The following is a 288,358-nucleotide window of genomic DNA, read 5'->3' on the forward strand; positions in this document are numbered from 1 at the left end:
CATTTCCTTAAAAGAGGCTTGCCAGGGAGGCATATGGGGAAATCCTGAAGTTAGACTGAGATGAAGAACTCAAAGTAGTTACAATGGCAGCTAAAGAAATTAGCAATTTTTGTCAGGTCTGGATTTCAGACGTGTTTGAAAAATGTCTCCCTCTGCATTCTGGATTCAGATTGGGTGGATTCAGATTGAGTGGATTTAGATTGGGTGAAACTAGATTGAGTGGATTTAGATTAGGTGAAACTAGATTGGGTGACACAATAGAAGTTGATAACATGACAGATTTGTCATCAGCTCGTTAGTTTCAGAAGAGATAAGCCAACGTTTCCCTTCACTTTTTAAACACTCTCAATGGCGGATAAAAGCTATTGAAACTCAAAAGTTGATGACATGCTCACTCACTGTTCATGCTTGATGACAGCTCCGAATTTGAACACTCAAGTCGCTCTCTGCCACTGTGTCAAATCTCAAGAGTGGCTGTGTTTGATTTCCGATGGGAAAGGTTTGCTGGAGTTCAGATCACACCCATTTACCACTACAGTCACAGGTGTCAACCTGTGTTTGGGTTCCAATATTGAGTGTAATCTCAACTATTAAGACTCTGTAGTTTGGATGTGAATGTTTGAGGGAAAATAGATCTACAGAACAGAACTTACTACAGTTGCATCAACAAACAACAATACTTGTTTGTTACGTGTTGATTCCACGTTAAGACGCCATAAATCATCAAATCTATAGTTGCTTCAGAAATCATGAATGCAAATGTCTATGGGTGGCAAAAGGGTCATGCCATATTTGGCAATGCACCAGATTTAATAAGCTTTTATATCACCATTTATGTCAATTGATTTTGTTTATACGTGATTTGTGAGGCAGTATGAATTCCTCATATTCCCTATAGAATGTGTATAAATTGAAGTTAGTTTAGAGAGTGACTGCTTTTCTACGGTGGTCTGTGTTCCTGTGTGTGAATGTACTGTACAAGATGGGTCGATATGATCATTACCAGTAAGTCAATTCCCCAAAATGTGCAATAGACCTATCCTGAAATTCAAACGCAAGTTCATTTTACTGTGGCAATGACTTGCTAGAACCACAGTAAAGAATTACAAATATATGGATAAAGAAACCCAAGGCTTTGTTCACAATGAAAAAAATGTCAGTGGAAAATTACAGAGTTGTATTTTCCACTGTCAAACCTGACATGAAACGAGCCTATCCCAGACCTTGCCAGCCCTGAAGAGTATTTCATTTATAAAAACCTCCGGTCTCCAAACATATAGGATAATCATGGCCTCCGGTGCCACGCCCTCATCTCCCTGTCAATCTCCCTGTCCATCTCCCTGTCAATCTCCCTGTCCATCTCCCTGTCAATCTCCCTGTCAATCTCCCTGTCCATCTCCCTGTCAATCTCCCTGTCAATCTCCCTGTCAATCTCCCTGTCCATCTCCCTGTCCATCTCCCTGTCAATTTCCCTGTCAATCTCCCTGTCCATCTCCCTGTCAATCTCCCTGTCAATCTCCCTGTCCATCTCCCTGTCCATCTCCCTGTCAATCTCCCTGTCCATCTCCCTGTCAATCTCCCTGTCAATCTCCCTGTCAATCTCCCTGTCCATCTCCCTGTCCATCTCCCTGTCAATTTCCCTGTCAATCTCCCTGTCCATCTCCCTGTCCATCTCCCTGTCCATCTCCCTGCACACAGAAAGAGTTTCTCCTTATTATGATGCGTTGTCACCCAGCCGCTCTGACGCAAAACATTAGGTGTCAGATATTAGGGCTACGAAACATTAATAAAACAAGCCTTCCCCCTCCCAAAGAGCACAGGACACCTAGAACATGGGCTGCACTCCATCAAGCAAATTGGAAAAGTGAGAAGAATGCAGCTATCACACAAAAACATAATATGCCATTCCTTAGGCCTTTTACTGAGAGTATGAAGAGTTAGTCAGGGAATCCTCTGTGATTTGACTGAAAAAGAGACAAAACACATAAGGCTGATGAATTAAAGAAAAGATGAATTAAACAAAAGGCTCTGTTTTTGAACATGAACACGGACAGTAGCTTACACAGTATTTGCTTGCACTTAGCGCTAAAATGAATAATTTACTAATATAATTTATTGACAAGCGTTTGAATGATGAATGAGTTTGACAGAATGAGCAGCACCAACTTGGCCTTTGGTGGAAACTAGACCCGGTGAGAAAGAAACAAAGAAGTCACATGAAACAGAACAAGGAAGTACTGCCGACATAAATAAATCAACAATGATCGCATATTCTTGTCACAAATCCTTGATTTAAACCTAAGTACCACTTTGAAGCTACCCAGGACCCACTTTAAACTTAACACCAATATACTGTATACCAGAGACAAACCTTTTCACATTTTAACCTCTTAGGTGATATTATTGGGTACTGTTCTGACATCTGGGTCCCAGAAAACCAAGTTATGGTGGTATTAGCTGGTACTGTTCTGACATCTGGGTCCCAGAAAACCAAGTTATGGTGGTATTAGATGGCATTGTTCTGACATCTGGAACCCAGAAAACCTGGTTATGGTGGTATTAGATGGCATTGTTCTGACATCTGGAACCCAGAAAACCTGGTTATGGTGGTCTTAGATGGCATTGTTCTGACATCTGGAACCCAGAAAACCAAGTTTAGATGGTCTTAGCTGGTATTGTTCTGACATCTGGGACCCAGAAAACCAAGTTATGGTGGTATTAGCTGGTATTGTTCTGACATCTGGGATCCAGAAAACCTGGTTATGGTGGTCTTAGATGGCATTGTTCTGACATCTGGAACCCAGAAAACCAAGTTTAGATGGTCTTAGCTGGTATTGTTCTGACATCTGGGACCCAGAAAACCAAGTTTAGCCTTTCATACTTATTGCTTTCTTATCCTCTTTTTCCAGTGAGACGATGCTTACTTTGCAGATTCCATCTGGGACTACCTCTTCTTTGTCAAGGTGACAAAAGGGAAAAAAATCACAAAGCCTATCGTCGTCTTCCCGGGATTCACACACCTATTTATCATATGTCACCTCCTCTCACCGTCCGTGTTACTGTTGCGCTAACCTGTCTGAGCTGACCCTCTCCAGGTTGTCTCAAACAGGGCTCTCCGTCACAACACGCTCTGCCCTCCCCAAATACCCAGCGATTTATGGGTGTCAGAAGCACAGAGGACATCTATTCATGAAACACTCATAAATAATACATGGTGGGGAGGTGGCATGATTTGCCAACGCATGACAGGTGGGTCAGAGTAGGAATTATTCCTGCAGATAGTAAGCATTGGTGAATGTGTCATTCAGTGGCTGTCGTACACTCAAGAAAAAAAGGCAATATATAGCAGCGGCGGAAATGTCTGGGACGGGCCCCGCGTTTTGACATCCGGCTCTTGTCACCAGATGACGTCTAATGGTATGTTTTTCTGTTTGAGTCCGGCTGATGCCTGACACCCAGATGAATGGTAGAGCAGTGTGGGGAAGCCATTACAGACCTGGGTGGGTATACTACCTCTGACCCTTGGAAAAAGGCACCATTGTAGGCCCCCCTATACATGTCTCGCCTTGTCTCCTTTCCTCCTCTTCTGTCTAAAACAACAACTACAACATAAGAAGTTGGAATGTTTATTTTTTTTTAAAAGAGGCGCTTGATTAATGAATTAACCCTATACAATAATTTAGTCATGTTTACCTGATCTCTAACCCTCCCAAGTCATGTTTACAAGCTCTCTAACCCTCCCTAGTCATGTAACCTGCTCTCTAACCCTCCCTAGTCATGTAACCTGCTCTCTAACCCTCCCAAGTCATGTTTACCTGCTCTCAAACCCTCCCTAGTCATGTTTACCTGCTCTCTAACCCTCCCTAGTCATGTAACCAGCTCTCTAACCTTCCCTAGTCATGTAACCTGCTCTCTAACCCTCCCTAGTCATGTTTACCTGCTCTCTAACCCTCCCTAGTCATGTTTACTGCTCTCTAACCCTCCCTAGTCATGTTTACCTGCTCTCTAACCCTCCCTAGTCATGTTTACCTGCTCTCTAACCCTCCCTAGTCATGTAACCTGCTCTCTAACCCTCCCTAGTCATGTTTACTGCTCTCTAACCCTCCCTAGTCATGTTTCCCTGCTCTCTAACCCTCCCTAGTCATGTTTACCTGCTCTCTAACCTTCCCTAGTCATGTTTACCTGCTCTCTAACTTTCCCTAGTCATGTAACCTGCTCTTTAACTCTCCCTAGTCATGGTTACCTGCTCTCTAACCTTCCCTAGTCATGTAACCTGCTCTTTAACCCTCCCTAGTCATGTTTACTGCTCTCTAACCCTCCCTAGTCATGTTTACCTGCTCTATAACCCTCCCTAGTCATGTTTACCTGCTCTCTAACCCTCCCTAGTCATGTTTGCTGCTCTCTAACCCTCCCTCGTCATGTAACCTGCTCTCTAACCCTCCATAGTCATGTTTACCTGCTCTCGAACCCTCCATTGTCATGTTTACCTGCTCTCTATCCCTCCCTAGTCATGTTGACCTGCTCTCTAACCTTCCCTAGTCATGTTTACCTGCTCTCGAACCCTCCCTAGTCATGTAACTTGCTCTCTAACCCTCCCTAGTCATGTTTACCTGCTCTCTAACCCTCCCTAGTCATGTTTACCTGCTCTCTAACCCTCCCAAGTCATGTAACCTGCTCTTTAACCCTCCCTAGTCATGTAACCTGCTGTCTAACCCTCCCTAGTCATGTTTACCTGCTCTCTCACCCTCCATAGTCATGTTTACCTGCTCTCTAACCCTCCCTAGTCATGTTTACTGCTCTTTAACCCTCCCTAGTCATGTAACCTGCTCTCTAACCCTCCGTAGTCATGTTTACCTGCTCTCGAACCCTCCATAGTCATGTTTACCTGCTCTCTAACCCTCCCTAGTCATGTTTACCTGCTCTCTAACCCTCCCTAGTCATGTTTACTGCTCTCTAACCCTCCCTAGTCATGTAACCTGCTTTTTAACCCTCCCTAGTCATGTTTACCTGCTCTCTAACCCTCCCTAGTCATGTAACCTGCTCTCTAACCCTCCCTAGTCATGTAACCTGCTCTTTAACCCTCCCTAGTCATGTAACCTGCTCTCTAACCCTCCCTAGTCATGTTTACCTGCTCTCTCACCCTCCATAGTCATGTTTCCCTGCTCTCTAACCCTCCGTAGTCATGTTTACCTGCTCACTAACCCTGCCTAGTCATGTAACCTGCTCTCTAACCCTCCCTAGTCATGTAACCTGCTCTCTAACCCTCCCTAGTCATGTAACCTGCTCTTTAACCCTCCCTAGTCATGTAACCTGCTCTCTAACCCTCCCTAGTCATGTTTACCTGCTCTCTAGCCCTCCCTAGTCATGTTTACCTGCTCTCTAACCCTCCCCATTCATGTTGCCTGCACTCTAATCCTCCCTACTCATGTAACCTGCTCTCTAACCCTCCCTAGTCATGTTTGTTGCTCTTTAACCCTCCCTAGTCATGTTTACCTGCTCTGTAACCTTCCCTAGTCATGTTTACCTGCTCTTTAACACTCCCTTGTCATGTTTACCTGCTCTTTAACTCTCCCTAGTCATTTTTTACCTGCTCTCTAACCCTCCCTAGTCATGTTTACCTGCTCTCTAACCCTCCCTAGTCATGTTTACCTGCTCTCTAACCTTCCCTAGTGATGTTTACCTGCTCTTTAACACTCCCTAGTCATGTTTACCTGCTCTTTAACACTCCCTAGTCATGTTTACCTGCTCTCTAACCCTCCCTAGTCATGTAACCTGCTCTTTAACCCTCCCTAGTCATGTAACCTGCTCTCTAACCCTCCCTAGTCATGTTTACCTGCTCTCTAGCCCTCCCTAGTCATGTTTACCTGCTCTCTAACCCTCCCCATTCATGTTGCCTGCACTCTAATCCTCCCTACTCATGTAACCTGCTCTCTAACCCTCCCTAGTCATGTTTGTTGCTCTTTAACCCTCCCTAGTCATGTTTACCTGCTCTGTAACCTTCCCTAGTCATGTTTACCTGCTCTTTAACACTCCCTCGTCATGTTTACCTGCTTTTTAACTCTCCCTAGTCATGTTTACCTGCTCTCTAACCTTCCCTAGTCATGTTTACCTGCTCTTTAACACTCCCTCGTCATGTTTACCAGCTCTTTAACTCTCCCTAGTCATGTTTACCTGCTCTCTAACCTTCCCTAGTCATGTTTACCTGCTCTTTAACACTCCCTAGTCATGTTTACCTGCTCTTTAACCCTCCGTAGTCATGTTTACCTGCTCTTTAACACTCACTAGTCATGTTTACCTGCTCTCTAACCTTCCCTTGTCATGTTTACCTGCTCTTTAACACTCCCTAGTCATGTTTACCTGCTCTTTAACACTCCCTAGTCATGTTTACCTGCTCTCTAACCTTCCCTAGTCATGTTTACCTGCTCTTTAACACTCCCTAGTCATGTTTACCTGCTCTTTAACACTCCCTAGTCATGTTTGTTGCTCTTTAACCCTCCCTAGTCATGTTTACCTGCTCTCTAACCCTCCCTAGTCATGTTTGTTGCTCTTTAACCCTCCCTAGTCATGTTTACCTGCTCTCTAACCTTCCCTAGTCATGTTTACCTGCTCTTTAACACTCCCTCGTCATGTTTACCTGCTCTTTAACTCTCCCTAGTCATGTTTACCTGCTCTCTAACCTTCCCTAGTCATGTTTACCTGCTCTTTAACCCTCCCTAGTCATGTTTACCTGCTCTCTAACCTTCCCTAGTCATGTTTACCTGCTCTTTAACAATCCCTAGTCATGTAACCTGCTCTCTAACCCTCCCTAGTCATGTTTACCTGCTCTCTAGCCCTCCCTAGTCATGTTTACCTGCTCTCTAACCCTCCCCATTCATGTTGCCTGCACTCTAATCCTCCCTACTCATGTAACCTGCTCTCTAACCCTCCCTAGTCATGTTTGTTGCTCTTTAACCCTCCCTAGTCATGTTTACCTGCTCTGTAACCTTCCCTAGTCATGTTTACCTGCTCTTTAACACTCCCTCGTCATGTTTACCTGCTTTTTAACTCTCCCTAGTCATGTTTACCTGCTCTCTAACCTTCCCTAGTCATGTTTACCTGCTCTTTAACACTCCCTCGTCATGTTTACCAGCTCTTTAACTCTCCTAGTCATGTTTACCTGCTCTCTAACCTTCCCTAGTCATGTTTACCTGCTCTTTAACACTCCTAGTCATGTTTACCTGCTCTTTAACCCTCCGTAGTCATGTTTACCTGCTCTTTAACACTCACTAGTCATGTTTACCTGCTCTCTAACCTTCCCTTGTCATGTTTACCTGCTCTTTAACACTCCCTAGTCATGTTTACCTGCTCTTTAACACTCCCTAGTCATGTTTACCTGCTCTCTAACCTTCCCTAGTCATGTTTACCTGCTCTTTAACACTCCCTAGTCATGTTTACCTGCTCTTTAACACTCCCTAGTCATGTTTGTTGCTCTTTAACCCTCCCTAGTCATGTTTACCTGCTCTCTAACCCTCCCTAGTCATGTTTACCTGCTCTTTAACCCTCCCTAGTCATGTTTACCTGCTCTCTAACCTTCCCTAGTCATGTTTACCTGCTCTTTAACACTCCCTCGTCATGTTTACCTGCTCTTTAACTCTCCCTAGTCATGTTTACCTGCTCTCTAACCTTCCCTAGTCATGTTTACCTGCTCTTTAACCCTCCCTAGTCATGTTTACCTGCTCTCTAACCTTCCCTAGTCATGTTTACCTGCTCTTTAACAATCCCTAGTCATGTTTACCTGCTTTCTAACCTTCCCTAGTCATGTTTACCTGCTCTCTAACCTTCCCTAGTCATGTTTACCTGCTCTTTAACACTCCCTAGTCATGTTTACCCGCTCTCTAACCCTCCCTAGTCATGTAACCTGCTCTCTTACCATCCCTAGTCATGTTTACCTGCTCTCTAACCCTCCCTAGTCATGTTTCCCTGCTCTCTTACCCTCCCTAGTCATGTTTACCTGCTCTCTAACCCTCCCTAGTCATGTAACCTGCTCTTTAACCCTCCCTAGTCATGTAACCTGCTCTTTAACCCTCCCTAGTCATGTAACCTGCTCTTTAACCCTCCCTAGTCATGTAACCTACTCTCTAACCCTCCATAGTCATGTTTACCTGCTCTCTAACTCTCCCTAGTCATGTTTACCTGCTCTCTAACCTTCCCTAGTCATGTTTACCTGCTCTCTAACCCTCCATAGTCATGTTTACCTGCTCTCTAACCCTCCCTAGTCATGTTTACCTGCTCTCTAACCTTCCCTAGTCATGTTTACCTGCTCTCTAACCTTCCCTAGTCATGTTTACCTGCTCTCTAACCCTCCCTATTCATGTAATCTGCTCTCTCACCTTCCCTAGTCACGTTTACCTGCTCTCTAACCCTCCCTAGTCATGTAACCTGCTCTTTAACCCTCCCTAGTCATGTTTACCTGCTCTTTAACACTCCCTCGTCATGTTTACCTGCTCTCTAACTCTCCCTAGTCATGTTTACCTGCTCTCTAACCTTCCCTAGTCATGTTTACCTGCTCTCTAACCTTCCCTAGTCATGTTTACCTGCTCTCTAACCTTCCCTAGTCATGTTTACCTGCTCTTTAACACTCCCTTGTCATGTTTGCTGCTCTTTAACCCTCCATAGTCATGTTTACCTGCTCTTTAACTCTCCCTAGTCATGTTTACCTGCTCTCTAGCCCTCCCTAGTCATGTTTACCTGCTCTCTAACCTTCCCTAGTCATGTTTACCTGCTCTTTAACACTCCCTTGTCATGTTTGCTGCTCTTTAACTCTCCCTAGTCATGTTTACCTGCTCTCTAACCTTCCCTAGTCATGTTTACCTGCTCTCTAACCTTCCCTAGTCATGTTTACCTGCTCTTTAACACTCCCTTGTCATGTTTGCTGCTCTTTAACTCTCCCTAGTCATGTTTACCTGCTCTCTAACCTTCCCTAGTCATGTTTACCTGCTCTCTAACCTTCCCTAGTCATGTTTACCTGCTCTCTAACCTTCCCTTGTCATTTTTTTACCTGCTCTCCAAACCTCCTTACTCATGTTTGCTGTTCTCTAACCCTCCCTAGTCATGTTTGCTGCTCTCTAACTCTCCCTAGTCCAAAGTCAATTTCAACTCTGCTAATTTGGTAACCAGGAACAGGGGGTTTGCATGGATATGATACAATATGCTGGCTAATTGATGAGACAGCTCATCCATAATGGTAATTGGACAGGATAGCAGCTGGACTACCTCGTCCTGCATGCCTCAGGGAGACCAGCAGACACCTTAAACAGTCCAATCTAAACAGTCCAATCTGAGTAGGTTTCATTGACTATGTTTAGGTGTGAATAGTATGGATAATGACCTAGGAGCTAAGAGCAGTCAGCATATTATCGATCCATCTGGAAATATCTTCTAGGCTTTGCAGATGTGTTGTCATCGTCCACCTTTAGCTCTCTCTACAGGGGCCTCATTAGGAACCTGATCCTGGGGTGGTTTTGGGGAGCCTCGTCCAGGCGGCTAGCTTGTGCATGCTTGTCGGCTGACAGTGGCTGAAAACGTACGTGCCTCTGCTTAGCACCACATTGTAAAGCAAGTGGAAATTCAATAAATGAGGGTAGACATTCAGCCCTGCGGCCCTCCCCCGCCTTCACCACACGAGGAGGCCTTTCAGTGCAGCTCCAGTATTGATCCTGAGTGCCTCGCTTGTAATGGTCCAGCTTTAATTAGCGTCTGAATGCCAAGAGCAAACATAAGGTGATGATTCTCCCAATGGGAGACAAAGTGTGCAGAGACTAGGGGTGGGAGGCTGCGGGTGGGAGACTGGCAACTCTCAATTGTGCTCGCTGTCTCTCCTCACTCATTCAGACACACATACACATGCGCATACACCCTGGCACACACAGATACACACAAACACACACAAAACCTTTCTCATGTCTTTCTCTCCCACATACAGTGCACTCTTACACTGCACTCATTACCTTTTATATTCTTCTGTGTAAAGGGAGTATGCATAACTAATAAATATTACATAAACCGAAAAGTATTCCTTTGCATTTTTGTAAGTTCAAGAAAAAAGATGATTCTGTAACTCACATAGTGGAGTTACAGGCATGCCTGACTAGCTATAGCCAGACCCTTCCCGCCTCCCGTAGAGAAAAGCTTGCCTGCAATCTCTTTCCAATGGGTTGTCCTGCCAGTAGAGCAGCTCTCTCTTGTCCCAGATGGTGGAAGGAAGTGGTTGGCTCCAGAGTGGTCAAATCTGTTCCCCATTACTCCCCATTGCATTTCCTGTTTTTATGTTTGTGAGTAGGGAACAAACGTGTCGGGATGCCAACAACAGCCATTGCCGCTGGGTATGCCTCGTTAGCATCCAGCGCTAACAAGGTACCTGGCTCTTCCTAGTGAAATGGCACTGCATCTGTTTGATACAGACAGTCCTGTGCCTGCAGTTATATGCCTGCCGACAGTCCAGTCATTTGAAGTTTAAAATCCTTAATGTTGTCAAACTTTGGATGAATCTTCTGTATAGAGCATTGTGTTGAAAATATGCGTTATGCAATATATTACTAACTTCTATTCACGGATATTTGATAGGTTGTTACGTCTGTATGGCTTTGTGCTTCTTTGATTTCGTATCAGAGATAAAGAGAGAAATCCACATTGACTGCTCTGCATTGACTCAAATCAAGGCAAAGTCCAGGATGTATCAAATAAGTTTTACATCAATCAGACTTGTATCCATTCATACACGTAGGCGAGGTTAACACATTAAACTGACGGCCCTTGAATGAATCATTGCTTTCAGTAGCCTAATCACTGTTGCCATTAAATATTTGAGTTGTGCCTAAAAAAAAGCCACAAAGTTACTAAATTGTCAGAAAATAAAAATGTAAACAATACAACATCTTTGATTCACCACGACAGACCATTTTAAGAATGTACTTTTGAAGTAGTTTACCAAAGTAAATCTGAAAGCTGAATTTGTCAATAGCATTCAAATATACCCTCTTGCTTCATATGCCTTCTGCGGAATCTGTGAATGCCACTCAATCTCCCCAGTCTACTCCAATGTATATTTTTAACTATGTGCATGCATGCTGAGTATGATCATCCAGATGCCCTGTGGCCATTGGAGTTTGTTAGTAAATGCTTAGAGGCAAGACGCCAGTTTACTCTCAAACTCGAGAAGTCTCCATCTGTCCATCTACAAAGCTGTGCCCATGACAGATATGGATCCAACTAACTAGCAATGGCAAGCAAGATGAATCCCCCTAACTAGCAATGGCAAGCAAGATTAATGATATTTACAATGAGTGGGTAGATGGGTATCTGTGGTGAAGAGTGAACAGGCATGTACAGAGTAGCCCACCGTCAACCAAACATAGATTTTGTGTAACTGAACATTCCTCTGTTAGAATATAACATATTGTGAGGTAGTAACCATAATGATGTGTTAGTCTTTCCATTGACAAAGCATAAAGCCATCTGAGTGATTTGGTGTCAACATAAATTACAGTAACTTCAGAAAATTTGAATATACCTTGACTTATTCCACATGTTGTAATCCTCTTTGGCAGCGATTACAGATGTGAGTCTTTCTGGGTTCAGATGGATTGTTCAATATTTGTACATAATTTTTTTGATTATTCTTCAAGCTCTGTCAAATTGGTTGTTGATCATTTTTGGACAGACATTTTCAAGTCGCCATAGATTTTCAAGACAATTCATGTCAAAACTGTAACTAGGTCACTCAGGAACATTCAATGTTGTCTTCGTAAGCAACTCCATTGTATATTTGGCCTTGTGTTTTAGGTTATTGTCCTGCTGAAGGGTGAATTTGTCACTCAGTGTCTGTTGGAAAGCAGACTGAACCAGGAGTTTGCCTGTGCTTAGCGCTATTCCGTAATTATATATATTTTTGAACTCCCTAGTCCTTGCCAATGACAAGCAGGTCATCGGCAGGTAGGCTAGTAGTTAGAGCGTTGGACTTGTAACCGAAAGGTTGCAAGATTCAATCCCCGAGCTGACAAGGTACAAATCTCTCTTTCTGCCCCTGAACACGGCAGAGTTGAGTGGGCATTCTATGTTTTGTGTTTCTAGGTTGGTTTTCTGTGTTCGGCCTGGTATGGTTCTCAATCAGAGGCAGGTGTCGTTAGTTGTCTCTGATTGAGAATCATACTTAGGTAGCCTGGGTTTCACTGTTGTTTTGTGGGTGATTGTTTCCGTGGCTGTGTTTGTTCGCCACACGGTACTGTTTCGGTTTTGTTCACGTTTATTGTTTTGTTTTCATTGAGTGTTCAGTTTCTGTTTTTAAATAAACAACCATGGACACTTACCACGCCGCATCTTGGTCCGATCCTTGCTTACACCTCCTCTTCAGATGAAGAGGTGGAAAACCCTTACAGGTAGTCATTCAAAAATGTTGTTAAACTCAATTATTGCACACAGAGTCCGTGCAACGTATTATGTGACTTGTTAAGCACATTGTTACTCCTGAACTTCTTTTAGCTTGCCATTACAAAGGGGTTAAATACTTAGTTACTCTTTTATAAATTGACATTTCAGTTTTTCATTTGAACATTTCTAAAAACATAGATCCACTTTAACATTATGGGGTATTGTGTGTAGGCCAGTGTCCAAAACAATCTACATTTATTTCATTTTAAATTCATGCTGTAACACAACAAAATGTGAAAGAATTCAAGGGATGTGAATACTCTCTGAAGGCACTGTACTAATGGCAAACATAGACGGGCTCACCTATTCTCAATGCTGATTGTATAAACAATCCAAATTAAGATAAAGATAATGCACTTTTTAAGCCAGGAATATACAGCACATTAAAGCTGCACAAATTGGCTACTATAACAAGGGTAATCCTTGCCATAGTGGAGCCAGGATTCGAACCCAAGCCTCAATATACTCTGCAAATCAACTGCCAACAGTACTTGGTGCCAATAATTTAGGTCTCAAAAAAGCAGTAACGATGCTAATTTCACGATTTGCTACACCAGCACCAACACCCAAGCCAACACCTTTCCCTTTTTGCTGAAGGACATTTGAAAATGGTAGATTATGCAGATTCAGCGATGTCAGAATCTCCTTTCCCCAGCACTCTGCTGCCCCTTAGCCAACCTGCCTTCCTCCTAACACACGCCCCATCCTCTCTCAAATGTCTCCATCTATGCATCGTTTCCAAGACTATGGTGGATGAATAGGCCATGTGTTTTCTGAGCGGGCGTGGTTGATTTCAGTAGTACAGAGACCCATCTACACATTGCATCAGCCTAACAATCTCAAACTCCTTCTCAAGCTATACTGTATTGTTTTCACTAATGTACTTAAAAAAACACCATCACCTGCTTCCCATTTTTACCTCTAAATTCATTCTGATTGAATTTTCATGCTCTCAGTTTCCTTACAAGGATGCCACCAGCAGATCACAGGAAATGATTCACTCTCTTTCTGTCCAGATGAGACAGAAAGACGTGGATGAACTAGGGAACGAAAAAAAGGAGCAGGAAGAAGTGGGAACTGGGGAGTGAACGAAAGGACTGAGTTGTGCGAAAAACATTATAGCACACTCCATGAAACACAGTGCTTGTGTCTGCAAATGACAACTGAAATGAATTTATAAATACATTCTCTTCATGGATGAAATAACTCAAACTTTCTTCTTTCTTCCTCATTTCCCTTTCCTTTGGAACCTGCCGCCAGGCTGACATGATTATTTTATGTAATGACTTTGGAGTTGATTTGCGCTGGTGATTGAGCTTCGCTTCCTCCAGACCTTATTTTATTCTCACAGCATTCTCACTCACCCTAATGGTTGCACTGATGCTTTGCTGCCGACTACTTGGGTTTCTTTTTTCCAGCAGCTTTTTAAATGATTCAAACCGGTTCTATTTGATTAAAAAAATCAAATAGACCCAGTGCCATTGATTTGGACACCAAGCATTACAGGGAACAGTACACAAAAGTCCACTGTCCATGCCCATAGGACACAGAGTCTGTTTTCTCTGACTTGATTTTTTAAAAAGATAAATCTTGTCAAACATTAGAGATGGAATATAACATTGTGGGTGATCTCAACAATTAAAATATATTTTTGTAACTTGGCTTTAAGGAAATGGACCCGTGTTAAGTCACTATCAGCTGAATGCTTCAGTACAGTTCTTCTCTTTGCGGCCAAACCAGGAGCTGTAAGACACTTCAGGTTCTGCACAATGCATCTATTGTACTCTGAACACATTCTCTTTCACACCCAGGGCTTGTTCGAGAACAGACAGGTGATCCGTCACGTAATGCGGGAGGTTGGGGGGGGTTGTTCTATAGTTCAGGGGGCCTATAAGCTTGGAGACAGGCTGGCCAATGTCCAGACAGAGGGGGAGGGGCAAGGGCATGGAGGAAGCCCAATTCGAGAGAACCCTTTTAGCACAGGACGAATAAATAGAACACGCCAGGGGTAACCCGTGGCAACAAGGACTTTTCGGAGAGGACTTTGGAGTGTTTCCAGGTATCCAAGGACACTTTGAGACATGAGGGGCAAAGTCACTGCTAGATGTCCTGTTTTTTTTATCCAATGTAGAGCAAAACGATGAAACACATTGTCACATACCCTTTTGATCAGGATAGAATAGAGTTATAACATTGTAAGAGGAGACTGTGTCTGTCCCAGATGGATTCAGTCAACGTGGTACATTATGTGATAAATCCCATATCACTTCCTGACGCAGCTGTTTGGGTGTTCCGGTGTTCTCCCACCAACATACATTCTTATGGGGGTTGAATGGAAGAGATTAGTTAGCACTATAAACCCCCCAGCTTGGACTATTTACCACCTGTCCTTCGTGTCTCAGAGATGTAGGCAAGAAATAGGAGAGAAGCTAACATGATTGGAAACTTGCTTGGATGTTTCGCAGACGGAATGCAATTATGATTCTGTGACAAGAGGGGCGAAAGGAAATCGACGGCGGAGCTATTCTCTGACAGTGAAGAGCATTGTGGGAATTAGCCGGCATTGCGTATTAAACATTTAGAAGGTGTTGATTGCCAGGATCATATTAGGGTCGAGGCTGGAGATTTGTTGTCATGGAGATAAATGTGACTCCGAAAACACAGTAGTCGTTGAAGTGTCTGAAGTTCATTGACTGCAGGAAGAGGTTAACTGGAGCCAAATATTCACATGAAACAACCCTGGGGAACGGAGACCCAATTAACAAATCTCATTAATTACGAGACTATCACAACTGATTACAAGATGGTCGTCTGCTCCTGGCACAATGTGGCCCGTATTTTCTGCTTCACGGAAGCAAGTAAAAAAATTACTGCCATCCAGAATCATGCAATGGATGTGTGGGTCCGCTTATACAAGCATGGTAAGACATAGAACACCTTCCCTCCTGTCTGCAGACAGAGCTTTGGAGTGAATTGTGTAGTTAGCAGGTACTGCAATGGGAACCTGGCTTGTGGCTATCGGCTCAGACGCTTGGTTTCTGTCACTGGTGTAATGAATATTTGTTCTGTCGGGCTATGAACTTAATAAAGTATGTATTGCCTTTTCATATTGACATTGTCTTGTGTTGTACTGTATCATATCGACATGTAATTGAGTGAGGCAGGGAAGATAGAAGTAATTCTTTTGAAAATGTTACCTCTGGACACAGTTGTTTTGTCCATAACAAATGCATCAATCATACTGCACAGTAGGGCATCACGCTGAACCAAAGTCTACAGTTGTTATTTCAACCTTCCTCTCATGTTTTTCCTGTTTGTGATTCTCCACCTGACTGTCCCCCTTTCCCTCCACTGAAGCATGACAAGTTGATGACTGTGATTCAATTGAAGTCCCAGCAGGTTGAAATCATTACATTTAAAGCACACCGGAAACTAATGTTATGTTTTGGAGGCAACCATTTGTTTGGTAGGGGGGCTTTTTTGAAAGCCGAAATGGCCCCAAAAAATTGATACGTACATATTGTGTAAAATAAAAAGAGGAACATCATGAAGGTAAATCAGGTTATTTAGAAAAAATGTAATCAATTATATTCTGCACATAATTATAATGACTTCAGAAGTCCAAACGGTGAGCAGAAGTGTAACCATGAAATAACGTATAGCATCTAATGCAATTTAGGTTAATTGCTCTGATTAGATCTAACTACATTAAAATAGCAAAAACAACATTACTTGCAGAATGCACTGACTGTAGCTCTTGGTGATGAATGAACAATGTAACGATTCAGTTGTTTTTCACCCCTCCTCATTTCACTCTACACAACTATGGAGTTGTCCTGCTGTACATTAGTCCAACTGTTTACAAAACAATAAACTAACTGAAATACATTGTTTGATTTAGCAGATTGTACATGTGCATGTTTCACACACCAGAGTACAATGAGCACTGTAGATATTGGCAGGCACAGTGTGGAGGTATAGTACTCCTCATCAAGTTAATAGGCCAGCCCACTGACGACCACTGTTTCAGTGTGGAGGTATAGTACTCCTCATCAAGTTAATAGGCCAGCCCACTGACGACCACTGTTTCAGTGTGGAGGTATAGTACTCCTCATCAAGTTAATAGGCCAGCCCACTGACGACCACTGTTTCAGTGTGGAGGTATAGTACTCCTCATCAAGTTAATAGGCCAGCCCACTGACGACCACTGTTTCAGTGTGGAGGTATAGTACTCCTCATCAAGTTAATAGGCCAGCCCACTGACGACCACTGTTTCAGTGTGGAGGTATAGTACTCCTCATCAAGTTAATAGGCCAGCCCACTGACCACTGTTTCAGTGTGGAGGTATAGTACTCCTCATCAAGTTAATAGGCCAGCCCACTGACGACCACTGTTTCAGTGTGGAGGGATAGTACTCCTCATCAAGTTAATAGGCCAGCCCAGTGACCACTGATTCAGTGTGGAGGTATAGTACTCCTCATCAAGTTAATAGGCCAGCCCAGTGACCACTGTTTCAGTGTGGAGGCATAGTACTCCTCATCAAGTTAATAGGCCAGCCCACTGACGACCACTGTTTCAGTGTGGAGGTATAGTACTCCGCATCAAGTTAATAGGCCAGCCCACTGACGACCACTGTTTCAGTGTGGAGGTATAGTACTCCTCATCAAGTTAATAGGCCAGCCCAGTGACCACTGTTTCAGTGTGGAGGTATAGTACTCCTTATCAAGTTAATAGGCCAGCCCACTGACCACTGTTTCAGTGTGGAGGTATAGTACTCCTCATCAAGTTAATAGGCCAGCCCAGTGACCACTGTTTCAGTGTGGAGGTATAGTACTCCTTATCAAGTTAATAGGCCAGCCCACTGACCACTGTTTCAGTGTGGAGGTATAGTACTCCTCATCAAGTTAATAGGCCAGCCCACTGACGACCACTGTTTCAGTGTGGAGGTATAGTACTCCTCATCAAGTTAATAGGCCAGCCCAGTGACCACTGTTTCAGTGTGGAGGTATAGTACTCCTCATCAAGTTAATAGGCCAGCCCACTGATGACTACTGTTTCAGTGTGGAGGTATAGTACTCCTCATCAAGTTAATAGGCCAGCCCAGTGACCACTGTTTCAGTGTGGAGGTATTGTACTCCTCATCAAGTTAATAGGCCAGCCCAGTGACCACTGTTTCAGTGTGGAGGTATAGTACTCCTCATCAAGTTAATAGGCCAGCCCAGTGACCACTGTTTCAGTGTGGAGGTATAGTACTCCTCATCAAGTTAATAGGCCAGCCCACTGACGACCACTGTTTCAGTGTGGAGGGATAGTACTCCTCATCAAGTTAATAGGCCAGCCCAGTGACCACTGTTTCAGTGTGGAGGTATAGTACTCCTCATCAAGTTAATAGGCCAGCCCAGTGACCACTGTTTCAGTGTGGAGGTATAGTACTCCTCATCAAGTTAATAGGCCAGCCCAGTGACCACTGTTTCAGTGTGGAGGTATAGTACTCCTCATCAAGTTAATAGGCCAGCCCAGTGACCACTGTTTCAGTGTGGAGGTATAGTACTCCTCATCAAGTTAATAGGCCAGCCCACTGACCACTGTTTCAGTGTGGAGGTATAGTACTCCTAATCAAGTTAATAGGCCAGCCCACTGACGACCACTGTTTCAGTGTGGAGGTATAGTACTCCTCATCAAGTTAATAGGCCAGCCCACTGACCACTGTTTCAGTGTGGAGGCATAGTACTCCTCATCAAGTTAATAGGCCAGCCCAGTGACCACTGTTTCAGTGTGGAGGTATAGTACTCCTCATCAAGTTAATAGGCCAGCCCACTGACCACTGTTTCAGTGTGGAGGTATAGTACTCCTAATCAAGTTAATAGGCCAGCCCACTGACGACCACTGTTTCAGTGTGGAGGTACAGTACTCCTCATCAAGCTAATGGGCCAGCCCAGTGACCACTGTTTCAGTGTGGAGGTATAGTACTCCTCATCAAGTTAATAGGCCAGCCCAGTGACCACTGTTTCAGTGTGGAGGTATAGTACTCCTCATCAAGTTAATAGGCCAGCCCACTGACCACTGTTTCAGTGTGGAGGTATAGTACTCCTCATCAAGTTAATAGGCCAGCCCACTGACGACCACTGTTTCAGTGTGGAGGTACAGTACTCCTCATCAAGCTAATGGGCCAGCCCAGTGACCACTGTTTCAGTGTGGAGGTATAGTACTCCTCATCAAGCTAATGGGCCAGCCCAGTGACCACTGTTTCAGTGTGGAGGTACAGTACTCCTCATCAAGCTAATAGGCCAGCCCAGTGACCACTGTTTCAGTGTGGAGGCATAGTACTCTTCGTCATGCTAATAGGCCAGCCCACTGACGACCACTGTTTCAGTGTGGAGGGATAGTACTCCTCATCAAGTTAATAGGCCAGCCCACTGACGACCACTGTTTCAGTGTGGAGGGATAGTACTCCTCATCAAGTTAATAGGCCAGCCCACTGACGACCACTGTTTCAGTGTGGAGGGATAGTACTCCTCATCAAGTTAATAGGCCAGCCCACTGACCACTGTTTCAGTGTGGAGGTATAGTACTCCTCATCAAGTTAATAGGCCAGCCCAGTGACCACTGTTTCAGTGTGGAGGTATAGTACTCCTAATCAAGTTAATAGGCCAGCCCACTGACCACTGTTTCAGTGTGGAGGTATAGTACTCCTCATCAAGTTAATAGGCCAGCCCACTGACGACCACTGTTTCAGTGTGGAGGTATAGTACTCCTCATCAAGTTAATAGGCCAGCCCACTGACGACCACTGTTTCAGTGTGGAGGTATAGTACTCCTCATCAAGCTAATGGGCCAGCCCAGTGACCACTGTTTCAGTGTGGAGGTACAGTACTCCTCGTCAAGCTAATAGGCCAGCCCAGTGACCACTGTTTCAGTGTGGAGGCATAGTACTCCTCATCAAGTTAATAGGCCAGCCCACTGACCACTGTTTCAGTGTGGAGGCATAGTACTCCTCATCAAGTTAATAGGCCAGCCCAGTGACCACTGTTTCAGTGTGGAGGCATAGTACTCTTCGTCAAGCTAATGGGCCAGCCCAGTGACCACTGTTTCAGTGTGGAGGCATAGTACTCTTCGTCAAGCTAATGGGCCAGCCCAGTGACCACTGTTTCAGTGTGGAGGCATAGTACTCTTCGTCAAGTTAATAGGCCAGCCCAGTGACCACTGTTTCAGTGTGGAGGCATAGTACTCTTCGTCAAGCTAATGGGCCAGCCCAGTGACCACTGTTTCAGTGTGGAGGCATAGTACTCTTCGTCAAGCTAATAGGCCAGCCCAGTGACCACTGTTTCAGTGTGGAGGCATAGTACTCTTCGTCAAGCTAATAGGCCAGCCCACTGACCACTGTTTCAGTGTGGAGGCATAGTACTCTTCGTCAAGCTAATAGGCCAGCCCAGTGACCACTGTTTCAGTGTGGAGGTACAGTACTCTTCGTCAAGCTAATAGGCCAGCCCAGTGACCACTGTTTCAGTGTGGAGGTACAGTACTCTTCGTCAAGCTAATAGGCCAGCCCACTGACGACCACTGTTTCAGTGTGGAGGCATAGTACTCTTCGTCAAGCTAATGGGCCAGCCCAGTGACCACTGTTTCAGTGTGGAGGCATAGTACTCTTCGTCAAGCTAATAGGCCAGCCCAGTGACCACTGTTTCAGCCGTCTAAGAATAGCAGTGAGAGGTAATACATTTTTAATTGCAAGTGTGATTAGACTGCTAAAGGAATATGCAGTAGTTGATTAAGTGCATTTGGGTCAATATTAGAAGCCAATCATTTTTACAGCCCAAGCCTCAAAGGAGTTAATGTAATTACAAGAGTGAAAATTGTAATCCTTCACATTGTAATAACTAAAACCATGTCCAATGAAAGAAGATACACATAGGTGAAAAGCATACAGTACCAGTCAAAAGTTTGGACACCCACTCATTCCAGGGTTTTTCTTTATTTTGACTATTTTCTACATTGTAGAAACTATGAAATAACACATACAGAATCATGTAGTAACAAAAATGTGTTAAACAAATCTAAATATATTTTGCCTTGATGACAGCGTTGCAAACTCTTGGCATTTCCTCAAATCCTTGTTACCTTCCCCAGAGGCAAAGTTCCACAGCAATCGTAAGTGGTAGTAGCACTGGCAGTAGTATAGTGTTGGCCACTGTCTTGCATGCTTTCTGCGCAACCCCATGCCTCTTGGTGACAGTTGCTAAGTAACTGGACATGTCAAGAGCTGACCGAAGAGCCTGGGGCTTTACAGTGAAAAGGTATGTTGGATCATTTGGCCCATGCTTCTGTGAAAATTGTAATTATTTTCTATAATTAAACTGTATGATCAATATACCACACACTTAGTCATGCCACTAGAGACCACATGAGAAATATGGACTGTACAAATAGCCATGATGTATCTGCTCCCTGCGGACGAGGTAACCCCAGGACCTACGGACGAGGTAACCCAATGACCAACGGATGAGGTTTCCCCATAACCAATGGATGAGTTAACCCCATTGGTGTTTCTCCTTTACTTTTCTATGTCTTTTAACCTTAAACAACAATGAGTCACCAGAGGATTCTGAAAAGGTAAAATTAAGGCTTTTTATGGTATTTTCTCTGGTTAATGATCCCTAACGCCACTCCATTCAAAAGTGTCAAATATGAGCTCCTAAGAGTGGCACAAACAAGGTGTGAAAAGCCAGGTTGTACAAGTTCATGTGCCGGTGAAATGATTCGTTTCCGGCACCATATTTGTAACTCTTCAACAAAGCCAAGCAGATGGAAGGAGGTGAAAAGATTCAAATCTCTCATGTCTCTCTTCTCATTAAAGACTAATGACCTTTTTACCTTTATAACCTGTGATTTTTTTTCATCACTGTTTTAGGGCAAATAATTTAAGTGATATTTGCAATTTGTCTTCATCGTCTCAATGGAATGAAGTGTTAGATCCTGTACATAATATAGCTAGGCCTACATCACAAACAGTATTACATGACTGAAGATATAAGAGGAAACCTTATATATATTTATTTTTTTATGTTGACCTTGTCTATAGCTCAGGACTCCTGGGACGTAAAGACCTGTTGCCCCTGCCGATGGCTCTGTAAACAAACAGGTCTTTACCCAATCCAGCGGGAGAGTGAGCAATAGAGAGAGAGGGAGCGAGACAGATAGAGGGGGAGAGAGAGAGAGAGAGAGAGCGACAGAGAGAGAGAGAAATCTGACACCCTCTCGCCATGCATCCATGTGTGACGCTAACAGTGTTCATGTTGCTAGGAGAAATAATTGGACAAAGTCTCATGCAAATATCCATGGCACAGAATTAAAGGTGGGATCTGCTCATTCATCCATATGACAACTTGAGCCCTCGTTTCTCTCCACTCAGAATAATCAGGCGCACAGAGCACGTTGAAAGAGTTGGGTAAAGCGATTTTTTATGTCAGGGGAATTAAGTACCAGCATGTTCAACTTCATGAGAGAGACAGAGATGGAGAAGGTTGAGCACAGGAAAGGGGAAAACAACACAATTGTAGTTAGGGGTAACAACAGAAGCTTTACCTTGTCTAATAAAATACAGCAGCCCTGCTACTAACTACTAGACCTCTCCCATTGTCTGTTTTTGACAGACACGTCACAGAGCTGCTGTACAACAGAAGATAAAGGAGTTGTAGAATTAGATATGCAAGAGAATGAAAGGGAATAATTAGGCAATCATCAAAAAGGGCCAAAAAAAAACAAATTCTCAGGCACAAAAAGGGAATGATTGAAGTTGATTGTTTTCGAGATAATTAATGCATAAAACAAAAGTGGAGAAAATGGTAATAATTACAGAAATGTTACAGTTCCATTGATAACTCTGTATGTGAGCAACATTTGGGTACACAGAGGTTGTTTTAAAAGTAATGTCACAAAGTCCCACAAGGGTTCTGTAAGCCTTGTGTAGTAGGGTTCTGTAAGCCTTGTGTAGTAGGGTTCTGTAAGCCTTGTGTAGTAGGTTTCTGTAAGCCTTGTGTAGTAGGGTTCTGTAAGCCTTGTGTAGTGGGGTTCTGTAAGCCTTGTGTAGTAGGGTTCTGTAAGCCTTGTGTAGTAGGGTTCTGTAAGCCTTGTGTAGTAGGGTTCTGTAAGCCTTGTGTAGTAGGGTTCTGTAAGCCTTGTGTAGTAGGGTTCTGTAAGCCTTGTGTAGTAGGGTTCTGTAAGCCTTGTGTAGTGGGGTTCTGTAAGCCTTGTGTAGTAGGGTTCTGTAAGCCTTGTGTAGTAGGGTTCTGTAAGCCTTGTGTAGTAGGGTTCTGTAAGCCTTGTGTAGTAGGGTTCTGTAAGCCTTGTGTAGTAGGGTTCTGTAAGCCTTGTGTAGTAGGGTTCTGTAAGCCTTGTGTAGTAGGGTTCTGTAAGCCTTGTGTAGTAGGGTTCTGTAAGCCTTGTGTAGTAGGGTTCTGTAAGCCTTGTGTAGTAGGGTTCTGTAAGCCTTGTGTAGTAGGGTTCTGTAAGCCTTGTGTAGTAGGGTTCTGTAAGCCTTGTGTAGTAGCCTGATTGATGTTAATTGATTGACTGAATGACAGATTGATCGCATGTCTATTTCAGGTCAAGGCACATACATTATATTACCTTGTTGGATGATAGTAGATTAAACATTATTCACAAGCACGCAAGTGCATATCTTTCCGTCCCATAGATATTTCCCATTATAAGCTAAATGTCTTTGAGATACTGTTCCTTGCAGTGATATGGAAATGACAAAAGGAATGCTGGGCCATTAGTGAGATAATTTGTAAAAAATGTTTCAGTCCTGCAACTTAGAAGGGAGCTGCAAGCATATCTTAGATGCAGAATGCTGCCACTTATTTAGATGGCACAGAGGTGGTGTTCATGTCAACTCATTAAGGAAAAACAGTCGTGGGGAACAGAATCACATCCATTGACTGCAGAAGACATTGATTTGTGTAACTGCCTCCTCCACATGCATGAGTAAAGGCTACGGTAACCCACCTGCTTTATCAAACCACAAACACTGCATATCCGACAGTCTGGTGATTCAAATGGAAATGGCCAGCCATCATTATGTCTATCCCCTCTCAAAGGGATCAAGGCTTACTTAACACATGCCAGTCACATGGTTGCACAACGGCTCAATCAATCCAAACAAAGTGAGAGGAAAACAAAATGCAAACCCCTAATGACGGACGATCTAAATGGAAAACGAGCTGCTATGATGCAACACAGCTCTCCAAACAAACTTCCCAGCACCGGAGCAGAAGAACTGGAAAAGGAAGAAGCAGAACCCGAGCAGGGATCTGTAGGACATTGCCGCAAATGGAAGCAAGCTCGTAAATAAGTTTACAGTCCATGTAAAAAGAAGAAAACAACCCCACTGCACTGAGTAGTCTGCTCGCTCCCTTTCAGGTGACTGCTCTTTGGGGTGATACAAAACAACTACATCATTTCTGCATGCTGGACTGTGGGAGTGGGAAGGCCTACTGCGAGCTCTGATTTCTGCATGCTGGACTGTGGGAGTGGGAAGGCCTACTGCGAGTTCTGATATCTGCATGCTGGACTGTGGGAGTGGGAAGGCCTACTGCAAGCTCTGATTTCTGCATGCTGGACTGTGGGAGTGGGAGGGCCTACTGCGAGCTCTGATTTCTGCATGCTGGACTGTGGGAGTGGGAAGGCCTACTGTGAGCTCTGATTTCTGCATGTTGGAACTGTGGGAGTGGGAAGGCCTACTGCGAGCTCTGATATCTGCATGCTGGACTCTGGGAGTGGGAAGGCCTACTGCGAGCTCACCATGTGATCTACAGGTGTTCTCCATGAGGTTATCTAGGATGAGGCGTTATAACTATGTCATATTCTGGTACCATAACATCTCATTAAGGCTCTGGTTGCAACAATAGCAAAAGTGGAAAATGGAGCTTCTCACTGTATAAGCTAAAGATGGGTGGATTTACCATGTGTTGTCTGTCTGTCATTGACTGAATTGTTTGAGTCTCATATATATATATATAGGGTGCAAAGTGGATGACTGGCAGCTCATGGTAAAGCAAACCTGTTGCAGGCTTCACTTCACCTCATAGTCATCACCTCTCCCCTCGCGAGTCATAGGTTGCTGTCCATGGTACTAAACTCAATGTAACCTCAGATGTAGCTGTCCGTGGTGCTGAATTGAACTGTGCCTCCTACAATATCGAAGCTGATCTGTTATACTTGAGAGCAGACTGAAATATTCAATTTGAGATATATATATGAAAAAAAGACTATTCTCTGCAAAACAGTTTTCTGTCCTGCTTGGAAAATTTTGTTTTGTTTTACCTCCAATCATTTTCTGAAAAGATTGAATGCATTTGTAAACCTTATCAGACACAGTGCTTGCAACTAAGCAAGTGTTTAAAACACAGCCTTCAACAGTTGTGGTATTGCTTGAAAATCATCTGAAATTAAATATATTTTAACGCAAGTCTTAAATGACAAAGGGAACATAAAGGTAGAGACATTTGGAAAGGGAGGAGGGCAGAGTGCAGTAGGTTGAGCTATTAAGCAGGCCTATATATGATTCACCATGCAGCGAAGGCAACCTTTATATAGGGTTGTGATGCCACATTGCCATGAAGAGACAAGAGAGAGATAGAGAGAGTGTGCAAGAGAGAGAACAGAAGCAAGTGTGGCATCAGAATCTGAACGATCACACAGAGGCTCAGTCAGCTAACCTTTGCTCCCCCCACTGAGTTGACCCCAAGGTTACATCTGTGAGATGACAGCGACGTCTTTTGACTCTCAACACCCCTGCCATGGCACGCTGAGTGCAGGTATTGTGACAACCCCAGGACCCGCCTAATTGACTATCTCAGTCACTGCTGCGGTTGTCAGTCTGATTGCAAAGTGCTCTCGTTAAGCGACTGTGTTCGCTCGTCAGTGGCTCCAGTGCCTGGAAGGCAGCTCACTCGACGGCCCTCTCGCCTCCCGTCTACATTCCCTGTGAACATGCCTGACCCACAAATAGAATAGAAGACGCCGGAAAGGAGACAGGCTAATGGGTTTTGACTGTGCTTTAGGCGATATGAAATAAAACATGACACAGCATTAATCATTGTTGAGTCATTACACCAAAGCGTGGGTTGGTATTCTTACCCTGCGAGGGCTGGTGCAAGCTTTTGTTTCTACCAAGCAATAACACACCTGGTTTTCCTAATCACCTTTACCTGCAAGACTTATAGTGAGAACCTTTACCTGCAAGACTTATAGTGAGAACCTTTACCTGCAAGACTTATAGTGAGAACCTTTACCTGCAAGACTTATAGTGAGAACCTTTACCTGCAAGACTTATAGTGAGAATCTTTACCTGCAAGACTTATAGTGAGAACCTTTACCTGCAAGACTTATAGTGAGAACCTCTTTATAGTGAGAACCTTTACCTGCAAGACTTATAGTGAGAACCTTTACCTGCAAGACTTATAGTGAGAACCTTTACCTGCAAGACTTATAGTGAGAACCTTTACTGCAAGACTTATAGTGAGAATCTTTATAGTGAGAACCTTTACCTGCAAGACTTATAGTGAGAACCTTTACCTGCAAGACTTATAGTGAGAACCTTTACCTGCAAGACTTATAGTGAGAATCTTTACCTGCAAGACTTATAGTGAGAACCTTTACCTGCAAGACTTATAGTGAGAACCTTTACCTGCAAGACTTATAGTGAGAATCTTTACCTGCAAGACTTATAGTGAGAATCTTTACCTGCAAGACTTATAGTGAGAATCTTTACCTGCAAGACTTATAGTGAGAACCTTTACCTGCAAGACTTATAGTGAGAACCTTTACCTGCAAGACTTATAGTGAGAACCTTTACCTGCAAGACTTATAGTGAGAACCTTTACCTGCAAGACTTATAGTGAGAATCTTTACCTGCAAGACTTATAGTGAGAACCTTTACCTGCAAGACTTATAGTGAGAACCTTTACCTGCAAGACTTATAGTGAGAATCTTTACCTGCAAGACTTATAGTGAGAACCTTTACCTGCAAGACTTATAGTGAGAACCTTTACCTGCAAGACTTATAGTGAGAACCTTTACCTGCAAGACTTATAGTGAGAACCAGATGTGCTTGACTGGAGTAAAAGACAGCACCTACTCTGACCCTCACAGGAGAACATGGCCCACTCCTGCAGGAAAGCGTAAGGGGTCATCCAAGGTGTCATCCTATCCCGCCTCCCTCCTCAATGTTAAAGGGATAGTTCACCTAAATTACTAAGTTACATATTATTTTCCTTACCCTGTAAGCAGTCTATGGACAAGTTATGAGAGTAACCCAGGTTCTGACCACCTTGTTTTTTCAAGCATGCATGCTCTCCTTAGGCATGAGTGAGGCCCTGCAAATTCATCAGAAGCGCATTGCTTTAGAAAAGAGTAACAGCAGCGTTCACACAGTAAGTTTGCGTGCAGCCCAGCATGAGGGCCCATATCTTTCTATAGAGAAGGAGAATGTTTTGAATCAAGATAAACAGCTTTGTCCTCAAAGGGATGGAGAGCAGTGAAACTAAATAATCACATTTACACATAGAGCAGGATTAAGCAGGACCATTACTCAAGTCAAGTGCGCTTTGGCAGAGATAGTAACTATAAATGAATGTTTTTAACTTCCTTCTTTCTTGTTGGGCTCAGCTCATTTTGCTTAGCAAGCACTGAAAGGAGGACTCCGTTTGAATACAGAGAGAGGAATAGGGGGGGATAGGGGGGTCTCTGGCTATGGAATGCATTTAGTACACAAACATGCTCTCTCCTATCTCTCTCTCTCTCTCTCTCTCTCTCTCTCTCTCTCTACTCATTATTGAAAAACAATCCCACTACAAAAGCTACTCACTGATGAACAATGAACAATAGAGAGTAGTGTAGAGGGTGATAATAAAAAATGACAAAAAGAAAAAATACAGCATGTAATCAACAGTATCACATGTTCCTTGTTAACTCTCCACACAAAGCAAAACGCCAAACAGACTGATCTCTATCACCAGCTCTGAGGAGTCGAAGCAGCAACCTGTCCCCTGTAGCCCTCTCAGTCCAGCAACCTGTCCCCTGTAGCCCTCTCAGTCCAGCAACCTGTCCCCTGTAGCCCTCTCAGTCCAGCAACCTGTCCCCTGTAGCCCTCTCAGTCCAGCAACCTGTCCCCTGTAGCCCTCTCAGTCCAGCAACCTGTCCCCTGTAGCCCTCTCAGTCCAGCAACCTGTCCCCTGTAGCCCTCTCAGTCCAGCAACCTGTCCCCTGTAGCCCTCTCAGTCCAGCAACCTGTCCCCTGTAGCCCTCTCAGTACAGCAACCTGTCCCCTGTAGCCCTCTCAGTCCAGCAACCTGTCCCCTGTAGCCCTTTCAGTACAGCAACCTGTCCCCTGTAGTCCTCTCAGTCCAGCAACATGTCCCCTGTAGTCCTCTCAGTCCAGCAACCTGTCCCCTGTAGTCCTCTCAGTCCAGCAACCTGTCCCCTGTAGCCCTCTCAGTACAGCAACCTGTCCCCTGTAGTCCTCTCAGTCCAGCAACCTGTCCCCTGTAGTCCTCTCAGTCCAGTAACCTGTCCCCTGTAGCCCTCTCAGTCCAGCAACCTGTCCCCTGTAGCCCTCTCAGTACAGCAACCTGTCCCCTGTAGTCCTCTCAGTCCAGCAACCTGTCCCCTGTAGCCCTCTCAGTCCAGCAACCTGTCCCCTGTAGTCCTCTCAGTCAAGCAACCTGTCCCCTGTAGTCCTCTCAGTCCAGCAACCTGTCCCCTGTAGCCCTCTCAGTACAGCAACCTGTCCCCTGTAGCCCTCTCAGTCCAGCAACCTGTCCCCTGTAGTCATCTCAGTCCAGCAACCTGTCCCCTGTAGTCCTCTCAGTCCAGCAACCTGTCCCCTGTAGCCCTCTCAGTACAGCAACCTGTCCCCTGTAGGCCTCTCAGTACAGCAACCTGTCCCCTGTAGTCCTCTCAGTCCAGCAACCTGTCACCTGTAGCCCTCTCAGTACAGCAACCTGTCCCCTGTAGGCCTCTCAGTACAGCAACCTGTCCCCTGTAGTCCTCTCAGTACAGCAACCTGTCCCCTGTAGCCCTCTCAGTACAGCAACCTGTCCCCTGTAGGCCTCTCAGTACAGCAACCTGTCCCCTGTAGCCCTCTCTGTCCAGCAACCTGTCCCCTGTAGGCCTCTCAGTACAGCAACCTGTCCCCTGTAGTCCTCTCAGTCCAGCAACCTGTCCCCTGTAGCCCTCTCAGTACAGCAACCTGTCCCCTGTAGGCCTCAGTACAGCAACCTGTCCCCTGTAGCCCTCTCAGTCCAGCAACCTGTCCCCTGTAGCCCTCTCAGTCCAGCAACCTGTCCCCTGTAGCCCTCTCAGTCCAGCAACCTGTCCCCTGTAGCCCTCTCAGTCCAGCAACCTGTCCCCTGTAGCCCTCTCAGTACAGCAACCTGTCCCCTGTAGTCCTCTCAGTCCAGCAACCTGTCCCCTGTAGTCCTCTCAGTCCAGCAACCTGTCCCCTGTAGCCCTCTCAGTACAGCAACCTGTCCCCTGTAGTCCTCTCAGTCCAGCAACCTGTCCCCTGTAGTCCTCTCAGTCAAGCAACCTGTCCCCTGTAGTCCTCTCAGTCCAGCAACCTATCCCCTGTAGCCCTGTCAGTCCAGCAACCTGTCCCCTGTAGCCCTCTCAGTCCAGCAACCTGTCCCCTGTAGCCCTCTCAGTACAGCAACCTGTCCCCTGTAGTCCTCTCAGTCCAGCAACCTGTCCCCTGTAGTCCTCTCAGTCCAGCAACCTGTCCCCTGTAGCCCTCTCAGTACAGCAACCTGTCCCCTGTAGTCCTCTCAGTCCAGCAACCTGTCCCCTGTAGTCCTCTCAGTCCAGTAACCTGTCCCCTGTAGCCCTCTCAGTCCAGCAACCTGTCCCCTGTAGCCCTCTCAGTCCAGCAACCTGTCCCCTGTAGTCCTCTCAGTCAAGCAACCTGTCCCCTGTAGTCCTCTCAGTCCAGCAACCTGTCCCCTGTAGCCCTCTCAGTACAGCAACCTGTCCCCTGTAGCCCTCTCAGTCCAGCAACCTGTCCCCTGTAGTCATCTCAGTCCAGCAACCTGTCCCCTGTAGTCCTCTCAGTCCAGCAACATGTCCCCTGTAGCCCTCTCAGTACAGCAACCTGTCCCCTGTAGGCCTCTCAGTACAGCAACCTGTCCCCTGTAGTCCTCTCAGTCCAGCAACCTGTCACCTGTAGCCCTCTCAGTACAGCAACCTGTCCCCTGTAGGCCTCTCAGTACAGCAACCTGTCCCCTGTAGGCCTCAGTACAGCAACCTGTCCCCTGTAGCCCTCTCAGTCCAGCAACCTGTCCCCTGTAGCCCTCTCAGTCCAGCAACCTGTCCCCTGTAGCCCTCTCAGTCCAGCAACCTGTCCCCTGTAGCCCTCTCAGTCCAGCAACCTGTCCCCTGTAGCCCTCTCAGTACAGCAACCTGTCCCCTGTAGTCCTCTCAGTCCAGCAACCTGTCCCCTGTAGTCCTCTCAGTCCAGCAACCTGTCCCCTGTAGCCCTCTCAGTACAGCAACCTGTCCCCTGTAGTCCTCTCAGTCCAGCAACCTGTCCCCTGTAGTCCTCTCAGTCCAGTAACCTGTCCCCTGTAGCCCTCTCAGTCCAGCAACCTGTCCCCTGTAGTCCTCTCAGTCAAGCAACCTGTCCCCTGTAGTCCTCTCAGTCCAGCAACCTATCCCCTGTAGCCCTCTCAGTACAGCAACCTGTCCCCTGTAGCCCTCTCAGTCCAGCAACCTGTCCCCTGTAGTCCTCTCAGTCCAGCAACCTGTCCCCTGTAGTCCTCTCAGTCCAGCAACCTGTCCCCTGTAGCCCTCTCAGTACAGCAACCTGTCCCCTGTAGGCCTCTCAGTACAGCAACCTGTCCCCTGTAGCCCTCTCAGTCCAGCAACCTGTCCCCTGTAGCCCTCTCAGTACAGCAACCTGTCCCCTGTAGGCCTCAGTACAGCAACCTGTCCCCTGTACCCCTCTCAGTCCAGCAACCTGTCCCCTGTAGCCCTCTCAGTCCAGCAACCTGTCCCCTGTAGCCCTCTCAGTCCAGCAACCTGTCCCCTGTAGCCCTCTCAGTCCAGCAACCTGTCCCCTGTAGCCCTCTCAGTACAGCAACCTGTCCCATGTAGTCCTCTCAGTCCAGCAACCTGTCCCCTGTAGTCCTCTCAGTCCAGCAACCTGTCCCCTGTAGCCCTCTCAGTACAGCAACCTGTCCCCTGTAGTCCTCTCAGTCCAGCAACCTGTCCCCTGTAGTCCTCTCAGTCCAGTAACCTGTCCCCTGTAGCCCTCTCAGTCCAGCAACCTGTCCCCTGTAGCCCTCTCAGTACAGCAACCTGTCCCCTGTAGTCCTCTCAGTCCAGCAACCTGTCCCCTGTAGTCCTCTCAGTCCAGCAACCTATCCCCTGTAGCCCTGTCAGTCCAGCAACCTGTCCCCTGTAGCCCTCTCAGTCCAGCAACCTGTCCCCTGTAGCCCTCTCAGTCCAGCAACCTGTCCCCTGTAGCCCTCTCAGTCCAGCAACCTGTCCCCTGTAGTCCTCTCAGTCCAGCAACCTGTCCCCTGTAGCCCTCTCAGTACAGCAACCTGTCCCCTGTAGTCCTCTCAGTCCAGCAACCTGTCCCCTGTAGTCCTCTCAGTCCAGCAACCTGTCCCCTGTAGTCCTCTCAGTCCAGTAACCTGTCCCCTGTAGCCCTCTCAGTCCAGCAACCTGTCCCCTGTAGCCCTCTCAGTACAGCAACCTGTCCCCTGTAGTCCTCTCAGTCCAGCAACCTGTCCCCTGTAGCCCTCTCAGTCCAGCAACCTGTCCCCTGTAGTCCTCTCAGTCAAGCAACCTGTCCCCTGTAGTCCTCTCAGTCCAGCAACCTATCCCCTGTAGCCCTCTCAGTACAGCAACCTGTCCCCTGTAGCCCTCTCAGTCCAGCAACCTGTCCCCTGTAGTCATCTCAGTCCAGCAACCTGTCCCCTGTAGTCCTCTCAGTCCAGCAACCTGTCCCCTGTAGCCCTCTCAGTACAGCAACCTGTCCCCTGTAGGCCTCTCAGTACAGCAACCTGTCCCCTGTAGTCCTCTCAGTCCAGCAACCTGTCACCTGTAGCCCTCTCAGTACAGCAACCTGTCCCCTGTAGGCCTCTCAGTACAGCAACCTGTCCCCTGTAGTCCTCTCAGTACAGCAACCTGTCCCCTGTAGCCCTCTCAGTACAGCAACCTGTCCCCTGTAGCCCTCTCAGTACAGCAACCTGTCCCCTGTAGGCCTCTCAGTACAGCAACCTGTCCCCTGTAGCCCTCTCTGTCCAGCAACCTGTCCCCTGTAGCCCTCTCAGTACAGCAACCTGTCCCCTGTAGCCCTCTCAGTCCAGCAACCTGTCCCCTGTAGCCCTCTCAGTCCAGCAACCTGTCCCCTGTAGCCCTCTCAGTCCAGCAACCTGTCCCCTGTAGCCCTCTCAGTCCAGCAACCTGTCCCCTGTAGCCCTCTCAGTCCAGCAACCTGTCCCCTGTAGCCCTCTCAGTCCAGCAACCTGTCCCCTGTAGCCCTCTCAGTACAGCAACCTGTCCCCTGTAGTCCTCTCAGTCCAGCAACCTGTCCCCTGTAGTCCTCTCAGTCCAGTAACCTGTCCCCTGTAGCCCTCTCAGTCCAGCAACCTTACCCCTGTAGCCCTCTCAGTACAGCAACCTGTCCCCTGTAGTCCTCTCAGTCCAGCAACCTGTCCCCTGTAGCCCTCTCAGTCCAGCAACCTGTCCCCTGTAGTCCTCTCAGTCAAGCAACCTGTCCCCTGTAGTCCTCTCAGTCCAGCAACCTATCCCCTGTAGCCCTCTCAGTACAGCAACCTGTCCCCTGTAGCCCTCTCAGTCCAGCAACCTGTCCCCTGTAGTCATCTCAGTCCAGCAACCTGTCCCCTGTAGTCCTCTCAGTCCAGCAACCTGTCCCCTGTAGCCCTCTCAGTACAGCAACCTGTCCCCTGTAGGCCTCTCAGTACAGCAACCTGTCCCCTGTAGTCCTCTCAGTCCAGCAACCTGTCCCCTGTAGGCCTCTCAGTACAGCAACCTGTCCCCTGTAGTCCTCTCAGTACAGCAACCTGTCCCCTGTAGCCCTCTCAGTACAGCAACCTGTCCCCTGTAGGCCTCTCAGTACAGCAACCTGTCCCCTGTAGCCCTCTCTGTCCAGCAACCTGTCCCCTGTAGGCCTCTCAGTACAGCAACCTGTCCCCTGTAGTCCTCTCAGTCCAGCAACCTGTCCCCTGTAGCCCTCTCAGTACAGCAACCTGTCCCCTGTAGGCCTCAGTATAGCAACCTGTCCCCTGTAGCCCTCTCAGTCCAGCAACCTGTCCCCTGTAGCCCTCTCAGTACAGCAACCTGTCCCCTGTAGGCCTCTCAGTACAGCAACCTGTCCCCTGCAGGCCTCTCAGTACAGCAACCTGTCCCCTGCAGGCTTCTCAGTACAGCAACCTGTCCCCTGCAGGCCTCTCAGTACAGCAACCTGTCCCCTGTAGGCCTCTCAGTACAGCAACCTGTCCCCTGCAGGCCTCTCAGTACAGCAACCTGTCCCCTGTAGGCCTCTCAGTACAGCAACCTGTCCCCTGTAGGCCTCTCAGTACAGCAACCTGTCCCCTGTAGGCCTCTCAGTACAGCAACCTGTCCCCTGTAGGCCTCTCAGTACAGCAACCTGTCCCCTGCAGGCCTCTCAGTACAGCAACTTGTCCCTGGTAGGCCTCTCAGTACAGCAACCTGTCCCCTGCAGGCCTCTCAGTACAGCAACCTGTCCCCTGCAGGCTTCTCAGTACAGCAACCTGTCCCCTGCAGGCCTCTTAGTACAGCAACCTGTCCCTGGTAGGCCTCTCAGTACAGCAACCTGTCCCCTGCAGGCCTCTCAGTACAGCAACCTGTCCCCTGTAGGCCTCTCAGTACAGCAACCTGTCCCCTGCAGGCCTCTCAGTACAGCAACTTGTCCCTGGTAGGCCTCTCAGTACAGCAACCTGTCCCCTGCAGGCCTCTCAGTACAGCAACCTGTCCCCTGCAGGCTTCTCAGTACAGCAACCTGTCCCCTGCAGGCCTCTCAGTACAGCAACCTGTCCCCTGCAGGCCTCTCAGTACAGCAACATGTCCCCTGCAGGCTTCTCAGTACAGCAACCTGTCCCCTGCAGGCCTCTTAGTACAGCAACCTGTCCCTGGTAGGCCTCTCAGTACAGCAACCTGTCCCCTGCAGGCCTCTCAGTACAGCAACCTGTCCCCTGTTGGCCAATTCAGTGCCATGCCATCTCTACTGTGGTAGAAGAAAATTAGAAATCCATATTCAGCGTCACTCCAAACACAGCTATTCAAAATGAGCCAGGCAGACACAATACAGGGGGAGATGTGAGATGACAGAGGGCCAAAGATGAGAAGTAAGATCTGACATCTTGCTGGAATGAGGGAATATATAAATAAAAGACAAGAGAAAAGGGTCCAGCCAATTAAAGTTCACCTAGGGAGCTGGTTCCTCAAACTGGTAAGGGTCCAGGGTGTTAGAAGAAGGAGGGAGGGAAGGAGAGAGATGGGAGGAGGAAAAGAGAGAAGGGGAAGGAGGGAGAGAGTGAGATGGTGGGAGGAGGGAGAGAGAGGGGGAAAGGAAGGAGGGAGAAAGAGGGAGGGGAGAGGAGAGAGAGGGGGGAAGAAGAGGGAGAGGAGAGAGCGAACAGGAGAGGAGGAGGGAAAGAGAGGGAGAGGGTGGGAGGAGGGAGAGAAGGGGAGCCACCTTTCCTCCTGTTCTGGACTGTTACCTTTCCTCCTGTTCTGGACTGTTACCTTTCCTCCTGTTCTGGACTGTTACCTTTCCTCCTATTCAGGACTGCCACCTTTCCTCCTGTTCTGGACTGCCACCTTTCCTCCTGTTCTGGACTGTTACCTCTCCTCCTGTTCTGGACTGTTACCTTTCCTCCCATTCAGGACTGTCACCTTTCCTCCTATTCAGGGCTGCCACCTTTCCTCCTATTCAGGGTAGCCACCTTTCCTCCTATTCTGGACTTTCACCATTCCTCCTATTCAGGGTTGCCACCTTTCCTCCTGTTCTGGACTGTCGCCTTTCCTCCTATTCAGGGCTGCCACATTTCCTCCTGTTCTGGACGGTTACCTTTCCTCCTGTTCTGGACTGTTACCTTTCCTCCTGTTCTGGACTGCCACCTTTCCTCCTATTCAGGGCTGCCACCTTTCCTCCTGTTCTGGACTGTTACCTCTCCTCCTGTTCTGGACTGTCACCTTTCCTCCTGTTCTGGACTGTTACCTTTCCTCCTGTTCTGGACTGTCACCTTTCCTCCTATTCAGGACTGCCACCTTTCCTCCTGTTCTGGACTGTTACCCATCCTCCTGTTCTGGACTTGTTACCTTTCCTCCTATTCAGGACTGCCATCTTTCCTCCTGTTCTGGACTGTTACCTTTCCTCCTGTTCTGTACTGTCACCTTTCATCATATTCAGGACTGTTACCTTTCCTCCTGTTCTGTACTGTCACCTTTCATCATATTCAGGACTGCCACCTTTCCTCCTGTTCTGGACTGTTACATCTCCTCCTGTTCTGGACTGTTACATTTCCTCCTATTCAGGACTGCCACCTTTCCTCCTGTTCTGGACTGTTACCTTTCCTCCTTTTCTGGACTGTTATCTTTCCTCCAGTTCTGGATTGTTACCTTTCCTCCTGTTCTGGACTGTCACCTGTCCTCCTATTCAGGGCTGCCACCTTTCCTCCTGTTCTGGACTGTTACCTCTCCTCCTGTTCTGTACTGTTACCTTTCCCCCTGTTCAGGGAGGCCACCTTTCCTCCTGTTCTGGACTGTTACCTTTCCTCCTTTTCTGGACTGTTACCTCTCCTGTTCTGGACTGTCACCTTTCCTCCTGTTCTGGACTGTTACCTTTCCTCCTGTTCTGGACTGTCACCTTTCCTCCTATTCAGGACTGCCACCTTTCCTCCTATTCAGGGCTGCCACCTTTCCTCCTGTTCTGGACTGTTACCCATCCTCCTGTTCTGGACTTGTTACCTTTCCTCCTATTCAGGACTGCCATCTTTCCTCCTGTTCTGGACTGTTACCTTTCCTCCTGTTCTGTACTGTCACCTTTCATCATATTCAGGACTGTTACCTTTCCTCCTGTTCTGTACTGTCACCTTTCATCATATTCAGGACTGCCACCTTTCCTCCTGTTCTGGACTGTTACATCTCCTCCTGTTCTGGACTGTTACATTTCCTCCTATTCAGGACTGCCACCTTTCCTCCTGTTCTGGACTGTTACCTTTCCTCCTTTTCTGGACTGTTACCTTTCCTCCAGTTCTGGATTGTTACCTTTCCTCCTGTTCTGGACTGTCACCTGTCCTCCTATTCAGGGCTGCCACCTTTCCTCCTGTTCTGGACTGTTACCTCTCCTCCTGTTCTGTACTGTTACCTTTCCCCCTATTCAGGGAGGCCACCTTTCCTCCTGTTCTGGACTGTTACCTTTCCTCCTTTTCTGGACTGTTATCTTTCCTCCAGTTCTGGATTGTTACCTTTCCTCCTGTTCTGGACTGTTACCTTTCCTCCTGTTCTGGACTGTTACCTTTCCTCCTGTTCAGGACTGTCACCTTTCCTCCTATTCAGGGCTGCCACCTTTCCTCCTGTTCTGGACTGTCACCATTCCTCCTATTCAAGGTTGCCACCTTTCCTCCTGTTCTGGACTGTCGCCTTTCCTCCTATTCAGGGCTGCCACATTTCCTCCTGTTCTGGACGGTTACCTTTCCTCCTGTTCTGGACTGTTACCTTTCCTCCTGTTCTGGACTGCCACCTTTCATCCTGTTCTGGACTGCCACCTTTCCTCCTATTCAGGGATGCCACCTTTCCTCCTGTTCTGGACTGTTACCTCTCCTCCTGTTCTGGACTGTCACCTTTCCTCCTGTTCTGGACTGTTACCTTTCCTCCTGTTCTGGACTGTCACCTTTCCTCCTATTCAGGGCTGCCACCTTTCCTCCTGTTCTGGACTGTTACCTTTCCTCCTGTTCTGGACTGTCACCTTTCCTCCTATTCAGGGCTGCCAAATTTCCTCCTGTTCTGGACTGTTACCTTTCCTCCTGTTCTATACTGTCACCTTTCATCATATTCAGGACTGCCACCTTTCCTCCTGTTCTGGACTGTTACCTTTCCTCCTTTTCTGGACTGTTACCTTTCCTCCAGTTCTGGATTGTTACCTTTCCTCATGTTCTGGACTGTCACCTGTCCTCCTATTCAGGGCTGCCACCTTTCCTCCTGTTCTGGACTGTTACCTCTCCTCCTGTTCTGTACTGTTACCTTTCCCCCTATTCAGGGCTGCCACCTTTCCTCCTGTTCTGGACTGTTACCTTTCCTCCTTTTCTGGACTGTTACCTCTCCTCCTGTTCTGGACTGTTACATTTCCTCCTGTTCTGGACTGTTACCTTGCCTCCTGTTCTGGACTGTTACCTTTCCTCCTGTTCTGGACTGTCACCTTTCCTCCTATTCAGAGCTGCCACCTTTCCTCCTGTTCTGGACTGTCACCATTCCTCCTATTCAAGGTTGCCACCTTTCCTCCTGTTCTGGACTGTCGCCTTTCCTCCTATTCAGGGCTGCCACATTTCCTCCTGTTCTGGACGGTTACCTTTCCTCCTGTTCTGGACTGTTACCTTTCCTCCTGTTCTGGACTGCCACCTTTCCTCCTGTTCTGTACTGTCACCTTTCATCATATTCAGGACTGCCACCTTTCCTCCTATTCAGGGCTGCCACATTTCCTCCTGTTCTGGACGGTTACCTTTCCTCCTGTTCTGGACTGTTACCTTTCCTCCTGTTCTGGACTGCCACCTTTCCTCCTGTTCTGGACTGCCACCTTTCCTCCTATTCAGGGCTGCCACCTTTCCTCCTGTTCTGGACTGTTACCTCTCCTCCTGTTCTGGACTGTCACCTTTCCTCCTGTTCTGGACTGTTACCTTTCCTCCTGTTCTGGACTGTCACCTTTCCTCCTATTCAGGGCTGCCACCTTTCCTCCTGTTCTGGACTGTTACCTTTCCTCCTGTTCTGGACTGTCACCTTTCCTCCTATTCAGGGCTGCCAAATTTCCTCCTGTTCTGGACTGTTACCTTTCCTCCTGTTCTATACTGTCACCTTTCATCATATTCAGGACTGCCACCTTTCCCCCTGTTCTGGACTGTTACCTTTCCTCCTGTTCAGGACTGTTACATTTCCTCCTATTCAGGACTGCCACCTTTCCTCCTGTTCTGGACTGTTACCTTTCCTCCTTTTCTGGACAGTTACCTTTCCTCCAGGTCTGGATTGTTACCTTTCCTCCTGTTCTGGACTGTCACCTTTCCTCCTATTCAGGGCTGCCACCTTTCCTCCTGTTCTGGACTGTTACCTCTCCTCCTGTTCTGGACTGTTACCTTTCCTCCTATTCAGGACTGCCACCTTTCCTCCTGTTCTGGACTGTTACCTTTCCTCATATTCAGGACTGCCACCTTTCCTCCTGTTCTGGACTGTTACCTTTCCTCCTTTTCTGGACTGTTACCTTTCCTCCTGTTCTATACTGTCACCTTTCCTCATATTCAGGACCGCCACCTTTCCCCCTGTTCTGGACTGTTACCTTTCCTCCTTTTCTGGACTGTTACCTTTCCTCCTGTTCTGGACTGTTAGCTTTCCTCCTATTCTGGACTGTTACCTTTCCTCCTGTTAAGGACTGTCACCTTTCCTCCTATTCAGGGCTGCCACCTTTCCTCCTGTTCTGGACTGTTACCTTTCCTCCTGTTCTGGACTGTTACCTTTCCTCCTGTTAAGGACTGTCACCTTTCCTCCTATTCAGGGCTGCCACCTTTCCTCCTGTTCTGGACTGTTACCTTTCCTCCTGTTCTGGACTGTTACCTTTCCTCCTGTTCTGGACTGCCACCTTTCCTCCTGTTCTGGACTGCCACCTTTCCTCCTATTCAGGGATGCCACCTTTCCTCCTGTTCTGGACTGTTACCTTTCCTCCTGTTCTATACTGTCACCTTTCATCATATTCAGGACTGCCACCTTTCCCCCTGTTCTGGACTGTTACCTTTCCTCCTGTTCAGGACTGTTACATTTCCTCCTATTCAGGACTGCCACCTTTCCTCCTGTTCTGGACTGCCACCTTTCCTCCTTTTCTGGACAGTTACCTTTCCTCCAGGTCTGGATTGTTACCTTTCCTCCTGTTCTGGACTGTCACCTTTCCTCCTATTCAGGGCTGCCACCTTTCCTCCTGTTCTGGACTGTTACCTTTCCTCCTTTTCTGGACTGTTACCTTTCCTCCTTTTCTGGACTGTTACCTTTCCTCCAGTTCTGGATTGTTACCTTTCCTCCTGTTCTGGACTGTCACCTGTCCTCCTATTCAGGGCTGCCACCTTTCCTCCTGTTCTGGACTGTTACCTCTCCTCCTGTTCTGTACTGTTACCTTTCCCCCTATTCAGGGCTGCCACCTTTCCTCCTGTTCTGGACTGTTACCTTTCCTCCTTTTCTGGACTGTTACCTCTCCTCCTGTTCTGGACTGTTACCTTTCCTCCTGTTCTGGACTGTTACCTTTCCTCCTGTTCTGGACTGTTACCTTTCCTCCTGTTCAGGACTGTCACCTTTCCTCCTATTCAGGGCTGCCACCTTTCCTCCTGTTCTGGACTGTCACCATTCCTCCTATTCAAGGTTGCCACCTTTCCTCCTGTTCTGGACTGTCGCCTTTCCTCCTATTCAGGGCTGCCACATTTCCTCCTGTTCTGGACGGTTACCTTTCCTCCTGTTCTGGACTGTTGCCTTTCCTCCTGTTCTGGACTGCCACCTTTCCTCCTATTCAGGGATGCCACCTTTCCTCCTGTTCTGGACTGCCACCTTTCCCCCTGTTCTGGACTGTTACCTTTCCTCCTGTTCAGGACTGTTACATTTCCTCCTATTCAGGACTGCCACCTTTCCTCCTGTTCTGGACTGTTACCTTTCCTCCTTTTCTGGACAGTTACCTTTCCTCCAGGTCTGGATTGTTACCTTTCCTCCTGTTCTGGACTGTCACCTTTCCTCCTATTCAGGGCTGCCACCTTTCCTCCTGTTCTGGACTGTTACCTCTCCTCCTGTTCTGGACTGTTACCTTTCCTCCTATTCAGGACTGCCACCTTTCCTCCTGTTCTGGACTGTTACCTTTCCTCATATTCAGGACTGCCACCTTTCCTCCTGTTCTGGACTGTTACCTTTCCTCCTTTTCTGGACTGTTACCTTTCCTCCTGTTCTGGACTGTTAGCTTTCCTCCTATTCTGGACTGTTACCTTTCCTCCTGTTAAGGACTGTCACCTTTCCTCCTATTCAGGGCTGCCACCTTTCCTCCTGTTCTGGACTGTTACCTTTCCTCCTGTTCTGGACTGTTACCTTTCCTCCTGTTAAGGACTGTCACCTTTCCTCCTATTCAGGGCTGCCACCTTTCCTCCTGTTCTGGACTGTTACCTTTCCTCCTGTTCTGGACTGTTACCTTTCCTCCTGTTAAGGACTGTCACCTTTCCTCCTATTCAGGGCTGACACCTTTCCTCCTGTTCTGGACTGTTACCTTTCCTCCTGTTCTGGACTGTTACCTTTCCTCCTGTTCTGGACTGCCACCTTTCCTCCTGTTCTGGACTGCCACCTTTCCTCCTATTCAGGGATGCCACCTTTCCTCCTGTTCTGGACTGTTACCTTTCCTCCTGTTCTATACTGTCACCTTTCATCATATTCAGGACTGCCACCTTTCCCCCTGTTCTGGACTGTTACCTTTCCTCCTGTTCAGGACTGTTACATTTCCTCCTATTCAGGACTGCCACCTTTCCTCCTGTTCTGGACTGTTACCTTTCCTCCTTTTCTGGACAGTTACCTTTCCTCCAGGTCTGGATTGTTACCTTTCCTCCTGTTCTGGACTGTCACCTTTCCTCCTATTCAGGGCTGCCACCTTTCCTCCTGTTCTGGACTGTTACCTCTCCTCCTGTTCTGGACTGTTACCTTTCCTCCTATTCAGGACTGCCACCTTTCCTCCTGTTCTGGACTGTTACCTTTCCTCATATTCAGGACTGCCACCTTTCCTCCTGTTCTGGACTGTTACCTTTCCTCCTTTTCTGGACTGTTACCTTTCCTCCTTTTCTGGACTGTTACCTTTCCTCCAGTTCTGGATTGTTACCTTTCCTCCTGTTCTGGACTGTCACCTGTCCTCCTATTCAGGGCTGCCACCTTTCCTCCTGTTCTGGACTGTTACCTCTCCTCCTGTTCTGTACTGTTACCTTTCCCCCTATTCAGGGCTGCCACCTTTCCTCCTGTTCAGGACTGTCACCTTTCCTCCTATTCAGGGCTGCCACCTTTCCTCCTGTTCTGGACTGTCACCATTCCTCCTGTTCAGGACTGTTACATTTCCTCCTATTCAGGACTGCCACCTTTCCTCCTGTTCTGGACTGTTACCTTTCCTCCTTTTCTGGACAGTTACCTTTCCTCCAGGTCTGGATTGTTACCTTTCCTCCTGTTCTGGACTGTCACCTTTCCTCCTATTCAGGGCTGCCACCTTTCCTCCTGTTCTGGACTGTTACCTTTCCTCCTGTTCTGGACTGTCACCTTTCCTCCTATTCAGGGCTGCCAACTTTCCTCCTGTTCTGGACTGTTACCTTTCCTCCTATTCAGGGATGCCACCTTTCCTCCTATTCAGGGATGCCACCTTTCCTCCTGTTCTGGACTGTTACCTCTCCTCCTGTTCTGGACTGTTACATTTCCTCCTATTCAGGACTGCCACCTTTCCTCCTGTTCTGGACTGTTACCTTTCCTCCTTTTCTGGACTGTTATCTTTCCTCCAGTTCTGGATTGTTACCTTTCCTCCTGTTCTGGACTGTTACCTTTCCTCCTGTTCTGGACACCTTTCCTCCTATTCAGGGCTGCCACCTTTCCTCCTGTTCTGGACTGTTACCTTTCCTCCTGTTCTGGACTGTTACCTTTCCTCCTGTTAAGGACTGTCACCTTTCCTCCTATTCAGGGCTGCCACCTTTCCTCCTGTTCTGGACTGTTACCTTTCCTCCTGTTCTGGACTGTTACCTTTCCTCCTGTTCTGGACTGCCACCTTTCCTCCTGTTCTGGACTGCCACCTTTCCTCCTATTCAGGGCTGCCACCTTTCCTCCTGTTCTGGACTGTTACCTTTCCTCCTGTTCTATACTGTCACCTTTCATCATATTCAGGACTGCCACCTTTCCCCCTGTTCTGGACTGTTACCTTTCCTCCTGTTCAGGACTGTTACATTTCCTCCTATTCAGGACTGCCACCTTTCCTCCTGTTCTGGACTGTTACCTTTCCTCCTTTTCTGGACAGTTACCTTTCCTCCAGGTCTGGATTGTTACCTTTCCTCCTGTTCTGGACTGTCACCTTTCCTCCTATTCAGGGCTGCCACCTTTCCTCCTGTTCTGGACTGTTACCTTTCCTCCTTTTTCTGGACTGTTACCTTTCCTCCTTTTCTGGACTGTTACCTTTCCTCCAGTTCTGGATTGTTACCTTTCCTCCTGTTCTGGACTGTCACCTGTCCTCCTATTCAGGCCTGCCACCTTTCCTCCTGTTCTGGACTGTTACCTCTCCTCCTGTTCTGTACTGTTACCTTTCCCCCTATTCAGGGCTGCCACCTTTCCTCCTGTTCTGGACTGTTACCTTTCCTCCTTTTCTGGACTGTTACCTCTCCTCCTGTTCTGGACTGTTACCTTTCCTCCTGTTCTGGACTGTTACCTTTCCTCCTGTTCTGGACTGTTACCTTTCCTCCTGTTCAGGACTGTCACCTTTCCTCCTATTCAGGGCTGCCACCTTTCCTCCTGTTCTGGACTGTCACCATTCCTCCTATTCAAGGTTGCCACCTTTCCTCCTGTTCTGGACTGTCGCCTTTCCTCCTATTCAGGGCTGCCACATTTCCTCCTGTTCTGGACGGTTACCTTTCCTCCTGTTCTGGACTGTTGCCTTTCCTCCTGTTCTGGACTGCCACCTTTCCTCCTATTCAGGGATGCCACCTTTCCTCCTGTTCTGGACTGCCACCTTTCCCCTGTTCTGGACTGTTACCTTTCCTCCTGTTCAGGACTGTTACATTTCCTCCTATTCAGGACTGCCACCTTTCCTCCTGTTCTGGACTGTTACCTTTCCTCCTTTTCTGGACAGTTACCTTTCCTCCAGGTCTGGATTGTTACCTTTCCTCCTGTTCTGGACTGTCACCTTTCCTCCTATTCAGGGCTGCCACCTTTCCTCCTGTTCTGGACTGTTACCTCTCCTCCTGTTCTGGACTGTTACCTTTCCTCCTATTCAGGACTGCCACCTTTCCTCCTGTTCTGGACTGTTACCTTTCCTCATATTCAGGACTGCCACCTTTCCTCCTGTTCTGGACTGTTACCTTTCCTCCTTTTCTGGACTGTTACCTTTCCTCCTGTTCTGGACTGTTACCTTTCCTCCTATTCTGGACTGTTACCTTTCCTCCTGTTAAGGACTGTCACCTTTCCTCCTATTCAGGGCTGCCACCTTTCCTCCTGTTCTGGACTGTTACCTTTCCTCCTGTTCTGGACTGTTACCTTTCCTCCTGTTAAGGACTGTCACCTTTCCTCCTATTCAGGGCTGCCACCTTTCCTCCTGTTCTGGACTGTTACCTTTCCTCCTGTTCTGGACTGTTACCTTTCCTCCTGTTAAGGACTGTCACCTTTCCTCCTATTCAGGGCTGACACCTTTCCTCCTGTTCTGGACTGTTACCTTTCCGCCTGTTCTGGACTGTTACCTTTCCTCCTGTTCTGGACTGCCACCTTTCCTCCTGTTCTGGACTGCCACCTTTCCTCCTATTCAGGGATGCCACCTTTCCTCCTGTTCTGGACTGTTACCTTTCCTCCTGTTCTATACTGTCACCTTTCATCATATTCAGGACCGCCACCTTTCCCCCTGTTCTGGACTGTTACCTTTCCTCCTGTTCAGGACTGTTACATTTCCTCCTATTCAGGACTGCCACCTTTCCTCCTGTTCTGGACTGTTACCTTTCCTCCTTTTCTGGACAGTTACCTTTCCTCCAGGTCTGGATTGTTACCTTTCCTCCTGTTCTGGACTGTCACCTTTCCTCCTATTCAGGGCTGCCACCTTTCCTCCTGTTCTGGACTGTTACCTCTCCTCCTGTTCTGGACTGTTACCTTTCCTCCTATTCAGGACTGCCACCTTTCCTCCTGTTCTGGACTGTTACCTTTCCTCATATTCAGGACTGCCACCTTTCCTCCTGTTCTGGACTGTTACCTTTCCTCCTTTTCTGGACTGTTACCTTTCCTCCTTTTCTGGACTGTTACCTTTCCTCCAGTTCTGGATTGTTACCTTTCCTCCTGTTCTGGACTGTCACCTGTCCTCCTATTCAGGGCTGCCACCTTTCCTCCTGTTCTGGACTGTTACCTCTCCTCCTGTTCTGGACTGTTACCTTTCCTCCTATTCAGGACTGCCACCTTTCCTCCTGTTCTGGACTGTTACCTTTCCTCCTTTTCTGGACTGTTATCTTTCCTCCTGTTCTGGATTGTTACCTTTCCTCCTGTTCTGGACTGTTACCTTTCCTCCTGTTCTGGACTGTTACCTTTCCTCCTGTTCAGGACTGTCACCTTTCCTCCTATTCAGGGCTGCCACCTTTCCTCCTGTTCTGGACTGTCACCATTCCTCCTATTCAAGGTTGCCACCTTTCCTCCTGTTCTGGACTGTCGCCTTTCCTCCTATTCAGGGCTGCCACATTTCCTCCTGTTCTGGACGGTTACCTTTACTCCTGTTCTGGACTGTTGCCTTTCCTCCTGTTCTGGACTGCCACCTTTCCTCCTATTCAGGGATGCCACCTTTCCTCCTGTTCTGGACTGCCACCTTTCCCCTGTTCTGGACTGTTACCTTTCCTCCTGTTCAGGACTGTTACATTTCCTCCTATTCAGGACTGCCACCTTTCCTCCTGTTCTGGACTGTTACCTTTCCTCCTTTTCTGGACAGTTACCTTTCCTCCAGGTCTGGATTGTTACCTTTCCTCCTGTTCTGGACTGTCACCTTTCCTCCTATTCAGGGCTGCCACCTTTCCTCCTGTTCTGGACTGTTACCTCTCCTCCTGTTCTGGACTGTTACCTTTCCTCCTATTCAGGACTGCCACCTTTCCTCCTGTTCTGGACTGTTACCTTTCCTCATATTCAGGACTGCCACCTTTCCTCCTGTTCTGGACTGTTACCTTTCCTCCTTTTCTGGACTGTTACCTTTCCTCCTGTTCTGGACTGTTAGCTTTCCTCCTATTCTGGACTGTTACCTTTCCTCCTGTTAAGGACTGTCACCTTTCCTCCTATTCAGGGCTGCCACCTTTCCTCCTGTTCTGGACTGTTACCTTTCCTCCTGTTCTGGACTGTTACCTTTCCTCCTGTTAAGGACTGTCACCTTTCCTCCTATTCAGGGCTGCCACCTTTCCTCCTGTTCTGGACTGTTACCTTTCCTCCTGTTCTGGACTGTTACCTTTCCTCCTGTTAAGGACTGTCACCTTTCCTCCTATTCAGGGCTGACACCTTTCCTCCTGTTCTGGACTGTTACCTTTCCTCCTGTTCTGGACTGTTACCTTTCCTCCTGTTCTGGACTGCCACCTTTCCTCCTGTTCTGGACTGCCACCTTTCCTCCTATTCAGGGATGCCACCTTTCCTCCTGTTCTGGACTGTTACCTTTCCTCCTGTTCTATACTGTCACCTTTCATCATATTCAGGACTGCCACCTTTCCCCTGTTCTGGACTGTTACCTTTCCTCCTGTTCAGGACTGTTACATTTCCTCCTATTCAGGACTGCCACCTTTCCTCCTGTTCTGGACTGTTACCTTTCCTCCTTTTCTGGACAGTTACCTTTCCTCCAGGTCTGGATTGTTACCTTTCCTCCTGTTCTGGACTGTCACCTTTCCTCCTATTCAGGGCTGCCACCTTTCCTCCTGTTCTGGACTCCTGTTCCTGTTCTGGACTGTTACCTTTCCTCCTATTCAGGACTGCCACCTTTCCTCCTGTTCTGGACTGTTACCTTTCCTCATATTCAGGACTGCCACCTTTCCTCCTGTTCTGGACTGTTACCTTTCCTCCTTTTCTGGACTGTTACCTTTCCTCCTTTTCTGGACTGTTACCTTTCCTCCAGTTCTGGATTGTTACCTTTCCTCCTGTTCTGGACTGTCACCTGTCCTCCTATTCAGGGCTGCCACCTTTCCTCCTGTTCTGGACTGTTACCTCTCCTCCTGTTCTGTACTGTTACCTTTCCCCTATTCAGGGCTGCCACCTTTCCTCCTGTTCTGGACTGTTACCTTTCCTCCTTTTCTGGACTGTTACCTCTCCTCCTGTTCTGGACTGTTACCTTTCCTCCTGTTCTGGACTGTTACCTTTCCTCCTGTTCTGGACTGTTACCTTTCCTCCTGTTCAGGACTGTCACCTTTCCTCCTATTCAGGGCTGCCACCTTTCCTCCTGTTCTGGACTGTCACCATTCCTCCTATTCAAGGTTGCCACCTTTCCTCCTGTTCTGGACTGTCGCCTTTCCTCCTATTCAGGGCTGCCACATTTCCTCCTGTTCTGGACGGTTACCTTTCCTCCTGTTCTGGACTGTTACCTTTCCTCCTGTTCTGGACTGCCACCTTTCCTCCTGTTCTGGACTGCCACCTTTCCTCCTATTCAGGGATGCCACCTTTCCTCCTGTTCTGGACTGCCACCTTTCCCCCTGTTCTGGACTGTTACCTTTCCTCCTGTTCAGGACTGTTACATTTCCTCCTATTCAGGACTGCCACCTTTCCTCCTGTTCTGGACTGTTACCTTTCCTCCTTTTCTGGACAGTTACCTTTCCTCCAGGTCTGGATTGTTACATTTCCTCCTGTTCTGGACTGTCACCTTTCCTCCTATTCAGGGCTGCCACCTTTCCTCCTGTTCTGGACTGTTACCTCTCCTCCTGTTCTGGACTGTTACCTTTCCTCCTATTCAGGACTGCCACCTTTCCTCCTGTTCTGGACTGTTACCTTTCCTCATATTCAGGACTGCCACCTTTCCTCCTGTTCTGGACTGTTACCTTTCCTCCTTTTCTGGACTGTTACCTTTCCTCCTGTTCTGGACTGTTAGCTTTCCTCCTATTCTGGACTGTTACCTTTCCTCCTGTTAAGGACTGTCACCTTTCCTCCTATTCAGGGCTGCCACCTTTCCTCCTGTTCTGGACTGTTACCTTTCCTCCTGTTCTGGACTGTTACCTTTCCTCCTGTTAAGGACTGTCACCTTTCCTCCTATTCAGGGCTGCCACCTTTCCTCCTGTTCTGGACTGTTACCTTTCCTCCTGTTCTGGACTGTTACCTTTCCTCCTGTTAAGGACTGTCACCTTTCCTCCTATTCAGGGCTGACACCTTTCCTCCTGTTCTGGACTGTTACCTTTCCTCCTGTTCTGGACTGTTACCTTTCCTCCTGTTCTGGACTGCCACCTTTCCTCCTGTTCTGGACTGCCACCTTTCCTCCTATTCAGGGATGCCACCTTTCCTCCTGTTCTGGACTGTTACCTTTCCTCCTGTTCTATACTGTCACCTTTCATCATATTCAGGACTGCCACCTTTCCCCCTGTTCTGGACTGTTACCTTTCCTCCTGTTCAGGACTGTTACATTTCCTCCTATTCAGGACTGCCACCTTTCCTCCTGTTCTGGACTGTTACCTTTCCTCCTTTTCTGGACAGTTACCTTTCCTCCAGGTCTGGATTGTTACCTTTCCTCCTGTTCTGGACTGTCACCTTTCCTCCTATTCAGGGCTGCCACCTTTCCTCCTGTTCTGGACTGTTACCTCTCCTCCTGTTCTGGACTGTTACCTTTCCTCCTATTCAGGACTGCCACCTTTCCTCCTGTTCTGGACTGTTACCTTTCCTCATATTCAGGACTGCCACCTTTCCTCCTGTTCTGGACTGTTACCTTTCCTCCTTTTCTGGACTGTTACCTTTCCTCCTTTTCTGGACTGTTACCTTTCCTCCAGTTCTGGATTGTTACCTTTCCTCCTGTTCTGGACTGTCACCTGTCCTCCTATTCAGGGCTGCCACCTTTCCTCCTGTTCTGGACTGTTACCTCTCCTCCTGTTCTGTACTGTTACCTTTCCCCCTATTCAGGGCTGCCACCTTTCCTCCTGTTCTGGACTGTTACCTTTCCTCCTTTTCTGGACTGTTACCTCTCCTCCTGTTCTGGACTGTTACCTTTCCTCCTGTTCTGGATTGTTACCTTTCCTCCTGTTCTGGACTGTTACCTTTCCTCCTGTTCAGGACTGTCACCTTTCCTCCTATTCAGGGCTGCCACCTTTCCTCCTGTTCTGGACTGTCACCATTCCTCCTATTCAAGGTTGCCACCTTTCCTCCTGTTCTGGACTGTCGCCTTTCCTCCTATTCAGGGCTGCCACATTTCCTCCTGTTCTGGACGGTTACCTTTCATCCTGTTCTGGACTGTTACCTTTCCTCCTGTTCTGGACTGCCACCTTTCCTCCTGTTCTGGACTGCCACCTTTCCTCCTATTCAGGGATGCCACCTTTCCTCCTGTTCTGGACTGTTACCTCTCCTCCTGTTCTGGACTGTCACCTTTCCTCCTGTTCTGGACTGTTACCTTTCCTCCTGTTCTGGACTGTCACCTTTCCTCCTATTCAGGGCTGCCACCTTTCCTCCTGTTCTGGACTGTTACCTTTCCTCCTGTTCTGGACTGTCACCTTTCCTCCTATTCAGGGCTGCCACCTTTCCTCCTGTTCTGGACTGTTACCTTTCCTCCTGTTCTATACTGTCACCTTTCATCATATTCAGGACTGCCACCTTTCCCCCTGTTCTGGACTGTTACCTTTCCTCCTGTTCAGGACTGTTACATTTCCTCCTATTCAGGACTGCCACCTTTCCTCCTGTTCTGGACTGTTACCTTTCCTCCTTTTCTGGACAGTTACCTTTCCTCCAGGTCTGGATTGTTACCTTTCCTCCTGTTCTGGACTGTCACCTTTCCTCCTATTCAGGGCTGCCACCTTTCCTCCTGTTCTGGACTGTTACCTCTCCTCCTGTTCTGGACTGTTACCTTTCCTCCTATTCAGGACTGCCACCTTTCCTCCTGTTCTGGACTGTTACCTTTCCTCATATTCAGGACTGCCACCTTTCCTCCTGTTCTGGACTGTTACCTTTCCTCCTTTTCTGGACTGTTACCTTTCCTCCTTTTCTGGACTGTTACCTTTCCTCCAGTTCTGGATTGTTACCTTTCCTCCTGTTCTGGACTGTCACCTGTCCTCCTATTCAGGGCTGCCACCTTTCCTCCTGTTCTGGACTGTTACCTCTCCTCCTGTTCTGGACTGTTACCTTTCCCCTATTCAGGGCTGCCACCTTTCCTCCTGTTCTGGACTGTTACCTTTCCTCCTTTTCTGGACTGTTACCTCTCCTCCTGTTCTGGACTGTTACCTTTCCTCCTGTTCTGGACTGTTACCTTTCCTCCTGTTCTGGACTGTTACCTTTCCTCCTGTTCAGGACTGTCACCTTTCCTCCTATTCAGGGCTGCCACCTTTCCTCCTGTTCTGGACTGTCACCATTCCTCCTATTCAAGGTTGCCACCTTTCCTCCTGTTCTGGACTGTCGCCTTTCCTCCTATTCAGGGCTGCCACATTTCCTCCTGTTCTGGACGGTTACCTTTCCTCCTGTTCTGGACTGTTACCTTTCCTCCTGTTCTGGACTGCCACCTTTCCTCCTGTTCTGGACTGCCACCTTTCCTCCTATTCAGGGATGCCACCTTTCCTCCTGTTCTGGACTGTTACCTCTCCTCCTGTTCTGGACTGTCACCTTTCCTCCTGTTCTGGACTGTTACCTTTCCTCCTGTTCTGGACTGTCACCTTTCCTCCTATTCAGGGCTGCCACCTTTCCTCCTGTTCTGGACTGTTACCTTTCCTCCTGTTCTGGACTGTCACCTTTCCTCCTATTCAGGGCTGCCACCTTTCCTCCTGTTCTGGACTGTTACCTTTCCTCCTGTTCTATACTGTCACCTTTCATCATATTCAGGACTGCCACCTTTCCCCCTGTTCTGGACTGTTACCTTTCCTCCTGTTCAGGACTGTTACATTTCCTCCTATTCAGGACTGCCACCTTTCCTCCTGTTCTGGACTGTTACCTTTCCTCCTTTTCTGGACAGTTACCTTTCCTCCAGGTCTGGATTGTTACCTTTCCTCCTGTTCTGGACTGTCACCTTTCCTCCTATTCAGGGCTGCCACCTTTCCTCCTGTTCTGGACTGTTACCTCTCCTCCTGTTCTGGACTGTTACCTTTCCTCCTATTCAGGACTGCCACCTTTCCTCCTGTTCTGGACTGTTACCTTTCCTCATATTCAGGACTGCCACCTTTCCTCCTGTTCTGGACTGTTACCTTTCCTCCTTTTCTGGACTGTTACCTTTCCTCCTGTTCTGGACTGTTAGCTTTCCTCCTATTCTGGACTGTTACCTTTCCTCCTGTTAAGGACTGTCACCTTTCCACCTATTCAGGGCTGCCACCTTTCCTCCTGTTCTGGACTGTTACCTTTCCTCCTGTTCTGGACTGTTACCTTTCCTCCTGTTAAGGACTGTCACCTTTCCTCCTATTCAGGGCTGCCACCTTTCCTCCTGTTCTGGACTGTTACCTTTCCTCCTGTTCTGGACTGTTACCTTTCCTCCTGTTAAGGACTGTCACCTTTCCTCCTATTCAGGGCTGCCACCTTTCCTCCTGTTCTGGACTGTTACCTTTCCTCCTGTTCTGGACTGTTACCTTTCCTCCTGTTAAGGACTGTCACCTTTCCTCCTGTTCAGGACTGTCACCTTTCCTCCTATTCAGGGCTGCCACCTTTCCTCCTGTTCTGGACTGTTACCTTTCCTCCTGTTCTGGAATGTTACCTTTCCTCCTGTTCTGGACTGTTACCTTACCTCCTGGTCAGTACTGTCACCTTTCCTCATATTCAGGGCTGCCACCTTTCCTCCTGTTCTGGACAGTCACCCTTCCTCCTGTTCTGGACTGTTACCTTTCCTCCTTTTCTGGACTGTTACCTCTCCTCCTGTTCTGGACTGTTACCTTTCCTCCTGTTCTGGACTGTTACCTTTCCTCCTGTTCTGGGCTGCCACCTTTCCTCCTGTTCTGGACTGTCACCTTTCCTACTATTCAGGGCTGCCACCTTTCCTCCTGTTCTGGATTGTTACCTATCCTCCTGTTCTGGACTGTCACCTTTCATCATATTCATGACTGCCACCTTTCCTCCTAGTCTGGACTGTTACCTTTCCTCCTTTTCTGGACTGTTACCTTTCCTCCAGTTCTGGATTGTTACCTTTCCTCCTGTTATGGACTGTCACCTTTCCTCCTATTCAGGGCTGCCACCTTTCCTCCTGTTCTGGACTGTCACCATTCCTCCTATTCAAGGTTGCCACCTTTCCTCCTGTTCTGGACTGTCGCCTTTCCTCCTATTCAGGGCTGCCACATTTCCTCCTGTTCTGGACGGTTACCTTTCCTCCTGTTCTGGACTGTTACCTTTCCTCCTGTTCTGGACTGCCACCTTTCCTCCTGTTCTGGACTGCCACCTTTCCTCCTATTCAGGGATGCCACCTTTCCTCCTGTTCTGGACTGTTACCTCTCCTCCTGTTCTGGACTGTCACCTTTCCTCCTGTTCTGGACTGTTACCTTTCCTCCTGTTCTGGACTGTCACCTTTCCTCCTATTCAAGGCTGCCACCTTTCCTCCTGTTCTGGACTGTTACCTTTCCTCCTGTTCTGGACTGTCACCTTTCCTCCTATTCAGGGCTGCCACCTTTCCTCCTGTTCTGGACTGTTACCTTTCCTCCTGTTCTATACTGTCACCTTTCATCATATTCAGGACTGCCACCTTTCCCCCTGTTCTGGACTGTTACCTTTCCTCCTGTTCAGGACTGTTACATTTCCTCCTATTCAGGACTGCCACCTTTCCTCCTGTTCTGGACTGTTACCTTTCCTCCTTTTCTGGACAGTTACCTTTCCTCCAGGTCTGGATTGTTACCTTTCCTCCTGTTCTGGACTGTCACCTTTCCTCCTATTCAGGGCTGCCACCTTTCCTCCTGTTCTGGACTGTTACCTCTCCTCCTGTTCTGGACTGTTACCTTTCCTCCTATTCAGGACTGCCACCTTTCCTCCTGTTCTGGACTGTTACCTTTCCTCATATTCAGGACTGCCACCTTTCCTCCTGTTCTGGACTGTTACCTTTCCTCCTTTTCTGGACTGTTACCTTTCCTCCTGTTCTGGACTGTTAGCTTTCCTCCTATTCTGGACTGTTACCTTTCCTCCTGTTAAGGACTGTCACCTTTCCACCTATTCAGGGCTGCCACCTTTCCTCCTGTTCTGGACTGTTACCTTTCCTCCTGTTCTGGACTGTTACCTTTCCTCCTGTTAAGGACTGTCACCTTTCCTCCTATTCAGGGCTGCCACCTTTCCTCCTGTTCTGGACTGTTACCTTTCCTCCTGTTCTGGACTGTTACCTTTCCTCCTGTTAAGGACTGTCACCTTTCCTCCTATTCGGGCTGCCACCTTTCCTCCTGTTCTGGACTGTTACCTTTCCTCCTGTTCTGGACTGTTACCTTTCCTCCTGTTAAGGACTGTCACCTTTCCTCCTGTTCAGGACTGTCACCTTTCCTCCTATTCAGGGCTGCCAACTTTCCTCCTGTTCTGGACTGTTACCTTTCCTCCTGTTCTGGAATGTTACCTTTCCTCCTGTTCTGGACTGTTACCTTACCTCCTGGTCAGTACTGTCACCTTTCCTCATATTCAGGGCTGCCACCTTTCCTCCTGTTCTGGACAGTCACCCTTCCTCCTGTTCTGGACTGTTACCTTTCCTCCTTTTCTGGACTGTTACCTCTCCTCCTGTTCTGGACTGTTACCTTTCTTCCTGTTCTGGACTGTTACCTTTCCTCCTGTTCTGGGCTGCCACCTTTCCTCCTGTTCTGGACTGTCACCTTTCCTACTATTCAGGGCTGCCACCTTTCCTCCTGTTCTGGATTGTTACCTATCCTCCTGTTCTGGACTGTCACCTTTCATCATATTCATGACTGCCACCTTTCCTCCTAGTCTGGACTGTTACCTTTCCTCCTTTTCTGGACTGTTACCTTTCCTCCAGTTCTGGATTGTTACCTTTCCTCCTGTTATGGACTGTCACCTTTCCTCCTATTCAGGGCTGCCACCTTTCCTCCTGTTCTGAACTGTTACCTTTCCTCCTTTTCTGGACTGTTACATTTCCTCCTACTCTGGACTGTTACCTTTCCTCTTGTTCTGGACTGTCACCTTTCCTCATATTCAGGACTGCCACCTTTCCTCCTGTTCTGGACTGTTACCTTTCCTCCTCATATGGACTGTTACCTTTCCTCCTGTTCTGGACTGTTACATTTCCTCCTGTTCTGAACTGTTACCTTTCCTCCTTTTCTGGACTGTTACATTTCCTCCTACTCTGGACTGTTACCTTTCCTCTTGTTCTGGACTGTCACCTTTCCTCATATTCAGGACTGCCACCTTTCCTCCTGTTCTGGACTGTTACCTTTCCTCCTGTTCTGGACTGTTACCTTTCCTCCTATTCAGGACTGCCACCTTTCCTCCTGTTCTGGACTGTTACCTTTCCTCCTTTTCTGGACTGTTACCTTTCCTTCTGTTCTGGACTGTTACCTTTCCTACTTTTCTGGACTGTTACCTTTCTTCCTGTTCTGGACTGTTACATTTCCTCCTGTTCTGGACTGTTACCTTTCCTCCTGTTCTGGACTGTCACCTTTCCTCATATTCAGGACTGCCACCTTTCCTCCTGTTCTGGACTGTTACCTTTCCTCCTGTTCTGGACTGTTACCTTTCCTCCTATTCAGGACTGCCACCTTTCCTCCTGTTCTGGACTGTTACCTTTCCTCCTGTTCTGGACTGTTACCTTTCCTCCTGTTCTGGACTGTTACCTTTCCTCCTGTTCTGGACTGTTACCTTTCCTCCTTTTCTGGACTGTTACCTTTCCTCCTGTTCTGCACTCTTACCCTTCCTCCTGTTCTGGACTGTTACCTTTCCTCCTGTTCTGGACTGTTACCTTTCCTCCTATTCAGGACTGCCACCTTTCCTCCTGTTCTGGACTGTTACCTTTCCTCCTATTCTGGACTTTTACCATTCCTCCTGTTCTGGACTGTTACCTTTCCTCCTGTTCTGGAATGTTACCTTTCCTCCTGTTCTGGAATGTTACCTTTCCTCCTGTTCTTGGCTAGATATTGGTTAGATATTCAACTCCCCATCTGAGCGTTATCTTCCGAATAAAGACCTGGTTATCTTTTACATCAATAGCAGTCAATATTTAATCGTCACCTTTTTCAGTGTCATCTGAAAGTGGTAAAATCTTCACAAACCCTTGCTAACAAGTTGAATCAGCAATACAACCTTTGGTTTAATTATTTATTCACTAAATACCTAACTAATCACACATAATTACATATACACAGAATTAATCATACATTGATGGATCTATTATGTCGTAAAGAAAACGTCCCTGGTGGACGGAAAAGATAAGACGGCTGGTTACACAAAGAGAGGGGTTTGGGTTTGAGTGAAAGAGCGGGAAGAATGAGTAACAAAGGGATAAGCTATGCTATCGTAAATACAGAATATTATGCATTCTAAATAACCGCCCATTTGAAAAAAGAGAATGCAATAAATATTTACTCTGAGCTGCGCTTCGGTAGATTGGTCATCGATGGAAGGCCAGTTTGTCCTTTATGGATCTCTGATCCTCTGAATAATGTCTATTGGTGAACTGGAGCGTGGTAGAATGGATACTCTGTCTGTCCTCTCCAAGCCCATGTTTAGCGACTGCTGCTAACTCAATGGCTAGGAGGTATCACTTCTGGAGTGAATAAGAGTTCAAAGTTCATACCAAGTTGCCATACTTTAAGCTAATGCTATATTCTGGCTGGTATAGTCAAAATTCATCCTTCTGGGGTGTAGGTCGTCACCTTCACATTAAAATTCAATGCTAATTTTGTTAGGTTCTCTAAGGTTGGCTTAGTTCTGTAGGTGGTCTTTGTCCCTTCAACGTGGGGACCTCAAGTCCACACGTCCTTGGAACAGCTTATTATCTGAGTCCTTTTAAACATAGGACTGTCGCCCTAATGTCCTCGGAACAGAAAGTTACTTTTTCGTCAAGGGCTTTATATTGGAGGGGAGAGAAGGGAGTGTTTCATAGTTTATAACCAATGTCTGTTCACATGGGCAGGGCCACTGAGTTGAGCATAGTTAACTCTATGACAAACCTTTCTCTCATTAAGAAGCTAAATTACATTGAATATTTTCACAAATAGTTTCATATTTAAAAGGCACAACAATTCCACATGAATCTGATAACTATAATGTGTAGACTTTCCAAGATACAGTTTATGTCGTCCTATTAATATAAATTAATATTAATATCATATTAATTTAGTACCAACGCATATTTTCAGCTGGTTGGATTACCGAAATATGGTTCCTTTCCCCCCACCTTTTGATGTTCCTAGACTTTCTATGTTTAACAAAGGCTATTCAAGAGTTCTGTAAAGTCAAGAGAGAGGAAAGGGAGAAAGGTATTTATGGGGGAGGTCATAAAACTCACCCACAGGCCAACGTCATGACAACACACACCTCCGTAAGGTGTGTGTTGGGGCGGCAGGGAAGCCTAGTGGTTAGAGCGTTGGACTAGTAACCGGAAGGTTGCAAGTTCAAACCCCCAAGCTGACAAGGTACAAATCTGTCGTTCTGCCCCTGAACAGGCAGTTAACCCACTGTTCCTAGGCCGTCATTGAAAAAAATAATTTGTTCTTAACTGACTTGCCTAGTTAAATAAAGTTTTTTTTCTAAATGTGCAAACACACACAAGTAAGTAAGTAAGTACGTACAAACACACACACACAGTACTAGACTTTAGCCGGCTTTATATTCTAAAAACTTTAAATAATAGGCCTACACGTTGGGCAGAATTACCTCAAAGTACTAGTATTGCATCCTCTTTCTACATAGTGTAATAGCATTAAATAGACTCTTGTTAGATAGCACAGACATAAACAAACACATGCACCCACACACTTATGCAGCGCACATTCACACCCACTTGCTCTCACAAACATACTCACGCTCATACTTAAAGACATATGTATACATTACATATAAATATAGGTACATTCTGAAGTTACTTCCGTTTCTATTTATGCACTGAGCTCTTTCCTCAGTACAGTTGAACGATAAATGTATAAACCGCTCAATAACAATTTCAACCTTTAAAATAGTTGAATTAATCTGTCAATAAGGAGCGATAGCTTTCCTCTCAAGAGAGAATTCACATATTGATGAAATAATATCCACCTACTGATATGTTCATTAATTCCATCTGTGCAAGCCTGACTGCAAAGCTAATACAAAATGCATCTTGTCTCGCCAGCCTCCTCGTCTCGTCACACAACCAAACTTAGCATGCTAGGCCCGCGCTAACTCCAACTCAAGCATCAGGTGGACAATTATAAAGAGAACCTCAACATCCATAAACAGTGTGTGGTGAGGAGATGAGAGAGAGAGAGGAGTAGAGAAGAGATAGCGGTTGCATGTCTCACCACGTTCTCCCTCTCCCTTTGCGTCTCGAGCCCCAGCCGGGGCGACTAAATGAACAGGCAGGCCTGGCGCCAGCTGGGGATGGGTATGATGGTAATTAGCTGGTGGAAGGCATTGGGGAGTATACTGTTCCCGAATCAGTCCTCTGTCGCCTGTCGCTGTAAGACTGTAGGGGTTTGGAGATTTGGAGCTATTCCCTGGGTTCCATGTAGGAGGGAAAACGGTAGGCACAGCCAACAGAATGCAGCCCTCCAAAGGGGTTCTGTGGCACAGTCCTGATATTTACCCTAGGCACCCTGGGAAATGGTGGCCCCTGTAACAGCCGTGCTATGAATTTGAAAGTTTTCAACGGTGATCACTACTTTAATTTAGCTCTCCTTCAAAGTGGACCAATGGGGTTGTTGTTTTCATTGTTTTTCAAAACATATATATTTCAAAAAGTGAAACGCTTGGCCTGAGAAAGGTATTAATTGCTATTTGAAGCATGCAATGTTACCCGTATGGACATATATGCAAAAGCATGATAAATTATCCTTATTAAAATGTGATGAACCGCTCAGTTTGGCTCCAGTCGCTGCAGGCCAGTGTGTGTGTGGGGGGTGGCACGGAGGGCACGGACGGTGTGTGTGTTTCCGTGATAAGCTGTGATGACTAAGCTTTGAGGGGGCATGGTGGCTGGACTGTGACATCCAGCCAGAGGGGTTATAGTGGGCTAGGGTCCCCTTCTCCATTTCTGAGGAAATAAAACAAGAGCAGTGCTGGATGCTGGTTTACACCCTTTCGGACACATATTGGCAAATGATATGCTTGGCTTCGACCATTTTATTTTAATGGCATATTGAAAAAATTCTATATTTTCAAAATATTCCCATTCAGCATGTGATCATTTACTACTCAGTTGTTACTTTTGTCAAATTGTTTTAATTGCAATTAAATTGAACAGTAGCCCATCCGGAAGGTGGAAGGCTTAGGGCTGAGCTCCATGCTCAGAGTACAGATGGAAGGTTAAGGGCTGAGCTCCATGCTCAGAGTACAGATGGAAGGCTAAGGGCTTTGCTCCATGCTCAGAGTAAGGGTTAAAAAATGAATAATTATACCTTTATTTAACCAGGTAGGCCAGTTGAGAACAAGTTCTTATTTACAACTACTACCTACCCAAGATAAAGAGTTACACATGGGATAAACAAACATACAGTAAATAACACAATATAAAAATCTGTATACAGTGTGTGCAAATGAAGTAAATTTAAGCCAATAGTGGCGAAGTAATTACAATTGAGCAATTTACACTGGAGTGATATATGTGCAGATGAGGATGTGCATGTAGAATTACTGGTGTGCAAAAGAGCAGAAAAACAAAAACAAATATGGGGATAAGGTAGGAAGTTGGTTGGATGGGCTATTTACAGATGGGCTGTGTAAAGCTGCAGTGATCAGTAAGTTGCTCTGACAGCTGAAGCTTAAAGTTAGAGAGGGAGATATGTCTCCAACTTCAGTGATTTTTGCAATTCGCTCCAGTCATGGGCAGCAGAGAACTGGTAGGACATGTGGCCAAAGGAGGTAATGGCTTTGGGGATGACCAGTGAAATATACATGCTGGAGCGCGTGCTACGGGTGGATGTAGCTATGATGACAAGTGACCTGGAGCCAGTGGGTTTGACAACGAATATGTAGCGAGAACCAGCCAACGAGAGCATACAGGTCACAGTGGTGGGTGGTATATGGGGCTTTGGTGACAAAACGGATGGCAATGTGATAGACTGCATCCAATTTGCTAGGTAGAGTGTTGGAGGCTATTTTGTAAATGACATTGCCGAAGTCAAGGATCGGTAGGATTGTCAGTTTTACGAGGGTATGTTTGGCAGCATAAGTGAAGGATGCTTTGTTGTGAAATAGGAAGCCGATTCTAGATTTAACTTTGGATTGGAGATGCTTAATGTGAGTCTGGAAGGAGAGTTTGCAGTCTAGACAGATACCTAGGTATTTGTAGTTGTCCACATATTCTAAATCAGAACCGTCCAGAGTAGTGATGCTAGATGGGCAGGTGGGTGCAGGCAGCAATCAGATGAAGAGCATGTATTTTGTTACACTAGCGTTTAAGAGCAGTTGGAGGCCACGAAGGAGTTTAGTGTGCCGTTGAATCTCGTTTGGAGGTTTGTTAACACAGTGTCCAAAGAGGGGCCAGATGTATACAGAATGGTGTTGTCTGCGTAGACGTGGATCAAAGATTCACCCGCAGCAAGAGCGACATCATTGATAAATACAGAGAAAATAGTCGGCCCGAGAATTGAACCCTGTGGCACCCCCATAGAGACTGCCAAAGGTCCAGGCCTTCCGATTTGACATACTGAACTCTATCTGAGAAGTAGTTAGTAAACCAGGCGAAGCAGTCATTTGAGAAATAAAGGCTGTCGAGTCTGCCGATATGAATGCGGTGATTGACAGAGTCGAAAGTTTTGGCCAGGTCGATGAAGACGGCTACACAGTACTTTCCTTTATTGATGGCGGTTATGATATTGTTTAGGACCTTGAGCGTGGCTAAGGTCCACCTGTGACCAGCTCGGAAATCAGATTGCATAGTGGAGGGTGGGATTCAAAATGGTCGGTGATCTGTTTGTTCGCTTGGCTTTCGAAGACTTTAGAAAGGCAGGACAAGATGGATATAGGTCTATAACAGTTTGGGTCTAGAGTGTCTCCCCCTTGAAGAGGGGGATGACCGCGGCCGCTTTCCAATCTTTAGGAATCTCAGACAATACTAAAGAGAGGTTTAACAGACTAGTTATAGGGGTTGCAACAATGGCGGCGGATAATTTTAGGAAGAGAGGGTCCAGATTGTCAAGCCCAGCTGATTTGTAGGGATCCAGATTTTGCAGCTCTTACAGAACATCAGCTGTCTGGATTTGGGTGAAGAGAAGCTGCAGGGGGTGCAGAACTGTTGGCCGGATTTGGGGTAGCCAGGTGCAAAGCATGGCCAGCCTTAGAGAAATGCTTATTGAAATTCTCGATTATCGTGGATTTATCAGTGGTGACAGTGTTTCCTAGTCTCAGTGCAGTGGGCAGCTGGGAGGAGGTACTCTTATTCTCCGTGGACTTTACAGTATCCCAAAACTTTTTGGAATTAGTGCCGCAGAATCCAAATTTCTGTTTGAAAAAGCTAGCCTTACCTTTCCTAATTAACTAACTGACAGTGTGTATTGGTTCCTGACTTCCCTGAAACGTTGCATATCACAGGGACTATTGGAAGCTAATACAGAACTCCACAGGGAGTTTTTGTGCTGGTCAAGGGCAGTCAAGTCTGGAGTGAACCAAGGGCTATATCTGTTTCTAGTTCTCCATTTTTTTTAAAGGGGCATGCTTAATTAAGATGGTGATGAAAGCACTTTTAAAGAAGAACCAGGCATCCTCTACTGACTGGATGAGGTAAATAGCCTTCCAGGATACCCAGGCCAGGTCGATTAGAAAGGCGACACACTGAGCGTAAATATAGATACTGTATTGATTGCAATTGTTCTCAAATGAGTGAGCGTTCATGTGTAAAGGATTATCATTTTAATTGTTATAATTATCACTCTGTAGTGACTTCTGGTCCTCCTGTAGCTCAGTTGGTAGAGCATGGTGCTTGTAACGCCAGGGTAGTGGGTTCAATTCCTGGGACCACCCATACGTAGAATGTATGCACACATGACTGTAAGTCGCTTTGGATAAAAGCGTCTGCTAAATGGCATATATTATTATTATTATATTATATATTATTAGTCGACCCCCACTCACCCTTTGTCTAACAAGCCGCCATGCCGGTTCAGCCCACTAGGGCACATTTTCCTATCATTACATTTACATTTACATTTAAGTCATTTAGCAGACGCTCTTATCCAGAGCGACTTACAAATTGTCTTAAATCATGTATTACAATTAACTTTGTTTGTTTGCTCATGCATTTCTGTGAATTACTTAGTAATACATACATGATTTAAGACAATTGATGTATGGATGACTCATAGTGGAGACTGGGTTCGTGCAGATAACCAACAATTTACGACGTTTGGAATGAGACTAACGTGAGGTAAAGTAAATAATGAATTAATTAGAAGACTAATTGATCAGATAAAATATCTGAAAAGTTATTTTAGGAAATGATAACTTTGTAATCGGAATATGTTTCCTTGGTATCCCGATTTCATAGTTAATTAGTTACGTGATTAATCAGTTGATCGCATAGTAACTAATTACAGAGAATCTTTGATAAAAACTATCAGTCTTCAGTTAATGATAGTAAAGGCACGACAGGTGGAAGGCTTAGGGCTGAGCTCCATGCTCAGAGTACAGGTGGAAGGCTTAGGGCTGAGCTCCATGTTCAGAGTAAAGGTGGAAGGCTTAGGGCTGAGCTCCATGTTCAGAGTAAAGGTGTGCATCCACTGTATGGATTGAGGTGTTCCAACCTCCCCTGATTCTTGCCTCGGTTGGCCACCCACTGCAGTGGAGCATGGGTAGGCTGACACAACTAAATTATTTATCGTGATTGGATTTGACAATGCGAAAGGTGTCCACTGTGTACCTGTGAGAGTGGATCTGAAGTCTGATCCAGTGTGCAGAGACACTTCATTTTAGCGGGTGCAGATGTCTCATCTAGTACTAATACATTCGTTTAAGACGGATCTATGCATGATGGCAGTCACTGAGACTGATAACAGTATTGAGATCAAATAGAAAGTGCTTGATTATTTTACTTACATTTTTTTGCCATTTTCAATATTATCTTCATGATCATACATACAGAAAGGCATATTTTAACAACTGTCCAAGTGATTGTATGGTTTCTACCTTTATCCCCATCCATCTCATAGCAAACTAAAGTTGGCTGAAATACACTGGTTTTCAGTGTGATCCTCCCTACAGAGCATGTTGTGGGTCGTGCTAAATGCCTGTGGATGAAGTTGTTCTGCGTGAAATTATTTGATTCCCCAAGCATCCACAGTCAGACCATGTACCCTCAGTCCTACCTGAATGTTTGATACTCATAATACTAGTTGTAATTCCTATGTACTTCATGTACATGTGTTAAGTACTTTGTCCCTGGTGTAGTCTATGTCGGGGGAAGGCAAGGTGATTTAATAATTTATTTAGAACAAAAAATGTTAAGGTTTATTTTAGCCCTTTGTTAAATGTGAAAGAGAACATTTTCTATTGAGAACTATTGTTTCATCCTTAAGGTCAGTTAAGATCTTTGATCTGTTTGCCTGCCATCAGACCAGGAAGTATGATTGAAGGACGATTAGTCATCGTTATCCTCTTCTTCACCATGAGACTTTATTTTAAGGTTGAATAGGTTGAATGTTTATATAAAAAAAGAACAATGACATCAAGGACTACTCTTTACAAAGTAGATGTATTTGGTTCTGGAAGTTGCCCTCCTATTATTGTCATATGGGAACATTTGACACCAATTAAAATCTTAAAGGTCTATCTTGACAAGTGTTGTTACCTTTGTGGAAAAAGGCAAACGGGGGCCAAAAACGATACATCTGGGAGTAAGATAATGCCATCTTATTTTATCAAAATGATACTGCGTCTTTGATCCAGAGTGTCCAGAGGTGTTAGCCCAACAGATTGAATTACAGCCGGACTGATGGGTGAGATGGGTGAGACAGGAGAGGACATTGGCTCTCAAATTTGAGTGTCACATTCTCCAGCCCATTGCTCCCAATTTGGTCCCTGGGGACATTCGGTCTATGGGCCGGGAGAGGCTGAAATCGCCTTAGCAAGATTGAACTTTGAATGACAAAGCTTTTGACACTAATTAGCTAACCAACCATCCCTTAATAAAACCAATTTGGCCCGCCATTGATTGAGATCCCCCATTATTTATTTTCCAGTCTTCCTGTCCTCCATGTAAATGGTCTAAACTACTTTCCTCCTATTCCTGCTTGCTCTCATTTATTGTGGTAACATTTAGGTTCCAAGGTTTTTTATTTAATTTTACTAGGCACAAATTTACGAACAATTTACGAACAAATTCTTATTTACAATGCCGGCCTACCCCGGCCAAACCCGGATGATTCTGGGCCAATTTCCACTCCCAATCATTGCCAGTTGTGATACAGCCCGAGATCTAACCTGGGTCTGTAGTGATGCCTCTAGCACTGCGATGCAGCGCCTTAGACACTGTGTCACTCAGAATTCCCTGGTACATTGGGTGTATCTAGACAGAGAAAACGAGACATTAAAATAGAGATGAACTTTGTGAGGTCAGAGCTGTGTAATCCTTTCCTAACATTCTAGAATGGTTTGGCTGCTTTCTTGTTCATTTCAACAATGAGTAATCCTAACTAGAAAATGTTGGTATTACTGAACACAACACCATTATGTAGCAAATATGTTAAGGCCAGTGGTGGAAAAAGTACCCAACTGTCATACTTGAGTAAACGTAAAAATACCTTCATAGAAAATTACTCAAGTAAAAAAGAAAGTCACCCAGTAAAATACTATTTCAGGAAAAGTCTAGAAGTATTTGGTTTTACATTTACATAAGTATCAAAAGTAATGTAATTGCTAAATTATACTCAAGTAATAAAAGTATAAATAATTTCAAATTCCTTATATTAAGCAAACCACACGGCACTATTTTCTTGTTTTTTTTTTATTTATTTACAGATAGCCAGGGGCACACTCCAACATTCAGACATAATTTATAAACTAAGCATTCCTTTTTAGTGAGTCCGCCAGATCAGAGGCAGTAGAAATGACCAGGGAAGTTATCTTGATAAGTATGTGAATTGTACAATTTTCCTGTTCTGCTAAGCATTTACAATGTAAAGAATACATTTTGGGTTTCAGGGAGAATGTATGGTGTAAAACTCTTATCTTGTATATTATTTAGGTTTATGAAGTAAGAATAACAAATACAATAATAATTTTAAAAAAATGGTTTGGAGAGCCTTTTTCATGTCCCGCATTACTGCACAACTTGTAATATGTTAACCTAATATGATCTACTATTGTTAGCGATTCGCGGGAAGAACCACACAAACGTGACAGAGTAAAGAAAGGTAAACTACAGTAACAATGGAATGGAATGATGCAAAATGTAAGGAAACACTAAAGTGACAGTTACAAATGTATGTGGGTATAACTGACGGTGGCTACCAATAGTGGCTAATATTTAACAGTAAAAATTCTTCACAAAAAAATAGTGAAATGTCTGGGCATATAATTAAAACATTCTAAAAAGCATAAATCGGAAGGTTTGGCGCTATACTGTCATTTGTGCATGGCTACAGAAGCCTGTAGCTTTGGTCCCCACATGTAAGGCCAGCATTTCGGAAACTTCACTGTGGAAAAGGTGAAATTTTGATATGCTTCAGTTTGCTGCCATATGCCTGGTTTTACATTTGTCTCCCTCGATCATAAATTAAAATAGATCTTAAACAATTGTAATTTAGATTTACAACCCCCTATGCAAACAGCTTACTCATTTACCTAGCTCTTATTAATCACTCTTATCAATGTGTAAATTATCTGCTATCTGAGTGACTCAAACATTCTAACAAAATCAATGGGGGCCCCATACCATTTTGGGAATTTTAGATTCTCTCTGACTGTCGAGTTTTTACACTGAGTTTACAAAACATTAAGAATGCCTGATATTTCCATAACCTGAATTCAGGTGAAAGCTATGATTCCTTTTGATATCACTTGTTAAATCCACTTCAATCAGTTTAGATGAAGGGGAGGAGACAGGTTTTAAATAAGGATTTTTAAGCCTTGAGACAATTGAGACATATATTGTGTATGTATACCATTCAGAGGGTGAATGGGCAAGATTACATTTTTAGGTGACTTTGAACAGGATATGGTAGTAATTCCCAGTTACACCTGTTTGTCAAGAATTGCAACGCCTGTGTTTTCTTCTTCTGCTCAACAGTTTCCCGTGTGTGTCAAGAATGGTTCACCACCCAAAGGACATCCAGCCAACTGTGGGAAGAATTGGAGTCAAAATGGGCCAGCATCCATGTGAAACACTTTCAACTACTTGTAGAGTCCTGAGGCTGTTCTGAGGGCAAAAGGAAAACGTTTTACCCTACTGAAAAATATATCTAAAAAACTATTTGGCCAGTGGTGGCCACTATTTAGCAGTGCATATACAGTTGAAGTTGGAAGTTTACATACACCTTAGCTAAATACATTTAAACTCAGTTTTTCACAAGTCCAGATATTAAATCCTAGTAAAAAGTCCCTGTCTTAGGTCAGTTAGGATCACCACTTTATTGTAAGAATGTCAAATGTCAGAATAATAGCAGAGCGGATTATTTATTTCAGCTTATTTCTTTCATCACATTCCCAGTGGGTCAGAAGTTTACATACACTCAATTGGTACTTGGTAGCATTGCCTTTACATTGTTTAATTGGGTCAAACGTTTTGTGTAGCCTTCCAAAAGCTTCCCACAATAAGTTGGGTGAATTTTGTCCCATTCCTCCTGACAGAGCTGGTGTAACTGAGTTAGGTTTGTAGGCCTCCTTGCTCACACACACTTTTTCAGTTCTGCCCACAAATTTTCTATAGGATTGAGGTCAGTGCTTTGTGATGGCCACTCCAATACTTTGACTTTGTTGTCCTTAAGCCATTTTGCCACAACTTTAGAAGTATGCTTGGGGTCATTGTCCATTTGGAAGACCCATTTGCAAACAAGCTTTAACTTCCTGAGATGTTGCTTCAATATATCCACATAATTTTCCTACATCATGATGCCATCTATTTTGTGAAGTGTACCAGTCCCTCCTGCAGCAATGCAGAATGACGGTCATTATGGCCAAACAGATCTATTTTTGTTTCACCAGACCAGAGGACATTTCTCCAAAAAGTATGATATTTGTCCCCATGTGCAGTTGCAAACCGTAGTCTGGCTTTTTTACGGTGGTTTTGGAGCAGTGTCTTCTTCCTTGCTGTGCAGCCTTTTGGGTTATGTCGCTATAGTACTAATTTTACTGTGGATATAGATACTTTTGTACAAGTTAATTTGGTGTATGTAAACTTCTGACACACTGGAATTGTGATACAGTGAATTTTAAGTGAAATAATTTGTCTGTAAACAATTGTTGAAAAAATTATTGTGTCATGCACAAAGTACTGTAGATGCCCTAACCAACTTGCCAAAACTATAGTTTGTGAACAAGAAATTTGTGCAGTGATTGAAAAACAAGTTTTAATGAGTCCAACATAAGTGTATGTAAACTTCCGTCTTCAACTTTTGCAGAAAAACAGTGCATGGAAAATGGTGCTGTTTCTATCTGAAAAATGAAGTAGATGAACTGACCGGTTCCTCGACCTTATTCATCATTTCATCGATCGCAAAGGTGGTGGAATTTATGAGGGAGTGAAGTCAAGGTCAGAATACGGCGTATCTGTAGACACACCTCCGCCACAACTTATTCTCTTTTGATTTCCACCCCAAACCAATAGAGAGTAAATAGAATGTTATACTCATGCTTAACTTAACTTCCCCCATAGAGAAAATAGTGCACAAAAAGGAAAATACGTTCAATTTTTGCTCGCTTAACTCGGGTCAGAATTTCCCCCTTAGAGAATGGAAAGCATACTGTCACCTTACAATGACCAGGGTTAGGGTTCATAAGCATCTGCCTATATGTAGAAGTGCTGATCTAGTATCAGTGTTGCCTTTTGAATGAAACAGGGGGGACATCCTTTCCTCTACAAAATCCTCCAGTGAAGTGGGTCACTATGGGTCACTATGAGTCACTATGGCGCCTGTTCCTGCAATGCTTCAAAAAGGCTAAATGCGACATCCTGCTAAATTGTCCATGTGCTTCCCTGTGCAAGGCCTGGCCTTTCTAACATACTTGGAATGGAGTGATCACTCAGCCACTATTTTGCAGCCCCAGTGAAGACAAATTCTCATCCCTTAATTGTAGCAGGCTGTTTGTAATTAAGTGTTACAGCGTAGAAAGGTTGCTCGGAAAGCGAAAAAGCTACCCACTCAGTATGTTAGAAGTGAGAAAAACAACAACCAATGGACACGGCCGTCTCCAGGAGGGCCAGCTCAGTTCATTAATTATTAAGCACTAATCATTGCAATTACTCTGTCCAGCAGTGGGCTTATTGACTAGCCAATCTGGACCCTTGACGAGTTACTTCCACTCAGCATGAGGCAAATGAATTGGGGTCTTTAAGATACCTATTTAGAGGCCTGGATAGCTCAACTTGATGGCTTTAAGTTACCCATTCAGAGGCCTGGGAAGCTCAACTCGTTGGTTTTAACTTGCCTATTTTGAGGCCTGGGTAGCTCAACTCGATGGCCCATGACTCATCAGCAACAGGCAAACCCCAGTCTTAGTAACTTCCAATAGATTGAAGGCCTGCCTGCTCAGGCAATGGGACTGATAGCTGACAAAGATCTCTGGGTGCAGCTGAACAAGGTGTGCTTTATTAATAACAGAGAATGGTTGGATGGATGATTTGTGGTTTAATTGTCATAGGAATGGATGTCATTCATTGCAAGTGCTTAAATGGATCAACTTCTCTGACAAAAATTGAGAAATGTCTGAACACAAATTTTGCCTTTTGCCACCACTGTGTTTGTCTTCGGTGGTGACAACAAGGTGTGTAGAAAAGGCAACTCTTCAGATCTTCAGTCATCATTGAAAATAGGTCTCTGTAGGCCCAACGGAGAGAGGAGACTGTGACGACGCGTGGCCTCAGTCGAAACCTTAAAGACTGCGCTTTCCTTGGAACCAATTTGAATTGATGAAAAGGGAAATTAAATCTTGTTTATGAGACAGCCTTGATGGCGGATGCAAAGTGGCAAGGCGAGCGTGCCAGGCGCGGGTCGTCTGAAGCAGATTGTTCGAAGTGTCTACATGATTGACTAAGTGAAAACATATGGCAAGGAGATGCCCTGGGGACCAACGGCTCTCTGCAGAAGATGCTCCACTTCCCCCCCTGCAGCCCTCTACCTCCTCCCTCTCCTCCTTCACCTCCCTCTCCTTCTCTTTTCTGAATGGCTTGTAATTGAACAGGGCATGGGCTGTGCGACGTGAGCGGCTGATGAGGTCATAAATAGAGGCTGCCGCGGACACGCTTCGGTTTTGTATGTGGCTATCGACTTGCTAACCCAGGCATCTCCATCTTCCCTACATCTGTCAATTACAGCAATTAAACCTGACAGAACCAGGAGCCAACTTGAACAGTGAGCCAATTATGCAAAATAATACTATAAAGTGGTTAAAAGAAGGCTTATTCTAGGTTTCTATTCCCACTGAAAATGGTGGCTGCTTCCACTTTTTTTCCTGTTGTAACCAATGAGTTAATATGGTACTAGTAATTATTCTACTTATCATTAGCATTAATGCTATGTTTGACTGCGAAAAGATTCAAACGCAAATATTACATAAGCATTGCAGTGGACCACATAGCTCATGAGACTGAGTTGCTTTATCATTGTCTGTCACTTATTTCTTCACTCTGCAACCCATTCCCTCCTCCCACACACACACACACGCACATGCACACACGCACATGCACACACGCACATGCACGCGCACGCACACACACACACACACACACACACACACACACACACACACACACACACACACACACACACACACACACACACACACACACACACACACACACACACACACACACACACACACACACACACACACACACACACACATTCACACCAAGGCCCGCCTCATGTCACTCATGTCACTCAAGTGCCACACACTGTTACAAAGGGTTTTGATTTGGATTTGGATTTGGAGGCTGCTCGTGTAAAACGGCCTGATCATGTCAGGAAGTGCTCTGTCGTTTATACCTGCTGCTATGTGATTTTAACCTGGCTCCAGACAACAGTTGGCATTTGACGTTCCTCCGGTCTTGTCTGTAATCAGTTGATGATACAGCGCTCCTTGACATTTTGCTACATCGATCCAGTGGCGGTTCCGCCACCCCCCTTCAGTTTTATAATCACTACAAGTTTTTAATCATATCTAATCAACCCTCCAGGGTGAGTACACTGATGCGGCGAGCTATTATCCCGTTATGTAAGTAGAAATGTCACTTCTCATAGCCTGCACATACCGTCACTGACAGCACGCTTTGGCTTTTGTGTTCTCTGGAAAATAAACCAATCATCTACGAAGGCAAATCATGTCCTGCCTACTCCCATGTAGCAAAGACAGCCTCCCACCACTACGCACTACTTTGACAGCGACATGAACACAATTAAACTAAAAATAAGTAAATCTCACATTCCCACCTCCTATATTTATGTCGTCATATCCTCTGACTCATTTTCACTTGCTTACAAAAGACGCAACATCAGTACACCATACCACCCCATCCTCCACTAGACAACTCTGCAATTATTGTTGTTGAGAGAGCAGCAATGAAACACATTGAAAGCTCTGAATAAGTCCATGATTCTCAAGTTGGCTTTTGGGAGAGCCCAGCATAGGAAGATAGTCAAGTATGGTGTCACTGATTTTGCTCTAATTTGAAACATACTTTACAGGAAGAAAGTAGCAGCTGCTTGGATGGCAAACAAGGGCAAAGAACATGGCTTCCTATATGACTTGCAGTGTATGGTGGGAAGAGACAAGAAGATGGGAAATGTGTGCAAACAGATGGCTACAAACAAAATAAAGATAAGTGAACTGGTCTCATCACATCAGCTTGTGACGCGAACTTTGTCTACAGAATACGCCGCCTGCTTCTTCCAATCCTCTCAGAGGGAACCAGAAATGTGGCGCTCAGGTCTTGAGTGTGTGTGTGTGTGTGTGTGTGTGTGTGTGTGTGTGTGTGTGTGTGTGTGTGTGTGTGTGTGTGTGTGTGTGTGTGTGTGTGTGTGTGTGTGTGTGTGTGTATGCGTGTGTGTGCGTGTGCGTGTGCGTGTGTGTGTGTGTGTGTGTGCGTGTGCGCGTATGCGTGTGCATGTGTGCGTGTGTGTGTGCGTCCTTCCTTCTTCAAGTCTCTTGGGTTATTCTTTGCTGATTGGGAGGGGACACAATACTGGTGTGTTCCTAAGTAAATAAAAATATAAGGGTGCTTCTGCACAGGAATAATCCCTTGTGAAATGTGGATTTTATTCCATCTGCTTGGTGCTAATTAACAGACAACTGTGTCCCACCAGAGCTCGGGTCCACACTCCAAAACCGCAACTCCTCATCTGGCTATCTATTGGGAATATTGGTGTGAAGCTCATCAAAAACATAACAATCTGAGGTGAGGAAAAAAATACAGCCTTTAATTATGATAACTGTTTGGGAGAAAAAGAGATGAATCAACAAAACATCCAGTCCATCTCCAGCACACTGTGCAAGCCGATAGTATCAAATGCATAGGCGACATAAGGTACGCAACATATCGGAAACTATGACGTCTGTGTTGAGACCAACAGAAAGCTTTCATGGCCCACTAAAACTGATCACATAAAGAATGCAGTGGGTCAGAAATCAAGCATATTTGAAGCAGCTGCTGAATCAGTCAAATGAAATGATTTGCAGAGGTTCATTTGCAAATATCATGAGCAGGGCAATACCAACGACAGGCCCATAGAGAAGAGTGATGGACAAGGAGAAGTTGGTGGAATGTTCCTGAAATATGGTCTTGCCAAAACCAATATGAGACAGGTTGATGTGTCGGGGAAATCAGCAAACGTCACCATCAGACATTGAAGTTATGCACACATCTAATTAAACATTTAAATTAAACTAAATCTAGAAAGAAATGAACTCAAAAATGACCTAGTTTTATCAGAAGATTTTTAAGTAGGCACATGGATGAAATCCCTAAAGTATTCAGACACCCATTTCAATATCCTTATCATTTCAATATCCTGCACCACTTGGGCTCCCAAGTGGCACAGTGGTCTAAGACACTGCATCTCAGTGCTAGAGGCGTCACTCCAGACAACCTGGTTTGAATCCAGACTGTATCACAACTGGCTGTGATTGGGAGTCCCATAGGGCGGCGCACAATTGGCCCAGCGTCGTCTAAGTTTGGCTGGTGTGGGCCATCAATGTAAATAATGCCAAGATAAAGCAAAGTAGTGTGACAAAAACAACAACACGGAGTTACACATGAACAAACGTACCGTCAATAACACAATAGAAAATACAATTATAAACATATATGTTCAGTGTGTGCAAATGTAGAATAGTAGGGAGGTAAGGCAATAAATAGGCCATAGAAATACAATTTAGGCAATTTAAAATACAATTTAGCATTAATACCAGATTGATAGATGTGCAGATGATGATGTGCAAGTAGAGATACTAGGGTGCAAAAGAGCAAGAGGGTAAGTAGTATGGGGATGAGGTAGTTGGGTGGCTATTTACAAATTGGCTGTGTACAAGTACAGTGATCAGTAAGCTGCTTTGACAGCTGATGCTTAAAGTTAGAGAGGGAGATGGAGAAGTCTACAGATTCAGAGATTTTTGCAATTCGTTCTCGTCATTGGCAACAGAGAACTGGAAGGAAAGGCGGCCAACAGAGGTGTTGGTTTGGGGATGACCAGTGATATATACCTGCTGGAGCGCCTGCTACGGGTGTGTGTTGCTATGGTGACCAGTGAGCTCAGATAAGGCAGGGCTTTACCTAGCAAAGACTTATAGATGACCCGGAGCCAGTGGGTTTGGCGACGGATATGTAGTGAGGGCCATCCAACGAGAGCATACAAGTTGCAGTGGTGGGTAGTATATGGGGCTTTGATGACAAAACGGATGGAAATGTGATGGACTACATCCAGTTTGCTGAGTAGAGTGTTCGGGGCTATTTTGTAAATGACATCACCGATGTCAAGGATCGGTAGGATAGTCAGTTTTACGGGGGTATGTTTGGCAGCATGAGTGAAGGAGGCTTTGTTGCGAAATAGGAAGCCAATTCTAGATTTAACTTTGGATTGCAGATATTTAATGTGAGTCTGGAAGAAGAGTTTACAGTCTAACCAGACACCTAGGTATTTGTAAATGTCTATATATTCTAGGTCAGAACCGTAGTAGTGATGCTAGTCGGGCCGGAGGGTGCGGGCAGGAATCGGTTGAAGAGCATATATTTAGATTTACTAGCATTTAAATGCAATTGGAGGCCAGGAAAGGTGTGTTGTATGGCGTTGAAGCTCATTTGGAGGTTTGTTAGTACAGTGTCCAAAAGGCCAGATGTATACAGAATGGTGTTGTCTGCGTAGAGGTGGGTCAAAGATTCACCTGCAGCAAGAGCGACATCATTGATATATATACAGAGAAAAGAGTCGGTCTGAGAATTGAACCCTATGGCACCCCCATAGAGACTGCCAGAGGTCCGGACAGCATTCCCTCCGATATGACACACTGAACTCTATCTGAGAAGTAGTTAGTGAACCAGGAGAGGCAGTCATTTGAGAAACCAAGGCTGTTGAGTCTGCTGATAAGAATGCGGTGATTGACAGAGTTGAAAGCCTTGGCTCGATGAATATGGCTGCACAGTATTGTTTCTTATCGATGGCGGTTATGATATTGTTTAGGACCTTGAGCGTGGCTGAGGTGCACCCATGACCAGCTCGGAAACCAGATTGCATAGTGGAGAAGGTACGGTGGGATTCAAAATGGTCGATGATCTGTTTATTAACTTGGCTTTGGAAGACTTTAGAAATGCAGCGTAGGATAGATATATGTCTATAACAGTTGGGTCTAGAGTGTCTCCTCCTTTGAAGATGGGGATGACCGCGCCAGCTTTCTAATCTTTGGGGATCTCAAACGATACAAAAGAGAGGTTGAATAGGCTTGTAATGCAACAATTTTGGCTAACAATTTTAGAAAGAGAGGGTCCAAATTGTCGAGCCCAGCTGATTTGTAGGGATCCATATTTTGCAGCTCTTTCAGAATATCAGCTGTCTGGATTTGGATGAAGGAGAAGCGGGGAGTGGGGTGGGGGTGGGCAAGTTGCTGCAGGGGGTGCTGAGATGTTGGTCGGGGTAGGGGTAGCCAGGTGGAAAGCATGGCCAACCGTAGAAAAGTGCTTATTGAAATGATCGATTATAGTAGATTTATCGGTGGTGACAGTGTATTCATATCCTCAATGCGGTGGGCGCTGGGAGGAGGTGCTCTTATTCTCCATGGACTTTACTGTGCCCTAGAACTTTTTGGAATTAGTACTACAGGAAGCAAATTTCTGTTTGAAAAAGCTAGCCTTACCTTTCCTAACTGACATGAGTATATTGGTTCCTAACTTCCCCGAACGTTGCATTTCACGGGGGCTATTCGATGCTAATGCAGAACGCCACAGGATGTTTTTATGCTGGTCAAGGGCAGTCAAGTCTGGGGTGAACCAAGGGCTATATCTGTTCTTAGTTTTTTATGAATGGGGCATGCTTATTCAAGATGGCGAGGAAAGCACTTTTGAAGAGCAACCAGTCATCCTCTACTGATGGGATGAGGTCAATATCCTTCCAGGATACCCGGGCCAGGTCGATTATAAAGGCCTGCCCGCTGAAGTGTTCTAGGGAGCGTTTGACAGTGATGACGGGTGGTTGATTGACTGCGGACCCATTAAACATGCAGGCAATGAGGCATTGAACGTTGAGATCTTGGATGACGACAGCTGAGGTGTATTTAGAGAGCAAGTTGTTCAAGATGATATCTAAGAGGGTGCCCATGGTTACGGATTTAGGGTTATACCTTGTATGTTCCTTGATAATTTGTGTGAGATTGAGGGCATTTAGCTTAGATTGTAGGACGGCCGGGGTGTTAAGCTTGTTCCAGTTTAGATCACCTAACAGCACGAGCTCTGAAGATATATGAGGGCGATCAATTCACATATGGTGTCCAGGGCACAGCTGGGGGCTGAAGGGGGTCTATAACAAGTGGTAATGGTGAGAGACTTGTTTCTGGAAAGGTGGATTTTTATTGTTTGGGCACAGACCTGGATAGTATGACAGTGTGACAGTAAGAGCCAGAAAGGGTAACATTAACTGGAGAGAGAAGAGAGAGAGATAGCAGCAGAGAGAGAGGGAGAGTGAGAGGGAGGAGTTGTCCAGTATGTTTTCACAGTCATGCTTTGGGCAGAAGAGAAAGAAAACAGTTATGAGCTGAACATAGCAGTATGCCAGTGAAAGGGATGACAGTTGCAGGTGACCCAAATGTGGTCTGTAACTACTACGATTTCCCATTGTAGCCAATTAAATTGCAATAATGCCGTTACTGATTTTTCTGCAATTCCGTTTCCAATTTGGTAACATAATTACAAGTTGTAATCACTTAATCATTCATAAACAGACTTGATATCAGTAAAAACACAACTAATTAGTAAGTGTACCTTTACTTGTTACTTCTGTGAACTTTTACAATCCTCACTCATGAGGGAGAGAAATTAGAAAATATCTTATGGAATTACAAGGCACAAGGCAATGTTTGTTAACTTATAGAAGGCAAATTATGTATCCAAAACGAAACATTATTGTGTTTATGATGTACTTCTAATACCTTTTAATACTTTTTCTGGTAGATGATATCGAAGACCACTTGTCCAGAAGTCAAAGCCTTTGTTCATTCCTAATGTTTAGGATGGAAGATGGTTGAAAAATACATGACTCTCAGCTTCCATTTGACCCCCATTTTGACATGCACATATCAGCATATGTTGGTGCTCATGTGTGCTTTTAGATGGAAATTCCCTGTTGCAGTTTATTCTCCCTTGCTGTGAATGAAAGTGTCTGTGTCTGTCAGGTCCATCAAGTCAGAAGTCAGTGTGTTATCTTAGTTTGGCATTGGTGTTGTTCATCTGCCTTTGTTCACCTGATAGCTTGAGGACCCCCCCCCCATCTGATACTATCCACCAGCTCCTAGTCCAACTACTCTGGCCTTGCCACATGAACAAGAGAGAGGACTATCAATCCCTGAAAAGAACTCCATATTTTCAGAAGGCTTTCTATTTTTTTTCATTAAATGTCCATCAAAGTCACATTCCCATGGTAGCTTTCTTCCTCACATACAGTATTGGCCTATCGGTAGAGCACAAAAAATACCTCGTCAAGGTTTGTGATGTTCAAAAATGCAGCCATGTTTGATTCTCATGCTCAATCTCACATTTGACCCTTGTTTTACTCTCTGGCTCGCACTCTCTCACACACCCAAAAAATATTATGACTGTTTCTGTCTTCGCTATTCAAAACTGTAGGGACATTATGGTTCCTTGTTATACAAAGCGATAACAAACTAAGGAAACTGTTCTTGCTTACAATGTGGGTTTACCAGTTGATGTGGGTTTATTATGGGTTCACATTTCTACAACTCAATTCGCATTGACAGTCACTCACCATTTTCCATTAAGTAAGTGAAGAATGAGGAATTGTTAAAAATAGATGAAAAACTATTTGGATACTGAACAACGATAAAAGATTCTGGATCTTGATTTGGGGTATTATTGTAGACTGGTATACAGGGTAAAACTGTAGACTGGTATACAGGGTAAAACTGTAGACTGGAATAGAGGGTATAACTGTAGACTGGTATACAGGGTAAAACTGTAGACAGGTATAGAGGGTATAACTGTAGACTGGTATCCAGGGTATAACTGTAGACTGGTATACAGGGTAAAACTGTAGACTGGTATACAGGGTAAAACTGTAGACTGGTATACAGGGTAAAACTGTAGACTGGTATACAGGGTAAAACTGTAGACTGTAATAGAGGGTATATATAACTGTAGACTGGTTTGCGAGGGTATAACTGCAGACTGGTATACAGGGTAAAACTGTAGACTGGTATAGAGGGTATAACTGTAGACTGGTATAGAGGGTAAAACTGTAGACTGGTATACAGGGTAAAACTGTAGACTGTAATAGAGGGTATAACTGTAGACTGGTTTGCGAGGGTATAACTGCAGACTGGTATACAGGGTAAAACTGTAGACTGGTATAGAGGGTAAAACTGTAGACTGGTATACAGGGTAAAACTGTAGACTGTAATAGAGGGTATAACTGTAGACTGGTTTGCGAGGGTATAACTGCAGACTGGTATACAGGGTAAAACTGTAGACTGGTATAGAGGGTATAATTGTAGGCTGGCATAGAGGGTACAAATGTAGACTGGTATAGAGGGTATAACTGTAGACTGGTATAGAGGGTAAAACTGTAGACCGGTATAGAGGGTATAACTGTAGACTGGTATCCAGGGTATAACTGTAGACTGGTATACAGGGTAAAACTGTAGACTGGTATACAGGGTAAAACTGTAGACTGTAATAGAGGGTATAACTGTAGACTGGTTTGCGAGGGTATAACTGCAGACTGGTATACAGGGTAAAACTGTAGACTGGTATAGAGGGTATAACTGTAGACTGTAATAGAGGGTATAACTGTAGACTGGTTTGCGAGGGTATAATTGCAGACTGGTATACAGGGTAAAACTGTAGACTGGTTTACGAGGGTATAACTGCAGACTGGTATACAGGGTAAAACTGTAGACTGGTATACAGGGTATAACTGTAGACTGGTATAGAGGGTAAAACTGTAGACTGGTATACAGGGTAAAACTGTAGACTGTAATAGAGGGTATAACTGTAGACTGGTTTGTGAGGGTATAACTGCAGACTGGTATACAGGGTAAAACTGTAGACTGTAATAGAGGGTATAACTGTAGACTGGTTTACGAGGGTATAACTGCAGACTGGTATACAGGGTATGACTGTAGACTGGTATACAGGATAAAACTGTAGACTGGTATAGAGGGTATAACTGTAGAGTGGTATAGAGGGTATAACTGTGGACTAGTATAGAGGGTATGACTGTAGACTGGTATACAGGATAAAACTGTAGACTGGTATAGAGGGTATAAATGTAGACTGGTATAGAGGGTAAAACTGTAGACTGGTATACAGGGTATAACTGTAGACTGGTATAGAGGGTAAAACTGTAGACTGGTATAGAGGGTAAAACTGTAGACTGGAATAGAGGGTATAACTGTAGACTGGTATACAGGGTAAAACTGTAGACAGGTATAGAGGGTATAACTGTAGACTGGTATCCAGGGTATAACTGTAGACTGGTATACAGGGTAAAACTGTAGACTGGTATACAGGGTAAAACTGTAGACTGGTATACAGGGTAAAACTGTAGACTGGTATACAGGGTAAAACTGTAGACTGTAATAGAGGGTATATATAACTGTAGACTGGTTTGCGAGGGTATAACTGCAGACTGGTATACAGGGTAAAACTGTAGACTGGTATAGAGGGTATAACTGTAGACTGGTATAGAGGGTAAAACTGTAGACTGGTATACAGGGTAAAACTGTAGACTGTAATAGAGGGTATAACTGTAGACTGGTTTGCGAGGGTATAACTGCAGACTGGTATACAGGGTAAAACTGTAGACTGGTATAGAGGGTAAAACTGTAGACTGGTATACAGGGTAAAACTGTAGACTGTAATAGAGGGTATAACTGTAGACTGGTTTGCGAGGGTATAACTGCAGACTGGTATACAGGGTAAAACTGTAGACTGGTATAGAGGGTATAATTGTAGGCTGGCATAGAGGGTACAAATGTAGACTGGTATAGAGGGTATAACTGTAGACTGGTATAGAGGGTAAAACTGTAGACCGGTATAGAGGGTATAACTGTAGACTGGTATAGAGGGTATAACTGTAGACTGGTATCCAGGGTATAACTGTAGACTGGTATACAGGGTAAAACTGTAGACTGGTATACAGGGTAAAACTGTAGACTGTAATAGAGGGTATAACTGTAGACTGGTTTGCGAGGGTATAACTGCAGACTGGTATACAGGGTAAAACTGTAGACTGGTATAGAGGGTATAACTGTAGACTGTAATAGAGGGTATAACTGTAGACTGGTTTGCGAGGGTATAATTGCAGACTGGTATACAGGGTAAAACTGTAGACTGGTTTACGAGGGTATAACTGCAGACTGGTATACAGGGTAAAACTGTAGACTGGTATACAGGGTATAACTGTAGACTGGTATAGAGGGTAAAACTGTAGACTGGTATACAGGGTAAAACTGTAGACTGTAATAGAGGGTATAACTGTAGACTGGTTTGTGAGGGTATAACTGCAGACTGGTATACATGGTAAAACTGTAGACTGGTATAGAGGGTATAACTGTAGACTGGTATAGAGGGTAAAACTGCAGACTGGTATACAGGGTATGACTGTAGACTGGTATACAGGATAAAACTGTAGACTGGTATAGAGGGTATAAATGTAGACTGGTATAGAGGGTATAACTGTAGACTGGTATAGAGGGTATAACTGTGGACTGGTATAGAGGGTATGACTGTAGACTGGTATACAGGATAAAACTGTAGACTGGTATAGAGGGTATAAATGTAGACTGGTATAGAGGGTATAACTGTAGACTGGTATACAGGGTATAACTGTAGACTGATATAGAGGGTATTACTGTAGAATGGTATAGAGGGTAAAACTGTAGACTGTTATAGAGGGTATAACTGTAGAATGGTATAGGGTAAAACTGTAGATTGTTATAGAGGGTATAACTGTAGACTGATATAGAGGGTAAAACTGTTGACTGGTATAGAGGGTAAAACTGTTGACTGGTATAGAGGGTATAAATGTAGACTGGTATAGAGGGTATAACTGTAGACTGGTATACAGGGTATAACTGTAGACTGATATAGAGGGTATTACTGTAGAATGGTATAGAGGGTATAACTGTAGACTGGTATATAGAGGGTATAACTGCAGACTGGTATAGAGGGTATAACTGTAGACTGGTTTGCGAGGGTATAACTGCAGAGTGGTATACAGGGTAACACTGTAGACTGGTATAGAGGGTATAACTGTAGACTGGTATAGAGGGTAAAACTGTAGACTGGTATACAGGGTAAAACTGTAGACTGTAATAGAGGGTATAACTGTAGACTGGTTTGCGAGGGTATAACTGCAGACTGGTATACAGGGTAAAACTGTAGACTGATATAGAGGGTAAAACTGTAGACTGGTATAGAGGGTATAACTGTAGACTGCTATAGAGGGTATGACTGTAGACTGGTATACAAGATAAAACTGTAGACTGGTATAGAGGGTATAAATGTAGACTGTAATAGAGGGTATAACTGTAGACTGGTTTGTGAGGGTATAACTGCAGACTGGTATACAGGGTAAAACTGTAGACTGGTATAGAGGGTAAAACTGTAGACTGGTATACAGGGTAAAACTGTAGACTGTAATAGAGGGTATAACTGTAGACTGGTTTGCGAGGGTATAACTGCAGACTGGTATACAGGGTAAAACTGTAGACTGATATAGAGGGTAAAACTGTAGACTGGTATAGAGGGTAAAACTGTAGACCGGTATAGAGGGTATAACTGTAGACTGGTATAGAGGGTATAACTGTAGACTGGTATCCAGGGTATAACTGTAGACTGGTTTTTGAGGGTAAAACTGTAGACTGGTATACAGGGTAAAACTGTAGACTGGTATAGAGGGCGTAACTGTAGACTGGTATAGAGGGTATAACTGTGGACTGGTATAGAGGGTATGACTGTAGACTGGTATACAGGATAAAACTGTAGACTGGTATAGAGGGTATAAATGTAGACTGGTATAGAGGGTATAACTGTAGACTGGTATACAGGGTATAACTGTAGACTGATATAGAGGGTATTACTGTAGACTGGTATAGAAGGTAAAACTGTAGGCTGGCATAGAGGGTATAACTGTAGACTGGTATAGAGGGTATAACTGTAGACTGGTAACCAGGGTATAACTGTAGACTGGTATACAGGGTAAAACTGTAGACTGGTATACAGGGTAAAACTGTAGACTGTAATAGAGAGTATAACTGTAGACTGGTTTGCGAGGGTATAACTGCAGACTGGTATACAAGGAAAATTTGTAGACTGGTATAGAGGGTATAACTGTAGACTGGTATAGAGGGTAAAACTGTAGACTGGTATACAGGGTAAAACTGTAGACTGTAATAGAGGGTATAACTGTAGACTGGTTTGCGAGGGTATAACTGCAGACTGGTATACAGGGTATGACTGTAGACTGGTATACAGGATAAAACTGTAGACTGGTATAGAGGGTATAAATGTAGACTGGTATAGAGGGTATAACTGTAGACTGGTATAGAGGGTATAACTGTAGACTGGTATAGAGGGTATAAATGTAGACTGGTATAGAGGGTATAACTGTAGACTGGTATACAGGGTATAACTGTAGACTGATATAGAGGGTATTACTGTAGAATGGTATAGAGGGTAAAACTGTAGACTGTTATAGAGGGTATAACTGTAGAATGGTATAGAGGGTAAAACTGTAGATTGTTATAGAGGGTATAACTGTAGACTGATATAGAGGGTAAAACTGTTAACTGGTATAGAGGGTATAAATGTAGACTGGTATAGAGGGTATAACTGTAGACTGGTATACAAGGTAAAACTGTAGACTGCTATAGAGGGTATAATTGTAGGCTGGCAGAGAGGGTATAAATGTAGACCGGCATAAAGTGTATAACTGTAGACTGGTATAGAGGGTATAACTGCAGACTGGTATAGAGGGTATAACTGCAGACTGGTATAGAGGGTATAACTGTAGACTGGTATAGAGGGTATAACTGTAGACTGGTATAGAGGGTATAACTGTAGACTGGTATAGAGGGTATAACTGTAGACTGGTTTTCGAGGGTGTAACTGTAGACTGGTATAGAAGGTATAATTGTAGGCTGGCATAGAGGGTTTAAATGTAGACTGGCATAAAGGGTATAACTGTAGACTGGTATAGAGGGTAAAACTGTAGACTGTTATAGAGGGTATAACTGTAGACTGGTATAGAGGGTATAAGTGTAGGCTGGTATAGGGGATATAATTGTGGACTGGTATGGAGGGTAAAACTGTTGGCTGGTGTAGAGGGTTTAACTGTAGACTGGTATAGAGGGTATAACTGTAGACTGGTATAGAGGGTATAACTGTGGACTGGTATAGAGGGTATAAATGTAGACTGGTATAGAGGGTATAACTGTAGACTGGTATACAGGGTATAACTGTAGACTGATATAGAGGGTATTACTGTAGAATGGTATAGAGGGTATAACTGTAGACTGGTATAGAGGGTATAACTGTAGAATGGTATAGAGGGTAAAACTGTAGATTGTTATAGAGGGTATAACTGTAGACTGATATAGAGGGTAAAACTGTTGACTGGTATAGAGGGTATAATTGTAGGCTGGCATGGAGGGTTTAAATTTAGACTGGTATACATGGTAAAACTGTAGACTGCTATAGAGGGTATAATTGTAGGCTGGCAGAGAGGGTATAAATGTAGACCGGCATAAAGTGTATAACTGTAGACTGGTATAGAGGGTATAACTGCAGACTGGTATAGAGGGTATAACTGCAGACTGGTATAGAGGGTATAACTGTAGACTGGTATAGAGGGTATAACTGTAGACTGGTATAGAGGGTATAACTGTAGACTGGTATAGAGGGTATAACTGTAGACTGGTTTTCGAGGGTGTAACTGTAGACTGGTATAGAAGGTATAATTGTAGGCTGGCATAGAGGGTTTAAATGTAGACTGGCATAAAGGGTATAACTGTAGACTGGTATAGAGGGTAAAACTGTAGACTGTTATAGAGGGTATAACTGTAGACTGGTATAGAGGGTATAAGTGTAGGCTGGTATAGGGGATATAATTGTGGACTGGTATGGAGGGTAAAACTGTTGGCTGGTGTAGAGGGTTTAACTGTAGACTGGTATAGAGGGTATAACTGTAGACTGGTATAGAGGGTATAACTGTGGACTGGTATAGAGGGTATAAATGTAGACTGGTATAGAGGGTATAACTGTAGACTGGTATACAGGGTATAACTGTAGACTGATATAGAGGGTATAACTGTAGACTGGTATATAGAGGGTATAACTGCAGACTGGTATAGAGGGTATAACTGTAGAATGGTATAGAGGGTAAAACTGTAGATTGTTATAGAGGGTATAACTGTAGACTGATATAGAGGGTAAAACTGTTGACTGGTATAGAGGGTATAATTGTAGGCTGGCATGGAGGGTTTAAATTTAGACTGGTATACATGGTAAAACTGTAGACTGCTATAGAGGGTATAATTGTAGGCTGGCAGAGAGGGTATAAATGTAGACCGGCATAAAGTGTATAACTGTAGACTGGTATAGAGGGTATAACTGCAGACTGGTATAGAGGGTATAACTGCAGACTGGTATAGAGGGTATAACTGTAGACTGGTATAGAGGGTATAACTGTAGACTGGTATAGAGGGTATAACTGTAGACTGGTATAGAGGGTATAACTGTAGACTGGTTTTCGAGGGTGTAACTGTAGACTGGTATAGAAGGTATAATTGTAGGCTGGCATAGAGGGTTTAAATGTAGACTGGCATAAAGGGTATAACTGTAGACTGGTATAGAGGGTAAAACTGTAGACTGTTATAGAGGGTATAACTGTAGACTGGTATAGAGGGTATAAGTGTAGGCTGGTATAGGGGATATAATTGTGGACTGGTATGGAGGGTAAAACTGTTGGCTGGTGTAGAGGGTTTAACTGTAGACTGGTATAGAGGGTTTAACTGTAGGCTAACACAGGCATAGTGGCTGTTCAAGTTCCAATTTGTTTAGACATTAAAACAAACATAAACATAACTAAACCAAACAAACATCTAATTTGTGATGATGTTTGAATATAACCTTGCTTATCTCAATTCGTAAAAAGCATCCTCCAAGTAAAGATTCTAAGTCAGTTTGAATAGCAAGTTTTTCAAGGAGTAGAAATGTAGAATGTCTCAAGATTAGCTGTAGACACAGTTCATCCTCCCTAAAAAGCACATCAACAACACTTGCTAATCATTGAGACAGACTACCTGCTAAATTAGCAATTTGAGGGTGATAAAAATGTATTTAATCAACTGTGCATGCATAATATCCTTCTAATGTCAACCATAGAAGTGGGAATGCAATAATAACAGTATATATCTCTCAACTTAATGACTAAGAACTTTCAGCTGGAATGAATAATTTGTTAATTTTAATGAATCGATTATTTCTTCATGCATTAAAAACACTGTTAATGAGGAAATGTGTCTTTGTTCTTCCATTTGGAGAGGGAATATGTGAGCGGGGTATGTGTTTTCCTGCATGTAGCTTCCTCTAAATGTTTACAAGTTGCAACCTAGAAAAAGTCACAGTTTGAGAGTTGAGTCTGTTTTGCGCTAAACCACCAATCAATCAAGCAAAGTGAGATTGTCACTGAATATGAGAGTTATATATATTTTCTCTGCATGTTTTCTTACAATGGGCAACATATGTTATATCTTCCAACCCATTCATTTTCCGCGATAGACCAAAATGATAAGCAACATGAATATGGTACAACCTACATTTGATAACATACTTTAGATCATACTGTATGTCTTTATTCCATCTTTCATATGGCAGTGGACAAACACACACACACACACACACACACACACACACACACACACACACACACACACACACACACACACACACACACACACACACACACACACACACACACACACACACACACACACACACACACACACACACACACACACACACACACACACACACACACACACACACACACACACACACACACACACACACGGGCATTATCCCCGGAAACCGGGCATTATAAAAAGGTAGATTAAGTGCTACATAGCATGCAACAGGATATTTTGAAAAAGACCGGATACAACAAAATATGAAAAATGTCCCACCACAATGTGAACCCAGTGCATATCACTCATCATGTAACCAATAGGAACATATCGTATCACTCATCATGTAACCAATAGGAACATATCGTATCACTCATCATGTAACCAGTAGAAACATACCGTATCACTCAGCATGTAACTAGTAGAAACATACCGTATCACTCAGCATGTAACCAATAGGAACATACCGTATCACTCATCATGTAACCAATAGGAACATACCGTATCACTCATCATGTAACCAGTAGAAACACCGTATCACTCATCATGTAACCAATAGGAACATACCGTATCACTCATCATGTAACCAATAGGAACATACCGTATCACTCATCATGTAACCAGTAGAAACATACCGTATCACTCAGCATGTAACTAGTAGAAACATACCGTATCACTCATCATGTAACCAGTAGAAACATACCGTATCACTCAGCATGTAACCAATAGGAACATAACGTATCACTCATCATGTAACCAGTAGAAACATACCGTATCACTCATCATGTAACCAGTAGAAACATACCGTATCACTCAGCATGTAACCAATAGGAACATACCGTATCACTCATCATGTAACCAGTAGAAACATACCGTATCACTCATCATGTAACCAATAGGAACATACCGTATCACTCATCATGTAACCAATAGGAACATACCGTATCACTCATCATGTAAACATACCGTATCACTCAGCATTTAACCAATAGGAACATACCGTATCACTCAGCATGTAACCAGTAGAAACATTGACTGTGTAAAATCCAATCCTTCTGTAAGATGAATTGCCTCCATGCATATTGCTCCCTCTCCCTGTGATTCCTCCCAGTCTCTGCCAATGGGATCAAGTCATGTCCATTTGTAACTCCTCCGATACCAGTTTCAGTGAGGTGTTTGATTTGTCTGGCTTGTTCTTTGAAATATGAATGACCATTCCACTAATTCTTCAATTTGTTTTTGTTGTTGTTTTTGCTAGTGAATAATGAGGTCTGGTGGACCAGTGAGTTGGGAGGTCCTGGGGTATACCTTTAAATATACATGCCACTGTCAGAGATATGGGGATGAAAGAGACTGGAGTGATTGACTGAGCGTCAACATACTGTGGGAAAATGAAATGTTCCACGGCAAGAGGGTACGAGGCCCTTCGATCACGTGAGAGGCAGGAGGCATTAAGGTAGCTGTCATGGACTTGGAGAGGGAATTGCGGTGTGCAGACTGGTGAAACCCTCAGGGAGGACTGCTGCACCTACTTGATGTGACAGCCCTATGAATAATTAGCATTCTGGGCCTTGGATGGAAGAGACGGGGAAACAGAAGGTTATGGATGAAATATTCCATATCAAGAACCCCTACCAGGCCTCAGGTAATTCTGATCATATGGTAAAGGCACATTCAACTATCTGCAGCTAGATACAAAAAACAATTTCGGTTGTGCATGAAAGAAGGGTGAAAAAAGCGGCGGAAGCTGGAAGAGACTCGCTCTGTGCCAAAATGCCTATATTTGAACTCAGCAGTTGACAAAACAATAAAAAGAACTTGCAGAAAACCGAACAACAAAAACTCCCCCGGCCGACATTCATCTCTTTGCTCGCACTCGACTGTTTCCGTATCTCACCATCTTTCTGAGGAGATGCACAGCTTTCAGTAAAATGAGCTGAAATGAAGCTCTCCCCCAAGCTTATTGGAAGATGTTATCTGCAGAGAAGTGACAGCTACACTTTGCTTTATTTACCAAAAGGTTGCTGTGGTCAAAATATTAAGCGCAGTAGGCAGGCCTTTTTACTCATATTAAACTAATGATAGGCTTTGAATTTCTTTGTCATGAATCACAGTGGCAGAGTAAACATTAGCAGAGGGCCCTCATTTGCAATGTGAATGTATTCATGTATTTATCCTGACATGCTTTATGATTTCACCGCCGTCCCCCCTGAAGGCTGATGAATAATGAAACACAAGAGATGGCATATTAGAAAAATGAAAAAAGAGAAAGAGTGAAGCCATTTTGCAGATCGTCTAGTTTGGAGATCATCAGGGTGGGAGAGAAAGTTTCCTTTGGTCAAAAGGTGAGGTTTGTCTTTTCAACTTATGGAGAGTGTTTTTCACTTTCATTGTCATTCATCTGTTTTAGCGCAGAGCTAGATAAAGATGGTGGATGCCAATACCATCTGCCTTATGGTAAATATGGATTTTATACCCGTTTTTTATTTTTATTTTTTTACACGAATGTGTTGTGCGCTACTATTGCTATTTACCATACAGGGAATGGCTATCTCCAAGCAGAAGCCAGAGGATTAAAATGTAGAATGGAGTTGTGAACGGAGCAGGTTGTTTCAGGGCCAATTTATGGAATATATTAGAAACTGTTCGGAATTCACCTCTGAGTTATGGAATACCTTTTCTTTCTTGATGCGGTGGGGAATTGACAGTACAATGGGGAATTGACAGTACAATGGGGAATTTACAGTACAATGGGGAATTTACAGTACAGTGGGGAATTTACAGTACAATGGGGAATTTACAGTACAATGGGGAATTTACAGTACAATGGGGAATTGACAGTACAATGGGGAATTTACAGTACAATGAGGAATTTACAGTACAGTGGGGAATTTACAGTACAGTGGGGAATTTACAGTACAGTGGGGAATTTACAGTACAATGGGGAATTTACAGTACAATGGGGAATTTACAGTACAATGGGGAATTTACAGTACAATGGGGAATTTACAGTACAGTGGGAAATTTACAGTACAGTGGGGAATTTACAGTACAGTGGGGAATTTACAGTGGGGGATTTACAGTGAGGAATTTACTTGGAACCGAAGGTCTATCTGCTTTTAAGACGAGCAGGCGTTCATCCCTCTGCTGATTTGCTTACAGCGACTATCATGCAGAGGGAAGACACTGGGGGGAAAATACCAAGTGGAAGTACAGTACACATACAGTATATACACTTGGGAATATATATTTTTTTATTTAACTAGGAAAGTCAGATAAGAACAAATTCTTATTTACAATGACGGGTTACACCGGCCAAACCCGGACGACGCTGGGCCAATTGTGCGCTGCCATATAGGTCTCCCAATCACAGCCGGTTGTGATACAGCCTCGATTCGAACTAGGGTTTCTGTATTGACGCCTGTAGCACTGAGATGCAGTGCCTTAGACCACTGCACCCCTCGGGGGGCCCACAAACAGAGATGTGAAATAACAGGAGGGAATAACTTGTTCCGAAAGAATCTGTGCAATACACTGGTTTTAACAGTGTATCGCAAATGACAAATGACTGTCATTTGATATGCGATCAGCCTGATTCAATAAATATTACATATCCATGCTGCTCCAGCACCCATGTTCAGCGACAGCCAGTCAACATAAAACTGAGATCAACTCAAGAGACTAAGGCTATTTTTTCCAAGTGTCTGTGTGATCCAAGACCACCAATACATTATTTTCATTTTCATTACATATTCCTCTCAGAGCCAACAGTTCAATGAGCAAATCTCAAATAACTGCAAATCCCAAACAGGAGAAACAAACAATTAAATGGAAAACCACCTCAAAAAATATTTTAAAAAAGATAATCCCATCGTAGATCATAATATCAATTATCCAACAGAAATCCAAACGGCCGAATGGAAATTGATGGCTCTATTCAATGTCTAATAGTTGAGAAAAAAAGCCTGAATGTTTTTGGCAAACAATGCTCTTCTCCAACAATAGGCCTTATTAAAGATGGCACTGTGATGTGCAGTTTGCAAACAATTTATTTTAAAATAAATACTTTTACTTACTCAAGAGTCTTGATTTGTTTTTCTGAGGGACTCGTTCAGTTTAGCTGTTTGTTTGACATGCCATACCGTATCTGAGACGTGCTCCAGCCACCATCAACCGTCTATCGGGTGTGCTCTTAGGAAAATAGGTCACGCTGCAGGCAGCATAGAGAAGGAAAGTACATGTTTATAACTGATAATTGATTACATGGTGCAATAATTCATGCAATGAATTGATTATTGAATGTTATCGATGGACACAGCTTTGTGGAACCAAAACACACACAGCCTCTGCACAACAAACTCAAAGTCGAGAATTACTCATTTGGGCTGCAGTTAGTGAACGATAGTGTGCTACTCCCTTGCAAATGCATTCCGCCAAGAGTCGTTCACAGTATAGTCTGGTTGTGGCCACAACTGACATTGTTTCAAGAAATAATCTTATTTGTATGTAACAATCACACTTTAAAGCACACTTCTATACATCTCAGTCACCAATGGCAGCTCCAATGAGCCCCACATGGTGAACTAGAGGCTTGTAGAATCATGATTCTTTCTAGTTTTTAGTTAATCCTTCGCTGGTAGGGGGTCCTGCGTGCTCTGGGCATTACTGAATCAAATTAATGAAATGAGTTTGATTTGTTCTTTTCACTGAACTGGTTTAAAAGATCCGAGCCTCCAACAACACCCATACTGACCGTCGTAAAGGGTTACTGCTTAATAAGCAGTGCCTTCCTGGTTGCACATTTCACGGTGTGCTACTCCAGTTTCATTTTCACATGCCTTCCTGGTTACACATTTCACGGTGTGCTACTCCAGTTTCATTTTCACATGCCTTCCTGGTTACACATTTCACGGTGTGCTACTCCAGTTTCATTTTCACATGCCTTCCTGGTTACACATTTCACGGTGTGCTACTCCAGTTTCATTTTCACATGCCTTCCTGGTTACACATTTCACAGTGTGCTACTCCAGTTTCATTTTCACATGCCTTCCTGGTTACACATTTCACGGTGTGCTACTCCAGTTTTATTTTCACATGCCTTCCTGGTTACACATTTCACGGTGTGCTACTCCAGTTTCATTTTCACATGCCTTCCTGGTTACACATTTCACGGTGTGCTACTCCAATTTCATTTTCACATGCCTTCCTGGTTACACATTTCACAGTGTGCTACTCCAGTTTCATTTTCACATGCCTTCCTGGTTACACATTTCACAGTGTGCTACTCCACTGTGACATTCCTGGTGGATGTACCAGGCTATATGCCTTGTTTTTTGGGAACATTTCCTTGGACTCTCATGTTGGCAATTTGCCGTGAGAGAATTGCATCTCACTTTAGTGCCACTTGATCCTTAGGAAATTGGCATCATTTTACGCCCTATAATTTGGGTCTCATCCTATTTACTGCCTGTATGGTTAGTTTAAGCATTTTGGCTTATTGGTGTGCAAGGTCATTCTTTCTCTTATAGGAAGCCATTTTAAACCCTCAGCGCTTGTCTCAATGTGTTTGTGAGCAGACATTATGGTGTGTGCTTCTTGGTTGTCAGGGAGTTAGTTAAAGCAAACGTACCTGGTCTTCTCTCTCTCTCTCTTAGATGAGAACACACAGAGGATTAAAGGAGATGAGCCACTCTCTGAGCAGAGTTATAAAGCCAACAGCCTATTACCAACACCCAGCACGAGGAGCATCTCTCTGTCAGACTGCTCTGCAAACGTGTGGCCTGATGTTATCACCTGTAGTGTTTTTCAGGATCACCATGTTAGACACTACATAGTCTAGGGCTATATACTGTAGCTAAATAATTCATTGGTTGTTCCATTTGATTTCAATCACTTCTTGAATATACCCCTTTTGATTTGAACAAAACTTTCCATACATATTTTCCCATGGTAGAAGTGGCCAGAAAGTAACTTTTTGGACCTAAATGCTAAAACATTCAGGAGATACAGGTGTTCAAAGTTAACCCATTTTGCATACCACACCATACCATGAGACATCAAAGTCTTCATCACTGAAAAATATGGATGGTTAAGTTTGATATAATTTAAAAGCTTACAAACAGTGTTATCAAACAAATGTATAATTTCTTGATAAAAAAAATATTAAATCATTGAGGTTAAAGGAAGAATAAAATACAATTTTCAATTGCAAAAAAAAATTCTCAAGAAATTAGACAATAGTTTAACAACCCTGTTAACCCACAGTTATCTTTTGACCATTCATTAATTCATACCAATTTAGCATCTAATGGTAGCTTTTCAAAACATGAAAACGTGTATCAATGTGCAGTATAATTCCCTATACACTCATACTGAAATGTAAATCCAGGGCTTGGAGGTTGAAATAGCATTTTGTATGCCTTTTAATTGAACACACTTTCAAATCCATTATTCATGTTTTGCGCAAATTGTACTTCATTTTAGAGATATAGGGCATATTTAAGGCGTTGTATGTAATGGGACAAGACATGTAATTATCTGTGGAAATGTATAAACAAATGTACACTTTTTCAAATCTTATTAGAAGATTAGGAGTGTAAAATGGTTTAGGCATGGTTGTCTGTTTTAGGGCTATGGGATTGGGCTCTTGTCAGTAAAGTAACTCATATTTCCTTATTAATGGGTTATTCTATCTCATCCTCTAGTCCTTTAGCATAGCAATTAAAAGCTTTGTAAGATTTGAGCATTAGCATTTCAGTTGATATGACCTCTGTGGCATGTGTGCCCTAATGAACACACATGCTTACAGTACACATGTACTCACGCACGCACCAACACATACCCACCCACACTGGCAACACTTGTAACTACAAGCATTTTCAAAGACAATGTTTATGATTATGAATCTAATTTTCACATGACAATACTAAAACATGAACTGTACATACAAGGCACATGGTTGTTATTCAGTATTTATATAGGTTATAGTGGGGTGGGTGGACTGTTAAAAACTGTATTGTTTCCCATTGATTGTCCTAACGTGACTCAATAAAAACAATTGTTGACAAAAGTTATACTGGTATAGTTTGTCTGGTATGAGGCCTATGTTTTGTAATGTAAAGTTTGGTGACATTTCTTTACTAGCACAATATAAAATATAAATCCATATCCTTATGTACCTTATCAGAACTCTAAACAATGGACAAATTAGATATCCAAAGCAAATGTTTTGGTTTGAAATAAATTCAAATTACAATCCAATCACTGAGTAAAATGAAGCCAAAGGAAAACAGGAAAACACAGTGTGCAACGTTTCAAAATAATCCTATTAAAAAAGCAATTTGTTACACTTCCAACAGCCTTTTTTATTGCAGCTATGATAATGTACGCTCATGCCTCTTCAGGAGAACGAAAAGGGGGAAAGGATATTACGAGATGAAAACACACACAGGCTGATCATCCTATTTCACTCTCTGAATTAGCTGGTAAACAGAAAAGTGACGGAAGTGATTGCATTTAAAACATGTTGAGCCAGAGGGGAGGAAAACGAGCTGAGATGTATCTAGGTACCCCAGTAGCTAGAGTTGAGATGTATCTAGGTACCCCAGTAGCTAGAGTTGAGATGTATCTAGGTACCCAAGTAGCTAGAGCTGAGATGTATCTAGGTACCCCAGTAGCTAGAGTTGAGATGTATCTAGGTACCCCAGTAGCTAGAGCTGAGGTGTATCTAGGTACCCAAGTAGCTAGAGTTGAGATGTATCTAGGTACCCAAGTAGCTAGAGCTGAGATGTATCTAGGTACCCCAGTAGCTAGAGCTGAGATGTATCTAGGTACCCCAGTAGCTAGAGCTGAGATGTATCTAGGTACCCCAGTAGCTAAAGCTGAAATGTATGTAGGTACCCCAGTAGCTAGAGCTGAGATGTATCTAGGTACCCCAGTAGCTAGAGCTGAGATGTATCTAGGTACCCCAGGAGCTAGAGCTGAGATGTATCTAGGTACCCCAGTAGCTAAAGCTGAAATGTATGTAGGTACCCCAGTAGCTAGAGCTGAGATGTATCTAGGTACCCCAGTAGCTAGAGCTGAGATGTATCTAGGTACCCCAGTAGCTAGAGCTGAGATGTATCTAGGTACCCCAGTAGCTAAAGCTGAAATGTATCTAGGTACCCCAGTAGCTAGAGCTGAGATGTATCTAGGTACCCCAGTAGCTAGAGCTGAGATGCATCTAGGTACCCAAGTAGCTAGAGCTGAGATGTATCTAGGTACCCCAGTAGCTAGAGCTGAGATGCATCTAGGTACCCAAGTAGCGAGAGCTGAGATGTATCTAGGTACCCAAGTAGCTAGAGCTGAGATGTATCTATGTACCCCAGTAGCTAGAGCTGAGATGTATCTAGGTACCCCAGTAGCTAAAGCTGAAATGTATGTAGTAGGTACCCCAGTAGCTAGAGCTGAGATGTATCTAGGTACCCCAGTAGCTAAAGCTGAAATGTATGTAGTAGGTACCCCAGTAGCTAAAGCTGAAATGTATGTAGTAGGTACCCCAGTAGCTAGAGCTGAGATGTATCTAGGTACCCCAGTAGCTAGAGCTGAGATGTATCTAGGTACCCAAGTAGCTAGAGCTGAGATGTATCTATGTACCCCAGTAGCTAGAGCTGAGATGTATCTAGGTACCCCAGTAGCTAAAGCTGAAATGTATGTAGTTGGTACCCCAGTAGCTAGAGCTGAGATGTATCTAGGTACCCCAGTAGCTAGAGCTGAGATGTATCTAGGTACCCCAGTAGCTAGAGCTGAGATGTATCTAGGTACCCCAGTAGCTAAAGCTGAAATGTATGTAGGTACCCCAGTAGCTAGAGCTGAGATGTATCTAGGTACCCCAGTAGCTAGAGCTGAGATGTATCTAGGTACCCCAGGAGCTAGAGCTGAGATGTATCTAGGTACCCCAGTAGCTAAAGCTGAAATGTATGTAGGTACCCCAGTAGCTAGAGCTGAGATGTATCTAGGTACCCCAGTAGCTAGAGCTGAGATGTATCTAGGTACCCCAGTAGCTAGAGCTGAGATGTATCTAGGTACCCCAGTAGCTAAAGCTGAAATGTATCTAGGTACCCCAGTAGCTAGAGCTGAGATGTATCTAGGTACCCCAGTAGCTAGAGCTGAGATGCATCTAGGTACCCAAGTAGCTAGAGCTGAGATGTATCTAGGTACCCAAGTAGCTAGAGCTGAGATGTATCTATGTACCCCAGTAGCTAGAGCTGAGATGTATCTAGGTACCCCAGTAGCTAGAGCTGAGATGCATCTAGGTACCCAAGTAGCGAGAGCTGAGATGTATCTAGGTACCCAAGTAGCTAGAGCTGAGATGTATCTATGTACCCCAGTAGCTAGAGCTGAGATGTATCTAGGTACCCCAGTAGCTAAAGCTGAAATGTATGTAGTAGGTACCCCAGTAGCTAGAGCTGAGATGTATCTAGGTACCCCAGTAGCTAAAGCTGAAATGTATGTAGTAGGTACCCCAGTAGCTAAAGCTGAAATGTATGTAGTAGGTACCCCAGTAGCTAGAGCTGAGATGTATCTAGGTACCCCAGTAGCTAGAGCTGAGATGTATCTAGGTACCCAAGTAGCTAGAGCTGAGATGTATCTATGTACCCCAGTAGCTAGAGCTGAGATGTATCTAGGTACCCCAGTAGCTAAAGCTGAAATGTATGTAGTTGGTACCCCAGTAGCTAGAGCTGAGATGTATCTAGGTACCCCAGTAGCTAGAGCTGAGATGCATCTAGGTACCCAAGTAGCTCGAGCTGAGATGCATCTAGGTACCCCAGTAGCTAGAGTTGAGATGTATCTAGGTACCCCAGTAGCTGGAGTTGAGATGTATCTAGGTACCCCAGTAGCTGGAGTTGAGACGTATCTAGGTACCCCAGAAGCTGGAGCTGGGAAGTATTTATAGGTACCCCAGTAGCTGGAGTTGAGATGTATCTAGCTATCCCAGGACCTAGAGTTGAGACGTATCTAGGTACCCCAGTAGCTAAAGCTGAAATGTATGTAGTAGGTACCCCAGTAGCTAAAGCTGAAATGTATGTAGTAGGTACCCCAGTAGCTAGAGCTGAGATGTATCTAGGTACCCCAGTAGCTAGAGCTGAGATGTATCTAGGTACCCAAGTAGCTAGAGCTGAGATGTATCTATGTACCCCAGTAGCTAGAGCTGAGATGTATCTAGGTACCCCAGTAGCTAAAGCTGAAATGTATGTAGTTGGTACCCCAGTAGCTAGAGCTGAGATGTATCTAGGTACCCCAGTAGCTAGAGCTGAGATGCATCTAGGTACCCAAGTAGCTCGAGCTGAGATGCATCTAGGTACCCCAGTAGCTAGAGTTGAGATGTATCTAGGTACCCCAGTAGCTGGAGTTGAGATGTATCTAGGTACCCCAGTAGCTGGAGTTGAGACGTATCTAGGTACCCCAGAAGCTGGAGCTGGGAAGTATTTATAGGTACCCCAGTAGCTGGAGTTGAGATGTATCTAGCTATCCCAGGACCTAGAGTTGAGACGTATCTAGGTACCCCAGTCGCTAGTTGAGATGTATCAAGGTGCTGCAGGAGCTTTGGGAAGAGAGAATGAACACCCTTCCCTGAATACATGTCTGTTTTATAGTCTGTTCAGAGTCAGCGTTCCCTCATTAAAAAGAGCAAACAGCAGTGCATTATGGTTATTTTTCTAAATTTGTTTGTACGATACGTCAAAGTGCTGGGCAAACAGACAGCTAATAAACAATCATCTTAATACCGTGCGTCGGCTAATGGTACCATGTGTATTGACAGGAGCTATTCAAATCTGTCTTTCATTAATACATTTTGAAATGTGTGCATTATTTCTTGAAAGGGATCACTAGCCTACCTAGGATTCCTAACAATCCCCTTTCAAGAGAATAAAGAGTCTTCTTGGTAAAGGGCATGAAGAGAATGCTTTCCCTAACTAATCGCTGAAATGCAAATTCAAAAAATGCAGAAGTGTATTGCCACCATGTCCGGAATCATTTTGCACATTGGGTAGTGATGTTTCTCTGAAGCATACAGGATTACAGTACATGTATGAGCTAGTGATTTGTAATTAGTTTGACCATGTACATGTAACAGAATGTGTCAAGCGTTGCCGAGGTGAGTAATAACTTCCTGTCACATTGCCTTAAGTGACCAATGGGATAGGGGAAGTCATACACAAGGAAGTAATTATGAGAATGGTTTAGCAGTAAAGCATATTCCCAGAGAGAAAGACAAATGCAAAAACATTCTGAAAAGGCAACACCTGCATTGTGGCCGGCCGTGTTTATTTCATGACCATTCAGCCGTAACTCTTACTCAACAAGCATGACTGACAAGAGTGAAAAATATTTTTTCCCCAACTCCCATCAGGTCCTAAACACCTGCTGGCCATTCTCCGCCTCCAGGTAGAAAACAATAACATCACCAACAAGGAAGTAACCTGTGTTCAAGTTGAGTACAACTGCTGCCTTTTGTCTAAGATCAAAATTAGTTCCTATGACAGGTGCATCGGCAGTTTTATGACAGGATTATGTAAGCACTATAATTATAGTTAAGTTTCACTTTACAAACCAGAATGAGGCAGCAGAAATGAGGGGATTGGCCTTTCAGAAATGCCCAAGCTTTAATTAAAATATACCACATCTGTCACATCCACTCTGCCTATTAGCATAATGCTTGAAAGCGTAAGGAGAGTGAATGCTAGTTCAATTCTAATTTACCCTTCATATTATGAAAAATAGAGTCAAATGTTTCGGAAAATACGTTTTCATACGATTTCATTACCCGCTGAGTTAAGTATTCCAAATATTGTTTCGATTTATGTTAATATTCTTGATGTGTTATGAGGATGTGATAAGCTATGTACTAATGATGCATCATTTAAAATGATTTTTAATCTGCCAAAGGTATTTGTTAAGAATAGATAGGAAAGATAGTCTCGAGCAGGTTGTACGGTTTCTCTAGGAGATGTCAAGAAGGTCAACTTTTATCATTATTTGTTTTTTTATTAATACTTCATTGAAATAATGAAATGACTTTATGTTGATAAAATGTAATAGTTGAAAAGGCTATTCCTCCACACATTTTTGTTTCAGGTTTACTTTTATGACTCCACCTATAAATCTATGTCTGACAATATGAGTAACCTAATTGCTACATTGTTGAGTATCTGGCGAAAGATCAGGTTGTTTCACACACATTTCTATTGCAGTATCTAGATGTATAAAGATTTACCTCTGTGTAGATGATTTCCATTAGGTCAAGACCTTTTCACCCTCACTCAATCTTATGGGATAAAAACTACCTCATGTTGCTCAATGTACTAAAACTCCAGGCAGTTCACCACTCCAATATAGATTTCTGTGGGAGGAAAGTGGTTTTGTTCTAGTCACTTTCCAGTATTAATTGTCTAGTGCTTGTGTGATGTAATTCCCATCTACAATGGACCAGAAGTCAAAGATGTCTTGTCTAATGTCTTACTGTATCTCACCTCAATGGCTCCACTCTCATCAAGATACCACTTAATAAGGAGAAGATGATGGATTGTGTGGATATCCTTAAAAATTAAACACATGATATGATAATCATTAATCACAGAGTACTCCACAACCCAAATACACCATACTGTACAGCCAAACCCAGTCATGCTGATGAACTCTGACACATACACCCCTTCACATGCATTCAGAACATACAGTACCAGTCAACATTTTGGACACACCTACTCATTCAGGGGATTTCTTAATTTCTTACTATTTTCTACATTGTACAATAATGGTGAAGACATCAACACTATGAAATAACACATATGGAATCATGTAGTAACCAAAAAAGTGTTAAGTAAATCAAAATATATTTTATATTTTATATTCTTCAAAGTAGCCACCCTTGATGACAGCTTTGCACACTCTTGGCATTCTCTCAACCAGCTTCACCTGGAATGCTTTTCCAACAGTCTTGAGTTCCCACATATGCTAAGCACTTGTTGGCTGCTTTTCCTTCATTCTTGACTCTGCGGTCCAACTCAGCCCAAACCATCTCAATTGGGTTGAGGTCGGGTGATTGTGGAGGCCAGGTCATCTGATGCAGCACTTCATCACTCTCCTTCTTGGTCAAATAGCCCTTACAAATCCTGGAGGTGTGTTAGGTCATTGCCCTGTTGAAAAACAAATGGTAGTCCCACTAAGTGCAAATCAGATGGGATGGCGTATCGCTGCAGAATGCTGTCGTAGCCATGCTGGTTAACCCTTGTGTAGTCTTATCATTCTGTATACTCCCCTTGCTCTAAGGGTAAAAAATGACCCGCCTGTCACAGATCCCTCTGGAACTTTCATTGCGCACACCTGTCCTCTTTTCCCACTGATTAGTACATGTATATGCCCTTTGGTTTCCATTGGTCTGTCGACTATTGTTACTATGTCCGTTGGTGCGTGTGAGTACCTGTGCTGTGTGTTTTGGTCTTTCGTGCCCTTGTGGATTGTGCAGATGATTACGAGTCTGTTAATCATCATGCGCGCGTGTTATTCGTTCAAGGTACTCCTTGCTCTTTTGTTTGGGTTTCATTCCTGTGTTTTTGTTACATGTTTGTTTGGTCTTCGTGCCCGTTCACGGCATGCCGTAATATGGGGTATAATTTTTTAAAACTATGACGCATTCCTGAGCCTGTCTCCCAAGTCATTGTTACCAAAGTGACACAATAAATACGAATAAAATAAGATAATAGATACAAAACAAAAATGTGAAGAACATAAATCAATCAACTTTAATTAGCACATGTAGGACAGCATGCAAGTGTGTGTGCATGGACTTTGCAGATGCATTTCTCAGATGTGTATTTGTTTTACAGTCCTTCTTTGGGGGCAGAATTGATATATCCTCCCTGTGCCTGCCCAAGCTGTAGCCTACGGTGGATCAGGACAAGATTCAGCCCCTTGAGCAGCTTTCACAAGTGCTGCAAAGGCTGCTGTGTGGGGGAGGTGCTCCCTTCTTTGAATGTGTGGGGTTACTAGTGCCTTTCCCAGCTGCTCCAGGAACACCCTCCTCTTGTTCCGCATATCAGGCATCCAGGTAGGGTTGATCTTGTTCCATATCACGAAGGCATTGTATGAGGACACATCAATGATGTTATGGAACATGACCAGGGGCCAGTAGGCAGTCATTCTCCTGCAGCTGTAAGTTCCAATCACCTTGTCCAGGTTGTCCATGCCTCCTTTGTTGTTGTTGTAGTCCAGGATGATGGCTGGTTTCCTCACCTCACGAACACTGATCTCAGTCGTTTTGTGGAGTGTGCTTAGGAGGACCACATTCTTGTTCCTCTTTGGTGGTGGTGAAGGTAAACTTTGTTGAGAAGGCCTTTCTCCCCCTTGTTGCGAGGAGTGCAGGGGGGAGCTCAGGCTTGTTCTTTCTAACTGTGCCAACCATGGTGATCTTCCTCTTCAGGAGCTCAATCAGTACCACACATAATCTCAATTTCTCATTGTGTGTGTGTGTGTGTGTGTGTGTGTGTGTGTGTGTGTGTGTGTGTGTGTGTGTGTGTGTGTGTGTGTGTGTGTGTGTGTGTGTGTGTGTGTGTGTGCGTGCGTGCGTGCGTGCGTGCGTGCGTGCGTGCGTGCGTGCGTGCGTGCGTGCGTGCGTGCGTGCGTGCGTGCGTGCGTGCGTGCGTGCGTGTGTGCCTTTGTGGTTTTTGTGATGTGCAAATTATTTTATTAATGCCGGGTCAAAAATGACCCGAAGACAATATTTGTACCCTGGTGGTGTACAGCTTTCATGGAAATATTAACAAAGGCGATGCTTCACTTTAGTCTAATGTTGGGTCACTTTAGGAAAAGTCATCAAATTTCAAGTTTTCAGGTGTTCTCTGCTTTTAAACATAGTGGCAGGTAATTTTTGACCCTTAAGACAACACAAGGGTTTAAGTGTGCCTTCAATTCTAAATAAATCAGTGACAGTATAATCAGCAAAGCACCCACACACCATCACATCTCCTCCTCCATGCTTCACGGTGGGAACCACATATGCAGAGGTCATCCGTTCACCTACTCTGCTTCTCACAAAGACACGGTAGTTTCATCATAGCACTTGATGTTTTTTACGACTGCAGTTGAAGAAACTTTCAAAGTTCTTAAAATGTTACGGATTGACTGACCTTCATGTCTTAAAGTAATGATGGACTGTCATTTCTCTTTGCTTATTTGAGCTGTTCTTGTCATAATATGGACTTGGTATTTTACCAAATAGGGCTATATTCTGTATACCACCCCTACCTTGTCACAACACAACTGATTGGCTCAAACGCATTTAAGAAGGAAAGACATTCCACAAATAACATTTAATAAGGCACACCTTAGTTTGCTGACATGCAATCCGAGTGACTACCTCATGAAGATGGTTGAGAGAATGCCAAGAGTATGCAAAGCTGTCATCAAGGCAAAGGGTGGCTACTTTGAAGAATCTCATATATAGGCTATATTTTGATTTGTTTAACACTTTTTTGGTTATTACATGATTCCATTATTATTTCTACCATAACGAGGAGGATTATGTTACTAACAGAGTGACTTAACCTCTCCACGACCTACTTATTAAAACCAGCTCTGTCTATTAACCACTATTGCCCACACACCACAGCACTCTCTCCTTCTATAAAACATATTGAACATGATATGGCTGTGAGTTGTCCACATGATTTGATTTATTCGATCGACATAAATATTGTTAGGTAGTTATGGTTGCCTGGCAATGAGAAAATCCTATTGACATGTGCTCTAGAGATTAATATGCTATGAAGAAAAGTAATTTCATAAGTCAATTATTGAGTGTGTCTATATGTTTGTATTTGTCCTTGGTTGTGTTCATAAGGGCACGTAACGGAAAACTAAATATAGGAACGTTTCATATAGGACAAGTCCAGGTTGTCCCTCTCTGTTTAGGCTCCCATGTGGCACAGCGGTCTAAGGCACTGTATCTCAGTGCTAGAGGTGTCATTACAGACCATGGTTCGATCCCGGGCTGTATCACAACCGGCCGTGATCGGGCGGCGCACAATTAGCTCAGTGTCGTCCGGGTTAGGTGAGGGTTTGGACGGGATAGGCCTTTACTGTAAATAAGAATTTGTTCTTAACTGACATGCCTAGTTAAATAAAGGTTAAATAAATAAAAATATTCTGTTTGGTGCTTATTGAAAACGGTCCTGGTTGTGTGATGTCAGGCCGCCTGGCTGTGTGCTGTCAGGCCCCCTGGCTGTGTGGTGTCAGGCCCCTTGGCTGTGTGTTGTCAGGCCCCCTGGCTGTGTGGTGTCAGGCCCCCTGGTTGTGTGGTGTCAGGCCCCCTGGCTGTGTGATGTCAGGCCCTCTGCCTGTGTAATGTCAGGCTCTCTGCCTGTGTAATGTCAGGCCCCCCATGACTGTCAGTTAATAATAAGCTCAGCACCTGTAAGTATTTTAGCCAATTTCAAATTGTTCATCGCAGAGGCATTACATTCATTGTGAAAATAGGACAACCTGGTGACCTTTTTAGACCTAACCAGCTAAAGTAAAGGCTATCCCGTTTAATTTCAGCACTGAGACAACCTCAGGAATGGTGAATGGAGAACAACTTAAATGGCAAATAATTGACGGAACATATTTTATTTTCCCGTCAGGAAAGATGACGTGTGACAACATAACAGCCCCAATCAGATGTGTTTCTGCAGCTCCACGGAGAAGGGTGGGGGTGGCAGATGGGACGGGTTGGTGTGAGTGTGAGTGTGAGTGTGTGTAAGGAAGCTTACCAGCCACACATCAACCCCATGGCCCCTGAACCCCAGGCCCCATGATGCCAATTATCAGACAACCCTGAAATAGCTGTCAGGTGGTGGCACGGGACCAGATCATCATTTGATTATGATGTCCTCAGGGATCTCACAACGACTAATCAGTGATTTACTTTTAAAAAGAGAGAGAGGGAAAAAAAATGCATGATTATAAATTATTTTCCCTTAAAGGAAATCCAATGTATTAAAGTGAGGAAAATATAACACGCTCTCTCTATGATCAGAAGGCTTGTTTGAATGTTCATCAAAGGGACGCTGCTTTGATGAAGTGATGAGATGGATATCACACACATATAATATACTAATCTACCACAAATCACAGCTTATTGCCAGATGTCTATGTCGTCAGACAATATTACAAATGGAGTCAGGTGGGAATGCTTTGGACTATTTCAATGGAAGTTATTGCTGAATAGGTATACTGCATCAAATTGTTAACATCTTAGACAGTTATAAAGTACGCATTACCAATTAATACACATCCAAGTCAAGAAATCTGACCAGATGAGAGTTAGCATGCGGATCGTGTCTCCATGCCAGACATGAACATGCTTTGATGAGGAAGACTTTACTGGGGTATCCAGTAAACATTGCCTCAGGGTATTTGTCTACCACTGGTCTAAGGGAGGGGACAGTTGGAGACGACGCTTGGCTCCCCCCGGGAATCAAAATTGAGCAAACCTTTCTCAGACGTTGATTAGTGTTTGGAGATGGCCGTCTCCTTGGGCAGTATGGTTGGCTGACCTAGATTAGGAATAGGGCGAAGTTGTCCCTGTAGATGCTGATAAGTTTAGCATTTTTCCCACTAATGGTTAAGGTTAGCATTGGGGCAGAGGAAGCTGATCCTAGATCTGTACCTGAGTTTATCCCACATTATAAAGAAGCATGTACTGTAGATTCTCTAACTTGCGCCATCGTGTCAATCTAATCTTGAGGAGACACTCATGATGGTAGTTGTTGGAATCCATAATCTTTCTCTTAGTGGGGAAGATTTTGTCACGTTCTGACCTTTATTTCTGTTGTTTTTGTCATTATGTATTATGGTCAGGGCGTGAGTTGGGGTGAGCAGTCTATGTTTGTTTTTCTATGATTTGGGGATTTGTATGTTTTGGCCGAGTATGGTTCTCAATCAGAGGCAGGTGTCATTAGTTGTCTCTGATTGAGAATCATACTTAGGTAGCCTGGGTTTCACTGTTTGTTTGTGGGTGATTGTCTATGTTGATTGCTTGTGTCATCACAGATCTCATTTAGCTTCACGGTTGTTATTTGTTTATTGTTTTGTATAGTGTGTTTCACTGTTCAGTGTTTTCATCTTTAAATATCAAGATGAACACAAACCACGCCACATTTTGGTCCTCCTCTCCTTCCCAGGAAGAATCCCGTGACAGATTTACTAAGTACAGGTGGGTATGCCAACTTCATTTACAACACGTGAACAGTATCCAATGGCTTTTTTCACTACAGTATTTCAGAATAACCAAACCTGACAATATATGCCCAAGATTGAGCTTGCAGTGGTCTAAGCTACTAAGGGATAACCTGATGCAAGTGGGACATACTGTGTAATGTCTGCAGTCATCATGTCATGTCTAATTGTGATTAGTGTTAGATTGTATTTTAGCATACTGTATGATTGTGTGTATGTAACATAATACTATTAAACACATTTCATATCTTCAAACAGGTAATAGATAGCAAACACAATATTATCATATGCTTTACATATTCTTCCAGGTTTATACCATATGCTCTCCATACGTGGATTTGATGGCAAACTCGCTTGAATGCTTAATCCCTCCTAATGCAATTGTATTAGGTAGTCTTATTCCCCCACTGTGACTTCCAACTACACATTGTCACGACTTCCGCTGAAGTCGGTCGCTCTCCTTGTTAGGGCAGCGTTCGGCAGTTGACGTCACCGGCCTTCTAGCCATCGCCGATCCACTTTTCATTTTCCATTTGTTTTGTCTTTGTCTTACACACCTGGTTAGAATCCCCCAATTACTTGTTCATTATTTAACCCTCTGTTCCCCCATGTTTGTTTGTGAGTATTGTTTATTGTATTGCGGTCCTTATTTGTGGCCTTGTATTATTACGACGTGTATTGTGATATATTTGAGAAATTGCTTTCATTACTCATATCTGCTGTCCTGCGCCTGACTCATCTCACCAGCTACACACAGACGCTCTACACACATAGAGAGAACATACTGTTTTGTATGAATTATCTACTGATGCTTATGTCAAGTATTGCATGTGCAATCACATGAACATACTGTATGACCTCTGGCATCACAATTTGCTAGAGCTGCCTTAAGAATCACTTCATTTTAAATAAATATTATTGGACCTGCCTGGGCTAAACTAGGAGAACATGTTATAATTAAAAAATTAAACATACAATAATAATCAGATATTTGGTCATTGAGTCGGAATCATGATTGCTATTCCATATATTAATATACAGTGGATGAGTACAATCCCGTTTAATAAAACAGCAAGTACAAAGGATGGTATCTTACTATCAAATTACTTTTAACATTCATCACAGTGTAAAATGTGAGAATTAGAAGGCATGTTCTATATCAGTCATGGCCGGTATCATTCATGTAGTAGTAATGATCCCAAAACTGTTACATTTCTATCTACACTGTTATTATGTGAGGAACTTTTCTTATCCCTCATAACCACAGTATTGGAAATATCGTTAACACTACTTAGAAGGAAGTCACAGAGTACAATAACGCGAGGGTTTGCAAGGCCTTTTTATGAATACCTTTAGATAATGACTGTTTCTCTAACATGAGACAAAGATGGCTAGACATCCTTGAAAATGTTCAGACAGCCTTGTGTGCCAGTGGCTAAGAGGCAAGCTTTTATAAAGCATTTCCAGAACATGTATTGCATTGAACGTGTTCAGACTTGTGCTACCAAGCACTGATTATATTTGTTCACATTTTGCACATTGGTTCTCCCACCAGGGGCATATGTGCATGGGATTTCAGTGATGGAGTGTGTTCATTTGATCCTTACAATCATCCCATCATATTTACCCTGGATGTTTGCTCACAGGGCTAACCAAACAAGATAAGATATCCCCTCAGATTCAAATCCCCACTAAAGCAGTCAACCACAGCAGATTCCTAAACATGCGCTGTCCTACATGTATAACTGTCGTTCAGCTGGAAGAGGCCGTTTCATTGCTTTGATAACATGGCAGAACAGCACAGTACAAAAGAGGATTGTTCATACGAAGACTAATGCTGGGATTAGGGCAGACACAATACCTATCCCATGCTGTTGGTGAATAGATCCAAAGAAGGACGGCTAGAGGGATGAATGGTAAGTCTAATATATACCTAAATGGTCAGTCTAATATACAATGTACATTGGATTTTGGGTAAATTGATTTAAATTCCATATGAGCATAAAAACAAAATCTAAAACGCAAATGGGCACCACAAATTTTCTCAGGAATACAGCAATGAAATGCTACTTGAACTAATACCATTTTACAGATGTATTCTTATATCGTCCTATAAAGTCAAAGGTTAGAAAACCTTGGTGTAGGTTGCACATGTTTCAATTTTGACTAAAGCACAAACTGTGTCTCAAGTGAATGTTACCACTTTTAAAACATAAAAAAATGGATCTTGCTTTGTAGTTCATTGAAAACTCAAGGTTCTCAAATAGCATGTCCTGTGCTCTTTTGCTCCACGTCTGAAAGTACAACTAAGCAATTCAATACATTCTCAAGCAATGACTGCCGTCAGCTCCAGTGTTTTTGACACAACTAATAATTAGCCATGACCATTGTCTACATACAGTATGTCTCTATAGCTGCTTGATGGGGAATGTTTACGATTGGACACTCATAGTAACAACTAATACAGTGCCTTGCAAAAGTATTCATCCCCCTTGGCATTTTTCCTATTTTGTTGCATTACAACCTGCAATTTAAATTGATTTCTATTTGGATTTCATGTAATGGACATACACAAAATTGTTAAAATTGGTGAGGTGAAATGAGAAAAATTACTTGCTTCAAAAAATGTGAACAAATAAAAAAACGGAAATGTGGTGCGTGCATAAGTATTCACCCCCTCTGCTATAAAGCCCCTAAATAAGATCTGGTGCAACCAATTACCTTCAGAAGTCACATAAGTAGTTAAATGAAGTCCACCTGTGCGCAATCTAAGTGTCACATGATCTCAGTATATATACACCTGTTCTGAAAGGCCGCAGAGTTTGCAACACCACTAAGCAAGGGGCACCACCAAGCAAGCGGCACCATGAAGACCTAGGAGCTCTCCAAACAGGTCAGGGAGAAGTACAGATCAGGGTTGAATTATAAAAAAAATATTAGAAACTTTGAACATCCCACGGAGCACCTTTAAATCCATTAATCCATTAAAGGTCCATCCATTAAAGGTTCCATCTTTAAAAATGGAAAGAAAATGGCACCTCAACAAACCTGCCAAGAGAGGGCCGCCCACCAAAATGCACGTACCAGGCAACGCATGGGTACACACACACACACACACACACACACACACACACACACACACACACACACACACACACACACACACACACACACACACACACACACACACACACACACACACACACACACACACACACACACACACACACGAGGGCATTGATCAGAGAGACAACAAAGGGACCGAAGATAACCCTGAAGGAGCTGCAAAGCTCCACAGCGGTGATTGGAGTATCTGTTCATAGGACCACTTTAAGCCGTACAATCCACAGAGCTGGGCTTTATCGAACAGTGGCCAGAAAAAAATCCAGTGCTTAAAGAAAAAAATAAGCAAACACATTTGGTGTTCGCCAAAAGGCATATGGGAGACTCCCAAACATATGGAAGAGGGTACACTGGTCAGAGACTAAAATGTAGCTTTTTGGCCATCAAGGAAAACTCTATGTCTGGTGCAAACCCAGCACCTCTCATCACCCCGAGGACACCATCCCCACAGTGAAGCATGGTGGTGGCAGTATCATGCTGTGGGGGATGTTTTTAATTGGCAGGGACTGGGAAACAGGATCTCAGGGACTGGGATACAGGATCTCGTCCGTATCTCTGTGCATTCAAATCTCCACTAGGTACTTGATATGCCACACCTGTCAGGTGAATGGATTATCTTGGCAAAGTAGAAATGCTCACTAACAGGGATGTAAACAAATTTGTGCACAACATTCGAGACAAATATGCTTTTTGTGGGTATGGAATTTTTTTTATCTCTTTTATTTCAGCTCATGAAACAAGGGACCAACACTTTAGATGTTGCGTTTATATTTTTGTTCAGTGTATATTTCCACACAATGAGGTTGGAATAATATTGTGAAATTGTGAATGATAAAGCACTTTAAGTGTAAGAGTTGTTTGAAAAGACTGCCTGATATTTAAATTTGTTTTGGTGGGATGGAGTTTAGGCCTGCCCTGTGGCATCACCATGCGATAAATCGGTTAATACACCAATAAGAAAGAGAGTTCCAAACCCCTCTGTTAATAAAAACTAGTTTTCAGTGTTCCTACCCCACTCAGACCACTCAGACAGACCTAGCAAACTTTGCTTGAGAAAAACAGATTGTTGTTTCTTTTATAGCATTTTAATTTAGAACAATCACAGTAAGGTCAAATGTCAAATGTCAAATGTTTGAAGTCAAAACTACCTGTGAATGTAACAAATCTAAAACTACAGCAGAGGGCGATGACCGAGCCAATCGTCGAATACTTGGAGTTTGTGGTCAACGGAATATCCCTAATCAATTATTGACATGCCAATCTGGGTTATCAGACCCCACAGCATCACTCAACCATCTCTACCTCTGCAACTGCACCAGCTTGTGGTCATCAGCCAATCCAATGAACCTTAAAATGGTGGTGAGGGAATTGAGAAAGGGAATACCCTGTGCCAGTCACCATGGGAGAGATCAAGGAGCATGTGGGCACCAGACAGGTGACCCTTGCCACCCATCAAGTCCAGATGCTACCCTCTTGGCCCACCCACAGTCCCATCATCAGTCCTATCACAGACCTATGAATTATTCACTTCCCTCATCAGCCATAATCTGATTATTCATCGCCCCCAAAATCTGAATAATAAAGTTCCTCAGCCACGGCTTTGGCTTTTAGCGCTCATTACCATATTCTCTGTGTGTGTTGTTTATCGGTTTGAAGGGAGGAGGAAAGAGAGATACGGATGGGGGGTTAGCAGGAGTGGCCCTCATCATATTCACCATCAGTCTTCTCTCTCTCTCTCTCTCTCTCTCTCGCTCTGTCTCTCCCTCTCTCTCACACATATTTTTGGCATTCAAAGCAGCAGGTGAATAATTCCCATTGAAATAATTGATTATTTGTCCGGTGGAGTGCTTGGTAAATAATGGATGGCTTCATCAGGGACTCCAGGAGCCCACCAGGGAGAGTGACGGCTGGTTTTAATAAGCAGGCCCCCTGAATGGCACCCGCTCTGCAGGGGTAAACAAGCCTGGAGCTTCACACAAAACCTGCTTCCTTTCCACATCACAGAGGGGGAAATAAAGCTATGATGCGTTTTAAAGGATGCTGGATGTGTCCGAACACCCATTCTTGCACTTTAAATAGTAGGCTTTTTGAGTATGTGAAATAGAACGTTTTATAGTACGTGACATTTCGAGAAAGTTCTATGCTTCAAAGGTCCAATGCTTCCGTTTTTATCTCAATATCAAATCAGTTCTGGTGAACACTTAAGTGCCTTACTGTGATTGTTTTCCTTTAAATTGGTCAAAAATAACCTAAATATCTTAGCAAAGACCAATTTTGCTAAGACTGTCTGGGAATTGTAACGTCTGCTTCCAAATCACACTCTCAAACACCTAGAACCCCTGAACGCAGCTCACTCTCCAGATCCCAATGACCTGAATTCTGATCACCTGTTCACACACCTGTTTGTCATTATCACACACTATTTAGCTCAGTTCTTTGCACCCCATCATTGTGAGATATTGTTTGTTTTGATGTACATTTCTATTTGGAGCTCTGTTATTTTCTCTCCTTATTAGTCCTCCTGTGTATCATAGTTTGGCCGCCCTCACGAACGACACCTTTTTGCCTATTCCCTGCCTGTACTTTTGCCTATCGGATTTCTTGTCAGCAACCTCTTGCCTGATCTCCTGGACTACGTTACTAGCCTTTTCCTTGCCTGTACTGTTGCCATTTTGGACCAGCTTGAAACCAGCTCTCTGTTTCCCATCGTATTCATTACAGGAGTGGTATGAGAGGGGAGTGAAAACTGAGACCTAGATGTTATTGGCAGAGAGGTTATGAACTGTCTTTCTTATTGGTCTATTAACAAATGTACCTGGCACCAGGCAGGCCAAAACTCCATCCCACCAAAACAGGCTGAAAATGTTGGCCCAATGAACCATGTCCCATTGAGACAGTGGTGGAAAAAGAAAAGTCTGAGCCTTTTGGTTAAAACACTGGGGTAAATCCTGTATAAAAAAAATAATGCTGCATTACTTACCCCAGTGTTTTACCCAAAAGGCTCAGACTTTTCTGTTTCCGTCTACGCGGCCGTCAGCCATGTCTCGCTGGGCCATGGTTCCGGCGAACCTGCTCCCACTTCAAATTAAATAAAATTTGATTAGTCACATGTGCTGAATACAACAGGTAGACCTTACAGTGAATGCTTACTTACGAGCCCCTAACCAACAATGCAGTTTAAAAAAAAATATGAATTAGAGTAAGAAACAAGTCATTAAAGAGCAGAAGTAGGATAACAATAGCGAGGGGGGTTCCGGTACAGAGTTAATGTGCGGGGGCAACAGTTAGTTGAGGTAATATGTACATGTAGGTAGAGTTATTAAAGTGACTATGCATAGATGATAACAACAGAGAGTAACAGTGGTGTAAAAGAGGGGCGCTGTAGAACCTTTTGAGGATCTGAGGACCCATGCCAAATCCTTTCAGTCTCCTGAGGGGGAATAGGTTTTGTTGTGCCCTCTTCACGACTGTGTTGGTGTGCTTGGACCATGTTAGTTTGTTGGTGATGTGGACACCAAGGAAGTTGAAGATTTCAACATACTCCACTACAGCCCCGTCGATGAGAATGGGGGCGTGCTTGGTACTCTTTTTCCTAATTTTACTGTAGTAAAATAGGGTGCAGGCCAGGAAGCAGGCCTGCCAGCATAGTGGAGTCTGCCACTAGCACAGTCAGTGTAGTCAGCTCAGCTATCCCCATTGAGACCGTGTCTGTGCCTCGACCTAGGTTGGGCAAAACTAAACATGGCGGTGTTCGCCTTAGCAATCTCACTAGGATAAAGACATCCTCCATTCCTGTCATTATTGAACGAGATCATGATACCTCGCATCTCAAAATAGGGCTACTTAATGTTAGATCACTTACTTCAAAGGCAATTATAGTCAATGAACTAATCACTGATCATAATCTTGATGTGATTGGCCTGACTTAATGGCCTGACATGGCTTAATTAAGCCTGATGAATTTACTGTGTTAAATGAGGCCTCACCTCCTGGCTACACTAGTGACCATATCCCCCATGCATCCCGCAAAGGCGGAGGTTTTGCTAACATTTACAATAACAAATAAAAAAATATGGTGTTTTTGTTTTTTGAGCTTTTAGTCATGAAATCTATGCAGCCTACTCAATCACTTTTTATAGCTACTGTTTACAGGCCTCCTGGGCCATATACAGCGTTCCTCCTTGAGTTCCCTGAATTCCTATCGGACCTTGTAGTCATAGCAGATAATATTCTAATCTTTGGTGACTTTAATATTTACATGGAAAAGTCCACAGACCCACTCCAAAAAGCTTTCGGAGCCATCATTGACTCAGTGGGTTTTGTCCAACATGTCTCTGGACCTACTCACTGTCATAGTCATACTCTGAACCTAGTTTTGTCCCATGGAATAAATGTTGTGGATCTTAATGTTTCACCTCATAGTCCTGGACTATCGGACCACCATTTTATTACATTTGCAATTGCAACAAATAATCTGCTCAGACCCCAACCAAGGAACATCAAAAGTCGTACTATAAATTCACAGACAACACAAAGATTCCTTGATGTCCTTCCAGACTCCCTCTGTCTACCCAAGGACGTCAGAGGACAAAAAATGAGTTAACCACCTAACTGAAGAACTCAATTTAACCTTGCGCAATACCCTAGATGCAGTTGCACCCCTAAAAACTAAAAACATTTCTCATAAGAAACTAGCTCCCTGGTATACAGAAAATACCCGAGCTCTGAAGCAAGCTTCCAGAAAATTGAAACGGAAATGGCGCCACACCAAACTGGAAGTCTTCCGACAAGCTTGGAAAGACAGTACTGTGCAGTATCGAAGAGTCCTTACTGCTGCTCGATCATCCTATTTTTCCAACTTAATTGAGGAAAATAAGAACAATCCGAAATTCCTTTTTGATACTGTCGCAAAGCTAACTAAAAAGCAGCATTCCCCAAGAGAGCATGGCTTTCACTTCAGCAGTAATAAATTCATGAACTTCTGTGAGGAAAAGAACATGATTATTAGAAAGCAAATAATCTTTTAAATCTGCGTATTCCTTCAAAGCTCAGTTGTCCTGAGTCTGGCACAACTCTGCCAGGACCTAGGATCAAGAGAGACACTCAAGTGTTTTAGTACTATATCTCTTGACACAATGATGAAAATAATCATGGCCTCTAAACCTTCAAGCTACATACTGGACCCTATTCCAACTAAACTACTGAAAGAGCTGCTTCCTGAGCTTGGCCCTCCTATGTTGAACATAATAAATGTCTCTCTATCCACTGGATGTGTACCAAACTCACTAAAAGTGGCAGTAATAAAGCCTCTCTTGAAAAAGCCAAACCTTGACCCAGAAAATATTTTTGTATCGAATCTTCCATTCCTCTCAACATTTTTAGAAAAGGTGCCTTTTCCATCTACGTAACATTGCAAAAATCATAAACTTTCTGTCCAAAAATAATGCAGAAAATTGAATCCATGCTTTTCTTACTTCTAGGTTAGACTACTGCAATGCTCTAATTTCCGGCTACCTGGATAAAGCACTAAATTAACTTCATTTAGTGCTAAATACAGCTGCTAGAATCCTGACTAGAACCAAAAATTTGATCATATTACTCCAGTGCTAGCCTCCCTACACTGGCTTCCTGTCAAGGCAAGGGCTGATTTCAAGGTTTTACTGCTAACCTACAAAGCATTACATGGGCTTGCTCCTACCTATCTCTCTGATTTGGTCCTGCGTACATACCTACATGTACGCTACGGACACAAGACGCAGGCCTCCTAATTGTCCCTAGAATTTCTAAGCAAACAAAATGCTTGCTAACATGGTTAACTATGTAAGTAAATTAGTGTGTTATCTAATTTCTAAGCAAACAGCTGGAGACAGGGCTTTCTCCTATAGAGCTCAATTTTTATGGAATTGTCTGCCTACCCATGTGAGAGACGCAAACTCGGTCTCAACCTTTAAATCTTTACTGAAGACTCATCTCTTCAATGGGTCATATGATTGAGTGCAGTCTGGCCCAGGAGTGTGAAGGTGAACGGAAAGGCTCTGGAGCAACGAACCGCCCTTGCTGTCTCTGCCTGGCCGGTTCCCCTCTTTCCACGGGGATTCTCTGCCTCTAACCCTATTACAGGGGCTGAGTCACTGGCTTACTGGGGCTCTTTCATGCCGTCCCTAGGAGGGGTGTGTCACTTGAGTGGATTGAGTCACTGATGTGATATTCCTGTCTGGGTTGGCGCCCCCCCCTTGGGTTGTGCCGTGGCGGAGATCTTTGTGGGCTATACTCGGCCTTGTCTCAGGATGGTAAGTTGGTGGTTGAAGATATCCCTCTTGTGGTGTGGGGGCTGTGCTTTGGCAAAGTGGGTGGGGTTATATATTTCCTGTTTGGCCCTGTCCGGGGGTATCATCGGATGGGGCCACAGTGTCTCCAGACCCCTCCTGTCTCAGCCTCCAGTATTTATTCTGCAGTAGTTTATGTGTTGGGGGCAAGGGTCAGTTTGTTATATCTGGAGTACTTCTCCTGTCGTATCCGGTGTCCTGTGTGAATTTAAGTATGCTCTGTCTAATTCTCTCTTTCTTTCTCTCTCTTGGAGGACCTGAGCCCTAGGACCATGCCTCAGGACTACCTGGCATGATGACTCCTTGCTGTCCCCAGTCCACCTGGCCGTGATGCTGCTCCAGTTTCCACTGTTCTGCCTGTGATTATTATTATTTGACCATGCTGGTCATTTATGAACATTTGAACACCTTGGCCATGTTCTGTCATAATCTCCACCCGGCACAGCCAGAAGAGGACTGGCCACCCCACATAGCCTGGTTCCTCTCTGGTTTCTTCCTAGGTTTTGGCCTTTCTAAGGAGTTTTTCCTAGCCACCGTGCTTCTACACCTGCATTGCTTGCTGTTTGGGGTTTTAGGCTGGGTTTCTGTACAGCATTTTGAGATATCAGCTGATGTACGAAGGGCTATATAAATTGATTTGATTTGTAGTCCACAATCATCTCCTTTGTCTTGATCACATTGAGGAAGAGGTTGTTGTCCTGGCACCACACGATCAGGTCTCTGACCTCCTCCAAAAAGGTTGTCTCGTCGTTGTCGGTGATCAGGCCTACCACTGTTGTGTCATCAGCAAACTTGATGATGGTGTTGGAGTCGTGCCTGGCCGTGCAGTCATGAGTGAACAGGGAGTACAGGAGGGGACTGAGCACGCACCCCTGAGGTGCCCCTGCGTTGAGCATCAGTGTGGCGGATGTGTTATTACCTACCCTTACCACCTGGGGGTCAGCCCATCAGGAAGTCCAGGAAGTCCAGTTGCAGAGGGAGGTGTTTAGTCCCAGGGTCCTCAGCTTATTGTTGAGCTTTGATGACACTATGGTGTTCCTTTTGTCCAGGTGGGAAAGGGAAGTGTTGAGTGCAATAGAGATTGCATAATCTGTGGAGCTGTTAGGGCGGTATGCACATTTGAGTGGGTACAGGGTTTCTGGGATAATGGTGTTGGTGTGAGCCATGACCAGCCTTTCAAAGCACTTCACAGCTACAGACATGAGTGCTACGGGTCTGTAGTCATTTAGGCATGTTACCTTAGTGTTCTTGGGCACAGGGACTATGGTGGTCTGCTTAAAACATGTTGGTATTGCAGACTCTGACAGGGAGAGGTTGAAAATGTCAGTGAAGACACTTGCCAGCGCATGCACGCAGTACACATCCTGGTAATCCGTCTGGCCCTGCAGCCTTGTGAATGTTGACCTGTTTAAAAGTCTCAACCACATTGACTGCAGAGAGAGTGATCACACAATCTTCTGGAACAGCTGTTGCTCTCATGCATGCTTCATTGTTATTTGCATCGAAGCAAGAACAGAAGCAGTTTAGCTCATCTGGTAGGTTCGTGTCACTGGACAGCTCTCAGCTGTGCTTCCCTTTGTAGTCTTTAATGGTTGCAAGCTCTGCCACATCAGATGAGCTTCGGAGCTGGTGTATTGCGATTCGGTTTTTGGCCTGTATTTATACTTTGCCTGTTTGATGGTTCGTCAGAGGCCATAGCAGGATTTTGTAAAAGCTTCTGGTTTAGAGTCCCGCTCCTTGAAAGAGGCAGCTCTAGCCTTTAGTTTAGTGCGGATATTGCCTGTAATCCATGGCATCAAAGTCCCCGGCTACTAGGAGCGCCGTCTCTGGGTGAACGTTTTCCTGTTTGCTTATGGAGGAATACAGCTCATTCAGTACGTTCTTAGTGCCAGCATCAGTCTGTGGTGGTATGTAAACATCTACGAAAAATACAGATGAAATCTCTCTAGGTAGATAGTGTGGTCTACAGCTTATTATGAGATACTCTACCTCAGGCGAGCAAAACCTTGAGACTTCCTTAGATATCATGCACCAGCTGTTATTTACAAAAAAATCATTGTCCGTTGCTTCTTGTCTTCCCAGACGCAGCTGTTCTATTCTGCCGATACAGCGTTTAACCAGCCAGCTGTATGTTGATAATGTCGTCATTCAGCCACGACTCTGTGAAGTATATGATATTACAGTTTATAATGTCCCATTGGTAATTTAATCTTCCGTGTTGGCCATCGATTTAATTTTCCAAGGATTTTCCAAAGATTGCACATTTGATTGCAGAATGGAAGGAAGTGGTGGTTTATTCGATCGCCTATGAATTCTCAGAAGGCAGCCCACCCTCTGGCCACTTTTTCTCCGCCTTCTCTTTATGCAGATGACGGGGATCTGGACCTGTTCCCGAGAACGCAGTATATCATTCACGTCGGGCTCGTCGGACTCATTAAAGGAAAAAAAGGATTTTGCCAGTCCGTGGTGAGTAATCGCAGTTCTGATGTCCAGAAGTTATTTTTGGTCATAAGAGAAGGTAGCAGCAACATTATGTACAAAATAAGTACAAAAATAAGTTACAAACAACTCAAGAAAAATAATTTAAAAATACAATTGGTTAGGAATATGTCAAATGTCAGCCTTGTTCTCCGGCGCCATCTTTATGGCCAAAGCCAGGGCACTGGTACTTTTCGACTTACATTTACATACTAATTTACATAACAATGGCTAACTGTGAACATTAATACCTTCTTACAGAGCAACTGTTTTGATTATGCAGATAATGGTGTTTCTGCTCTTAACAAGTTCTCACTGTCAGCCCTAGCTATAGAAACACATTTTCTCTAGTATAACATAAGAGTGTATGTTTTAATGTAACACTGGTGTCACAGTCAAAAAGCAGCATAACAGCATTGATTCAGTAAGATCATTGAACCCATGCTGTACTAAACTGCAGTGCAAGCACTAATGGGGTCCCCTACCACATTGGTTGGTAGACTTGCCAGTTCAAACTGATTGTCCCAGTAGAACATACATGTCAACACATTTCAGTTACTGGGCAGTGGGCAAGACACCCTTCAAATCAGTCAACTGTAAGGACATGTTGACTATTTATATACTGAGGGGTGGTCATGGGGCCAGTGACCTCATCAGCATTTACCGTCAACAATTACAAGGCCAAAAGGTTATAGCATATATATCATTTTCAGGAGTTCTTAACTGTATGAATAAAATTAATTATGTCTATTATAAACCTTAAAATGAGGCATTTCCACATCGTGAGGGAGAATAAGGAAAATACATGCAATTGACTTATGGAACAGTAGATTGTGTATTATGATTCATATGCTTTTTATTGAGCTGCCCTCTTGCCCTTGTCTCAATGGGATTTGCTGGACAAATAAAGGTTTATAAATAAATCGTATAAAGTTGTGTTTACAAAGTCTTAGATAAGGACTGTGTGTGTCCTTACGGCATGCCTTATTAGAGCTACATCACCATCTTCCGTTTTCATATTAATCAAATTCTGGTCTGTATAAAATAGAACATTTCTGTTGTGACAAACAATGCTGTTCAGGGCTGATTTTAATAAGACAGTCTGAACTATACAGTACAAATAGATTGCACTCCAAATGAAAACAAATATGTCTGTCTGTGGGCAGAAAATACATGCTAGTTATGAGTCAAGATTAAAGTGATGTTTTGTATAAAGGTTTTGTATCATTTCAGTCAGTAGTTTTGAAAGTAATGCTCATGAGCCAAAACGGGTCCCTGAAAATTGTACAATATGTTATGAATTCCTACAGTAAGTGCTTAAGATCCTGGACTGAATCTTTAACTGAGTCAATATAACAAAAGGTCTATTAAACCACATAATCTTGTTTAAAATGCATAGTTCATTAGTCACAGGACTTCCTGTCTCAGAGCTCAAAACGGCACCCTATTCCCTTTATAGTGCACTTATTTTTACCAGGGCCCATAGGGTAGTCCACTATATAGGTAATTGTGTGCCATTTGGGACACATCCTATACAAAACATCTGACAATGGGCTAACAGTCTTAATGCTAAATTAGACGTCAACATTATGTGGTTTAATAGGTTTAATAAACCTGTTGTGTGATTACTTATGTGTGATGTGTCTTGGTTTTAATTAGGCTTCTTCTCACCATTATTTGAAGTGATGTGTCTTGGTTTAAATTAGTGTTGCTTCTCAGCATTATTTGAAGTGATGTGTCTTGGTTAAAATGAGCGTTGCTTCTCAGAGACGTGTGCTCAGGAAATGCATGTGATTAAAACTAACACTAGTCTAGACCCATCTGTGGAATCGTGACTGAAGACAGGATCCTTCTTAATTCTTGGCAGGGAGTCCAACAAAAAGTATTAAACAAGTGGTTAACCAAACACAAGTCCACAAAGTTGTCAGATGAATGTTAACAGTTTGGATTCATTGGTATGAACATGATTAAAGCGTATTAATACATTGTCCCCTGTAGAGAAAGGGAAATACTGCTGGGTACGTTGATTCTGCTTACTCCATAACAGCAGGCAAACAGAAAAGGTGCTAGCTGGACAGACCTGTGAGTCGTGTAGATTAGTCCATGTGCAGAGAGAGACAGAGAGAGAGGGGGAGTGAGAAAAGTGACAGAGAGAGGGAGAGAGGGAGAGAGAATAATAAAGCCACGGTCGCACCCAAAATTGTTTGTATTGAACTGACCTTTTCCGGAGTGGAAGCTGATCTGTGTCTTTCTGTCACAGCTCAGACTAATGGAGGATTCACAGTGCTCCAAACCACTAAGGTCTATTTCAAATGTCTATCACAGCCAATAAAAAACAAATTCATGTCCTGCCAACACACTATGGCTCATATGATATCAAGTCATATTGCTGAATAACATTTTAATACAACAATGGCTTTTCACAATAATCCCCACAACCTCTGAAATCATCACATTCACATACAGTGCCTTGCAAAATAATTTAGGCTGCTTGGATTTCAAAATATTTTATTGTGTTACAAAGTGGGATTCAAATGGATTTAATTGTCTTATTCTGTCAACAATTGACACATTGACTCTGTAATGTCAAAGTGGAAGAAAAATCATTATGTTGTTTTGATAAATAAAACATTGTTGTAGCATAAGTATTCAGCCCTTATGTTTAGGCAAGACAACATTAGTTCAGGAGTACATTTCCTCTTAACAAATCACATAGTTACATTGACTCAATCTGTGTGAAATAATATGGGTTAACATTATTTTTTAATGACTAATCCTTCTCTGTCCCACATACAGTACATACATACAACATATGTGAGGTCCTTCAGGCAAGTATTGCATTTCAAGCACAGATTCAACTACAAAGATCACAGACATTTTGAAAGACTCATAAAGAAGAGCAGTGGTTGGTAGATGGATAACAATAACAAATCAGACATTCAATATATCTTTAACTACGGTCAAGTTAATAATTATGCTGTGGATTATGTATTAATTCACCCAGACACATCAAAGATACAGTCATCCTTCTGAACTGAGTGGTAGGACAGGAAGGAAACTGGTCATGGTATCAGAACTCGGGATAAGACCCAGATGTAGACAGATAGAGTCACATATGTTTATTGACACAAACAGGGGGCAGGCAAAAGACAGGTCAACGGCAGGCAGAGGTCCGTAATCCAGGGCAGGGTCAATAAGGTACAGAACAGCAGTCAGGCCCGTGGTCAGGACAGGCAGTGGTATATAAATGGGTCAGAGTCAGGCAGGTGCAGAACAGCAGGCAGACTTGGGGTCAGGCCAGGCAGAATGGTCAGAACCGGGGAAACTAGAAAAGTGTTATGGTAGGAGTTATCCCTTGTCATTTTTCAGCCCAAGTAACTGTAGTGAGGAGTGACAGTGTTTTGTTAGGAGCTATCCCTTGTCATGATGCAGCCCAGGTAACTGTAGCGAGGCGTGAGGTGTATTGTTAGAAGATGTCCCTTGTCATGATGCAGCCCACGTAACTGAAGTTTGGACTGACAGTGTTATGGTAGGAGCTATCCCTTGTCATGATGCAGCCCAGGTAACTGTAGTGTGTAGCGACAGTGTTATTTCAGGAGCTTTTCCTGGTCATGATGCAGCCCAGGTAACTGAAGAGTGAAGTGACAGTGTTATGGAAGGAGCTGTCCCTTGTCAAGATGCAGCCCACGTAACTGTATAGTGGAGTGGCCGTGTTTTGTAAGGAGCAATCCCTGGTCATGACGCAGCCCAGGTCACTGTAGTGTGGAGTGACTGTATTATGTTAGGAGCTATCCCTGGTCATGATGCAGCCCAGGTCACTGTAGTGTGGAGTGACTGTATTATGGTAGGAGCTATCCCTGGTCATGATGCAGCCCAGGTAACTGTAGTGTGGAGTGACTGTGTTATGGTAGGAGCTATCCCTGGTCATGATGCAGCCCAGGTAACTGTAGTGTGGAGTGACTGTATTATGGTAGGAGCTATCCCTGGTCATGATGCAGCCTAGGTAACTGTATAGTGGCGTGGCTGTGTTTTGTTAGGAGCTATCCCTGGTCATGATTGCAGCCCAGGTAACTGCAGTGTGGATTGATGGTGTTATGGAAGGAGCTATCCCTGGTCATGATGCAGCCCAGGTAACTGTAGTGTGGATTGATGGTGTTATGGTAGGAGCTATCCCTGGTCATGATGCAGCCCAGGTAACTGTAGTGTATCATTTTAATCATTTTAGTCAATAAGACTCTTGCTACATAAGCTTAACTTTCTGAACATTCGAGACGTGTAGTCCACTTGTCATTCCAATCTCCTTGCATTAGCGTAGCCTTTTCTGTAGCCTGTCAACTATGTGTCTGTCTATCCCTGTTCTCTCCTCTCTGCACAGACCATACAAACGCTCCACACCGCGTGGCCGCGACCACCCTAATCTGGTGGTCCCAGCGCGTACGACCCACGTGGAGTTCCAGGTCTCCGGTAGCCTCTGGAACTGCCGATCTGCGGCCAACAAGGCAGAGTTCATCTCAGCCTATGCCTCCCTCCAGTCCCTTGACTTCTTGGCACTGACGGAAACATGGATCACCACAGATAACACTGCTACTCCTACTGCTCTCTCCTCGTCCGCCCACGTGTTCTCGCACACCCCGAGAGCTTTTGGTCAGCGGGGTGGTGGCACCGGGATCCTCATCTCTCCCAAGTGGTCTTTCTCTCTTTCTCCCCTTACCCATCTGTCTATCGCCTCCTTTGAATTCCATTCTGTCACAGTTACCAGCCCTTTCAAGCTTAACATCCTTATCATTTATCGCCCTCCAGGTTCCCTCGGAGAGTTCATCAATGAGCTTGATGCCTTGATAAGCTCCTTTCCTGAGGACGGCTCACCTCTCACAGTTCTGGGCGACTTTAACCTCCCCACGTCTACCTTTGACTCATTCCTCTCTGCCTCCTTCTTTCCACTCCTCTCCTCTTTTGACCTCACCCTCTCACCTTCCCCCCTACTCACAAGGCAGGCAATACGCTTGACCTCATCTTTACTAGATGCTGTTCTTCCACTAACCTCATTGCAACTCCCTCCAAGTCTCCGACCACTACCTTGTATCCTTTTCCCTCTCGCTCTCATCCAACACTTCCCACACTGCCCCTACTCGGATGGTATCGCGCCGTCCCAACCTTCGCTCTCTCTCCCCCGCTACTCTCTCCTCTTCCATCCTATCATCTCTTCCCTCTGCTCAAACTTTCTCCAACCTATCTCCTGATTCTGCCTCCTCAACCCTCCTCTCCTCCCTTACTGCATCCTTTGACTCCCTATGTCCCCTATCCTCCAGGCCGGCTCGGTCCTCCCCTCCCGCTCCGTGGCTCGACGACTCCTTGCGAGCTCACAGAACAGGGCTCCGGGCAGCCGAGCGGAAATGGAGGAAAACTCGCCTCCCTGCGGACCTGGCATCCTTTCACTCCCTCCTCTCTACATTTTCCTCCTCTGTCTCTGCTGCTAAAGCCACTTTCTACCATTCTAAATTCCAAGCATCTGCCTCTAACCCTAGGAAGCTCTTTGCCACCTTCTCCTCCCTCCTGAATCCTCCCCCCTCCTCCCTCTCTGCAGATGACTTCGTCAACCATTTTGAAAAGAAGGTCGACGACATCCGATCCTCGTTTGCTAAGTCAAACGACACCGCTGGTTCTGCTCACACTGCCCTACCCTATGCTCTGACCTCTTTCTCCCCTCTCTCTCCAGATGAAATCTCGCGTCTTGTGACGGCCGGCCGCCCAACAACCTGCCCGCTTGACCCTATCCCCTCCTCTCTTCTCCAGACCATTTCCGGAGACCTTCTCCCTTACCTCACCTCGCTCATCAACTCATCCCTGACCGCTGGCTACGTCCCTCCCGTCTTCAAGAGAGCGAGAGTTGCACCCCTTCTGAAAAAACCTACACTCGATCCCTCCGATGTCAACAACTACAGACCAGTATCCCTTCTCTCTTTTCTCTCCAAAACTCTTGAGCGTGCCGTCCTTGGCCAGCTCTACCGCTATCTCTCTCAGAATGACCTTCTTGATCCAAATCAGTCAGGTTTCAAGACTAGTCATTCAACTGAGACTGCTCTTCTCTGTATCACGGAGGCGCTCCGCACTGCTAAAGCTAACTCTCTCTCCTCTGCTCTCATCCTTCTAGACCTATCGGCTGCCTTCGATACTGTGAACCATCAGATCCTCCTCTCCACCCTCTCCGAGTTGGGCATCTCCGGCACGGCCCACGCTTGGATTGCGTCCTACCTGACAGGTCGCTCCTACCAGGTGGCGTGGCGAGAATCTGTCTCCTCACCACGCGCTCTCACCACTGGTGTCCCCAGGGCTCTGTTCTAGGCCCTCTCTTATTCTCGCTATACACCAAGTCACTTGGCTCTGTCATAACCTCACATGGTCTCTCCTATCATTGCTATGCAGACGACACACAATTAATCTTCTCCTTTCCCCCTTCTGATGACCAGGTGGCGAATCGCATCTCTGCATGTCTGGCAGACATATCAGTGTGGATGACGGATCACCACCTCAAGCTGAACCTCAGCAAGACGGAGCTCCTCTTCCTCCCGGGGAAGGACTGCCCGTTCCATGATCTCGCCATCACGGTTGACAACTCCATTGTGTCCTCCTCCCAGAGCGCTAAGAACCTTGGCGTGATCCTGGACAACACCCTGACGTTCTCAACTAACATCAAGGCGGTGTCCCGTTCCTGTAGGTTCATGCTCTACAACATCCGCAGAGTACGACCCTGCCTCACACAGGAAGCGGCGCAGGTCCTAATCCAGGCACTTGTCATCTCCCGTCTTGATTACTGCAACTCGCTGTTGGCTGGGCTCCCTGCCTGTGCCATTAAACCCCTACAACTCATCCAGAACGCCGCAGCCCGTCTGGTGTTCAACCTTCCCAAGTTCTCTCACGTCACCCCGCTCCTCCGCTCTCTCCACTGGCTTCCAGTTGAAGCTCGCATCCGCTACAAGACCATGGTGCTTGCCTACGGAGCTGTGAGGGGAACGGCACCTCAGTACCTCCAGGCTCTGATCAGGCCCTACACCCAAACAAGGGCACTGCGTTCATCCACCTCTGGCCTGCTCGCCTCCGTACCACTGAGGAAGTACAGTTCCCGCTCAGCCCAGTCAAAACTGTTCGCTGCTCTGGCCCCCAATGGTGGAACAAACTCCCTCACGACGCCAGGACAGCGGAGTCAATCACCACCTTCCGGAGACACCTGAAACCCCACCTCTTCAAGGAATACCTAGGATAGGGTAAGTAAGGGTAAGTAATCCTTCTCACCCCCCCTTCTCCCCCCAAAAAAAAGATTTAGATGCAAGTGGCTGTTCCACTGGATGTCATAAGGTGTATGCACCAATTTGTAAGTCGCTCTGGATAAGAGCGTCTGCTAAATGACTTAAATGTAAATGTAATGTAAATGTAGTGTGGATTGATGGTGTTATGGAAGGAGCTATCCCTGGTCATGATGCAGCCCAGGTAACTGTAGTGTGGATTGATGGTGTTATGGTAGGAGCTATCCCTGGTCATGATTGCAGCCCAGGTCACTGTAGTGTGGATTGATGGTGTTATGGAAGGAGCTATCCCTGGTCATGATGCAGCCCAGGTAACTGTAGTGTGGGGTGACAGTGTTTTGTTATGAACTATCCCTTGTCATTATGCAGCCCAGGTAACTGTAGTGTGGAGTGACAGTGTTTCGTTATGAACTATCCCTTGTCATTATGCAGCCCAGGTAACTGTAGTGTGGAGTGACAGTGTTTCGTTAGGAACTATCCCTTGTCATTATGCAGCCCAGGTAACTGTGGTGTGGAGTGACAGTGTTTTGTTATGAACTATCCCTTGTCATTATGCAGCCCAGGTAACTGTGGTGTGGAGTGACAGTGTTTTGTTATGAACTATCCCTTGTCATTATGCAGCCCAGGTAACTGTGGTGTGGAGTGACAGTGTTTTGTTATGAACTATCCCTTGTCATGATGCAGCCCAGGTAACTGTAGTGTGGAGTGACAGTGTTTTGTTATGAACTATCCCTTGTCATTATGCAGCCCAGGTAACTGTAGTGTGGGGTGACAGTGTTTTGTTATGAACTATCCCTTGTCATTATGCAGCCCAGGTAACTGTGGTGTGGAGTGACAGTGTTTTGTTAGGAACTATCCCTTGTCATTATGCAGCCCAGGTAACTGTGGTGAGGAGTGACAGTGTTTTGTTATGAACTATCCCTTGTCATTATGCAGCCCAGGTAACTGTAGTGTGGGGTGACAGTGTTATGGAGGGAGCATTCCCTTATCATGACGCAGCCCATTAACTGTAGTGTGGAGTGACAGTGTTTTGTTATGAACTATCCCTTGTCATTATGCAGCCCAGGTAACTGTAGTGTGGGGTGACAGTGTTTTGTTATGAACTATCCCTTGTCATTATGCAGCCCAGGTAACTGTGGTGTGGAGTGACAGTGTTTTGTTAGGAACTATCCCTTGTCATTATGCAGCCCAGGTAACTGTGGTGAGGAGTGACAGTGTTTTGTTATGAACTATCCCTTGTCATTATGCAGCCCAGGTAACTGTGGTGTGGAGTGACAGTGTTTTGTTATGAACTATCCCTTGTCATGATGCAGCCCAGGTAACTGTGGTGTGGAGTGACAGTGTTTTGTTAGGAAATATCCCTTGTCATTATGCAGCCCAGGTAACTGTGGTGTGGAGTGACAGTGTTTTGTTATGAACTATCCCTTGTCATTATGCAGCCCAGGTAACTGTGGTGTGGAGTGACAGTGTTTTGTTATGAACTATCCCTTGTCATGATGCAGCCCAGGTAACTGTGGTGTGGAGTGACAGTGTTTTGTTAGGAAATATCCCTTGTCATTATGCAGCCCAGGTAACTGTGGTGTGGAGTGACAGTGTTTTGTTATGAACTATCCCTTGTCATGATGCAGCCCAGGTAACTGTGGTGAGGAGTGACAGTGTTTTGTTATGAACTATCCCTTGTCATTATGCAGCCCAGGTAACTGTAGTGTGGAGTGACAGTGTTTTGTTATGAACTATCCCTTGTCATTATGCAGCCCAGGTAACTGTAGTGTGGAGTGACTGTGTTATGGTAGGAACTATCCCTGGTCATGATTGCAGCCCAGGTAACTGTGGTGTGGAGTGACTGTGTTTTGTTATGAACTATCCCTTGTCATTATGCAGCCCAGGTAACTGTAGTGTGGAGTGACTGTGTATGGTAAGAGCTATCCCTGGTCATGATTGCAGCCCAGGTAACTGCAGTGTGGATTGATGGTGTTATGGAAGGAGCTATCCCTGGTCATGATGCAGCCCATTAACTGTGGTGTGGAGTGACTGTGTTATGGTAGGAGCTATCCCTGGTCATGATTGCAGCCCAGGTAACTGTGGTGTGGAGTGACTGTGTTTTGTTATGAACTATCCCTTGTCATTATGCAGCCCAGGTAACTGTAGTGTGGAGTGACTGTGTTTTGTTATGAACTATCCCTTGTCATTATGCAGCCCAGGTAACTGTAGTGTGGAGTGACTGTGTTATGGTAGGAGCTATCCCTGGTCATGATTGCAGCCCAGGTAACTGTGGTGTGGAGTGACTGTGTTTTGTTATGAACTATCCCTGGTCATGATTGCAGCCCAGGTAACTGCAGTGTGGATTGATGGTGTTATGGAAGGAGCTATCCCTGGTCATGATTGCAGCCCAGGTAACTGCAGTGTGGATTGATGGTGTTATGGAAGGAGCTATCCCTGGTCATGATGAAGCCCATTAACTGTGGTGTGGAGTGACAGTGTTTTGTTATGAACTATCCCTTGTCATTATGCAGCCCAGGTAACTGTGGTGTGGAGTGACAGTGTTTTGTTATGAACTATCCCTTGTCATTATGCAGCCCAGGTAACAGTAGTGTGGAGTGACAGTGTTTCGTTAGGAACTATCCCTTGTCATTATGCAGCCCAGGTAACTGTAGTGTGGGGTGACAGTGTTTTTTATGAACTATCCCTTGTCATTATGCAGCCCAGGTAACTGTAGTGTGGGGTGACAGTGTTTTGTTATGAACTATCCCTTGTCATTATGCAGCCCAGGTAACTGTAGTGTGGGGTGACAGTGTTTTGTTATGAACTATCCCTTGTCATTATGCAGCCCAGGTAACTGTAGTGTGGAGTGACAGTGTTTCGTTAGGAACTATCCCTTGTCATTATGCAGCCCAGGTAACTGTAGTGTGGGGTGACAGTGTTTTGTTATGAACTATCCCTTGTCATTATGCAGCCCAGGTAACTGTAGTGTGGGGTGACAGTGTTTTGTTATGAACTATCCCTTGTCATTATGCAGCCCAGGTAACTGTAGTGTGGGGTGACAGTGTTTTGTTATGAACTATCCCTTGTCATTATGCAGCCCAGGTAACTGTAGTGTGGGGTGACAGTGTTTTGTTATGAACTATCCCTTGTCATTATGCAGCCCAGGTAACTGTAGTGTGGGGTGACAGTGTTTTGTTATGAACTATCCCTTGTCATTATGCAGCCCAGGTAACTGTAGTGTGGGGTGACAGTGTTTTGTTATGAACTATCCCTTGTCATTATGCAGCCCAGGTAACTGTAGTGTGGGGTGACAGTGTTTTGTTATGAACTATCCCTTGTCATTATGCAGCCCAGGTAACTGTGGTGAGGAGTGACAGTGTTTTGTTAGGAACTATCCCTTGTCATTATGCAGCCCAGGTAACTGTAGTGTGGAGTGACAGTGTTTCGTTATGAACTATCCCTTGTCATTATGCAGCCCAGGTAACTGTAGTGTGGAGTGACAGTGTTTTGTTATGAACTATCCCTTGTCATTATGCAGCCCAGGTAACTGTAGTGTGGAGTGACAGTGTTTCGTTAGGAACTATCCCTTGTCATTATGCAGCCCAGGTAACTGTGGTGAGGAGTGACAGTGTTTTGTTATGAACTATCCCTTGTCATTATGCAGCCCAGGTAACTGTAGTGTGGAGTGACAGTGTTTTGTTATGAACTATCCCTTGTCATTATGCAGCCCAGGTAACTGTGGTGAGGAGTGACAGTGTTTTGTTATGAACTATCCCTTGTCATTATGCAGCCCAGGTAACTGTAGTGTGGGGTGACAGTGTTTTGTTATGAACTATCCCTTGTCATTATGCAGCCCAGGTAACTGTGGTGTGGAGTGACAGTGTTTTGTTATGAACTATCCCTTGTCATGATGCAGCCCAGGTAACTGTGGTGTGGAGTGACAGTGTTTTGTTAGGAAATATCCCTTGTCATTATGCAGCCCAGGTAACTGTGGTGTGGAGTGACAGTGTTTTGTTATGAACTATCCCTTGTCATTATGCAGCCCAGGTAACTGTGGTGTGGAGTGACAGTGTTTTGTTATGAACTATCCCTTGTCATGATGCAGCCCAGGTAACTGTGGTGTGGAGTGACAGTGTTTTGTTAGGAAATATCCCTTGTCATTATGCAGCCCAGGTAACTGTGGTGTGGAGTGACAGTGTTTTGTTATGAACTATCCCTTGTCATGATGCAGCCCAGGTAACTGTGGTGAGGAGTGACAGTGTTTTGTTATGAACTATCCCTTGTCATTATGCAGCCCAGGTAACTGTAGTGTGGAGTGACAGTGTTTTGTTATGAACTATCCCTTGTCATTATGCAGCCCAGGTAACTGTAGTGTGGAGTGACTGTGTTATGGTAGGAGCTATCCCTGGTCATGATTGCAGCCCAGGTAACTGTGGTGTGGAGTGACTGTGTTTTGTTATGAACTATCCCTTGTCATTATGCAGCCCAGGTAACTGTAGTGTGGAGTGACTGTGTTATGGTAGGAGCTATCCCTGGTCATGATTGCAGCCCAGGTAACTGCAGTGTGGATTGATGGTGTTATGGAAGGAACTATCCCTGGTCATGATGAAGCCCATTAACTGTGGTGTGGAGTGACAGTGTTTTGTTATGAACTATCCCTTGTCATTATGCAGCCCAGGTAACTGTGGTGTGGAGTGACAGTGTTTTGTTATGAACTATCCCTTGTCATTATGCAGCCCAGGTAACAGTAGTGTGGAGTGACAGTGTTTCGTTAGGAACTATCCCTTGTCATTATGCAGCCCAGGTAACTGTAGTGTGGGGTGACAGTGTTTTGTTATGAACTATCCCTTGTCATTATGCAGCCCAGGTAACTGTAGTGTGGGGTGACAGTGTTTTGTTATGAACTATCCCTTGTCATTATGCAGCCCAGGTAACTGTAGTGTGGAGTGACAGTGTTTTGTTATGAACTATCCCTTGTCATTATGCAGCCCAGGTAACAGTAGTGTGGAGTGACAGTGTTTCGTTAGGAACTATCCCTTGTCATTATGCAGCCCAGGTAACTGTAGTGTGGGGTGACAGTGTTTTGTTATGAACTATCCCTTGTCATTATGCAGCCCAGGTAACTGTAGTGTGGGGTGACAGTGTTTTGTTATGAACTATCCCTTGTCATTATGCAGCCCAGGTAACTGTAGTGTGGGGTGACAGTGTTTTGTTATGAACTATCCCTTGTCATTATGCAGCCCAGGTAACTGTAGTGTGGAGTGACAGTGTTTCGTTAGGAACTATCCCTTGTCATTATGCAGCCCAGGTAACTGTAGTGTGGGGTGACAGTGTTTTGTTATGAACTATCCCTTGTCATTATGCAGCCCAGGTAACTGTAGTGTGGGGTGACAGTGTTTTGTTATGAACTATCCCTTGTCATTATGCAGCCCAGGTAACTGTAGTGTGGGGTGACAGTGTTTTGTTATGAACTATCCCTTGTCATTATGCAGCCCAGGTAACTGTAGTGTGGGGTGACAGTGTTTTGTTATGAACTATCCCTTGTCATTATGCAGCCCAGGTAACTGTAGTGTGGGGTGACAGTGTTTTGTTATGAACTATCCCTTGTCATTATGCAGCCCAGGTAACTGTAGTGTGGGGTGACAGTGTTTTGTTATGAACTATCCCTTGTCATTATGCAGCCCAGGTAACTGTAGTGTGGGGTGACAGTGTTTTGTTATGAACTATCCCTTGTCATTATGCAGCCCAGGTAACTGTGGTGTGGAGTGACAGTGTTTTGTTAGGAAATATCCCTTGTCATTATGCAGCCCAGGTAACTGTGGTGTGGAGTGACAGTGTTTTGTTATGAACTATCCCTTGTCATTATGCAGCCCAGGTAACTGTGGTGTGGAGTGACAGTGTTTTGTTATGAACTATCCCTTGTCATTATGCAGCCCAGGTAACTGTGGTGTGGAGTGACAGTGTTTTGTTAGGAAATATCCCTTGTCATTATGCAGCCCAGGTAACTGTGGTGTGGAGTGACAGTGTTTTGTTATGAACTATCCCTTGTCATGATGCAGCCCAGGTAACTGTGGTGAGGAGTGACAGTGTTTTGTTATGAACTATCCCTTGTCATTATGCAGCCCAGGTAACTGTAGTGTGGAGTGACAGTGTTTTGTTATGAACTATCCCTTGTCATTATGCAGCCCAGGTAACTGTAGTGTGGAGTGACTGTGTTATGGTAGGAGCTATCCCTGGTCATGATTGCAGCCCAGGTAACTGTGGTGTGGAGTGACTGTGTTTTGTTATGAACTATCCCTTGTCATTATGCAGCCCAGGTAACTGTAGTGTGGAGTGACTGTGTTATGGTAGGAGCTATCCCTGGTCATGATTGCAGCCCAGGTAACTGCAGTGTGGATTGATGGTGTTATGGAAGGAGCTATCCCTGGTCATGATGAAGCCCATTAACTGTGGTGTGGAGTGACAGTGTTTTGTTATGAACTATCCCTTGTCATTATGCAGCCCAGGTAACTGTGGTGTGGAGTGACAGTGTTTTGTTATGAACTATCCCTTGTCATTATGCAGCCCAGGTAACAGTAGTGTGGAGTGACAGTGTTTCGTTAGGAACTATCCCTTGTCATTATGCAGCCCAGGTAACTGTAGTGTGGGGTGACAGTGTTTTGTTATGAACTATCCCTTGTCATTATGCAGCCCAGGTAACTGTAGTGTGGGGTGACAGTGTTTTGTTATGAACTATCCCTTGTCATTATGCAGCCCAGGTAACTGTAGTGTGGAGTGACAGTGTTTTGTTATGAACTATCCCTTGTCATTATGCAGCCCAGGTAACAGTAGTGTGGAGTGACAGTGTTTCGTTAGGAACTATCCCTTGTCATTATGCAGCCCAGGTAACTGTAGTGTGGGGTGACAGTGTTTTGTTATGAACTATCCCTTGTCATTATGCAGCCCAGGTAACTGTAGTGTGGGGTGACAGTGTTTTGTTATGAACTATCCCTTGTCATTATGCAGCCCAGGTAACTGTAGTGTGGGGTGACAGTGTTTTGTTATGAACTATCCCTTGTCATTATGCAGCCCAGGTAACTGTAGTGTGGAGTGACAGTGTTTCGTTAGGAACTATCCCTTGTCATTATGCAGCCCAGGTAACTGTAGTGTGGGGTGACAGTGTTTTGTTATGAACTATCCCTTGTCATTATGCAGCCCAGGTAACTGTAGTGTGGGGTGACAGTGTTTTGTTATGAACTATCCCTTGTCATTATGCAGCCCAGGTAACTGTAGTGTGGGGTGACAGTGTTTTGTTATGAACTATCCCTTGTCATTATGCAGCCCAGGTAACTGTAGTGTGGGGTGACAGTGTTTTGTTATGAACTATCCCTTGTCATTATGCAGCCCAGGTAACTGTAGTGTGGGGTGACAGTGTTTTGTTATGAACTATCCCTTGTCATTATGCAGCCCAGGTAACTGTAGTGTGGGGTGACAGTGTTTTGTTATGAACTATCCCTTGTCATTATGCAGCCCAGGTAACTGTAGTGTGGGGTGACAGTGTTTTGTTATGAACTATCCCTTGTCATTATGCAGCCCAGGTAACTGTGGTGAGGAGTGACAGTGTTTTGTTAGGAACTATCCCTTGTCATTATGCAGCCCAGGTAACTGTAGTGTGGAGTGACAGTGTTTCGTTATGAACTATCCCTTGTCATTATGCAGCCCAGGTAACTGTAGTGTGGAGTGACAGTGTTTTGTTATGAACTATCCCTTGTCATTATGCAGCCCAGGTAACTGTAGTGTGGAGTGACAGTGTTTCGTTAGGAACTATCCCTTGTCATTATGCAGCCCAGGTAACTGTGGTGAGGAGTGACAGTGTTTTGTTATGAACTATCCCTTGTCATTATGCAGCCCAGGTAACTGTAGTGTGGAGTGACAGTGTTTTGTTATGAACTATCCCTTGTCATTATGCAGCCCAGGTAACTGTGGTGAGGAGTGACAGTGTTTTGTTATGAACTATCCCTTGTCATTATGCAGCCCAGGTAACTGTAGTGTGGAGTGACAGTGTTTTGTTATGAACTATCCCTTGTCATTATGCAGCCCAGGTAACTGTGGTGTGGAGTGACAGTGTTTTGTTATGAATCATCCCTTGTCATTATGCAGCCCAGGTAACTGTGGTGTGGAGTGACAGTGTTTTGTTATGAACTATCCCTTGTCATGATGCAGCCCAGGTAACTGTGGTGTGGAGTGACAGTGTTTTGTTATGAACTATCCCTTGTCATGATGCAGCCCAGGTAACTGTGGTGTGGAGTGACAGTGTTTTGTTATGAACTATCCCTTATCATGATGCAGCCCAGGTAACAGTAGTGTGGAGTGATTGTATTATGGTAGGAGCTATCCCTGGTCATGATGCAGCCCAGGTAACTGTAATGTGGAGTGACTGTGTTATGGTAGGAGCTATCCCTGGTCATGATGCAGCCCAGGTAACTGTAGTGTGGAGTGACTGTGTTATGGTAGGAGAAATCCCTGGTCATGATGCAGCCCAGGTCATTGTAGAGTGAAGTAACAGTGTTATGGAAGGAGCTGTCCTTTGTCATGATGCAGCCCAGGTAACTGTAGTGTGGAGTGACTGTGTTATGGTAGGAGCTATCCCTGGTCATGATGCAGCCCAGGTAACTGTAATGTGGAGTGACTGTGTTATGGTAGGAGCTATCCCTGGTCATGATGCAGCCCAGGTAACTGTAGTGTGGAGTGACTGTATTATGGTAGGAGCTATCCCTGGTCATGATGCAGCCCAGATAACAGTAGTGTGGAGTGACTGTATTATGGTAGGAGCTATCCCTGGTCATGATGCAGCCCAGGTAACTGTAGTGTGGGGTGACGGTGTTATGGTAGGAGCTATCCCTGGTCATGATGCAGCCCAGGTAACTGTAGTGTGGAGTGACTGTGTTATGGTAGGAGCTATCCCTGGTCATGATCTAGCCCAGGTAACTGTAGTGTGGAGTGACTGTGTTATGGTAGGAGAAATCCCTGGTCATGATGCAGCCCAGGTCATTGTAGAGTGAAGTAACAGTGTTATGGAAGGAGCTGTCCTTTGTCATGATGCAGCCCAGGTAACTGTAGTGTGGGGTGACTGTGTTATGGTAGGAGCTATCCCTGGTCATGATGCAGCCCAGGTAACTGTAATGTGGAGTGACTGTGTTATGGTAGGAGCTATCCCTGGTCATGATGCAGCCCAGGTAACTGTAGTGTGGAGTGACTGTATTATGGTAGGAGCTATCCCTGGTCATGATGCAGCCCAGATAACAGTAGTGTGGAGTGACTGTATTATGGTAGGAGCTATCCCTGGTCATGATGCAGCCCAGATAACAGTAGTGTGGAGTGACTGTATTATGGTAGGAGCTATCCCTGGTCATGATGCAGCCCAGATAACAGTAGTGTGGAGTGACTGTATTATGGTAGGAGCTATCCCTGGTCATGATGCAGCCCAGGTAACTGTAGTGTGGAGTGACTGTGTTATGGTAGGAGCTATCCCTGGTCATGATCTAGCCCAGGTAACTGTAGTGTGGAGTGACTGTGTTATGGTAGGAGCTATCCCTGGTCATATTGCAGCCCAGGTAACTGTAGTGTGGAGTGACTGTGTTATGATAGGAGCTAACCCTGGTCATGATGCAGCCCAGGTAACTGTAGTGTGGCGTGATTGATTTTTTTAGGAGCTATCCCTTGTCATGATGCAGCCCAGGTCACTGTAGTGTGTCGTGGCAGTGTTTTGTTTAAGAGATATTCCTTGTCATTATGCAGCCCATAAACTGTAGATTGGTGTGACATTGTTTTTTTAGGAGCTATCCCATGTCCTTTTTTAGCCCAGTTAACTGTAGTGTGGAGTGATGGTGTTATGGTAGGAGCTATCCCTGGTCATGATGCAGCCCAGGTAACTGAAGTGTGGCGTGACTGTGTTTTGTTAGGAGAAATCCCTGGTCATGATGCAGCCCAGGTCATTGTAGAGTGAAGTAACAGTGTTATGGAAGGAGCTGTCCTTTGTCATGATGCAGCCCACGTAACTGTATAGTGGTGTGGCTGTGTTTTGTTAGGAGAAATCCCTGGTCATGATGCAGCCCAGGTAACTGAAGTGTGGCGTGACTGTGTTTTGTTAGGACAAATCCCTGGTCATGATGCAGCCCAGGTCATTGTAGAGTGAAGTAACAGTGTTATGGAAGGAGCTGTCCTTTGTCATGATGCAGCCCAGATAACAGTAGTATGGAGTGATTGTATTATGGTAGGAGCTATCCCTGGTCATGATGCAGCCCAGGTAACAGTAGTGTGGAGTGACTGTATTATGGTAGGAGCTATCCCTGTTCATGATGCAGCCCAGGTAACAGTAGTATGGAGTGATTGTATTATGGTAGGAGCTAACCCTGGTCATGATGCAGCCCAGGTAACAGTAGTGTGGAGTGACTGTATTATGGTAGGAGCTATCCCTGTTCATGATGCAGCCCAGGTAACTGTAGTGTGGAGTGACTGTATTATGGTAGGAGCTATCCCTGGTCATGATGCAGCCCAGATAACAGTAGTGTGGAGTGACTGTATTATGGTAGGAGCTATCCCTGGTCATGATGCAGCCCAGGTAACTGTAGTGTGGGGTGACGGTGTTATGGTAGGAGCTATCCCTGGTCATGATGCAGCCCAGGTAACTGTAGTGTGGAGTGACTGTGTTATGGTAGGAGCTATCCCTGGTCATGATCTAGCCCAGGTAACTGTAGTGTGGAGTGACTGTGTTATGGTAGGAGAAATCCCTGGTCATGATGCAGCCCAGGTCATTGTAGAGTGAAGTAACAGTGTTATGGAAGGAGCTGTCCTTTGTCATGATGCAGCCCAGGTAACTGTAGTGTGGGGTGACTGTGTTATGGTAGGAGCTATCCCTGGTCATGATGCAGCCCAGGTAACTGTAATGTGGAGTGACTGTGTTATGGTAGGAGCTATCCCTGGTCATGATGCAGCCCAGGTAACTGTAGTGTGGAGTGACTGTATTATGGTAGGAGCTATCCCTGGTCATGATGCAGCCCAGATAACAGTAGTGTGGAGTGACTGTATTATGGTAGGAGCTATCCCTGGTCATGATGCAGCCCAGATAACAGTAGTGTGGAGTGACTGTATTATGGTAGGAGCTATCCCTGGTCATGATGCAGCCCAGATAACAGTAGTGTGGAGTGACTGTATTATGGTAGGAGCTATCCCTGGTCATGATGCAGCCCAGGTAACTGTAGTGTGGAGTGACTGTGTTATGGTAGGAGCTATCCCTGGTCATGATCTAGCCCAGGTAACTGTAGTGTGGAGTGACTGTGTTATGGTAGGAGCTATCCCTGGTCATATTGCAGCCCAGGTAACTGTAGTGTGGAGTGACTGTGTTATGATAGGAGCTAACCCTGGTCATGATGCAGCCCAGGTAACTGTAGTGTGGCGTGATTGATTTTTTTTTTAGGAGCTATCCCTTGTCATGATGCAGCCCAGGTCACTGTAGTGTGTCGTGGCAGTGTTTTGTTTAAGAGATATTCCTTGTCATTATGCAGCCCATAAACTGTAGATTGGTGTGACATTGTTTTTTTAGGAGCTATCCCATGTCCTTTTTTAGCCCAGTTAACTGTAGTGTGGAGTGATGGTGTTATGGTAGGAGCTATCCCTGGTCATGATGCAGCCCAGGTAACTGAAGTGTGGCGTGACTGTGTTTTGTTAGGAGAAATCCCTGGTCATGATGCAGCCCAGGTCATTGTAGAGTGAAGTAACAGTGTTATGGAAGGAGCTGTCCTTTGTCATGATGCAGCCCACGTAACTGTATAGTGGTGTGGCTGTGTTTTGTTAGGAGAAATCCCTGGTCATGATGCAGCCCAGGTAACTGAAGTGTGGCGTGACTGTGTTTTGTTAGGACAAATCCCTGGTCATGATGCAGCCCAGGTCATTGTAGAGTGAAGTAACAGTGTTATGGAAGGAGCTGTCCTTTGTCATGATGCAGCCCAGATAACAGTAGTATGGAGTGATTGTATTATGGTAGGAGCTATCCCTGGTCATGATGCAGCCCAGGTAACAGTAGTGTGGAGTGACTGTATTATGGTAGGAGCTATCCCTGTTCATGATGCAGCCCAGGTAACAGTAGTATGGAGTGACTGTGTTATGGTAGGAGCTATCCCTGGTCATGATCTAGCCCAGGTAACTGTAGTGTGGAGTGACTGTGTTATGGTAGGAGCTATCCCTGTTCATGATGCAGCCCAGGTAACAGTAGTGTGGAGTGACTGTATTATGGTAGGAGCTATCCCTGTTCATGATGCAGCCCAGGTAACAGTAGTGTGGAGTGACTGTATTATGGTAGGAGCTATCCCTGGTCATGATGCAGCCCAGGTAACAGTAGTGTGGGGTGACTGTGTGTTTTTAGGAGCAATCCCTTGTCATGATGCAGCCCAGGTAACTGTAATGTGTCATGACCGTGTTTAGTTAGGAGCTATCCTTTGTCATGATGCAGCCCAGGTCACTGTAGTTTGGCGTGAGTGTTTTTTTAGTAGATATCCCTTGTCATTATGCAGCCCAGGTAACTGTAGAGTGGTGTGACTGAGTCTTGTTAGGAGATATCCCTGGTCATGATGCAGACCAGGTAACTGTAGTGTGGAGTGACTGTGTTTTCTTAGGATCTATCACTCGTCATGATGCAGCCCAGGTCACTGTAGTGTGTCATGACCGTGTTTAGTTAGGAGCTATCCTTTGTCATGATGCAGCCCAGGTAACTGTAGTGTGTCATGACCGTGTTTAGTTAGGAGCTATCCTTTGTCATGATGCAGCCCAGGTAACTGTAGTGTGTCATGACCGTGTTTAGTTAGGAGCTATCCTTTGTCATGATGCAGCCCAGGTAACTGTAGTGTGTCATGACCGTGTTTAGTTAGGAGCTATCCTTTGTCATGATGCAGCCCAGGTAACTGTAGTGTGTCATGACCATGTTTAGTTAGGAGCTATCCTTTGTCATGATGCAGCCCAGGTAACTGTAGTGTGTCATGACCGTGTTTAGTTAGGAGCTATCCTTTGTCATGCTGCAGCCCATGTAACTGTAGTGTGTCATGACCGTGTTTAGTTAGGAGCTATCCTTTGTCATGATGCAGCCCAGGTAACTGTAGTGTGTCATGACCGTGTTTAGTTAGGAGCTATCCTTTGTCATGATGCAGCCCAGGTAACTGTAGTGTGTCATGACCGTGTTTAGTTAGGAGCTATCCTTTGTCATGATGCAGCCCAGGTAACTGTAGTGTGTCATGACCGTGTTTAGTTAGGAGCTATCCTTTGTCATGATGCAGCCCAGGTAACTGTAGTGTGGAATGACAGTGTTATGGTTTGATCTATCCCTGGTCATGATGCAGCCCAGGTAACTGTAGTGTGGAATGACAGTGTTATGGTTTGATCTATCCCTGGTCATGATGCAGCCCAGGTAACTGTAGTGTGTCATGACCGTGTTTAGTTAGGAGCTATCCTTTGTCATGATGCAGCCCAGGTAACTTTAGTGTGGAATGACAGTGTTATGGTTGGATCTATCCCTGGTCATGATGCAGCCTCCATTCTTAATCATAAGCTCTATCACCTGGAGCTCTAAAGCAGATTGTCCTGGACTGCCACCGTCAAAAACCAGCCTCAGCTGTGTCGAACAGGGAGTTACTGAGTGGTGCTGAGTGATCAGTGCTTTTTGAGGTCGTTTACGTAAAACAAATTGTTGTTGAAATGATTGTTTTCGATTTCTATTTCAATTATTTTTTGTCGACATTGAATGTATTATATGGGCTGAGTGCTGTAACAGCACAGAATAAAAGTATTAATAAAAGTCTGATGATGGTAGTGATTGAACATTACTGCTTATCATTTATTAACCATCATGTACTCACATTACTTTCTTTATTAAAATATTTTAGTTGTTGTGTAAAAAAGGTAACTTTTTTAATGTTTACATACAGTACGGTTTTACTGATTTCATATGTACTGTTTTCTAGTCAAGTCCACCCGACTTAACTTTGCTGTACATCCTGTACACTATTCTATCCACATATTCTTCATATATACTATATATTCTATCCACATACAATCAATACTGTCCATAATGTCTATACATCCCATCATATACAGTATATTCTAATTCTTAATTCTATTGTACTTTTAGATTTGCGTGTATTGTTGTGTATTGTTAGATATTACTGCACTGTTGGAGCTAGAAACGTAAGCATTTCTTAACACTCACAATAACATCTGCTAAATATGTGTATGTGAGAAAACAGATTTGATTTACTTCCTTCCACGTCCTGCATATGCTGTCTGACAAAATCACTATTTTGTAGTTCTTCAAAGTAAATCAGGCATACCTTTATGACTGCAGAATACCTACTATCAATAACTTAGATCTTGTATTTTTAGGTAGCGATACCTCACGAAGCAACACCTGCTCTCTATATCACCTCACGATCACGCATTGTTCTGTCTCTCCGTAGCAGGTGTAATAGAAACATAGGACAAGTAGCTGCGCAATGGATTATGGTTATTGTAGTGAATTACCAAGTTTTATTCTCTAAACTATGTAGAATATTGGCTTGTTGGAAACTACAACTCCCTACTACGTTGGACTGTTCAGGCTGGATCTGACTTAGAAAAACTGTGTGATGTGTGCATTGAGCTCAGAGAAGAAAAAAAATGAACAAAATGGAATTCAATTAATTTAACGGACATCGGTCTATTAGTTGTTTAAAAACAAAAAATAACCAAAATCTTGCACGCATACATACAGTGCATTTGGCACTCACAAGCAAAGACATGCAAATATACATACACACAACAACAGCCCACACAAGCACACAAACACAAAGTCGAGGGGCTGTTTGATGTGTTGGAGTGTAGATTCAGCCTGAACTGGTTCCCAGCCAGGGTGGGAAATGGAACAAATCCAGGATTAGGGAAGCCTGGGAGACATAGGGGGACATGCTACGTTTGATCTTCGGATTACTGATCCACTTTCCCCTTCATCAAAGGGACGAGGAGGAATGGGACGAGGAAGAAGCGGGTGAGGAGCGCGATTGAGGGAGCGGGAGTTTTGGAAAGAGTGTGACGATAAGGGTGGATTATTGTGGTGAAGATGCAGGCAGAGGGGCCACGTTGGGGAGACTTGTCAGAGATCACACACTTCTAGGAGACAAGAGATAAAAGGGTGGGAGATGGAGAAAGCTTTCATGAATGCGGCAGGTTATGTAAACATAAATACGAATGGGAACATGGGCTTCGACATGCAAAGTCGAATGACAGAAGTGTAATTTGCACTTGCATGTGGAAATCAATATGCTAATTCTACAGTATACTGGTCATTTCTATTCATGCATATCAGGAGCAGCAGGAATGATGACAGAGTTCCTCGTAACAAAGACTGTCCTGATTTCCATATCTGTGTCTCTCTTTGTGTCTTTCAATGGAACCCCAAGTATAGATGCACCTTATCATTTTAATAAACACTATGATTAGACAGTTATTTCTTTAGCTCAAAGAAAACAGAGTGAGATGCTCTGAGACAAGGTCCAGACTTGTCTAATGTGAGATGCCACTCTATTTCACATATGCTGGTAGAAATGGTAATCTACGGAGCCATGGAAGGTGTCAATGTACTTCTGAAAAACGATTTCTGGGTGTACATGCAATACCTTTTAGTGTGCATGCAATACTTTTTTGTGTGCATGTGTAGTCCATGGTCAAACATGTCAACTCTGTAGCCTCATGTTTGCTGAAGCCCATACATGTAAGGTGGCTGAAAGTAACATCACTGTAGTGATGGTGTGACAGGTTAAAGGAAATATTCATAGCCTGTTATACATTAAAAAGTATTAGTAAATTCATAGTATGTGAGGATCTTAAAACATCTAAGGTTAAAAATATTAATTCAGTATTAGTTGATAGAGATTGATAACATTCATCTAATTGTGTTAAAGTTCAAATCTGTCAAGCGTACAAAGGGTACGAATTGTGAGAGTAATGTGTAAACATTATATTGATTACTTTATTTTGTGGTGCCTAAAAGTGTTAATCTGTGATCTACGAAATGCTCTTATTCTATGAGCCGGAGATCGATTGCTCTGGTCTCCACCCATATTCCTGGGGAAATCGCGGTCTTTTCTCATTGAACTAAAAGTTGAATTGAGAAAACAACACCGTATCACTCTCGTGATTATTTCTCCCCTGTTTTCAGGTACTTTATTGATGATAAAAAAATAGTAATTTAAATGTTATAACTCGCTAACATGCCAAGAGTGTTTAAGGTGTGTCTTAGTAACATCTTGAGGAAGTTAGAGTTAAGTTTGAAGAGAGTAATATGAGCCCTGCTCGGTTGTAGCGAAGAATAGCATCGTACTGAGAGTAGCTGCCATTTTATGTCGATTGTGAATGAACATGTGCGTTGTTAATAAGATATTTTGCTGTGTTATTTGTATCATGGTTTTTCTGTTGTTTTGTAATGTGTTACTTTTGTAAAATGATTTGAACTAAAAGTTTAATTGAGAAAATAACACCGTATCACTCTCGTGATTATTTCTCCCCTGTTTTCAGGGGCGTAACAATGGCAGCCATGTGACTTGTATGCTCCAGTTGGCTGGCCCTCGCTACATATTCGTCGCCAGACCCACTGGCTCCAGGTCATCTACAAGTCCATGCTAGGTAAAGCTCCGCCTTATCTCAGTTCACTGGTCACGATGGCAACACCCATCCATAGCACGCGCTCCAGCAGGTGTATCTCACTGATCATCCCGAAAGCCAACACCTCATTTGGCAGCCTTTCGTTCCAGTACTCTGCTGCCTGTGACTGGAACGAATTGCAAAAATCGCTGAAGTTGGAGACTTTTATCTCCCTCACCAACTTCAAACATCTGCTATCTGAGCAGCTAACCGACCGCTGCAGCTGTACATAGTCTATTGGTAAATAGCCCACCCATTTTCACCTACCTCATCCCCATACTGTTTTTATTTATTTACTTTTCTGCTCTTTTGCACACCAATATCTCTACCTGTACATGACCATCTGATCATTTATCACTCCAGTGTTAATCTGCAAAATTGTAATTATTCGCCTACCTCCTCATGCCTTTTGCACACAATGTATATAGACTCCCCTTTTTTTCTACTGTGTTATTGACTTGTTAATTGTTTACTCCATGTGTAACTCTATGTTGTCTGTTCACACTGCTATGCTTTATCTTGGCCAGGTCGCAGTTGCAAATGAGAACTTGTTATCAACTAGCCTACCTGGTTAAATAAAGGTGAAATGAAAAAAAAATGTAACCAGTCCTGGTGCAGAGTAGACAGGGAACAACTGTGGCTGTGGCTGGATACTGTAGCAGGAAGGGATACAAGCTGATCATAGGTGATACGTCTTGGAGGGTGTCTCTCTCTTTGTGGCATCTGGTAGGCTGGTTCCTCAGGTTCAGCAGTATCAGTTAATGAAGGAAAGGCACGTGGTGGACGATCATCAGGAACATTTTCAGCAGGCACGTTCATCTCCTCAGCAGGCAGGTCTTTAGCTGTTGTTGTCTCCACCAGCCACTTTTCAACAAAAGGCTGTGCTGGTAGCGTATCAGGGACTGGCACTGCAACTGTCTGTTTCACTGTTGGGGGCCTGTGTTCCCACTCTCTCGCTGGTTCAGCATTCCTCTCCGTAGGTACTGTAGGAGATGTGGGAACCTGTAGCGGCTCATGATGAAGGTCATATTCATCCCCGCTGTCTTCATCAGAATCTAGAGGCTGTGATGCAGGCTGGTGTCTCCTCGTTTTCTGACTTTTGTCCACTTTGGTCATATCTGGTTGTGTCTCAAAAGGTAAGTGGTCACAGGACATGAGCAGGTTTCTGTGCAGGACCCTGGAGCGTCCCCTACCTTTTTCTGGTCTCAATTCATAAATCGGCAGGTCTGAACCCATTTGTCTCACCACTGTGTGAATTGTATCTTCCTTGTCCTCCTCTTGGTGTCAGGGTTTTAATCAGAACCCTCTCGCCAGGCTGTAGCACTGAACTCCTAACTTTAATGTCATAGTGCTTATTACTTCTTTCAGAGGCTTTCTGAGCATTTTCATTTGGAATGGCGTATGCTTCTTCCATCCCTCATTTCCAGTTCTCCATGTAGTCTCGCTGGTTACTGGAACCTGCCTCTGTGCACAATCCAAAGAGCATATCAACTGGAAGCCTGGGTGATCTCCCAAACAGAAGATAAAATGGTGAATAGCCAGTCACTTCGCAACGGGTGCAGTTATAGGCATAAACCAGTTTGTTTAGAGACTCCTTCCAATTTGACTTTTGTGTCTCAGTTAGTGTCTTTAACATTTGCAACAATGTTCTATACATGCGTTCCACTTGACCGTTTCCCATCGGGTGATAGGGTGTTCTGCTGGACCCCGCCATGCCACTGAGTTTCTTTAACTGATGGAACAACTGATTTTCAAATTCTCCCCCTTGGTCATGGTGGATGCGGGACGGAAACCCAAACTTCAGGGCAAAGTCATTGAAGATGAGATTTGCAGCAGTTTTACCTGACTTTGATGTGGTGGCGTAGGCTTTAGTAAAACGTGTAAAATTATCAACAATCACAAGGATGTACTCATATCACCCTTTGCATCTGTCGAGATGAAGGAAGTCAATACATACCAGTTCAAATGGCTGTGTTGTCACAATGTTTGTCAGAGGAGCTCTTGTTTCATGGGCTGGCTTTTTTTGCTTGACACAGCTACAAGTTTTAGTCACATAGTGCTCGATGTCAGATTGCATATATGGCCAGAAGAAGCGGTCATGTACTAGTGATACTGGTCAGTACCTTGGTGTCCCATGTTATTGTACAACTCTTCCATCACTTTACCTTTGTACTGCTCTGGTAGAACGAACTGCTTGCGGGCTGTAATGATTCTGTACAGAATGCCATCACTGTCTATTGTCAATTTGTCCCATTCTCTGAATAGGCATTTTGTCTTTGGACTGAATTTCTTTTGCTCTTTAACTTCTTGCGTCGAGCCATCCCGGATCCGGGATAATGACTACAGCCTCAAGCCCATTACCATAACGCAACGTTAACTATTCATGAAAATCGCAAATGAAATGAAATAAATCTGCTAGCTCTCAAGCTTAGCCTTTTGTTAATCATCTCAGATTTTCAAAATATGCTTCTCAACCATAGCAAAACAAGCATTTGTGTAACAGTATTGATAGCTAGCGTAGCATTTAGCGTTAGCATTCAGCAGGCAACATTTTCACAAAAAACAGAAAAGCATTCAAATAAAATCATTTACCTTTGAAGAACTTCGGATGTTTTCAATGAGGAGACTCTCAGTTAGATAGCAAATGTTCAGTTTGTCCAAAAATATTCTTTGTATAGGAGAAATCTCTCCGTTTGGTACATCACGTTTGGCTACCAAAAAAACCCCAAAATTCAGTCATCAAAACGCCAAACTTTTTTCCAAATTAACTCCATAATATCGACTGAAACATGGCAAACTGTATAAAGCAAATAAAGAAAACACAAAATACTAAGACCAAGGCGTGACAGAACCCCCCCTAAGGTGCGGACTCCCGGACGCACCTCAAAACCATAGGGAGGGTCCAGGTGGGCGTCTGTCCATGGTGGCGGCTCCGGCTCGGGACGTGGACCCCACTCCATAAATGTCTTAGTTCCTCCCCTTCGCGTCCTGGGATAGTCCACCCTCGCCGCCGACCATGGCCTAGTAGTCCTCACCCAGAACCCCACTGGACTGAGGGGCAGCTCGTGACTGAGGGGCAGCTCGTGACTGAGGGGCAGCTCGGGACTGAGGCAGCTCGGGACTGAGGGGTAGCTCGGGACTGAGGGGCAGCTCGGGACTGAGGGGCAGCTCGGGACTGAGGGGCAGCTCGGGACTGAGGGGCAGCTCAGCACTGAGGGAAAGCCCAGCACTGAGGGAAAGCCCAGCACTGAGAGGAAGCTCAGCACTGAGAGGAAGCTCAGCACTGAGAGGAAGCTCAGGCAGGTAGTTGGCTCCGGCAGATCCTGGCTGGCTGGCGGATCTGGAAGAGTCTGGTTGACTGGCAGATCTGGAAGAGTCTGATTGACTGGCAGATCTGGAAGAGTCTGGTTGACTGGCAGATCTGGAAGAGTCTGGTTGACTGGCAGATCTGGAAGAGTCTGGTTGACTGGCAGATCTGGAAGAATCTGGTAACTGGCAGGTCTGGAAGATCATGGTTGACTGGCGGATCTAGCTGCTCTGGCTGCTCCATGCAGACTGGCAGCTCTGGCTGCTCCATGTAGACTGGCAGCTCTGGCTGCTCCATGCAGATTGGCAGCTCTGGCTGCTCCATGCAGATTGGCAGCTCTGGCTGCTCCATGCAGACTGGCAGCTCTGGCTGCTCCATGCAGGCTGACAGCTCAGGCTGCGCTGAACAGGCAGGAGGCTCCGGCAGGGCTGTAGAGGAGGAAGGTTCTGGCTGCGCTAAACAGGCGGGAGACTCCGGCAGTGCAGGAGAGGAGAAAGGCTCCGACAGCGCTGAACAGGCGGGAGACTCCAGCAGCGCTGTAGAGGAGGAAGGCTCTGGAAGCGCTGAACAGGCGGGAGACTCCGGCAGCGCTGGAGAGGCGAGGCGCACTGTAGGCCTGATGCGTGGTGCTGGCACAGGTGGAACTGGATAGAGAACACGCACAGGAAGCCTGGTGCGGGGAGCTGCCACTGGAGGACTGGTGTGTGGAGGTGGCACTGGATAGACCGGACCGTGCAGGCGCACTGGAGCTCTTGAGCACCGAGCCCGCCAACCTTACCTGGCTCGATGCCCACTCTAGCCCGGCCAATACGAAGAGCTGGTATGTACCGCACCAGGCTATGCACCCGCACTGGAGACACCGTGCGCTCCATAGCATAACACGGTGCCTGCCCGGTCTCTCTAGCCCCCTGGTAAGCACAGGGAGTTTGCGCAGGTCTCCTACCTGGCATAGCCATACTCCCTGTAAGCCCCCCCCAATACATTTTTGGGGCTGACTCTCAGGCTTCCATCCGCTTCGTCGTGCTGCCTGTTCATACCAGGGCCTCTCCGCTTTCGTCGCCTCCAGTTCCTCTTTGGGGCGTCGATATTCACCAGGGTGTGCCTAAGGTCCTTTTCCGTCCAATATCTCCTCCCAAGTCCAGAAGTCCTTTGATCGCTGCTCCTCACGATTAACAGGGAGAGTTGGCTCAAGTCTGAACCCTGACTCTGCCACACTCTCCCTGAGCCTCCCCCCAATACATTTTTTGGGCTGACTTTCGGGTTTCTTTCTTCGCCGCCGTGTTTTTCTCTTCGACTCCATTCTCCTATAGCCCTCTTCGCACTGCTCCAGCGAATCCCAGGCGGGCTCCGGCACTCTTTCTGGGTCGACCGCCCACCTGTCTATTTCCTCCCAAGTCGTATACTCTATACTCCTGCTGTCCATAACGTCCTCCTATGTCCATTCCTCCTTTCGCTGCTCCTGCTGTCGCTGCCTGTTACCACGCTGTTTGGTCCGGGTGTGGTGGGTGATTCTGTAACGGCGTTCGTCTGTTCGTCTATACACAACTGGAGGGTCCCGTCCTTCTTACGAACGCACACGAGTTTGACTTCCTAACCCAGCCCTGGACTATGAGGTCATAAAGGTAACCCTTTATCTCCTGATACAGTGGCCTGGGCACTGACATGTATGTGTGCTTTACTGGTTCAGAGTCCTTTAGAGAAATAGTCATTTTCAATCGTTCAATGCAGCCAATGTCATTGTCTGATCTGGAGAAGGAGTGACACTCTTCTCTATGCATTTGCCTAACAACCTCTCTCTGCTCTTCGGTTAGGTGAGTTAAACCTACTGGTGGATCCCACTGTTCAGTAGCAGTACATGGGCTTCAAACACTGGTGTGATTCACTGTAGCTGGGGTGACAGTTTTTTCAAAGACTTGGGCAGGCAACACAGTCAAAATGGTTTGGACTGTACCGATTATTGTGTGTCCTAGCAGGGCAATGTCGTGGTCAGTGGGGTTAGAGACATCAAGCAGGATAACTGGAAAAACACCTTTCCTGACTCTGACTAGTGTGTCAAAGAACTCAAGGTCATCTGGCCACTGCGGGTTCAGGTCTGGCTGGAAAAGCATTGTCATGTCATCTTTGAAAGGCTGGGAAGCTACACGGCACTCAATCTGATTGCGACTGTGTTTTGGTACAGCAACTTTCTCTTTCTTGGTTTTCACTGCGTATTCATCTGTCTGTTTTGCGCTAACAGCCTGTATAAAAGCTCTCACCTTGTTTCTTTTGAGGCCTGGGAAAGCTGTTTTTACTGTACTGTATCGCTTAGTCTTTTCGGTCATTGTCAGGATGTGCTCGGTAACATTGAAACCTATTATGGGATGAGACAGGTGACAGCCTTTCATTACCAGCACCGGTATGATCAGTTCCTTTGTTTGGTCAGTTTCAGATGCTAGCCGAAAGGTTGTTTCAATCCATCCCAGGTGCGGCATTTCAGTCCCATTTGCTGCAGTCAACCTTAGATCATCAGGTGAGTCCAGGATTTATGAAACATCTCTAAGCCTTGCGTTTGGGAGAGATTCCTCTTTCCATCGTTCATCAATGTCCGATACCTGAGAGCCTGTGTCCCATAGAGCTTGGACGTGGTGGCGATTCAGGTAACACTCAATAAGGCACTGTCTGCCGACTAGCGAGGTGACCTTACGGGGGTGGCAACCTTGATCTAGGGATGGTAAGGAGTGGGTATTTTCCTCTGTGCAGGAAAACCTTTCACTGGTAGAGTCAATTTTCAGGTGAGTGCATTTTTCCTTATGTTTAGTCCAATGTTGGTTTTGACATACCTTGGAACAGTACAGTGTCTCTTTACATGATGAACATTGTTTCAGGTTCTCAAATGAATCTGCTCTGGCACAATTTGCACATTTCTGGGACTAAAAGTTGAATTGAGAAAACACCGTATCACTCTCGTGATTATTTCTCCCCTGTTTTCAGGGGCGTAACATTTTTAGAGGCTCCGCTGCTCAGATGTCCAGTTTCCACATCCTGGTCGCTGAATTCCGAGCCAGCTCAATCCCCACATAACAACTCAGGCAGGCTGCAGGCTGCACATTTCTGGGACTTTTTGGTAGCTACGGTTAACACTCGTCCCTCAGCGGTAACCCGTTTCCGTTTAAAGGGGCCTCCCTTGATGGTCTGGCTCCCCGGATTTTACATCCAGCTTGAAAATGTTCACCACTCCCACATCGGAAGCAGTGTGTGCATCTGTTCTGGCCTACTGGCAGACAAAACACCTCCTTGGAGCTTGAGCAGAGCGTTTGGTAAACCGTTTAGGTGCATATTGATGCTGCGCAGGGTCAGGTTCTTTGGACCAACTGTAGTTGCTGTAATACTGCCGCTGGGAAACAGGTGGCTGGGGATCCCTATCTGGCCTCCTAACTGGGAGTGGGGCATAGGCACATGGCGGTGACTGAAACATAGGCTTCTGTAATGTCTCCTTAATCTGAGCAATCTCTGCACTGAGACCTTTTAGAGAAGCTACACCTGTCTTAAGTTCAGATAACTCTGTTAACAGTTCTGCGGATATCTTAGCTTTGGCTTCCTTCACAGGACATTTTGCAGATGGCGTATCTTCTAACTGGACTACACTTACAGTTGTAGCAAGCTGTGGGGCATTAAACCACTTTTTGTTTCGTCTTTCTATTTCATTAGCGCAAGCAATGTTCAGCTTCTCTAGCAAAACCTCATCTGATGTTTCGCAGGAGAGGCTGCATGTCTATCCTGATACTGTCACTCTGGACACCCGTAAGGACTGTGTGTAAACACATGCTCTGGACTAGAGCAGGGTCATACTTAAGCCCTGATTCTGACATCTGGAATGCAAACAGTACTTTCTGCCTCAAATCTAAGACGCACATCAGGAAGCTTTGAGGGGTCTCCTTGCTATGCTGTGCTTCTGAAGCTGGCTGTTTGTAAAAGCTCTGTTGCACTCTTCTCTTGGAAGTGGGAACGCAGGATACATCTAAGTGTGGGAAGAGTTAGCTGGGGTTTACTTTCCAAGTAGCTGCGTAGCTGTGAGCCTGGAGAAATAGCCCTGACTACTGCTCCTACTATTTCTACCTCAGGATAGCCTCTGTTAAGTCCATTCTCGATCTAATGGGCAAGGCTGGAAAAATCAGTTTTTCTTTCTGGCCCGGTTCACCTATCTGACCAGAAATGTTTAACTCTTTGCGCCAGTATGAGCTGGGCTGTGCATTGGGTGAGAGCGGCACGCTCCCCTGAAGATTGGCATGGGGTTGGGGCTGACGCAGAGAATCACTGGCTTTGGCTGCAGTAATCTGCTCAATTCCCACCCCTTGTTGTGGGGTTACAGTTCTCAGTTCCTCTATTCTGTGATGTGTTCTGGCTGGTTCAATATCATGGTCAGTTTGCCCTGTTTTGTTATCTATGCCACTGATCATCTCTGTCATTTCGTCTCTAAGTAGCAACAATTCCGACATGCCGCCATCTTCTAGCTCTGCAACTTCCTCTCTTTCAAGGAACATCATAATGCGAGTCATTAATGATATGTGGGATTTGTCTTTAACATCTCTTCTCTGTTCGCCTGATATTTCAGGGAAATCACATATCTTTAGTAACTTGTCTTTAGTCAGGGTGTGCAATTCTCCTACTACCTCTTCCTCTAGTTCTTCCAAGGCGCTTCTCATGTTGACAGAACAGGAGGAACTTTTACTGTGCAGGAGTTGACTCTGAATTAGATGGTCCTTACTGTCTCTGATGGTCGATCAATGGCCTCAGTTGACACGTACTTAACCACTAACTTCCAGCTCCCCTCAAACAGCAACACTTTCCTCACTGCAGCCTGCCTGAGTTGTTATGTGGAGATTCAGCTGGCTCGGAATTCAGCGACCAGGGTGTGGAAACTGGACATCTGAGCAGCAATCTCAGCGGAGCCTCCAAAAATGTTACGCCCCTGAAAACAGGGGAGAAATAATCACGAGAGTGATACAGTGTTTTCTCAATTCAACTTTTAGTGCAATGAGAAAAGACCGCGATTTCCCCAGGAATATGGGTGGAGACCAGAGCAATCGATCTCAGGATCATAGATTAAGAACATTTCGTAGATCACAGATTAACACTTTTAGGCACCACAAAATAAAGTAATCAATATAATGTTTACACATTACTCTCACAATTCGTACCCTTTGTACGCTTGACAGATTTGAACTTTAACACAATTATATGAATGTTATCAATCTCTATCAACTAATACTGAATGCATCTTTTTAACCTTAGATGTTTTAAGATCCTCACATACTATGAACTTACAAATACTTTTTAATGTATAACAGGCTTTGAATATTTCCTTTAACCTGTCACACATGCAATACTTTTTAGTGTACATGCAATACGTTGTGGGTGCATGCAATACTTTTTGGTTATCGCCTGAAAAGTCTGTGTTAGCATTGCTGCTATATCGGCAAATATTTCCATCTAAATTAGTTTCTAGCTAAACACTATTTTGACCAATGCCAGCCAAGCTTGCTAGTTAGCTAAAGTTGAATATATGGACATGTATGTGGGGATTCAATGACAGCGGACCCCATTTACCATGGAGGGACTAGATGCATGTTTTTGTGTGCTTGTAAATGTAACAAGCTAAGCACAACCTCTAGCTAAGCACAACACTTTTCCAAATAACCAGTTTTCAAAGAATACACATGATTTCTTCCTAAATTATGGTTACTTTTTCAGTGTCATCCAATCATGGCTTTATGTCAAATGCCTAATAACATAATCAGCCAAAGAGGGTTCCAAAAAAATATTTTATATAATAATATATTTTTTAATATATTTTATGTAGCTGCTAGGTAGCTAGCTCGTAGCAGTTTTCAGAAAGTTTTAATTTTAATTTAACCTTTATTGTACTAGGCAAGTCAGTTAAGAATACATTTTTACTTACAATGACGGCCTACATTTTTTTTTAATTATGTGCACAACGAAAAGCAAAACAAAAACACACAGTGGCCCTTCCAGGGCTCCATAGTAACCATAGTAACAAGAGGCAATTCACAAGTGCAACATGAATGTAAAACCAATATAACACATAATACACCAGTGGTAAGATAGTTCTTCATTAATTCCACACATGGAAAATTTACATATCCAGATTAATCATCATACTCAGACAAACATTATGTTATCTTATTGAACGACTATAATAGACTGTAATTAAATGAACAAAGAGAAGTGCTCTTCACCCTGTTGTGATGAATTAACAATCAATTCCCGCCAATTCAACATATGAGAATAAGCACTCTCCATTTACCTCAGAGATGCATTTTGTCCATCTCATTTCCATAGTGAATTATAGGGCTGGGTGGCCACACAGGTGGAGAAGGGGAAAACAAAACAGATAAAAAAAAGCCCTTTGGGATGATGCAAATTAGTTAGTTGTGTATGTTTCTGTTAAATTGTGTGTGCGTGTCTGTGTATGTGTGTGTCTGTGTGCTTGCATGTTGAAGTGTGTGTGTGTGTCTGTGTGTACAGTATGTGTGTGTGTGTGCATGCGTGTTGAAGTGTGTGTGTGTGTGTGTGTGTGCGTGTGTGTGAGTGAGGTTGTTTTTCTTTCCGCTATTTCCTCTGAGGATAAAGGACTACTCGTAAAATGGAGGGCCAACTCTTTGTGCAGCTCCTCTCCCTCAATAAATTGGCTTCCCATGCCTTTCCAGCAGAGTTCTTTATTAACCAACCCTCCATTGACAAAGAAAGAAAGAGATAGAGAGATACTAACAAAATCAATACCTTAGTGACAGGCTTGCTGTTTAGCATGTGGAGAGGGAAGCGGAAGCTCTTTCAGTGTGATACAAACGCAAATCACACTGTTCGCTTTGATATTTCAAGCCTCTCCGAGATGGAGATGTGCCTCCACTCCTTCTGTCTGCTTGCATGCACAAATACACGCACGCACGCACGCACGCACGCACGCACGCACGCACGCACGCACACACACACACAACACACACACACACACACACACACACACACACACACACACACACACACACACACACACACACACACACACACACACACACAAAAACTTTGAAGGCAAGCCATCATGGGCAGATGATTCATCCTCATCCACTGCTGGTGAGTAGAAAGGTGAATGAACTAGCACTGGTTCCCACACAGTATCTACTAATCTTCTAGCTGTTGAAGGAAATGTAATGCCAAAGTAGAAACCTTTCATTGAAGTGTGTGTGTGTGTGTGTGTGCGTGCGTGCGTGCGTGCGTGCGTGCGTGCGTGCGTGCGTGCGTGCGTGCCGGGAGAATACTGATGATACCTGATGGTAATAGTATGCCGTTTTTAAATATTTAGTTTGAAGCCTTCTCCAAACCATATCCCTAACCTTAACCACTCTGAATCCATGCCTAAACTGATATCCTTTGTGTTGTTACTCTTTTAACCTTGTAACCATGCTGAATTAACCCTGTAACCATGCAGAATGAATGCATAAAAAATAAACCATATAATAGATCCATAACACACCGAATTTCGAAGTGTAGCTATGAGATCTTGTTGGGGAGGTAGAAAGGTTAAAAAATAAGCATCATAAACATATTTATCTGTCTTTGTACGTACAGACACACACACACACACACACACACACACACACACACACTCACTCACACCTACGATACACACACACTCACAGAAAGGTACACATTGACAGCATACAAACTCACACATACAACACACACACAGCTCGCTCAGAGCGCAGCGCATCTTGTCATAGCGGAGTCAGCGTCCCGTGATGCGGACAGGTCCAGATGGTGCTGTCACGGCTGTCACCAAATCCCATCTCCCAGAATACACCTGTGACAGCTGGAACATGTGTGCCCAGTCGCAGCACCAAAGCAATGGAGACTAATTATCACCACCAGTCATAGACGGACCACTCTTACTCATAGACGGGTTACACTTTCTCATAGACGGACCACTCTTTCTCATAGACGGGTCTCTCCTTCTCATAGACGGACCACTCTTTCTCATAGACGAGTCTCTCTTTCTCATAGACGGGTCTCTCTTTCTCATAGACGGACCACTCTTTCTCATAGACGGACCACTCTTTCTCATAGACGGGTCTCTCCTTCTCATAGACGGACCACTCTTTCTCATAGACGGACCACTCTTTCTCATAGACGGGTCACACTTTCTCATAGACGGGTCTCTCTTTCTCATAGACGGACCACTCTTTCTCATAGACGGACCACTCTTTCTCATAGACGGACCACTCTTTCTCATAGACGGACCACTCTTTCTCATAGACGGGTCTCTCTTTCTCATAGACGGGTCTCTCTTTCTCATAGACGGGTCTCTCTTTCTCATAGACGGGTCTCTCTTTCTCATAGACGGGTTATTCTTTCTCATAAACGGATCCCTCTTTCTTCATAGACGGACCACTCTTTCTCATAGAGGGGTCACACTTTCTCATAGACGGGTCTCTCTTTCTCATAGACGGACCACTCTTTCTCATAGACGGACCACTCTTTCTCATAGACGGACCACTCTTTCTCATAGACGGGTCACACTTTCTCATAGACGGGTCTCTCTTTCTCATAGACGGACCACTCTTTCTCATAGACGGACCACTCTTTCTCATAGACGGACCACTCTTTCTCATAGACGGACCACTCTTTCTCATAGACGGACCACTCTTTCTCATAGACGGACCACTCTTTCTCATAGACGGACCACTCTTTCTCATAGACGGACCACTCTTTCTCATAGACGGACCACTCTTTCTCATAGACGGGTCACACTTTCTCATAGACGGACCACTCTTTCTCATAGACGGACCACTCTTTCTCATAGACGGACCACTCTTTCTCATAGACGGACCACTCTTTCTCATAGACGGACCACTCTTTCTCATAGACGGACCACTCTTTCTTCATAGACGGACCACTCTTTCTCATAGACGGGTCTCTCTTTCTCATAGACGGGTTATTCTATCTAATAGACAGGTTATTCTTTCTCATAGACGGGTCTCTCTTTCTCATAGACGGGTTATTCTATCTAATAGACAGGTTATTCTTTCTCATAGACGGGTCTCTCTTTCTCATAAACGGATCCCTCTTTCTTCATAGACGGACCACTCTTTCTCATAGACGGGTCACTCTTTCTCATAGACGGGTCACTCTTTCTCATAGACGGGTCACTCTTTCTCATAGACGGACCACTCTTTCTCATAGACGGGTCTCTCTTTCTCATAGACGGGTCTCTCTTTCTCATAGACGGGTCACTCTTTCTCATAGACGGACCACTCTTTCTCATAGACGGGTCTCTCTTTCTCATAGACGGGTCTCTCTTTCTCATAGACGGGTCACTCTTTCTCATAGACGGACCACTCTTTCTCATAGACGGGTCTCTCTTTCTCATAGACGGGTCTCTCTTTCTCATAGACGGGTCTCTCTTTCTCATAGACGGGTTATTCTTTTTCATAAACGGATCCCTCTTTCTTCATAGACGGACCACTCTTTCTCATAGAGGGGTCACACTTTCTCATAGACGGGTCTCTCTTTCTCATAGACGGACCACTCTTTCTCATAGACGGACCACTCTTTCTCATAGACGGGTCACACTTTCTCATAGACGGGTCTCTCTTTCTCATAGACGGACCACTCTTTCTCATAGACGGACCACTCTTTCTCATAGACGGACCACTCTTTCTCATAGACGGACCACTCTTTCTCATAGACGGACCACTCTTTCTCATAGACGGACCACTCTTTCTCATAGACGGGTCACACTTTCTCATAGACGGGTCACTCTTTCTCATAGACGGACCACTCTTTCTCATAGACGGACCACTCTTTCTCATAGACGGACCACTCTTTCTCATAGACGGACCACTCTTTCTCATAGACGGGTCTCTCTTTCTCATAGACGGGTTATTCCATCTAATAGACAGGTTATTCTTTCTCATAGACGGGTCTCTCTTTCTCATAGACGGGTTATTCTATCTAATAGACAGGTTATTCTTTCTCATAGACGGGTCTCTCTTTCTCATAGACGGGTTATTCTATCTAATAGACAGGTTATTCTTTCTCATAGACGGGTCTCTCTTTCTCATAAACGGATCCCTCTTTCTTCATAGACGGACCACTCTTTCTCATAGACGGGTCACTCTTTCTCATAGACGGACCACTCTTTCTCATAGACGGACCACTCTTTCTCATAGACGGGTCACTCTTTCTCATAGACGGGTCACTCTTTCTCATAGACGGGTCACTCTTTCTCATAGAAGGGTCACTCTTTCACATAGACGGACCACTCTTTCTCATAGACGGGTCACTCTTTCTCATAGACGGGTCACTCTTTCTCATAGACGGGCCACTCTTTCTCATAGACGGGTCTCTCTTTCTCATAGACGGGTCACTCTTTCACATAGACGGACCACTCTTTCTCATAGACGGGTCACTCTTTCTCATAGACGGGTCACTCTTTCTCATAGACGGACCACTCTTTCTCATAGACGGGTCACTCTTTCTCATAGACGGGTCACTCTTTCTCATAGACGGGCCACTCTTTCTCATAGACGGGTCTCTCTTTCTCATAGACGGACCACTCTTTCTCATAGACGGACCACTCTTTCTCATAGACGGGTCACTCTTTCTCATAGACGGGTCACTCTTTCTCATAGACGGGTCACTCTTTCTCATAGAAGGGTCACTCTTTCACATAGACGGACCACTCTTTCTCATAGACGGGTCACTCTTTCTCATAGACGGGTCACTCTTTCTCATAGACGGGTTACTATTTCTCATAGACGGGTCACTCTTTCTCATAGACAGACCACTCTTTCTCATAGACGGATAACTCTTTCTCATAGATGGACATTCTTTCTCATCAACTTACAAGGATACGAAGATGAGATGCCAAATCAATGTTTGTCTTCATCTGCTATTCACATAAACACATTCCCTGTCACCATGGATACATGCAGTATATAGGTGTCTAGTTCGCATACTCGGACACCATACAAAGTGATGTTTTTATTTCAGGGTCAAACTTCAGTAATAGTCGCTGATTGAAAGACCCTGGTCTTGCGTTGTATGTCTCTCTCTATGACAAAAGATAATGTTGTTCCATTGTTGGATAAATGTATTGTATTGAATTAATTTGTTTGAGTATTATCCTGTTGTAAATGTTGCCCTGGAGGAAGACTGAGCTTTTACCACTAGATAGGCCAGCTGCAAAGTTAAAATTGGCTATACACTCATAGAAAAAAGGTGTTATCTAAAACCTAAAAGGGTTCTGCAGCTGTCCCCATAAGAGAACCCTTTGAAGAACCCTCTTTGGTTCCAGGTAGAACCCATTTTGGGATCATTGTAGAACCCTTTCCACAGAGGGTTTTACATGAAACCCAAAAGGGATCTACCTTGGAACCAAAAATGATTCTACCTGGAAACAAAACGGGTTCTCCTATGGGGACAGACAAATAACCCTTTTAGAACCCCTTTTTTTCAAAGATTGTGTCGTAACATGTCTTATTAGTGGTATTATTTTAATGTCAAGGTTAGGCATTAGTGTTAGCAGTGTGGTTATGGTTAGGGTAAGGTTACGGTGAGGTTTAAAATCAGATTTTATGACATGTTGTGTCTGTGCCAGCTAGTGGCCACGTTGCAGCGCTGTCTCCAGTACATGAGTCTTCCCAATAAATGCCTACCTGCGTTCATGTCTTCCATTAGCTCTCTGTCTTCTGTGGTTTGAGATGGAGCGGTGTTGGATATACAAACACAGACTCAACACAATGCCGCGTTGCACATGGTAATTGTTGTAATAGATGCAGCCGTTGCTTAAGGGTGGATGTTTTTAAATTGTTATTGAGTTAATTACTGATTTGCATAATTCTGCTTGCACATTCAAAGTCTGATCCTCTCCTGAGTCACATTAAAAACCATCAGAAATAATAACATTGACTATATACTTTGGATCTTTGTTTTGTCTTTCGCTCTGAGGCCAGCGGTACAATTATATTTAGTGACTTTGAAACGGAACATGCAGAACCCACAGTTTTTAGAATTCAATAATGCTTTTTGAAATGGGGTGCCTCCAGCTGTGTACTTTCAGCAGTGTGCGTGACTGTTTCATCAACATCTTTAAGCCTGTTACCCCAATCCTCAGGTATAATGATAATACCCCTTTAGCTAATGCAATACTAGGTAATACTTCTCTTCCAACTTTCATCTCCTTCAATTAAAACAGTAATTAGAAGTGTTCTATGAAGAAAAATAAATTAAATGATCTTCAATTCGCCATGTTACATTCCTTTTTCATCAATTTGGCAGGATTTAAACATTTAGTCCATTAACTCTTTATCCAGCAAAATGTAATTAGGGCTCTGACACATTTGAAGAGTTCATTGCATTACAGTGTCTCATGGATGAACAAACGTCTCTGTTTGCTCAAACAGATGGCTCGATACACCATGTACACCCTTACCCTGTCCCTCTGTGTCCCTCACATACAGTGATGGATGATGAGCCATAATGGGTGTGACCCAAAATAACCTAAAATAATGCATGCCCCCCTGTCCACCCCACTGCAATTATATGTTAAAACAGAAAACATTTACAGAACACTTGATAGCCTGTCAACCAGATTTATAATTTGTCACTACTTTGTTTACCATTTCACATCCAAGTGTGGATCCATGGATTATCCAACTGTATAGTATAGAACTAAAACTTAACCACATGGAAAGCCAAGAGAAGGAGAAGAGCATGTGTTGTAAAAATGTCTAGGAAGGGAGCTGCTTGTAGGCTTTCACCTCAGTTGGCCCTGTTGAATCAACTGGAGTGGTAAGTAGGAACAAGAACACCCACATTGCACCCTGTTTCCTACATAGTACACTACTTAATTATAAATGAAATGCAATTATTATTATAATTTTTAAAACTTTAGACCAGGGCCCATGGGGTCCGGTCAAAAGTAGTGCACTATGAAGGGAACACAGTACCATTTGAGACTCACACCTGTTCTGCTCAGTGGCAGACTCGCCTATCATTATCGTGTCTGCATTAATAGCAGCTTAATTACTCCGCCTCCTCAATCCATAATGTTGAGTCAAGAAATGTACTTTAATTTGGATCTAATTAGGCTTTCGCAATGCCATTATGTCACTCTGCTATGCTGAACATATGATGAGAGGCCTGGGTATACTGTAAGTGGCTCCGTTAAATCAAATCAAATCAAATTTTATTTGTCACATACACATGGTTAGCAACAAGTAATCTAACTAACAATTCCAAAACTACTGTCTTATACACAGTGTAAGGGGATAAAGAATATGTACATAAGGATATATGAATGAGTGATGGTACAGAGCAGCATACAGTAGATGGTATCGAGTACAGTATATACGTATGAGATGAGTATGTAGACAAAGTAAACAAAGTGGCAAAGTTAAAGTGGCGAGTGATACATGTATTACATAAGGATGCAGTCGATGATGTAGAGTACAGTATATACGTATGCATATGAGATGAATAATGTAGGGTAAGTAACATTATATAAGGTAGCATTGTTTAAAGTGGCTAGTGATATATTTACATCATTTCCCATCGATTCCCATTATTAAAGTGGCTGGAGTTGGGTCAGTATCAATGACAGTGTGTTGGCAGCAGCCACTCAATGTTAGTGGTGGCTGTTTAACAGTCTGATGGCCTTGAGATAGAAGCTGTTTTTCAGTCTCTCGGTCCCAGCTTTGATGCACCTGTACTGACCTCGCCTTCTGGATGATAGCGGGGTGAACAGGCAGTGGTTCGGGTGGTTGATGTCCTTGATGATCTTTATGGCCTTCCTGTAACATCGGGTGGTGTAGGTGTCCTGGAGGGCAGGTAGTTTGCCCCTGGTGACGCGTTGTGCAGACCTCACTACCCTCTGGAGAGCCTTACGGTTGAGGGCGGAGCAGTTGCCGTACCAGGCGGTGATACAGCCCGCCAGGATGCTCTCGATTGTGCATCTGTAGAAGTTTGTGAGTGCTTTTGGTGACAAGCCAAATTTCTTCAGCCTCCTGAGGTTGAAGAGGCGCTGCTGCGCCTTCTTCACGACGCTGTCAGTGTGAGTGGACCAATTCAGTTTGTCTGTGATGTGTATGCCGAGGAACTTAAAACTTGCCACCCTCTCCACTACTGTTCTATTGATGTGGATAGGGGGGTGTTCCCTCTGCTGTTTCCTGAAGTCCACAATCATCTCCTTAGTTTTGTTGACGTTGAGAGTGAGGTTATTTTCCTGACACCACACTCCGAGGGCCCTCACCTCCTCCTTGTAGGCCGTCTCGTCGTTGTTGGTAATCAAGCCTACCACTGTTGTGTCGTCCGCAAACTTGATGATTGAGTTGGAGGCGTGCGTGGCCACGCAGTCGTGGGTGAACAGGGAGTACAGGAGAGGGCTCAGAACGCACCCTTGTGGGGCCCCCGTGTTGAGGATCAGCGGGGAGGAGATGTTGTTGCCTACCCTCACCACCTGGGGGCGGCCTGTCAGGAAGTCCAGTACCCAGTTGCACATGGCGGGGTCGAGACCCAGGGTCTTGAGCTTGATGACGAGCTTGGAGGGTACTATGGTGTTGAATGCCGAGCTGTAGTCGATGAACAGCATTCTCACATAGGTATTCCTCTTGTCCAGGTGGGTTAGGGCAGTGTGCAGTGTGGTTGAGATTGCATCGTCTGTGGACCTATTTGGGCGGTAAGCAAATTGGAGTGGGTCTAGGGTGTCAGGTAGGGTGGAGGTGATATGGTCCTTGACTAGTCTCTCAAAGCACTTCATGATGACGGAAGTGAGTGCTACGGGGCAGTAGTCGTTTAGCTCAGTTACCTTAGCTTTCTTGGGAACAGGAACAATGGTGGCCCTCTTGAAGCATGTGGGAACAGCAGACTGGTATAGGGATTGATTGAATATGTCCGTAAACACACCGGCCAGCTGGTCTGCGCATGCTCTGAGGGCGCGGCTGGGGATGCCGTCTGGGCCTGCAGCCTTGCGAGGGTTAACACGTTTACATGTCTTACTCACCTCGGCTGCAGTGAAGGAGAGACCGCATGTTTTCGTTGCAGGCCGTGTCAGTGGCACTGTATTGTCCTCAAAGCGGGCAAAAAAGTTGTTTAGTCTGCCTGGGAGCAAGACATCCTGGTCCGTGACTGGGCTGGGTTTCTTCTTGTAGTCCGTGATTGACTGTAGACCCTGCCACATGCCTCTTGTGTCAGAGCCATTGAATTGAGATTCCACTTTGTCTCTGTACTGACGCTTAGCTTGTTTAATAGCCTTGCGGAGGGAATAGCTGCATTGTTTATATTCGGACATGTTACCAGACACCTTGCCCTGATTAAAAGCAGTGGTTCGCGCTTTCAGTTTCACGCGAATACTGCCATCAATCCACGGTTTCTGGTTAGGGAATGTTTTTATCATTGCTATGGGAACGACATCTTCGACGCACGTTCTAATGAACTCGCACACCGAATCAGCGTATTCGTCAATATTTTTAACTGACGCAATACGAAACATGTCCCAGTCCACGTGATGGAAGCAGTCTTGGAGTGTGGAGTCAGCTTGGTCTGACCAGCGTTGGACAGACCTCAGCGTGGGAGCCTCTTGTTTTAGTTTCTGCCTGTATGCAGGGATCAGCAAAATGGAGTCGTGGTCAGCTTTTCCGAAAGGGGGGCGGGGCAGGGCCTTATATGCGTCGCGGAAGTTAGAGTAACAATGATCCAAGGTTTTACCACCCCTGGTTGCGCAATCGATATGCTGATAATGTAATTTGGGTTGTGGTGTTGTAGACATCAACTCTGTGAAACCCTGCACTGCTATCAATAAATCAATCAATCAATCAATCAATTGTATTTGTCACATGCTTCGTAAACAACAGGTGTAGACTAACAGTGAAATACTTACTTACTGGCCCTTCCTAACAATGCAGAGAGAAACAATTTAAAATAATAGAATATTTGTGAAATAATAACAAAAGGAATAAATACCCAATGAGTAACGGTAAGGTTGGCTATATTTAAAAAATGTCCCCTTTATTTAACCAGGTAGGCAAGGTGAGATTTTCAACTGCGACCTAGTCAAGATAAAGCAAAGTAGTGTGACACAAACAACACAGAGTTACACATGGAATAAACAAACATACAGTCAATAACAAAATAGAAAGTCTATATACAGTGTGTGCAAATGAAGTAAGGCAATAAATAGGCCATAGTGGCGAAATAATTACAATTTAGAAATTAAACACTTGCGTGATAGATGAGCAGAATATGAATGTGAAAGTAGAGATACTGGGGTGCAAAGGAGCAAAAGAAATAACAATATGGGGATTAGGTAGTTTGGTGAGCTATTTACGGATGGGCTATGTACAGCTGCAATGATCTGAGCTGACAGCTGATGCTTGAAGTTAGTGAGGGAGTAATTTTTGCAATTCTTTCCAGTCATTGACAGCAGAAAAATGGAAGGAAAGGCGGCCAGAGGAGCAGTTGGCTTTGGGGATGACCAGTGAAATATACCTTCTGGAACGCATGCTACGGGTGGGTGCTGCTATGATGACCAGTGAGCTGAGATAAGGCTAGGCTTTACCCCGCAAAGACAAAGATAACCTGGAGCCAGTGGGTTTGGCGACGAATATGAAGCGAGGACCAGCCAACGAGAGCATGCAGGTCACAGTGGTGGGTAGTATATGGGGCTTTGGTGACAAAACGGATGTCACTGTGATAGACTGCATCCAATTTGCTGAGTAGAGTGTTGGAAGCTATTTTGTAAATGACATCGCCAAAGTCAAGGATCGGTAGGATAGTCATGTTTGGCAGCATGAGTGAAGGATGCTTTGTTGAGAAATAGGGAGCCAATTCCAGATTTAATTTTGGATTTGAGTCTGGAAGGTGGGTTTACACCTTTAATGTGAGTCCGGAAGGAGGGTTTACAGTCTAACCAGACACCTAGGTATTTGTAGTTGTCCACATATTCTAAGTCAGAACCGTCCAGAGTAGTGATGCTAGATGGGCAGGTGGGTGCAGGCAGCAATTGGTTAAAGAGCATGCATTTAGTTTTACTTGCATTTAAGAGCAGTTGGAGGCCACAGAAGAAGAGTTGTATGTTAACACAGTGTCCAAAGAAGGTCCAGAAGAACACAGAATGGTGTCTTCTGCGTAGAGGTGGATCATAGAATCACTAGCAGCAAGAGCGACATCCTTGATGTATACAGAGAAAAGAGTCTGCCCGAGAATTGAACACTGTGGCACCCCAAAGAGACTGCCAGAGGTCCGGACAACAGGCCCTCCAATTTGACACACTGAAATCTGTCTGAGAAGTGGTTGGTGAACCAGACGAGGCAGTCATTTGAGAAACCAAGGCTGTTGAGTCTGCTGATAAGAATGCGGTGATTGACAGAGTCAAAAGTCTTGGCCAGGTCGATGAATACGGCTGCACAGTATTGTCGTTTATCAATGGCGGTTATGATACTGTTTAGGACCTTGAGCGTAGCTGAGGTGCACCCATGACCAGCTCGGAAACCAAGTTGCATAGCGGAGAAGGTACGGTGGAATTCGGAATTGTCGGTAATCTGTTTGACTCTAGAAAGGCAGGGTAGGATAGATATAGGTATGTAACAGTTTGGGTCTAGGGTGTCTCCACCTTTGAAGGGCGGGGTGACCGTGGCACCGTTCCAATCTTTAGGGATATCAGACAATACAAAAGAGAGGTTGAACAGGCTAGTAATAGGGGTTGCGACAGATAAATGTGATGGATAACTGCGCCGGATAATTTTAGAAAGAGAGGGTCCAGATTGTCGAGCCCAGCTGATTTGTAGGAGTCCATATTTTGCAGCTCTTTCAGAACATCATTTATCTGGATTTGGATGAAGGAGAAATGGGGGAGGCTTGGGCAAGTTGCTATGGAGGGTGCAGAGCTGGTGACCAGGGTAGACAGGCGGAAAGCATGGCCAGCCGTAGAAAAATGCTTATTGAAATTCTCGATTATCATAGATTTATCAGTGGTGACAGTGTTTCCTAGCCTTAGTGCAGTGAGCAACTGGGAGGAGGTGCTCTTATTCTCCATGGACTTTAGTGTCCCAGAACTTTTTGAGTTATACACAGGGTACCAGTACCAAGTCTATATGCAGCCTTTATATGCCTGTAGCTTAGCAACCACTTAGTCAATGTTTATTGTAAACCCACCTTAAAACCATTACTGAAAGCTGCAATTTCCAAAAAACATTTGCGAAAACATTTAAAGGGAACATAGGTCTATAGCTTTGGAGACTGGGCTGATAACACTATGTTTTAATTAGCTGAAAAGTGACATTAAAATATTTGTAAATTGTGATTTCACATAGTGTACAATTAGCACAGTGTTTAACATCAAAACTGGTATTTTCTTGATCTTTCACATAGTCTTCATACCAAACATTTATATCACTTACAAGTCCATGTGGCAACAAACTCTAAAGTATTTCCACACCAATTCCACACTTTTGATTACAATACATTCTTCCAAATGTCTTATTGTTAATTGTTTTTGTAAATGTATAACAATTTCCTTAATAAATCTATGACTTTATCTGAGTATTTTGAATATATAGTTGGTGCTTTAATTTTCCACAAGAAACCATTAGCAAATTAACAAAACTCCATCAGCAAACCAGCGTTAGCGGAACCTCCCTTCTCATCTCTGAAAAGTAGAGAGAGACTCACAATGTAGTGAAGACAATGGCCCGTTATCCACACCCTACCATACCAATGACACTACGGTGCCTCAAAGTGCTGAAATCTAACTCTGTGAAACTCCCTCATTTCCACCAAGAAGTAGAAATGCATACTGTAGTCTCTCACTGACTGGTCGCACGAGGCCTGACCCTCCCAGGCCTTTTGTGATTTTGTGATTAAATGTTAATCTTTGAACTGGCCAGGACAGTGACGGAAAAATGCGCTACCTGAGGGATGAAAGTCTCTTCAAAAATGTATGTCTCTGATTTGACATTTTATTAAAGCACAGTGGCGCTAGTTCTCGATTATAACTTCTCGCTGAAGTCCATGAAAAAGAACTTAGTTGGTCTGAATTTCTATCTACCGGTATGTCCAGTTGTCAGCTCATATCAACTGAAATAAGGAACAAGAATAATTGGAACCAATGTAGAGATACGTACACAATACCATTATGAAAGGCTATAAATGCACATTATAGAGAGCTGCACAATGGATAATAAGTTTAAAGTATAAAGTACCCTGAAGGTTATTCAGTATGTGGCCAATTTGTTTTACATTGCTTCATTGCTTTACCTCAGATATGAGTGTGACCATAGTGAACACTTTGCATTTTCAGATAACTATTTATTTATCAAGTTCAAGTTATGTTAATACCCAGTCATAGATGACATTGGTAAAGGCTAATAAAGAAAAAAACACACATTTAAATTGGAAACCACAAGTAGGAATGACAAGGAGTCATATAGTACATGGTGTGAGGGAGGGGGATCCACAAAGTGTCTTGTGAATTCGGTGGCAGAAGTAGGGTGTTGTTTTGTATCTCTCAGTCCTGGCCTGTAGGATAGGGATGTGGTGGATGCCTGTTCTCCACAGGCAGTTAGCCAGTCTTGGGCCGGGCTAGTGCACATTACCTGATGCACTTCTTAGGCCATAACCATATAAGCCTTCATCAAAGAACCACCATGACAAGCATATTTCTGAAAGAGATGTTTGAATTTGAGTCAAAGTCATTGTGTCACGACTTCCACCGAAGTTGTTCCCTCTCCTTGTTCGGGTGCCGTTCGGCGGTCGACATCACCGGCTTTCTAGCGGCCACCGATCCATGTTTCATTTTTCCTTTTGTTTTGTCTGTTTACACACCTGGTTCCCATCTCATAATTATGTTCCTTATTTAACCCTCTGGTTTCCCTTTCTGTTTGTGCGTGATTGTCTTTCATGTGTTGGAGTTCTATCCTGTTTTGTCCTTGTTTGATAACGGGATTTTTGTTCCGTTCTTGGATTGAGGAAATACAGTGTTTAAAACAACTTTTACCTGTGTCCTGCACCTGACTCCTTCGCTATCTTCTAGATAGACTCTGACACATTGTTACCCAGCCTACAACCCTGTTCCTAACGGATGGTCCACTTATTTTTCTAATAAAGTGCACCTAAAGTATACAAACCTGGCATCACACTCTCCACTGGCATCACACACTCCACTGATGAAGTGGAATGTTAATAACTGACACAGAAAAAAGTGATTGGCTCCTGCTGTATTCTACAAACGTGTAGATTTTTTTATCTAAAACATTGAGAACTTTTGGTTATTCCATTCTCCCTGCTTCAAGCTCTTCGGCACCTTCAAAGTCAACACACATTGGCCACATCTGAGGCATTTAGTTATTTGGCAATTTTCAGATGCGTTTTTATTTTAGCTGGGGTTATCTAGCCCACCCAATACATCCACTCACAAAAAACCTACCCAGATATGTGTTTGTTTTTCCACACAGTTTATTTAGACTCTTCTCCAGTTTTCTTGTTTGTTTGTTTTTCTTTGAAATTAGGTAGAAGCCCACTGGAAAAGTCAAATTGGAAGACACTGAGTACACAGTTGGTATTCAGAACATATCATTTCAGTCATTTACTTCCCAACTAGTTGTAGGTTTACTGAAGTTATGAGGTTGTTAATTCATCAAGTAAGTCTGGTCTTTGTGACAGTCCATTAGCAAATGGCTGCTTGGAATCAGAGTCAGAGTTTCCTGTCAGAACGTTATACAGGTTAAGTCTACTGTCTCGCGATCTCATCTGTCGTCTGCGTGTTACTTTAATTGAAGGATCCGTGGATCCAAAAGAATCTCCCCACAAAGTGTTTTTGATCTGATTCAAAGGCCACATGCTAACAACATGTACAGATCCCAGAGTTCTCCTTTGCAGGAGAATGAAGGGATATCAGAAGAGATGAGCCATTTCCGGAGAAGTGAGGGATACATGCTGGGCTGGCCCGCTGGCATTAGCTTTGTCCGTAGAACGGAATTCAGGGAAAGGGGAAGGCAGAGGGGGATTCTTAATGGAACCTGGCTGAACTTTGGAGCTGGTTTCTAGTAGGGGTAAGACCGGTAAAAGCACATTCATTTCTGACATGTTATTTTTGTGTTAACTTCTCTTGGATTTGTCTAGTATGTTAGTTCTGAAGGCCTTTCAATTGGAAATGTGTTTCATTGTCCTCTGAGGCTGTTTTACAAAAGGATAGATTTGGAGTTAGATAAACTTGAATTTTTCGGCAGGTACATATGCAGGTTTCTACCCTCCACAGCATGGCCTTCACTCCAGATCAAAACTCCAAACCTACAACCTAATTTTGACCAAAATGAACCGGAGAGATTACTACTTCCAGTTTTATTTTTCCAAGCTATGTGAAGGGTGCCCTAGCAAACAAACAGCAGAGACCTGACAACACCATCCAACCTGGAAATGAGTGATCAGTGTTTGGTCAGATGCTATTTTGAAAGCGAAGAAGAAAACGAAACAATGAAAAATGTACAAATAAAGTACATTACAATGGAATATTGAATGCTCCCAGGCTTGCAAGGACAGACCAGATACAAATTCAATTAGGACTAAGGTGTGAAGTAAAAGGTGTCGAGGACTTGGGCCCAACAAGTTGCAGGAGTATCCAGTGAAGCCCCCTCCCGCTGTTCAAAGACTATTCACTGGCATTTTTTAACAATCAATCTGCATCCAGAAATAAAAGGTTCTCCCAAGAGGGTGTGACACATATTCCCATTGCCTGCTGCACTGCTGCTTAGATTCCACCTGGCGATCTGTTCACCGTCTGTCTTGGCCTGTCTTATCCTGTCTGGTACAGGTACCCCCTCCACACTCACCCCTCTCTGTTCACCGTCTGTCCTGGCCTGTCTTATCCTGTCTGGTACAGGTACCCCCTCCACACTCACCCCTCTCTGTTCACTGTCTGCCCTGGCCTGTCTTATCCTGTCTGGTACAGGTACCCCCCACCACACCCCTCACCCCCTGGCTGTCTTATCCTGTTCACCGTCTGCCCTGCCCTGCCTGTCTCCCCCTGTCTGGTACAGGTACCCCCACCACACTCACCCCTCTCTGTTCACTGTCTGCCCTGGCCTGTCTCCCCCTGTCTGGTACAGGTACCCCACCACACTCACCCCTCTCTGTTCACTGTCTGCCCTGGCCTGTCTCCCCCTGTCTGGTACAGGTACCCCCACCACACTCACCCCTCTCTGTTCACTGTCTGCCCTGGCCTGTCTTATCCTGTCTGGTACAGGTACCCCCACCACACTCACCCCTCTCTGTTGACCGTCTGCCCTGGCCTGTCTCCCCCTGTCTGGTACAGGTACCCCCACCACACTCACCCCTCTCTGTTCACTGTCTGCCCTGGCCTGTCTCCCCCTGTCTGGTACAGGTACCCCCACCACACTCACCCCTCTCTGTTCACTGTCTGCCCTGGCCTGTCTCCCCCTGTCTGGTACAGGTACCCCCACCACACTCACCCCTCTCTGTTCACCGTCTGCCCTGGCCTGTCTCCCCCTGTCTGGTACAGGTACCCCCACCACACTCACCCCTCTCTGCTCACCGTCTGTCTTATTCTGTCTGGTACAGGTACCCCCACCACACTCATCCCTCTCTGTTCACCATCTGCCCTGGCCTGTCTTATCCTGTCTGGTACAGGTACCCCCACCACACTCACCCCTCTCTGTTCACCGTCTGCCCTGGCCTGTCTCCCCCTGTCCGGTACAGGTACCTCCACCACACTCACCCCTCTCTGTTCACCGTCTGCCCTGGCCTGTCTCCCCCTGTCTGGTACAGGTACCCCCACCACACTCACCCTGCCCTCTCTGTTCACCGTCTGCTGCCCTGGCCTGTGTCTGGTACAGGTACCCCCACCTCACCCCTCTCTGTTCACTGTCTGCCTGGCCTGTCTCCCCCTGTCTGGTACAGGTACCCCCACCACACTCACCCCTCTCTGTTCACTGTCTGCCCTGGCCTGTCTCCCCCTGTCTGGTACAGGTACCCCCACCACACTCACCCCTCTCTGTTCACTGTCTGCCCTGGCCTGTCTCCCCCTGTCTGGTACAGGTACCCCCACCACACTCACCCCTCTCTGTTCACTGTCTGCCCTGGCCTGTCTATCCTGTCTGGTACAGGTACCCCCACCACACTCACCCCTCTCTGTTGACCGTCTGCCCTGGCCTGTTTCCCCCTGTCTGGTACAGGTACCCACCACACTCACCCCTCTCTGTTCACTGTCTGCCCTGGCCTGTCTCCCCCTGTCTGGTACAGGTACCCCCACCACACTCACCTGCCCTCTCTGTTCACTGTCTGCCCTGGCCTGTCTCCCCCCACCACACTGTCTGGTACAGGTACCCCCACCACACTCACCCTCTCTGTTGACCGTCTGCCCTGGCCTGTCTCCCCTGTCTGGTACAGGTACCCCACCACACTCACCCCTCTCTGTTCACTGTCTGCCCTGGCCTGTCTCCCCCTGTCTGGTACAGGTACCCCCCACCACACTCACCCCTCTCTGTTCACTGTCTGCCCTGGCCTGTCTCCCCCTGTCTGGTACAGGTACCCCACCACACTCACCCCTCTCTGTTCACTGTCTGCCCTGGCCTGTCTCCCCCTGTCTGGTACAGGTACCCCCACCACACTCACCCCTCTCTGTTCACCGTCTGCCCTGGCCTGTCTCCCCCCTGTCTGGTACAGGTACCCCCACCACACTCTGCCCTGGCCTGTCTCCCCCTGTCTGGTACAGGTACCCCCTCTCTGTTCACTGTCTGCCCTGGCCTGTCTCCCCCTGTCTGGTACAGGTACGCCCACCACACTCACCCCTCTCTGTTCACCGTCTGTCTTATCCTGTCTGGTACAGGTACCCCCACCACACTCATCCCTCTCTGTTCACCATCTGCCCTGGCCTGTCTTATCCTGTCTGGTACAGGTACCCCCACCACACTCACCCCTCTCTGTTCACTGTCTGCCCTGGCCTGTCTCCCCCTGTCCGGTACAGGTACCTCCACCACACTCACCCCTCTCTGTTCACCGTCTGCCCTGGCCTGTCTCCCCCTGTCTGGTACAGGTACCCCCACCACACTCACCCCTCTCTGTTCACTGTCTGCCCTGGCCTGTCTCCCCCTGTCTGGTACAGGTACCCCCACCACACTCACCCCTCTCTGTTCACCATCTGCCCTGGGCTGTCTCCCCCTGTCTGGTACAGGTACCCCCACCACACTCACCCCTCTCTGCTCACCGTCTGTCTTATCCTGTCTGGTACAGGTACCCCCACCACACTCATCCCTCTCTGTTCACCATCTGCCCTGGCCTGTCTTATCCTGTCTGGTACAGGTACCCCCACCACACTCACCCCTCTCTGTTCACTGTCTGCCCTGGCCTGTCTCCCCCTGTCCGGTACAGGTACCTCCACCACACTCACCCCTCTCTGTTCACCGTCTGCCCTGGCCTGTCTCCCCCTGTCCGGTACAGGTACCTCCACCACACTCACCCCTCTCTGTTCACCGTCTGCCCTGGCCTGTCTTATCCTGTCTGGTACTTGTACCCCCACCACACTCACCCCTCTCTGTTCACTGTCTGCCCTGGCCTGTCTTATCCTGTCTGGTACAGGTACCCCCACCACACTCACCCCTCTCTGTTCACCGTCTGCCCTGGCCTGTCTCCCCCTGTCTGGTACAGGTACCCCCACCACACTCACCCCTCTCTGTTCACCGTCTGCCCTGGCCTGTCTTATCCTGTTCACCGTCTGCCCTGGCCTGTCTTATCCTGTCTGGTACTTGTACCCCCACCACACTCACCCCTCTCTGTTCACCGTCTGCCCTGGCCTGTCTTATCCTGTCTGGTACTTGTACCCCCACCACACTCACCCCTCTCTCCCAAGCTTTCGCTTGCCTCCAGCACTCATGCACTGTTGGGGCGGGTGACTCTGAATTTACAATGGCTAACCCCAAGTCGGTATACTGTGTATATATATATATATTTTGTTGTTGTTGTGAATTTTGATATATTTCTATTTGCCTAATGATTCCTGCATACTTTATTGGCTACAAACTTTCTTTACCCAACCGTGGGACAGACTTTGTATGTTCACACACTCAGGACTCTGACTCTCTATTGGTTACACAGACTTTTGGCCTCCCATCCTAACCACCACTCGCCGGCTTTGTATTCATGTTACCTGATGAATTTGCTGTATAATATGATCTTGTTGCCATCTGATGCACATTCAGATGTCATAAATCAGCACTGCAGATCTCTCCCTGTCCTCTGCCGTGCCTTGATTGTATAACAGTTGATGATATCTGGAAATGTGCATGTACACCCTGGCCCATCTACTGTCGGTAGCCACAATTCTGACTTGTGCTCTGATATCTGCTTCACTGATTTCTGCTCTCGTAAATGCCTGGGTTTTCTGCACGTTAACACTAAAAGCTTATTACCTAAAATGGATCAATTGAAAGTGTGGGTTCACAGCTCCAATCCAGATGTGTTGGTCATTACTGAAACATGGTTAAGGAAGAGTGTTTTGAATACTGATGTTATCCTTTCTGATTCTAACCTTTTTCGGAAAGACAGATCTTCCAAAGTTGTAGGACTGGCAATCTTTACCAAGGATCACCTTCAGTGATCAGTTGTCTCCACCAAATCTGTCCCCTCAGTGATCAGTTGTCTTCACCAAATCTGTCCCCAAACAATTTGATTTGCTGGTTTTAAGCATTAAACTTTCAAATAGCTCTTTGTTGACTGTTGCTGGGTGCTATCGTCCTCCATCAGTACTGGCCTGTACCCTACCTGCCCTAAGCTCTCTCCTGGCCCGTTACACTAAATCTGAATTTGTTCTGCCTGGTGATCTAAACTGGGACATGGTTAAACCACCTGACCAAGTCCTAAAGCAATGGGACTCCCAAAATCATTCTCAGATTATTACCAATCCCACAAGGTATGACTCCAAACACCCAGAAAAGGCTACGCTCCTCGATGTTATCCTCACAAATTATCCTGATAGGTATCAGTCTGGTGTTTTCTGTAATGACCTTAGGAATCACTGTTTCACAGCCTGTGTTTGTAATGGCTGCTCAGTGAAATTAACCGTCCTGATTTGTCATAGACTCTTGCTAAAATACTTTAATGAGCAAGCGTTCCTTCATGAACTGGCCTCTGTAAAATGGTATGGAATCAGCTGATCCCCTCTGTCGAAGACACTTTCACCCTCCTTGTTTATATTTTCTGGGGTATTTTTACCTTCCCCATAAAGAAAATTAGAATTAAAAACAGGTTAAACCTGGTTTAACCGTGATCTTGCAGAGATACTCCACCTCAAGAATTGCATTTGACGAAAGGCTCGGCACACGCATACTCAGGCTGACTGGCTATCTTTCAGGCAAATGACAAATAAGTGCACTCAGGCTTCCCGGAAGCCCAAAGTTAGGTACTTTAAGGAGCAGTTCTCTCTCTGTGGGTCTTACCCCAAAAACTTCTGGAAAACAGTTAACGATCTGGAGCATAAACCGTCCTCCTCACAGCTGCCCATGTCCCTTAATGTTGATGATGTGGTTGTTACCGACAAGAGGCACATGGTACATGGCTGAGCTCTTTAATCACCACTTCATTAAGTCAGGATTCCTATTTGACTCAACCATGCCTCCTTGCCCATCCAACATTTCCTTATCTCCCACCTCTTCTAATGCAACTATCCCCAATGCTTCTCCCTCTTTTTCCCCTGCCCTGCTACAAAACGTTTCTCCCTGCAGGCAGTCACATCTCCAATACAAAAGTCATGTGTGTCACGTTCACTGTCTTCAAACTCCCTGTCATAGATGAGCCAAGGCGCAGCGTGCATGTAATTACACATCTTTAATAAAGTGAAACCATCACAAAAAGACAGGTAAACAGAAACCGAACGTGACACAACCGTGGGGCACACAAACACACACAGAAAATAAATAGAATTACCCACCACAAAAAGACCAAGCAGCGTGCGCCAACTTGGAGGACGAGACGAGTTGGACCGATTATGAAGATTATGGCAGGGGACAAGACCCAATGCTTCTCCCTCTTCTTCTCCCTCGTCTCGGAAGCCCGAGAGGCAGATCAAAAAAAAAATGGGGGGGAGGGGGGCACACGGGGAGATTGGCGGAGTCAGTGTTTAGACCTGAGCCAACTCCCCGTGCTTACTGTGGGGAGCATGTGACCGGTCAGGCACCGTGTCATGTGGTGATGCGCACTGTGTCTCCAGTGAGCATTCACAGGCCGGTGCGCTCTGTGCCAGCGTCCCGCATTAGCCGGGCGGAAGTGGGCATCCAGCCATGATGGGTTGTGCCAGCTCTATGCTCGAGACCTCCAGTGCGCCTCCACCATCCAGTGTATCCAGTGCCTGCTCTATGCACCAGGCTTCAAGTGCATCTCCCCAGTCCGGTGAGACCTGTTCCGGTTCCACGTACCAGGCCTCCAGTATGTCTCCCCAGCCTGGTAAGCCCCGTGGCAGCTCCACGCACCAAGCTTCCAGTACGTCTCCTCAGTCCGGTGAGACCTGTTCCGGCTCCACGTACGAAGCCTCTAGTGATGATCCATGGCAGGGAGCCTGTAGTGATGATCCATGGCCTGGAGCTTGTAGTGATGATCCATGGCATGAAGCCTCCAGTGATAATCCATGGCCCAGAGCCTCCAGTGATAATCCATGGCATGAAGCCTCCAGTGAAGATCCATGGCCCGGAGCCTCCAGTGATGATCCATGGCCCGTAGCCTCCAGTGACGATCCATGACACGAAGCCTCCAGTGATGATCCATGGCCCGTAGCCTGTAGTGATGATCCATGACACGAAGCCTCCAGTGATGATCCATGGCCCGGAGCCTGTAGCGATGATCCATGACACAAAGCCTCCAGTGATAATCCATACCAGAGCCTCCAGCTACGGTTCCCAGTCCGGAGCCTCCAACGACGGTCCCCAGTCCGGAGCCTCCAGCGAAGGTCCCCAGTCCGGAGCCTCCAGCGACGGTCCCAGTCCGGAGCCTCCAGCGACAGTCCCCAGTCCGGAGCCTCCAGCGACGGTCCCCAGTCCGGAGCCTCCAGCGACGGTCCCCAGTCCGGAGCCTCCAGCGAAGGTCCCCAGTCCGGAGCCTCCAGCGACGGTCCCAGTCCGGAGCCTCCAGCGACAGTCCCCAGTCCGGAGCCTCCAGCGACGGTCCCCAGTCCGGAGCCTCCAGCGACGGTCCCCAGTCCGGAGCCTGCAGCGACGGTCCCCAGTCCGGAGCCTGCAGCGACGGTCCCCAGTCCGGAGCCTCCAGCGACGCTCCCTAGTCCGGAGCCTGCAGCGACGGTCCCCAGTCCGGAGCCTGCAGCGACGGTCCCCAGTCCGGAGCCTCCAGCACGGTCCCCAGTCCGGAGCCTCCAGCGACGGTCCCTAGTCCGGAGCCTCCAGCGACGGTCCCTAGTCCAGAGCCTCCAGCGACGGTCCCTAGTCCGGAGCCTGCAGCGACGGTCCCTAGTCCGGAGCCTCCAGCGACGGTCCCTAGTCCGGAGCCTGCAGCGACGGTCCCCAGTCCGGAGCCTCCAGCGACGGTCCCCAGTCCGGAGCCTCCAGCGACGGTCCCCAGTCCGGAGCCTCCAGCGACGGTCCCTAGTCCGGAGCCTGCAGCGACGGTCCCCAGTCCGGAGCCTCCAGCGACACTCCCCAGTCCGGAGCCTCCAGCACGGTCCCCAGTCCGGAGCCTCCAGCGACGGTCCCTAGTCCGGAGCCTGCAGCGACGGTCCCCAGTCCGGAGCCTCCAGCGACGGTCCCTAGTCCGGAGCCTGCAGCGACGGTCCCCAGTCCGGAGCCTCCAGCGACGGTCCCTAGTCCGGAGCCTCCAGCGACGGTCCCTAGTCCGGAGCCTGGAACGACGGTCCCCAGTCCGGAGCCTGCAGCGACGGTCCCTAGTCCGGAGCCTGCTGCGACGGTCCCTAGTCCGGAGCCTGCTGCGACAGTCTGCAGTCCAGAGCCTCCAGCGGGGGTTCCCAATCCAGAGGCTCCGGCGATGATCCACTGTCCGGAGTCTCCGGCAACAATCCACTGTCCGGAGTCTCCGGCAACGATCCACTGTCCGGAGTTTCCGGCAACGATCCACTGTCCGGAGCATCCGGCAACGATCCACGGTCTGGAGTCTCCGGCGACGATCCACAGTCCGGTTCCATGGAAGCGGAGGGATCAGCGTGCGGAGCGGGGTCTAGGTCCCGAACCGGAGCCGCCACCGAGGATAGATGCCCCCCGGACCCTCCCCCATAGAGTTAGGTTTTGTGGCCGGAATCAGGGTGTGATTTGGGTGGGCATTCTATGTTTTCTATTTCTTTGTTTTTGGCCGAGTGTGGTTCCCAATCAGCGGCAGCTGTCTATCATTGTCTCTGATTGGGAATCATACTTAGCAGCCTTTTTTCCCACCTAATGTTGTGGGTAATTATTTATTTTATGTGTGTGTTTGTGTGCGCCACAGTTGCGTCACGTTCAGTTTCTGTTTACCTGTTCTTTTGTGAAGGTTTAAGTTTATAATTAAAGATGTGGAATTACATGCACATGGCTCATTTATGACAGGGAGTTTGAAGACAGTGAACGTGACAATGTGGTTTGGTAAGAAGAATGCCCCTCCTCCCACAGGTGTTATTAATACCTCTGAGGGTTTAGAGCTTGAGCCAATCACCTCATACAAGTACTTCGGAGTATGTCTAGATGGTGCACTGTCCTTCTCTCAGCACATATCAAAGCTGCAGGCTAATGTTAAATCTAGACATGGTTTCCTCTATCGCAATCGCTCCTCTTTCACCCCAGCTGCCAATCTAACCCTGATTCAGATGAACATCCTACGCTTGCTAGATTACAGAGACATAATTTGTAGATCGGCAGGTAAGGGTGCTCTTGAGCGGCTAGATGTTCTTTACCATTCGACCATCAGATTTTCCACCAATGCTTCTTAAAGGACACATCACTGCACTCTATACTCCTCTGTAAACCAGTCATCTCTGTATAGCCACCGCAAAACCCACTGGTTGATGCATATTTATAAAAAACATCTTATGCCTCTCTCCCCCATATCTGAGATATCTACTGCAGCCCTCATCCTCCACATACAACACCCATTCTGCCAGACATATTCTGTTAAAGGTCCCCAAAGCACACACATCCCTGGGTCGCTCCTCTTTTCAGTTCACCACAGCTAGCGACTGGAACGAGCTGCAACAAACACTCAAACTGGACAGTTTTATCTCAATCTCAATCTCAATCAAAGTTTTATCTCAATCTTCATTCGAAGACTCTATCATGGACACTCTTACTGACAGTTGTGGCTGCTTTGTGTGATGTATTGTTGTTTTTTCTTTCTTGCCCTTTGTGCTAATGTTCTGCTCCCAAGAAATGTTGTACCATGTTTTGTGCTGCTACCATGTTGTGTTGCTACCATGTTGTTATTATGTTGTGTTGCTACCATGCTGTGTTGTCATGTGTTGCTGTCTTGCTATGTTGTTGTCTTAAGTCTCTTTATGTAGTGTTGTCTCCCTTGTTGTGATGTGTATTTTGTCCTATATTTATATTGTATATATTCTTTATTTTCAATCCCAGGCCCCCGTCCCCGCAGGAGGACTTTTGGTAGGCCGTCATTGTAAATAAGAATTTGTTCTTAACTGACTTGCCTAGTTAAATTAAGGTTAAATGAACTAAAAATAAATGTTTAGTTTTCAAAGATTTCCGACAGCTTTCCTGCGGCTCTACATGTTTAATATCAGTACAAGAAATGTATACTGAACAAAAACATAAACGCAAAAGTGTTGGGCCCATGTTTCATAAGCTGAAATTAAAGATCCCACAAATCATTCATACACACAAAACAAATAAGTGTTGATATCCCTGTTAGTGAACATTTCTCCTTTGCCAATATAATCTATCCACCTGACAGTTGTGGCATATGAAGAAGATCAATAAACAGCATGATCCTTACACAGGTGCATCTTGTACTGGGGACAATAAAAGGACACTCTAAAATGTCCAGTTTTGTCACACAACTCAATGCCACAGATCTCTCAAGTTTTGAGAGAATGTACTATTGGCATGCTGATTGCCAGAATGTCCACCAGAGCTGTTGCCAGATAATTGCATTTCAATTTCTCTACCAATATCGTTTTAGAGAATATGACAGTATGTTCAACCATCCTCACAACCGCCTACCCTGTGTATGGCATCATGTGGATGAGCGGATTGCTAATGTCAACGTTGTGAATAGTGTGCCCCATAGTGGTGTTGGGGTTATGGTACGGGCAGGCATAAGTTACAGACAATGAACACAATTGCATTTTTTTTATGTCAATTTGAATGCATAGAGATACTATGAGGAGATCACCAGGCCCATTGTTGTGCCATTTATCTGCCGCAATCACCTCATGTTTCAGTATGATAATGCATGGCCCCATGTCACAAGGATCTGTACACAGTTCCTGGAAACTGAATATGTCCTAGTTCATATCACAATGCAATCATTCATTTTGGACATAATTTAAATCTCCCCCCCAATATCTTTGGACACATTAGCTAGTTTAGTAATAGTGTGGATGATAAAGTAGCCCCATCTATGGCTTTACCCTTTCTTGATAATTTGCCTGTCAGCATTATAAAGCCTATTGAGTCTGACCCCTAGCAGAATAAACTGCCCAGGAGTCAATGGAACTGGGTAAACATGTGGGCAATAAAAAAATACTGGTTATTTCATAAATTAGGTAATCAATTAAGAAGCATTTGGTATTCATGCGCTGCTTACTTAAACTGTAATTTGAGTTATAGCCTCTAACAATGTGTCTGTATTTCAGTGAGATTGTGTCAGTGTGCTTTTCTTACTGTGAGTCTGGTTAAATTAGCTTTTATGTGAGTGTGTATGTGTTGTGTACATTAATGTGTGTGTGTGTGTGCGTGTGTGCGTGCGTGTGTGCGTGTGTGTACATCTGTTTTTTTTTATGTGAGAGATGGAGGAGCGAGGGAGATGTGTGTGTGTGTGTATCTGCCTGTATGTGATAAAGAGCTGTAAAGTCACTAATAGCCCATTTTACCTCTGCACATCAGAGCCCTCTCATATATAGGTGTCCATTAGCGCACCTATGTCATTGTTAAGAGCAGGAAGTGGGAGTACACATTAGCTAAAAGCTAACTCATATGACATTAGTGCAGAGAATTTACTTCAGTGAGGTCTCCAATCCTAGCTGCCAGTATATACAGTGCATTCAGAAAGTATTCAGTATCCCTTGACTTTTTTCACATTTTGTTACATTACAGCCTTATTCTTAAATGGATGGATTTTTCCCCCTTATCAATCTACGCATATAATACCCCATAATGACAAAGCAAAAATAGTTTTTTAGAAATTTTAGCAAATTATACAAACTGAAAACGGAAATATCACATTTACATAAGTATTCAGACGCTTTACTCAGTACTCTGTTGAAGCACCTTTGGCAGCGATTACAGCCTCAAGTCTTCTTGGATGTCAATACAAGCTTGGCACACCTGTATTTGGGGAGTTTCTCCCATTCTTCTCTGCAGATCCTCTCATGATTTGTCATGTTGGATGGGGAGCGTCGCTGCACAGCTATTTTCTGGTCTCTCCAGAGATGTTCGATTGGGTTCAAGTGTGGGCTCAAGGCCATTCAGAGACGTGTCCCGAAGCCACTCCTCTCTTGGCTGAGTGTTTAGGTTTGTTGTCCTGTTGGAAGGTGAACCTTTACCCCCAGTCTCTGGAGCAGGTTTTCATCAAGGATCTCTATGTACTTTGCTCTGTTCATCTTTGGCTCGATCCTGACTAGTCTCCCAGTCCCTGCCGCTGAAAAACATCCCCACAGCATGATGCTGCCACCCCCATTTCTCACCGTAGGGATGGTGCCAGGTTTCCTCCAAATGTGATGCTTGTCATTCATGCCAAAGAGTTTCATCTTGGTTTCATCAGACAGGAGAATCTTATTTCTCATGATCTGAGAGTCCTTTAGATGCCTTTTGGCAAACTCCAAGTGGGCTGACATGTGCCTTTTACTGAGGAGGGTCTTACGTCTGGCCAAGCTACCCATAAAGGCCTGATTGATGGAGTGCTGCAGAAATGGTTACCCTTCTGGAAGGTTCTCCCATCTCCACAGAGGAACTCTGTCATAGTGACCATCGGGATCTTGGTCACCTCCCTGACCAATACAATTCTCCCCCTATTGCTCAGTTTGGCCGGGCGGCCATTTCTAGGAAGAGTCTTGGGGGTTCCAAACTTCTTCCATTTAAGAATGATGAAGGCCACTGTGTACTTGGAGACCTTCAAAGCTGCAGGCGTTTTTTGGTACATTTCCGCAGATCTGTGCCTCGACACAATCTTGTCTTGGATCTCTACAGACAACTCCTTCGACCTCATGGCTTGCTTTTTTCTCTGATATGCACTGTCAACGGTGGAACTTTAAATAGACAAGTGTGTACCTTTCCAAATCATGTCCAATCGATTAAATTTACCACAGGTGGACTCATTTACCACAGGTGGACTCATCTTAAATGTACCACAAGTTGTGGAAACATCTCAAGGATTATCAATGGAAACAAGATGCACCTGAGTTCAATTTCGAGTCTCTTAGCAAAGGGTCTGAATACTTATGGAAATAAGATATTTCTGTTTTTATTTCATCCATTTTAGAATAAGGCTGTAATGTAACAAAATATGGAAAAAGTTAATCGGTCTGAATATTTTCAAAATGCACTGTACCTCACCATGAAGATGAGGACGAGACAAATAACATAACATGCAGAATAGACGCAGTGGTACCAGAGATGTATCAGTCTTCCGAGGATGGAAAAGAATGCTGCTGCCATTCTTAATGTTTTCTGGGAGAATTGGGTGTCAGTGCTGCAGTCTGTTAGCCTAGCGTACACTCTCACGTTGACACTCACACTTTGACTTTGTTTAATATAATCCAATTTCTCAGACGTTCCAATTAAAGGATGGAATGCGAGGGAACTGAGTGAAGCCATTGCCTAAAAAAAACAGTTTTATTTTTTTGTTATTTTCCCTAGGTAGTTAATTGCACGTAAATCCACAATACCTTCTCTACAGACCCATATTGCAGAACCGCCCCGCTTGTACTCTAAATATTATATAAGGAACCTAAGTAACAATTGTTGTTCTTTTGTACATCAACTATTCATGTTCGCTAAGTGAGGTGCACCTTGGGAGAGAAACGAAAAAGAACCCCACCGGAAGTCTTTACCCTATTTTAGTGTATTGAAGGCAACGTGCAGTCTCAGCTTATACTTTAACAACCTTTACAGAGCAATACAAGGGGTCTAACTTAGAAGTCCTTATTAACTTTTTGCTGTGTTACACACAGTTGACCAAAGGCTGATGAGAGGGGTTTTCATGCTATTCACCCAGCTTCATTATTAAGTAACTGTTTTCCTCCCCTCGGGCCACAATGAGACCTTATGAGAAACACATCTACAGTAGCGCATGACAGCAGCTTTCAGACGAATCAAAACTCAAGCACGATTTTGAACAGTAAACCCTGAAAATGGCTCCAGACCAGACACACAAAAGACAGCGGACATCATTGATGTTCCGCTTCCCCCTGCTTTAGAACTAAATCCATCATACATTGTGGTTTTTTTTTTTTTCCACCCACCAACAAATCGACCGCGTCTGAGTTGGGTAACCTGTGCATACAGGAGCTAACCTTGCTTAGCTGTGAGGGAATTACCATGTTTAAGGCCTTCTGATACAGCTGTCTTCAAACAAGAAAAATATGACATGAACTATTGATACATTTCTCACTCAGTGTGTACATTTTCACCAAATCTCACTTCTTTGTTTACTTGTTGTTGTTATTGTTGTGGTTGTTTTCCAAGGCCATCCTTAGAACAGCTAAGCGCCCCAGTGTATAAACTGAGTGTACAAAACATTAAGAACACCTTCCTAATAATGAGTTGCACCCGCTTTTGCCTTCAGAACAGCCTCAATTCATTGGGACATGGACACTACAATGTATCAAAAGCGTTCCACAGGGAGCCCATGTTGACTCCAAAGCTTCCCACAGTTGTGTCAAGTTGGCTAGATGTCCTTTGGGTGGTGGACCGTTCTTGATACAAACGTGAAACTGTTGAGTGTGAAAACCCCAGCAACGTTGCAGTTCTTGACACAAACTGGTGCACCTGGCACCTACTACCATACTCCGTTCAAAGCAACTTAAATATTTTGTCTTGCCTATTCACCCTCTGAATGGCATATGCATAGAATCCATGTCTCAATTGACTCAGAACTTAAAAATCCTTCTTTAATCAATAAGGGATCATAGCTTTCACCTGGATTCACCTGGTCAGTCTATATCATGTTAAGAGCATGAGAAAATTGGTATTAGGGGCTCGTATACCATATGCACAACATGTAAATAAATGTGATATAATGAGTAAGTTTACTATACACCAGTGGCGGTCAGTGCCGTTGAAGATGAGGGAGGATGATTTTTTTTCATGAACATGGCCTTATTTCTATTACAGCATATTGGATGACTCTCATTCATATTCAATTCACCCAGTTCAATGAAACAGCGATAGGTTTAGGCTACAACATGAAACTCAATTTTTCCCTATACCCATCATGAGGTTGCTACAACCTAGCCTATGAATGAAGTTTACAACGTAGGTGCACACAGGTCGAGAGACAAATTTCAGGTGACAGACAGTGACATAATCTTGTCTGATATAGGGTGTAATCATTAGTCCAGCAGTTGCAAACAAGAGTTTCTATTGGACAAATGCAGGTATGTCTATCCCTGTTTTGTTCCGTTTGCATCTGTTTAATAAATGTTTTTTCGAAATGAATACACCCCTGATCCCACAAGTGCTCTGATAGGCTGGAGGACGTCCTCTGGAAGTTGTCATAATTACTGTGTAAGTCTATGGAAGGGGGTGAAAACCATGAACCTGGTTTTGCACCCGGTTTTGCATTGAAGTCCATGTACTCAGAGGAGGACAGAAGCTAGCTGTCCTCCGGCTACACCATGGTGCTACCCCACAGAGTGCTGTTGAGGCTACTGTAGACCTTTGCAAAACAGTGTGTTTTAAACAGTTATTTTGGTTGACATGGGATTATATTTAGTATAGTTTTATCTAAAAAGGATACGTATTTTTATGTTTTACAATTTACATTTTTAGGAAATTCCCTGAGGAGGATGGTCCTCCTCTTCCTCCTCTGAGGAGCCTCCACTGCTAAATAGAAGCCAAAACAGAGGCCAAATAGAGGCCAAACACGCAGACATGCTCTCTCTCTCTCTCTCTCTCTCTCTCTCTCTCTCTCTCTCTCTCTCTCTCTCTCTCACAACTACACACACACACACACACACACAAAAGTAATGTGCACGCTCACATCAACACATACACACAATTTCTCACAAACACACACCGTAGACCTAACAAAAGAGCACTGGGAGATGAATCAGAGACTAATAACCTTCACTGACAGGTATAATTCTATCAGGGTAGAATCAGCGATAGCAATTAGACGGTCTTTAGGTGTGGGGATCCTAACTGGGGTCAATTAGAGAGGCTTGGACCATTGCTGACTCCCACTACATGCCTCTGTCTGTCACTAGTGGAGCACTCCATTCTTAATTACATAGTATAAATGTATCTCACATTGGCTTACTCCCTCCCTCTGTCTCTATAGACCACCCCTGATAATGGGTTTCCTGCCCTAGTGCTTGCCCCAAACTACTTTTCCCATGACCTGCAGGAAAGTTCCCTTATTTATTTTCAAATAAACTCTCACAATAACTGATTACCCTTTCTCTTTAATGATAAGAACCTTATTCCCAACCAACTACCCTATATGGTGCTATCCATATGTGTTGAGAAAGCTAATCACCTTGTATGAGAAGACAGTGGGACGTACGTACCACTGGGATGTCATTATCTGATCTGAGCGTGAGCACCGACAATTACCAGAGGAACCGGTCTTCACACGCTTTCTTCCCTAAATATGAACCCATCTGTGCTTGGCAGGGAGTATTGTGTGATGTTGTTCACACTTCACCACACAGTGTATAATGCAATGCTCATTTAACGTTTATGATTGGGGATGTGCCTTTCCTGAAGCCCATCACAGAGCCTCAATGGTAGCCCCTGGGTTAAACTGCATTACAGTGTGGTTGCATGTCAGGATAGAATGGGATTAGATATGTCAAATGACATGGTCTTGATAATGGGATCTCTAACCCAGCACATCCCTCAAATGTGTCATTTTACAGCAGAGGGATGATGGTGTTCAGGTGATGGTGTTCATATCATGGTGTTCAGGTGATGGGGTTCAGGTGATGGTGTTCATATCATGGTGTTCAGGTGATGGGGTTCAGGTGATGGTGTTCATATCATGGTGTTCAGGTGATGGTGTTCAGGTGATGGGGTTCAGGTGATGGTGTTCATATCATGGTGTTCAGACCATGGTGTTCAGGTGATGGTGTTCAGGTGATGGGGTTCAGGTGATGGGGTTCAGGTGATGGTGATCAGGAGAAGGTGTTCAGATCATGGTGTTCAGATCATGGTGTTCAGGTGATGGTGTTCAGACCATGGTGTTCAGGAGATGGTGTTCAGACCATGGTGTTCAGGAGATGGTGTTCAGGTGATGGTGTTCAGGAGATGGTGTTCAGACCATGGTGTTCAGGAGATGGTGTTCAGGTGATGGTGTTCAGGAGATGGTGTTCAGATCATGGTGTTCAGGTGATGCGGTGTGTTTATAGTTCACCTGCCAGCCTTCAACTCAAGAGTTGGCGTGCATCACCAGGTTACTAGTAAGGAAGAAGTAATTGCACACGTGGGGATATGTAGGGGTTTGTGTGTGTGCAAGCTGTATGGGCGTGTGTGTAAAATAACTGTGAGTGAGTGAGTGAGTGAGTGAGTGAGTGAGTGAGTGAGTGAGTGGTCTATATGTGTGTGTGTAAGAGAGAGTGTGTGTTAGTGTGCACTCGCAAGCACAAGTGTGTGTGTGTGTGGTTCGTTATCTGTTTGTGTGCAGCTGTGTGTGATTGTGTGCAGAGAGCTGTACATTTCAGAACTCCTTGGAGAGTGAAGTTGGCACAGGTGTCAAAAAAGTGTTTAATTAGCAAACAAACAAACAAACAAGCAAGCCAACTAGCTCAAATTAGGAGTTAATGGAGTTCCTCAAGGAGAGAAGGCTATGACAGAAGGTAACCGTCACCAGTTGAAGCATTTTAAAGGTGATATGGAGAATGATAAGGGAAATTAGGAAACTTTTGAAGAGAGCTATTGGTTCTATGTAAACTACAGCTTGATTTACATTGAAGAGACATTTCATCTTATTTTTTTATTTTTTATTGTAATTTTACTGAACAATGTGGTTACAAAAAAATGATATCACAACATACATGTCTGACTAATTGTTAAAGCCAACATGGTGTATAAAAAGGGATACAACGCTAAACAGAGGCCTTTGCCTCTTCACAACAAATTCATTCATTGAAAACATCTGTGTGTGTTAGGTTGCCAACTGATGCATTTCAGCACACTTTCATAAGAGCGAAGAATTCTTATATCAAAAATAAACTCAATGTACCCAGAGGAGAATGTTACAGAAATAACCTCAAAGCTCTCACAACTATGTACGGAACTATGTTCAGCCCCACCCATTCTGACCGCTCAAACAAACTAGGTCAAATAGGCTGTCTAAAACTAATAATGCATCTTTCTTAATTGCCCTTACTGTAAGTTAATTTCGAGACAGATGCCATCATCACTAATTATGTGGAATAACTGACACCAATGTACAAAGAAACTTTTTTTTGGCCCTCGTTTAATGGCCCCACCAAATTAAAAGTGTTGTGAACTAGCTACCACGCTGACACACCAATTAAAAACTAAGAATCACTCATGCTCCAACTTTGTCCCCAAGGCTTACATGAAAGGTCTGTTCTTTTTACAGAGATGTTTTGGGAATGAAGAGAATTTCAGAGACAAGGAGCTTAAGGCAACCTGGGACTTAAACTCAATTTCTCCAAAGTCATATCTCCATTATGTGCAGATCTCAACTGTATCAGTCATTCACCTGAAGTTCTGACAAACTTTTCACCGTCAAATGTAATATACATCTGCAAGTCAGTTAATTGACATTGTTATTTAGTTGAAGAGTCCTAAATACAGTATACTGAAACTTGGTACAGTATGAATTAGAATCAGAATCACTTTATTCACAGACTTACACATACATATCCTGAATTTGACTTAGTCCCCATTTTTGTATGCACTTTTCTCTCTATGCATAAGCTGACCTTGAAATGAAGCATGAGCATAGCATGCTATTCACCCACTTTTTGTTCAGGGATTGAGATCTATGAAATGAAGGTCATCAATTTGGAAACCCAAGCTGTGGGCTGAACCTGCCGAGTTGATGTACAGTGCATTTAGAATGTATTCCCACCCCTTGACTTCTTCTGCATTTTGTTGTGTTGCAGCCTGAATTTAAAACCTCTTAGGGAAGCTGCGAAAATTCGCAGCTTTTTGTTAAAAATCGCGCAACATTTCAGCACCCTGCTATTCATGCCAGGAATATAGTATATGCATATGATTAGTATGTGTGGATAGAAAACACTCAGACGTTTCTAAAACTGGTTAAATCACGGCTGTGACTATAACAGAGCGTGCGTTTCATCGAAAAGTGCAGGAAAATCTGATCACTGAAAATTGAAAAAAATATCCATGCGCCACTTCCAAGGATTGTTAAAGGTGAACTGGATTAAATTGCCAACTACTTGTTTCTTGGTCAAACAGACGCAAGGCAGCGCATTTCTTCCGGTCTCCGACCGGATATTTTGGTTGAGATTTATCCGGACAGCATTTCCAGACGGACACCTATAGAATTGACATTGCCTTGTTATCAATTTTATCGCTTATTAATGTGTACTAATACCTAAAGTTGCATTACAAAAGTATTTCGAAGTGTTTTGTGAAAGTTTATCGTCAACTTTTTTAATTTAAAAAAATGACGTTACGTTAGAAAACGCAATTTTTTTCCGTTGTTCACACAGTCTTGATAGATCGATATCTAGGCTATATATGGACCGATTTAATCGAAAAAAGACCCAAAATTATGTTTATGGGACATCTAGGAGTGCCAAGAAAGAAGCTCGTCAAAGGTAATGAATGTTTTATATTTTATTTCTGCGTTTTGAGTAGCCCCCGGCTATCGCAAAATCTGTCGTTAGGTGACGTTGAAGTATTTTGGGGGATACATGCTATCAGATAATAGCTTCTCATGCTTTCGCCGAAAAGCATTTTACAAATCTGACTCGGTGGATAGATTCACAACGAGTGTAGCTTTAATTCAGTACATTGTATGTGCATTTTAATGAAAGTTTGAGTTTTATCAAAAACTATACGTGGCGCACTTGAAATTTCCTCTGATTTATGTTCCCACCTCGGAACCACGGCCCTTAACACACAACACCCCGTAATGTCAAAGTGGAAAATATGTTTTTCAAAGTTTTTATATATGAATAAAATTGAAAAGCTGAAATGTCTCAAGTCAATAAGTTTTCACCCCATTTGTTATGGCAAGCCTAAATACTTTCAGGAGTTTAACATGTGCTTAACAAGTCACGTAATAAGTTGCATGGACTCAATAACAGTGTTTAACAGGATTTTTTAATGATTAACTAATCTCTGTACCCCACACATACAATTATCTCAAACATAGAATCCTGCACAGAATACAAATATTCCAAAACATGCATCATGTGTGCAACAAGACACTAAAGTAATTCTGAAAAAAAATGTTGCAAAGAAATTCACTTTTATCCTGAATAAAAAATATATATGTTTGGGGCAAATCAAATTCAACACATTGCTGAGTACCACACTCCATATATTCAAGCATATGTTATGGGTATGTTTGTAATCGTTAAAGACTGGGGAGTTTTTCAAGATAAAAAATATACGGAATGGAGCTAAGTTCAACCAAAATCCTAGGGGAAAACTGGTTCAGTCTGCTTCAACCAGACACTGGGAGATGAATTCACCAAGACAATAGTTGCTTACCAAGAAGATAGTGAATGTTCCAGAGTGGCCAAAGTTACAGTTTTGATTGAAATATTCTTGAAAAGACTTGAAAATAGTTGTCTGGCAATGATCAATAACTAATTTGACAGAGCTTGAAGAATGTTAAACAGAATAATTGGCAAGTATTGTACAATCCAGATGTGCAAAACCCATAGAGACTTACCCAGAAAGACTCACAGCTGTAACTGCTTCCGAAGGTGGTTCTAACCAGTAATGACTCAGGGGTGTGAATACTTAAGTAAATTAGATATTTCATTTTCATTTTCAATCAATATGCAAACATGTCTAAAAACACATTTTCACTTTGTCATTATGGGGTATTGTTTGTAGATTGTTGAGATTCTCCATTTAATCCATTTTTAATTCAGTCTGTAACACAACAAAATGTGGAATAAGTCAAGGGTATGAATCCTTTCTGAAGGCACTGTATGCACTTTAGAATGTTTTAATTATAGCCGATGTCTGGGTTTTTCTACATTTGATTTTATAATTTGTATTACGTTAAATATTAGCCACTATTGGTAGCCACCGTCAATTATACCCACATACATTTGTAACGATCACTTTAGTGTTTCCTTACATTTTGCATCATTCCATTCCATTGTTACTGTAGTTTACCTTTCTTTCCTTTTGTGGAAATTGTTCCTGAGGGTCACTAGCATTAGTGGATCATATTAGGCTGACATTGTTCAATAATGTGGGGTATGTAGCCGATTTGAGTCATTATGGAACTCAGACCACACATAGCAGGTTAAACCTGGAACCTGACGCTTGGTTCACGACGACTGAAACATTTTTATTCATCAATGTTGAGTGTAAAGGCTCTCCAATAATTGTTTTAAATAATTCATCCATACAATACTTTATTACCTTAAATGTGTTTAATTAATCTACACAATCAGAGTATTTTTTATCTACCAGTTGGTGCTGAAACTGAGATTAATATACAGATGGCTTTCTTTCAGTGATGCCTATTTTCTGAACCTGATCTCTCTATATATTCTAGTCAGTCAACAAAATTCAAACTAGTGCTACACCTTATTTAAATGGATAGCTTAAGATAAATGTACTAAAAACAATATTAGATGAACATCCACGAGAAAATCTGTTGGCCAGCAAGTGGGAGAGTTTTCAACGTTTGAATCTATTCAGAGTGAGCGAAGGAACCACGCCTGCAAATCTCGTTACTCGCCTTCACAAGGTAAGTCTGAATACCAACTACTGAAAAGTGTGTAGGAAAGGCATGCTAAAGAAAGGCATCATTTTCTACGTTTGAATCAGGCCTTTAGTGAATAGGTACTCCAAGCAATAGACAATGTACAAAAATATTACAGACACAAAGTCAACACACAGAATATATAATATAAATACAATGAACATAAAACTCCGGAATAAAACTGATTTACGATGGGGATATATAACTGATGTACACCCAGTCACATCCAATAACTGACAACCAAACAGCCGTCGATTGAAAGTTATAAGGAAGCTCTAGGCCCATATTAATAAAGCGTCCTCGAGTAGGAGTGTTGATTTAGGATCACTTTAGCCTTTTAGATCACAATGAATGACATTACATGGATGGGGGCGGGGAACTGACCCTAGATCAGTACTCCTACTCTGAGACGGTTAATATGACCCTTGCAAAATGTTATGATGAAACTACATTTTTATATTTCTGTCAGACGCTCTTATCCAGAGTGACTTACAGGAGCAATTAGAGGTAAAAGCCTTGCTCAAGGGCACAACAAAAGATGTTTCACCTAGTCGACTCAGGGATTCGAACTAGCAACCTTTCATTAGTGGCCCAACACTCTTAAAGGGACAGAAAAACTCATAGTGTCAATACATCTATGATGCCTCTCAATTTAACTCATGATTCTGTTCATATATCTAACTCTCTCTCCGCCACAATAACACACCTATGATGTCAAACCCAAAGGGAAAGAACCAGGCCAAAGATAAATCTCAATTTAAAAGCATTGTGGTTGTAAATTCATCCATTTGCATGATAAATGAGCCTCATAAAGTATACACTTTACAGTAGATCTGAATAATTAAAGGAGAATAAAAACATCAAACATGTTGTCTTTTTTGGGTAACTCTTTTGCTTGACTTGTTGGCTTATCAAAGGTAACAGAGTCAGGGGACCAAACAAATCAATTCCCCTGACAAGGGACACATGTCTCAATGGATGACTCACTGACATGCTGTCATGTACAAGGTGGACGAGAGAAGGCAGCAAACTCCTACTGACAACCACACAGCAGTCCTTTCAATGTGTAATACTCACTGCTATACCGTGTTTCATACTAGCTTTTTCCACGCCACAGTCTACAAATTCTAAATGCCATGAGTCCTACCGTCCACCACGGTCGACACATTCTATATGGCATAAGTCCTACCGTCCACTAGACAGTCAGTATACACATGCTACATTCCATGAGCGCTACAGTCCACACCACAATCTACACATTCAATGTGTAATGAGTCAAGCAGTCCACACCACAGGTTACACATTCTACGTGCCATAAGTCCTACCGTCCACACCACAATCTACACATTCAATATTCAATGAGTCTTTACCATCCACGTCACAGTCAACACATTATATATGCCATAAGTCATACCTTCCACATCACAGCCTACACATTCTATATGCCATAAGTCATACCTTCCACTCGACAGCCTACACATTATATATGCCATAAGTCATACCTTCCACTCGACAGCCTACACATTCTATATGCCATAAGTCATACCTTCCACTCGACAGCCTACACATTATATATGCCATAAGTCATACCTTCCACTCGACAGCCTACACATTATATATGCCATAAGTCATACCTTCCACTCGACAGCCTACACATTATATATGCCATAAGTCATACCTTCCACTCGACAGCCTACACATTCTATATGCCATAAGTCATACCTTCCACTCGACAGCCTACACATTATATATGCCATAAGTCATACCTTCCACTCGACAGCCTACACATTATATATGCCATAAGTCATACCTTCCACTCGACAGCCTACACATTCTATATGCCATAAGTCATACCTTCCACTCGACAGCCTACACATTATATATGCCATAAGTCATACCTTCCACTCGACAGCCTACACATTATATATGCCATAAGTCATACCTTCCACTCGACAGCCTACACATTATATATGCCATAAGTCATACCTTCCACTCGACAGCCTACACATTATATATGCCATAAGTCATACCTTCCACTCGACAGCCTACACATTATATATGCCATAAGTCATACCTTCCACTCGACAGCCTACACATTATATATGCCATAAGTCATACCTTCCACTCGACAGCCTACACATTATATATGCCATAAGTCATACCTTCCACTCGACAGCCTACACATTATATATGCCATAAGTCATACCTTCCACTCGACAGCCTACACATTCTATATGCCATACGTCCTACCTTCCACATCACAGCCTACACATTCTATATGCCATACGTCCTACCGTCCACATCACAGCCTACACATTCTATATGCCATACGTCCATGATTGTTTCATCAGATCAGAGGGCATTTCTCCAAAAAAGTATGATCTTTGTGCCCATGTGCAGTTGCAAACCGTAGTCTGGCTTTTTTTATGGCGGTTTTGGAGCAGTGGCTTCTTCCTTGCTGAGTGGTCTTTCAGGTTATGTCAATATAAGACTCATTTTACTGTGGATATAGATAAGTTTGTACCCGTTTCCTCCAGCATCTTCACAAGGTCCTTTGCTGTTGTTCTGGGATTGAATTGCACTTTTCGCACCAAAGTACGTTCACCTCTAGGAGAGAGAACACGTCTTCTTCCTGAGTGGTATGACGGATGCGTGGTCCCATGGTGTTTTTACTTGCGTTCTATTGTTTGTACAGATGAATGTGGTACCTCCAGGCGTTTGGAAACCAGACTTGTGTAGGTCTACAATTATTTTTCTGAGTTCTTGGCTGATTTTATTTTGATATCAAGCAACGAGGCACTGAGTTTGAAGGTAGGCCTTGTGTTACGGATACAAGTATCGTGTGTGTGTGTGTGTGTGTGTGTATCCTGTGTGTGTGTGTGTGTGTGTGTGTGTGTGTTTCTTTTCTCTCCTTCTCCCCTCACAGGTGAAAATCATCACTCCCCAATCAGTCACCAATCCAATCAGAAGACACACCTCCTCCTGTTTCCTACCCTATCACAGTTCCTTTCCCTTGGTTTAAAAACCCTGTCAGTTGTTTGCTCTAGAGCTCAATCGCTCTGTAAATGCCATGTCTGTTTGTGTATTAACCCCTCTTTTGTTTGAGCACCTCCATAGCACTTTGTCCTCACCTGTGAGTATTGTTTTTGGTTATCGTGTTTGTTTGCTGGTGGGAAAAGGGGAAACCAAGACAAGTTGCCCATGGGAATACACTACCCATAGGTAGACTTTGTTAAATACACTAGTTAGAACTGGGCGGACCACCCACTGTATTTTTGGTTAGTTTGTTGGCTGTTCTTAAAGTAGGCTAGTCTAGCTTAGGGGTGTTTTTGAATACTTATTGTTTAATTCCTTGGGTCCAGCTCAGCCCCTTTTCCTGCTCCCCCCATTACCGTGTGTTTTACAATAAAGTTTGACGGTAGATTTCAGTTGTCCTGGTTATTTCGTTCACATTTTTACTTTGTCACAATTATAATTTGCATGAGTTATGTTACGGGTATCATTACCATCCCCCCTAGCCTGTCGGGCCAAAAGGGATTCGTAACACCTTGAAATACATCCACCGGTACACCTCCAATCGACTCAAATTATGTCAACTAGCCTGTCAGAAGCTTCTAAAGCCATGACATAATTTTCTGGAATTTTCCAAGCTGTTTAAAAGCAGTCAACTTACTGTATGTAAACTTTTGACCCACTGGAATTGTGATACAGTGAAATAATCTGTCTGTAAACAATTGTTGGAAAAATGACTTGTGTCATGCAAAAAGTCCTAACCGACTTGCCAAAACTATAGTTCGTTAACAATACATTTGTGGAGTGGTTGAAAAACAAGTTTTAATGACTCCAACCTAAGTGTATGTAAACGTCTGACTTCAACTGTAAACCCTTTTGACACGACCTGCATGGTTTGCTACAAAGCATCGCTCTTCAATCGTCACACTTCACACCCTTCCACCTTATTCCAGCTCTCCCCATACTGTAAGCCATGGCAGAAAAACATCCTCTGCCACGCGACTTCCCGGTCCCTTAGCCATGAGAATATCTCTGAGACAATCACCTGAGGCGAAGAAGATAGCCTCTAATACCTGTGACACCGTTGTTACTGTGATACCTTTAAGAGGTGAAGCCCCCATCTCTGTTCTCACTGCCAAATCTCCATAGCACCCAGGACCTGATTGGCATACCGTCGGAGAGTTGAAACAGAGCAGGAGAGTGGAACAGAAAGAAGGCAAGAGAGGGAGAGGGGAGAGAGATAATCAAAGGCGTATGGTATTTGTTTGACAGGTACATGTCTCTATAGGCTTGTGCCTTTCCAATTTAAGACACCCTTAAGCCTGGAGCGGAGGCTTAGCTTTATTCACTGTGAAATCATGCCGCTCTCCTTTTTTGCTTTCTTTCTTAAACCACCTCCGACCCTTCAAGGACATCCATTCAAAGTGTTTCATCATTTAAACCGAGTTTTAATTATGTTGTCTTGTTAATGGCTGTAATTGTGAGGGTTCCATCTGAAAGAACTGCACACGATAAAAAATAGAAAGACAGTTTGGACAAGATGGACAGACAGGGTGGACAAGATGGACAGACAGGATGGACAGACAGGGTGGACAAGATGGACAGACAGGGTGGACAGGATGGACAGACAGGGATGGACAGGGTGGACAGGATGGACAGACAGGGTGGACAGGGTGGACAGACAGGGTGGACAAGATGGACAGACAGGGTGGACAGACAGGGTGGACAAGATGGACAGCTAAACAGACTGTATTTCTGCCTTCTCAATTTAAGACTTGTTCGCCCTGGAAATACATTTTCACTTTTGATCAATATATAAGTTAGGTTCACACACAATATGGACAAACTCCAACAATATCTTCCTTTTGTGATTAAAAAGTGATAACATGTTTGGCAGCAACCGGAACTATTTGTAAAATGGAAGTTATTGAAGTCTGTCAACTTTGAGTGTGAATCTACCCTATTTTTCTGTTTAATGGTTTTACTCATCAACTACTTATATACACTCCTCTGCATATGTATTTGGACAGTGAAGCTAACAATTTTAATTTTACTTTTTATTTTAGGGTATATTCATATATACACTATATATACAAAAGTATTTGGATACCCCTTCAAACTAGTGGAACTGGATATTTCAGCCACACACGATCCTGAAAATTGAGCACACAGCCATGTAATTTCCATAGACAAACACTGACATTAGAATGACCTTATTAAAGAGTTCAGTGACTTTCAACGTGGCACCATCATAGGATGCCACCTTTCAAACAAGTAAATTCATCAAATTTATGCCCTGCTAGAGCTGCCCCGGAAAAGTGTAAGTGCTGTTATTGTGAAGTGGAAACATCTAGGAGCAACAGCGGCTCAGCTGCCAAGTCGTAGGCCACACAGACCACCGAGTGCTGAAGGGTTTTTCATGGTTAGGGCTAGTTCCAATGAAGGGAAATCGTAACACCACAGTATACAATGACATTCTAGATGATTCTGTGCTTCTGGTGGAAAGCCTTTTCAAAAGAGTGGAGGCTGTTATAACAGCAAAGGAGGGACCAACTCCATATTAATGCCCATGATTTTGGAATGAGATGTTCGACAAGCAGGTGTCCACATACTTTTGGTCATGTAGTATATATTATATACAGTTTAGTCTCATCTCATCACAGGATGTGATTGTGTTAGTCCTTTCCATTGCACAACATCTAGTGAACAATGACTACTAAAGCTAAGTGAAAGTAGAATCTGGAATAATAATCTGTCTGTGACTATGATCTCTTGTGAGTTTCCTAATGAAGAAGTTGAATACAAAAACAGTAATCCCATACATGAAATGTCACTCCCTGGTTATGGATCTAATAAGGTCATTTGTACTGAGATAAAAAAAAAAACGTGCTGGTCATTTATATAATACCAATAGACCTTCCTGATTTAGTCTTAGGTGTCTTTGTAGGATAGTCAAAGGCATTGCCACGATAACAGATTGATGCTGTGACCCGTGATATCTCTCTTTAAAATGTATGTCAAACAAATTATCTCTCTCTCTCTCGCTCCCTCTATTCCAACACCCACTGGCCCAATCCATTGTTCAGGTCTATTCCTTGGTAACAGAGTGATTTTGAGAATCAGATTTTTTGTTTTAAAATGCATGTTAAGAAAATAATTATGGCAAAGCTAAACAAACCGTACAACTCTGTGCACAAGGACGACTTTCAACAATTTCCTAAGAACATTTTACGAAAACACATGAAGAAGAGTGCAGCTGCAAAGTTTGTTTTAACAGAATTTTGTTTTTTATCAAATCTTTGCATCTGAACTGTTCGTCAAGTAAATGTATTTTTGTAAAAACATTTTGTTTGGGAAATTGTTCAAAATAGTCCTTGTGCACAGAGTTGAATGGTTTATGTTTTGCAATCTTTGTTTTTTGTTTGACATTATTTTTAAATGAAAAGTCTGAGTCTCAGCATGACACTGTCACTGTGGAATAGCCCTTAAAAAAGGATTTGACCCGTGGGAGATAACAGGGAGAGAGCAGAGAGATATAACAGGGAGAGAGCAGAGAGATATAACAGGGAGAGAGCAGAGATATAACAGGGAGAGAGAGCAGAGAGAGATAACAGGGAGAGAGAGAATAACAGATAACAGGGAGAGATAACAGAGAACAGAGAGAGAGAACAGGGAGAGAGGAACAGGGAGAGAGAGATAGCAGAGAGACAGAGAGAGAGAACAGAGAGAGATAACAGGGAGACAGGGAGAGAGAGAACAGAGAGAGAGATAACAGAGAGCGAGATAACAGGGGGAGAGAGAACAGGGAGAGAGATAACAGGGAGAGAGAACAGGGAGAGAGATAACAGGGAGAGAGAACAGGGAGAGAGTAGAGAGAGATAACAGGGAAAGAGCAGAGAGAGAACAGGGAGAGAGCAGAGAGATAACAGGGAGAGAGCAGAGAGATAACAGGGAGAGAGCGTAGAGAGAGATAACAGGGAGAGAGCAGAGATATAACAGGGAGAGAGCAGAGAGAGATAACAGGGAGAGAGCAGAGAGAGATGACAGGGAGAGAGAGATAACAGGGACAGAGAGAGAACAGGGAGAGAGAGAACAGAGAGAGAGAGAACAGGGAGAGAGCAGAGAGATAACAGGGAGAGAGCAGAGAGATAACAGGGAGAGAGAGAGAGATAACAGGGAGAGAGAGAGAACAGAGAGAGAGAGAGAACAGGGAGAGAGAGAACAGAGAGAGAACAGGGAGAGAGAGAACAGAGAGAGAACAGGGAGAGAGAGAACAGAGAGAGAGAACAGGGAGAGAGAGAACAGAGAGAGAACAGGGAGAGAGAGAACAGAGAGAGAGATAACAGGGAGAGAGCAGAGAGAGATAACAGGGAGAGAGCAGAGAGATAACAGGGAGAGAGCAGAGAGATAACAGGGAGAGAGCAGAGAGATATAACAGGGAGAGAGCAGAGAGAGATAACAGGGAGAGAGCAGAGAGAGATAACAGGGAGAGAGGAGAGAGAGAGATAACAGGGAGAGAACAGGGAGAGAGAGAGAACAGGGAGAGAACAGAGAGAGAGAACAGGGAGAGAGAGAACAGAGAGAGAGAAGAGGGAGAGAGAGAACAGAGAGAGAGCAGAGAGAGATAACAGGGAGAGAGAACAGGGAGAGAGAGAACAGGGAGAGATAACAGGGAGAGAGCAGAGAGAGAGATAACAGGGAGAGAGATAACATGGAGAGAGCAGAGAGATATAACAGGGAGAGAGCAGAGAGAGAGAGATAACAGGGAGAGAGAGAGAGAGAGAGAACAGAGAGAGAGAGAACAGAGAGAGAACAGAGAGAGATAACAGGGAGAGAGATAACAGAGAGAGATAAGGGAGAGAGCAGGGATATAACAGGGAGAGAGAAGAGAGATATAACAGGGAGAGAGCAGAGATATAACAGGGAGAGAGAGCAGAGAGAGATAACAGGGAGAGAGCAGAGAGATAACAGGGAGAGAGCAGAGAGAGATAACAGGGAGAGAGCAGAGAGAGATAACAGGGAGAGAGCAGAGAGATAACAGGGAGAGAGCAGAGAGATAACAGGGAGAGAGCAGAGAGAGATAACAGGGAGAGAGGAGAGAGAAAGAGATAACAGGGAGAGAGCAGAGAGATAACAGGGAGAGAGAGAGATAACAGGGAGAGAGCAGAGAGAGATAACAGAGAGAGAACAGAGAACAGGGAGAATAGAGAGAGAGAGAGAACAGAGAGAGAGAACAGGGAGAGAGAACAGGGAGAGAGATAACAGGGAGAGAGATAACAGGGAGAGAGATAACAGGGAGAGAGCAGAGAGAGATAACATGGAGAGAGATAACAGAGAGAGAGATAACAGGGAGAGAGATAACAGGGAGAGAGAGAGAGATAACAGGAGAGAGAGCAGAGAGAGAGATAACAGGGAGAGAGATAACAGGGAGAGAGCAGAGAGATATAACAGGGAGAGAGCAGAGAGAGAGAGATAACAGGGAGAGAGCAGAGAGAGAGAGAGAGAGAGAGAGAGAGAGAGAAGAGAGAGAGATAACAGGGAGAGAGATAACAGGGAGAGAGCAGAGAGATAACAGGGAGAGAGCAGAGAGATAACAGGGAGAGAGCAGAGAGAGATAACAGGGAGAGAGCAGAGAGAGATAACAGGGAGAGCGCAGAGAGAGATAACAGGGAGAGAGCAGAGAGATAACAGGGAGAGAGCAGAGAGAGTTAACAGGGAGAGAGCAGAGAGAGATAACAGGGAGAGAGGAGAGAGAGATAACATGGAGAGAGCAGAGAGAGAGAGAGAACAGCGAGAGAGAATGGGGAGAGAGAGAACAGAGAGAGAACAGGGAGAGAGAGAACAGAGAGAGAGCAGAGAGAGAGAACAGGGAGAGAGAACAGGGAGAGAGATAACAGGGAGAGAGATAACAGGGAGAGAGATAACAGGGAGAGAGCAGAGAGAGATAACAGGGAGAGAGCAGAGAGAGATAACAGGGAGAGAGCAGAGAGAGAGAGAGAACAGAGAGAGAGGGAGAACAGGGAGAGAGCAGAGAGAGAGAACAGGGAGAGAGAGAACAGGGAGAGAGAGAACAGAGAGAGATAACAGGGAGAGAGCAGAGAGAGAGAGAGAACAGAGAGAGAGAACAGGGAGAGAGAGAGAGAGAGAACAGGGAGAGAGAGAAAAAGAGCAGCACAGCGAGAGGAGTAATCTCGTTTGGAAGTCATGGCTCGCCCATACTCCCGGTAAATGTCCTGGTGTAAACGGGGGCTAATGGGGGAAAGTTCTGTGTAATCCCCCCTCTTTTAGCCTCACTGGCAACTTTAGAAACTTGTTGGATGCATTTGCGCTTTGTTTCGTTGTGTTTTGGATTAAGTTTTTCCTCATAGTAATGGTTGGTAAATAATGTATTGTGTCATTTTGGAGTCACTTTAGTAAGAATAGAATATGTTTCTGAGCTCTTCTACATTAATGTGGATGCCACCATGATTACGGGTAATCCTGAATTAATCATGAATAATGAGGTTCCAGAGGCACAAAGACCATAGTCACAAGATATGTTCTGTTGTAGCGTCTGAACGACATCTCAAGGATGGTACATAAGAAACCTCCTTCCCCCCCTTGAAACCGAAATAAAAACGAGGTTGTGTGCTCGTTTGCTCATTGTGTCAAATTTCATTTGAGATCATGTATTTTCCCTCTTGTGGTCAGGAAGACAACATGCCACTGTGGTGCTCCATTATAGCCCTTGGGCCTCCTGAACTTAACCATCTCCGCAGGGCCCTTCTCTATTCAACCCCTCTAATTACGGCTCCTTCATTGTCACAGCTAATTCAGCCCCCCTCCAAAACTGCCACCAACACAGCCAACCCCGCTCAAATTAAAAACCCGCTCTCCACCGGGAGGGCTTTCTATGCCTACCGTTCCCCCTAGGGGACCCCAGCTTAACCATGCCTCGGGAGTTAATCCTCACTGTCTTAGAAATGACCTGCGAGCTTATGAAAGGGTGGGTCGTGCAGTACAAGTATAGCCCCCATCGGGTGACATCAATATCGAGGACGAATGTCAACATTGCTTAGCTAGATCTGAGGTCTTGACCTTCCATGCAAGGCCTACCCTCAAGGATACTGATTCTAGACAGTGAAGCCGAAGACATGTTGGGACACTGTTCAGCATAATTTAAAATCAGGTCATGAGACAGGACAATGGGACTTTGGCTATCATTTTCACCAACAATGACAGACACCTTTCAGGGCAGTTGTCAATTGTCGTGCCTTGACATTAACATCTGAAGACTGTTATTTATCGAATTACCTAAGTTTTTTTTATTGTTACCGATTTTAAATTAATAATGTAACAATTAACTCATTGGAATGACAACATTGATGCTTGTTAAAGAAGATATGGAGAGTAATGGACATTTTCATATTACATCCACAACGCATAGTATTGAAACTTCAAACATGTAGTGGGTATACATTCCAAGTTACACTATTTAATTTAGAACATTTTTAATGACATCAGAAAATGACATCAGTGTTCTAGAGATCGCCTCTGACCATTCCCCAGGTTCTAGGTTAGAAATATTGTTCCTGTATTTGCATTTGAAAGTGGTAGAGTTTCGGCGGGAAAAAGTCTGTTGAAACAAAGAACATTCCTTTGGTGAATTTTGGAGAGGGAGATCTTCTAACTTAATTTACAACAGGATGTGAGTTGTTCATCCCCACTAGTCCACCCCTCCTCTACAGGTGAAAGGGGGACTGATTGAAGTTATTCATTGCAAACCTGATCTAACCTATTTGGATTCTTGTTGACAGTCATGACACCATCCTTACACTTGACTAAAGGGCAGATGCCATGTTTCCAAATAAAGTTAGACTATACTGTATGATATGGCCATATGGCATTTAAACACACTTATTAGGCCAGGGCTGTAAAAAGAGAGAGCTAGACATACCGTTTCTATCGTGTTCTATTTCGACAGTGCAGATGCAGCATTCTTTAAGTGGACACTTTCTCTTTTCACTCAAAGCACCCTCATATCTCCCATTGCTGACTAGACATCTCAGATTTTGTGTTATCTCTCCATGTTCTCTCCTAAATTTGCATTGCTGCAGTAGGTTTGTCAAGCAATTATCCCCTGCAGGACATTTGTGATTTGATGAGTATCTGGTGTGACATGAGTGAACGAAGAAGAGGAGCAGTCCTTGGAGGATTTATACTAATGCACTGACCCAGTAGTCAGTGATTACTGACAAGTTAATGGACACATCAAAACATGTATGGCATACTATAGTGTAATATGCAGTTCCTGTTTGGCTCTGTTGGTAAGTGTCTACCAAAAATGTATGCATTTTCTATAGTGTAAGTCCCTTAAGATAAAAGTGTCTGATACATGGCATATGTACTATAGTATAATTAATGGGAAGACAAACAGCACATATTGAGGCTCAACTGGTGGGGTTGAGATACCTGGATCAAGGAGGAGCTTCATAAAAGGCATGAAGCTTTTCCAATACTCTCTGGTTGTACCAAACAGCCACGATCTCCCACTCTAATAAAGACGCATCGATGCTTAGCCTACATTCTCTTCCACAAAACCCAATTGAACACCCAAAACTGAAATCATAGAGTAAATCTATGCTTATCGGTACACAAATGAACCACTCCACCTGTCACACGTCATCTTGAGAGAGAGAGAGAGAGAGAGAGAGAGAGAGAGAGAGAGAGAGAGAGAGAGAGAACGAAAACACACTGATCCATCCACATGTACTCTGATTTCAGTGTCTCTTTTCCTCTCTGTTAAGTGCCTCCTCCACCACCATTCCATTTTCATATTCACATGCATGGCTGCCTTGACATTTAGTACAGTGAAATGGACTGTTTTCAGGGACTCTCTGGAGAGGACTGTATTACTATGTCCTGTCAAAAAGTATGTCTTCAAGGAAGGTGATATCTGGGCATTAGTTGTTTATTGAATTTACGGACACCATTATTTCTGCACTTAACATGATTGTATTAATCTTACACCTATTCTGCCAAGGTCAACTCCATACAGCATTGTTCCTGGGCGACCATATGTGACCTTGCACAGGCCCAAAGACCAGAATCACCAGTGAAGGGATCCTTCAGGGATTTGACGTGTGGTGAAATAAATGTATCACGCCCAATGACAAACCAATCAACCAATGTCGGCGCCAGAGAGGTGTGATAATGACTGAGACGGAATAGGCAGGGGCCATGATGCGATTCCATATAGTGTTCTCCGATGGAGTGACATGCTCTGGCTAACTCTTAAGGTCATCTCTTGGAAGTGTCACATTGATCAACCTTAGAGTGGGGGATATAGTTTCTGTCTTGATGTTCATGTTCACCAATCTTAGATTTTAGGTGGCTGTTTATTCTTGCAAGGTTGAGAGCTTTACCGCTGTTTGATTAATTTCATAGTCAAGCAATGTATTTTCATAATAATCATTGTCACAGGATGGTTTCATGAATCCAAATTGTAGAGAGACGCAAATTGGTTATAATTCAGTAAGACGTTTACGAAATATGCAAAAAGTAGAAGTATCAATCAGATGTTCAATACTTAGGCCATGTGCTTGCTAATTATTGAACAGCAAAGATTAAATCACATTGAAGTGGCTATTAGGCAGCTACTTCTAAGTTAAGTCCACAGTCTACCCTATTGTACATATTAAAATGACATACTTGGAAAAAGTTGTGCTGAGATTAAGGCTGTCTAAACTACAAAAAAAACTACCATTTACAAATGCAGTGATTAATTGGACTACCTTTCCTTACAGACACTAGTATTGACGCTAGTTGTATCCGCGTTGACTCCCACTCACAGACATACTTTATGACAAACCAAGAGAGGCACATTATCAAACGTAGGCCGTAGATATTTAAAGAGTGTCGTGTAATTACTGCTGATGGCGGCCTAATCTCAAACCCTCTCCACACTCTCCATGCATTTGGGGCCAACTCGAGAGCACTGCATCCGATTTTAGCGAGCAGCTAATGGATAACGGTCCGTGAGAAGATAATGGATTTTCTGTAGAGGGCTATTCCTCCAATGTGGCAAGCAGAAACATTCTGACAGCCACAAAGAGTTCCACATCTAATGCACTGTACTTCTCCACAGCAAATGGTATACGTACGATTATCCATGTCAAAATTGGACCGCCATTCATGTCTCACCTCCTTTGGATGATAATATCTATATGTGATATAATGACTGTAATTAGCATTTCTACTCCTGGCTGGTTTTAATGTAAGGTGGACCACACTGGGAACTTCACAGGTAATGGCTGGTGTTTCTATGTTATAATGGTTAAGGTAGACCACATTTTCTCTGCAGGAGAAAGGCAAGTCAGTTAAGAATATATTCTTATTTACAATATGGTCTACCGGGGAACAGTGGGTTAACTTCCATGTTTAGGGGCAGAACGATAGATTTTTACAACGTCAGCTCGTGAGTTCAATCCAGCGACCTTTCGGTTACTGGCCCAAAGCTTTAACCACTAGGCTACCTGCCGCCCCATTCTATTGTTCAACTAAACAATGGCATAATTTGACTGTGGTCCGCTAACATAACTAGCAAGACCAATTATGTGTTTTATTTATTTTACCTTTATTTAACCAGGCAAGTCAGTTAAGAACAAATTCTTATTTTCAATGACTGCCTAGGAACAGTGGGTTAACTGCCTGTTCAGGGGCAGAATGACAGATTAGTACCATGTCAGCTCGGGGGTTTGAACTTGCAACCTTCCGGTTCCTAGTCCAACTCTCTAACCACTAGGCTACCCTGCCGCTAACACCAATTATGTGTTACTGGCTCTTAAAAGATGAATGAATGCATCTGCGATAAGAAGCTGAAACATCTATTATGGCATACATTATTGTAACAGACGCTCAATGGACCTCAGGTGTATATTTAATCCTGGTCTCCTTTAGTCCAACCGTTCATGTCATTAAAACTCCATTATGGATAATAAAGGAAGAACTTGTAGCAATTTGCTGAGAGCTATTAAGATCTTATACTTTCTCTACACGATGTAACAATGCACGGCATAATTATTTTTGCCGTGTGTGTTAAATGCAGAGTTTTATAATTAATGTAAATTCAACAGCAATTTTCTCAGCATCTCTAAAATCTATTTATTTTTCTTTGTAAGTGATGAAACATTGTTCAGGCATTGCTCAGGTTTATTCAAGCTACATGGATAGCCTTTAAAACGAGTACAAACTAGTCAAATATTGGTAGAAATTCACACAAAATGTATACAGATTGACAGGATACCAGTGTGAACTACGTGACACTGAGAAATGTGAATGATGCAAGAAAATGTCAGCCTGAAAATGAACCTCCAACTGTTCAGGTCCGACTAGGCACTGGACTTGCTCTATCACCAGGCATGACAGACATGACAAGCTGAGCAGTTAAGCTGACACTCACCCACACATATAGCCCTCGTTTATACCATGTTCGGCGCAAAGGGAGGTCAGGGTCTCTCTCAGACAAACATGCTCACTCTGACAGATTCTGACAGGACTGGACTTCCACTGACATAGAAATAGCAGATGACCTGAGGAGTCACCTTCTCACGTTCTCTTTGAGAACAAACTTTTTATTTTCTACTTCCACGTCTATTTGTCTCGAGAAGTGACTCGGATGTCATGGATTGTGTCTAACTCTCAAACATTGTATAAACGTTAACTGCCTGGGGGTTACGCCAGTAGTCAATTAAAACCCCACGGTGGGTGTGCCTGGTGGGGATCACATGGAGAGAAAGTCTGTGTGTTTTGGATTAGCCCTCTTGCGGCGCTGCCGTCATGCCGCACCTTGTCACGTCATCTCCCGTTTCTTCATTCCGGTGGTGAGGTGCCCCGGCTTCGCATCTGTTCCCACCATCTAGGAGCAAGCGAGGTAGAGGCGTGGACAGGGAACATATGGAGCACGTCGGCACAGAAATGACAGCTTATCACCGAGACATCGGCGGCTCACTTCTGCTTGGAAAAGGGGGCCGGATTTAAATACATTAGAATGTTAATGCACATCTATCCCAGTGATAAAGAAATGGACTAAATCCACCTCCTTCTCTCCTGTATGACTTTATGAGAACAAGGCAACTGCTTTAGTTCTTACTAAGCAACATTGCAATTTAGGGTGTGGGGGAATATGAGAAAGATGATGGCTCATATCTCTTTGTTTTGGGTTGGAAAACCCAGTGCCCCTAATTTGGAGTTTGCTGACAATGCATTGAAGTTCAACCAACAACTTCAACCAATGACATCAAGCACACACTAACGTGCTTAGTTCCCATCTAACCCAACCAGACTTGACAGTATTCACTTACCATTTGCCAATGAGGACAAGAGGCTGTTGTGTTTGGCAGACGAAAAACAAAAATCTGGACAGGATCATAGGAATCATTGTGTAGACATCGTTGCCACCACTGTGACTATAATCAAATCCTTAGGATATCTCTCATGTCTATGGGTAGCCTATGAATCACAACATAAACTTGTTCTTTCAGCCTCTCACCTCTAAACCTTGAACTCAGGGTGAATGAATTTGATGTCAACACAATGGGTTACAAGCTGAAAGGCAGGTGTACTTAGTTAAAATGACCCAAATCCAGACCAGAGGGCACGGTCTATTAGAGAACAATGGTAAATGTCCTGTCTACCTTATATAACACGTCAACCAGTATTTAATTTTCTCAACTACCATATCAAGATGAAAGTATAATTGTTGGCTACACAACATCACAACACAGTTATTTGAAGTCAGTTTCAGAGATTACCTGGCCACCGTGGAGGAGTCGAACATCATGGAGATTTGTGGTCATTGCATTCTAGGTAGGCTCATTCGTTTTCACCAAGTCATTTTCTTATTACCACTCTTCGTACTCCGCAGACATGTCTGTTAGAAGTGTTTTACACAGTTGATGCCGAGATGTGGAGAGGCACGTTGTTGCATTTACTATAGCATCAGGGGAGAATATGACTTGTGGTGACCATGAGATACATAGACATTCTAGTTTGCATGAGATCTACCTGCACCCAATGTGATATTTATGAATTCATGAAGTCCATTATGATGAATGTGTCCATCTGTCAGTGATGAGACAGAATAGTTTATAATTCCCATCGTGAACCTTTATGTCATCATTATGTCTGAATTATATTCCAGATATGCACAATTTAAGTATGAATTATAAAGTCCTTTGAATTAATTTTCATAAGACAGGTACTGCCGAAATCCTGCATAGGATATTAGGCCTACCACTGATCTTAAGACGATTATCCTAAGTGAATGAAATTTAGACATACACAATGTCCTGGAATTTCCATTTTTCTTAAACACATCCTTTTGAATTATTCTGACCTGTTTTAATGCGGCAGTGTCGCCTGTTGGGCTGATCTGCATTGTTGTATTATCTTCTGACAGACCCTGATCCTGGAACTGTCTGCGGTTCCGCCTGACAGCTTAAAGAAAGAGAGAAAAAAACACATAGCTGATCTCAGTTCTTTAATGGGCCAAGATGACTGTTCACCTTTTGAGTTTAACATAGCCTCGAGGGAGGCAGGTAGATTTTTTTTTTATGGAATAGGGTGCTATCTTATAATGGCTTTTCCCATTGAGCATTCATCCCTCGTGCTAACTTCCCCTCTGAATGCAAATGCGCTTCTCACATCTCTTTGACTTCAGGCCCTTCTCTTTTTGTGGAAAACGTAAAGGATTAGCACTAGTGCGGGACTGATGGGAGGGACGTACGCAATCAGAATAAGTTATTGGGGGTCTTATGTCTCTCCTAGCTCTGATTCTGGAGTACTGGTGCTTGCTCTTTCATACATTCGGTTTTCCACAGCTTATGAAATGTGTGTTTGAAGAGAACAGGACTCCATTGGTCGGAATCTAATCCAAAGCGCTTTCTCAGGCGATATGACAGCACATCACCTTGAAGCCCTCATTACTGTCAATGTGAGATTGTAGTCTACCCTTCAGAATTGGGGTAACGGCAAGGTGCAGGCGTTTCACTCGAACGTATGCAGGTTGAAAATGGGTGATAAGTGACATGGAGCTGCACAACACTATCATTTCAAGATGTGCCCTGGAACACGCCTCTCACCATAGCACTGTAGGGTAGCACCTGTGCAAGCTACAGTTTGTAAGAACATCATGTCCTCTCTATCATTGATTGTACCACTTCAATTAACTATATTTTCAATGGTAACTTGTAGAGCACTATTATGATGCTGTTTTTTAATTCACTACTGGTGTTATTGGTGTTATTAGTGCCAAATCTCTAACAACCCGAGAGAAATCACCAATTTGAGTCAGCACCCGTAAGTATTTGCTGCTCCTATTTGAAGCTGATTGACGTCTCTTTATTAAGTGGCTTGACAATTGAAGAGTAAAAACGCATTGGAAAATCCATACAGCTATAGCAAATGCAGGAGTGTCACAGTGTCTGCATTTCAAATGGCACCCTGTTCCCTATGGAGTGCACTTATTTTGACCAGAGCCCTATGCGTCCTAGTCAAAAGTAGTGCACTATATAGTGAATAGGGTGTTATTTGGGACGCAACCTTGTCTGCTGCCTTCATCTCTACTAGTTAATCAACAGCTTATTGGGGGAAAACATAAAGCAGGTAAATGGGAAAGTCAGTCAAAGTAAATAATCAATTATTTGAATGTCTTGCTTCAACAGGAACTGGCAAGGATAGAAGTTTGAGAGATGAGCTAAAAGTGTGGTCTTTATCAATCAGCCACGTAACTAGTTGCAAAAACAAGAAGGTTAGATTAGCTTCAACACAAAACACTGACATGCAGAAACATGTTTACAGAATCCTTACAGGACTGTACATCCACAAACAGGCAGATGTGGTTCTTAATCCAGATCTCTAATCCAGATCTCTAATCCAGATCTTTAATCCAGCTCTTTAACATACTCCAACTACATTACTGTGGAAGCAGCCATCACTGCCAGAATGTGTCGACACGGCCTATGCACGCCTTCCCATTCCCCGTAATCAACGTGGCAGCCCACTTCTTTGCACTCCTCTGCGCTCCCCCTCCTTCTTCTAGATCTCCTAATCTCATGCTAGAGTGCTATGACAGGTAGGTATTTGCAGTGGATTAAGGCTGTAATATTTTGGCATTAACGTGAATTAATATCACAATGAATATGGAACATTTGGGTAATTACCAACTCTTATGCTCCCCATGCTGTTTCTAGGGACGTGTCAAAGGATTTACTTTTTTATTTATTTTATAAAAAATAAAAAAATCTCTATGGCTGGGATGGGATTTTCCCTCAATTTATTATTTGTGATTATGCCAGTCCTACTCGTAATCTCTTCTAGCCCCTATAAATAGGTTGAAAGCACTTATTATTATGGAGTCGTCCTTGATGAAACAATTTTGCTCAATGCATGTAATTGCTTCTTAATTAAATATTGACACAAGGCTTAAACACGGCCTGTCATACTCTGACACCTTCTAAGCAGGATGGGTCAGAACTGTGCATCATCCCTTTTCTCCTTTTGATGGGAGAGATTACGAGAGACATCTTCCTATGAAATAATTCATAACAAAGTAATCATTGCTGTTTGCACGTGTGTGTGTGTGTGTGTGTGTGTGTGTGTGTGTGTGTGTGTGTGTGTGTGTGTGTGTGTGTGTGTGTGTGTGTGTGTGTGTGTGTGTGTGTGTGTGTGTGTGTGTGTGTGTGCGTACGTACGTGTGACTTGACTTGAAAAACTTTCTCGGGCAAAAGCACCTTTCTCAGCACAAACACGTAGATAGATCAGTGTTGTGCCGTTTCAGTGCAGACATATTGGATAGAAAAAGAGGCGATGTGATACCTTGCTATTTCTGGAAAATCATTTTCAGCATGCATTTACATGCAAATGTTCCCCTTCCCAGCCACTCTGCAGCACAGGAAATCATTGTCTCATCAGGTAAAAGATGGATTTCATCCCTAGGCCCTTGTTAAAGGAACCATCTGAATACACATGGTTTGTGCTGCTGTGCAGCTCTGCTTTCTGGTTTAGACTACTCTGCTTCCTAGTTTAGCCTACTCTGCTTCCTGGTTTAGACTACTTTTGGGCAGAGCTGCATGGATATAGAAAAGTGGCACTGTGTTATAAGGCATAAAGAGGACAGTTAGCATATATAGCACAGATCCAATGTAGCTTAAAGGTTGTCTCAAAGAAACATGTGGATGTTGTAATAATAATCCATGTCAATAATCATAATAATGACTCGCCATGTCAATAATACAGTAACAATGTAGTGTATATCAACCGACAGGCTAGAGCTCTCATTTGACTTGGACACCAATTCAATTCAATAACTCAACAATCATTATTTGACAGATTCACAATTGTAACATATTGAAATATCCATCAATGTTGTGCAGAGAGTTGCAGCCTGGGAATTATTTGGTGACTTTCATGTTATCTTCAAGCTGTACACTTGTTCTGTAGTGGCAAACGGTGAACCCCCTCCGACCAGCCTGTTATCATCCGACAGGGGAAATCTAAACATTTAGATTTTTAGGGATAATCTATTCAATCAGTGTTCTCATAAATGTATACTTATTAGTTGTAGATCAAAAAAATTACACTGACTCCTAAAATATATGGGATTATTTTATCTCTGGGCAAGACTTTTGTCAGCAGAGGATTGTGGGGATCACAGAGGGCAACAATTGGATTTTTGAGCAGAAAGTAGATTGCCTACAAAATCATATATACTGCTAAGAACTTTCCATTGAAATGCATTTTTCAATCCAGACTCTAGATCTGACAATATACAGAACCCTTTCAAAGGACTGAACAGTGCATTAACATGCAATATATATAGAACAGACCAGGAAGGGTTCATGTTTGTAACTTCTCCATTAAATTATGATTATCTCAAGTACAACACAACACTTTGTCCTTGGGTTTTCGTATTGTCTACAATGTTTGCTGTGATTGTCATTGTGATTAGTAATTGTTAGTGATGTTAGTCACTGTTAGTGATGTTAGTGATTTTTAGCAATGTTAATCTTTGTGATTAGTCATTGTTAGTGATGTTAGCCATTGTGATTAGTCTTTTTTTCTTAAACGTATTAAGCCCTCCATGACCAAACATTAACTATTTAATCCCAACCCTCAGCAACTCTCGGCCCATCCCACCTATCACCATAGACCACCCTTGTTTGGTTTCATGTTCCATATATTTTTTAAATTGTGCTGTGATGTTTTACAGTTTTGAACCTTTCTAATCGTATATTATCCACAGATTGTGAGCTGAAGATGAAACCCTTTCCTACGAGTATTATTATATTATTTATTGACTGACTATGGCTTTCCAAATCGCCCAACACTGCTATTTGTAAGGTTAATTTTAAGTGCATGTTGTGATTTTTTTATATTTCCTGAACCTGTGACCAAAAACAAGCTACAGAGTGGCAATACCAGAATAAATTATCTATTGATTCTGCCTCTTCGCAATAAAGAGCTGAGATTGTTGTATGCCCCATATATATATATATATAGCATTCTGTTGGTGGCAAGAATTGTATTTAATAATTTAAATTGAAAAACTGTGTTGAATCAAGTGTAGTTTTTTTACCAGTTCATAAATCACGTGCCATGGAATTGGTAAATCAAAAATCTCCTTCCATTTATTTTGTAACCTGTATGGCGCAGCTGTCACCATTTTTGTCCTCGGATGAAACTAGTATATTTTTCTATTTTTGCTAGTTACTTTCAGTGAATTTGTATCATTAATATATGGCAGGCAAACAAGTTCCCTACCTTCTCCCTTTTCCACTTGCGTCCTCCATTTTTGTGGTAGTGCTGCAATCAGTTGGTTGTAAATTTGGATTGAGCAGATATTCCCCTAGATTTTCGATAATTGCACATGTGACATAACTCCCTGGTTTCTATTTATTCATAATATCATTAATAAATATAATACAATAAAATATTTGAGTTTAACCATAACATTTGTTGTAATATTTGTCTATCTTTTCTGGAGGATAAAATTAAAATTGTAACCAGCTTTGTATGGCTTTAAAAAAAAGAGCAATAGTTTAAACAACATTTCATTGTCAATGAGACTGTGCAGGTATCCAGATTGCGGACTTAAGAAAAAACTAGCGTCATCATCATACATTGACACTTTTGTTTTTATCCCCTGGATTTCTAACCCCTTGATGTTCTTGTTGGATCTAATTTCAATGGCCATAAGCAGCATTTCAATGGCCATAATAAATAGATATGGAGACAATGGACAGCCTTGATTTACTCCTCTTAAAAGCTCAATGCTTTCTTAGAAGTAACTATTATTGACTATTTTACATCTGGGGTTTCCGTACGGAACTTTAACCCATTGTATAAGAGATTTACCAAAACTAAAGTAATCCTGGCATTTATATATAAATTCTAGTCGTACTTTATCAAATGCCTATTCAAATTCTGTTACGAAGACCAGACCTGATATCTTCGATGTTTCATAATGTTCACTTGTTTCAAGTAATTGTCATACATTATTTACAATATATCCTCCATGTAAAAACCCTGTCTGATTAGTGTGGTATCCTCACATACCTCCCCTCTATTAGAGAGGTCTACCTCGGGGGATGGTAATAGAGGGGAGGTATGTGAGGCGAGGTTGGCTCCCTCTGCTGGGAATTATGGGAGCTGGGCACCCCGACACAGACAACTCTAAGTAGAGGAAAGTGCCAACCAGCCGTGGAGGCCAAATAAAAGGAGCACGGTGGCACAACGCGAGGGAGAACGGGGAGGAACCAAGCAACAGTAGAGAAGAAAGACCGAACTAAACCTAAGTGATTTTCTTTGTTATGTTTATTTTCTGTCTTAGTAAAGTTGTTTTTGTGGACTAAAACCTCCCTGTCTCTGTGTCAATCTCTGCACACTCAACTTAACACCTCATGGTTTACCACATTAGAATGAACAACGTCTCGTACAAACTTTTTGATTCTATGTGCTATGCATTTCAGCAGGATATTTGCATCACTACATTGAAGTGTTAGAGGCCTCCAGTTTTTTAAATTTACTGGATCTTTAAACTTACCACCTGGGTTCTGTTTTAGTAGTCATGAAATCAGACCTTGAGGACCTGCACGTCTACCATTTGTATAAGAGTAATTAAATCATGCTAATAATGGATCTTTGAATACAAAAAAAAACATCTACTGGTATACCGTCAAGCCTTGGTGTTTTTCCAGACTGAAAAGATGTTATTGGCTCAAAAAGTTGACTCAGTAATCCACCGGTTTCCCTCGCATACAAATGAATTCCGTAAGTTACCAATAAACCTCGTCCAAACAAGTCAAACAACGTTTCTAATCAATCCTCAGGTACCCTAATATGTAAATCAAATCAAATCAAATTGTATTTGTCACATACACATGGTTAGCAGATGTTAATGCGAGTGTAGCGAAATGCTTGTGCTTCTAGTTCCGACAATGCAGTGATAACCAACAAGTAATCTAACTAACAATTCCAAAACTACTGTCTTATACACAGTGTAAGGGGATAAAGAATATGTACATAAGGATATATGAATGAGTGATGGTACAGGGCAGCATACAGTAGATGGTATCGAGTACAGTATATACATATGAGATGAGTATGTAGACAAAGTAAACAAAGTGGCATAGTTAAAGTGGCTAGTGATACATGTATTACATAAGGATGCAGTCGATGATATAGAGTACAGTATATACGTATGCATATGAGATGAATAATGTAGGGTAAGTAACATTATATAAGGTAGCATTGTTTAAAGTGGCTAGTGATATATTTACATCATTTCCCATCAATTCCCATTATTAAAGTGGCTGGAGTTGGGTCAGTGTCAATGTCAGTGTGTGTGTTGGCAGCAGCCACTCAATGTTAGTGGTGGCTGTATAACAGTCTGATGGCCTTGAGATAGAAGCTGTTTTTCAGTCTCTCGGTCCCAGCTTTGATGCATCTGTACTGACCTCGCCTTCTGGATGATAGCGGGGTGAATAGGCAGTGGCTCGGGTGGGTGATGTCCTTGATGATCTTTATGGCCTTCCTGTAACATCGGGTGGTGTAGGTGTCCTGGAGGGCAGGTAGTTTGCCCCCGGTGATGCGTTGTGCAGACCTCACTACCCTCTGGAGAGCCTTACGGTTGAGGGCGGAGCAGTTGCCATACCAGGCGGTGATACAGCCCGCCAGGATGCTCTCGATTGTGCATCTGTAGAAGTTTGTGAGTGCTTTTGGTGACAAGCCGAATTTCTTCAGCCTCCTGAGGTTGAAGAGGCGCTGCTGCGCCTTCTTCACGACGCTGTCAGTGTGAGTGGACCAATTCAGTTTGTCTGTGATGTGTATGCGGAGGAACTTAAAACTTGCTGCCCTCTCCACTACTGTTCCATCGATGTGGATAGGGGGGTGTTCCCTCTGCTGTTTCCTGAAGTCCACAATCATCTCCTTAGTTTTGTTGACATTGAGTGTGAGGTTATTTTCCTGACACCACACTCCGAGGGCCCTCACCTCCTCCCTGTAAGCCGTCTCGTCGTTGTTGGTAATCAAGCCTACCACTGTTGTGTCGTCCGCAAACTTGATGATTGAGTTGGAGGCGTGCGTGGCCACGCAGTCGTGGGTGAACAGGGAGTACAGGAGAGGGCTCAGAACGCACCCTTGTGGGGCCCCCGTGTTGAGGATCAGCGGGGAGGAGATGTTGTTGCCTACCCTCACCACCTGGGGGCGGCCCGTCAGGAAGTTCAGTACCCAGTTGCACAGGGCGGGGTCGAGACCCAGGGTCTCGACCCCGAGCTTGGAGGGTACTATGGTGTTGAATGCCGAGCTGTAGTCGATGAACAGCATTCTCACATAGGTATTCCTCTTGTCCAGGTGGGTTAGGGCAGTGTGCAGTGTGGTTGAGATTGCATCGTCTGTGGACCTATTTGGGCGGTAAGCAAATTGGAGTGGGTCTAGGGTGTCAGGTAGGGTGGAGGTGATATGGTCCTTGACTAGTCTCTCAAAGCACTTCATGATGACGATAGTGAGTGCTACGGGGCGGTAGTCGTTTAGCTCAGTTACCTTAGCTTTCTTGGGAACAGGAACAATGGTGGCCCTCTTGAAGCATGTGGGAACAGCAGACTGGTATAGGGATTGATTGAATATGTCCGTAAACACACCGGCCAGCTGGTCTGCGCATGCTCTGAGGGCGCGGCTGGGGATGCCGTCTGGGCCTGCAGCCTTGCGAGGGTCAACACGTTTAAATGTCTTACTCACCTCGGCTGCAGTGAAGGAGAGACCGCATGTTTTCGTTGCAGGCCGTGTCAGTGGCACTGTATTGTCCTCAAAGCGGGCAAAAAAGTTATTTAGTCTGCCTGGGAGCAAGACATCCTGGTCCGTGACTGGGCTGGGTTTCTTCTTGTAGTCCGTGATTGACTGTAGACCCTGCCACATGCCTCTTGTGTCTGAGCCTTTGAATTGAGATTCTACTTTGTCTCTGTACTGACGCTTAGCTTGTTTAATAGCCTTGCGGAGGGAATAGCTGCACTGTTTGTATTCGGTCATGTTACCAGACACCTTGCCCTGATTAAAAGCAGTGGTTCGCGCTTTCAGTTTCACGCGAATGCTGCCATCAATCCACGGTTTCTGGTTAGGGAATGTTTTTATCGTTGCTCTGGGAACGACATCTTCAACGCACGTTCCAATGAACTCGCACACCGAATCAGCGTATTCGTCAATATTTTTATCTGACGCAATACAAAACATGTCCCAGTCCACGTGATGGAAGCAGTCTTGGAGTGTGGAGTCAGCTTGGTCGGACCAGCGTTGGACAGACCTCAGCGTGGGAGCCTCTTGTTTAAGTTTCTGTCTGTAGGCAGGGATCAACAAAATGGTGTCGTGGTCAGCTTTTCTGAAAGGGGGGCGGGGCAGGGCCTTATATGCGTCGCGGAAGTTAGAGTAACAATGATCCAAGGTTTTACCACCCCTGGTTGCGCAATCGATATGCTGATAAAATTTAGGGAGTCTTGTTTTCAGATTAGCTTTGTTAAAATCCCCAGCTACAATGAATGCAGCCTCCGGATAAATGGTTTCCAGTTTGCAAAGAGTTAAATAAAGTTCGTTCAGAGCCATAGATGTGTCTGCTTGGGGGGGGGGATATATACGGCTGTGATTATAATCGAAGAGAATTCTCTTGGTAGATAATGCGGTCTACATTTGATTGTGAGGAATTCTAAATCAGGTGAACAGAAGGATTTGAGTTCCTGTATGTTTCTTTCATCACACCATGTCTCGTTAGTCATGAGGCATACGCCCCCGCCACTCTTCTTACCAGAAAGATGTTTGTTTCTGTCGGCGCGATGCGTGGAGAAATCCGTTGGCTGCACCGCCCCGGATAGCGTCTCTCCAGTGAGCCATGTTTCCGTGAAGCAGAGAACGTTACAGTCTCTGATGTCCCTCTGGAATGCTACCCTTGCTCGGATTTCATCAACCTTGTTGTCAAGAGACTGGACATTGTCAAGAAGAATGCTAGGGAGTGGTGCACGATGTGCCCGTGTCCGGAGTCTGACCAGAAGACCGCTACGTTTCCCTCTTTTACGAAGTAATTTTTTGGGGTCGCTGCATGGAATCAATTCCGTTGACCTGTTTGTAAGGCAGAACACAGGATCCGCGTCGCGGAAAACATATTCTTGGTCGTACTGATGGTGAGTTGACGCTGATCTTATATTCAGTAGTTCTTCTCGACTGTATGTAATGAAACCTAAGATGACCTGGGGTACTAAAGTAAGAAATAACACGTAAAAAAAACAAAAAACTGCATAGTTTCCTAGGAACGCGAAGCGAGGCGGCCATCTCTGTCGGCGCCGGAAGTATAGTGAAGTAATTAATTAATTAAATTATACAATTTAAGACGGAGAATAGTATGTTCATTACCGGAGATAAATAACCAGGTGCGCGCTCTCATCCACGCATGTAAAAACTCTACAGCCAAAATGGGAGCTACTTTCAAAAACTACAAATTCTAGCTCATTTTTCAATAAACAAGCTTGCAACTCTTTCTAAAGACTGTTGACATCTAGTGGAAGCCCTAGGAACTGCAATCTGGGAGGTATTCCTTTTACTTCCTTTTTTACTTTTGATGCCAGAAAAAGTGAGAATAGAAAGTAATCAAGACGGCTAGCTTGGTTAAGCCTCATCCATGTATATCTCAATAGGTCAGGGTTTTTCAACCTTCATACAGTATATCCACTAGTTCTAATGTATCCATCATCTTTGTGATTAGTCATTGTTAGTGATGTTAGTCATTTTGATTTTCAAGCTGAGAATCTGTGGCAAATAATCACATGCAGCAAACTCTCGTTTAATGTTGTTTGAATTAGCTAGTGATGTTTTAATGGATTTGAATGTCAACTCTGCCAAAAGGAAAATATGTTTATCAAAGTATTTCTTCAGTAAACAATCACCAGAGGAGCACTCACTAATTTAGATCAGGGCTGACATTATAATAATTTTCACCAGGGTTGGGAGTAACTGATTACATGTAATTTGAATAGAAAACAAACTGTAATCAGTTACTTCAATGTTCCCTCTAAACTGCGAGCCAAGCACTTCCTCCAGGACTGCCGCTGGAGGAAGAAATGCCATGCAGCTCATAGACTCAAGAGATTGAACTTTAGTTTGCACTATATAGATCAACCTTTTTTCTGTGATCGAATCAACATTATGTTATCCTCTTTTCAATGCAACAAACCAATTTTTTTTAAATTTTGCAAGAATGAGTCTGTGATTTTAATGTAGGCAGAGCCAGAGCGCAATGGAGTAGAATTATTTTGGCTGGGGTAGCCCACCAGCAGTCTTTTCAGATCAGAGTGCGCACATTTGTTGATATTGTTTGCTATTTTGCGAGTTATTAGCCCAGTTGTAGATAATTATAGGTCAGCAATGGGGAGTAACTGCTTCTTGCAAGAGCACAAAATGTGTAGGCTGTATTTGAAAAGCCAGTTAGGTGAAAAGCTTATGTCTTAATGAAGAGGCAGTTTTGTATTTTGAGACATGATTTAATTTGAAAATATGCAGAGGGGTAGTATACAGATATGGCAGCTCTGCTTCTAGTGCCTGTCACGCCTTGGTCATTGTATTTTGTGTTTTCGTTATATTATTTGGTCAGGACAGGGTGTGACATGGGTTTATGTTGTTGTATTTCGTATTGGGGTTTTGTAATTATTGGGATTGCGGCTGAGTAGGGGTGTTGCATAGGCTTGGCTGCCTGAGGCGGTTCTCAATCAGAGTCAGGTGATTCTCGTTGTCTCTGATTGGGAACTGTATTTAGGTAGCCGGGGTTTCACTGTGTATTTTGTGGGTGATTGTTCCTGTCTCTGTGTAGTTTCACCAGATAGGCTGTAATTAGGTTTCACGTTCCGTTTGTTGTTTTTGTATTTTGTATAGTTATTTCATGTGTCACTTTTTCCATTAAAGTCATGAGTAACCACCACGCTGCATTTCGGTCCGACTCTCTTTCTCCAAACGAAGAACGACGTTACAGTGCCTAAGCAACTTTGCAGTATTTCGTTTTTTTTTCTTACATTATTAGCCCTAAACATTTTTGTGTTTTTACATACAGCCAGAAATAACTTTTGGATATCAAAGCGACGATAGTTCACCAGCATTATGACCAGCAATATGACTTTCCCCAATTGGATCCTTTGTTTGCACCCCTCAGGGCAACTGAAATTATCTCAGAGACTGCTCCAAGATGCCGCCAGCGAAGAAGAGGTAATCGGAGTGGACTTCTAGTCTGATTCAGGAGGCGGGCACACCATCCACCACTTCTGAGTATTTTACGCGCTAATGTTCAGTCTCTGGACAATAAAATAGACAAGCACACGGCGAGGATCTCCTTCCAGAGAGACATCAGGGACAGTAACATACTCTGTTTCATGGAATCATGGCTCTCTCCAGATATTTTGTCCCCGTCCATACAGCCAGCTGTGTTCTCAGTACATCACGCAGACAGGAATAAAGAACTCTCTGAGAAGAAGAAGGGCGGTGGTGTATGCTTCATGATTAACCACTCACGGTGTGATTGTGATAACTTACAGAAACTTAAGTCCTTTTGTTCACCCAACCTAGAATACCTCACAAACAAATGCTGACCACATTACCTGCTAAGAGAATACCCTTCGGTTATAGTCATAGCCGTGTAGCTGCCGATTTTAACAAAGCAAATTTGAAGAAAATGCTAACAAATTTCTATCAACATATTGAACGTAGTACTTGTGCAGAGAAAACATATGTCCACTGCTATTCACTCTTCCAGAATGCCTACCAGCCCCCTCCTTTTGGCAAATCTGATCAACTAAATTGTTTTCCTCCCTTCCTAGATGCAGAAATTCAAAGAGGAAGTAACCATGGTAAGGTCTAGACAATGCTGGTCTGACCGATCGGTATCCATTCCATGCTTCACGATTGTGAAATTTTCCGGGTAGCCTCGGAGAGTAACATCGATTTATACACAGACACGGTGACTGAGTTCATCAGGAAGTGTATAGGGGATGTTGTTCCTAATGTGACTATCCAAACCTACCGAAACCAGAAACCGTGTGCAGATGGCAGCATTCACACTAAACTTAAAGCGCGAAATACCACATTTAACCATGGCAAGGTGACTAAGAATATGGTTAAATACAAACAGTACCTAGTTATTCCCTCCATAAGGCAATAAAACAGGCAAAACATCAGTACAGAGACAAAGTGGAGTCGCCATTCAACGGCTCAGACACAAGATGTATGTGGCAGGGTCAAGAGACAATCACAGAATACAAAGGGAATACCAGCAATGTCGCGGACACCGATGTCTTGCTCCCGGACAAGCTAAACACCTTATTCGCCCGCTTTGAGGATAACACAGAGTCATCAACGCGGACAACTCCCATGAACTGTCAGCTCTCGTTCTCCACTCTTGTTGCACTCCGACATTACTTGTACTAATATTTATATATTTCTTAATTCCATTATTTTACTTCCGATTTGTGTGTATTGTTGTGAATTGTTAGACATTACTGCACTGTTGGAACACAAGAATTTCACTACACCCACAATAACATCTGCTAAATATGTGTATGTGACCAATAACATTTTATTTTACTTGATTTTTACAATGCAATTTACTGTCAGCTACAGTGGGGAGAACAAATATTTGATACACTGCCGATTATGCAGGTTTTCCTACTTACAAAGCATGTAGAGGTCTGTAATGTTTTATCATAGGTACACTTAAACTGTGAGACGGAATCTAAAAAATAATCCAGAAAATCACATTGTATGATTTTTTACTTCTTAAGGTATAGGTGGCAGCATTTTCACTTTTGGATAAATAGCGTGCCAAATTTCAACTTCCTGCTGCTCATGCCAAGAATATAAGATATGCATATTATTAGTAGATTTGGATGGAAAACAGTCTGAAGATTCTAAAACTGTTTGAATCGTGTCTGTGAGTATAACAGAACTTATATAGCAGGCAAAATCCAGAGGACTAACCATTCAGAATTTTGTTTTTTGAGGTCTCTGTCTGTTCAGTGTTTTCTCATTGGGAAACGATATTTCTTAGGCACTTGTTTTCAGTTCCTACCACTTCCACTGGATGTCACCACTCTTTGAAATTTGGTTGAGGTTATTCCTTTGTGCAACGAAGAAGTACGGCCATCTAGGAAATGGGTAACACTGTTGAGAGTTGCTCAAGACTTGAAAAGTAGCGTTAGTTTCCTTTCGTGCTCTATTGAAAACAGATAGACCCGTCTTCAATTTGATCGATTATTAACGTTTCAAAATACCTAAAGTTGTATTACAAAAGTAGCTTGAAATGTTCTGGCAAGGTTTACAGGCAACTTCTGAGATATTTTGTAGAGATGTTGCGCAATTTGGAAGCTGTTTTTTTTCTGGGTCAAACGCGCCAAATAAATGAACATTTTGGATATATATGGACAGAATTATTCTAACAAAAGGACCAATTGTGATGTTCATGGGACATATTGGAGTGCCACCAAAAGACGCTTGTCATAGGTAAGGCATGTTTTATATTTTATTTATGCGTTGTGTGTAGCGCCTGCAGGGTTGAAACATGCTACTCTCTTTGTTTACTGTTGTGCTATCATCAGATAATAGCTTCTTATGCTTTCACCGACAAAAGCCTTTGTAAAATCTGACATGTTGACTGGATTCACAACGAGAGAAGCTTTAATTTAATATCTTACATGTGTGATTTAATGAAAGTTTGATTTTTATATAACTTTATTTGAATTTGTGTGCTGCATTTTCCCTGGATTTTGGCCACGTGGCACGCAAGAGTCCCCTATACCATAAGAAGTTAAGTAATTAATTTGCAATTTATTGCATGACATAAGTATTTGATCACCTACCAACCAGTAAGAATTCCGGCTCTCACAGACCTGTTAGTTTTTCTTTAAGAATCCCTCCTGTTCTCCACTCATTACCTGTATTAACTGCACCTGTTTGAACTCGTTACCTGTATAAAGGCACAATCAAACAGACTCCAACTTCTCCACAATGGCCAAGACCAGAGAGCTGTGTAAGGACATCAGGGTTAAATTGTAGACCTGCACAAGGCTGGGATGGGCTACAGGACAATAGGCAAGCAGCTTGGTGAGAAGGCAACAACTGTTGGCGCAATTATTAGAAAATTGAAGGAGTTCAAGATGACGGTCAATCACCCTCAGTCTGGTGCTCCATGCAAGATCTCACCTCGTTGGGCATCAATGATCATGAGGAAGGTGAGGGATCAGCCCAGAACTACACGACAGGACCTGGTCAATGACCTGAAGAGAGCTGGGACCACAGTCTCAAAGAAAACCATTAGTAACACATTACGCCGTCATGGATTAAAATCTTGCAGAGGACGCAAGGTCCCCATGCTCAAGCCAGGGCATGTCCAGGCCCGTCTGAATTTTGCCAATGACTATCTGGATGATCCAGAGGAGGAATGGGAGAAGGTCTTGTGGTCTGATGTGACAAAAATAGAGCTTTTTGGTCTAAACTCCACTCGCCGGTGATTGGAGGAAGAAGAAGGATGAGTACAACCCAAGAACACCATCCCAACCGTGAAGCATAGAGGTGGAAACATAATTATTTGGGGATGCTTTTCTGCAAAGGGGACAAGACGACTGCACCGTATTGAGGGGAGGATGGATGGGGCCATGTATCTCGAGATCTTGGCCAACAACCTCATTCCCTCAGTAAGAGCAAAGATGAAGATGGGTTGTGGCTGGGTCTTCCAGCATGACAATGACCCAAAACACACAGCCAGGGCAACTAAGGAGTGGCTCCATAAGAAGCATCTCAAGGTCCTGGAGTGGCCTAGCCAGTCTCTAGACCTGAACCCAATAGAACATCTTTGGAGGGAGCTGAAAGTCCATATTGCCCAGCGACTGCCCCGAAACCTGAAGGATCTGGAGATGGTCTGTATGGAGGAGTGGGCCAAAATCCCTGCTACAGTGTGTGCAAACCTGGTCAAGAACTACAGGAAACATATGATCTCTGTAATTGCAAACAAAGGTTGCTGTACCAAATATTAAGTTATGATTATCTGATGTATCAAATACTTATGACATGCAATAAAATGCAATTTAATTACTTAAAAATCATACAATGTGATTTTCTGGAATGTGTTTTAGATTCTGTCTCTCAAAGTTGAAGTGTACCTATGATACAAATTACAGACTTCTACATGAAAGTAGGAAAACCTGCAAAATCGTCAGTGTATCAAATACTTGTTCTCCCCACTGTAATTTGACACATGGTGTTGAGCTATTTCCTTGTGAAAAGACACAATACTCTATTGGCTACTGTCTAAAACTGTAAGGGTACAGCCTCGGAGTTCACTGTAAACGTGGGCCGGAAATGACACACAATTCTCACAATGTTCATGTATCCACTCACAAGACCAAAAATGTGTTCAGTGCCCCAAGGGAACATTGTTTACGTTACCAGTAAAAATATTGTAATCACATGGTAATCACTAGATTATTACTACTTGGATTACTTGTATTACATTCCGAATTGATGATTTGTCAATTACATTTAATTCAGCATTGAAAAAAGGCACAAGTTTTTAAGTTTGTTCCACCTGAGCGAGTCAGAGACCACTATGATGTGTGCTTAGACTACAGTCCAAGCTATCTTTTCCAATGGTGCGACTGCTGTCAGCATCCATAGATTTTACAATTTGAATAAACAACAAAATGGATTTATCCTGCAATAGATGTCGGTCAATTGGTAACATATATTTGTGTCTTCTTCTAATGCCTCTTAAGGGGAAAGTAATCTAAAAGTAAGTGAATGTAATTAGATTACGTTACTAAATTTGGGTAATCCAAAAGTGGCGTTACTGATTAACTTGTAACTGTAACTGATTACATTTAGAAAGTAACCTACCCAACCCTGCTCTTAAAGGGAGAAAGTAATCCAAAAGTAACTATCTAAAGTAATCAGATCATGTTACTACATTTGTATAATCAAAAGGTTATGTTACTGATTACAATTTTGGGCAGGTAACTATGAACTGTAACAGTTTATATTTACAATTAACCTACCCAACCCTTATCACAATACAAAAAGCAATTCAGGAGAAAAAAATGGGGGTTTTGGGGGCCTCGAGCAGAGCATGGAGGGGCCTCAAGCAGAGAGAAAAATAAAACATTACTAGCATATAGAGTACCATTCAAAAGTTCACACCGCAAATCATTACAAGGTTTTTCTTTTTTTAAAACTATTTTCTACATTTCTACAGCCTAGTGGTTAGAGCATTGGGCAAGTAACCAAAAGGTTGGTGGATCAAATTTTTGTACTGATAAGTTAAAAATCTGTTGTTCTGCCCTGAACAAGGCAGTTAACCCACTGTTTCCAGGCTGTCATTGTAAATAAGAATTTGTTCTTAACTTTCTTGCCTACTCAAAATAATAAAATAAAAATTACAGCTTTGCATTCTCTAAACCAGCTTTATGAAATAGTCACCTGGAATGCATGTGTACATTTGCTGTCCCCTCAAAATAACTCAACACAATGGCAACAAAAGTGAGTACACCCCTAAGTGAAAATGTCCAAATTGGGCCCAAAGTGTCAATATTTTGTGTGGCCAACATCATTGTCCAGCACTACCTTAACCCTGTTGGGCATGGAGTTCACCAGAGCTTCACAGGTTGAAACTGGAGTCCTCTTCCACTCCTCTTGACAACATCACGGTGCTGGTGGATTTTAGAGACCTTGCACTCCTCCACCTTCCGTTTGAGGATGCCCCATAGATGCTCAATAGGGTTTAGGTCTGGAGACATGATTGGCCAGTCCATCACCTTTACCCTCAGCTTCTTTAGCAAGGCAGTGGTTGTCTTGGAGGTGTGTTTGGGGTCGTTATCATGTTGGAATATTGCCCTGCGGCCCAGTCTCCGAAGAGAGGGGGATCATGCTCTGCTTCAGTATGTCACAGTACATGTTGGCATTCATGGTTCCTTCAATGAACTGTAGCTCCCCAGTGCCGGAAGCACTCATGCAGCCCCAGACCATGACACTCCACCATGCTTGACTGTAGGCAAGACACACTTGTCTTTGTACTCCTCACCTGGTTGCCACCACACATGCTTGACATCATCTGAACGAAATAAGTTTATCTTGGTCTCATCAGACCACAGGACATGGTTCCAGTAATCCATGTCCTTAGTCTGCTTGTCTTCAGCAAACTGTTTGCGGGCTTTCTTGTGCATCATCTTTAGAATAGGCTTCCTTCTGGGACGACAGCCATGAAGGCCAATTTGATGCAGTGTATGGCGTATGGTCTGAGCACTGACAGGCTGACCCCCCACCCCTTCAACCTCTGCAGCAATGCTGGCAGCACTCATATGTCTATTTCCCAAAGGCAACCTCTGGATATGACGCTGAGCATGTGCACTCAACTTCTTTGGTCGACCATGGCGAGGCTTGTTCTGAGTGGAACCTGTCCAGTTAAACCGTTGTATGGTCTTGTCCAACGTGCTGCAGCTCAGTTTCAGGGTCTTGGCAATCTTCTTATAGCCCAGGCCATCTTTATGTGGAGCAACAATTCTTTTTTTCAAATCCTCAGAGAGTTATTTGCCATGAGGTGCCATGTTGAACTTCCAGTGACCAGTCAGTATGAGGGAGTGTGAGAGCGATGACACCAAATTTAACACACCTGCTCCCCATTCACACCTGAGACCTTGTAACACTAATGAGTCACATGACAACGGGGAGGGAAAATGGCTAATTGGGCCCAATTTGGACATTTTCACTTAGGGGTGTACTCACTTTTGTTGCAAGCGGTTTAGACATTAATGGCTGTGTGTTGAGTTATTTTGAGGGGACAGCTAATTTACACTGTTATACAAGCTGTACACTCACTACTTTACATTGTAGCAAAGTGTCATTTCTTCAGTGTTGTCACAAGAAAAGATATACTCAAATATTTACAAAAATGTGAGGGGTGTACTCACTTTTGTGATATACTGTATGTATATATATATATATATATATATATATATATATTTATTCCCAGCTTATGAGCCCCCTTGATGATGTGAGGCCTGAGGCAATTGACTCTTCTGCCTCATATTAAGTCCTGCACTGTTCTCACACACCACACGCCATTCAGACACACACAAATGGAGATTCTCCCCACTCTCTAGCCCAGCATGGCTACCACCAGCCTGCGGTGGGTAGAGCTCTCATTTGCCTGCCTGTCCACTGTGCTGTGCTGTTGACTGAGAAGGGAGAATCAGCACACACTCGGCTCCTATCTGCTAGTGTCTAGAGCAGATTTAAATCCTCTGGCTGTATCCCCCCAGGACTTTGCTAGCTCAGCCCAGGGCAGGGCTTCGTCTCTGGAGCTTCAGTCTAGACATGCCTCCTGGAGCGGAGCCCTATCTGACAGTCCACAATGAAATGGGGAGAAAGGGAGAGAGAAGGAGAGATTCCTCTTCTGGCAGTGTCTGTATCTCTCTCTCTCTCTCTCTCTATATATATATATATATATATATATATATATATATATATATACATACAGTCAATTCGGGAAGTATTCAGACCCCTTGACTTTTTCCATATTTCTTTAAGTTACAGCCTTATCATAACATTGATTAAATTGTTATTTCTTCACATCAATCTACACACTATATCACACAATGACAAAAATAAAGCAAGTAAAAAAAAAAATCTAATGTCATAAAAATGTAAAACTGAAATATCACATTTACTTAAGTATTCTGACACTTTACTCAGTACTTTGTTGAAACACCTTTGGAAGCAATTACTCACTCGAGATTTATTGGGTATGATGCTACATACAAGCTTCCATTTTCTTTCTTTCATTCTCTTCTGCAGATCCTCTAAAGCTCAGTCAGGTTGGGGAGTGCCGCTGCACAGCTATTCTCCAGATATGTTCGATCAGGTTCAAGTCCAGGCTCTGGCTGGCCCACTCAAGGACATTCGGAGTCTTGTCCTGAAGCCACTCCTGCATTGTCTTGGTTGTGTGCTATGGGTCGTTGTCCTGTTGGAAGGTGAACCTTTGCCCTTGTCTGAGATCCTGACTGCTTTGGAGCAGGTTTTCATCAAGGATCTCTCTGTACTTTGCTCCATTCATCTTTCCCTCGATCCAGTCTAGTCCATTCCGCTGAAAAATATCCCCACAGCGTGATGCAACCACCATGCTTCACCATAGAGATTGTGCCAGGTTTCCTCCAGACGTGAGGCTTGGCATTCAGGTTAAAGAGTTAAATCTTAGGGCGTCCCGAGTGATGGAGCGGTCTAAGGCACTGCATCGCAGTGCTATAGACGTCACTACAGATCAAGGTTCGATCCCGGGATATGCCACAGCCTGCAGCAACCGGGAGACCCAGGAGGTGGCACACAGTTTGTCCAGCGTCGAGAGTTTGGCTGGCTGGGATGTCCTTGTCCCATCGTGCTCTAGTGACTCTTTGTGGCGGCAGGGTGCCTGCACACTGACTTGGATCGCCAGCTGTACGGTGTTTCCTCTGACACATTGGTACGACTGGCTTCCGGGTTAAGCGAGTACTGTGTCAAACAACGGTGCATCATGTTTCAGAGGACACATTGCTCTCAACCTTCACCTCTCCCGAGTCCGTATGTGAGTTGAGCGATGAGTTGAGCGAAGGCAGTAACTACAAATTTGATATCATGGGAAACGGGTAAAGAGACCCCCCCCCCCAAAAAAAACATTACCTTGGTTTCATCAGACCAGAGAATCTTGTTTCTAATAGGTACCGTTTTGGAAACTCCAAGCCGGCTCTGGAGCTCTGTTAGAGTGACCATTGGGTTCTTGGTCACCTCACTGACCAAGGCACGTCTCCCCCGATTGCTCAGTTTGGCTCGGCGGCCAGCTCTAGGAAGAGTCTTGGTGGTTCCAAACTTCTTCCATTTAAGAATGATGGTGGCCAATGTGTTCTTTGGGACCTTCAATACTGTACCCTCCCTCAGATCTGTGCCTCAACACAATCCTGTCTCAGAGCTCTACGGACAATTCCTTCAACCCCATGGCTTGGGTTTTGCTCTGACAGACTGTCAACTGTGGAACCTTATATAGACAGGTGTGTGCCTTTCCAAATCATGTCCAATCAATTGAATTTACCACTGGTGGGCTCCAATCAAGCTGTAGAAACATCTCAAGGATGATCAATGGAAACATGATGCACCTGAGCTCAATTTCGAGTCTCATAGCAAAGGGTACAAATACCATGTAAATAAGGTATTTCTTTTTTTTTAAGGATGTAATAAATTAGCAAAAATTTCCAAAAACCTATTTTCACTTTGTCATTATGGGGTGTTGTGTGTAGATTGATGATAAAATCTATTTTTAAGACCCCTTCACTTATATATATATATATATTTGTTTTGTTTTGATTTGGAAATGCATTTGCAAATACTATTAATCATGTTCTTCCCAAAAGAGACGTGTGTTGATTATTGTAATTCTCGATTTTGATACATGAATAAGCAATGGCTATTTGAATTTAAATAAGGATTGGGTTACAGATATAATTCCCGCAGCTTAGAGAATATTTGTATTATGTGGACCAAACACCATTTCACTGTATGCCCAATTGTCTTGTGTTTGTTGAATATGGCCCTCATATAAACCTCAATTAGCATGTGGATCACTTTCCACAATTGCAGATGGGGTATAGCAAAACAAGCAGCAGTTTGCCTTGTAATTAAAAAACTCTTACAGTGAATCCAACTTGATCTCACAACAAATGCTCACAATGACCAACAAAAAGTTACGTAATATGCTAGCATTTGCTAGCAAAGAAGTAGCCAAAACTAAAACATCTATTGCCAAGGTGGAACCTCCCCTGTCTTTTCAGTCAACCAATCATATGACGACACTTTACTACAGCATCTGTGAAGTAACAAAATTCCATTCCAGCCATGACAGAGCCAATCCTCCATTAGCTCCTCCCACCATCCCCCTCCGTGTCCACTGTGATCAAAGCACACATCACCAACAAACACTTTGTGGTCACTTTTGTTGTGCGAATTGTCTGATAAACACTTTCCTTTCCAAGCATAAATCTCACTGCAGGCTTACTAGCAACATGGTTACTGTACAGTTTAGGGTAAGGTGAGAAAACAAAAGCCTGTGTCAAACTGCTGCATATCACAGATTAGTCCTGTGCATTACACCCCCTACTTCCTCCATCCAATCAACTACCACTCCATTTCCTGGATTGACTCTTACTGCAATTCATTCTACCACCACTTGAGGGTACATGCACTTAATTGAAATTGTAAATGGTCAATTTAGCCACTGAATGCTGTGAGTAATCAAGGCTTTCAGTCTTGATTGGTTGGTTCTACTGTGTAATTTCGGATATCCCTCCATAATAGGAACCAATCTTTGAGTTGATCACACTTACACATTACCTACCTTATGTTGCATTCAAGAAATTCTGATACTTTCCAAGTGGGATACTCGTACCTCATCTTTCTGCAACAAGTTTCCAAATCTGACATTTTTTGTTCAGAGTTCTCTTGAATGTGGAATTACACATCATGCTCTCTCATGCACGTTCACACACACATTCACACACACACCCTCCCAAGATCAATATAACTGAACCATTCCCTTCACAATGATACAGGAGTGGAAGGTAGACGGTAAGAGTATGGCTCCAGGAAGAGAGTGAGAGTATGACTCCAGGAAGAGAGAGAGAGTATGGCTTCAGGAAGAGAGTTGGAGTATGGTTCCAGGAAGAGAGGGAGAGTATGGCTCCAGGAAGAGAGAGAGAGTAAGGCTTCAGGAAGAGAGGGAGAGTATGGCTTCAGGAAGAGAAGGGGAGTATGGCTCCAGGAAGAGAGGGAGATTATGGCTCCAGGAAGAGAAGGGGAGTATGGCTCCAGGAAGAGAGGGAGAGTATGGCTCAAGGAAGAGAGAGAGAGTGTGGCTCCAGGAAGAGAGGGAGTGTATGGCTCCAGGAAGAGAGGGAGAGTATGGCTCCAGGAAGAGAGTGGCAGTATGGCTCCAGGAAGAGAGGGAGATGATGACTCCAGGAAGAGAGAGAGATTATGGCTCCAGAAAGAGAGGGAGAGTATGTCTCCAGGAGGAGAGAGAGATTATGGCTCCAGGAAGAGAGAGAGATTATGGCTCCAGAAAGAGAGGGAGAGTATGGCTCCAGAAAGAGAGTGAGATTATGGCTCCAAGAAGAGAGAGTGATTATGGCTCTAGGAAGAAGAGTGTATGGCTCCAGGAAGAGAGAGAGATTATGGCTCCAGGAAGAGAGTGGCAGTATGGCTCCAGGAAGAGAGGGAGAGTGTGGCTCCAGAAAGAGAGGGAGAGTATGGCTCCAGAAAGAGAGTGAGATTATGGCTCCAAGAAGAGAGAGTGATTATGGCTCCAGGAAGAGGAGTGTATGGCTCCAGGAAGAGAGAGAGATTATGGCTCCAGGAAGAGAGTGGCAGTATGGCTCCAGAAAGAGAGGGAGAGTGTGGCTCCAGGAAGAGAGGGAGAGTATGGCTCCAGGAAGAGAGGGAGTGTATGGCTCCAGGAAGAGAGGGAGAGTGTGGCTCCAGGAAGAGAGGGAGTGTATGGCTCCAGGAAGAGAGGGAGTGTATGGCTCCAGGAAGAGAGGGAGAGTGTGGCTCCAGGAAGAGATGGAGTGTATTTCCGGTGGAAGTCAGCTTTTTCCATGTTTTAATGTGCTTGACGGGTAAACCAAAGATCTCTAACTTTGCTTGTTGACTATACGTTTAAATGTAGGCTATTGTGTTTTTCCTTATCAATCCCTACAGGACATTTTAATTTGAATCTAATTAGTCAGTACCTGGGCATGTAAGTGAACTGAATGTAGAAGCCTATTACCAACTGGTAATAAAACACCCTCTGTTCTGTGTCTGTCTGCCACATCAAAAACAGGGCAGTATTTATTCTCTTTGCGACCCGATGTCCTTGTAACACAGAGGACAATTTTTGATTCAATTAATCTCTAAATCTCGGGTAGACATATCACAATTAGTGAAGATGAATGTCTAAAATGTTAATGGAATTCCTCGTCCTGCTTGTTGACAGCTACACGGGAGCCAGACAGTTGTTGTATTTTTCCTGTGTTCCTACGTTTGAGCTTCCTCCCATCAGTATTCAAAGGCAAAGTGCAAATCATTACACAGGTAAAAAATGATTACCTCATGAATCAACACAAATAAAACCTACATTCAGAGAGAGTTCAGTTTCCTTTTTCAAAGTCAACCCCTAATCAATGGGTCTATGAGAAATGGATATGAGAAAACAACATTTAGGAATTTGTAGAATGCATAGATTTTATATATAGATGTGCAAGCCCGCCTTGCAAGCTATCACATCCATGTATCTTAATAAGCAGACTAGTGCTGAGAAATAAGCACTGAATCTGTTGCGGCTCATGTCTGTATCTGTCATCCTTTCATAAGATGTGAAATGCATTATTATTGCTTGCCTTCATAAAACATAGTCTCACATATTAATGCAGGAAGGATTCAGGAACACAAATACACTCGCACGCACGCACATATACACACACACACACACACACACACACACACACACACACACACACACACACACACACACACACACACACACACACACACACACACACACACACACACACACACACACACACACACACACACAAATAAAAACTGCATATCAGCAAAATAAGCAGATGCATGCTGTCAAAATATAAATCAACAATCACTGCACTACATAAACACAAGTGCCAGACCAGCAGAAAAGAAGACAGGAATATATGAACATGAGTATGCAAGTTCCAGAGCTGCAACTCAGTCTTGATTTGAGCCTGAGTGCCAGAACAGAACTGGGGGTAAAACAGTCTGTCTATAAATGTACTGAGGGGAACCATTGGTGGAGGTAGAGTAGAAAAATAGATTTACGGTAGAGCAGAAGTCCAGAAGTATCAGAGAATCATTCAAGTCATATTTTTTCTTGAAGTAATGTGAGATTTTCTCTTGTAGTAATGCTACAATATGATGCATACAATCCCGAGTCATTACAAATATTAAACAATTCTATTAACAAATAGTAGTCCTAGAATACTAGAATGGTAGAATTCTGAATATTATTAGAAATAAAATACATTTATAAAAACATTATCCTAAACAACAGCATTCTGGACCAAATCCCCAAAGAGCCAGCAGTGTTGTCAGTTGGTAGGTGGTGTCATCCTCCTCTGGCTAGCTGGTTGGAGATTCAGACTCATGGTCTTAAGCCCATTAAGCCCAAAACACCATCATTCCAGTTGTCCAAAGCTGCACTTACTCTAACAGTATTGTGTGCTAATATGATGTGCTATTGTGTTAGCTTGTTGTCACACAAGTTTAGCTAGCTAGTTAGCTTGTCCAAAACAACAATGACAAGAAAATCATCCTCAGTTGCAGACTTAACTGTCAATTGGGGATTTCTATCATACGAGAGGTTAAGGCTTAAGCAACAGTCCTTATGTAGCGTAACACATAATATGCATGTTTATGATTGACACAATATGTATCATCAAGACAGTACAGCTGTTATATTTACTTGAAATATACATGCTGTTGCTTTCATCCCTTCTCCCTGATTGAAACCTCTATATCCCCAGCAAACTGGATTCCAGTGATGGCCTCCGTATTATGTTTTATTTACAGCTCTCACACCCCCAACTCCCCTGTCAGGAGTAGAGTGGAGCATTGGAAAGAGGGAACCAGAAAAAGAAATCCATTGACTTGAATTCCGGGGGGCTGTTATTTTTAGCCAAAGCAGAAATAATTACCCAAGCAACGTCTAACAAAATTGTTCAGGCTCGGCTAGGCAATTAGGCCAGGCAGAGTGGCTAATGGAGAGAGAATTACACAGACCTTTCCCCCATTAGCCCCCGTGTACACCAGGAAATTTACTGGGAGTACGGGCGAGCCATGACTTCCAAACGAGATTACTCCTCTCGCTGTTCTGCTCTTTTTCTCTCTCTGTTCTCTCTCTCTGTTCTCTCTCTCTCTGTTCTCTCTGTTCTCCCCCCCCTCTCTCTCTCTCTCTCTCCCTCTCTCTCTCTCTACCTCTCTCTCTCTCTCTGTTCTCTCTGTTTTCTCTCCCCCCCCCTCTCTCTCTCTATCTCTATTCCAGCACCCACTGGCCAAATCCTTTGTTTAGGGCTATTCCACAGTAACAGAGTGATGCTGAGATTCAGATTTTCATTTTAAAATGTATGTCAAACACAAACCACACAACTCTATGCAATGGACCACTTTGAACTATTTCCACAGATTGTTTTCTACAAAACACATTTACTTGAAGACAGCGCAGATGCAGTGTTTGGTAACAGAATGATGTGGCACCAACAGCACAAACCGCCATTCTGCTGTCAAACTTTGAGTCTGCACTTTGCGTCTGTTTTCCAAGTTTTCTATGTGTCTTTGTAAAATGTTCTGTGGAAATTGCTGAAAGTAGTCCTTGTGGTTTGTTGTATGTTTTCTTTAGCCTTGCAATTATTGTTATTTGCTTGCTTGACATACAGAGCATTTTAAAGTGAAAAATCAGCATCACTCTGTTACCAGGGAATTGCCCTTCACTATCCTACAAAGACACTTATGACTAAATCAGGAAGGTCTATTGGAATCTTTATATATGTACAAATTACCTTATCAGATCAATAACCTGATGGCAACCTTTTGCAGCATGGAGTGGCATTTCATGTATGTGACGACTGTTTTTGTATTCAACTTCTTCATTAGGAAACTCACAAGAGATCATAGTCACAAACAAGCAAAATTCAATAAGCTTTTGTAGTCATTGTGCGGTAGATGTTGTGCAGTAGAATGGGCTAACACTATCACATTCTGAGGTGAGTATATACTGATGAGATGAGCATATATATATAATACCATTCAAAAGTTTGGGGTCAATTAGACATATCCTTGTTTTTGAAAGAAAAACATTTTTTTTTGTCCAGTAAAATAACATCAAAGTGATCAGAAAAACAGTGTAGATATTGCTAATGTTGTAAATGCCTATTGTAGTTGGAAACGGTGGATTTTTTATGGAATGTCTACATAAGTGTACAGAGGCCCATTATCAGCAACCATCACTCCTGTGTTCCAATGGCATGTTGTGTTAGCTAATCCAAGTTTTTCATTTTAAAAGGCAAATTTATCATTAGAAAACACTTTTGCAATTATGTTAGCATAGCTGACAGTTCGCACAACTATTGTTCTGATTAAAGAAGCAATAAAAATGGCCTTCTTTAGATTTGTTGAGTATCTGGAGCATCAGCATTTGTGGGTTCGATTACAGGCTCAAAATGTCCAGAAACGTGTGAGGCATCTGTTTCTCAAACTAGACTCTCTAATGTACTTGTCCTCTTGCTCAGTTGTTCACAGGGGTCTCCCACTCCTCTTTCTATTCTGGTTTGAGCCAGTTTGCTCTGTTCTGTGAAGGGAGAAGTACACAGCGTTGTGGGAGATCTTCTGTTTCTTGGCAATTTCTTGCATGGAATAGCCTTCATGTCTCAGAACAAGAATAAACTGACAAGTTTCAGAAGAAAGTTATTTGTTTCTGGCCATTTTGAGCTTGCAATCGAACCCACAAATGCTGATGCTGCAGATACTACTTTTCTAATGATCAATTATCCTTTTAAAATGATAAACTTGGATTAGCTAACACAACGTGTCATTGGAACACAGGAGTGATGGTTGCTGATAATGGGCCTCTGTACTCCTATGTAGATATTCCATTAATAATCAGCCGTTTCCAGCTACAATAGTCATTTAAAACATTAACAATGTCTACACAGCCTCCCGAGTGTCACAGTCATTTAAGGCACTGCATCGCAGTGCTAGCTGTGCCACTAGAGATTCTGGGTTCGAGGCCAGGCTCTGTCGTAGCTGGGAGGCCCATGGGTGCGGCGCACAATTGGCCCAGCGTCGTCCGGGTTAGGGGAGGGTTTGGCCGGCAGGGATATCCTTGTCTCATCGCGCACTAGTGACTCCTGTGGCAGGTCGGGCGCAATGCACGCTGACACGGTCGCCAGGTGTACGGTGTTTCCTCCGACACATTGGTGCGGCTGGCTTCCGGGTTGGATGGGCATTGTATCAAAGAAGCAGTGCAGCTTGGTTGGGTTGTGTTTTCGGAGGATGCATGGCTCTCGACCTTCGCCTCTCCCGAGTCCGTACAGTCAAGACTGTAACTTCTACCAATTGGATACCATGAAATTGGGTAGAAAAAAACTGGTGAAAATACGAAACAATATAAAAACAATGTCTACACTGTGTTTCTGATCAATTTGATGTAATTTTAATGGACAGAAAATGTTCTTTCCTTTCTTAAACAAGAACATTTATAAGTGACCTCAATCTTTTGAATGGTAGTGTGTAGTAAAGATACAAATTGGCTGATGGGAACTGGCATAAGTAGACAAATATACCAGTTTCATCTGAGGAAAAAAATGTTGACTGCTGCAAAATAAATGGGAGGAGATTTTCGATATACCAATTCAAAGGCACATGGTGCTGCGAAGAGACAGAATCAATAGATAATGTATTCTGGTATTACTCCTATGTAGCTTGTTTCTGGTCACAGGTTCAGGAATGGTTAAAAAAAATCACAATATGCACTTAAATTTAACGTTACAAATAGCAGTGTTGGGCAATTTGGAAAACCATAGTCAGTCAATAAATAATATAATAATACTCGTAGGAAAGGGTTTCATCTTTAGCTCACAATCTGTGGATAATATACGTTTGGAAAGGTTCAAACATTTTGTAAAACCTCACAGCACAATTTAAAAAAATATGGCACATGGAAACCAAACGAGGGTTGTCTATGGTGATAAATTGGATGGGCTGAGAGTGGCTGAGGGTTGGGATTAAAGAGCTGAGGTCTACGGTGATAGGTGGGATAGGCTGAGTGTGGCTGAGGGGCGGGACTAAAGGGCTTTGGTCTATGGTGATAGGTGGGATGGGCTGAGAGTGGCTGAGGGTTGGGATTAAAGAGCTGAGGTCTATGGTGATAGGTGGGATAGGCTGAGTGTGGCTGAGGGGCGGGATTAAAGGGCTTTGGTCTATGGTGATAGGTGGGATGGGCTGAGAGTGGCTGAGGGTTGGGATTAAAGAGCTGAGGTCTATGGTGATAGGTGGGATAGGCTGAGTGTGGCTGAGGGGCGGGATTAAAGGGCTTTGGTCTATGGTGATAGGTGGGATGGGCTGAGAGTGGCTGAGGGTTGGGATTAAAGAGCTGAGGTCTATGGTGATAGGTGGGATAGGCTGAGTGTGGCTGAGGGGCGAGATTAAAGGGCTTTGGTCTATGGTGATAGGTGGGATGGGCTGAGAGTGGCTGAGGGTTGGGATTAAAGAGTTTATGTTTGGTAATGTATTATTGTTATGTGACTGCTTTATATAAAAGTACCATGTATGTCAAATGTGTATGTAAAATGTATGCATATGTAGCAAAAAAGCTGTAAAAAAAATTCAAGATATTTGTCCTCTGAAGGTGGGGGGGGTGTGGTGGATGGGTTAATAATAAAAAAAGAAAAAGAAAAACTGTGGGACCTTATTTGGACAGATGTGTTTCCTTTCCAAATAAGGTCCAATCAATTACATTTACCATAGGTGGAATCCAATCAAGTTGTAGAAAGATCTCAAGGATGATCAATGTGTCATGCCCTGACCATAGAGAGCCCTCAGTTCTCTAGTTTATAGATTTCTAGGTTGGTGGTTTGTGTGGTTCCCAATTAGAGGCAGCTGGTAATCGTTGCCTCTAATTGGTGATCATATTTAGGTAGGCTTTAACCTCACCTGCATTTGTGGGATATTGTTTTGTGTTTCTGCATGTGCACCACGTTTAGTTGTTTGTTTATTGATATATTTTGTTTTGTTTAAGTTTCTCTTTAATTTAAATATGTGGAACTCAACATCCGCTGCGCCTTGGTCCTGTTCTTACGACAGCCGTGACACAATGGAAACAGGATGCACCTGAGCTCAATTTTGATTCTCATAGCAAAGGGTCTGAATACTTATTTAAATAAGGTAGTTTGTTTAAAATGTTTATACATTTGCAAAATAAAAAAATAAAAATCAGTTTTCACTTTGTCATTATGGGGTATTTTTTGTGGATTACTGAGTATTTAAAAAAAAACTATTTTAGAATAAGGCTGTAACGTAACAAAATGTGGAAGAAGTCAAGGGATCTGAGTACTTTCCGAATGCATTGTATATTGTACATTTGCATATTTTGTTACAATATTTCAGACATTGAAATACAAAATATATAGATGTATTACAATTTAACTGGTTAAGGTTAATTTTGAAATTTATAAAGCTAAAAATTGACCATTTAGGGTGTGGTGCCAGGCCATGTATACTATTCAGACAACCTGCAAATATGCAATCCTAAAGAACTATGCCTTCTACTGACATTTTACAAACATTCCAAAGGGACCAGACATTTGTTACGATAGATTTTGTTTAAGATATCCATAATGAAGGATGTTACATCAATGTCTGAATCCTGGCTTAGGAAGGCCACCAAAAATTCTGAGATTTCCATACCCAACTATAACATTTTCCGTCAAGATAGAACTGCCAAAAGGGGAGGAGTTGCAGTCTACTGCAGAGATGGCATGCAAAGCAATGTCAAACTTTCCAGGTCCGTACCCAAACAGTTCGAACTACTAATTTAAAAAACGACTCTCCAGAAAAAAGTATCTCACTGTTGCCACTTGCTACCGACCCCCCTCAGCTCCCAGTTGTGCCCTGGACACCATTTGTGAATTGATCGTCCCCCATCTCAGCTTCAGAGTTTGTTCTGTTAGGTGTCCTAAACTGGGATATGCTTATCACCCCAGCAGTCCTACAATCTAAGCTAGATGCCCTCAGTCTCACACAAATCATCAAGGAACCCACCAGGTACAACCCTAAATCTGTAAACAGGGGCACCCTCATAGACATCATCCTGACCAACTGGTCCTCCAAATACACCTCCGCTGTCTTCAACCAGGATCTCAGTGATCACTGCTTTATTGCCTGTATCCGCTACAGATCCGCAGTCAAACGACCACCCCTCATCACTGTCAAACGCTCCCTAAAACACTTCTGCGAGCAGGCCTAATCAGGTCTAATTGACCTGGCCCGGGTATCCTGGAAGGATATTGACCTCATCCCGTCAGTTCAGGATGCCTGGTCATTCTTTAAAAGTAACTTCCTCACCATCTTAGATAAGCATGCTCTGTTAAAAAAATGCAGAACTAAGAAAAGATATAGCCCTTGGTTCACTCCAGACTTGACTGCCCTCGACCAGCACAAAAACATCCTGTGGCGGACTGCAATAGCATCGAATAGTCCCTGCGATATGCAACTGTTCAGGGAAGTCAGAAACCAATACACGCAGTCAGTCAGGAAAGCAAAGGCCAGCTTCTTCAGGCAGACATTTGCATCCTGTAGCTCTAACTCCAAAAAGTTCTGGCACACTGTAACGTCCATGGAGAACAAGAGCACCTCCTCCCAGCTGCCCACTGCACTGAGGCTAGGTAACACAGTCACCACCATCTGGCACTGCAGGATTTGAGTCCCTGACGGCGTAGTGTGTTACTGATGGTAGGCTTTGTTGCTTTGGTCCCAGCTCTTTGCAGGTCATTCACTAGGTCCCCCCGTGTGGTTCTGGGATTTTTGTTCACCGTTCTTGTGATCATTTTGACCCCACGGGGTGAGATCTTGCGTAGAGCCCCAGATCGAGCGAGATTATCAGTGGTCTTGTATGTCTTCCATTTCCTAATAATTGCTCCCACAGTTGATTTCTTCTAACCAAGCTGCTTACCTATTGCAGATTCACGCTTCCCAGCCTGGTGCAGGTCAGCAATTTTGCTTCTGGTGTCCTTTGACAGCTCTTTGGTCTTGAACATAGTGAAGTTTGGAGTGTGACTGTTTGAGGTTGTGGACACTTATACTGATAACAAGTTCAAACAGGTGCCATTAATACAGGTAACGAGTGGAGGACAGAGGAGCCTCTTAAAGAAGAGCCATAAATCTTGCTTGTTTGTAGGTGACCAAATACTTATTTTCAACCATAATTTGCTATCTGAGCAGCTAACCGATTGCTACAGCTTCACATAGTCTATCGGTAAATAGCCCACCGAATTTAGCTACCTCATCCTCATACTGTTTATATTTATTTACTTTTCTCTTCTTTTGCACATCAGTATCTCTACCTGTACATGACCATCTGATCATTTATCACTCCAGTGTTAATCTGCTAAATTGTAATTATTTGCCTACCTCTTCATGCCTTCTGCACACAATGTATATAGACTCTCTTTTTTCTTTCTTTTTTTTCTACTGTATATTGACTTGTTTATTGTTTACTCCATGTGTAACTCTGTGTTGTCTGTTCAAACTGCTACGCTTTATCTTGGCCAGGTCGCAGTTGTAAATGAGAACTTGTTCTCAACTAGCCTACCTGGTTAAATAAAGGTGTTCTCAACTAGCCTACCTGGTTAAATAAATGTGTTCTCAACTAGCCTACCTGGTTAAATAAAGGTGTTCTCAACTAGCCTACCTGGTTAAATAAAGGGGGGGGGGAGAAGAAAAGAAAACTGTAGTTTTTCCTCTGTAAAGTAATAATGGAAATTACAATCTCATAATTATTGTTTTTGTGTTCAGCAATGTCTTTTCTTTGAAATTGCAATCCATGTTTTGACATGTTTTGTTCAGTCTCCCCAACAACTGCTTCATGTAACTGCCATAACACTTCTTATTTGCTTTATTTTTCCAAAATGTTCATATTTACAAGTCTGTTTTGGGGCGGTATAAACTCCCCCAAAGGGTTACTATGAACACACTTCAAAAGTTTAATTCATATGTTGTTTGTCCATTCTGTCAGACATTAAAGTTGTGATTTTGCGCGCAAATGTTAAGTCCAAAGTGCTGGAATTGCGCGTATCTGTATCAGTCAAAGAGTCAAAGAGATCATACATACGTTTATCTAAGTACAAGAAACCTGACAATTGATATCTTCTGGAAGCGTGTACACATGCCGTAAACATCCATGCAAAGCTTTTCTATTGACGCTCCCAGTCCCATTCATGCTCTCTCTCTCACGCGCACACACGCATGCACACATGCACACACTCGCACGCACACACAGCTTAACAAAATATCAAAGGCACAAAAGAAAGTATTAAAATGGCAAAAGTTATTTTCCCCTTTTATAATATGAAAAAAATGCAGAGATTTCCATTCCAACATTAATTTGGAATGGAATTTTCAATGTCTCCTGCCATTAAAACCTGTCAAATCAAATGCGACACTGAGGGAGAGAGCGAAGCCATAGAAATATTTAAATAATCTTTCAAATCTTTCAAGATCTGCCTTGCTAAGACCTGCTTCACTAGCTGACGACTTTGACAATTCATTTGTGTCTTACAGATTATTCCATCAGCCTCATCTAACCCCGGTACACACCCACACACACCATGCCCACAGACATAGGCCAAGTATGCAGAAAGGTTATATATTCTCTGAGCTTCTCAAGATTTCTTGACAGTAAAATGACCTGTTTCTATGTGCTTTGTTCAGCAGATGTGTCCATCATGTTGGCTCCCGCTGCCCATCACCAGAAGAGCTCTCTCCACAGACTTGTTGCTCTCTCCCGTGAGTTCACCCCCCTCCCAATCTTTTTTAGCTTCATTAAAAGGATTCAGATAACTCGTCTCCAGGACAGTGGGGCATTAGCCTACGACCTGCCAAGGTACAAGCAATTAAGAAGCCAGCGCACAAGTCTGTCAAGAAGAAACACAAAAGCTCAAGACACCTAACCCACTTAAAGGCTTAAACTCTTTTTAATAAAGAAAGTTCTGTAAACTGTCAAAAATTATAATAGCCCTGGCTACATTGGGTAATTGCAATTAGAGTAGGTAAAGTTGGATAGTTCCGCCCCTACTCTTCCCCCCTGATAAATCTTAACACGCTTTCTCCATCACATCAAACACCATTCATCCAGCTCTTTGGCAGCCCTGTTGACATCAGATGTGTTACAGAATACACAGAGTGATTTTTTTCTGATAATGGCCAACAATTTCTCAAAGTTTTTTCAGGTAGAAATAGGGAGATTTGCAGGGGATGTGACCTCCCCTCCTGCCGTCGTAATAACATGTCTGTCTCAGTCATATCCATTTGTTTCATGTAGAAACAGAAGTTCTAAAAGCCCTTTGACAGTAAGTGGTGGATCTGAACCTGCGTCACGTATTTCATGTTAAATGAAAGCTCATCCAGTTCTAAACACTGCATATCTTCTTGTGCTTTCTGTAGCACTCATCTTCCAAAGACAAATAGGCAAATTGAAGTACAAAATGCATTAACCTTGTCGGCTTTAATGGATGAAAGGTCTGATAATTATGGGGTGCAGAACTGAAAAAAATGTGTCGGCCTCGTTTGATGTCTTATCAGAGTTGAGGCTTTGGCGATAAAGTTCGACATGCAATTGATACTGATCAAGCCAGTCAAGCTTGCTATTTTGGTGAGCTAGAGCCATCTCTGGATAATCACGGCCTCTACTTTCTTCTCCATCCTTCTCCATCAGGGCTGTTTACCTCTATTTACTCTTGGCCTTATCAGAAACCTCTGGCTTGTGTTTGTCTAATGGGTTTTTACAATTTATGTGCATTATTTGGTGGGACTGCCCTAAAGGACATCAGCTGGAACATTAGCAGCAATAAAGCCTGCTTTTTCAAAATATCTATTAATCCACATCCGAGTGGAAAGATGTATGGTGTATGGACAAAAGGAATTCTAAAGCAATGTGTATAATGTTGGAGTAACAACATTGTCAAATACAGTACATTCATTGACCTGACCTCCGTTCTAGCCTCTACCTTTGGGTCTTTGCAATTTACAGTACCAATCAAACGTTTGGTCTCACCTACTCTTTAAAGGGTTTTTCTTTATTTTTACAATTGTATACATTGTAGAATAGTAGTGAAGACATCAAAACTATGAAATAACATATAGTGTTTTGACAAATCAAATTGTATTTTATACTTGAGATTCTTCAAAGTAGCCAACCTTTGCCTTGATGACAGCTTTGCCCACTCTTGGCATTCTCTCAACCAGCTTCATGAGGCAGTCACCTGGAATGCATTTCAAATAACAAATGTGTCTCGTTAAAAGTATATTTTTGGATGTTCTTTTCTTCTTAATGCATTTGACCCAATCAGATGTCTTGTGAAAAGGTAGGGCTGGTATAGAGATAGCCCTATTTGGTAAAATACCAAGTCCACATTATGGCAAGAACGGCTCAAATAAACAAAAAGAAACGACAGTCCATCATTACTTTAAGACATTATGGTAAGTCAATACGGAACATTTCAAAATGCTTAATGTGCATTCCTAAAAGCCATCAAACGCTCTTATGAAACTGGCTCTCATGAGGACTGCCACAGGAAAGGAAGACCCAGAGTTAAGAAGATAAGTTCATTATAGTTACCAGTTTCAGAAATTGCAGCCCAAATAAATGATTCACAGAGTTCAAGTAACAGACACATCCCAAAATCAATTCTTCAGAGGAGACTGCGTGAATCTGGCCTTCATGGTCGAATTGCTGCAAAGAATACACTACTAAAGGACATCAATAAGAAGAAAATACTTGCTTGGGCCAAGAAACACGGGCAATGGTTATTAAACCGGTGGAAATGTGTTCTTTGGTCTGATGACTCCCAATTTATGATTTTTGGTTCCAACCGCCGTGTCTTTGTGAGATGCAGAGTAGGTGAACGGATGATCTCTGCATGTGTGGTTCCCACCATGAAGCATGGAGGAGGAGGTGTGACGGTGTGGGGGTGCTTTGCTGGTGACATGGTCTGTGATTTTTTTTAGTATTCAAGGCACACTTAACCAGCATGGCTAGCACAGCATTCTGCTGAGATACAACATCTCATCTGGTTTCACTTACTGGGACTGTCATTTGTTTTTCAACAGGGCAATGACCCAAAACACACCTCCAGGCTGTGTAAGGGCTATTTAACCAAGAAGGAGAGTGATGGAGAGCTGCATCAGATGACATGGCCTCCACAATCACCCAAGCTCAACCGAATTGAGATGGTTTGGAATGAGTTGGAACGCAGAGTGAAGGAAAAGCAGCCTGCAAGTGCTCAGTATATGTGGAAACTCCTTCAAGGCTGCTGAAAAAGCATTCCTCATGAAGCTGTTTGAGAGAATGCCAAGAGTGTACAAAGCTGTCATCAAGGCAAAGGGTGGCTACATTGAAAAATCTCAAATATAAATTATAGATATATATTGATTTGTTTAACATGTTTTTGGTTATTACATGAATTCGTGTTATTTCGTAGTTTTAATGTCTTCACTGTTATGCTACAATATAGAAAATAGTAAACAATGAAGAAAAACTCTTGAATGAGTAGGTGTGTCCAGACTTTTGACTGGTACTGTACATTTCAGCATCACATGTCATAAATCCCTGAGAAGATGAATGATCTGTCAAACGTGTTGTTTAGCTTATATTTGTGTCATAAAATAGTTCTGGATTTTATTAGCTAATTTACTCAGCATTGAAAAGGCTAAAAAGACAATAAATCAAGATGGAATTGATTTGCCTCTCTTACTCTAGGGGTAAATTTAAGGGATCAGTGAATCAAATCATTAAAATAAAATCCCTCTATCCCTTTTCTCTTTTGCCATGCGTGAAGGAAGGAGTTAATTACTTTCAGGGCAAGTATTGGGCAACTCAAATGCTTCTTCCAGACCCAAGTATCTGTAGCCTGTTTCCACATGGATAACATTTATTTGATAAGCAAATGACATGAAACCAGAAATTAATAATGTACAACATGAATAATAAACTTGCGTGTGCTCAGAGTCATCACCCAAAATTGTATCAACCGACCCAGAATATAATAAATATTATGAATTTGTCATTGATCATTCTGTGGCTACAGTTTGTCACGTAACGTCTCATTAATGACCTGTACAGTGGCCAATACATTATCTAGTAAAAACAACATTTTATGGCGAGAAAATTATATGTGGCTGCCATGTTTATATACATCAGCACTACCACGTTGGAGACATTTTGTATTTCCAACAGCAGACATTTTGTTTTCCTAACAGAATTTATGTTTATTGACTTTTGACACAGATGGTCTACAGCTTTAATGCAACCTCAATCTTTTTTATTCACATTAGACCCTGTAATCTTCTTGATATCTTCATAGTCACACAATTAGCTCCACCTGTCCTCCCGCAGGCTGTTCTGATGTAATATTAGACGCCGGTGATGTGGTTCAGAAGGTCACTTTATTCTATCTCAAAAGGTCCCTTCCATTTTGACTGGAACTGCTTTTGGTGACTCCCAGGGGACCGTAGCTGTATAAGTGTGAGTTACATCCGAGCTAGGCTGTCACCAATGTCATCCCTGTCATAATGCAGCTGGCAAAGTGGCGAAGCACCTCAATAAAGGCAAAGGATAGCGGTGGTAACAAGGCATGTTCAATTTTGCATGCATTCTCTTTCAAGCCTGCCAGATAAAAAAGAAAACCTCTCATGTTTTGATGTGTTCATTGTATGAAGAGAATGGGCTAGGTATTCTGGGGGCACTAGGGGAGCAGTGGCTTAGGAGAACTTGGGGAATAAAGGACAGGGATGCCATGCCTGCATGTTATGTGTCAAAGGGAACCAGACTGCCTTGATCTTGCTCTGTGTCTTTGAAACGTTCTCGGGGAAATGGGGATGATGACAATGAAGGCTTCAATGTAGATTGAAGCCTATTCTACCGCTTAGTGTCTCTCGCACTCCCTACCTGAAATCACCCTGGCATAGGCTTGCATCCCAGTTGCTGAATCGTTAGCCTGAGTTATTTGGCATCTTGCATTGGGTTTGCATCATCTTCCTGTCCCTTTCAGTCTCTCTTTCTTACTGGCATGTATATTACATTCATCAACTTCTCTTAGCGCCAGTCGTTGTTCTGATCACAAAGGAAACTCTTGGGACTTAGGAGATGGGCCTAATGTTCCTTTCAAAGTAAAGGTCACCTTGCCTTCAGTAGACACTCTACAGCAGGACCCCCTCCCAATCAGAAAATATTTCAATCTGTTTTTGAACAAGTGCACTTCCTTCTTCTTTTCCCAAGACCTATCCCAACATATTCCTAATGTCACACGTTGTTGAATGAAAACGACTGATAAAGGCATATCAGGTCAATTCTTGCTGCTCTGTTTCCTAAAACATGGCAGTTACATGTTTCCTTAATCTAAATACAGTAATACCAGTGACGATTTTAGCATGTAAATCTTGGTGGGGCAAACAAAACAAAAAATGTGGGATGCATGCCAGCAAAGCCACTACTACCACAACCCTAAACAATACATTAATCGCACTGTAACGGTGACAAACAGTGCCCACAAACTGTTAGTGTCACGCCCTAACCTTAGAGATCCGTTTTATGTCTCTATTTGGTATGGTCAGGGTGTGATTTGGGGTGGGTATTCTATGTTGCATTATTTGTATTTCTATGTTTTGGCCAGGTAAGGTTCTCAATCAGGGACAGCTGTCTGTCGTTGTCCCCGATTGAGAACCATACTTAGGTAGCCCTTTCCCACCTGTCTTTGTGGGAAGTTGACTTTGTTTATGGCACATAACCTTCAGCTTCACGGTTTGTTTTTGTAGTGTTTATTGTTTTGTTCAGCGTCTTTTCTAAATAAAAGAATATGTACGCTCACGACACTGCACCTTGGTCCAGTTCTTTCAACGGCCGTGACAGTTAGGGCCTACATAAAATGTCCCAGCACCAGAGTCCCAACAGCGGTCCCAAAACCTTTATTTTTTATTTAACCTTTATTTAACTAAGCACTGCTACACCTAGCTATCAACAGAACCGTATCTGGTAGTGAAACAGCTCATTCAGCCTCCTTTACTGCCTTAAAAAAACATAGCTGATATTGCTTAATAAACAAATGGGGTTTCTACTGACAAACTATGACATAAGGGGGCGACAAGCAGATAAGAGGCAATCCGTAATTTTGATTAAGACATTAATGAGCGAGCTAGGACAGACTTAGTCAGTATAGCTATTTGTTCAGCACTTTTGAAATGTACAGTAACATAATTTAGAACATGGGTAAGACCTATGTCAATTCTGAACAAATGTACTATAGTAATATAAGGTAAATCATGAAGGTTATTTAAGTCACATTAGGAGACTTACTGAAAAGTAAAACAACTTAACATTTTATTTTGAGTTTGTAGCAAAATTGCAATATGTTTCAATGGGCATTTACCACCACGAATTTGGCATGCTCAAAAATCCTGCAGGAATGCGAAATTGACTGGCCCGATGAACTTGGGATGGCTGGGCAGTGATTCTGGTTCCCCTCCATCGCTCGTTAGGGTTGATGTCAGACTGTCACTTTGGTCATGGTACCTCACTGTTTAAACATATTGCAAATGGACAAAAGTCACCAGCAAGTCACCGTCCATCAGTCAATTAGATATCATTCTCACACCAAACTGACACCAAACCCACTTTTTCCAACTCGTTTAGAAGCCAACTATTACATACTACATACTTCAGAGCTGCCCCCCCCCCCCCAAAAAAAAAGTTACGTTCTAGCTGCGGGTCCAGTTCTGACATTATGTGTAGGCTTATGTGAGGCGACCCCGAATCCCAAGTTTCGGCTCGATAGGTCATTTGGTACCCGAGCAAGACCCTAATTGGTGCTGACAATCCACTTTTGTCCATGACTTGCTACGGGGTCCTTGAATGAGCTATCGGACAGAAACGTTGGGGTCCGTTGGGGTCCGTCTATATGGGTCACAATGCACCTAGTCTTGCGACTCTGGGACATTTCTAAATGTCGTCATTTTCATGATGCAAAAATGAATTGAAGTTATTGTAAATGTACGAGGCTGTTTCTCGGTCCGAGAACCTCCTAGAGCCACGTAACTCACCACGCACTATCAACCTGAGGTCTAGAACAGGTTTCTAAAGTTTCAGAACTCTAGGTCTGACGGTTCTTTAATAGTTCAAAGAAGATTAACTAATGCAGGCAGTGTATGTCTCTACACACCCCAAAGTGTCCCTCCTTCTAAGCTGTGTGTGTGTGTGTGATTTAGTTTTTCTTTGACCTTTTATGGGAGAAATGACTGATTTACAGTTCATGGGGGTTGCCTAATCACACATATGAAGTTTTGAAAAGATCTGACCTTTTTAACCCTTCGAAACAGCCCATCTGACACCATTTAAGGCACTTCCGGTTGGCACAGGAAGCTAGAAGTCAACTCATATCCTGATTGGGTATGCCTTTACAGAATCCTAAGTTTTAAGTGTTTACGTGAAGAACTGACCAATTTACACAGAGTTGAATGCACTATTTATCACAAACTGCTGGTTGGGTATGGAAAAACACGTTTAGGGTGATTTTAACCACTTCCGGTTGCTTCAGGAACCTTAGAATCGACACAGGTAGACCTCATAGTGTCTTGATGGACTGTTATTGACGACAGGTTCATAAAGCATTCATAACCCACATAGGCTTCAGGTTGACTTTAGAGGAGCAGGCAATGTATTCCTATGGGGAGAGATGTCATTGTAATCTGTGAAATCAAAGAAAACTGATTAATTGTTAAGGGTTAATGCCACACGGTCAAGGTTAGGCTTGCAGAGATCGGGATGACCCCAGGAGGTTGAATTGTGCTTCTCACCCTAACGGTTCTCTCACTGTCACCCAAAAGCAAATGACATTTAGGGCCAGGCTTCATTTTGGGCATTCTTTTTTAGCTCGAACAAAGCTAACTATTGCAGCCACTGTCTGTCTCTACGCACCCCAATACGTCCCTCCTTCCAAGTTGTGTGTGTGTGTGATTTAGTTTTCCTTTGAAATTTTATGGGAAAAATGACTTATTTACAGTTCACGGGGGTTGCCTAATCACACATGTGAAGTTTTGGACAGATCTGACTTTTTTAACCCTTCGAAACAGCCCCTGAGACACCAATTATGGCACTTCCGGTTGGCACAGGAAGCTATAAGTCAACACATATCCTCATTGGGGTATGCTTTTACAGAATCCTAAGTTTGAAGTCTTTACGTTAAGAATTGACTGATTTACACAGGGTTGAATGCACCATGTCTATCAAACTGCAGGCAGGGTATGGATATACACTTTTAGGGTGATTTTAACCACTTGGTCCAGGAAGCTTGGTCCAGGAAGCTTGGAATCGACACAGGTACACCTCATAGTGTCCTGATGGACTGATGGACTGTCATCGAAGACAGGTTCATAAGGCATTCATAACCCACATAGGCCTCAGGTTGAATTTAGAGGAGCAGGCAATGTATTCCTATGGGGAGAGATGTCATTGTAATCTGTGAGATCAAAAAACCCTGTTTTACTGTTAAGGGTTAATGCTACACGGTCAAGGTTAGGCTTGCACAGATCGGGAGGACCTTAGTAATGTACCTGAGGTCGAATTGTGCTTCTCACCCTAACGGTTCTCTCACTGTCACCCAAAAGCAAATGACCTTGTGGGGCTGGCTTCATTTTGGGCCTACTTTTCAATGGTCGCTGCGCTTATAATAAATAATAATATATGCCATTTAGCAGACGCTTTTATCCAAAGCGACTTACAGTCATGTGTGCATACATTCTACATATGGGTGGTCCCGGGAATCAAACCCACTACCCTGGCGTTACAAGCGCCATGCTCTACCATCTGAGCTACAGAAGGACCCGAGCGAGCTACGGTCAAGCGGGGCATCTCGTTGAACTCGGCACGGCCTAGAGAATATGGAAATGCCATTGCAGGCTCAAAGTGTGTGCACTTTGTCACTCCATCCTTGCTGTGTGTGTGTGTGTGTGTGTGTGTGTGTGTGTGTGTGTGTGTGTGTGTGTGTGTGTGTGTGTGTGTGTGTGTGTGTGTGTGTGTGTGTGTGTGTGTGTGTGTGTGTGTGTGTGTGTGTGTGTGTGTGTGTGTGTGTGTGTGTGAGAGAGAAAGCTTTTCTTTGACATCTGTTGGGAGAAATGACTGACTTACAGTTTATGGGGGTTGCCTAATCACACATATGACATTTTGAAAAGATCTGACCTTTTTAACCCTTGGAAACTGCCACTATGACACCATTTAAGGCACTTCCGGTTGGCACAGGAAGCTATAAATAAACTCATATCCTGATTGGGGTATGCCTTTACAGAATCCTGAGTTTTAAGTCTTTACGTTAAGAACTGAGTTATTTAGTGAGTGTGTGTTATTTCAGAAAATCATAGAAAATCACAGAAATCTCGCAGAGCTCCGCAGCACACTTTAAAAAGATTCGTATGAACACCCTGCAACTGGATCTGTAACTGTTGAAAAAAAACACCTATCTTTGAACATCACCAATCTGTCATTGTACAATTTCTCTTAAATGACGATAGATAAATGGCTGCTTCTTTTTTATTGACACCGGAGGCTCCTTGACTTTGACGTGAAATGGAAAAATAATTTCTCTATTTTCATTTTGGACCTTTAATCCCAGAGAAATGGCCATAACTCAAAAACCGTTGAGGCCTAGACGCCATCTTGTTCGGGGCCAACTGCCCATTATGTCAAACCTACGCTCACCAAGTTTTGGCTTCGAAATATTTTCCGTTTTCGAGATAAGGCCCCGTCGTGATTCGTGATGTTTTGTCCAATAGCAATATGATTGCTTATGCCCTCTTGTGGGATTTTCCGGGACAGCGGAAAAATGACCAAAATTGGATTATTTTATAAAACGGAAACCGAATGTCCAACAAAGTTCATTTGATGACTTCCCTGCCGCTCGGCCCGACACCGTCCACGAATTTTACAAACGTTTTCGGACGTCTAGTAAGGGACCGTACATTTGCAATATGGACTTTCTCACTAACCATACAGCAAATGTCAAAATGTTCCCTTAAGGTATGTTAGTATACTTTCTCTCATTTACAGTTGTTAGTATACTTTCTCTCATTTACAGTTGTTAGTATACTTTCTCTCATTTACAGTTGTTAGTGTACTACCTCTCCTTTACAGTTGTTAGTATACTACTTCTCCTTTACAGTTGTTAGTATACTACCTCTCCTTTACTGTCGTTAGTATACCTTTCCTTTGTTGTGATTATCAGTGACAGAGGCCATTAGAGCACCTGCCAGGAGACTGGGATTCCTTTAACGGCTGCTTTCAGCCCTTCTCCAGCAGCTGCCAGAGAGCCCCTCACTCTCACTCATTCAGTGTGCACTTAGACATGGGAACTGTCAGGAGCCCATGAAAGGTAAGGTTGCACCCAATGTGCATAAGGCCACAATAAACCCGAGTTAAAATGATGCTTTAGAGCCACAATGAATCTAGATAGCAGACCAAAGTAAAATATTAGACTGAATTGCAATAACTTTTGTTCAAAGCATGGAGACAAATTAAGGTTTGGGAGCTAAAGAGCTGTTTGATGTTAACCGAGATGAGTCTTTTTGAAAAAACAATAAGAATAATATCTGAAAAAATAACTACAATGAACAAGTAAAGTGATAGGAGAAAAATAGCAAAATGTCCACAAACGGGGGTAAATAATTCACTTGAAAGCTAGGGTAAGATACAGGATGAAGTTTTTTGTCATGCATTTTGTTCTGAAGGCAGCTCGGCAGAGTGGTCACAAGATGGCACAAAGAAAACGGATAACGTTAACCCTAAACTTAACCGCACTGCTAACACGAATGCCTAAACCTAAACCTAACCTCATATTAAGATCAAAAGCAACTGGCTAATCAAAGGGGAAATGACCAGTTCTGCCTTCAGGACAAGACTCATGGCAATAATTAGCAAGACAGGAAAAACAGTTCAGAATGTTTGTTGATGACTGGCTCTACTCTTCTGTTGATGACTAGTTCTACTCTCTCTGTTGATGATGACTACTTTCTCTGTTGATGATGACTACTTTCTCTGTTGATGACTGTCTACTGTCACTGTTGATGACTGTCTATTCTCTCTGTTGATGACTGTCTCTACTCTCTCTGTTGATGACTGGCTCTACTCTCTCTGTTGATGACTGGCTCTACTCTCTCTGTTGATGACTGGCTCTACTCTCTCTGTTGATGACTGTCTCTACTCTCTCTGTTGATGACTGGCTCTACTCTCTCTGTTGATGACTGGTTTTACTCTCTCTGTTAATGACTGGTTCTACTGTCTCTGTTGATGACTGGTTCTACACTCTCTGTTGATGATGACTACTTTCTCTGTTGATGATGACTACTCTCTCTGTTGATGACTGGTTCTACTCTCTATGTTGATGACTGTCTACTATCTCTGTTGATGATGACTTCTCACTCTGTTGATGATGACTACTCTCTCTTGATGACTGGCTCTACTCTCTCTGTTGATGACTGGCTCTACTCTCTGTTGATGACTTTCTAAGAACCTGGCGTGATCCTGTTGACAACACCCTGACGTTCTCAACTAACATCAAGACGGTGTCCCTGTTCCTGTTGATGACTGTTCATGCTCTACAACATCCTGTTGATGACCCTGCCTCACACAGGAAGCGGCGCAGGTCCTAATCCAGGCACTTGTCATCTCCGTCCTCTCTCTTGATTACTGCAACTCGCTGTTGGCTGGGCTCCCTGCCTGTGCCATTAAACCCTACAACTCTCCAGAACGCCGCAGCCCGTCTGGTGAACTTCCCAAGTTCTCTCACGTCACCCCTGCTCCTCCGCTCTCTCCACTGGCTTCCAGTTGAAGCTCGCATCCGCTACAAGACCATGGTGCTCGCCTCGTTGAGCTGTGAGGGGTTGAACTGGCACCTCAGTACCTCCAGGCTCTGATCAGGCCCTACACCCAAACAAGGGCACTCGTTCATCCACCTCTGGCCTGCTCGCCTCCCTACCACTGAGGAAGTACTGTTCCCGCTTGCTCAGCCCAGTCAAAACTGTTCTCTGCTCTGGCCCCCAATGGTGGAACAAACTCCCTCATGACTGACGCCAGGACAGCGGAGTCAATCACCACCTTCCGGAGACACCTGAAACCCCACCTCTTCAAGGAATACCTAGGATAGGGACTAAGTATGGTAAGTAATCCTTCTCACCTACCCTGTTGATGACTGGCTCTACAAATTTAGATGCAAGTGGCTGTTCCACTGGTTGTCATAAGGTGTATGCACTCAATTTGTAATGACTGGTTCGCTCTGGATAAGAGCGTCTGCTAAATGACTTAAATGTAAATGTAAATGTACTCTCTCTGTTGAAGACTGGCTCCACTCTCTCTGATAACTGGTTCTACTCTCTCTGTTGATGACTGTCTACTATCTCTGTTGATGATGACTTCTCACTCTGTTGATGATGACTACCCTCTTTGTTGATGACGGTCTACTCTCTCTGTTGAAGACTGGCTCCACTCTCTCTGTTGATGACTGTCTACTCTCTCTGTTGATGACTGTCTACTCTCTGTTGAAGACTGGCTCCACTCTCTCTGATGACTGGCTCTACTCTCTCTGTTGATGACTGGTTCTACTCTCTCTGTTGATGACTGTCTACTATCTCTGTTGATGATGACTTCTCGCTCTGTTGATGACGACTACCCTCTCTGTTGATGACTGTCTACTCTCTCTGTTGATGATGACTACCCTCTCTGTTGATGACTGTCTACTCTCTCTGTTGAAGACTGGCTCCACTCTCTCTGTTGATGATTGGCTCTAGTCTCTCTGTTGATGATGACTACCCTCTCTGTTGATGACTGTCTACTCTCTCTGTTGAAGACTGGCTCCACTCTCTCTGTTGATGACTGGCTCTAGTCTCTCTGTTGATGATGACTACTCTCTCTGTTGATGAATTTCTACTTTCTCTGTTGATGACTGGTTCTTCTCTCTCTGTTGATGATAAATACTAACTCTGTTGATGATGACTACTCTCACTGTTGATGACTGTCTACACTCACTGTTGATGACTGTCTACTTTCTCTGTTGATGACTGTCTCTACTCTCTCTGTTGATGACTGGTTCTACTCTCTCTCTGTTGATGACTGTCTACTCACTCTTTTGATGACTGTCGACTCTCTCTGTTGATGATGTCGTCTACTCTCTCTGTTGATGATGACTACTCTCTGTTGATGATGAATACCCTCTCTGTTGATGACTGGTTCTACTCTCTCTGTTGATGGCTGTCTCTACTCTCTCTGTTGATGAATATCTCTACTCACTCTGTTGATGACTGGTTCTCCTCTCTCTGTTGATGACTGGTTCTACTCTCTCTGTTGATGGCTGTCTCTACTCTCTCTGTTGATGACTGGCTCTACCCTCTCTGTTGATGACAGGTTCTACTGTCTCTGTTGATGACTGGTTCTACTGTCTCTGATGATGATGACTACTCTCTCTGTTGATGACTGTTTCTAATCTCTCTGTTTATGATTACTCTCTCTGTTGAAGACGGTCTACTCTCTCTGTTGATGACTGGCTCTACTCTCTCTGTTGATTGTCTATACTCTCTCTGTTGATGACTGGATCTACTGTCTCTGTTTATGACTGGATCTACTCTCTATGTTGATGACTGGCTCTATTCTCTCTGTTGAGGACTTGCTCTACTCTCTCTGTTGATGACTTGCTCTACTCTCTCTGTTGATGACTGGCTCTACTCTCTCTGTTGATGACTGGCTCTTCTCTCTCTGTTGATGACTGGCTCTACTCTCTCTGTTGATGACTGGCTCTACTCTCTCTGTTGATGACTGGTTCTACTGCCTCTGATGATGACTACTCTCTCTGTTGATGACTGTCTACTCTCTCTGTTGATAACTGGTTCTACTCTCTCTATTGATGACTGGTTCTACTCTCTCTGTTGATAACTGGTTCTACTCTCTCTGTTGATGGCTGTCTCTACCTACTATGTTGATGACTGGTTCTACTCTCTCTGTTGATGACTAATTCTACTCTCTCTGTTGATGACTGGTTCTACTCTCTCTGTTGATGGCTGTCTCTACCTACTATGTTGATGACTGGTTCTACTCTCTCTGTTGATGACTGTCTACTCTCTGTTGAAGACTGGCTCCACTCTCTCTGATGACTGTCTCTACTCTCTCTGTTGATGACTGGCTCTAATCTCTCTGTTGATGACTGGTTTTACTCTCTCTGTTAATGACTGGTTCTACTCTCTCTGTTGATGACTGGTTTTACTCTCTCTGTGAATGACTGGTTCTACTGTCTCTGTTGATGACTGGTTCTACACTCTCTGTTGATGACTGTCTACTATCTCTGTTGATGATGACTTCTCGCTCTGTTGATGATGACTACTCTCTCTGTTGATGACTGGCTCTACTCTCTCTGTTGATGACTGGTTTTACTCTCTCTGTTAATGACTGGTTCTACTGTCTCTGTTGATGACTGGTTTTACTCTCTCTGTGAATGACTGGTTCTACTCTCTCTGTTGATGACTGGTTCTACTCTCTTTGATGATGACTACTCTTTCTACTGATGATGACTACTCTCTGTTGATGATGACTACTCTCTTTGATGATGACTACTCTCTCTGTTGATGACTGTCTCTACTCTCTCTGTTGACGACTGGATCTATTTTCTCAGTTGATGACTGTCTCTACTCTCTCTGTTGATGACTTGATCTATTTGATCTGTTGATGACTGGATCTACTCTCTCTGTTGATGACTGTCTACTCTCTCTGTTGATGACTGGCTCTACTCTCTCTGTTGATGACTGGTTTTACTCTCTCTGTTGATGACTGGTTCTACTGTCTCTGTTGATGACTGGTTCTACACTCTCTGTTGATGATGACTACTTTCTCTGTTGATGATGACTACTCTCTCTGTTGATGACTGGTTCTACTCTCTATGTTTATGACTGTCTACTATCTCTGTTGATGATGACTTCTCACTCTGTTGATGATGACTACTCTCTCTTGATGACTGGCTCTACTCTCTCTGTTGATGACTTTCTACTCTCTCTGTTGATGACTGGCTCTACTCTCTCTGTTGATGACTTTCTACTCTCTCTGTTGAAGACTGGCTCCACTCTCTCTGATGACTGGTTCTACTCTCTCTGTTGATGACTGTCTACTATCTCTGTTGATGATGACTTCTCGCTCTGTTGATGATGACTACCCTCTTTGTTGATGACGGTCTACTCTCTCTGTTGATGACTGGCTCTAGTCTCTCTGTTGATGACTGGCTCTAGTCTCTCTGTTGATGATGACTACCCTCTCTGTTGATGACTGTCTACTCTCTGTTGAAGACTGGCTCCACTCTCTCTGATGACTGGCTCTACTCTCTCTGTTGATGACCGGTTCTACTCTCTCTGTTGATGACTGTCTACTATCTCTGTTGATGATGACTTCTCGCTCTGTTGATGATGACTACCCTCTCTGTTGATGACTGTCTACTCTCTCTGTTGAAGACTGGCTCCACTCTCTCTGTTGATGACTGGCTCTAGTCTCTCTGTTGATGATGACTACCCTCTCTGTTGAAGACTGGCTCCACTCTCTCTGTTGATGACTGGCTCTAGTCTCTCTGTTGATGATGACTACCCTCTCTGTTGAAGACTGGCTCCACTCTCTCTGTTGATGACTGGCTCTAGTCTCTCTGTTGATGATGACTACCCTCTCTGTTGAAGACTGGCTCCACTCTCTCTGTTGATGACTGGCTCTAGTCTCTCTGTTGATGATGACTACTCTCTCTGTTGATGAATTTCTACTTTCTCTGTTGATGACTGGTTCTTCTCTCTCTGTTGATGATAACTACTAACTCTGTTGATGATGACTACTCTCACTGTTGATGACTGTCTACTTTCTCTGTTGATGACTGTCTCTACTCTCTCTGTTGATGACTGGTTCTACTCTCTCTCTGTTGATGACTGTCTACTCACTCTTTTGATGACTGTCGACTCTCTCTGTTGATGATGTCGTCTACTCTCTCTGTTGATGATGACTACTCTCTGTTGATGATGAATACTCTCTCTGTTGATGGCTGTCTCTACTCTCTCTGTTGATGAATATCTCTACTCACTCTGTTGATGACTGGTTCTCCTCTCTCTCTTGATGACTCGTTCTACTCTCTCTGTTGATGGCTGTCTCTACTCTCTCTGTTGATGACTGGCTCTACCCTCTCTGTTGATGACAGGTTCTACTGTCTCTGTTGATGACTGGTTCTACTGTCTCTGATGATGATGACTACTCTCTCTGTTGATGACTGTTTCTAATCTCTCTGTTGATGATGATTACTCTCTCTGTTGAAGACGGTCTACTCTCTCTGTTGATGACTGGCTCTACTCTCTCTGTTGATTGTCTATACTCTCTCTGTTTATGACTGGATCTACTCTCTCTGTTGATGACTGGCTCTATTCTCTCTGTTGATGACTTGCTCTACTCTCTCTGTTGATGACTTGCTCTACTCTCTCTGTTGATGACTGGCTCTACTCTCTCTGTTGATGACTGGCTCTTCTCTCTCTGTTGATGACTGGCTCTACTCTCTCTGTTGATGACTGGCTCTACTCTCTCTGTTGATGACTGGCTCTACTCTCTCTGTTGATGACTGGCTCTACTCTCTCTGTTGATGACTTGCTCTACTCTCTCTGTTGATGACTGGCTCTACTCTCTCTGTTGATGACTGGCTCTTCTCTCTCTGTTGATGACTGGCTCTACTCTCTCTGTTGATGACTGGCTCTACTCTCTCTGTTGATGACTGGCTCTTCTCTCTCTGTTGATGGCTGTCTCTACCTACTATGTTGATGACTGGTTCTACTCTCTCTGTTGATGACTAGTTCTACTCTCTCTGTTGATGGCTGTCTCTACCTACTATGTTGATGACTGGTTCTACTCTCTCTGTTGATGACTGTCTACTCTCTGTTGAAGACTGGCTCCACTCTCTCTGATGACTGTCTCTACTCTCTCTGTTGATGACTGGCTCTAATCTCTCTGTTGATGACTGGTTTTACTCTCTCTGTTAATGACTGGTTCTACTCTCTCTGTTGATGACTGGTTTTACTCTCTCTGTGAATGACTGGTTCTACTGTCTCTGTTGATGACTGGTTCTACACTCTCTGTTGATGACTGTCTACTATCTCTGTTGATGATGACTTCTCGCTCTGTTGATGATGACTACTCTCTGTTGATGACTGGCTCTACTCTCTCTGTTGATGACTGGTTTTACTCTCTCTGTTAATGACTGGTTCTACTGTCTCTGTTGATGACTGGTTTTACTCTCTCTGTGAATGACTGGTTCTACTCTCTCTGTTGATGACTGGTTCTACTCTCTTTGATGATGACTACTCTTTCTACTGATGATGACTACTCTCTGTTGATGATGACTACTCTCTTTGATGATGACTACTCTCTCTGTTGATGACTGTCTCTACTCTCTCTGTTGACTGATCTATTTTCTCAGTTGATGACTGTCTCTACTCTCTCTGTTGATGACTTGATCTATTTGATCTGTTGATGACTGGATCTACTCTCTCTGTTGATGACTGTCTACTCTCTCTGTTGATGACTGGCTCTACTCTCTCTGTTGATGACTGGTTTTACTCTCTCTGTTGATGACTGGTTCTACTGTCTCTGTTGATGACTGGTTCTACACTCTCTGTTGATGATGACTACTTTCTCTGTTGATGATGACTACTCTCTCTGTTGATGACTGGTTCTACTCTCTATGTTTATGACTGTCTACTATCTCTGTTGATGATGACTTCTCACTCTGTTGATGATGACTACTCTCTCTTGATGACTGGCTCTACTCTCTCTGTTGATGACTTTCTACTCTCTCTGTTGATGACTGGCTCTACTCTCTCTGTTGATGACTTTCTACTCTCTCTGTTGAAGACTGGCTCCACTCTCTCTGATGACTGGTTCTACTCTCTCTGTTGATGACTGTCTACTATCTCTGTTGATGATGACTTCTCGCTCTGTTGATGATGACTACCCTCTTTGTTGATGACGGTCTACTCTCTCTGTTGATGACTGGCTCTAGTCTCTCTGTTGATGACTGGCTCTAGTCTCTCTGTTGATGATGACTACCCTCTCTGTTGATGACTGTCTACTCTCTGTTGAAGACTGGCTCCACTCTCTCTGATGACTGGCTCTACTCTCTCTGTTGATGACCGGTTCTACTCTCTGTTGATGACTGTCTACTATCTCTCTGTTGATGATGACTACCCTCTCTGTTGATGACTGTCTACTCTCTCTGTTGAAGACTGGCTCCACTCTCTCTGTTGATGACTGGCTCTAGTCTCTCTGTTGATGATGACTACTCTCTGTTGAAGACTGGCTCCACTCTCTCTGTTGATGACTGGCTCTAGTCTCTCTGTTGATGATGACTACCCTCTCTGTTGAAGACTGGCTCCACTCTCTCTGTTGATGACTGGCTCTAGTCTCTCTGTTGATGATGACTACCCTCTCTGTTGAAGACTGGCTCCACTCTCTGTTGATGACTGGCTCTAGTCTCTCTGTTGATGATGACTACTCTCTCTGTTGATGAATTTCTACTTTCTCTGTTGATGACTGGTTCTTCTCTCTCTGTTGATGATAACTACTAACTCTGTTGATGATGACTACTCTCACTGTTGATGACTGTCTACTTTCTCTGTTGATGACTGTCTCTACTCTCTCTGTTGATGACTGGTTCTACTCTCTCTCTGTTGATGACTGTCTACTCACTCTTTTGATGACTGTCGACTCTCTCTGTTGATGATGTCGTCTACTCTCTCTGTTGATGATGACTACTCTCTGTTGATGATGAATACTCTCTCTGTTGATGGCTGTCTCTACTCTCTCTGTTGATGAATATCTCTACTCACTCTGTTGATGACTGGTTCTCCTCTCTCTCTTGATGACTCGTTTACTCTCTCTGTTGATGGCTGTCTCTACTCTCTCTGTTGATGACTGGCTCTACCCTCTCTGTTGATGACAGGTTCTACTGTCTCTGTTGATGACTGGTTCTACTGTCTCTGATGATGATGACTACTCTCTCTGTTGATGACTGTTTCTAATCTCTCTGTTGATGATGATTACTCTCTCTGTTGAAGACGGTCTACTCTCTCTGTTGATGACTGGCTCTACTCTCTCTGTTGATTGTCTATACTCTCTCTGTTTATGACTGGATCTACTCTCTCTGTTGATGACTGGCTCTATTCTCTCTGTTGATGACTTGCTCTACTCTCTGTTGATGACTTGCTCTACTCTCTCTGTTGATGACTGGCTCTACTCTCTCTGTTGATGACTGGCTCTTCTCTCTCTGTTGATGACTGGCTCTACTCTCTCTGTTGATGACTGGCTCTACTCTCTCTGTTGATGACTGGCTCTACTCTCTCTGTTGATGACTGGCTCTACTCTCTCTGTTGATGACTGGCTCTACTCTCTCTGTTGATGACTGGCTCTTCTCTCTCTGTTGATGACTGGCTCTACTCTCTCTGTTGATGACTGGCTCTACTCTCTCTGTTGATGACTGGCTCTTCTCTCTCTGTTGATGGCTGTCTCTACCTACTATGTTGATGACTGGTTCTACTCTCTCTGTTGATGACTAGTTCTACTCTCTCTGTTGATGACTGGTTCTACTCTCTCTGTTGATGGCTGTCTCTACCTGCTATGTTGATGACTGGTTCTACTCGCTCTGTTGATGATGACTACTCTCTCTGTTGATGACTGTCTACTCTCTCTGTTGATAACTGGTTCTACTCTCTCTATTGATGACTGGTTCTACTCTCGCTGTTGATAACTGGTTCTACTCTCTCTGTTGATGGCTGTCTCTACCTACTATGTTGATGACTGGTTCTACTCTCTCTGTTGATGACTAGTTCTACTCTCTCTGTTGATGACTGGTTCTACTCTCTCTGTTGATGGCTGTCTCTACCCACTATGTTGATGACTGGTTCTACTCGCTCTGTTGATGATGACTAGTCTCTCTGTTGATGACTGTCTACTCTCTGTTGAAGACTGGCTCCACTCTCTCTGATGACTGGCTCTACTCTCTCTGTTGATGACTGGTTCTACTCTCTCTGTTGATGACTGTCTACTATCTCTGTTGAGGATGACTACTCTCTCTGTTGATGATGACTACTCTCTCTTGATGACTGGCTCTACTCTCTCTGTTGATGACTGGCTCTATTCTCTCTGCTGATGACTTTCTACTCTCTCTGTTGATGACTGGTTCTACTCTCTCTGTTGATGACTGTCTACTATCTCTGATGAGGATGACTACTCTCTCTGTTGATGATGACTACTCTCTCTTGATGACTGGCTCTTCTCTCTCTGTTGATGATGACTACTCTCTCTGTTGATGATGACTGCTCTCACTGTTGATGACTGTCTACACTCATTGTTGATGACTGTCTACTTTCTCTGTTGATGACTGTCTCTACTCTCTCTGTTGATGACTGGTTCTACTCTCTCTCTGTTGATGACTGTCTACTCACTCTTTTGATGACTGTCGACTCTCTCTGTTGATGATGAATACTCTCTCTGTTGATGACTGGTTCTACTCTCTCTGTTGATGGCTGTCTCTACTCTCTCTGTTGATGACTGGTTCTACTCTCTCTGTTGATGACTCGTTCTACTCTCTCTGTTGATGGCTGGTTCTACTCTCTGTTGATTACTGGATATACTCTCTCTGTTGATGACTGTTTCTACTCTCTCTGTTGATGACTGTTTTTACTCTCTCTGTTGATGACTGGCTCTACTCTCTCTGTTGATGACTGGATCTACTGTCTCTGTTGATGACTGGATCTACTCTCTCTGTTGATGACTGTTTCTACTCTCTCTGTTGATGATGACTACTCTCTCTGTTGATGATGACTACTCTCTCTGTTGATCACTGTTTTTACTCTCTCTGTTGATGACTGGCTCTTCTCTCTCTGTTGATGACTGGTTCTACTCTCTCTGTTGATGGCTGTCTCTACTCACTCTGTTGATGACTGGTTCTACTCTCTCTGTTGATGACTCGTTCTACTCTCTCTGTTGATGACTGGATCTACTGTCTCTGTTGATGACTGGTTCTACTCTCTCTGTTGATGACTGGTTCTACTCTCTCTGTTGATAACTGGTTCTACTCTCTCTGTTGATGGCTGTCTCTACCTACTATGTTGATGACTCGTTCTACTCTCTCTGTTGATGACTCGTTCTACTCTCTCTGTTGATGACTGTCTACTCACTCTGTTGATGACTGTCTACTCACTCTTTTGATGATGTTGTCTAGTCTCTCTGTTGATGATGACTACGCTCTGTTGATGATGAATACTCACTCTGTTGATGACTAGTTCTACTCTCTCTGTTGATGGCTGTCTCTACTCTCTCTGTTGATGACTCGTTGTACTCTCTCTGTTGATGACTCTTTGTACTCTCTCTGTTGATGACTGGCTCTACTCTCTCTGTTGATGACTGGTTCTACTCTCTGTTGATGACTGGATCTACTCTCTCTGTTGATGACTGTCTACTCTCTCTGTTGATGACTTGTTCTACTCTCTCTGTTGTTGACTGGTTTTACTCTCTCTGTTGATGATGACTACTTTCTCTGTTGATGATGATTACTCTCTCTTTTGAAGACTGTCTACTCTCTCTGTTTATGACTGGCTCTACTCTCTCTGTTGATTGTCTCTACTCTCTCTGTTGATGACTGGCTCTACTCTCTGTTGATGACTGGCTCTACTCTCTATGTTGATGACAGGTTCTACTGTCTGTTTTGATGACTGGTTCTACTGTCTCTGATGATGATGACAACTCTCTCTGTTGATGATGACTACTATCTCTGTTGATGATGACTACTATCTCTGTTGATGATGATTACTCTCTCTGTTGAATACTGTCTACTCTCACTGTTTATGACTGGCTCTACTCTCTCTGTTGATTGTCTCTACTCTCTCTGTTGATGACTGGATCTACTCTCTCTGTTGATGAATGGCTCTGTTCTCTCTGTTGAAGACTGGCTCTACTCTCTCTGTTGATGACTATCTACTCACTCTGTTTATGACTTGTTCTACTCTCTCTGTTGACTAGTTCCACTCTCATTGTTGATGACTGGTTCTACTGTCTCTGTTGATGATCGGATCTACTCTCTCTATTGATGACTGTCTACTCTCTCTGTTGATGACTGGTTCTACTGTCTCTGTTGATGACTGTCTACTCACTCTGTTGATGACTTGTTCTGCTCTCTCTGTTGACTAGTTCCACTCTCTCTGTTGATGACTGGTTCTACTGTCTCTGTTGATGATTGGATCTACTCTCTCTGTTGATGACTGGATCTACTCTCTCTGTTGATGACTGGCTCTCCTCTCTATGTTGATGACAGGTTCTACTGTCTCTTTTGATGACTGGCTCTACTCTCTCTGTTGATGACTGGCTCTACTCTCTCTGTTGATGATGAATATTATCTCTGTTTATGACTGGCTCAACTCTCTCTGTTGATTGTCTCTACTCTCTCTGTTGATGACTGGATCTACTCTCTCTGTTGATGATGATTACTCTCTCTGTTGAAGACTGTCTAGTCTCTCTTTTTATGACTGGCTCTACTCTCTCTGTTGATGACTGGATATAATCTCTCTGTTGATGAATGGCTCTGTTCTCTCTGTTGAAGACTGGCTCTACTCTCTCTGTTGATGACTGGCTCTACTCTCTCTGTTGATGACTCTCTACTCACTCTGTTGATGACTTGTTCTACTCTCTCTGTTGACTAGTTCCACTCTCATTGTTGATGACTGGTTCTACTGTCTCTGTTGATGATCGGATCTACTCTCTCTATTGATGACTGTCTACTCTCTCTGTTGATGACTGGTTCTCCTGTCTCTGTTGATGACTGTCTACTCGCTCTGTTGATGACTGGCTCTACTCTCTCTGTTGATAACTGGTTCTACTCTCTCTGTTGATGACTGTCTCTACTCTCTCTGTTGATGATGTCGTCTACTCTCTCTGTTGATGATGTCGTCTACTCTCTCTGTTGATGATGACTACTCTCTCTGTTGATGACTCGCTCAACTCTCTCTGTTGATGACTGGTTCTACTCTCTCTGTTGATAACTGGTTCTACTCTCTCTTTTGATGACTGTCTACTCTCTCTGTTGATGACTGGTTCCACTCTCTCTGTTGATGACTGTATCTACTCACTCTCTTGATGACTGTCTACTCACTCTGTTAATGACTGTCTCTACTCGCTCTGTTGATGACTGTCTACTCGCTCTGTTGATGACTGGCTCTACTCTCTCTGTTGATAACTGGTTCTACTCTCTCTGTTGATGACTGTCTCTACTCTCTCTGTTGATGACTGTCTCTACTCACTCTGTTGATGACTGCCTACTCACTCTGTTGATGACTGCCTACTCACTCTGTTGATGACTGTCTAAGCACTCTGTTGATGACTGTCTACTCTCTCTGTTGATGATGTCGTCTACTCTCTCTGTTGATGACTGTCTCTACTCACTCTGTTGATGACTTTCTACTCACTCTGTTGATGATGTCGTCTAATTCTCTGTTGATGATGTCGTCTACTCTCTCTGTTGATGATGTCGTCTACTCTCTCTGTTGATGATGACTACTCTCTCTGATGATGACTACTCTCTCTGTTGATGACTGTCTACTCTCTCTGTTGATGTCTGTCTACCATCTCTGTTGATGATGACTACTCTCTCTGTTGATGACTGTCTACTCACTCTGTTGATGATGTCATCTACTCTCTCTGTTGATGACTGTCTACTCACTCTGTTGATGATGTCATCTACTCTCTCTGTTGATGATGACTACTCTCTCTGTTGATGATGACTACTCTCTCTGTTGATGACTCGCTCAACTCTCTCTGTTGATGACTGGCTCTACTCTCTCTGTTGGTGACTGGTTCTACTCTCTCTGTTTATGTCTGTCTACTCTCTCTGTTGATGATGACTACTCTGTCTGTTGATGACTGTCTACTCTCGATGTTGATGACTGGTTCCACTCTCTCTGTTGATGACTGTCTCTACTCACTCTGTTAATGACTGTCTCTACTCGCTCTGTTGATGACTGTCTCTACTCGCTCTGTTGATGACTGTCTACTCGCTCTGTTGATGATGACTACTCTCTCTGTTGATGACTGTCTCTACTCTCTCTGTTGATGGCTGGTTCTACTCTCTCTGTTGATGACTCTTCTCTCTTGACTGTCTACTCTCTCTGTTGATGACTGTCTCTACTCTCTCTGTTGATGAAGGCTCTACTCTCTCCGTTGATAACTGTCTCTATTCTCTGTTGGTGACTGGCATAGCATGATCAAAGGCACAAGCCACTCGTCTGACAGGAAAACATTCATGGAGAGATAATCTATTTGCTTGTTTACGCATTGCTATCTCAAATATGCCTTTCATATGCTCAAATGTACCATAATCCAGTGTGGACACAGTCCTCACAATGATGAGTAGCAATAATGAATAACAGATTTTTCTTGGACTTGATTGTTGTTTCTGAGATGAGAATGCCAAACAGAAAATGTTCTTTTATACCCACCATTCCAATTATTTGTCAAGGTAAAAGGCAATTACACAGTACTATAAGGAAACAGTGATCACAAGAGGACTGAAGTAGTAGACATCCCCCCTCTGGTTGGAAACTTTTTCGTTTTTTTCAAAATTGCCATGTTTTTCTTATTATTTTCTTGACTACATAATGTGGAACATAGCTATTTTCACATAACTTGACACTGGAATGGTACTGGAGATAATGAATATGATGTTGGAAAGTGGTCATGTGCCACTTTAACCTGTTATTACACATGTATCACTTGTGAAAATGTCAATTGTAACAGGACTGCTGTACACTGCATAAAGTGTGTATTCAGAAAATGTTTTTTTGCTGACATGGTTTTACTCATATTTTCTTTTCTAAGATTGACTATGAGGTGAATGACTGGGAGATTTCCACTGTACTCATGGCTCCTCTCTTGAGAACATCTGACTTTGAACCACTTAATTTTAATGTTAGTCAGTATTTAGTGCAGTGGATGGACATGGCTCACTATCTGGTGGCATTGGATTATTTCTGGATGGAGGACCGGCACGTGCTGGTCATATATGCACATATGCTATGGCTTGGAGGAATAGAGACAGACTGACAATAATGTCCATAGTCCATAAATAATGAGAGACAGCTGCTCCTGCAGTATCTGGCTATCAGCTGTGAATGGCTTAATGTGGGTACACACAGACAGATACAAATACATGCACCTCTACACACAAGTGAGAGTTATCATGCTAATGTTTTCCTTTCTCAAATATATATACATACTATAGACACACAAGGACAGGAACACCACAAGGCTGTGTTGGCTTGGAGTTTTGGCAGGTACAGTTTGTTCACCACACACACACACACACACACACACACACACACACACACACACACACACACACACACACACACACACACACACACACACACACACACACACACACACACACACACACACACACACACACACACACACACACACACACACACACACACACACTCCTGCAGCTAATACTGATATTTATTACCTTCACCATGTGAGCATAGTTCACTTCACCTCCCTTTGACCTCCTCCTCCTCTCTTTGATCTCCTCCTCTCTTTGACCTCCTCCTACTCCTCTCTTTGACCTCCTCCTCTCTCTTTTTTTACCTCTTCCTCTCTCTCTTTGACCTCTTCCTCTCTCTCTTTGACCTCTTCCTCTCTCTCTTTGATCTCTTCCTCCCCTCTTTGATCTCCCCCTCCCATCTTTGATCTCCCCCCTCTTTGACCTCCTCCTTTCTTTTACCTCCTCTCTAAAACAACCCCAGTAACTGATATGATAGCATGTGTGTGTGATGCGGGTTACAGTATCAATATGACAGACTGGTTTAATCTGGTGTCGTCTGTGCACCCACCAAGACTGTGTTAGCCCGCTGAATCTTCAGGTCTCGGACAAAGTTAACCACCATGCAGGCATAGTTCATCAAACCTCCGCCCACACACACACACACACACACACACACACACACACACACACACACACACACACACACACACACACACACACACACACACACACACACACACACACACACACACACACACACACACACACAGTCAAGGCAATATCATCGGGCATGAATCATTCTTAATCCTTGCTGAAAATGATCCAAATAAATGTCAACATTAACTAACCTTCATGAGCAAACATAAATAAACACCTGATCAATGTCATCAGTCATCCAACCGACCTTTGGATTATTTGTTTGGAGACACAATGACATTTTATCATCTCTAATTGCTTTGCTCTCATTGTATTTTGTTATTATCCACCATTTACAAGAGGATGGTGTCCAACCATCATGGATATTATGGTCGCAATAACACTATTCTAAATGTTTAATCCTTTTTCTTAATCAAGACCTTAGAATTGCTGTTTTCTAATGTAATCTAATTGTGAATCTCTCTACATGTATCATCATGCGTTATGAATATGTTATTCATTTTTTATGTGTGTGATATTGATATAAAGTAGTAACAAATGTGCGTGTAATATTTATACACAGTTACATTTGTAGTGTATTTGAGGTTTAAAAAGGCCTCTGAAGTTTGTAATTTCCACTATGAAATTTCAGACGTGATTTTCCCTACAAATGTCCATTAATTATAATCTGGCACTGAGGGCAAGGAAGTAAACAAGTTAGCGCCACACAGTGTGGTAGATCCCACCGGTGTAGTAGCAGAAAGCGTGCATCACTGCTCTACTTCCCTGTCTAATTTCCTTCAGCTCCTGGGGCCCGTTTTCCTTCTCTTTCACACATGCTTTTGTTTTCATGTCAGGATAGTGTCTCCACAACTGTGTCATGTATCTTTCTTAGTGTGTGTGTGTGTGTGTGTGTGTGTGTGTGTGTGTGTGTGTGTGTGTGTGTGTGTGTGTGTGTGTGTGTGTGTGTGTGTGCCTGTATGTCTGTCTGCAGGACTTGAACTGAGACCTTAATCTGAAGAATAACCCAAGATTCAACAGTAGATCCACGTCTAGAAACAAAACATTGAACTGTGGCACGCGGAGGCAATATTTGGTATTGGTGTGAGGAGGGAGTGGTATGAGTGTGCATGCTCCTCATGTTCTACAAAAGTCACTATAGACACTTGGCCCTGTGCATGTAGGAGGGTGAGCTGATTGGAGACCTGTGCATGCAGGAGGTAAACTGATTCCAGAACTGTGCATGTAGGTATTCTACCTCTTGAGGAGAGCTGGAAGACAGACGGAGACTAATGCATTTCGAACAGCATATTATGATTGTGTGTACTGCATAGCTCAGCACATGTTTTGATTCTGCTCAGTACGTTTTATTTCAGTTTCAGTTTCAGCAGGAAATTAACGTTGTCTGGATGAAGATGGCCCTAGACTAGAAATGAGACTTTTCACTGGTTAGTTATGTGGGAGTGTCTAGACCATCTCCCCTGTATCCTGTGTGAATCACGCTCCAGAGTCCGTATCTGCGTGGACTCTAGCTATCTATCAGACACACTCCCCTATGTACAACATGCTCAGCATCTCAAATCTCTGCCCTCGCAGGGATTGTATTCAAATGAAGCACAATAAGAGAGAAGGTAAAAGAGCCTTGCTGTGTGATTCAAAATGACAGAACCCAATTGATTTTCTATCCCTTTGATTAATTTATCTTCCCCTTGTTGTGCATTAGAAAATTGCTGAATGGCATTCAGTTGGATTAAAACCGCAAACCGTACTTTTCATAATTTGACAGGTAATTGGCATGAGGTAGACTTGTAAATGATTGCACATTATAGGATTTTTTTCAAAGACACACACGAGCACCCACATACACACGTACACAAACACACACACAAACACACAGAGAAAGAGAGTAACAGGTATATAATCATGTACATATTAAAAACAGTTGTAGACCCACATGTGAACAACAACATTATATTCCCAACATACTCAACATACTGTCCAGTTTACAGTCCGTTGCATGGTAAGAACAGACGTCTAAACAACTAAACACAACAATGGACAACCAAAAAGTTGGCAGTGGATAAAGCGTTTACTCATTCCTCATCGGTCCACTTTGGCAACACCAAAAAAGACAATCATTGACAATCTCTAAATGTATAAATAACTAAACATATTTACAATAGTGTGGGAAGCATTACAGTCATTAATTGTGCATGAGAAAGACACCCCCTGCATGGAAATAATTATTTCACAACTGGTCAACAACTATTTTTAACGCATGCATTAACCAGAATGCTTTGCTCCCTGTGCCCTTCCTGCGCACATATTAAATATTTAGATGAGTAGTTGTGTTGCAAGCCTGAGTACGATCCGGAAACGCGATATTACAATGATAACCTGCATCTAGTAAACATCCGTGAAGGTAGCCTCCTGCCTTCCACATTGCGATGTGTAATTTCTTATTCATCAGTTTTGAATTTAGAAAAATATAACACGCACCAACTGTAGGCATCTTTTGGAGGTTTAATCATTCATGATGGGAAAATTGTTCCTTTATGTGCAATAAATATTGATTTAGAGCTCATACATAAGTGAATGTGCCGAGACTTCTAGAGTCCCCACACCACCCACATTTTACTCTGTTCTTATTCCGTGCTGTCTTTCACAGCTAACTTAGCATTGTTCATTTTCAGGAATTACCTCAACAGGATTTATACACCTTTATACCCCCTTCTTCCTGGGCTGTTGGAGTCTAAAACTCTCCAATGGGGAGCCTAAAATATTCCTACTCCATGTGAAAGCGTGCTGAAGTGGTGACAGGAAAATAGCTGCGAATGTGGGGGGCTGTGGCGCACTTTCATTGTCAGGTTTTACTTAGTCTTCAGGAAGGATCTTTCAAGTACTATTTCAGGCGGATGTATTAATAGTGCAATTCAGTGATTATTGATGCTAGTAGAATCTTTCAATACAGTTTTATTATGAATTATTTAGCCTTTTATAAAGGTTTTATGAATGTTGCGTACAGAAGTGTGCCAACAGTAAAGTGTTGCCTACTTGTACTCATACAGATGCACCAATGAGGAAGAAGTCACAACATTTAGAAATGTCACACAGTTCATAATTGACTATATCCCTGGGGTAACCAAGCGTATAAATGAGACTAGGTCCACTACACTAGCTTCCAGTTGTCTTTAGAGTCAAGCGATTCAAAGGTGAGACAAAGTGAGAGCATGGCTTTGTCTCGTCCGTTATCATCAGATCCGCTCCCAGGTGACTGGGAACCCCAGGATCCTGCTGTCATTTGTATTTTCTCTTTTTGTTGAGAGTTTGTACTGCACGAGGTCAGCGCCAATGAGGCGCAGCGGGTATGATGGATTTCCGCCCTGGCTCAAATGGGGACACTGTCATAGATTGGCACGGACATTGCAGTGAGCCTCAGAGGCCAAAGGAATACAAAATCACTTACGCCCATAATGTACTACCTCCAAATGGACCTATTGTTATGGATAACGCTTTTGAGTAACATCTTAACAAAGTAAAAGTATGATTCTATCATATGTTAGGATCTCTACACCAGTTCTCTGCCTTGAATTAGTATCCAGTCACGAACATTGGCTTCATCCTCTAGCATTCTCCAGAGACTAAACAAACCAAAACGTCTCAGACAGTAGCCAAGCACGATTTTGAACATCAGAAGTTGGCATACAACCAAAGCACAGCAAAACACATAAAGAGAAGAACACTGTCAGTCGTGTTCCTTCATAAACCCACCATCTATAAGATTCCCTACCTTTCCGTTGGTACACGGGTGTAGCACAAGGGCATTTAGCAAAATAACAAAACGGTAAACATTACAGGCATCCAGTTTTCTAAGGCCTAAACAGTGAGGCATGGTTGATTTCGCAAAAGTTTCCAGCAGCATTCTCGTACTTCCTTTCGAGACAATCCCAAAAGAGCCACTGTTTCTCAATAAGCAGAGGTACCAGCTGATTGGCCAACCAGCACTCTTCGACAGCAATCACCTGTGCCCTGGCTGCCCAATTACCCACAAGTCCATGGGGTCCTTCGTTACCCAGAAGCCCCAGGGCTCCTGTGCCAATCTCTTAATGAGCATGCCAGACCTTTTCCCAGTATGGGCCTGTAACACTTCAGCCTTGGACTGCACAACTTTACAAAACAAAGTGACTACAATATCCTGTTAGGAACTGAAAACTAATATGATTTCACAAGTATTCCATTTCTGTGTCAAAAGTAAGTTTACCGCAACTTTAATTTCTTAATTTATTCACACTCTATCTTTATATTATTTTATTTATTGAAGTTAACGTAAAGTAACCTGTTAAATTAAAATACTGTAGTTAATGTACAAATATATTTAAAATGGATATTAAGCCGAATAGATGAACTTGAGTGACTTTGGCATGAATAAATACACTATTTTACCCATCTGTTGAATTATCAATTTATAACTTTAGCAATAAACAGGAGAAAGCACAAGACTGAGATATGAGCAGAGAGAGAGAGAGAAAGCAAGAGAGAGAGTAATAAGATAGGAAAAACAAATGGAAATATGTCATTTCCCAGCACGACTTGCATACAGTCACTCAAGTCTTGCATTATTTAGCATCATTTAAACTGCAACATGTCACACTCTCTTTAAGGACCAATCTACAGGCTCTGTGACAGATGCCCATGTCCACTGTGACCAGACTGTCAAACCTCATCGTTGTCTTGACAACAGTAATCACTACTGTGTAGCTACTGTCACAAATTGTCTCATTGTGGTGCAGTTATGGCAAGGATGTTTTCATAGATTGTTGTCACTGCTGTTGTATGTACCAATCCCACCATGGCTGCCTGCTGCAGGGCACAACATTGAGGAGCGCCAAGATAAACGTGCAGACCCAGATCTCACCCTGTTTACAGACTATCGTCATGGTTGTTGTATTTTGAAATGGCTGTGTCATCCAATGTCTTGTCGGTGTTACGGAGTGTTGAGAGTCGAAAATGTGTGTCTCGGCTCGGAACAGCCAGTCAATACATTCCCCTTACCCACTATGTGCAAAAGTAGAACCAAATGTCTAGCAATAAGTCCCCATGCCATACGCCACCATGCAGTGAGAGAAAGTACTGTTCAGAAGAGTGCAAAAAATTATACCACGAGGAGAAGAAAGGAAGAGAGAAAGATAAGGGAGGAGAAATCAATGGAGGAGGGAGCTAGGGGGGGTATTGAAAGAGTGCAGCTTCACATGGAACACATTATCATCGCAGTACAAAAGGCCAAATATATTCAGTGGCTTTCAGTGCCACAAAGCTGATTAATGCAAGGTAGCCCCATTGTGAGGAAAATCTCTTCATGGCTGTAAAGCAAGTGATTTCATATCCTTAATTTAAGATTACACTGTAAGTGCATAATCAGCTGATGCTTAATCATAGGCATGGTGCCCTCCATGTTTCCTGCAACCTCCCTGCGCTCACAGCAGCAGAAACAGGTTATGAAAACCACTGAAAAGCCTGCAAGAAATCTCTTCCAAAGTAATCGTCTTAAACAGCCTCGTGAAGACCGTGGCAATACTAGGGGAGTGGACTGTTCAGATATTATGTTATTGCAGTGCCCTGTTTCTGAAGAGCGGAAAAGGGAGGGAAGAAGATTGGAAGAAGTGGAATGAGGCAAAAGAGGATGAGCTGGTGGTAATGAATCAATTCTGAGAAGGATTTTTAGAGTACATCTTCAGTTTATCGTTCCTATACTGTAATCATATTACCAGGGGGCCATTGTAATGATCTTGTCATGGATAAAGATACATGTTTCGGATTCCAATGTAAGTGGAAACGTGATAATTCATTTATTTTCTGTGAATCTGTAATGTTAGAAAGAACAACTTTGTAAATCCCATACAGTCATTTGCCCTAGTTTTTATCGTAGTTAACAAACTATCCCTCAGCAATTGTGAATTATTAATTTGCTGAGAGTTTGCATTGTAGTCATACAGTTTCAGGTAAACAAGGTGCAGCACACATACAAGAACTCAACCAGCAAGGAATGGCTGGCTTCTAAAGCCATGTGAATATTTGAAGAATGAGTTTGACTCCCAGGGAACATTAGCTCACGTGTTTTATTTTTACCCTCCAGGTCCTAAGAGGCCCAAGGAGAAATGTGTAAGTAGACAAACCAGTAGTCAGATTTCCCGTGCTTTGGAGGAGGAAGAGGCTACCCAGCAGAGTGGGAGATAATGGAGAATTTATGTCCTCTCCCAAAGTTGGAGTTAATTCTCTTTAGCGCAACACTCAGGCGCTAACCTGCACAGTGTATGAAATCCGGACGTGCTCCAAACCAACAGATGCATAATGAATGAATGGAGCTTTCCACCTCACGGCTGGGCATAATTGCTCTTAGCACTGTTAATGTTTTATGATTTAATAGTGGCGGCATCCTAACATTTTGCTGAGATGCCTACCTTTGAATCTCTGAAAGTCACCGTTCGATGCTTGTGTCCATAGAGAGCGCGGGAAATAAAAAGGAATGCTCATGCTTCAGTGACGAACCAACATAGGCCTATTATACATGTTCTGCTTTGAAGAGCAGAGATGAAATGTGTTTTTAAGAACTTTGCTACCGGGACTTGACGGGTCGTCTGGGGACACGCACACACAGGAAAAGCTAACACAAAGCGTACTCATCAACCACGACTGCAACAATAAAATGTTAAGTTGGAAAGAAATGAACTCAACTACATTGTTATTGCTTTTGTCATTAGCATCTATAAACTACATCAATGTAGTTGAGTTTCTTTCCCTCCGACTTGACATTTGTCTGTTGCAGTGGTGGTTGATGCATACACTTTGTGCTATTCACATGAATCACTTCCGAGTCAGTTACTCATATGTGTCTTTAGCCTGCGCTGATTGGTCTATCTAATCAACTTCTCACTTGACTACAGCAACCAATCAGCAACCAGTCATGCTTTGGAGCTTCCAATTAAATTCTCCTTTTTTGGGGGCTAATGAGGGTGCACCCTTCCTATAGGTTAATTATGTTGTTACTGGATTGTTGATGAGATTGTTTGATGAAATATGAGTGCAATAAAATACATGGCCAGCGGTTGTATTTAAATAAGTTAAAAAGATCACATCGGCTTGTATATATCAGCGCTGTCATAACATAAATGTTAACACTGATATGGAGTGGCAAAATAGGTCCATGCAGGCTGGGGACAGGATTGAAAAAGGCTTAGACACAGGTAAGTAGGTGAAGGAGCCCATTCATTCCAAAATGTTATTTCTATGTAAATGAATTAGTAGCAAAATGGAGGTAGTGACTACACCCGTGCGTTGCCATGGGGATGAGGATGACAATCTCATAACTAAAGGACAAAAAAATAGGGATATTAAAGGAACAAAACGTTTTGGGGAAGTTGTTCGGAAAACGCCTGGGAAGAAAGACATGTCAAGAACTTTGATCTAACACGGAATGTTCTATCTTCCTTATAGTGAACCAGAGAATAACAATCAGAGAACTGCCCATCATTTTATTTTGAAATGATTGTTCTTGCTATTTCCTTTTTCCCCTCGATGTAGAGCTCAAACATCTGAGTTGTAGCCCACCTTTGAACCATTGCCAGAGCCCGTTGGTTGGGTGAGGCACTCTGGGTCACAGCTGCCAAATTCAGAGTATGAAAATTAAAATGAACTTGATTGCTGCCTAAAAATGTCTAATCTCATAAGAAGTCTGGATCCTGACTGGGGAGCGCTGGGGAGTGCTGAGACGCAAAACGGCTTTAAAAGCTTTTTTCTATCTTAATGCTCTCGACATCCCTTTATCACAGCAAGTCCATGTGCCACTGGCTGCAAGAGTAACATGCATGCCCGATGGCCTGGCAGGAGAACCCAGTGGAACTATGGGAGGGAACATGGGCAGCCCATTACATTATGTTGCACATTTTCACAGCATTCCAACTGAATAAAACAACACTAAATATTTCAACTCATGAATCTCCTCTGGAATAATTCAGCTTTTGTTTTTTACATGCTTTCCCTACTGTAGTTAATATTAAAGAACCAGTCAGAAACATCTAAATGGATAAAGCATTGTGCCTGATGGAGGGTCTCTTGGGCATGTTGGCCCACTAAACAACATAAAAATCAACTGCAGGGTATTCTGAAAGTACATAGCCATGCAGGAATATACACATGTACAGTATACAGTATACAGTAACAATGCAATATTTTATTCTGTATACTTATGTAAATAAGGTATTTCTGTTTTTTAGTTTTAATACATTTGCTAAAATAAAAAAACATGTGTATTTGCTTTGTTATTATGGGGTATTGTTAGTAGGTTGATGAGGAAAATAATCATTTTATCCATTTTAAAATAAGGCTGTAACATAACAAAATGTGAAAAAAGTCAAGGGGTCTGAATACTTTCCGAATGCACTGTATATAGTGTACACACATGTAACCATGCATTCTTATATTTTGGTTATACAGTTGATGCACCAATGATCTCCTGAGATAAGCCTGGAAAATATATGCCGATTGATATTTCAAAATTCAATCAATTACATGTTATCTCACTCTCATCCTCATGTTAATATTTTTATTACATAGTTTACAGTATAGAAATAAGCTACTGGGATTTAATGTTTTTTTTTTTATCAGCATACAAGATTCCGAACACAAAGGTTGATACATACTGTATACTCTCTCAATAATTATGACATTCAGTTATTAATAATTAACTTAACCTTCCATTTGTCACATTACTCTCCCGAATGGGCTTATTTTATTTCCTTCTCCAGTGTCTCCTCCTTACAAACCAAAAGACGATAACACAACGTTGAAAAACATTCTTGCCTAATTAGTAAAGTCCAAAAACTAAAAATGGCTGCCAGAAGGGATGTATGTGTGATGAATGAATGTTTCAAGCTCCCTCTGGTAATGGCAGACAAACTACAGAACAGTATCATTGTCCTGTTTAATAGGGGCCAGGGTTGTTGTCCTCTTTCATAGCGGCCAGTGTTTTTTTCCTGTTTCATAGGGGTCACTGTCGTTGTCCTGTTTCATAGGGGTAAGTGTCATTGTCCTGTTTCATAGGGGTCAGTATCGTTGTCCTGTTTCACAGGGGTCAGTGTCCTTTTCCTGTTTCATAGGGGTCACTGTTGCTGTCCTGTTTCATAGTGGTCACTGTCGTTGTCCTGTTTCATAGGGGTAAGTGTCATTGTCCTGTTTCATAGTGGTCACTGTCGTTGTCCTGTTTCATAGGGGTAACTGTCATTGTCCTGTTTCATAGGGGCAGTGTTGTTTTTCTTTTTCATAGGTGTCAGTGTCGTTGTCCTGTTTCATAGGGGTCAGTGTCGTTGTCCTGTTTCATAGGGGTCAGTGTCGTTGTCCTGTTTCATAGGGGTCAGTGTCGTTGTCCTGTTTCATAGGGGTCAGTATCGTTGTCCTGTTTCATAGCGGCCCGTGTTGTTTTCCTGTTTCATAGGGGTCACTGTTGCTGTCCTGTTTCATAGTGGTCACTGTCGTTGTCCTGTTTCATAGGGGTAAGTGTCATTGTCCTGTTTCATAGGGGTCAGTATCGTTGTCCTGTTTCACAGGGGTCAGTGTCGTTTTCCTGTTTCATAGGGGTCAGTGTTGTTTTCCTGTTTCATAGTGGTCACTGTCGTTGTCCTGTTTCATAGGGGTAAGTGTCATTGTCCTGTTTCATAGGGGTCAGTATCGTTGTCCTGTTTCATAGCGGCCCGTGTTGTTTTCCTGTTTCACAAGGGTCAGTGTCAATGTCCTGTTTCAAAGAGGTCAGTATCATTGTCCTGTTTCATAGGGGCCGGTGTTGTTTTCCTTTTTCATAGGGGTCGGTGTTATTGTTCTGTTTCATAGGGGCCAGTGTTGTTTTCCTGTTTCATAGGGGCCGGTGTTGTTTTCCTGTTTCATAGGGGCCAGTGTTGTTTTCCTGTTTCATAGGGGCCAGTGTTGTTTTCCTGTTTCATAGGGGCCAGTGTTGTTTTCCTGTTTCATAGGGGTCGGTGTTATTGTTCTGTTTCATAGGGGCCGGTGTTGTTTTCCTTTTTCATAGGGGTCGGTGTTATTGTTCTGTTTCATAGGGGCCAGTGTTGTTTTCCTGTTTCATAGGGGTCGGTGTTATTGTTCTGTTTCATAGGGGCCAGTGTTGTTTTCCTGTTTCATAGGGGTCGGTGTTGTTTTCCTGTTTCATAGGGGCCAGTGTTGTTTTCCTGTTTCATAGGGGCCAGTGTTGTTTTCCTGTTTCATAGGGGTCGGTGTTATTGTTCTGTTTCATAGGGGTCGGTGTTATTGTTCTGTTTCATAGGGGTCGGTGTTATTGTTCTGTTTCATAGGGGTCGGTGTTATTGTCCTGTTTCATAGTGGTCGGTGTTGTTTTCCTTTTTCATAGGGGTCGGTGTTATTGTTCTGTTTCATAGTGGCCGGTGTTGTTTTCCTCTTTCATAGGGGTCGGTGTTATTGTTCTGTTTCATAGTGGCCGGTGTTGTTTTCCTTTTTCATAGGGGTCGGTGTTATTGTTCTGTTTCATAGGGGTCGGTGTTGTTTTCCTGTTTCATAGGGGCCGGTGTTGTTTTCCTTTTTCATAGGGGTCGGTGTTATTGTTCTGTTTCATAGGGGCCAGTGTTGTTTTCCTGTTTCATAGGTGTCAGTGTCGTTTTCCTGTTTCATAGGTGTCAGTGTCGTTGTCCTGTTTCATAGGTGTCAGTGTCGTTGTCCTGTTTCATTGGGGTAAGTGTCGTTGTCCTGTTTCATAGGGGTCAGTGTCCTTGTCCTGTTCAATAGGGTTCAGTGTTGTGTTTCTGTTTCATAGTGGTCATTGTTGTTTTCCTGTTTCATAAGGGCCAGTATCGTTGTCCTCTTTTCATAGGGGTCAGGTGAACCCTAGAGCACAGGTATTGAATTCCACTGTGTTGTTTTAGACTCACAAAGGTCTATGGGGAAAGTACTGTATGACCCCTGGCCTTAGATAATTCTCTAGAGCAAGTATTCCCAAACTGGGGTACGCGTACCCACAGGGGTATGCGCAATGCCGTCCGGTGTACGCCAAATGAAATGTGAATCACATTGAAAAAATAATAATCTTTAAAGGTCTTTTAAAAAAAGAAAATCTTCACATTTTCACAGTCCATTTATATTTTCAAACGGGTCTAAACATTTTGGTGAGGTTTTTTTCTCGCCTGAGTAACCTTATTTCACTGCCAAAAATAAAATTTAACCATCTAGGGTTCAGCAAAATAACAACACAATGTCAAATACAGCCTAGTCAAATAATAAACATCCAATCACATTAACCCTTACTCTCTCGCGGGAATTCCACAAACGGTCTGTATGTAGCAAAACGTGGCTGCTGCTCGTTCGGCTGAAAATTGATAAATGGTTAAAAAAAGTAAGGCCCGAGTCCATAGAGACACAAAACAGCTCTACTGGTAGTACTGCTACTACCAGCAGTACTACACCTGCACCTGTCGACAGCCAAGCGCCTCAACTCCAGACAGGCCCGGTGGGCCCTTCTGTTCACCAGATTTAACTTCACCATTTCCTAACGGCCGAGGTCAAAGAATGTGAACCCTGACGCCCTCTCCTGTCTATACAGTCCCTCTGCCAAACCCTCGACCTCTGAAACCATTCTCCCTACCTCATGCCTTGCTGCCACTGTGGTTTGGGGAATTGAGAACCTGATCCGTGTTGCACAACGCTCCCAGCCTGGACCTGAAGGGGGCCCAGCTAACCATCTGTTTGTCCCTAATCCAGTCCGGTCCCGGGTCCTGGAATGGGCTCATTCCTCCATGGCTGACCTGTCATCCAGGGTCCCGTTGTACACTAGCCTTCTTTCGACAAAGGTTCTGGTGGCTCACAATGGATCCTGACATCTCTGCCTTTGTCGCCGCATGCCCAGTGTGTGCTCAAAACAAGACTCCACGGCAAGCTGGTCTCATATATCTCTGGACTTTGTCACTGGGCTTCCTCCATTTACATTTACATTTACATTTAAGTCATTTAGCAGACGCTCTTATCCAGAGCGACTTACAAATTGGTGCATTCACCTTATGACATCCAGTGGAACAGCCACTTTACAATAGTGCATCTAAATCTTTTAGGGGGAGGGGGGGTGAGAAGGATTACTTATCCTATCCTAGGTATTCCTTAAAGAGGTGGGGTTTCAGGTGTCTCCGGAAGGTGGTGATTGACTCCGCTGTCCTGGCGTCATGAGGGAGTTTGTTCCACCATTGGGGGGCCAGAGCAGCGAACAGTTTTGACTGGGCTGAGCGGGAACTGTACTTCCTCAGTGGTAGGGAGGCGAGCAGGCCAGAGGTGGATGAACGCAGTGCCCTTGTTTGGGTGTAGGGCCTGATCAGAGCCTGGAGGTACTGAGGTGCCGTTCTCCATCTGATGTCAACACTGTCATTCTGACGGTAGTCGACCGGTTCTCCAAGGTAGCCAATTTCATCCAAACTACCTTCTGCCACGGAGATGGCCCAGCTTATGGTGCAGTATGTCTTCCGGATTCATGGACTCTCGGTAGACATGGTCTCTGATCGGGGTCTTCAGTTCTCGTCTCAGTTCTGGAAGGCATTCTGCACCCTTATTGGGTCATTGGCCAGCCTGTCATCCGGATTCCATCCCCAACCGGTCAGTCGGAGCGAGCCAACCAAGACCTGGAAACCACACTCAGATGCCTAGTCTCAACCAATCCCACTACCTGGAGCCAACAACTGGCCAACAACTGGTCTGGATGGAGTACGACCGGAATACCTGTTCAGCCACGGGACTCTCTCCATTTGAGTGTTCTTTGGGATATCGAACAAGAGCAAGAGGTCAGCGTACTCTCGGCACAGATGTTTGTCCACCGCTGTCAACATACCTGGAGAAGAGCTCGGCAGCACTTCTCAAGTCCAACTGTCACACCCTGATCTCTTTCACCTGTTCCTGTGATTGTCTCCACCCCCCCAGGTGTCGCTTATTTTCCCCAGTGTCTCTCTCTGACAGTTCGTCTTGTATGTTAAGTCAAGTCAACCAGCGTGTTTTTCCCATACTCCTTTTCTATTCTCTTTTTATAGTCTCCCCGGTTCTGACCCCTGCCTGACTCTGGACTTCTTTCCTGCCCTGACCTTGATTCTGCCTGCCCTTCGGTACGTATTGGACTCTGATCTGGTTTTGACCTTTTTGCCTGTGCACGACCATTCTCTTGCCTACCCCTTTGGATTAATAAAGATGGTAAGACTCCAACCATCTGCCTCCTGTGTCTGCATCTAGGTCTTGCCTTGTGCCTTGATAGAAATACGTTTTGAACACTACAGTGAAGGCCCCAGATCTCTCGTGTATTTTCTGCACTATGCAATGATATGGGCAGCGACCATGTAACGCTTTTACAACATACAGAAGTACGCTGGTTACTGAAGATAATTTTAACTAAACTGACTGCTTGCACGATGACGAGTTTCTGACACGACTGGCCTATCTGGGTGATGTTTTTTCTCGCCTGAATGATCTGAATCTAGAATTATAGGGACTCGCGCCAACATTATTCAATGAGCGGGGAAAAAATTATTCTCTGTCTTCATGAATAAGGACAACACACAGGTCTTAACATCATTGTTTGATTTTTTTGTGTGCAAATGACAAATGCTACATAGCTAATAACCTGAGTGAGTTGGTTGCGCAATTATACAGGTTCTTTCCCGAAACGGATGACACTAACAACTGGATTCATTATCCCTTTCATGCTCTGCCTCCAGTCCACTTAACAATATCTGAACAAGAGAGCCTCATCGAAATTGCAACAAGTTGTTCTGTGAAAATTTTATTTAATCAGAAGCCCCTGCCAGATTTCTGGACTGGGCTGCGCTCAGAGAATTCTGCGTTGGCGAATCGTGCTGTTAAGACATTGATGCCCTTTTCAACCACGTACCTATGTGAGAGTGGATTCTTGGCCCTCACTAGCATGAAAACTAAATACAGGCACAGACTGTGTATGGAAAATTATTTCACCTCTTGCGACGAGCAATCCCGTATCCGGGATCCTATTTATAGCCTCAAGCTCATTACCATAACGCAACGTTAACTATTCATGAAAATCGCAAATGAAATGAAATAAATATATTAGCTCTCAAGCTTAGCCTTTTGTTAACAACACTGTCATCTCAGATTTTCAAAATATGCTTTTGAACCATAGCTAAACAAGCATTTGTGTAAGAGTATTGATAGCTAGCATAGCATTAAGCCTAGCATTCAGCATGCAACGTTTTCACAAAAACAAGAAAAGCATTAAAATTAAAATAATTTACCTTTGAAGAACTTCAGATGTTTTAAATGAGGAGACTCTCAGTTAGATAGCAAATGTTCAGTTTTTCCAAAAATATTATTTGTATAGGACAAATCGCTCCATTTTGTTCATCACGTTTGGCTACGAAAAAAACCTGTATCCAGGAGTGTAATTATAGCCGCAAGCTCATTAGCATAACGCAACATTAACTATTCATGAAAATCGTAAATTAAATTAAATAAATATGTTAGCTCTCAAGCTTAGCCTTTTGTTAACAACACTGTCATCTCAGATTTTCAAAATATGCTTTCGAACCATAGCTAAAAAAGCATTTGTGTAAGAGTATTGATAGCTAGCATAGCATTAAGCCTAGCATTCAGCATGCAACGTTTTCACAAAAAAAAGAAAAGCATTCAAATAAAATAATTTACCTTTGAAGAACTTCAGATGTTTTAAATGAGGAGGCTCTCAGTTAGATAGCAAATGTTCAGTTTTTCCAAAAATATTATTTGTGTAGGACAAATCGCTCTGTTTTGTTCATCACGTTTGGGTAAGAAAAAACCCTGAAAATTAAGACATTACAACGCAAACTTTTTTCCAAATTAACTCCATAATATCGACAGAAACATGGCAAATGTTGTTTAGAATCAATCCTCAATGTGTTGTTCACATATCTATCGATGATAAATCATTCGTAGCAGTTGACTTTCTCCTCTGAAGAAAATGGAAACGCGCATGGAGCTGGAGATTACGCAATAATTTTGACGGAGGACACCGGGCGGACACCTGGTAAATGTAGTCTCTTATGGTCAATCTTCCAATGATATGCCTACAAATACGTCACAATGCTGCAGACACCTTGGGGAAACGACAGAAAGTGCAGGCTCATTCCTGGCACATTCACAGCCATATAAGGAGACATTGGAACACAGCTCATTCAAAATCTGGACCATTTCCTGTATGAAATTTCATCTTGGTTTCGCCTGTAGCATTAGTTCTGGGGCACTCACAGACAATATCTTTGCAGTTTTGGAAACGTCAGAGTTTGTTCCTTCCAAAGCAGTCAATTACATGCATAGTCAAGCATTTTTTCGTGACAAAATATCTTGTTTAAAACGGGAACGTTTTTTTTTATCAAAAAATTAAAAGAGCGCCCCCTATCTCGAAGAAGTTAAGACTGAGACTCTCCAATACAACCCAACATTGCACAGTTCCATGCATCCATTCAAGCACAACCTTCTCATTAACCTGTGGTTAGTTATTTAGATTTTTCGATGAACAAATACGTTTTTATATGTAAGATGCTTAAATAGAGGAACATGATTGATTATTATTATTATTATATTATTATTTGTGCCCTGTTCCTATAAGAACTCTTTGTCACTTCCCACAAGCCAGGTTGTGACAAAAACTCACACTGTTCTTATGTTTAATAAATGTATCATATAGTGTGTGTGTGTGGCAGGCTTACAATGATGGCAACAAAACAACATTTGAGAGTGAGCTGACCCCGGTGCTAGAGGAGGTATGCAGCTGGAGGTTGAATGTTTTAAGGGGTACGGGACAATACAAAGTTTGGGAACCATTGCTCTACACCATTGAGTATAGGGCTAGCAAGAAACATGATATAATACGTATAGAGAAAGACTATGCTTTGACCAGTCCAGTGAATAGCTGAGAATGAATAAAGATACATTACATTCATTAGCCGTTTACCCATTGTTGTGCTGTGGCCAGTGGTCACAAGCTGATCCATGAATCAGGTAATAACTTCACAACCCTAATATCCTAGCACTCAGCACATCTCACCACAACGTATGGTAGGCTAATGACTGAACCAATGAATGCCCATTTGGCATTCAGCTTTAAGCGAGTTCAAAGGAACCACTCCATGGACACTCCACTGGAAATGCTATTTGTGGTGGCCATAAAAGCTAGTGAATTTCATTAAAAGTGGATGTCTGTGGTCAAACTCCTTTCCTTTCTTGCCAGTGTGGGCAGGTCATGGAAATGAACCAGCACACTGTGTTCTGTGCACGCCACTCTGCATATTAATTCAGCCCAACTCATTTACTAGGTTCTTCTATTCTGCTCACTTGTAGTTGATTATGTAGCACTCTCACTTCAGCAGACAGGGCCAATTTGCTCTTATTCACAGGCAATTCAGAGTGTATTTGTTTAGTTTTCCAGGAAGAGACTCTTCATGTATGCAAAGTCGGAACATGGCTTCCTCAGTCGCTGTGGCAATGTTTACCCTAACCAACTGCACGGGAGCATGGGAATACTTGTGTTCCTCAATGTCAGGTCCACAAACTCTTTGAGGAGCGTATTTAAAAAATCTATTTTTTCATGCTAAAGGCCTGTAAAAGACGTGATGAGCAAGTGGTGTTCGCCTCCTCTGGTCTTCGGTGGCTCCGGGCGAGGCATCAATAAACAATGAGGATTGGATCAGATGAAAAGCTGGAGGACTTCTTCATTAACTGTCTGTGAAAGCCTGTCTCGGGTGTCAGTCTCCACTTCTCCTTTGATCACAAATGAGTCCCCCGTCTCTGGGTATTTCAATCCAGAAGGCTCGGTCAGTGATCTGTCTCTTACCGTCTTTCATGTCTCAAGTCTACATGTCTCCTTCTCTACGTGTCACCTCCAGTAATTTCCAGGCTTTTTCAACTTGTCCTCTTAATTACCTAGTATAGGCTCGCATAATCAAAAGAGCAAAGTCTGAGAGAGTAAAAGAGAGTACAACCTGAACGTGCGAAACATGAATTACCAGAATGTACGGGAGTCTTTAACAGGTGACATCTTGATGCCAATTAAACGGGGTGAAACCGGTGTCCATGTTCATCATGGCACAGTGAATAATTTGAAGTGTTCATCCTTACCTTTAGGAGATGTGCTATGACTTTTCTTTGATATGACATATCAGACGATGCACATCTCCTCTCAAATCTTCTTCATCATGCGTGAATATCAATCTCACCATCGTGTGCAGATGTACAAGCTGTATCACAATCTAATGGTTGTATTCAAATCAAAGGTAGACAGATGTGAAGTAACCTTCTGTTTGGACATGGATTATTTTCAAGGTAAATGTTCCTTATAGTCTATATATCCCTACAATGACGTTGAAAATGTGTCACTACCATCATCGTGAATGATACCTTCATCACCATAACTATCAACACCATCGTTACTAATCACCATATTTGTCAATACCTGCACCATATTCACCAATAAAACCAAGACCACTGAGCAGTGCGAGGATATGGACATCTGCCTCAGAGTCAGAGCCCCATCCTCAGCACAGCTCAAATGTGATGTTCAGGAGGCGAATCTCCCAAGACAATACATGAGTGGAATATCATCCACAGCCATATGCTGCTTCTAAAAGCTTCCTCTGTTCCCCTTTGCATTGAGATGGGGGAGTTTAAAGAGGGGCAGCAGCGAACTGAAAGAGCTCATTAAAAGAAGCACATCTAACATGTGTTCAGGAGCCCGCTACTCTTTACCCCTGCAGCGGTCCAATTACTCCCCCCCCCCATACCATCCCACTTCTACCCCCTCCTCCCAATCTGCTGACCGGAGCGCCTGTTGTTTCCTCTTTGCCTGCCATTTTAACACTTAGCATCACAGCTTTTACTAGCCTCTATTCGGAATGCTATGGTGTTAGCAACGAAACGCCACATCTGCAGAAAATGGGCCTCCATCTCAGACCGGGCCTATTCTCATTAGTGTCTGGAAGAGGTCCAAAGTTAAATGAAAGGAGAGGGGTGGTGTGGAGGGCAGCAAGGGATAGGGGGAGGAAAAGAGAAGGAAAGGGGAGAGGGGGGTAAAGCAATCAAATGCTTTCTGATGGTGATAGATCGTAAGAGTGCCTCTCAAATAATGGTTCCTTTGGGATTCCCTCTTTTTCAGTTGTGCTGATGTAAGAATTTGATGTGTGGGGATTGCATTTGAGAGCTCCACATGGTTACTGGTGAATGATGGAGAATACGTGTGTGGCTGTGACAGACTTTGACAAGATAGTGATGGAGTCAGTCAACGTCCTGAGGCTTGACAGAAGCATTTATGAGTCTGAATAACCCGTGAACCGTGCCGATGATCTGACCCCATTTGTCCTTTTGACCCAGTGTGGTGTTTTCCTCAGTGTCTTGCATGAACACAGATGAGCATGATCCATTCAAAATAATAACAAAAAAATCTAGAGTTCAGCCAATGACATCTTACTAAATAAAATGTATTTGTTTAGTGTATACCGACGTACGTGATGTTTCCCTCCCTTGTCTTGAAGCTCCAGCCACTCGCCTCACCCTCCCTTTCCCTCTCTCCTTCACTATTCATTCCCTCCCTCTTATCAATCAGAAGTGTCTGAGCATGGCACCTCAGACATCCAATCCCAGACAGAGATCTCCTGTGAGTATTAAACAAACATACCCCCAGAATAAGGTGGTGGAGGAGAGTTTGATGGCAGGAGAGATAGGAGAACAGACAGGTGAAGGGCTGAAGCGCAGGTCAGAGTGGTAAGGCAAAGAAAGGAAAAGAAGTCCATACCTCTTGACAGAAATAACCATGAGATTAAAGAAGCCGATAAAACCTTGGCAATGGAAGAGATGTGTCCAGACTGGAAATCTGAAAATTAGTGATTAGGCAGGGGAGAGCTGGGGTGGCTTTGGTAAGTGACGAAAGACGGTGAGTGATTTTGTCACCCCCCCCCCATGGCACCCTGGTAGCAAGGAGCTGGGTTAACAGTTCTGAGATGGAAGTAAATAACAGAGAGAGAAGGGGGAAAGGTAGCATTTTGCATAGGACCGACGAGGAATCCTCCTGTGTGTGTACTGTATGTGTGTGTGCGTATATGTGTGTATGTGTGTGTGTGTTTGCATTTTTGTGTGCATGGCTTCTTGTACATACACTAAAGATTTCTGAAGTGTAATCCAATTCAGACTGTTTTACAAGTAAAACCGTTCAGTATATCCTATCTCATGGTTGGGTGATATGCATTTGTGAAGCTCTGTCAGTGCACAAGCACTTAGCTTTCAGTCATCCCAGTAACAACCCAGTAGCTCTGCTTAGATACTGCAAATAATGAAAGGAGAGCTGTCTTTCAAAGACAACTTCTGAATGCTCATTACAAAATGATCCAAATCTCAGTGAATCCAATATCTACATTAACACCAAAGAATGCTTTTCTCGAAAGGGTAAGACCTATGGTAGCCTATTTGTGCATCTAGTTTTCAAATCACTATTTAAAACAACCAAAAGTCCTCAAACTAGAACTGCAGGCTTCACTCAGAAAGCTAGTAGAATGTCCATCAGTGCCCCTTCGCTATTTCTACTTGGGTGAGAGCTGTCTGTGCATTGAGCCTAGCGCAAATCACAGAAGAGACCCCAACACTGTTTAATTCCAACCTGCGATCAATCTCCAATCAACACTGCTATAAAGGTAATCACCAGAAACTTCTGAAGGAGTAGAAAGCCAATTTTCACAGGCTATCAGGGCATGGGATCCCCTCATCGATTCCTGCTGCATTTCTACCCTACAGCACGTTATCTGGATCGATTATGTTTGTTTATGTGTATCAGGAATTCAGCAGAATCTCTGTGGGGGTATGTTTGGCTGGTTGGAATTGGGAAACAGGGTTCATTTCTATTCTCATAAAGTATCATGTCAGCTATCCTTTTCATCAGGCCAGGGTATCCACCATGATACTTACATGTATTATGCACAGATGTTTTAGGCCTATGATGCATGAAATTAGAGTTTAGCTTCTATGGTGCATAGCCTGTGATCTAGAGATAGCTGTTCCAGTTTAGACACATGCACCTCTCTCCCCACCTTAGACTGGGGTTCAATCCCTGCTCTAACCCTTCAATATGTTTATCTCAACCTCCTGTATCTTCTCTGATTTTCTCCATGTCTAAATAAAGTGTCAAAATACCCCCCTCCAAAAAAAAAAAAAAGAAGTTAGGTTAGTCAAATGTTATCTGTCGATGGCAACATCAATGTACAGTGCCTTCGGAAGGTATTCAGACCCCTTCACTTTTTCCATTTAGCCTTATTCTAAAATAGATTACATTGTTTTTTCCCCTCCCACATCAATCTACATGCAATACCTACAATGACAAAGCCAAAACAAAGTTTTGCTCATTTATTTATTTTTTTAGTTAAAAAAGGGAAATATCACATTTACTTAAATATTCAGACCCTTTACTCTGGACTTTGTTGAAGCACCTTTTTGCAGAGATTACAGGATCCAGTCTTCTTGGGTGTGACGCTACAAGCTTGGCACACCTGTATTTAGGGAGTTTCTCCCATTCTTCTCTGCAGATCCTCTCAATCTCTTTCAGGTTGGATGGGGAGCGTTGCTGCACAGCTATTTTCAGGTCTCTCCAGACATGTTCCAAATCAAATTTTATTTGTCACATACACATGGTTAGCAGATGTTAATGCGAGTGTAGCGAAATGCTTGTGCTTCAAGATGAGTATGTAAACAAAGTGGCATAGTTTTAAAGTGGCTAGTGATACATGTATTACATAAAGATGCAGTAGATTATATAGAGTACAGTATATACGTATACATATGACATAAATAATGTAGGGTATGTAAAAATTATATTAAGTAGCATTGTTTAAAGTGGCTAGTGATATATTTTACATCAATTCCCATCATTAAAGTGGCTGGAGTTGAGTCAGGGTGTTGGCAGCAGCCACTCAATGTTAGTGGTGACTGTTTAACAGTCTGACGGCCTTGAGATCGAAGCTGTTTTTCAGTCTCTCGGTCCCAGCTTTGATGCACCTGTACTGACCTCGCCTTCTGGACGATAGCGGGATGAACAGGCAGTGGCTCGGGTGGTTGTTGTCCTTGATGATCTTTATGGCCTTCCTGTGACATCGGGTGGTGTAGGTGTCCTGGAGGGCAGGTAGTTTGCCCCCGGTGATGCGTTGTGCAGACCTCACTACCCTCTGGAGGGCCTTACGGTTGTGGGCGGAGCAGTTGCCGTACCAGGCGGTGATACAGCCCGACAGGATGCTCTCGATTGTGCATCTGTAGAAGTTTGTGAGTGCTTTTGGTGACAAGCCGAATTTCTTCAGCCTCCTGAGGTTGAAGAGGCGCTGCTGCGCCTTCTTCACGATGCTGTCTGTGTGGGTGGACCAATTCAGTTTGTCTGTGATGTGTACGCCGAGGAACTTAAAACTTACTACCCTCTCCACTACTGTTCCGTCGATGTGGATAGGGGGGTGTTCCCTCTGCTGTTTCCTGAAGTCCACAATCATCTCCTTAGTTTTGTTGACGTTGAGTGTGAGGTTATTTTCCTGACACCACACTCCGAGGGCCCTCACCTCCTCCCTGTAGGCCGTCTCGTCGTTGTTGGTAATCAAGCCTACCACTGTCGTCTGCAAACTTGATGATTGAGTTGGAGGAGTGCGTGGCCACACAGTCGTGGGTGAACAGGGAGTACAGGAGAACGCACCCTTGTGGGGCCCCAGTGTTGAGTATCAGCGGGGTGGAGATGTTGTTACCTACCCTCACCACCTGGGGGCGGCCCATCAGGAAGTCCAGTACCCGGTTGCACAGGGCGGGGTCGAGACCCAGGGTCTCGAGCTTGATGACGAGTTTGGAGGGTACTATGGTGTTAAATGCTGAGCTGTAGTCGATGAACAGCATTCTCACATAGGTATTCCATTTGTCCAGATGGGTTAGGGCAGTGTGCAGTGTGGTTGAAATTGCATCGTCTGTGGACATATTTGGGCGGTAAGCAAATTGGAGTTGGTCTAGGTAGGGTGGTCAGGTAGGGTGGAGGTGATATGGTCCTTGACTAGTCTCTCAAAGATCTTCATGATGACGGAAGTGAGTGCTACGGTGCGGTATTCGTTTAGCTCAGTTACCTTAGCTTTCTTGGGAACAGGAACAATGGTGGCCCTCTTGAAGCATGTGGGAACAGCAGACTGGGATAGGGATTGATTGAATATGTCCGTAAACACACCAGCCAGCTGGTCTGCGCATGCTCTGAGGGCGCGGCTGCGGATGCCGTCTGGGCCTGCAGCCTTGCGAGGGTTAACACGTTTAAATGTTTTACTCACCTTAGCTGCTGTGAAGGAGTGTCCGCATGTTTTGGTTGCGGGCCGTGTCAGTGGCACTGTATTGTCCTCAAAGCGGGCAAAAAAGTTATTTAGTCTGCCTGGGAGCAAGGCATTCCGGTCCGTGACTGGGCTGGTTTTCTTTTTGTAATCCGTGATTGACTGCCACATACCTCTTGTGTCTGAGCCGTTGAATTGCTATACTGACATTTATACCATCTATACTGACATTTAGCTTGTTTGATTGCCTTGCGGAGGGAATAGCTACACTGTTTGTATTCGGTCATGTTTCCGGTCATCTTGCCCTGATTAAAAGCAGTCGTTCACGCTTTCAGTTTCATGCAAATGCTGCCATCAATCCACGGTTTCTGGTTTGGGAATGTTTTAATCGTAGCTATGGGAACGACATCTTCAACGCACGTTCTAATGAACTCTCTCACTGAATCAGCGTATTCATCAATGTTGTTGTTTGACACAATACGAAACATATCCCAGTCCACGTGATGGAAGCAGTCTTGGAGCGTGGAATCAGATTGGTCGGACCAGCGTTGAACAGACCTCAGCGTGGGAGCTTCTTGTTTTAGCTTTTGTCTGTAGGCAGGGAGCAACAAACTGGAGTCGTGGTCAGCTTTTCCGAAAGGAGGGCGGGGCAGGGCCTTATATGCATCGCGGAAGTTAGAATTGCAATGATCCAAGGTTTTACCAGCCCTGGTTGCGCAATCGATATGCTGATACAATTTAGGGAGTCTTGTTTTCAGATTAGCCTTGTTAAAATCCCCAGCTACAATGAATGCAGCCTCAGGATATGTGGATTCCAGTTTGCAAAGAGTCAAATAAAGTTTGTTCAGAGCCATCGATGTGTCTGCTTGGGGGGGAATATATACGTCTGTGATTATAATCGAAGAGAATTCCCTTGGTAGATAATGACGACGACATTTGATTGTGAGGAATTCTAAATCAGGTGAACAGAAGGACTTAAGTTCCTGTATGTTGTTGTGACCAGACCACGTCTCATTAAACCTAAAGCATACGACCCCGCCCCTCTTCTTACCAGAAAGATGTTTGTTTCTGTCGGCGCGTTGCGTGGAGAAACCTGGCTGGCTGCACCGACTCCGATAGCGTCTCTCCAGTGAGCCATGTTTCCGTGAAGCAAAGAACGTTACAGTCCCTGATGTCCCTCTGGAATGCTACCCTTGCTCGGATTTCATCAACCTTGTTGTCAAGAGACTGGACATTGGCGAGAAGTATGCTAGGGAGTGGCGCGTGATGTGCCCGTCTCCGGAGCCTTACCAGAAGACCGCTTCGTTTGCCTCTTTTACGACGTCTTTGTTTTGGGTCGCAGGCTGGGATCCATTCCGTTGTCCTGGGTGGAAGGCAGAACACAGGATCCGCTCCGGGAAAGTCATATTCTTGGTCGTACTGATGGTGAGTTGACGCTGCTCTTATATTCAGTAGTTCTTCTCGACTGTATGTAATGAAACCTAAGATGACCTGGGGTACCAATGTAAGAAACAACACGTAAAAAACAAAAAACTGCAGAGTTTCCTAGGAACGCGAAGCGAGGCGGTCATCTCTGTCGGCGCCGGAAGTAACTAAAGATGTTTGAGCGCTTTCAGATCCGCGCTCTGGCTGAGTCACTCAAGGGTCGTTGTCCTGTTGTAAGGTGAACCGTCAGCCCAATCTGAGGTCCTGAGAGCTATGGAGCAGGTTTTCACCAAGGATCTCTCTGTACTTTGCTCCGTTCATCTTTGCCTCAATCTTGACTAGTCTCCCAGTCCCTGCTTCTGAAAAACATCACCACAGCATGATGCTGCCCCCACCATGCTTCACCGTAGGGATGGTGCCAGGATGGTGCAAGAGTTCAATCTTGGTTTAATCAGACCAGAGAATATTCTGTCTCATGGTCTGAGAGTCTTTAGGTTACCTTTGGCAAATTCCAAGCGGGCTGTCATGTGCCTTTGACTGAGGATTGGCTTCCGTCTGGTCACTACCATAAAGGCCTGATTGGTGGAGTACTGTAGACATTGTTGTCCTTGGAAGGTTCTCTCATCTCCACAGAGGAACTCTAGAGCTCTGTCAAAGTGACCATTGGGTTCTTGGTTACCTCCCTAATCAAGGCTCTTCTCCCCCGATCTTGGTGGTTCCAAACGTCTTCCAATTAAGAATGATGGAGGCCACTGTGTTTTGGGGACCTTCAATGCTGCAGACATTTTTTGGTACCCTTCCCCAGATCTGTGCCTCCACACAATTCTGTCTCGGAGCTCTACGGACAATTCCTTCAACCTCATGGCTTGGTTTTTGCTCTGACATGCACTGTCAACTGTAGGACCTTATATAGACAGGTGTGTGCCTTTCCAAATCATGTCCAATCAATTGAATTTGCCACAGGTGGAATCCAATCAATGTGTATAATCATCTGAAGGATGATCAATAGAAGTAGGATGCACATGAGCTCAATTTGAGACTCATAGCAAAGGGTCTGAATACTTATGTAAATAAGTTATCTATGTTTTTTAATACATTTGCAAGCATTTCTAAAAACCTATTTTTGCTTTGTCATTATGGGTTTGTCGTTGTGTGTAGATTGTTGGGGAAAAACATGTATTTATTCTATTTTAGAAAAAGGCTGTAACGTAACAAAATGTGGAAAAAGTCAAGGACTCTGAATACTTTCCTCGGGGACTGCCTGTGGTGGTATGACATTTAACTATGAGAAGTCAATACGCAAATGAAATATCAGGATTTGTATCAAGTCAAGAGATTTCTTGGATTTGTGCTTTTGTTGAGGAGGCTGGGCGTCTTCCTGGGTTTTTGTTGGGATGCAGGGCATCCTCCTGGGTCTGAGTCATGCAAGTCTTCTGATTCGTTTTAAGTCTGACTCATTCAATTCACTGTCAAAAGGGCTGCACAACTTGATAGCAGCTTTTCTGTGGGGGGGGGTACATTTTTCGCCATATCCCCCTATTCCCCCTGTATAAATTAAATATAGTCATATGAACTTGTAACGTGAACATTAAATGACAGTAACACCCACCGGGTGGTGTTTCCATTTGCTAATGAGGAGCTAGGAACGGTCATGGGCCTTGTAGAACAGCAGTAACATCATGCTCTTGCTGGCAGTACATTCTGTAATATTAAAGGGAAATGTATTATCCAAGATTTTGTATCAGAGAGAGTGTGACAATGGAACACTTATTTGAATATTAGGGCGGAAGGTAGCCTAGTGTTTAGGATCTTTAGGCCAGTAACTGAAAGGTCCCTGATTCAAATCCCTGAGTTGACTAGGGGAAAAATCTGTCGATGTGCCCTTGAGTAAAGCATTAAACCATAATTGTTCCAGGGTTACTGTCAATATTGGCTGATCCCTGGCTCTGACCCACCGGGCTTGTCTCAGGGGGAGTGGGATATGCAAAAAAAGATTTGCACTTGCATGTGTGGAATAGGACAAATGTAAGCCCTCACAATTGAGAAGTGTGTTAGCCTCCAAACCTCTGGTTTATGTGGAATTCCTTCTTTAAAAATGTGGACTTTTTTTGTGGAAAAAGTATACATTCCAGTTATAGGTATTTTGTAAATTGCATGCATCATGGTCATTTTAAAGTCCTGTAACTGTTTTAGCTTGCATTTAGTAGGAATAATATGTCAATTAGTTTGACAATTACATTTTTACAAGAGAAGCAAGATTTCAATCAACTCTGAATTGCAAAGTAAGATGTTGTTATGCAGATAAATTAGACCATCTGTGCAAAGGAATTGATTCCATTACAATATTGAGTAGCATTTTGTGCACTTAGGCAGAGGAGGAAACAAACAAAGATATCCTTTGGCTCCCCAAAATCACAAGACGCATGGTGTAAGTAAGGATGCTTAACTTCCATTTTACCGTTGAGACATGTTCCCATCAGTGTGCAGTAAGGACGCCTAACTTCTATTTTCCCGTTGAGTCATGTTCCCATCAGAGTGCAGTAAGGACGCCTAACTTCTATTTTACCGTTGAGTCATGTTCCCATCAGTGTGCAGTAAGGAAGCCTAACTTCCATTTTACCGTTGAGTCATGTTCCCATCAGTGTGCAGTAAGGAAGCTTAACTTCCATTTTACCGTTGAGTCATGTTCCCATCAGTGTGCAGTAAGGACGCCTAACTTCCATTTTACCGTTGAGTCATGTTCCCATCAGTGTGCAGTAAGGACGCCTAACTTCCATTTTACCGTTGAGTCATGTTCCCATCAGTGTGCAGTAAGGAAGCTTAACTTCCATTTTACCGTTGAGTCATGTTCCCATCAGTGTGCAGTAAGGACGCCTAACTTCTATTTTACCGTTGAGTCATGTTCCCATCAGAGTGCAGTAAGGACGCCTAACTTCTATTTTACCGTTGAGTCATGTTCCCATCAGTGTGCAGTAAGGAAGCTTAACTTCCATTTTACCGTTGAGTCATGTTCCCATCAGTGTGCAGTAAGGAAGCTTAACTTCCATTTTACCGTTGAGTCATGTTCCCATCAGTGTGCAGTAAGGACGCCTAACTTCCATTTTACCGTTGAGTCATGTTCCCATCAGTGTGCAGTAAGGAAGCTTAACTTCCATTTTACCGTTGAGTCATGTTCCCATCAGTGTGCAGTAAGGAAGCTTAACTTCCATTTTACCGTTGAGTCATGTTCCCATCAGTGTGCAGTTAGGAAGCTTAACTTCCATTTTACCGTTGAGCCATGTTTGATTTGTTTGACTCTTTTTTGGTTACTCCATGATTCCATATGTGTTATTTCATAGTTATGATGTCTTCATTATTATTCTACAATGTAGAAAATAGTAAACATATAGAAAAACCCTTGAATGAGTAGGTGTGTCCAAACTTTTGACTGGTACTGTATGTCCGTCATTATTTGAATATGTTCGTAACCACTGTGTAAAAGGGAAAATGCCCTCGAAGCTGGTGTTCGGGCCGAACAACACCCATGCCAATATATCCTCCAAACACCGGCTTCTCGGGCATCATCACTTCAATTTCCCCCTCTCATGTATGAATGCGATTTTGAATGTATTTGTTCAAAATATTACAGATGTTTCTGTGTGTTATTTAATCAGCAGCAACAATGTTTAATACATTAATTATGTTGTTTGTATATTACATGTTTAATCTTGCTCTGACCCTATGCATTACTCACTAGACTTCGAAATTATCCGTTTTGCTAGCTGGCTTGCTAGAAGGCTGCTCTCTTGCACTAGGTGAATTTGTGATCAGAGCGTGCCCGGGAGAGCACTCATTCACAGCTCCTGTGTGTGTGGGTGAATAGGAACAATGGAACACTTTTGGGGAATGTGAATGTTGTTGTTATCTAAATCACTAAATAGTAATTAATACAAGGTTATGCAAGGTTTCGTTATTAGGATCAGTTTGCATACTGATAGGAATTAATGCAGGTAGGTAATACAAATAGGAACAGTATATACAGTGGGGCAAAAAAGTATTCAGTCAGCCACCAATTGTGCAAGTTCTCCCACTTAAAAAGATGAGAGTGGCCTGTAATTTTCATCATAGGTACACTTCAACTATGACAGACAAAATGAGGGAAAAAAATCCAGAAAATCACTTTGTAGGATTTTTAATGAATTTATTTGCAAATTATGGTGGAAAATAAGTATTTGGTCAATAACAAAAGTTTATCTCAATACTTTGTTATATACCCTTTGTTGGCAATGACAGAGGTCAAATGTTTTCTGTAAGTCTTCACAAGGTTTTCACACACTGTTGCTGGTATTTTGGCCCATTCCTCCATGCAGATCTCCTCTAGAGCAGTGATGTTTTGGGGCTGTTGCTGGGAGACACGGAGTTTCAACTCCCTCCAAAGATTTTCTCTGGGGTTGAGATCTGGAGACTGGCTAGGCCACTCCAGGACCTTGAAATGCTTCTTACGAAGCTACTCCTTCGTTGCCCGGGCGGTGTGTTTGGGATCATTGTCATGCTGAAAGACCCAGCCACGTTTCATCTTCAATGCCCTTGCTGATGGAAGGAGGTTTTCACTCAAAATCTCACGATACATGGCCCTATTCATTCTTTCCTTTACACGAATCAGTCATCCTGGTCCCTTAGCAGAAAAACAGCCCCAAAGCATGATGTTCCCACACCCATGCTTCACAGTAGGAATAGTGTTCTTTGGATGCAACTCAGCATTCTTTGTCCTCCAAACACGACGAGTTGAGTTTTTACCAAAAAGTTATATTTTGGTTTCATCTGACCATATGACATTCTCCCAATCTTCTTCTGGATCATCCAAATGCTCTCTAGCAAACTTCAGACGGGCCTGGACATGTACTGGCTTAAGCAGGGGGACACGTCTGGCACTGCAGGATTTGAGTCCCTGGCGGCGTAGTGTGTTACTGATGGTAGGCTTTGTTACTTTGGTCCCAGCTCTCTGCAGGTCATTCACTAGGTCCCCCGTATGGTTTTGGGATTTTTGCTCACCGTTCTGGTGATCATTTTGACCCCACGGGGTGAGATCTTGCATGGAGCCCCAGATCTCCTACAATGTGATTTTCTAGATTTTTTCCCTCATTTTGTCTGTCATAGTTGAAGTGTACCTATGATGAAAGTTACAGGCCTCTCTCATCTTTTTAAGTGGGAGAACTTGCACAATTGGTGGCTGACTAAATACTTTTTTTGCCCCACTGTACAAGGATAATTAATGGTGATAATAAATAGAGGGATAGGTGATGCATTTAAAAAGGTTAAACATTTTGTCATCGCATTTCATAGTGTAAATATTAAAGAGGGATAATAAAGGATTCATTGAGCCATTATAATGTATAAATGAGACAATACTGGTTTATTGACCAATTGTAAGTTGAGAGAATATATTTTGTGCATTTGTGAAACATTATATTTTGTAGCTATGTAAATGGTTGATGATTTTATATGAAAACACTCATTACAAGTGACTTGAAGCTGAAGCTTCATCTCTGTGTGATTTATTTATATATTTCCCCCTTTCAGGGGTATAACACTTGAAGCATCTGTGCAGCAAAAAAAACGCAACAGCCGTCCTTGTGAAACAAATGCATGTGAATGACATTGATTATAATAACAGAAATGTAACCTACGGTGTCAATATTAGGACAGCCTCAGTCTCAGCAAAGTATCACCTGATACAATGATAATAAACACAGCAATTGTTCAATATTACACTGTTCGTGTAATGAAATAAGTCTGGCTGCTGTAATTGTTAAGTACACTATCCCTTTAAGGAGTCTTAGGTTTAATTTTAGAACATCCTCAGTTGTGAGCCAAAGGTTTCAGTCTAGAACATCCTCAGATGTGAGCCATAGATTTCAGTCTAGAACATCCTCAGTTGTGAGCCGTAGGTTTCAGTCTAGAACATCCTCAGTTGTGAGCCGTAGGTTTTAGTCTAGAACATCCTCAGTTGTGAGCTGTAGGTTTCAGTCTAGAACATCCTCAGTTGTGAGCCATAGATTTCTGTCTAGAACATCCTCAGTTGTGAGCCGTAGGTTTCAGTCTAGAACATCCTCAGTTGTGAGCCGTAGGTTTCAGTCTAGAACATCCTCAGTTGTGAGCCGTAGGTTTCAGTCTAGAACATCCTCAGTTGTGAGCCGTAGGTTTCAGTCTAGAACATCCTCAGTTGTGAGCAGTAGGTTTCAGTCTAGAACATCCTCAGTTGTGAGCAGTAGGTTTCAGTCTAGAACATCCTCAGTTGTGAGCCGTAGGTTTCAGTCTAGAACATCCTCAGTTGTGAGCAGTAGGTTTCAGTCTAGAACATCCTCAGTTGTGAGCAGTAGGTTTCAGTCTAGAACATCCTCAGTTGTGAGCAGTAGGTTTCAGTCTAGAACATCCTCAGTTGTGAGCCGTAGGTTTCAGTCTAGAACATCCTCAGTTGTGAGCCGTAGGTTTCAGTCTAGAACATCCTCAGTTGTGAGCAGTAGGTTTCAGTCTAGAACATCCTCAGTTGTGAGCAGTAGGTTTCAGTCTAGAACATCCTCAGTTGTGAGCAGTAGGTTTCAGTCTAGAACATCCTCAGTTGTGAGCCGTAGGTTTCAGTCTAGAACATCCTCAGTTGTGAGCAGTAGGTTTCAGTCTAGAACATCCTCAGTTGTGAGCAGTAGGTTTCAGTCTAGAACATCCTCAGTTGTGAGCAGTAAGTTTCAGTCTAGAACATCCTCAGTTGTGAGCCGTAGGTTTCAGTCTAGAACATCCTCAGTTGTGAGCCGTAGGTTTCAGTCTAGAACATCCTCAGTTGTGAGCCGTAGGTTTCAGTCTAGAACATCCTCAGTTGTGAGCAGTAGGTTTCAGTCTAGAACATCCTCAGTTGTGAGCAGTAGGTTTCAGTCTAGAACATCCTCAGTTGTGAGCCGTAGGTTTCAGTCTAGAACATCCTCAGTTGTGAGCAGTAGGTTTCAGTCTAGAACATCCTCAGTTGTGAGCCGTAGGTTTCAGTCTAGAACATCCTCAGTTGTGAGCCGTAGGTTTCAGTCTAGAACATCCTCAGTTGTGAGCCGTAGGTTACAGTCTAGAACATCCTCAGTTGTGAGCCGTAGATTTTAGTTGTGTATACTATTATAGAGAGAAGTAAAGTGGTGTAGTAGACTCCACATTGTTCTACACAGGGGCAGTGGATGTCTCAGGGGACATCGTCAAGATCCTGCTAATGAAGGAGCAATTAAACCCCCCCTTCATAATGTAGTGAGTTGTGCCATTGTGTCACCCACAGTGTCTGCCCCAGTCTAATACTGTACCATCATACCATCATTTCCCAGATGGATGTCAAGTAATATGAGGGGCTGTCAGGGGATACAGTCAGTCCCATGAAGGAAATGACAGCATGTTCACCGTAATGATCTCTGTGAGATACGCCCAGACCTCTCAATATACTACTTACTCGGATTATGTCAATCAACTAACGCTATCCTCAATACAAGGTGGACTACCGCCTGAAAAAAGCAGCATACTCCAGTAACACTAGACTAGATCACGTTAAGGACGACTTGTAATGGTATGATTAGGCACTAGGTTGTAACAGCTCATGATCTACCTCAAGATCTCGCCATAGTCAACCAACAATATACCAAAGACAATAAGGAGACATTCAAAATCTCCATGTGTACTTCAAACTTCCCAGAATGCATTATCCATTAATGGAGCGTCAATGTACTTAGGAGTTGGCTATGCATGTTAATGGGGATTTCATGAAAAGACAAGGTAAGAATGATGGGAATGTATCCAAGGTTTGGTATGTT

At 43.9% G+C, this 288,358-nt stretch overlaps 2 long non-coding RNA genes across 2 annotated transcripts; one reads left to right on the plus strand and one right to left on the minus strand.

The window, feature by feature from the left end:
* Positions 1 to 183,743: 183,743 nt before the first annotated feature.
* Positions 183,744 to 184,803, minus strand: LOC127927242 (uncharacterized). Its single transcript, XR_008126659.1, has 4 exons — positions 184,163 to 184,803; positions 184,031 to 184,118; positions 183,855 to 183,986; positions 183,744 to 183,810 (listed from the first exon to the last, which is right to left on the minus strand). It is a non-coding gene; the product is annotated as an uncharacterized LOC127927242 (long non-coding RNA).
* Positions 184,804 to 226,823: 42,020 nt separating this feature from the next.
* LOC127927246 (uncharacterized) lies at positions 226,824 to 227,126 on the plus strand. The gene is made up of 3 exons (XR_008126669.1): positions 226,824 to 226,881; positions 226,942 to 227,001; positions 227,062 to 227,126. It is a non-coding gene; the product is annotated as an uncharacterized LOC127927246 (long non-coding RNA).
* The last annotated feature ends 61,232 nt before the right edge of the window (positions 227,127 to 288,358 follow it).

This window comes from Oncorhynchus keta, chromosome 4 (genome assembly GCF_023373465.1).
Source record: "Oncorhynchus keta strain PuntledgeMale-10-30-2019 chromosome 4, Oket_V2, whole genome shotgun sequence".
NCBI lineage: Eukaryota > Metazoa > Chordata > Actinopteri > Salmoniformes > Salmonidae > Oncorhynchus > Oncorhynchus keta.